At 38.0% G+C, this 243,229-nt stretch overlaps 1 protein-coding gene across 1 annotated transcript; it reads right to left on the bottom strand.

Annotated features, from left to right (window-relative positions):
• Window positions 1-43,044: 43,044 nt before the first annotated feature.
• On the bottom strand, window positions 43,045-220,318 carry LOC150085838 (serine hydrolase BPHL). The gene is made up of 6 exons (XM_090373514.1): window positions 220,208-220,318; window positions 209,360-209,457; window positions 130,210-130,376; window positions 69,133-69,286; window positions 58,528-58,780; window positions 43,045-43,150 (listed from the first exon to the last, which is right to left on the bottom strand). Exons 1-6 carry the CDS (start codon window positions 220,291-220,293, stop codon window positions 43,060-43,062), a joined length of 849 nt encoding a protein of 282 aa, XP_090229640.1. The 5' UTR covers window positions 220,294-220,318; the 3' UTR covers window positions 43,045-43,059.
• Window positions 220,319-243,229: the final 22,911 nt, after the last annotated feature.

The following is a 243,229-nucleotide window of genomic DNA, read 5'->3' as shown; positions in this document are numbered from 1 at the left end:
CTTCCCATCATCGATACTCGAACTCACGTCTTTTCCACCCACTGAGGGGAGGCAGTGCTACGCACGAGAACAGAGTCCTATAGAGCAGTTCTCTTATCGGTAATAGAAAATGTATTTGAGAAGAAGCTAATGGCTAGAATACGGAAGTATGAGCAGAAGGGACTTTTATTCTGTCGGAAATTTGGACTCTCGAGTAACAAGTCAACTGAGTGGTTTGACTTTTCACTCGAGTCTATAATAAAGAAGGTCCAGATGATGAATAACTTAATAGACTAAGGAGGAATTTGATGGACTGTGGTAGGCGAGCGTTTTAACGAGACAGATTGAAGAGATCCACCGATAACTTCTTAAGTCACGCGAGATTATTTTAATGAGATCTGTAGAGATTGTAACAAAATATACACAGAGAAAGAAGTGATGTGAGGCGATCCGCACGACTAGGCATCTGCGGGGTGATATTGAGGTATATGAGGCCACGAATGGATTGAGCAGTTTCAATGCTGATGGAATTCTTCCTCTTGCTCAAGATTACAAACCTGTAGGGGCATAAACTCAAATTGAGAAAAGATAGTTAAGTTGTTCCTGGCCACATTGCTACCAGGAAGAGGCAGGCTACAACTTATATTGCCCTTAGTAGACTAAACCCATGGGACTTGCAGTACTGTCCATCTGCAAGTCCTAAGGGTGCCATTGGGGTTCAGTCTGTTACCAGAAGAAGATCCTGTCCTGAGATAGGCAAATAATATATATCCTACACCAGACGGCCCAGTGCCAGCATTATCCCACACCTAAGCAGGTGCCAGCAGTTTTAGAAGGCTAATGATCACTGTAGGTTAGGTTGTCAAAGCACAGAAGAAGCAGTTGGTCTTGTTAACACATTTGTAGCTCACATTTGGTGAGTATGGGCTTGGCACATCCAGGGTCCTGAGCTGGATATCATCATTCTTCTCTTTCTTGGTGATTTCCTTCTCTCTCTCTCTCTCTCTCTCTCTCAGGGTAACTCAGAAATTTTTTTTTTTTTGGCTGGTGTAGCATAAGCCTCAGGCTTCCTTGCACCATACGGCTAATAATAATAGATGTGTGGGAAATTTGCCGTTAGCCAGATTGCTGGAACAAACTTCCATCTGTCGTGAAATGATAGCTTAAATAAATTCTAGGAATAACTGCACAAACCTTTGGGGCAAATGGATGGGTGAAATGTATTTTTTTTTTTTTTTTTTGGCCGATGCTGTATAAAATTGCTTTCTTGTATCATATTCATGGGTCCATTGTTGAACCCTTTGTGTGGTATGTGGTGATGGATGATTTATTAGAGAAAAATTGCAGCCACTGTGATCCAGGCCTGCACTGACGACTTTGCACTTGTGTAGCGGGATTTGAGTAAGCAGCTGGCGGAAAGGGCAAGCAAACCCTTGCCGCTGCGGAAAGGTTAACACATCTTCATAAGTTGAAAATTTCTGAAAGACGTAGTGAAGGGAGTCGTTACACTGTGAAGATTAAACAGTCGTTTCATATGCCCCTTTGTCAGATACTTGAAGTGCTGCTTATAGACAAGTTATTTCTTCTCCACGTATATGGCATATGAAGAACAGAACTAGAACAACACATGCAAAGATAAAGAGAATTGTAAGCGTATAATGGGGAATCAGTGGCATGGCCCTTGATCTATTATATAAATTATAATAACATATGCTTTCGGATATAGAGTAAATAATATAGACATTAAGACATTAATCTCTGCACAGAAATTTGCCCTTCTTGGGGGTCACTCTGGCTTGCAGAACAGTCTCCTTAACCGGTGTTGGAGCAGTAGTCAACCTTGTTATGAAAGGGCATTAGAGTGCCACTGAATGGAATAAGCTGTTGTAATAGGGTTTTAGGAGCATCAGCGACTAACAGTATATTGTCTATAAATTGCGTGTGTTCTGTTGTGATTTTCTGTTTGCTGGACGAAAAACTTGAGTATCTGAGAAGAAATACCAGGCTACCCTCGCTTGAGACCAACTAACACAGCCACGTTGGAGAAAAGGCCCATAAAAATTCTTCACGTCATCGATGTGACTCGAACTCGGGTCTTTTCCACCAGGTGTGGGGAGGTCGGCAATTCTCACAACTGTGCTACTCACGAGGGTTGGAATAAGTCGGTAAAATAGTAGTGGTTAGATCCTGCCCAGATGAAGTCAGAGAATATACTAAACGGGAAATTTACTAATAGAATATACTAAACCGGAGAGTTGAAGCAATTTAGTGAAGATATGTCAAGAGAAGTGGGACCGTTTTATGAGGGGTCGCGTGACATAGAGCTGGATCTAAACTTATTGCCCAAACCTATAACATATATTAGGCCCTTCGCTCTTACAGTTCACTTGTGAAAATGTTAAAAAAGGATTTCTTTTAAGATGGGTTGAGATCCCTTGTAATGTAAGCAAGCTGTAACTTGGTCCTTGAGGTTGTCACAGACATTCTCTCAGATTTGCCAGACAAGCTGCACTTGCTACCTGGGAGTCTAAAACGCTGATGGAACTGATATTCGGGTGACACTCAAGTCAAGTGGACCCAATTTCGGCGAAGTCCAGAAGGTATGTGACAGCCAAATCCTCTCCTTGCACCTTCACGATGGTGGGACTGTTAGTAATCCTGGGTATAACTTCCATGCACAAGTACATGGTGAGTGACCACCCAGGTGTGAACCAACGTAAGCATGGGTCGAGGTGTGACGCCCACACCACAGGGAGGAACGACACCCCTCTATGTTACCAGGCAGTACTAGGTGGTAGATGACTTATCAACCAGTGCAATACCACCACTTTGCTTATTTGGGGGCTTGAAGTGGTGGAACCCATGTTTAGTCCCTAGAGCTAAGTTCCGATCAAACATTCCTATCTCTTCTATCATGCAGTATGATTGATGACTTTTGAGGTTATGATGAACATCGTGGCGAGATCCAATATTCCTTACATTTCGAGGGTACAGCTCTAAAACGGTTTTCGCAGGCCGGCGGCTAGTTAGTACACCGGGCCGAACCTATTGGTAACTCTCTAGGCGGCTTCCAGATCAGCTAGTGTATAATCTTGCTACCTCTACTCTGCCAGATGGTGACTGGAGGGAGTCCAAGTAGTGTGTATGCCGGGAGCATTGTCGGGGTCACGTTATGTCAAGGACCTGGGTATATTCTTATCACGTGTACGCCATATCCAAAAATTTCATTACTTCATACAGCATGTCCCATCCACTTTTTCTTACTATTGAATACACCATGAATTGTCAAACTAATAGAGCAAGCTTATCTGTGAAAAGATCTAAACCTCCCAAGGACTTCCTAATTCATTTCACAAATATATGTGGTCTCAATTCTAATCTCAACGATGTCCATTTCCACTTGCAGTCTGCCAAACTCCATATACTTTTTCTGACAGAATCTCAGTTATCGGTTGATTCAACTACTGCTTATCTCAGATGCCCCAATTATTCGCTGTATGATTCCTTTCGCCTCAAAGGTGGTACTCGGGCATATGTCTGTTCTGATATTCCCTGTCAGAGACTTAGCAATTTGGAATCTCCTCTTTTTGATCTTCTCTGGCTTAAAATCTCTCTACCTCATTGCATCAAATTCATCTGTTGTCTATACCGTTCTCCCAATTCCACTAATCACTTGGAGCTCTTTGACTTCCTCTCTTTGCAAATTGACTTTCTCCAGTCCAACTTTCCTAACAGTGAGGTAATTTTCCTTGGTGATTTTAATGTTCACAACTCCAGCTGGCTTCCGTTTTCTAGTCACACCGACCCAGCTGGTCGAGATGCTGAGGCTTTTGCAATTACTAATGACTTTGAACAGATTGTTCATTTACCTACAAGAATACCGGATAATCCTAATCATACAGCCAATAAACTTGATCTTTTTCTCACAAACAACCCTTCTAAGTACACGGTCGAAGTGAGAGGTCCTTTAGGCACTTCACATCACAACTTGTGATTGTCTCTTCTCCAATGGAACCTTTATCGCATGGCTATTCCCAACCTCTTGTTGTTTGGCATTACAAGAATGCAAAATGCGATGACCTGCGAGACTTCTTTTCTTCTTTTCCTTGGCCAGATTACTGTTTCAAAACTTCTGATGTCAACGTTTGCTCAGATTGTGTCAGTGACATTATTGTTGCAGGAATGAAATCCTTTATCCCACACTCCACTTTAAAATCTCGTCCTTTAACCTTTAAGGCTGTTCAAGAGAAGAATGTTGCATATCGTAATTGGCTTGTTTCTAATTCTCCAGTTTCATTTTCTACCTACACCAAAGCTCGCAAGAAATGTAAAGCAGTTATTAATGTTCAAACTAGAGTTTGAACAGGCTAAGAGTAGAAAACTTTCTTCTTGCCCAAATGGTAGCCGAGCATTCTGGTCTCTTGCCAAAGCTATTGACCCCAACTTTTGCCCATCTCTGCTCCCACCTCTGTCCAAACCAGATGATTCTGTTGCCACTTCAGCCAAGGATAAAGCTGACCTGCTAGCATCCCATTTTTCTTCCAACTCATGTATTAATGATCTTGGTAAAACACCTCCTACCATTCCCAACATGCTCCATTCAATGCCTCCTGTGGTCTTCCGTCAAAAGGATGTCAGGATTTTGACGAATCTTGATGCCAAGACAGCTCCAGGTTCCGATGGTATTTCTCCACTTGTTCTCAAAACCTGTGCTCCTGAACTTACTCCTATTCTTTGCCGCCTTTTTTCACTTTCTTATTCCAAAACAAGGGTCATTACTAACAGATTAGAAAGAATACTTGATGAGAATCAACCGAAAGAGCAAGCTAGCTTTAGGACAGGATTCTCAACTATGGATCACCTTCACGTAATATCACAGCTAATGGAGAAAGCAAATAAATATAAAACACCATTATGCCTGGCATTTGTGGATTATGAAAAGGCACTTGACTCCATACAGCATAAGGCAATGTTTCGGCCACTGGAAAGACAAGGCATAGATAGCCCATATATTATGATATGATTTTGAAAAAAATATATGAGAGTGCTACCTCCTTTATGAGACTAGACAAAGACAGTAGCAAATTTAAAATAGAGAAAGGAGTTCGACAAGGAGATACAATATCTCCGAAGCTGTTTACTGCTACCTTTGAGGAAGCTTTCAGATTAGACTGGTCGTAGAAAGGAGTCAATATGAACGGAGAGTACCTAAACCATTTACGAGTTGCAGATGACATTGTGGTCATAAGCTACGATCCCAAAGAATTAGAGGAAAATCTTGGGGATCAGTTATGCAGAGTTAGTAAGGATTTTGGACTAAAGATGAATATGGCTAAAACAAAAGTAATGATGAACAAGTATGCTACGGAAAGGAAAATAATGATTGAAGGAGCAGTAATTGAAAAGGTGGAGTAATATACTTATCTGGGACAAGTTATTAGCTGTAATAATGATAAATGGCTGGAAGTCAAGAGAAGAATAAATTTTGGATGGATAGCATTCAGGAAATATAGTCACATACTGAAGAGCAATATCCCAGTTTGTCTGAAACGAAAAATAATGAACCAATGTATATTCCCCACCATTACTTATGGAAGTGAAACTTGGGCACTCTCCAAAAGAATGGAAGAGAAGCTGAGAACTACACAGCGAAGAATGGAACGAATTATACTGGGAATCAGACTGTGAGATAAGAAGAGAAACACATGGATTAGGCAGCAAACTCAAGTAAAGGACATTCTTATCAAAACTAAAGAACTAAAATGGTCTTGGGCAGGACACATAGCTCGAAGACATGATGACAGATGGACTAAGAAAATAACAGAATGGTACCCAAGAGGAGCTAGAAGAAAACCTGGAAGACAACAACAGAGATGGACAGATGAAATTCATCAGTTTGTGGGTAGTAAATGGATGATCATTGCACAAAACAGAAGGAACTGGAAAGTTTCTGGAGAGGCCTTCATCCTGCAGTGGATTGAAAATGGCTGCTGATGATGATGAATATGCGGTGGTCATTCCCTGACCTTTCCGCATCCTCCGTATTTGGTGGTGACGGGCTCGAACCTCGGTATAATCAAGAAGCGTGTGCTAGCACTGCTGCTCCTTCCCACCTGGCTACGGAGGCGCCGCTTATCTTTAGTGACATTCCGATTTCTAGGAAAAATTATATATCTCTTTTGGGGATTACCCTGTCTTCTAACCTCTCTTGGCACAAGCACATTACAAATATTGCTTCCTCCGCATCTAAAATCTTGGTTTTTCTCTTTCACTCTTCGCGTTACTTTTCTTCCAAACAGCTGCTCACTCTGTATAAATCGCAAATCCGGCCTGCCATGGAATATTGTTCCCACATCTGGGGTGGTGCCCCCAAAACCTCTCTCAGGCTTCTTGATTCCGTTCAGAAGAGGGCAGTTAGGTAAATTAATGATTCATCTCTGACAGAGTATCTCCACTCGCTGTCTCATAGACGTACTGTTTTTGCTGCATGCCTCTTCTACAGATACTTCCATGGGCACTGTTCTTCTGAATTGGCTTCTATAATTCCCGCTCTCTTTCAAAACGGTCCAAACACGTCCCGCCAACAACCATTTACTGTTCAACTTCAAACTCACAGAACCAACTTTTCATCTTCCTCGTTTGTTCATTCAACTGCCGTTTTCTGGAACAACTTTCCTTCATACCTATTTCCTGAAAATTAAAGTGTACAGAAGTTCAAGTCCAATGTCAACAAATATCTTCTTTCATCTTCTCAAACCTCCAACCCAAGCACGGTACTAAGTACTATAGGTTCTATACCTCTCGTGTTTGGTGTTTACATAAAAAAAAAAAAAAAAAAAACTTGGTTAGCTTATTCGTAAATCCGGCCCTGGCGTAACTTCTCTTTCGCCTGGGACGATCTCTGGGACGTTTATGGTCAGAGGATATTTTTTAAATATGAATTAGGAATTGTCGTGAGTTCCTAATGTATGGGGATATAGCATTTGGCAAACGCCGTTGGTTTGCAAAGGAAGGAAACTGCAGATGTGTAAAAAGATATAAATACAGTAAAACGTGTCAGTGCGGAATTGCAAGGGACCAGATTATTTTCCCAGCTTTAGAATGCTTACCTTCATCGACGGGTTGACACAATGGACGTAGACAAAATTAATGCGTATTAATTTTGGATTTCACTGTAATCATTAAAAAAACGGCTCCTTTACAACGAATGGCATATCAAAAAAGAGGCCAGTTTCGGAAAAACTTTCTTACACATTCACCTTTTACATACTTCACTGGGCGACTTAATCTAATTGCATCTAACTCATCAATTTTTGCAGTCGTCTGATACTCTTTTAGTATCAGTCACTCAGTATGATACTCAATATCAATAAGATGCCGAAGCATCAATTTCCTCTAATTTAGTTTCCTCTATAATTCCATTATTAGTGGTTACAGAATTTGACCCCAGGAGCTCGCATCTAGTGTGTATGGGCTTGGCAAACCCAGGGTCCTCAGCTGAATATCATTCTTCTCTTTTTTGGTGATTCCTTTCTACTTCTCTCTCTCTCAGGGAGGGTAACTTGGGATTTTTTTTTTTTTTTTTTTGGCTGGTGGTGTTTCGGGCCGGAACGCACCGAAACATTTTTCTAAATGTCATAAAAGAAAATCATTAAATTTATACACCTAATATTATGAAACAATGGTATAATCAAAGAGGAGGGAGAAATAATATCTATTTTATCCATTGCTACTAAAATATATATATTAATAGTAATCTTTAAAATTAATAGATTTATTTAAAAATAAACATATAAAATTCGCAATGAAACTTTAACGTTTCTTACTAAAGTACAATGTGTTAGATAAAGGGATCCAACAACGGCAAGTGTGTTGTTCATTAAACTACACGGTCCACCATTAGAATTATGTAAAAATTTATCATCGTTCTTCTGTTGACCAACAAACCAATCAAAAATGGCAGTCACACAAGAATACGTAATCGATCCTGTATAGGAATTTCTGTAATTCTTCTGAACAGTATTTTTTATATTATTTTGGAATTTTCGTTTCTGATTTGTTGTTTTTGTTTTTTACTTTTGAAATTTTTATTTAATAGTTATAAATAAATACTGAAAAAATATTCTAATCTTTGACTTATTTTTTCAAATGAAAAAAGCGTAGGTAACTATTTGTAGTTAATCGACGAGCGCTCTGGTACTATTTTTTTTTTTTTTTTTTTTTTTTTTAGCAATCTATCCCTGGAACTGATGTCATACAAGGAGGCAGGAAGATTCCTATTTATTGATGATGCGCCATTAACAGTGTTGCTATTTTAGCGGTTTCCCGGTAGGTTTAGCGGATAAAAATATGAAATAGCGGATTTTTTAGCGGGAAGAGTATAAATGTTTAGCATTTTATGTAATTTGGCAATGTAACATTTAAATTAAGAAATATTTATTTAACAAATATTAAATTAATTGTTCGATTAATTATTCAATTAACAATAAAAATATTTCATAATTGAAATGTGTTATTGATATACATCGTAAACATAGTAGGGATATCTTATTTCATAGTTTTTTTTTTTTTTTATAAAGCGAAGAATCGGTTTTATAATACTGTATTCTGTAATTTCCCTGAGGAGAAACGCAACAATTTTACGTAGTTACACTCTCCGTCAAACGACCTGATCGTTGGGTCATAGCTTTAAATTGTTGAATCAAATCTAAAAATGTGGAAAAAATTCTAATGACGCCTTTTTTTGAAACCGCGAAGGAATGGCATTGGATAATTTTTCTTCGTCGTATTTGATTGGGTTACAAGAAATGCAATCCGAATTACCGACGTTTCTTTCAACGTTTCTAATAACCACAGAGCAATAAGTAATAATTATTTCTAATAACCACAGTGTAATAATATCTTAGTATGTATTCTGTGCTAATAACTAAGTTCAACGCTTCTGATAACTATTCACAGATGAGTTTTAATACAATTTAAAAATATATTCGTTAAATTTAAATAATATGTTGTTCAAAAACTAAAGTAAGATATTTAAGAATATTATAAAGAATAAATAATTCTTTACTGTTTTTATCATATTTTTCAAAGAATTTTGTATATCTAATATGACTTTAAAATAGTAATAATAATAATTTTTATCCGGGTTACTATTAAAATATAGATAAATTTTTTTTTCTAGGGATGGCGGACAAAAACAAAACGAAATATACCCAAAATTTTCGGAAGAAATGGTTAGCTTTTCCACAATTCAAAGACTGGTTAGTAGAGATTCTAGGACATCCAACTCGAGCAAGATGTAAGTATTGCAAGTCTGATTTTACTGCTAAAATTTCGGACATTAAAAGTCATTTAAAAACTTTCAAACATATTAAGTCAGTAGAACCATTTTCACCTAATAGATCGGGCAACCAATATAAATTAAATTTTCCCACCAAGAATTTACAAACAGTGGAAGCTGAAGCAAAGTTAAGTTTGTTTGTGCTCACTCGTCAATACTGGCAATAGACCACCTTGGTGAATTATGTAAGAATGCATTCCAAGATCAAACAGCCAAAACTCTAAAAATTCATCGAACAAAATACAGCGGCATTATAAAATATATCCTACACCCCCACTTTCAGAAATATTTATTGAAGTCAGTGCTCAATGGCTTTTCAAATTATAGTTTGTTACTAGATGAATCAAACGATATTAGTGTAACAAAACTATTAGGTATTGCAATTGTGTATTATGATGAACAATTCGATAAAAGAGTTTCTACATTCTTAGCTCTTGTAGAATTAGATCAATGTAACAGTGAAAATATTTCAAATTCAATTAAAATAACGCTGGAAAATTTTAAACTTCCTTTAAATAATCTTGTGGGCAATGGGACAGATAATGCTAGCGTTATGATTGGAGTTAATAACAGCGTTTATACACAATTGAAGTCCGATGTACCGAACTTGATATTAATTAAATGCGTATGTCATTCTTTGCAATTAGCAGTATCTCATGCAACCCGCGAAACATTCCCTAGAAGTCTAGAATTCATGATAGCTGAAACTTATAATTGGTTTAGTAAATCCACCAGCCGACAAAATCAATTCAAATATTTATACAGTGCCATAAACGATGGTGCAGATCCGAAAAAAGATAGTTCATTCGTGTCAAACAAGGTGGTTATCCATTGAATCGCTATAACAAGAATTTTAGAACAGTACAAATGTATATTGAATTAAAAGCCCATTTTGAAATAACTCGTTTGACTGACAAATGTTATACTGCACAACGTCTTTATTCAATGTTCAAAGATGAAAGTAATTTAGCGTATCTTTTATTTTTAAAACCTATCTTATCTGAAGTACAAAGAGTAAACAAATCTTTTGAATCAAATACTGCTGATCCTACATGATTTAATCATGCTATTGTCGATGATTGCTAATAAAATGTTTTTACCAAATACACATATTGAAAGGATAGGAGAGGACATTAATAATTATTTAGACCCTAAGCCATATTTAGGTTACCAATTTGAAAGAAAAATAAATGAATTAATAATGAATAAACTTATCAAAACAACAACAGATGAAAGGCAATAAGAGAGAGATGCCGTAATTTCTTGATTGATTTGTATCAACAATTAAAACAACGCCTTCCGGACAACATAAAAGAATTAGAAAAAATGTCATTAATCTCAGTTAACAATATATTAAAGCAACAAAAAGAACCACTGATAAATTTATTACAAAATTTAAAATTGTCTGAAGTAGAAATTGAAAAAATTGAGCAACAGTATATAAACATTACTCTCGTTAAATGGAAAAACATCAACAATACAATGAAGTTTGGTCAGAAGTTTCGAAATATCGAGATGCAAGCGGTAAAAATCCATTTAAAGAAATTAGAGAATTTGCATTGGGTATTTTAATTTTGCCATTATCCTATGCAGATGTGGAAAGAATATTCAGCAACTTAAATCTAGTAAAAAACAAAACACGCAACAGAATGAGAGTTGGCATGGTTAATGCAATCTTAGTACGATACGGGCTCAAAAGAGTTGAAAAGTGTTGTAAAAATTATGTTTTACCTGAAGAAGTGCTTTGCAAAATAGGTACACAAGAAGAATATGATGAGGAGGTATTGAATTTTTAAATTAATTTAGATTTTTTAGATATTGATTTTATATTAAAAACTGAAAAAAATATAACTATTTATATATACAGTACTATTTCTTTGTTTTTTTCTATTCACTACCAAGTACAAACAAATGAAAGTTTAAAAAAATTGGCGGGTTAAGTGTTAAAAATAGAGGATTTTGAGTATGCGGCTAGCGGGGAAATATTATTAAGAGTTGGCAACACTGGCCATTAACCCAACCATCCAGGAATATTCCTATTTTATTTTTCCATTCTTTAATTTAACTGCAAGAATCCATCATCCAAACTTTCCTGTTCGCTATCCGTTCCACAGAAAATTCACGCTCTTTAAATTTTTGAAGCATCTTGGGTGTTCACTTTTACCTATCGCTAACGCTTTTTATAATTTTCCATCAGCAAAGCCAGTCAAAAGTACAGTTAACCGTTCTTTCGAATGGGGACTTCGAGGAAACATCTGCAAGGTTTTTATTCGGCAGAACTCTGAAAAACAGCTGTTATTATTATTATTATTAATAGCTATATGGTGCAAGGAAGCCTGAGGCTTAATCTGCACCATCCAAAAATTTTTCAGAGTAACCCTGAGAGAGAGAGAAGTAGAAAGGAATCACCAAGAGAAAAATGATGATATCCAGCTCAGGTTCCGGTGTGACAAGCCGTTTGCATTATCTTTGGAATTATAGTGACATAACTTATCATGCGAACTTTCTACCGTATTTTCGTCAATATTCGCTTCCCCATAAGACATTAAATGTTATTCCGTATCTTTTCCTAAAACTCTGTAGTCACTCATTTGATCTAGAACCATTCAGCTTAAGTATTCCAATTTTTGTTTTTTGTTTTTCTTGTAGAATTGGGCCAGAAATACGAAAGTTCGTTGATCTTGCCGTTGAAAACCACTCACACAATACGATTTAGCTCCGAGTACTTCGAATCCCTTTCTTTCATCCTGGCCATAGAGTATCTTATTACTCTGTGATCCTGGCCAAATAATTTTTATTACTCAGTAAATATTTTTCCATTATTTTATCTTTTGTTTGGTGTAAACTTTGGTCTTTATGCATTTAAAATGCAGTTTTTAAAATTTCTTACTGCTCATTCTTATCTCAGTGACCATTTTGATAACTAATCTTTTCCTTATATTTATTATTTTTTTAATCCAGGGGTCTGAAAATAAATACGTACGTGCTAATTTCCCAAAACTGTACAAAACATTACGCTTTAAATCGGGTGAGCGTTTCCATAAATATTCGCAATAAATTTAATGAATATTACTGTTTGTCCTAAAACTTGTACGGTTACAGGTGTAGGACGAGAATTCAATGATCATTTATTATTAGCCATATGGTGCAAGGAAGACTGAGGCTTATGCTACACCAGCCAAAAAAATTCCCATTACCTTGCGTGTGAGAGAGAGAAACAGTCAGAAGCAGAAAGGAATCACCAAGAGAATGGTGATATCCAGCTCAGAACCCGAAAACCCTACAGGTTTCTTAAACGTTGTTAGAAAATCAAGAAAAATGTACCTTATCATCTTTGAAAAATGTCTAGGTAATTTCTCGAAGGCACCAGTTATCATCAGTGACTAAACGCTACATAAATTTCTGTGACATGAGCTTTAGTTACCAAACTCGCTCTGGCATTTTGGGGTTTCCCCAAGTTCCTGATGGCACGGATTTCTGAAACTTAGTTTTTGTGACAACAATTCAACAAAGGCAGATATCCTGCAGCGACACCACCATGAAACAATCCTTTCCCATAAGAAATTAAAGTATGAGTCTTCATTCTCGTTCTCACATAAGGAAACATTTTTCTATGAAGTTTCACTGAATACTTACAGATGGGGAATTTCTAAGTTTTGGGATGGCAATAGCTAATGTAAGGTCACAATACAAAGGGTGGCCAAATGCTTTTCACTCCCTCCTGCTCAAGCATTATTCATGGTTTCCCCAAACTTACTAGTTAGGATGAAACACCTTCCAAACAAAAAATTTGTCTGGCAGATTGATTTGCAATTTGAAACCAGAACGGCTTATCCGAAACCACTTCTGCAAGCTCAAAATATACTTTCCGCCTTTCGCAGATTCAAATTTTATTCTTTTATACAAGAAGTACAAGGGATCCCCACTATATGGAATGACTTTCTTTGAAACATTGACATTGTTATGCAGTACAATTTTGAGATTTCCACCTCTCAGAGGTTTTACTATATATACAAAGATGTTTTATTGTAAATAATTGTTTATGAAAAAGAGATATTTTTATAAATGGCTATAGTGTACTGATGAATTAAGGTTAGATAGCGGTCAACCTGCCTCCTTGTACAGGAGAAGTAATGCACCCTACTAGCTTGATTTTTTAGGTGAAGAGTGCCAAGCTGTTGAAAGTTCCTGTTAGAAGTGAGTGCCTTAAAGTAGCGATCAGCATCAGCTGAGGGAACACTGGTCTAACAATTTGTACTTCGATATGATGTCCATAAATTGTGTTCTATGGTCGATTTACCTGTTTTTCTAGACAAAAAATCCGAGTTTCCGGGGGAAGATTCAAGCTGTTTTTAAAACTGAATATGTGCAAGTAGTTGCGTTGCAATTTCTTTATGCTTTACTCATTTTTCATCTGATAGCAATGTGGGAACCAGCCAGCGACCTTTCATTTTTGTTTGGTTAAAATTCGGTATATGAAAGAAAAAAAAAACCTCATGTTAGAGCATCCAAAGAACCAACTCATCTGTCCGTGTGTAATACGTCCATAAATCAAGTGACTAAGCGCTACATAAATTTCTGTGACATGAGCTTTAGTTACCAAACTCGCTCTGGCATTTTGGGGTTTCCCAAAGTTCCTGCTGGCACGGATTTCTGAAACTTAGTTTTTGTGAAAACAATTCAACAAAGGCAGATATCCTGCAGCGACACCACCCTGAAACAATCTTTTCCCAGAAGAAAAGATTGTTTCACGGTGGATGAAATTCTCTGGATTTACATTTTACTGAACAAAAACCCAAGTTTATGGGGGATTCAGTGAACAGATTCAATATTCCAGATTCTTTGGCTTACAGGTTGTACATTTGTCTTATTCCAAAAAGTGATGACAAGAATGACTGCCGATGTGGATGTGTGGTGCATAGATCTTTTCAGTCTACCTGAGCGTTGCTTGTCTTCAACACCAGTGTGACCTTGAAGCAACCTTTGAAACTAATGAGAAATCATGCTATGATTTAATGTTGATTCACCATATGCTTCCCACAACAGTTCATATTTTGTCGGTTCAACCATGTAAAATTTCAGTTTTGATAAAAGTCCTTTGAGATGAAACTAATCTGACCTGAAGCAAATGTGATCAACAAACTAATTACTAATAATAAAGAGTTGCTTGTCCAGTTAGAGGTGAGAAACACTTCCCATCTACCTTGCCTACCTCAAGCTGTTGTCTTTAACCTATTCTGCAGCCATGCTGACTCCTGTTTGCACATCAGCTACTTCTGTTTCTTCTCTGGCCACATGATGTAAGAATTGCTGTAACTAAAACCTTCAAAAACAAATTTAATGAAGTTAAGATAAAGGCTGTTCGACTTAGGAGTGCCAAGTGTGTGATCATTGAGACTGATTTACCAATTGAGACAGCTACGGTTGCTTCACTTCTGTGTGGAATGTTTTACTGTGTCTACCTAAGAAGGCAGATGCAGTTAGCATTAGTTGAGGCAAGAAAGCAAGCTTATAGAGTATCAGCCAAAAAAAAAAAAAAACCGCTTCTCATTCCACTGATCCATTCATTCCAAATGTTTGTCTAGTTCTGCCTTGAATTTATTTAAGCTATCAACTTTCCACAACAACAGATGGAAGCTTGTTCCAGCAATCAATTACCTGCTGGCTAAAGGCAAACTTCCACACATCTATTCTACAACTGTCTTTCCTCAGTTTATATCTATGCCCTCTCAGGTTTGTAATCCGAGCAAGAGGAAGAATCCCATCAGCATTGAGCCTGTTCAATCAATTCAAGGCCTTATACACCTTAATCAGACCACCTTGCAAGTGCCTAGTCTCCAGAAGCTGCAATTTGCAGAACTTAAGCCTTTATTCATAAGAGCACTCATTTGTTCCCTTCACCAGTCTTGTTGTCTTTCTCTGTACTGATTCTAGCAACTCTACATCCTTCCTAAAACGAGGCTTCCAGACCTGTATGCAGTACTCAAGGTGTGGCTTGACCATTGCCTTATAGAAGGGGATAATCATCTCCTTATCTCTGCAAGCAAAATTCCTGTATATCATTGACAAGACCCCATGACCTACTCTGGCAGCCTGTCTGCACTGCTCAGAAAACTTCATATCTGACTGCACAATTACCCCCAGGTCTATTTCATTCTCCACTACCCTGAGTGTAACACCACATAGTTGATACCATCTCTGTGTTACTGCTACCCATATGCAGTACTTTGCATTTGTTAATGTTAAACTTCAGTTGCCACTTCTCAACCCATCTACCTAAACCTTTCCAGATCCTGTTGCAGCAGCATACTGTCATTAATGTTATTAACAACCCTGCCAACCTTTGTATCATCTGCAAAGTTTGACATTAAGCTTAATATACCTTCATCAATATCACTGATAAATATACAAAAACAAAAATGGGCCCAACAGCAAACCTTGAGGGACATTACTAATAACGCTAGTCCATGTACAGCAGTACCCATTGATTACCACTCTTTGTCTTCTCCCACTCAACCATCCTTTTATCCATTGTAAAATCTTGCCCTTAATGCCATACTGCTCCAATTTGTACAGTAGTCTTCCATATACAACAGTATCAAAAGCTTTCCTCAAATCCAAGTATATGATATCAAAATTATTTTTTGCATCTAGTTCCTTTGTGACCACACGATAGTAGTATCCAATCAAATTGGTTAAACAAAACTTCCCCTTGACAAACCCATGCTGTATCTGAATTATTACTGCTGTCTTGTCTAGATGATCCTGCAATGCTTCTTTAACCAGTGATTCCATTATTTTCACTGGAACAGAAGTCAAACTAACAGGTCTGTAATTACTCGGTCACCCTTTGATTCCCCCTTTGTGAATTGGAGATACATTTGCACATCTCCAGTCCATGGTGACTTCCCACAAGTTCAAGGATGCTGTCATAATTATGGCTAAGGGTTTGCTTACTTCCTTTGCCACCTCCTTTAATATAACTGGATAGATCCCATCTACCCAGGTGCCTTTCTTATGTTAAACTTCAATAATTTCTTCTCCACTTTTCTCTCAGTTATTACAAAATCATTAAGCACCCTGTTACAATTTGATAACTTTCTGGCATTTTCAATCTTAATAACTCCTCATGTGTGAATGTAGATGCAAAATACTCATTTAATTTATGTAGATGCAAAATACTCATTAATGTGGTATTAATTTAGGCACAACCTTTATCAGCTATCTGAGAATGATCCTCTAGTCAAACCATTGATATCAATTGGACCAATCTGATTCATCCCCTTTCTTTTAGAGTTTACATAAGTAAAATCTTTGCTGTTTTTCTTTGTATCCTTCGGCAAAGATTTTTCATAATCTGCCTTCGCTTGCCTAACCTCTTTTTGACTTGATTACAGACTAGCTTATATCTACCATAGGCTTCTGTGTTGCATGACAATTTATGTGCATCCCGTGCATTTTTCTTCTCTGTCATGATACTTAAACATGAGCCTCATTAGTTCATCTGACATCCATTTGGGCCTAAACCTAGAGCAGTATTTCTTAGTTGCCTAGTAGCTTACAAAATTACTTCCTTGAATGCTTCCCATTTAGAATTTGCTGTTAGTAACATCATCAGTTGGTCCTACTGTATAGAATCTAAAAAATCTCTGAAACCACCGTAGTCACCTTTACGAAAGCAAAAACTCTTCCCTTTACCCCTGATGGTAGTTACATCTTTGTCTTAAAGTAAATCCCACATCAGTACACTGTGATCACTGCCACCTAGTGGTTCCTTTATCTGTAAATTCTTAATATATCAATAATCACTGCTGATAATCAGAATAAGAGTGTTACTCCCTGTTGCTTCTCTAACATGCTGCTGTAGAAAACAATCATTGAATGCCAACACAAAGGTCTTACTAGTGTGCGTGAGTGACCAAACCACAAGTTCCAATCTATATCTGGGAAGTTAAAATCCCCCATTATAAGACACTCTGATTTACTGGCCCACTCTATTTCTCTGTATAATTGGTCACTGTACTCATCGGAGTCATTAGGCCTATAACAAACTCCTGCCCTCATTTTTGCTCTCCCAAGTCTTATGTCATACCAAACTGACTCAACTTTGCACTATCCATGTCAAACTGGATGCACCTCCTTAGATTTTGTGTGTTTCTTAAATAACAGCATAACCCCTTCTCCCTTCCTATCCTTTCTGTACACATTGTATGCCTCAAATTCCAATTCTGCATCCCTTATATCTGAGTGGCACTACGTCTCTGATATTCCAGCAATATCTGCCTTGGATGTCTTAACCAGCACTTCAAATTGATCAGATTTATTTACTATACTCCTAGCATTGGTGTACGTGCACCTATTCTTACTCTAAGTTACTCTAACACAGCCCACGTATTTACTTGTTTCATGATCCCAATGAAATCTCCAGCAACTGGCTTTCTGGGCTGCTGCTCATTGCAATAGAAGCAGGGCAAGAATCATTTTCACCTCTGATTGGATGCTGGTAATCTTGGCTACTGGTAATCTACTAGTCTGTGAATCCCCCCCCCCCAAGCTAGCAGTTTTCTGACTCACCTAACATTGGCTCAATAGCATCAGCAAATATTCTTGCACCTCTTCTGTTTAAGTGTACCCCATTGCTGTAGATATATTAATATGCCCTTGCGTGTAGTACATTGGGTATAATCTCCGTCGTGCCCATACCTGATCGAAAATTCCTGGCTTAGATCCCTTCAATCAGGAAAGTTTATAATATGGGCTTTTTTACAATGTGGCTCAGATCACAGGCGTGGGTGTAAAGTGTATTTAGTGTGAAACGGCACCAGGGTTTCCCCAATCTCCACGTTGTAGGTGTACCAGTTCACTAGGAAGGTCAGACTAGGTTTCAGTTCACTAGTAAGGTCAGAGATTTAAAAGTGGATGGATATTGTATGAGTGTAGTGTTGTGTATCGTTATTCTGGCCATTTAGCCGCTAGACCCCTGCTGGAGCATAACATTGGCCCCATGGAGGCAGACTAGGTACACCAGTATTGAGGCATGGGTGTATGGCCTTTCTCCTGGAAACTTGGGTTTTTCATCCAGTAAACAGGCAAACTGACTACAATACACACAATCTATAGATATGCTGTCGCTGCATAGCCTTGTTTTGGTACTTAACCACTCACCCAGATATATTAATCCATGCCTTAGACAAGGGTATGATAAAGCAGAGTATCCTACAGGATCTCATTGTCCAATTATAGTTGTTCAATATTCAATTATTGAAGATATTGCTATGAAATAGTTTTCTGATTCAGTACTAATACTGACACTAATTTGAGGCTTTCTCCTAGAATATATAAAATTGTTATTGATCTATTGGCCCTGTTCAGAATGTCGTATTAATTTAGGCACGACCTTTATCATTTTGTTATGGTAAAGAAATACTACATCCATTTACGATATGGGCATACCATGTGGATTTGTCCCTGAGTTTCCCACACCTGTAGCCATTGATTCTGTATGGGTCATGAATATAATGATTGCCCAGCCATGTCATATCCACCTTTACATCTAAACTGTAAAGCCAAGAAGCATAAGTAAACATTCCATCAGGCATCTACCTGCTGTAGTTTCTAAGAGCACAGCAGCTGGTACGTCTAAGGTCCAACTAGGATCATACATCTAACTCCATCACCTAATCCATTGCTGTATTTTTAAATAATTTCGCTTTCAAAAATTAAAAATTGCAACTAAGTTTCGACCTGCTCAAAGTTACTTTCATTAAAACATTCCATAAAATATTTGATGTGATAATCTTCTTCTAAGTCTGTACAACAAATGTGTATCTGAACATCTTTTCCCTACTGTCTGGAAGTCGGGATCTCCAAAATTAATCTCAAAACTCCTCTATGAAATGGTTCTTTTGCATTTGTCCTACAGATCTATTGTCTTTTGTGAAATTTTGGCAAGACATTGAGCAGCTTATTAGCATAAGGCAATAAGCTAGTCAAGTGTCTTGTCAAATAAAAAGGTATGTTATGCAATTCTAGTTATATGAGGTGGGATAAGGTCTTTTCTGACCTTATCCCAATTCTGATCATTATCCTTGGGATTGAGGTGGGATAAGGTCTTTTCTGACCTTATCCCGCCTCATATAACTAGAATTTGTTGTCATTATCCCGAGGATAATGACAACAGAAATACTACCATTGTATTAACATAATCACCTTAAAAACTCTTCACATGTAATATTATGTACTAGCAACTTAGTTAAATCTTTATTCAATCTAAAATCATTATAAATAATATAAATGTTAGACCACTAGTTTTACAAAATTATTGTTAAATAACTGTTATCTTGCCTTTTCCTTACACACTTCTAGCCACTTAGTTTTGCAAAAGGAATGAAAAGAAATTTCTGCTGAAATGAACAAAGCAATAATAATAATAAAAAAATTGAATCAGAAATTCTGCAGCACTTATTTAATGTCATTTTTATAAATGCTTTTGCAGTAATCTATATTTATTAATTTACTTTTTTTTAATGTAAGATACAATTTTATATGATGAAAATAAGTAAAATGAAAAAATATATATAAAACACATATACAGTCTCTCCTTGATTTATGACGTATGCAGCTTACAACAATCCAGACTTACAACAATCGTTTCCAGAAAAAAATTTTAAATATTTTACACAGCCGTGATGCTGCCATACAACTACCACAGCTATCTGCACAGTGGTATTAAAGGAAGCATCCACACAGATAACCCTAGGGGCTCACATCTGGTGAATATGGGCTTGGCACACCCAGGGTCCTGAGCTGGATATCATCATTATTCTCTTTCTTGGTGATTCCTTTCTACTTCTCTCTCTCTCTCTCTCAGGGTAATAGGGAAATTTTTTTTTTTTTTTTTTTGGCCGGTGCAGCATAAGCCTCAGGCTTCCTTGTACCATATGGCTAATAATAATAATAATAATAGATAGTCCAAAACTATCAATTTTGAGTTATATACACATTTTTTCTAACAGTTAATTCTATGTATCCACATTCGAAAACCCATCTATCTACATGCATAAATCATGCATAGAAGGACAGAAAAAAAAAAAAAAAAAAAAAAAAAGAATTTGAGAAACATTCTTCCGGTTTGAAGCCTAGCAATAGACTGAGACAAAATACAAATTCAAAGTGTATTAATTTGCATCAAGGATTCTTCTGGAAACTTACTTAATGCATATAACATGAAATATCTGATCAAATGATGACAACACTGATGCTACTAGCAGGGCCGGATTTAAACTTGTTGTGGCCCTAAGCTAGTGGCATGCAAACTTATTTCACTCGCGACCCCCTTTATTAAATATAAAATTGACACGACCCCTTAATGTAAACCCTGAGGTAGGATGACCAGATTTTTAGAGAACAAAAATGGCATTTTATAAATTATGTAGCAGAAAATTATATTCAAGTACTAAGAAAGGAATAAAAAAATTGTCTCCTTTTTAATTTACATATTAAAATAATTGTTTAATATTTTAATTGAATATAGTATAGCAAAACACAATAAATCAAATTCTTCAATTAAAATTACAAAAAAATAAACAATTACAAAACAAAACAATTAATAAGAAGGATGAGCCTGGAAAACCGATAATATTTGGTGCAATACTGGAAATTGCTAATCTCATGTCTTTTTTTGATCAAGTCTGGAACGTTGTTTTGCTTTTATAGCTGTTAATTTTGAGACGCCAACTTCACATAAATTTGTAGACCCAAAAGGTAGCAAGTTTGTATCGCCATTTTCGATAATTCTGGATACTCTTCTTGAAGAGAAAGCCAAAATTTTTCACAAGTTGGAGGTCCTGAAATGCACAAGTAATGATTCGTCAGACTTCAGGTTGATGAGATCTTCCTTTTGCTCAATGGTAATTTCGGGGCACGAAGAAATTTCAAAAACAAGGGGATCATGAATCCGATACAGCTTTTTTTTCTGGAGATACATTAAATCGTTTGGAAAAATTCTTAATTAGCATTGTCAGGTGGGTGGCAATGATATCCCTAAATTGTAGACTGTCAATATTATTGCTATTAACAAATTCAGAAAAACAAGGGAATGTCTCAATATTATTATGCTCCAATTCAATTTTCCAAAGATTAAGTTGCTTTCTGAAAGCTTCTATTTTATCACCGAGTATTAATATCAGTTCCCTGTTCTTGAAGACTTAAATTTAAATCATTAAGTTTTTCAAATATATCAACAAGGTAACTAAGGTTTCAAGCCATTTTTGATTTGTAAACAATTAAGCAAGGTTCTGATTTTTATCTGATAAAATCAATAAAAACTGCATGTTTGAAGTCAAAAAGATGTTGCAACACTTTACCACTGGACAACCACCTCATTTTCGTATATAAAAGAGGCATTTCATAAGCAGATCCCATTTCATTACAAAGTTATTGAAAACTCTACTGTTTAAGCTTCCACTTTTAATAAAGTTGATCACACTTACTGCATCTTTCAAAATTTCATCCAATTTAGTTTGCATTTCCTTTGCTACTAATGAAATGCAGTAGCGTAGCTACCCTTTTTCAGGCCCAGAGGCAAAGAACAGGTTTGGGCCCCTACTTATTAATGAAAATTGCAAAAAGAAGAGACAGCCAAAGACATTGGGCCCTTAAAGATCCCGGAGGCAATTGCCTTGTTTGCCTACATGGTAGCTATGCCACTGATGCAATGGTTCTAAACTATATTTGGAGCAATTTCCTTTACTTCGCCCTTTAAACCTTTATTTTCTCCTGTTAATGCAGCCGCACCATCAGTACAAATCGCAACACAGTTGTTTCATGTTAGATCATTTGTTTGAAAGAAAATATTTATAACACCAAAAATCTTCTCGCCGGTCGTTCTTCCTTCGAAAGCTTTGCAAAATAGAAAATCCTCCAAAATATCTCCCTCATAGCAGTATCTAACATATACTATAAGTTGAGCAAGGTTGGAAATATCTGTGGATTCATCTAACTGTATTGCAAAAATTGGACTTTCTCTCAATCGATTTAATAAATTGAATTTTATGTTGTCTGTGATAACTGTAATACACCACAAGACTGGTCTCTGGACAGAGGAATGGTTTTTAAATTGTTGCTGTATTTTTCTCCATGCATAATTGAAATAATTTTTGTTGCAGCAGGAAGAACAAGTTGATATGAAAGCACTGAATTACGAAGCAGAATAAAGCATGCATGCAATAGACTTGCTATTTGCAACACAATTTCTTCGTTATGTTTCAAATTATTTCAAGTATCTCATATGGTCAATACCTAAGCAGAATATGTATACATTCTGTGATATATTTGGGTTAATTGATTCCGGTCCTCAGGCACTGGAGTCTGCTAGTATTAACAGTATGAATCTATATGGGGCTCACATCTGGTGAGTATGGGCTTGGCAAACCCAGGGTCCTGAGCTGGATATCATCATTCTTCTCTTTCTTGGTGATGCCTTTCTACTTCTCTCTCTCTCTCTCTCTCTCTCTCTCTCTCTCTCTCACTCACTCACTCACTCACTCACACACACACACACACACACACACACACACACACACACACACACACACAGGGATAACTTGGGAATTTTTTTTTTTTTGGCTGGTGCAGCATAAGCCTCAGGCTTCCTTGTACCATATGGCTAATAATAATAACAACATGAGTCCATAACAATATGGGTCCATAGCCAGTGAGCAAATTAAAGTATATTCCCAACGCAATAGGCAACAGGGTTCATTCGTATCTCAGACTTAGTTCGAGTTGTAAATTCTCTACACCTACAGTATTGAAAAAGTAATTTTAACAACAGGTTTTTAACTTTTATGTATGCCAAAAATAAATTTATTTAAAAATTGCTGCGACCCCTTTAATTTATCTCATGAATCCTCTGTAGGTCACGCTCCATAGTTGTGACAATATTAATAAAGGAATTTTTAGGACGGAGTGAGGCCCTAAGCTGTAGCTTGTTTAGCTTAAGTGTAAATCCTGCCCTGGCTACTAGACATTATATGTGCTGTAAAGAAACTCATTTTAGAGATTTGTAAAAACTAAAATATAAAATTAAAACAGTTTAATAAATAAACAAACAAACAATTAAATAAAAAATGGGCTTACGTCTGACTTACGATGTGGCCATTGGAACAGAACTCTATCGTAATTAAAAGAGCTGTATTGTCTTTTCGAAATATTGTCATGGAGACATTTAATTTTTATCAACAGAATAATTATTTAATACTGAATATATGTTGAGGCCTGCAATTTCAAATTATATATTTCCTAAGAGGCCTTGACTGAAGATCACAATTTAAATAATAATTCACTATTGTTTCTATTACATTGCAACTTCACTGCATAGTTTATGACTAAAGTAAGGTAGAAGGCACATGTGATGCAAGCTTTTTATTTATTTGTATTTCATTAGAATATTGTTCTTTTTTCAAATTGTCAATAAATTTCCAGATTGTTAGGTGATACACAGCCATCAGTGATGATGCATCAGAGGGTGTCCAGCCTATTTTTGTGCAGTCCAAAGCAATGTAGGCAGCTCTAAATGTTATGTCTCTCCTTTCTTTTACCATAAAACTAGCATATCACAAAATATAATTTCACACTGACTTTTGAAATTGATTTTCAGTATATTCAATCTTCATCAATATTATTCCAACTGTAATAAGAATTTATTGGTGTTACAGTTCAGTACCTTTAAATTAAATTCTTATTTTGAAAAAAAAAAAAAAAAAAAAAAAACATAATTAGCAACAGTAATGCAACCTTCATCACTTTATCCATTTGGATCTTAGCCAAAAAAAAAAAAAAAAGTTGGACACTCCTGCTTTATGCCATCCTTCAATTTCATTGTTTTGATAAAAGCTTGGTAGACCTTGGAAGTAACACTGCAGAGAGTGTTATTTCCAGAATCCATTTGTAACACTCCTTTGCCTTATTTTGAAGCAGTACATAAACAAGAATTACTTTTGCATCATTACTGCATAAATAGTCAACAAAAATAAGCAAACTACAGTGGCACTGTTTCAAAGGTCCCATTACAAAATGTTGTTCAGTGTCAAAAGCAAGTCTTTTTTTTTTTTGCTGTTGTAAATATCAGAATATGATTGCTATCACTGTCAAGAAGAAAAACAATATTTTGTTGCTTGTTTAATAAATAAATAAACAAACAAACAATTAAATAAAAAATGGGCTTACGTCTGACTTACGATGTGGCCATTGGAACAGAACTCCATCGTAAGTCAAAGGGCTACTGAGTTTAGTGAGAGAAGGAAGTTGAGAAGGTTGTTAATCTACTTTTATGGTTTCTCTGAAGGAAATCAGGCTTCATTGTTATATGATGGCAGTTCTATAGTGACGCACTGCACAATTCCTTGCTTCAGTTGCATCTATTTGATATGGTATAGAATGACAACTGGATGCAGCTTTCATTTTGATGTTATTCCACTATCTGCTTTACTCTTGACTGTGTGACATGATTGAGATTTCTGCAGTGATACACTGCTATTTCATGTTTTATGTATGTCTGAACTTTGCCTTTTTATGGATTACTGGTGAGTATGGGCTTAGCACATGCAGGGTCCTGAGCTGGATATCATCATTCTTATCTTTCTTGGTGATTCCCTTCTACTTCTGACTCTCTCTCTCGGGGTAATTCAGAATTTTTTTTTTTTTGGCTGGTGCAGCATAAGCCTCAGGCTTCCTTGCACCATATAGCTTCTTTGTTATATGATGGCAGTTTTATAGTGATGCATTGCACAATTCCTTGCTTCAGTTGCATCTATTTGATATGGTATAGAATGACAACTGGATGCAGCTTTCGTTCTGATGTTATTCCACTATCTGCTTTACTCTTGACTGTGTGACATGATTGAGATTGGCGCCTCCATAGCCAGGTGGGAAGGAGCAGTAGTGCGTAGCACACGCTTCTTGATTAGACCGGGGTTCAAGCCCGTCACCACCAAATACGGAGGATGCGGAAAGGTCAGGGAATGACCACCGCATATCCCGGAGCAATATGGCCTTAGTGGCTAATGCTCCTAAAAACCAAATAACTAACTAACTAACTAACTGATTGAGATTTCTGCAGTGATATACTGATATTTCATGTTTTATGTATGCCTAAACTTTGCCTTTTTATGGATTACTGGTGGGACTCACATCTGGTGAGTATGGGCTTAGCACATGCAGGGTCCTGAGCTGGATATCATCATTCTTATCTTTCTTGGTGATTCCCTTCTACTTCTGACTCTCTCTCTCGGGGTAATTCAGAATTTTTTTTTTTTTTTGGCTGGTGCAGCATAAACCTCAGGCTTCCTTGCACCATATAACTAAATAATAATAATGGTGCAAAAAAGCAAGCTTACAAAACCATCACAAAAAAAAAGGCACTTCACCCATCCATATCCTGAATTAGTCTAGCTCTTCCTTGAATTTATTCAAACCACCCACTTCTACAGCAACAAATGGAAGTTTGTTACAACAATCAACCACCTGCTGGCTGAAGGCTAACTTCACCAACTATCCTGCAGTCATCCTTTCTCAACTTGGATTTATGCTCTTTCATGTGTAATCTCAGCAAGTGGAAGAACACCATTAACGTTCAGCTTACTCAATCCAGTCAAGGCTTTAAGCAACTCAGTCAGAGCTACCCACAGGTGGTTGGTCTCGAGGCACTGCAATTTGTAAAACTGAAGCCTCTCTTGGTAAGAGTACCCTTTTTTTCCCCTTCACCAGGTTGCCCTTCTCTGCAACCATTCCAACAGATCTACATAATTCCTAAAGTAAGGCCAGCAGACCACTGAGTGTATACAGCACTCAAGATGTGGCCTAACCATAGCCTTGTACAAGGGGATAATCACCTCCTTATTACTGCTAGACAAGTTTCTGTATATCCTTGACAAAACCCCATGAGCTGTTCTGACATCCTGTCTACTGCTCAGAGAATATCGTACCTGACTGCACAATTATCCCCAGGGCTTTTCTATTTTCCACTCTGCTGAGTACTGCACAGTTGATATGCTAATCTGGGATTACTGTTACCCATAAGCAGTACCTTGCATTTGTCAAGTGCTAAACTTCAACTGCCATTCTCAGACCATCAACCTAATTTTCCCAGATACTGTTGCAGTAGCTCACCCTCAACACCTTGATTAACCACTTAAACAATAAGACTGATTTATTAATGATACTGATTACCTTCATCAGTATCATTAATAAATATAGAAAGCACTGAGGGACTCCACTAATAACATTAATCCATGAAGAGCAGTGCCTACTGATAACCAACCCTGTATCCATAGCAGTAACTTGTCCTTAATACCACATTGCTCCAGTTTGTACAGCAGTCTTTTATGTCCAATAGTATTCAAAAGCATCTATGAAATCTAATTACATGAGTCAAAAATATTTTTAAGACTGTTTCTTTGTTACTGGGTTATAGTATCCAATCAGATTGGTCATAGAAGGCTGCCTTTTAATAAATTCATGCTGTGACTGCAGTATAACTGCACCCCTGTCTACATGGTCCAACATTACTTTTTAACTGGTGATTCCATTATTTTCCTTTCAACAGAAGTCAAGCTAATAGTTATATAATTACTAACATCACCTTTTGATCCTCATTTGTGAATTGGGAATAAATTCATACATTTCCAGCCCATAGAGACATTCCCTGAATCCAGGGATGCTCTCATAATTATGACTTAGGGTTTGCTTACCTCCTTTTCTGCCTTCCTTAATATCCAAATACATGCAATTGGACAGATTCCATCCACCCCGGGACGTTTTTATGTTCAGTTTCAACAATTTTACTTCCAATTTTGTTTTAAGTTATCACAAAGCGATTTATCTCTAAATTAAAGTTTGGAGCTGAATCACAAAGAGAAGGCTGCTTCTAGCTTCCCCACCCCTATAGAATTCCTCATTATGAATGTACATGCAAAATACCGATTCAATTTGTCAGCAACATGAGCAGGTCATCAACAGTTAACCCAATATCAAGTGGTTCAAAGTGATTCAACAGCATTCCTTCTACTGTTAATATAAGCATAGAGGTCTTTGCTGCTGTTCTATGCCAGAGACTAATCTGCCTTAGCTTGCCTAACCTCCTTATAAGGTGATACAGAAGCCTATGGTATACACAGGGTGTCTCAAAAATATTGGTACAAACATTTAGGGGAGTTTACATTTAACATTTAATTTAACATCTAAAGGAATGTGAATCGCATAGGAACCCATAACCGTAAACGTCACTGTAAGTTGGTAGACGACGCTGTTCATCAGTTCGCGAGAGGGAAAATTTCTAGTTTACTCATTCAAGCAGTAGTTGCCGCATGAAGAGCATGCATCGATATACGAACTGTGAGCTGGCAGACATGCACCTAGTGTATGGATTAGCAGAGGGGAATGGACAAGCCGCACAACGAATTTATGGAGAATGCTTCCCAGACAGACATGTACCAGACTACCATTTGTTTGCGCGTGTGCATCAAAATTTGTGCGATTATGGGCCATTTAGAGGTAATAGGAGTAGTGCAGGCAGACCACGTTCGACGCGAACTCCCGCCATGGAACAAAGTGTGTTGAATGCCGTCCAGAATAATCCTACTACCAGCACACGTGCCGTTGCCTCTGCCTTAGGAGTGTCTCGTTGCAGTGTACAGCATGTCTGGCACGACGATTCCTTACATCCTTTTCATCTCCAAAGGGTTCAGTTATTGCTCACCCAAGATCATCCTGCACGTGTGGCTTTTGTGCAGTGGTTTCTCCAAGAAAGTGTTTAAGACTTATTTTCCAGCCTATGTTTTGTTCACGGATGAGGCTTATTTCACTTGCGAAGACTTATTCAATCAGCACAATGCTCATGTGTAGGCTCATGACAACCCACACAGTGTGCGCTCCCATGTGGCACAACATTGCTTCGCAATAAATGTGTGGGCAGGTATGGTCGGTGACTGCTTAGTCAGCCCATACCTGTTACCATCCCGCATGAACTCCGCTAAATATCGGATCTTTCTTGAACAAGTTCTACCAGAGTTACTTGATGATGTTCCAGCAAATGTGAGATGCACCATTTGGTTTCAACATGATGGGGCGCCTGCCCATTATGGAAGGTGTGTTCATGACCATTTGAACAGGCATTTTGGGCGTTGATGGATTGGCCGTGGTGGACCCGTTGCCTGGCCCCCATGCTCACCTGATTTATCAAGCCTTGATTTCTTTCTGTGGGGGCCCTCAAATCTATCGTATATGAATCGCCTCTGGAGATGGAAATGGATCTCGTGGCGAGACTCGTCTGCACTGCTGCTACTGTCAAAGAAACTCCAGGTGTGTTCGACCGTGTCTGTCAATCCATGCTGCATCGGTGTCACGCATGCATCGCGTCTCATGGTGGAACCTTCGAGCATCTGTTGTAACATCATGAAATGCATCCATCTTGTACTCCATTGTTAATATTATGTCAAATAAATGTTTGCCGCTAATTACTGTCTTGTGTCATTTCTGCTTCTTGTGCCTCTGCTACTACTTTCCTGTGACGTTTCTGGTTATGGGTTCCTATGCGATTCACATTCCTTTAGATGTTACCTACCTCCCCTAAACGTTTGTACCAATATTTTTGAGACATCCTGTAATATATATACCATAGGCTTCTGTATCATCTTTTTACATATCATATATGTAAAAATGATTTATATGCATCACAAGCATTGTTCTTCTCTGCAGCAAGTGACATGGGTTGATTTGACATAGATTTAGGGTCTAAGCTTGTAACAGTATTTCGTAGTTGGTATAAAAAGCCTAGTAGCTTCTCTGATTACTTCCCATTTAGAATTTGCTATTAGCAACATCATTAGTTGGTCCCAATGCAAAGAATTTAAAAATTCTTTGCATTGGGACCAACTCTGAGTTCACTGTAGTCACTTACAAAAGCAAAAGCCTTTCTCTTTGACAGTAGTTATGTCTTTAAATTATATATTAGTACATTATGAGCACTGACACCCAGTGGGTCTTTTACCTGCAGATTTTTACCCGAAGGATTGCTGCTGATAACCAGTTCAAGAGTACTGCATCCTTTCCAACATGCTGCTCTAGAAACAGCCAATAAATCTACAAAAGGCTTTCTAGTTCCAAATCTTGACTGGAATTTGTGGGCAAATTCCAGTCAACATTTGGAAAGTTAAAATCTGCCATTATAAGACATTCTGATTTACTAGCCCACTCTATTTCTCTGTATAGCTGTTGAGTATACTTATCGCAGTCATTAGACCTATTCCTACTCTCATTTGTTTTCCCAGTGCTTATGCCACACCAAACTGATTCAACATTGCACTTGTTACTCATATTGACTGGATGCACTGCCTTTGATTTAATATGCTCTTTACTTGAGGGCATAACCCTCCACCCCTCCTGTCCTTCCTGTATACATTGTACTACCCATATTCAACTTCAGCTTTGCTTATGCCTGAGTTACAACATGTCTCCACTATCCCTACAATGTTTACACAGGGGCACCTCCATAGCCAGGTGGGAAGGAGCAGCAGTGCATAGCACACGCTGCTTGATTAGACCGGGGTTCGAGCCCGTCACCACCAAATACAGAGGATGCGGAAAGGTCAGGGAATGACCACCGCATATCCAGGAGCAATATGGCTTTAGTTGCTAATGCTCCTAAAAACCAACAACAATGTTTACATTTGACTTAATGAGTGCTTAATTTATCAAATTTATTTACAATGCTCCTAGCTTTAATGAACATGCAAGTATACATGCACCTGTTCCTACTCTTAGTTACCCTAACACAGCTCATGTATTTACTTGTTCCATGATGACCCACATCTGAGCTGAAAATCCCTAATATGTTACTTTCCAGGCTGATGAATATTTCAATAAAAGCAGTGCAAGAATCACTTTCACCTCTGCCTGCAGTTCTAGTTAATCTACTAGTCTGTAAATCGCTCTCCCAAGATGGCAGTTTTCTGACCCACCTATCTTTGTCGATAGCATTAGCAACTATCTTGCACTCCTATTTAAATGTATCCCATCCCAGTAAAAATAGTCTCCTGTTAACAAGCACAGACCACGCTGAGAAAAATTCTACCCCATGAAACTTGCACATTCTCTGCAGGACCGAATTGCAGACACTTTCAAATTCAATCCTAACTCATGACTTTTTTTCCCAACGTTGTAAATCCTCAGATCTCCTACTCTTAATTTAATTAGTGTACAACAAAATATCGCCTTTTGTGCCCTTAAAAGATGATATCTGCTCTACATCGTCATCTACTTGTGCCCCTGGAAGATATACCCTGATTGTATTCCACCTATCTTTCTTGCACAATATATTTCCTGTTTCACTGACAATAGGGTCACCATCAATAATTACCTCCTATAGGACCAGCATATTCTGCCTTGGAGATTACCACTGTGTTGCTTGATGCACAAGTGTTAAGCCTGGGCACTGAGAACTTGACAGCCCCTTTTAATTCCTTCGAGTGCATCCACCCTACTCTTCAAGCTCTCATAAATGCCCATCAGAACACTGAGTTCACTCCTTGTACTGTTTGCACCAAACACACAAACACACACACACACACACATACACACACACACACACACATACACACACACACACACACACACAAAGACATCCCCATTGGCTGTATCATGTCCTGTTCCAGAAAGGTCCACAAACATTGCAAAAGTTGCATAGTTTGTTAGGCCATGATTCATCTCCTTCAATTCTCCCCAGAAATATAGCACTCCTGCCATTTTGTGCACATTGCTTTGGTGCTCTAGTCTGGGGCATGGTTTCTGTTTAAATACAATTTAATTGATTAATTGACAATATTATAATGCAATGATATTTATTATACTATCAAATTTACATTATACCTTATGTTATCAAGTTCAAGTTATACATTACACTATGCTGTTATGTTTGCAGAATTTTAAATTAGTTATGTCCTCACTAAAAGTAAAATTTTTTAGCTTAAAAAAAAAAAAAAAAAATCAAAACTATGTGATTAGAATCTTAGAGCTACTTATTTATCACAATTAAAGCTCTATGATTCTATTGCACTACTAGTTACATGTACAATGTTTCGTTCCCAAAGACCAATAACACGGCTCTATGAATAATAAGTTGTAACTTACAAAATCTCTAGATAAATTAAAAAATAAGCAAACAAACATGACTATGACTTTTAAACTATTTGTGAAACTCAATTTAATATTTTAATTAATCAAAAAGACTGTAAAAAATTCCAAAAATCATCCATTCCACGAGCTAAAAATTCTTCATCTGCATACTTGTTACATTTTCAATGTCTTCCTTTCTTTATATAATTGCGATGAAGAATGTGTCTTTTCCTTGAAAACCGATTAGCTCCAAAGACATTACTATAATCTAAAATAACACCACACAATAACACTGTATATAACTTCTTCATTTATAAATGTCACAATAAATGAAGAGAAGACCAGCAAGATTTCATCAGAACATTTATATTTCACTGACCACATAGTTTGCAACTAATCAGAATGACATAAAATTTATTTCAGGAAACTTAACTATGTAAAGCATCCTCAAAATCAATTTAACAAAACTAGACTGTTACTAAATGAAACAAACACCAGATGGATTAAATATAATCACTCAAATTTTGTCCTCTTAAGTGCCTATATCTTGTTATTTGTAATGTTTCAATACTTTAAAAAAGTGTTATTTAAAACTATTTTGTAAATCCACTTAATGATTTCCAAGCCATCAACATCAAAATTTGCATCAATGATCCCAGGCTCATAACAGATAAGACTGCACCACATTTATGCCATTAGGAATTATCCTCACATGCTAAAGTTGTACAAAAAGAAAACTAAAAAATTATGCATTTTATTTAAGAGAATTAATTATATTTTTAATTATATTATCTCTCTATATATTAAAGAAGTTTTCCTCCTGGTGATATTTATTTGACCTTGAGAATGCCGAATGGTGGGGTAGCCAATGGGAGAGAAGAGGGACGCGGGTCACTTGGCACAAGTTGGCAGGGCTAATGCATCACTACAAACACATTGATTAGATTAGATATTGATCAGTGCATTTCGACAGGTGTCTGGAATCCGGGACGTTTGATTTGCTAACATAGTACTTAACAAAATTCCGCAACCTAGATTGGCAATCACCGATTCAGAGAGAAAATGATGTCATCAGGAGTCTGCACAGAAATATAGAGTGAAACATGCCGAAAGCATTAGCACTAGTAGAGGTATATGATGCAAGAAAGCACGCTTATGCAGCATCAGCCAAAAAAAAACACGCTCCCATTTCACCCCTCCGTTCGTTCCAAGTACCTGTCCAGCTGAGCCTTAAATTTATTTAGGCTATCAACTTCCACAACAAAGAGTGGAAGTCTGTTCCATCAACCAACCACACGCTGGCAAAAGGCAAACTTCCGCACATCTATCCTACAACTGTCTTTCCTCAATTTCAATTTATGCCCTCTGAGGTGATTATTCTGAGCAAGAGGAAGAATCCCATCAGCATTGAGCATGCTCAAACCATTCAAGGCTTTATACACCTCTATCAGATCACCTCGCTGGTGCCTAGTCTCCAGACACTGTAATTTGCAAAACTTAAGCCTTTCTTCGTAAGAGCACCCCTTTGTTCCATTCACTAATCCTGTTGCCCTTCTCTGTACTCTTCCAGCAGCTCTACATCCTTCTTGAAATGAGGCCTCCAGACCTGTATACAGTACTCAAGGTGTGGCCTGACCATTGTCTTATACAAGGGGATAATCACCTCCTTATCCCTGCTAGAAAAATTCCTGTATATATCAATGACAAGACACTATGAGCTACTCTTGCAGACTGTTTGCACTACTCAGAAAATTTCATATCTGCCTGCACAATTACCCCCCAGGTCCTTTTCGTTCTCAACCACTGTCAGTGTAGTACCACAGCGTTGATATGTCACTCTGGGGTTGCTGCTTCCCATATGTAGTACTTTACATTTTTCAATGTTAAACTTCATTTGCCACCTCTCAGCCCATCTGCTCAACTTTTCTAGACCCTGTTGCAGCAGTGTACTGTCATTAGTGTCATTAACAACCCTTCCAACCTTCGTATTGTCTGCAAACTTGGACATTAAACTTGATATACCGCCATCAATATCATTTATAAATACAGAAAACAACAATGGACCCAACACTGAACCCTGAGGGACTCCACTAATAACATTAGTCCACGAAGAGCAGTGTCCATTGATTACCACTCTCTGTCTTCTCCCACTCAACCATCCCTTTATCCATAGTAGCAATTTGCCTCCAATGCCACACTGCTCCAATTTGTGCAGCAGTCTTCCATGTGCAACAGTATCAAAAACCTGTCTAAGATCCAAATATATGATATCAAAGTTATTCCCCGAATCCAGTTCCTTTGTGACCACATCATAGTATCCAATCAAATTGGTCAGGCAAGACTTTCCCTTAACAAAATCATGCTGTGTCCGAGCTATAACTGAAGTCTTGTCTAGATGATCCCGCAGTGCTTCCTTAACCAGTGCCTCCATTAATTTTCCCGGAACAGAAGTTAAACTGACAGGTCTATAATTACTTATGTTGCACTTTGATTCTCCTTTGTGAATTGGGGTCAAATTTACACATCTCCAGTCCATGGGTACCTCCCCTGGTCCAAAGAAGCTCTCATAATTATGGCCAAGGGTTTGCTTACTTCCTTTGCTGCCTCCTTTAATATAACTGGAATTTGGGGAGTACAATGTGTACAGAAAGGATAGACAGGATAGGAAAGGAGGAGGGGTTATGCTATTAGTTAAGAAACATAAATCCCATCGGATTTATGTTTCTTAACTAATAGCATAACCCCTTATGCTATTAGTTAAGCACCCACCCGGGGTGGATGGGATCTATCCGTCCGATAGATCCCATCGGGGTGGATGGGATCTATCGGACGGATAGATCCCATCCACCCCGGGTGGGTGCCTCCGTAGCCAGATGGGCAGGAGCAGCAGTGCGTAGCACACGCTTCTTGATTAGACCGGGGTTTGAGCCCTGACCACCAAATATGGAGGGTGCGGAAAGGTCAGGAAATGACCACCGCATATCCCCGGAGCAATATGGCCTTAGTTGCTAATGCTCCTAAAAACCAAATAACAACCCCGGGTGCCTTTTTTTATGTTTATCTTCAACAGTTTCTCCTCCACTTTCCTCTCAGTTATTACAAAATCATCCAGCTCACTGCCAGAGTTTAACTCACCTCTGGCATTCCCCTCCCTGAATAGCTCCTCATGGGTGAATGTAGATGCAAAATACTCATTTAGTTTGTTTGGCACCTGAGCAGGTTCATCAACAGTTGAACCATCAATATCCAGTGGACCAATCTGATTCATCCCTTTCCTTCTAGAGTTTTACATAGGTAAAGAACTCTTTGTTGTTTTGCTTTGCATCCTTTGCCAAGGATTTCTCATAATCTGTCTTTGCTCCCTAACCTCCTTTGTGACTTGGTTACAGACCAGCTTATATCTATCATAGGCTTCCATGTCACCCATTAATTTATATGTATCCAATGCATTTTCATTCTCTGCCACATGTCTCATTAGTTCATCTGACATCCATTTAGGCCTAAACCATGAAAAATATTTCTTATTGGTATGTAAAGCCTAGTAGCTTCCAAAATAAATTCTTTGGATTGTTTGTTCCCATTTTGAATTTGCTGTTGGTAAAATCATCAGTTGGTCCCGCCGTATAGAATTTAAATACTGTATCAGACCACCGTAGTCACCTTTACGAAAGCAAAAACCCTTCCCTTTACCCCTGATGGTAGTTACCTCTTTGAGTAAATCCCATATCAGCACACTGTGATCACTGTCACCTAGTGGTTTCTTTATCTGCAGATTCTTAATGCATGAAGAATCACTACTGATAATCAGATCAAGAGTATTACTCCCTTTAGTTGCCTCTCGAATATGCTGATGTAGAAAACAATTATCCAATAAATCCACAAAATCCTTGCTAGTATGTGAGTGACCAACCCACAAATTCCAGTCAATATCTGGGAAATTAAAATCCCCCATTATAAGACTGATTTACTGGCCCACTCTATTTCCCTGTACAGTTTCTTATTATACTCATCAGAGTCATTAGGCCTATAACACACTCCTACTCTCAATTTTGATCTCCCAATGCTTATGTCACACCAAACTGACTTGACACTGCACTGTCCAGTGATGTCGACTGGCTTCACTTCCTTGGATTTTATGTTTCTTAACTAATAGCATAACCCCTCCTCCTTTCCTATCCTGTCTATCCTTTCTGTACACATTGTACTCCCGAAATTCCAGTTCTGTTTTTTTTTTTTTTTTTTTTTTTGGTAGCTGTTGGCGCATAGGCTTCTGTGGCCATAATGCACCTCCCAAGGTTTTTGCAGTACTTTGATCCAAGTCCGAGGCGGGAATCGAACCCGCGACCTTTGGGTTGCCAGGCAGGCACTTTACCCACCCGGCTCCAGTTCTGTATTCCTTATATCTGTGTGACACCACGTCTCTGATGTTCTGAGCAATACCTCAAATTCATCAAATTTATTTAACAAACTCCTAGCATTGGTGTACATACAAGTATACATGCACCTGTTCCTATCCTTAGCTACCCTAACACAACCCATGTGTTTACTTGTACCGCAATGACTCCCAGCAGTCTCTGAAATACCCTGTATCTTGTTTTCCAGGCTGCTGCTCATTCCAATAGAAGCAGTGCAAGAATCACTTTCACCTCTGCCAGTGGCTACCGTTAATCTATTAGTCCTTGTATCCTCCCCAAGCTAGCAGTTTTCCGACCCACTTAATACTGCCTCGATAGCATCAGCAAATCTTCTTGCACCCTTTCTATTTAAGTGTATCCCATCCCTGTAGAAGCAGTCTCTCCTGTTAACAAGTACAGACCAGGCTGAAAAAAATTCTACCATTTGAGGTTTGCAAAATTTTTCCAGGGCCGAATTGATCGACAAGGCTCTCATCATATACTCCCTCCTATCGTGTCTGGGCAGAATTGCAGACACTTTCAAATTCAACCCTAATTCACGGCTTTTTTCAACAGTGACCTGTACTTGTTAACTAATTCTGCAGGTCTCCTACTCTTAATATCATTAGTGCCAACGTGTACAATAATATCACCCTTTGTGCCCTTAAAAGATGACATCTGCTCTACATCATCAACTTTTGCCTCTGGCAGACATACCCCGGTCCTGTTCCACCTATCCTTTTTACACAGCATGTTCCCCATTTCCCTGACAATAGAGTCACGAACAACTACTAGTTCCTGTGGGACCAGCGCATTCTGCCTTGGGGGTTGCCGCTGTGTTGCAAGCTCTGGTGTTGATGTGGGCAGCTGAGAGCTTGATGGGCCCCTCAATTTAGATCCTTCGAGGGAATCTGCCCCGTCCTTAAAGCTCTGATATAGGCCCATAACAATGCTGAGCTATTGCCTCATTTCCTCTCACTCCTTACATCGAAAAGTTACGAACTAAGTGGAAAATCAACACAACAGAAAGCAGGTGGCTAATATGGACAAAGAACAGGCTGAAACTCAGTAAACTGTTGAACGGTTTAGGCATAACATAAGATAGTAATAGAGGAATATGATGCAAGAAAGCAAGTGTATGAGCTTATGTAGCATCAGCCAAAATATAAAAATAAAAAATTCACACAACCATTCCCTTTAAAGTTTGTCCAGTTCCTCCTTGAATTTATTTAAGCTATCAATTTCCACAACGACAGATGGAAGTTTCTTCCAGCAATTAACCACCTGCTGGCTATAGTCAAGTTTCCGCACATCTATTCTACAGCTGTCTTGACTCAATTTGAATTTATGCTCCCTTAGGTTTGTAATCTGAACAAGTGGAAGAATCCCATCCGAACTAAGCATGCTCAACCCATTCAAAGCCTTATACACCTCAATCAGAGCACCTCGCAGGTGCCTAGTCTCCAGCCATTGCAATTTGCAGACTTGAGCCTCTCTTGGAAAGAGGATCCCTTCAATCCCATCACCAATCTTGTTGCTCTTCTCTGTACACGCTCAAGCAAATCTACATCCTTCCTAAAATGAGGCCTCCAGATCTGTACGTAGCACTCAAGGTGTGGCCTGACCATTGCCTTATACAAAGGGATAATCATCTCTTTTTCCCTGCTAGCAAAATTCCTGTATATCATTGACAAACCCCATGACCTGCTCTTGTAGCCTGTCTGCATTGCTCAGAAAACTTAATATCTGACTGAACAATTACTCCCTTTTTCATGGTCTTTTTCATTTTCTACAACCCCAAGTGTAGTACCACACAGTTGGTACGTTCCTCTGTGGTTACTTCTACCCATATGCAGTACCTTGCATTTGTCAATGTTAAACTTGAGTTGCCACTTCTCAGCCCATCTGTCCAAATTTTCTAGATCCTGTTACAGTAGCACACTGCCATTACTGTCATTAACAACCCTACCAACCCTTGTATCATCTGCAAACTTCGACACTAAGCCTGCTATACCTTCATCAATAGCATTGATAAATATACAAAACAACAGTGGACCCAACACTGAACCCTGTGGGACTCCACTAATAACATTAGTCCACGAAGAGCAGCACCCATTGATTACCACCCTCTGTCTTCTCGCACTTAACCATCTTTTTATCCATTGTAGCAACTTACCCTTAATACCATTCTGCTCCAATTTATACAATAATCTTCCATGCGCAACAGTGTCAAAAGCTTTACTGAAATCCAAGTATATGATATGAAAATTATTCTTTGCATCCAGTTCCTTTGTAACCACATCATAGTATCCAATCGAATTTGTCAGACAAGACTTTCCCTTAACAAACCCATGCAGTCTCTGAATTATTGCTGCTGCAATCTTGTCTAGATGATCTTGCAATGCATCTTTAACCAGGTCTTGACAAGATCCTGATAACAAATTAACCACTGAAATATCATATTGCAATTTAGGTGATATAATAGATGAATGTCAACATTGCAGCGGATTATCTTTTCATGGTGAACTGGAAGAGCTGCACATTCATTTTCTCACAGAGGGAAGATATGTTTGCCGATGGCAGATACCTATCCAGATGCTTTAAAGACTGTTGTTTGACAAAACAGAAAAACTGAGACATTTCTGAGAAAATGTTCTAGTCTACAACAATTTTTATGCCTTTGCATGAAGACTGTTGGAGATGCACAAAAGAAGCGAGCGCAGCATTTGGAAAGTGAAGTGAGCAGAGCTCCCTAGTTATAATTAAAATTATTATATTGAGCTTCTCTAAATAACAGAGCAAACCATTTTCTCTATCTAATTTCCTTTTTTCAAATTTAAAAATAAAATTTAAAAGATAATTTGAATTCACCATTTCCATTCCAACTGAAATTAATACTTCTTTAATATTATCTTAGGGTATTTGTTTTAGATCTTAGTAAAGTTCAATAATAGTTAATTTTATAAAAGGATAAGAGATTTCCATTGATCACTGCAAATAAACTGACTGAAATCTAAAGGTTCCCAATCAGTTTATTTTCATAATTTTTTTTATTTATTAAAGCTTAGTAAATAAAGATTTTTAAGATTTATATTGGAAGTATGGATAGATTTAAATAATGTTGCCAAATCATAATATGGAAATCAATTAAGACTGGAGAAAAGAAAACACTAAGTAGCAACTCGTGATATAAGAGTGGTCACAACTTGCAATTAGTTTCAAAATTAATTACCCGTAATTGTTATTATAGGTAATGTTTTTGAATTTAAGACTGTGTATTCATAAAACTGCTATAATCAATAATTCTGGATCCATCTAATCTATGACAGGGATTCTCAATGGGGGCAATATCATCCCCAAGTGGTGAAAATTGGTTTTCGGGGGTTAAAAAATCATGGGTATTACAATGGTTTGTGGCCCTCCAAAGTTCAACCCTACCCGATGACATCTCATTCCTTAATATTTAATTTCTCTTACTGGGTTTACTTTTCCCTTGAGACAACTGATTTTTAACATATGGGTATATTATATTAGGAGTGAGTGAGGAATTTTGATAAAAGGAAGATAGTGGGTGTGATTTAATTCAACAACTTTTGCTTTTCATAGGCATTAAATGCCTAAGTGCTTTCAGAGGTAATTAGCATTTGTGCCTTTCTGACAGCTGCTACCTTGGTGGTGGTGTGGTGGGTGGGGTTTATTTATTTATTTATTTTTATTTTGTTTCATTGGTGGGTGAATATGAGGCTTGGATGGGATGAGGAAATGTTTCAGTCTATTGTTTCTATTTTCTAAGTGACAATTAGTATTGATTTATTGTTTTCTTGTGGGAGTTATTATTATAATTATAATTAGCCATATGGTGCAAGGAAGCCTTGAGGCTTTTGCTGCACCAGCCAAAAAAAAACCATTCTGAGTTATTCTGAGAGAGAGAGAGAGAGAGAGAGAGATGAGAGAGAGAGAGAGAGAGAGAGAGAGAGAGAGAGAGAGAGTGTGTGTGTGTGTGTGTGTGTGTGTGTGTGTGTGTGTGTGTGTGTGTCGGAAGTAAAAGGGAATCACCAAAAAAGAGAAAAATGATGATATCCAGCTAAGGATCCTGGGTGTGCCAAGCCCATACTCATCAAATGTGAGCCTCTGGGGGTGAGTTGTTTATTTTTGATCCACAGTGCTTTTGTGAGTGACACGGGCTATGAAAGTTAAATAAAAATAGTTTATATTTTATTTTTTAATTCTTTGTAGTTATTCAACCCATCATCAATCATGTCAAGTGCTGAATATAAAAAGTGTCGCAGTATCTGGATGAATATCTATCTTATGATTTTATTGAAAGTCCATTCGGCTCAAACAGCCTATGTATCTTATGTGTAATAGTTCCTTTTCAAACGGGGCTATGAAGCCATCAAGACTTTTAGATCACTTAAAAAGGAAACATCCTGATAAAGTTGGTAAACACATAAAATATTTTAAAAATTTAAAACAGAATTTTGAGGAACGTAACACTGTTACTTCCTTATTTAAGAACACACAAACAAACGATGATGAAATGATTGCATCTTATGGAATTGTAGAAATCATTGCAAAAAACTGGTAGTGCCCATATAGTTGCTGAGACTGTTTTACAACCCGCATCAGAAACTGTAATTTCAACACTGATGCGTGAAAATCCTTGAAAATCCTTCAAAATTCCTATATATCATTGACAAGACACCATGAACTACTCGTGCAGACCATCTGCTCTGCTCAGAAAACTTCATATCTGCCTGCACAATTACCCTCAGGTCCTTTTCATTCTCTACCACTGTCAGTGTGGTACCACATAGTTGATACGTTACTCTGGGATTACTGCTTCCCACATGTAGTACTTTACATTTTTCAATGTTAAACTTCATTTGCCACCTCTCAGCCCATCTGCTCAACTTTTCTTGATCCTGTTGCAGCAGTGTACTGTCATTAGTGTCATTAACAACACTTCCAACCTTCGTATCGTCTGCAAACTTGGACATTAAGCCTGATATACCATCATCAATATCATTTATAAATACAGAAAACAACAATGGACCCAACACTGAACCCTGAGGGACTCCACTAATAACATTAGTCCACAAAGAGCAGTGTCCATTTATTACCACTCTGTCTTTTCCCACTCAGCCTTCCCTCTATCCATAGCAGCAATTTGCCTCCAATGCCACACTGCTCCAATTTGTGCAGCAGTCTTCCATGTGCAACAGTATCAAAGGCTTTTCTAAGATCCAAATATATGATGATATCAAAGTTATTCTTTGCATCCAATTCCTTTGTGACTACATTATAGAATCCAATCAAATCCAATCAATATTAACAAAGGAAAGAAACAGAATTGATATACGTTCAAGTTGTTGTTGTTGTTATTTGGTTTTTAGGAGCATTAGCAACTAAGGCCATATTGCTCCGGGGATGTGTGGTGGTCATTCCCTGACCTTTCCGCATCCTCCGTATTTGGTGGTGATGGGCTCGAACCCCGGTCTAATCAAGAAGCGTGTGCTACACACACTGGTGCTCCTTCCCACCTGGTTACGGAGGCGCCACTCATACGTTCAAGAGGAGACATTAGAATTAAACTTACTAACCTCATACTGAACATTGAACTTTTAGCTAAGAAGCATCAGACTCAAGGAATCCACTGAATAAAAAGAGTAAGTATAAAGTATTTTCTTGTTTAAAATTTCATGGGAGGCGATTAGGAAAAAAATTGTCTTAAAAAATAACCCTTTAGGGGGGCAATAATAAAATAAAAAAAAAAAAAGGTTGAGAAACACTGATCTATGATAAGGTAGAACAAAATGTGCCATGTCTAACAAAGCATTCACCGAGCTTCTGAATTGTAAATGTACAATATGACCAAACTGCTGTAAGTCTGGCTCTAACAATATTGTATGCCTGGACTATTGAATATACTATTAAATACATATTTAATATAGATTAAATGTATAATATGAATATTTAACAGTATTCAATATATATATTGTTCAATATATTTGAATACTATTAAATAATATTGAATATAGGGCTCAACAGTCAGTTTTAAGGTTGCTATGCAAACTAAGAGTGCTACACCTACAGTGCAAGATATCAAAATTATTTTATTACATGTAGCATATCAGTGTTGTACTTTTATTATTGGTTTAAATAATGTTCTTTTATGAAAGATTATGAGTACTGAATAATTAAAATAATTTATAATTGTATGCCAACGCTTTATTTGATAAATGTAGTTGTACAAACCTGCTAACACTATTGAATTCATTAATGTCATTCTAAGTACTGTATAAAGAAAACTATATAGAGACATGAAACTGACAGAGTAACCATTTCTGTATATTAAAAAAAAAACAAAAAAAACTATCACTATTTTTAAAGTACTCTTTCTCTGACTTTATGCACACATGCCTACAGTAAGAAACATGCTGTAACTCACATTCTGGAAGTCTCATCACACTTTGCTCTGAATATCTTTAACTGATTTAAAATGAGTCAATTTTAAGAAAAAGTTTTTCAGTTCTGGGAAATAAAAAGCCATAGAGGAATTAGGTGAGTCTGCTATGGATTCCAACGATTGTGTTGGGCAAACTTTTCTTTACTGAAAGACAGTCCATGGTTTTTTTTTTTTTTTTTTTTTTTTACAGAATTAGTCTGGTTACGTACTCAGAAGATATACTGGTAAAAGCTCATTTTTCAATAATAAACATAAATAGAAGATTTAAAACTAACAAAGTATAAGATATTTGGTAAACCTTGAATTCCATCAATAAACTGTGGTAATGCATACAGAAAGTCTGAATATATATTCGGACTTTCTGTATGTATCCCAAATCCATTATGCTCCATTGATATTTACATTAACAGTAATTCAATGGTAATAATCTCAAATGCAATAAAATGAAAAAATTTTCAATTTTAAGGTATTCGTACATGTTTTTGCCAGTTTCAATGTTGTGGTGAACTAAATGCACTGCTAAATAATTGAATCATTTTAACCAAGAATAATGTAAAACTTTCTCTGTAATAATGTGTAAGATATGAAGAAAACACAATTACAAAAAAAAAAAAAAAAAACCTTATATAAACCACTTTTTACCAAGCTTTCAATATAATACATGCCATACTAATTATTAGAGGAACATTTATATGGTAAAAGTTTTTTCATTCTAAAAGGAAATTCTCTACAAGTTTAATAAACTCATCTGCATAACGTAGATGAAGGTTATGCTTTCCCTCAGGCATTCTATGTAATCTGTAAAATACAAAAAAATATTGGTATGCATAATAAATGCAGGATATACAATGTTTTATAAAAATTATGAAGAGGTGCCACTTCACAAATAGTGAAATATTCATCTTATTGAAAATCTACTATTAGTTTATATATATAATTAAAGTTATAATCAGTATAATTAAAGTGGATCATTTTGGGGGCCTGTAAGACAGAAAGGAGATAAACAGATGGCATTCATATTTCAAATAATGATATTCTGACCATAGATTATTTATCAGAAAGACTTTCATCCTGGAGTTCATGGTATATACCCAGTTATTTTGAGGGAGGGAGGGAGGTGGCAAGAGAACACACTAAACCATTAAGGTTAATTTTGGGCATCTCTCGACCCAGGAGCAATTCTCTTGGATTGGAGAAGTGCCCGTGTATCACCAGTACATAAATGAAGTTCTATGAATGAAGTGGTAACTATCAGCCAGTCAGTCTGACTTCAGTAGTAGGGAAAATCGTAAAATCAATGAACAAGAGTGCAGTATAGGATCAACTGGATAGAAACAGAATTCAGAAGGAAACAGCATGGTTTGGTAACTGGAAAATTATGTTTAACCAACCTGGTAAGCTATTTCGATAGTCACTCACGAGCAGGATGTAGGAAATAATTGGATTTGAGCAAAACATTTAACTCAATACCATATGAGAGGTTACTATGTACATGTGTTGGAATCAAGGAAAAATAATTATATGGATCACAGAGTGGCTGCAGGATGGAAGGCAGGGGATTGATTAATGGTTACTCTTCAGATTGGGCCAACATAAGAAGTGCAGTCCCCAAGGATTGGTATGGGACCATTGTTCTTTTTGATTTTGCTAAATAAATGAGCATGATATCAAAATTTACAGATGATGTCAAAATTGTTAGAACAGTTAATAAACAATGCTTCTTTGGGAGGTGCACTATAGCCCTAGAAGCATCATCATCATCAGCCATTTTCAATCCACTGCAGGATGAAGGCCTCTCCAGAAACTTTCCAGTTCCTTCTGTTTTGTGCAATGATCATCCATTTACTACCCACAAACTGATGAATTTCATCTGTCCATCTCTGTTGTTGTCTTCCAGGTTTTCTTCTAGCTCCTCTTGGGTACCATTCTGTTATTTTCTTAGTCCATCTGTCATCATGCCTTCAAGCTATGTGTCCTGCCCAAGACCATTTTAATTCTTTAGTTTTGATAAGAATGCCCTTTACTTGAGTTTGCTGCCTAATCCATGTGTTTATCTTCTTATCTAACAGTCTGATTCCCAATATAATTTGTTCCATTCTTTGCTGTGTAGTTCTCAGCTTCTCTTCCATTCTTTTGGTGAGTGCCCAAGTTTCACTTCCATAAGTCATGGTGGGGAGTATACATTGGTTCATTATTTTACGTTTCAGACAAATTGGGATATTGCTCCTCAGTATGTGACTATATTTCCTGAATGCTATCCATCCAAAACCTATTCTTCTCTTGACTTCCAGCCATTTATCATAATTACAGCTAATTACTTGTCCCAGATAAGTATATGACTCCACCTTTTCAATTTCTGCTCCTTCAATGATTATATCCCTTTCTGTGGCATATTTGTTCATCATTACTTTTGTTTTAGCCATATTCATCTTTAGTCCAAAATCCTTAATAACTCTGCATAACTGATTAAGATTTTCCTCTAATTCTTTGGGATCGTGGCTTATGATCACAATGTCATCTGCAAATCGTAAATGGTTTAGGTACTCTCCGTTCACATTGACTCCTTTCTGCGACCAGTCTAATCTTCTGAAAGCTTCCTCAAGGGCAGCAGTAAACAGCTTCGGAGATATTGTGTCTCTTTGTCGATCTTTCTCGATTTGAAATTTGCTACTGTCTTTCTCTGGATCTGGATCCATTTTCACAACAGAGCTTATAATTTCTCACACTGATGGCATCAATTGCTCCCCAACTGTGTGTAGATATCCTGCTTTTATAATTAACAGTGATATATTATAAGAGGCTTCTAGTCCTCCTTCAGCATTTCTAGAAACTGAAGGTTTTAAAAATGATTTTAAACCTTATTTTATTGTAGAATGTAGATGATTTTAAACTTCAATTCATTGCAGAATGTTTTATTATTTATCTTTAATATGTTTGAAATATTCAAAATCCTTATCATTTGCACCAGAATTTATCCTTTCTAAGTGGTCTTCCATCTTTAATGGTTTCAGAGCACCAATACCACCAAAGTGGTATTGGTGCTCTTATTTTGTCTCATATAAGAGGCAAAGTGGTACTGGTTCTTTGCCAGGTGAAGAAATAAATCCTAATGTTAAACAATTTTGTAAATATAGAAGGCACTTCTTTTTTGGGAGCAGCATTATATAAGGATCTTCCCAAAAACTACATGTTCACAAAATTGTAATGTTATTATTTTAAATAACTTATAACAGTGTTTAAATTTGTAACATGCCTATACACTGTTCAGATGGTAACACTGAGTTTAACTGTAATAGGTCTGTCAGTCGACTGACTGTTGGAAACTGTTATTCGTTGTTACTAGCAACACAACATACTATCACGAAAAATGGCTGTTTGCTGGATTATAATTTCTAGTAAATATTCTGCCACCTAGCAATAAAATTATTCACGTACCAAATTGCTGAAACCAAAAATTATTAAGGCCAATATTAATAATTATATTTTTAAACCATATATTATTATTAAATTATTATATAATTTGCCATCAAACCCTCTTTCAAGACAATTGACCCCCAGGGGGTTAATATTGACCTGGTTGGGAATCTGTTATACAGCATCAGCAAAAATAAACACTCACCACATCATCTGTCCATCTTCTCTAATAGCTTATCCAGTTCTTCTTTGAATTTATTCAAACTACTCAATTATACAACATTAGATGGAAGTTTGTTCCAACAATCAACTGCCCCCTGGCTCAAAGCAAACTTCTCTAGTAAATTTTTCCTGCAATCATCCTTCCTCCATTTGAATTTATGTCTGCTTATATGTAGTCTGACTAAGAGTGAGGATTTCATCAACACTGAGCTTACTCAAACTATTCAAAAACTTAACACCTCAATCAGATCTCCTTGCAGGTGCCTAGTCCTAAGCATTGCAATTTTAGAACAGAAGCCTTTTCTAGTAAGAGCACCCTTTTATTTATATCACTAACCTCACTGCTGTTCTCTGCACTTGCACCAACAATTCCACATCATTCCTAAATTGAGGCTTCCAGACTTGTATACAACACTGAAGATGTGGGCTAACTGTTGCCTTATGTAATGGGATAATCACCTCCTTATCCCTGCTGGCAAAATTCCTGTGTACCATTGACAAAACCCCATGAGCTGTCCTGGCAAGCTGTCTACACTGCACAGAAAACTTTATATCTAACTGCACAATTATCCCCAGAACTTTTTCATTCTCCAATACCCCAAGTGTGGTACTACACAGTTGGTATGTTAATCTGGAATTACCGTTACCCACATACAGTAGCTTTTATTTGCCAAAGTTAAACTTCAATCACACATCTCAATCCCATCTGCCTAATTTTTATAGATTGTTTGTAGTAGTATACTCTGATTACTGTCATTAACTACCCTGCCAACCTTTGTATCATCTGCAAACAGATTTTAAGACTGATTGGCCTTCATCAACATCATTAACAAATATAGCTTGATTGATTGATTGATTGATTTGGTATTTAATGGTGCATTGGCAGCTAAGGCCATAATGTGGCAAGTCAAATTTAAAGGGATACTAAACATTTTGGTTGCCTAGGCTACCACTTCAAGCAATTAACCATTATGTAAAAAAGATATAAAGTAAAGTAAAAACATATCAAATAAAAAACTTAGATCTTCATATATAAATTAATAGAATGCAAAAAGTTAAAAATGTCAGACATGTCTCTGTCACCTATAATCTCACTGAGTGTAAATGGTACAGTCGGATTATTAAAAGCAGTAAAACACAAGCGTCGTGCTTCTATAAAAACATGGTATTCTATAAAAAGATGACGGATGGTTAAAATAGCATTACACATCTCACACATAGGTGGGTCATCCACCCTCAGCAAATAGGAATGTGTTAGATGACTATGACCTATGCGGAGCCAAGCAAGAACAACTTCCTCTCTTCGAACCCTGCGTAGACTGAACTGCCATTGCGTGATTACAGGCTTAATGTGATGTAGTTTATTTAAAGCCTGTCTGTGCCAAGAATCTTGCCATTGGGAATGTAATCTAGAGCATATTATTTGCCTGTAGTCTGTATAGGGGACAAATCAGCCATTTCCTTGATTATTCAGGAAAATGGCTGATTTGGCAGCAGTATCAGCTAATTCATTTCCCTGGATCCCAATGTGGCTTGGGATCCAGCAAAAGCGAATATCAAATTCTAATTCCACGAGAGAAAAAAGAATCTGCGGGATCCGGGACAGGATTGGATGACGGTTATACCTCACCGATACTAGAGCCTGTAACATGCTCAATGAATCACAATAAATCATATACCTTTGGTAGTCGCTATTTTTAATGTGATCTAGGGCTGTTTCTATTGCACGCAACTCTGCAATATAAATGCTAGTTTCTTGTGGGATCTTATTGGATAATGTTTTGTGAGGAAACACAACAGCAGATCCCACATAACATTCTGACTTCGAGCCATCTGTATGGACTGGCAGAAAGTCAGAATACTGCAATCTATGTGATGCAAAGAGTTTATGGTAGATAGATGGCAGTGTAGTAGCCTTCTCCCAGATCTTAAGAGAGAAGTCACAAGTTGGAAAATAGGCATGCCAGGGTGGAAGGAATTGCCTTGGTGACTGGGCAACATTGTCTACCATCATGTCTAGTTCATTCAACAGCCCTTGAATCCGAATACCAAAAGGTTTATTGGCAGTCCGACGGGGGTTGTAGAGGTTTTCCCAGCGTGGCTCAAAAACAGATGCCCACGTGGGATGATTGGGCAGGGATTTCAATTTGAAGGCATACTGTAAGGACAACTGCTTATGTCGAAGAGCTAAAGTTGGTTCATTTGCTTCAACGTAAAGGCTTTGGACAGGAGATGTGCGAAATACTCCAGTGGCTGTCCGTATGGCCTGATGGTGGATTGGATCTAACCACCGAAGTACACTATCTCTAGCAGAACCATAAACCTGAGACCCATAATCAAGTTTGGAACGGACAAGTGCTCGGTAAAGACGAAGAAGGGTAGTACAATCTGTGCCCCACGAAGTTGACGAAAGGGCACGAAGGATGTTAAGCCCTTTAAACACATCTTGTCCTAAGCTGATGAATATGCTGTAAAAATGTCAGCTTCTTGTCAAAAATAAGTCCAAGGAATTTGAATTCTGCTACAACTGGGATGTTGTTTTGCCCAAGCCTTAATTCTGGGTCAGAATGGAGATTGCGTATGTGACAGAAGTGTACACAAACAGTCTTCTGTGATGAAAATGTGAACCCATTAGTCAAAGACCAAGCTGTAAGATGATCAATTGTTTTCTGCAGTTGCCTTTCAATGACCCTCATATTGCATGAATGACACAATATAGTAAAATCATCAACATAGAGGGCATTTTTCACCGTGGGTGGAAGTCGTTCTGTGATAGCGTTTATTTTGATTGCAAAAAAGCATGACACTTAGAACGGATCCTTGTGGGACTCCCTCTTCCTGAGAGAACACTCGTGAGAGGGTGGATCCTAAACAGACTTGAAATTGGCGATTCGAAAGAAAGTTTTTAATAAAAACAGGAAGGTTACCTTTAAGACCAAAGTTATAGAGGTCTTGCAATATTCCAAATTGCCAGGCTGTGTTGTACGCTTTTTCAATATCAAAGAAAACTGCTACCAGATGCTTGGATTTAATAAAATCATCACGAATGCATTTCCAATCAGATTAAATGATCCAGAGTGGATCTATTTCTTCGGAAGCTGCACTGAATCCTGGAAAGCTGACCATTTATTTCCAAATACCATACAAGGTGTGCATTAACATTCTTTCCAGGACTTTGCACAAACAGCTTGTCAAAGCAATAGGACAATAGTTACTTGGATTTCTAGGATCCTTTCCTGGTTTTAGGAAAGCAAGAACGATAGCCTTTCGCCAGGAATCTGGAAATTGTTTGTTAATAAAAATTCTGTTAAACAAAATTAAAAGGTGATCCTTAGATTGTGGTGAGAGGTGTTTTAACATTTCGTAGTGAATGTCATCAGGCCCCCACAGCACTTTCATGCGTGAGAAAGAGTGCTGCATTTAACTCTTCCTGTGAAAAGGGCTTGTTATATGGTTCAAGCCCTTTTGAATAGAAGTTTAGTGGGTTTTTCTCACTTTTCTTTTTCAGGGCGAAAAACTCTGCGGGAAAAGATGTTATTGCAGAGATTTTTGCAAATGTTTCCCCTAGAGTATTTGCAACTGCAGTTCGATCTGCAATTGGACATCCATTGTGCTTGAGGATCACTGAAGGGTATGGTGGATATTTTCCCTTCATTTTCTGGATCTTATGCCAGACTACTTTTGAGCTAGCAGCCTGAGTTATGGACGATGTAAAATGAATCTAAGATTTCCTTTGGCTCTGACATCATACATAATGCACTTTTGCACGTGCACGTTTAAATGATATTAAATTTTCAGTCGTGGGATATCGGCAGAATATCTCCCAGGCTTTGTTTTGTGCTTTTTTTGCTGCTGTGCATTCTGAATTCCACCAAGGTTTGGGAAATAGTGGGATCCAGCTGGATGATTTTGGGATTGCCATTGCAGCTGCTTGGACGATCGTTTCTATGACATACATGACTGCATCATTGATTGGCTCCTGACTGACTGTAGCGATGTCAAGATTTGCCAGATGTTGAAAGGCATTCCAGTCAGCCTGATCAATCTTCCACTGTGGAAAACTAAATGGCAGACATGGTCTACCACTAGTTAGGGTGTTTATCACGGGGAAGTGATCGCTTTCATATGGGTTTTCTTCTACCTCCCAAATAAGTGAAGGAAGGAGAGAAGGCGAGCAGATAAAAAGATTAATGGCAGAGAATGTATGGGTAGGCATGTGGAAGAAGGTGTTTGTTCCCACATTTAGGAGAGAGAGGTCATTGTCATTGAGGGATATGCTCTATGACTCTTCCCTTTCCACTGATGTTAGCAACTACCCCACAGAGCGTTATGTCCATTGAAATCCCCAAGAATTAAACAAGGGGAAGGCAACTGCATGATAAGATCATCAAGGTCTTTCTGGGGGATGTCAATCCCAGGTGGCAAATAAACAGAGCAGACAGTCAATAAGAACCCCACTGTAAGGCAAATTGCTACAGCCTCAATGCTAGTTGTAAGCTGCAAAGGCTGAAATTGGATCTGGTTGCCGACGAGGATTGCGACTCCTCCATGAGCAGGACCATCCACAATTCTATCCTTACGAATGATGGTAATGTTATGCATGGTGGGGTCATCATTTGCCTTTAAATAAGTCTCCTGTATGCAAAAGCAAGCAGGTTTGTGCTTTTGCAGGAGCGCCTTGATGTCATCAATATTTTGCTGGAATCCACAGCAATTCCACTGTAGTAATTTAGTCATTATTTGGGCTTGGTGGGTCCATCAGGCGGCTTCCGAGGTATTGAGGGCTGAATTTTGTCAGTCTTGGATTTATCTTTCCTGGGGAAGTATGGATGCTGTCCTGTGTCCATTTCTTCCTCTGCAAAGAGTTCCAAGACTGACTCATTATGTACCTCCTTGGTTTCGACATCCATTATTTCTTGCCCTGAAGTGGGCAGTTCAGTTTTCTGTGATGTTAATTAAGTGCTCACTGTTGCTAATGCTAGAGCACTGGGAAGTACTGATATTGGAGTGACAGCTGACTGTGATTTTTGGGTGGGCTTTATTGAATTCAATAAATAGTGGGCAATGGGAGTGAAAGAGTTCCTTGGAGGAATAGTCATATCAGTTTGGGTCCCAATTGTACTCTTACCAGAAACTTTCTGGGCATATGAAGGCTTCCTGCTATTTATTGGTTGTATGCGTTTTCTGGCCTCTGGGTAGGAGATGTTCAGCTCCATTTTTAATTTTTGAATGTCCTTTTCGTCCTTCCACCGATGGCATGCTCGAGAGTATTCAGGGTGCTCTCCTTGGCAGTTAGTACAATTAGTAGTAGTAGTGGCATGTGATGCAAGAAAGCAAATGTATGAGCTTATGCAGCATCAGCCAAAAAAAAAAATTCACACCATTCCCTCCAAATGCCTGTCCAGTTTCTCCTTAAATTTATTTAACCTGTCAACTTCCACAACGACAGATGGAAGTTTGTTCCTACCAGCAATTAATCACCCGCTGGCTAAAGGCAAATTTCCGCACATCTATTCTACATCCGTCTTTTCTTAATTTGAATTTGTGCCCCCTTAGGTTCGAAACCTGAACAAGTGGAAGGATCCCATCAGAATTCAGCGTGCTCAACCCATTCAAGGCTTTATACACCTCAATCAGATCACCGCGCAGGTGCCTAGTCTCCAGCCACAGCAATTTGCAGAACTTAAGCCTCTCTTGATAAGAGGATCCCTTCGTTCCCCTCACCAATCTTGTTGCCCTTCTCTGTACACGCTCAAGTAAATCTATATCCTTCCTAAAATGTGGCCTCCAGCCCTGTACGCAGTACTCAAAGCGTAGCCTGACTATTGCCTTATACAGAGGGACAATCACCTCCTTTTCCCTGCTAGCAAAATTCCTATATATCATTGACAAAACCCCATGACCTGCCCTGGCAGCCTGTCTGCATTGCTCAGAAAACTTCATATATGATTGCACAATTATTCCCAGGTCTTTTTCATTTTCTACCACCTTAAGTGTAGCACCACACAGTTGGTACGTTTCTCTGGGGTTACTTCTACCCATATGCAGTACTTTGCATTTGTCAAGGTTAAACTTCAGTTGCCACTTCTTAGCCCATCTGCCCAAATTATCTAGACCCTGTTGCAGTAGCACACTGCCATTACTGTTATTAACAACCCTGCCAACCTTTGTATCATCTGCAAACTTCGACATTAAGCCTGATATACCTTCATCAATATCATTGATAAATATACAAAACAGCAGTGGACCTAACACCGAACCCTGTGGGACTCCACTAATAACATTAGTCCACGAAGAGCAGCACCCATTGATTACCACCCTCTGTCTTCTCCCACTTAACCATCCTTTTATCCATTGTAGCAACTTACCCTTAATACCATTCTGCTCAAATCTGTACAATAGTCTTCCATATGCAACAGTGTCAAAAGATTTCCTGAAATCCAAATATATGATATCAAAATTATTTTTTGCATCCAGTTCCTTTGTAACCACATCATAATATCCTATCAAATTTGTCAGACAAGACTTTCCCTTAACAAACCCATGCTGTGTCTGAATTATTGCTGCAGTCTTGTCTAGATGATCCTGCAATGCATCTTTAACCAGTGACTCCATTATTTTACAAGGAACAGAAGTTAAACTAACTGGTCTGTAATTACTCGTGTCACCCTTCAATCCCCCTTTGTGAATTGGGGATACATTTGCACATCTCCAGTCCGTGGGAACCTCCCCTGAGTCCAAGGATGCTCTCATAATTATGGCTAAGGGTTTGCTTAGGTGCTTTGCCGCCTCCTTTAATATAACTGGATAGATCCCATCCACCCCAGGTGCTTTTCTTATGTTTAACTTCAACAATTTCTCCTACACTTTGCTGTCAGTTATTACAAAATCATTAAATATCCTGCTACAATTTGATAACCTTCTGCCATTTTCAAACCTTAATAATTCCTCATGTGTGAATGTAGATGCAAAATACTCATTCAGTTTGTTTGCTATCTGAGCAGGATCATCAACAGTCGAACCATCGATGTCAAGTGGACCAATCAGATTCACCCCTTCCTTTTAGAGTTTATATAAGTAAAGAAATCCTTGCTGTTTTTCTTAGCATTTTTTGCCAAGGATTTCTCGTAATCTGCCTTTGCCTGCCTAACCTCCTTTGTGACCTGATTACAGACTAGCTTATATCTGCCATAGGCTTCTGTGTGGATTGATAATTTATATGCATCCCATGCATTTTTCTTCTCTGTTACGAGTCTCATTAGTTCATTAGATAACCATTTAGGCCTAAACCTTGAACAATATTTTTTAATAAGTATGAAACTTTTAGTAGCATCCACGATTAATTCCTTGAATGCTTCCCACTTAGAATTTACTGTTCGTAACATCGTCAGTTGATCCCACTTTACAGAATTTAAAAACTGTCGGAGACCACTGTACTCACCTTTACGGAAGCAAAAACCCTTTCCTTTACCCCTGATGGTAATTAAAACTTTAAGTAAATCCCACATCAGTACACTGTGATCACTGCCACCTATTGGTTCCTTTATCTGAAAATTCTTAATACACGAATTATCACTGCTGATAACCAGATCAAGAGTATTACTTTTTCTGGTTGCCTCTCGAACATGCTGCTGCAGAAAACAATCATCCAATAAATCCACAAAAGTCTGACTAGTGTGTGAGTGACCAACCCATAAGTTCCAGTCAATATCTGGGAAGTTAAAATCCCCCATTATAAGACATTCCGATTTACTAGCCCACTCTATTTCTCTGTACAACTGTTCATTGTACTCATTCAAGTCATTTGGCCTATAACACACTCCTACTCTTATTTTTGCTTTTGCAGTGCTTATGTCACACCAAACTGACTCAACAGTGCACTGTTCATCTATATCAACTGGATGCACTTCTTTTGATTTTATGTTTTTCTTAATTAACAGCATAACACCTCCCTGTCTATCCTTTCTGTACACATTGTACTCCCCAAATTCCAGTTCAGCATTCCTTATATCTGTGTGACACCACGTCTCTGCTATCCCAACAATATCCGCCTTTGATGTCTTGACTAACACTTCAAATTCATCAAATTTATTTACAATACTTCTAGCATTGGTATACATGCAAGCATACATGCTCCTACTCCTATTCCTAGTTACCCTAACACATCCCATATACCCACCTATTTCAGGATGACTGCCATCCGTCCCTGAAATCCCCAACACCCCACGCTCCAGGTCGCTACTTATTCTAATTGAAGTTGTGTAAGAATCACCTTCACCTCTGCCTACGGCTACTGTTAAACTATTAGTCCTTGTATCCCCCCAAGCTATCAGTTTTCCGACCCACCTAACACTGCCTCGATAGCATCAGCAAATATTCTTGCAACCTTTCTATTTAAGTGTATCCCATCCCTATCGAAGCAGTCTCTCCTGTTAACAAATACAGTCCAGGCTGAAAAAAATTCTACCCCTTGAGCCTTGCACATTCTTTCCAGGGCCGAACTGATCGACAAGGCTCTCATCATATACTCCCTTCTATCGTGTCTGGGCAGAATTGCAGACACTTTCAAATTCAACCCTAATTCTCGGCTTTTGTTCAATAGTGACCTGTACTTGTTAAGTAATTCTGTTGGTCTCCTACTCCTAATATCATTGTGCCAATGTGTACAACTATATCACCTTTTGTGCCCTTAAAAGATGATATCCGCTCTACAACATCATCAACCTTTGTCCCTAGCAGACATATTCTGGTCCATTAGGCTTAGGAGCTAGACATTCCTTGCTCTTGTGATCTTTAGCACCACATCAAGCACAGGCAGGGTTACCACCACAAGCCGTTTGTGAGTGGCTGTACTTTTGACATTTAAAACACCTCAGTGGGTTTGGAACGTAAATCCTCACTGGGCAGTTTAAGTACCCTGCCTTGATGGAACTTGGAGGCTGTGGGGTATTAAATGTTAGGATGAGAACTTGGGTAGGGACGAGATTCCCATCTTTTCGCATTGAAATTCACTTGACAGCTGTCACTCCTTGTTCTTTTAATTCAGAGCAGATCTCTTCTTCAGAAACGTGAAGAAGATCCCACTCTGATATGACACCTCATGACGAGTTCAGAGTTTTGTGATTGGTTACAATGATGGGTATTCCCCCTATAGATGTGCATTTGTAATCTGTATTTTGTAGCCTTTTGTATGTGTTCGCTATATTTTGTAGCCATTTGAATTTGTATTTATGTTATTTATATGTGAACCCCTGGCGCTCGTCGCCGTGATGGGATATTGTGCTGTAATTCTACTTCACAATAAAGATTTATTTATTTATTTATTTTTTTTTTTTTTCAGGATGCTTTGTATTTGATGCTTCAACTAGAATATCTCCAGAACGCAGCTGTTTTACGGATTTAGGTGAACCTGCCATCCCTTTTAATCCTTTCTGGATAAAGAAAGGTGACATTTTCCCAATTGACTGCTCTCTGGTGGAATGGAGAATGAGGAAAAGAAGTGTCACAGATGGTGTTTTCTCCTCAGTTCTGGCTCTTTTAACAGAATTGGTGTCATCATCATCGATGATCGATTAGGTAGGTACGCCCCAGAAGAAGGATTTAAATTACTCATAGGAGTAAGATAAAAATTTCCGATGCCCTGAGTACTTCACCCACCATGGAGCCCTATGAGGGGATGCCCACTCGTGAACTAGCAGGTACTGCATACACGAATGGGACGCCAAGTTTGCTTAGGAGTACCATACTCACGTTTCCAATAAGCCTTGTTCCCATCCCAGGACCAAAGGTAGTTGACCCTAGCAGTAAGAACCACCTGCCGAATGATCCCAGTCGGGCCGGGCTGGGACCACCCGTCATCGAAGCAGGGGCCGAAGTTCTGAGTTTCCACGGGTCGCTGTACACATCTGCACACGCCGGATTCCAACGATGTAACCCTGGAACCAAGATATGAGCATTAGATCCCAGTGATGCTTATCTGGAAGACCAGTAGCATCACTGGGAGGTCCCCTCACCATGTACAAGTGCCCACATCGAGGGGACAAATATAGCAAACAACAGTGGGGACAGCACTGAACCGTGGTGTATTCCACTAATAACATTTTTTCAAGAAGAGCAGTGTCTATTGATAACAACTCTGTCTTTTCCCACTGAAACATCTCTTTATCCGTAGCAGTAACTTACCTCTGATGCCACACTACTCCTATTTATATATCAGTCTTTCATGTGTAACAGTATCAAAAGTTTTTCTGAAATCTAAGTATATGTCAAAATAATTTTTTGCATCTAGTTACTTTGTTACTGCATCATAGAATCCAATCAGATTGGTCAAATTTACAGGGATTACCTCTTTACAAACCCATGTTACATCTGCAGTATAACTGCATTTCTGTCTATATGGCCCTGCATTACTTCTTTAACCAACAACTCTATTATTTGAATTTGTTGCCTCCTTTAATATAATTGGATAGATGCCATCCATCTCAGGTTCTTTTTTAACATTTAGCTTCAATGATTTCTCTTCCACTTGCCTCTCAATAATCACAAAATCATTTAGCTCTCTGTTACAATTTGATAACTTCTGGAATCCCTATTGCGAAATCATTTCTCGTGTGTCAATGTAGAGATGCAAAATGTCTATTCAGTTTATCTGCAACTTGATTAGGATGTTGTTGTTGTTGTTTAGTTTTTAGGAGCATTAGCAACTAAGGCCATATTGTTCTGGGATATGCGGTGGTCATTCCCTGACCTTTCCGCATCCTCCGTATTTGGTGGTGATGATGGGCTCGAATCCCGGTCTAATCAAGAAGCGTGTGCTACGCACTGCTGCTTCTTCCCACCTGGCTATGGAGGCGCCTTTATTAGGATGATCAACAGTTGAACCATTCATATCTGATGGACAACTGTAATTCATCCCATTTGTTCTAGTGTTTACATAAGTAAAGAAGTTTTTGTTCATTTTCTTTACATTCTTTGCAGAGATTTCTTGCAATCTGCCTTAGCTTGACTTTCCTCTTTTGTGACTTTATTTCAGACATTTATATCCACTATACACTTCTGTATCAGCAGATAATTTATATGCACCAAATGTGTTCTTCTCCTGTGCCAAAAGTCTCATAAGTTCATCTGACATCCACTTAGGTCTAATCCCTGAACATTATCCCTTAGTTGATATAAAAAGGCTAGTAGATTCTATAATTACTTCTCTGAATGCTTCCCAGGTGCTTCTGTAGCCAGGTGGGAAGGAGCAGCAGTGCGTAGCACATGCTTCTTGATTAGACCGAGGTTCGAGCCCGTCACCACCAAATACAGAGGATGCGGAAAGGTCAGGGAATGACCACCACATATCCCAGAGCAATATGGCCTTAGTTGCTAATGCTCCTAAAAACCAAATAACAAACAAAGAAGCTGAATGCTTCCCATTATACAGAATTTAAAAATTATCTTAGACCACTGTAGTTGCATTTATGAAATGTAAAGTCTCCCATAATGGGTATTATGCACCAGTATACACTCAAGCCTGGTTTGTGATGAGCTTATTCGCTAGTACTATCTCTAATATTATAGAAAGTGTTGCTTATTAAATATATTTTGCATCCTTACCAAGCTATGAAGGAGAATGTATAATGTTTTTCCCTTATTGATTTCATTTACTTAAATTTGTTGCTTGTTTCTCGGTTTGTTTCAAGCTGATGTCGCAGTCCATTTTCACATTCATACTTTACTAATCATAATTTAAGGCTGCAATAATTTTAGTTAATAAAATGTCTTTATTAAAAATAAAGTTATATAAATAATTAAATTTAAAAACTGCATGTTTGCATTAAAGCATTTTTTTCTGATTAATTATTCTAAGCTAAGAAATTCACAGTCAGTTCTCAAATTACGATGGTCTGACTTTTGTTCTATTCACATGATGTTTTCTAATTATGGAATGCATCCTGTATTTATGATGCCTGTCCGGCCAAGTGGACATATAATATGGTTTCTTGTCTTGGTTTAATTAATTTTTTATTATTTATTCACTTATTTTTAGACACTCCAATTACAACTTAGTCTATGTTGTAACCAGAGTATCTAAAAACTGCCTATTGTTTCCATTATTTTTTAAAAATATATCAGCCCTTAAAAATGGCTGTTAATAAAACTGAAAATTCTATGTTTTGGCTGAGCATGGAGCTGGGTGGAGTACATCCCTTACACCTGCTCTGGTTAGTTGTTTGTTATTTGGTTTTTAGGAGCATTAGCAACTAAGGCCATATTGCTCCGAGATATGTGGTGGTCATTCCCTGACCTTTCCGCATCCTCCGTATTTGGTGGTGACGGGCTCGAACCCCGGTCTAATCAAGAAGCGTGTGCTACTCACTGCTGCTGCTCCTTCCCACCTGGCTACGGAGACGCCCCTGCTCTGGTTAGTCTACATATAACACAGAAAAGATCATATCTGCATCTTAATAATGAGGTAAAGCAGTGAAAGAAGTTTATTACAGAACAGACTAAAATCAAACATATAAAAAATTAAAAGAACATGTAAGGCTTACCTAGCATTCTTTATCTGCTCAAATAGATAGACAGGGTGTATGTAGTCCAGCATTGCATCTTTGTTTCCATGGATAATCAAGGTTGAACAAGTAATTTTTTTCAGTTCATCACGACAAAGATTGCCACCACTGCTATATATAAACTGAATACAATCAATGTAGTTCTTCCAGAGTTCTTGAAAGTGATCAGCACCATATAACGCTATCATAGGAGCCCTCATTCTCTCACTCCAAGAGTCAATATTCCTGGTTGCTAAAAGATAAATGGAATAATCAATTCTACATTGAACCATTTCTTAAAAGTTACGGCATCTTAAGCACCACTATGAAAGAAAATAAAATCTATAAGCTGTTTGGGCAAAATAATGCAAAAATAATTTTGCATTATTTTTGGATTAAGGGCATTACTTTGAAGGTATGTAATGAACAAAGTTTTACTGCATCACTTCCTTTTTCTCATTTGAAGTTCTTTATCAGCCAGTATATAATGTATAATTCAAGGCTAGGATATGAATTCTTCACAAACTGTGAAAAATCCACTGAAACGCTGTATGTCCATGTACAGTATTCATTACCGTTACATTTACAAAATGACTATGCATTTTGTTTTATTCTAGGGTTAAGGTGTAAGAGCAGTAATAATGAAGGAACTGGATACACTCTTCACGCCATGCCTTTTATTACAAACAAAAGGAGTGGTGCATATGATAAAGGATGGAAAAAGTCCATGCACACCACAATAAACATTTATGGTGAACACTTAACATCATACAGCAGGTAGAAGCATGTATACAAATCCTGACTTGGATTTATCATAGCATATCTCTATTGATGGTTAAGACTGTTGCAAGTAATCTTGTGACGAGTTCCTCCAAATTATTATGGGGTGCTGAAACACACATCAGTGGTTTGAATGTCTACAGAGGAAAAACCCAAAGGATTAACAACAGGAGATCTTGACAACCAGGTTCAGCACTGCCATGCCCTATATATCTTTCTGGGAATGTATTCAGCAACTGGTGTACCTCTGAAACAAAATATGCCAGGATACATCATTTGATAACCATTTAGGCCTAAATGGTTATCAAATGAACTAATGAGACTCGTAACAGAGAAGAAAAATGCATGGGATGCATATAAATTATCAAGCGACTCAGAAGCCTATGGCAGATATAAGCTAGTCTGTAATCAGGTCACAAAGGAGGGTAGGCAGGTGAAGGCGGATTATGAGAAATCTTTGACAAAAGATGCTAAGAAAAACAGCAAGGATTTCTTTACTTATATAAACTCTAAAAGGAAGGGGAAGAATCTGATTGGTCCACTTGATATCGATGGTTCGACCGTTGATGATCCTGCTCAGATAGCAAACAAACTGAATGAGTATTTTGCATCTACATTCACACATGAGGAGTTTTAAGGTTTGAAAATGGCAGAAGGTTATCGAATTGTAGCAGGATATTTAATGATTTTGTAATAACTGACAGCAAAGTGGAGGAGAAATTGTTGAAGTTAAACATAAAAAAAGGCACCTGGGGTGGATGGGATCTATCCAGTTATATTAAAGGAGGCAGCAAAGCAACTAAGCAAACCCTTAGTCATAATTATGAGAGCATCCTTGGACTCAGGGGAGGTCCCCACAGACTGGAGATGTGCAAATGTATCCCCAATTCACAAAGGGGGATCAAAGGGTGACGAGTAATTAGAGACCAATTAGTTTAACTTCTGTTCCGGGTAAAATAATGGAGTCACTGGTTAAAGATGCATTGCAGGATCATCTAGACAAGACTGCAGCAATAATTTAGACACAGCATGTGTTAAGGGAAAGTCTTGTCTGACAAATTTTATTGGATATTATGATGTGGTTACAAAGGAACTGGATGCAAAAATTTAATTTTGATATCATATATTTGGATTTCAGGAAATCTTTTGACACTGTTGCGCATGGAAGACTATTGTACAAATTGGAGCAGAATGGTATTAAGGGTAAGTTGCTACAATGGATAAAAGGATGGTTAAGTGGGAGAAAACAAAGGGTGGTAATTAATGGGTGCTGCTTTTCGTGGACTAATGTTATTAGTGGAGTCCCACAGGATGCGGTGTTGGGTCCTCTGTTGTTTTGTATATTTATCAATGATATTGATCAAGGTATATCAGGCTTAGTGTCGAAGTTTGCAGATGATACAAAGGTTGGCAGGGTTGTTAATGACAATAATGGCAGTGTGCTACTGCAACAGGATCTAGATAATTTGGGCAGATGGGCTAAGAAGTGGCAACTGAAGTTTAACCTTGACAAATGCAAAATACTGCATATGGGTAGAAGTAACCCAGAGAAATGTACCAACTGTGTGGTACTACACTTCAGGTGGTAGAAAATGAAAAAGACCTGGAAGTAATTGTGCTGTCAGATATGAAGTTTTCTGAGCAATGCAGACAGGCTGCCAGGGCAGGTCATGGGGTTTTGTCAATGATATATAGGAATTTTGCTAGCAGGGAAAAGGAGGTGATTGTCTCTCTGTATAAGGCAATGGTCAGGCCATGCCTTGAGTACTGCGTACAGGTTTGGAGGCCTCATTTTAAGAAGGATGTAAGATTTGCTTGAGCGTGTACAGAGAAGAGCAACAAGATTGGTATGGGGAATGAAGGGATCCTCTTACCAAGAGAGGCTTAAATTCTGCAAATTGTAGTGGCTGGAGACTAGGCACCTGCACGGTGATCTGATTGATGTGTATAAGGCCTTGAATAGGTTGAGCACACTGAATTCTGATGGGATCCTTCCACTTGTTCGAATTACGAACCTAAGGGGACATAAATTCAAATTAAGAAAATACAGATGTGCGAAAATTTGCCTTTAGCCAGTGGGTGGTTAATTGCTGGAAGAAACTTCCATCTGTCATTGTGGAAGTTGATAGGTTAAATAAATTTAAGAAGGAACTGGACAGGCATTTGGAGGGAATGGTGTGATTTTTTTTTTGGCTGATGCTGCATAAGCTCATACACTTGCTTTCTTGCATCACATGCCACTACTACTACATCATGTTTAAACCAGATCATTGGCATCTTCCATCAACAATGCTAACATTTCACTCAAATGATGTGTTGGTATTACAAATCAGACAGTGTAGTAGGCAATACAGCCTAGCAATATGTAACCCTACAATGTTAACCCATGGTACTATTCAGAGATGACAGTGCAATTATTTTCTGATGATACCTAACTGTTTTGGCTATTAATGAAGTCATTTAATGTGAACTTTATTAGTCCAAAGAATGTAGCATAACAGGTTTGGATCTGCTTCATCCTGTTGTAGCAATCAATCACAAAACTCTACACAAGTATAATCTTGTGATGACTGGCACAAGTTCTCTCATAACTTTTTGTGCACATAGAACTTTTCTTAGTTATATTGAATACAATTAAACAAATGAACTGGGATGAACTAAAATGAACTGAACTACAAATATTAATTGTTAAATATTCATAACACATTGTTGTGCACTTTTATTTATTCATTTTTTTTTTGTAGAAGATGATAATCAAATTTTAGCTAGCTGGAGAATATACTATACTGCATTATGTTTTTCCATCTTTAATGCCTGAGGACCACATTGTCCCTTCTGTGAACAGAGCTGGGGTATAGACTCTAACAATGTTTATGTTTATCCATGAAACCGTTGCAACAGTGCCTTAAAATTTTTAATGAATAATGGAATTACCTATTACGTGGTTTTATTTGATTAAAATCAGTAGTTGTTATTTTAGGTTGACACTGGTAAATGAAGTTGTTTCTAAAGAGCCTAAGGCCAAGCTGTGTCATCACAGAAGGTACAATATAATCACTAGGTAGGAAAAATACAATGGCAGACAAAAAACTGTATCACCTTTAAAAAAGTAACACATTTGTAGAGAAACATAGAAGATATTGTTTGATTACAGTCATTGTCTGTAAAGCAGATTATTGTAAAGCAGTTATTAATCAGTCCAAACTAGATTTTGAACAGGCTAAGAGTAGAAAACTTGATTCTTGCCCTAATGCTAGCCAAGCATTCTGGTCTCTTGCGAAAAATATTGGCCGCAACTTTTGCCCATCTCTGCTCACAACTCTGTCCAAACCAGATAGCTAAGTTGTCACTTCAGCCAGGGATAAAGCTGACCTGTTAGCATCCCATTTTACTTCCAACTCATGTTAGTTAGTTAGTTACTTTGGTTTTTAGGAGCATTAACAACTAAGGCCATATTGCTCCTGGAATATGCGGTGGTCATTCTCTGACCTTTCCACATCCTCCATATTTGGTGGTGACGGGCTCGAACCCCAGTCTAATCAAGAAGCGTGTGCTATGCACTGCTGCTCCTTCCCACTTGACTATGGAGGCGCCACCCAACTCATGTATTAATGATCTTAGTAAAGATCATTAAATACCTCCCACCATTCCCAACATGGTGGGAGGTGTTTTACTCCTGTAGTCTTCGGTCAAAAGGATGTCAGAAGGATTTTACCAAATCTTGATACTAAGAAAGCTCCAGGTCCTGATGCTATTTCTCCACTCGTTCTCAAAACCTGTGCTCATATTCTTTGCCGCTTTTTTTCACTTTCTTATTCCAAAGGTGTTTTTCCTTCTGCTTGGAAATTTGCTCATATCCAGCCAGTTCCTAAAAAGGGTGACAAATCCCTCCCATCCAATTATCGTCCCATTGCAATTACTTATACTCTTTCTAAAGTAATGAAGAAATCAATTAACCACCAACTCTTAAACTACCTAGAAATCTTCCATCTGATCAACAATTGCCAATATGGATTCTGTCAGTGTCGATCCACTGGTGATATTCTGGCTTATGTTACCCATTTATGGACTAATTCAATGGAAAGGTTCGGGGAAACACAAGTAGTTGCTCTTGACATCTCAAAGGCTTTCAATCGTGTTTGTCATAAAGGTCTTCTGAACAAGCTTCCATCTTATGGTTTGCCAATTGTTTTTTTGTAATTGGTTATCCAGTTTTCTCTCTGATCGCTCACTGAGGGTGATGGTAGATGGCTCTCTGTCTTCTAACTTCTCCACTAATGCCGGTGTCCCCCAAGGTTCAGGCCTTTCCCCCACTCTTTTCCTCTTGTATATTAATGACCTTCTTCCATTGACTGGAAATCCTATCCATAGTTTTGCCGATGATAACGCATTGCATTCCACTTTCCATTTTAAGAAACCTTGCTCTGCTCAATCAGCTTCAACTTCTCGAAAATCTGCTACCAATTCCTTAAATGCCGATCTTCAAGTAATTCTCCAGTGGGGCAAAGACAACTTAGTTGATTTCAACCCTTCTAAAACTCAGTCTATTCTTATATCTCGCAAAAAGGATTCTTCTGCTCCTATGCTTATCTTTGGTGACACTCCGATTTCTAGGCAAAATGATATATCTCTTTTGGGGATTACCTTTACTTCTAATTTCTCTTGGCACAAGCACATTACAAATATTGCTTCCTCTGCATCTAAAAAACTTGGTTTTCTCTTTCACTCTCGGCATTACTTTTCTTCCAAACAGCTGCTCACTCTGTATAAATCGCAAATCCACCCTACCATGGAATATTGTTCCCACATCTGGGGTGGTGCCCCCAAAACCTCTCTCAGGCTTCTTGATTCCATTCAGAAGAGGGCAGTTAAGTTAATTAATGATTCATCTCTAACAAAGTCTCTCCACTCGTTGTCTCATAGACGTACTGTTTCTACTGCATGCCTCTTCTATAAATATTTCCATTGGCACTGTTCTTCTGAATTGGCTTCTATAATTCCTGCTCTCTCTTTCAAAACAGTCCGAACACGTGCCGCCACCAGCCAGCATTCATTTACTGTCCAACTTCAAACTCACAGAACAAACTTTAACTAGGATTGTTAAACGGCGTGATGTGTATTTACCTTTCATTTTCCAGATGACTCTTGGTGTGGCCACCTGGCTGATGGAAAATGTAAAGTGGATCCAAAATTCTTTCTGACTCTGACATCTAATGTAATGTGGCTTGGCATGTTTGAAGGCTATTAGATTTTCTGTGGTAGGATATCAACAAAATATCCCCCATGCCTTGTTTTGTGCCTTTCTTACTGCTATGTATTCTATGTTCCACCATGTTTCTGGAATGATGTTTCTTGTACAATCCTTTCTGTGATGTACTTTACTGCATCATTAATTTGCTCCTGGCTGACTGTGGTTGTGTTTAACGTTGCCACATGTTTGAAGGCATTTCTGTTAGCATGATCAATCTTCCATTGCGATATCTTAGATTAGTGGCATGATCTCCCACTCGTCTAAGATATCAATGATGGATGGCATGATCTCCCACTGCAAAGCATGGTTATCACGGAGAAGTGATTGCTACCAAAACCAAACTAAACCAAACTATTATATTTAGGTCACCCAAATAATTAAATTCATCTGCCGTGCTGTGTCTTATGTCTTTTTTTTTTTTTTTTTTAATTGCGTTTGTTCTATGGTCGATTTGACTGTTTGCTGGATGAAAAACCCAGTTTCTGGGGGGAAAACCTTGCTATCTACGCAAGGTTTTTCCCCCCAGAAACTGCAGTGATTGCTACTGTAAGGGTTCCTTCAACTTCCCATTACACATAGGCAGGAGGGACAAGGAGCAGTGGAAGGATCAATGACAGTAAATGTACGGTAGCCATATGGAAAAAGGTATTAGATCCCACATTTAGAAGGGCCAGATCATTGTTTTCGAGCAATTGCTCTGTAATCTGACCCCATCCATTGATGTCAGAACTACCCCCTCAGAGAAATATGTCCATTGAAATCCCCTAGTAATAGAAAAGGGGGTGGCATTTGCTTAATGAGATCATCAAAGTCTGCCTGGGGGATGTCATTCCCAGGTGGCAAACAGATTGAGAAGATAGTGAGAAGAAACTCTACTGAAAGACATATGGCCACAGCCTCTAAATTGGTAGTCAGTGGTGCAGTTTGAAAGGGGATATGGTTACCCACAAGGATGGAGACGCCTTTGTGGGCAAGACCATCCCCAGTTTTGTCTTTCCAAATGGTAGAACAGCTACGCATATGAGGGTCCTCACTTGCCTTTAAATGTCTTCTGTAAGCAGAAGCACGTTGGCTCGTACTTTCGTAGGAGGTCCTTGATGTCTTCACTGTTTCGATGGAAACCATGGCAGTTTCACTGCAGAAATTTGAAAGTGAACATTATGAACATTACTTAGATTTGATGGGTCCATCTGTGTCCTTCCAAAGTACTAAGGGCTTTAGTTTCTCAGCCTTGGATTTATCCTTTTTGGGAAAGACTGGGTGTTGTCCCGTGTCCATATCTTTGTCCACAAAATCTCCAAGACCATGTCTTCATTTGTTTCCTTCACCTCTATCTCTATTTTTTCATTTTTCACATGCAGAAAATCAGTTTTTTTTGTTTCTTCCATATTATTTTCTTTAAGAAAATGTGGAGTAGTAGGTGCTATGGATGTGGGAGTGGCTGCTGACCAGGTGTTTTGAACTGGCTTTTGAGTGTTCAGTAAGTAGTGTGCAATGGGAGGGGTGCCTTCGTAGCCAGGTGGGAAGGAGCAGCAGTGCGTAACACACGCTTCTTGATTAGACTGGGGTTCGATCCCGTCACCACCAAATATGGAAAGGTCAGGGAATGACCACTGCATATTCCCGGAGCAATATGGCCTTAGTTGCTAATGCTCTTAAAAACCAAATAACAAACAAACAACACCAATGGGAGCAAAAGATTCTTTTGGTGGGATTGTTATATCTGTATGAATTCCAACAGATTGCTCCCATGCAATCCTTTGAGTATATGTGGGTTTATTACTATTTACGGGCATTACCAGTTTTCTCACCTCCTGAGAAATGTTCAGCTTTGCCTTGTGTTGCTGTATCTGCTTTTCTAGTTTCCACCACTGTCATGCCCTTGAGTATGCAGGGTGCCCACTTTCACAGTTGACACAAATGGGTCTGGTGACTGTACATGCATTATTTTCGTGATCTTTTGTACCACACTGAGCATAGGCAGGTGCTCCAAGAAAGGCCATCTGCAAATGCCCATATTTCTGGCAATTAAAACAACACAATGGGTTTGGAATATAAGGCCTTACATTGCAATTTATGTACGCTGCTTTTATTGAATTTGGAGACAGAAAACTAAATGTAAGGATGAAGTTTCTAGTTGGTATTGACTTCCCCTCCTTACACATAGAAATTCTTTTAACAGCTATCACTGTGGCTTCAATTTGGAGAGGATTTCCTCCTCAGTAACCTCAAGCAGGTACCACTCTGAGATGATAGACAAATTTAGAGTTCTGGGTGGTGTCACGGTAACTGGTATTCCTCTGATGTTGCTCGGAGTAGCTGCTCAGAGTGCTTGTCATTTTTTATTTCAATTAAGAGGTCTCCAGAATGAAGCCTCTTAACTGATTTAGGGGAACTGCTAACCCCTCTAAACGCTTCTGAATTAAAAAAGGGTGACATTTTTCCAATAGGTTTCCCAGTATTGGAATGCATGATCAGAAATCTGGGTATGGGACCTGACAGAATTCAGTTTGTGGTTTCTTTGCTGCAGTGGCATTGTCTGTTTCTAAATTATTATTTTCTGTTAAGGACTGGGTTGGGGCCCCCAGAATAAATAGTTTTATCAGGATTCATGAGTGTTTTTCCATTGGTTCAGTACCCAGGCTCTCCACCCACTATGGAGCCCAAAGTGACACCCACTACCCAGCAGGCAATAGTGGGATTCCAGGGCTACCCAGACACCATACCCACACTGCCACCAGCCTGAATCCTACCCCTGGACCATGAAGGTAGGGGTATGGCATTGACACAGTTGATGTTTGCAGGCAAATCCACTAGCCTATTGATCCTAGCCGGGCCATCCAGGACCACCCACCCTGTCGAAGCAGACAAGATGGGTGGCCAAAATGTTGTATTGAAGCTGTGCTTCTCAACTACCAGGATCCCCTTTCTGAATTTCCATGGGTGCAGTGCATAGCAAACACACCGGATTCCATTAATGATAGCCTGGAACCTATGTCAGGTGGTAGATAACTTTCATCAACCGGTGAAATACCACCACTTTGCTTATTGGAAGCTTGAAGTGGTGAAACCCATGTTTAGTCTCTAGAGCAAAGTTTCCGGCATACCCCCATACTTCTCCTTCAACCCATGCATAGTACTAAGTACTATAGGTTTTGATACCTTTCGTGTTTGGGGTTTTCATATAAAAAAAAAAAAAAAAAGGCAGTGGGCATTGAATTCCAGTGATACTAATCTGGAGAACCAGCAGAATCACTGGGAGGTCCCCTCACCACGTGTAGGTGCCCATGTTGAGAGGAATTAATTGTCATTAATTAACAATCATTTTTCTTAAAACTCTTGTTTCTGGCAATTCTAATTTTTGATTAATTCCTTTGTTGCTTACCCAGCTTTCAGCTGAATTGGTTAAAATAGGCTACTGTAATAAATAGCTAATTTTGTCTTTTGAATAGTTAGCTTCTTTCACTTCCTTAGTGTACTTATCTACTGCTTACGTCCGTGTCTAATCCTCCAACTTCATTACTGGCACAATGCAAATTTATGATTATTTAGCATACAATTTCGTATCTCTCCAAACTTTCATTACTTTTTATTCCCACCTCTTATTAATTAAAAAAAGATAAAGGCTGTAGATTCTCTACAGCCTTTATCTATTTCATTCAAAGATTCTTGAATACTATGCAGACTACTACTGAACAACACAGTGTCATCCACATATAATAAAAATCCAATTTTTACACCTTCTAACTCTAAATTCTAGTAACTTGCATTCTTTATTAAGTGATTCATGAAAATATATAAAAAGAGGTGGTGATAAGATGCAGCCATGCCTCTCTCCAAGTTTAATCATAAACTGTTTTCCAATGTTTCTATAAATCCTTGCTACAGATTTTGTCATTTTTATACAAACTTTTTAATTCCTTAAAAGGTTATCTATCCTTGATATCACATTTTTCTAAACTTTACTGACTTGTATATTAATTATTAAAGTACTGAATTTTCATGATCAGTTGTCACAAAGCATATAGCCTTTTCTTCTCTAGAGTGGCTACTGTCACAGGCATCATGTATCTTGGATATGTTACAGAATTTCTGCTTGCCCCAAATAAATGCAGGATGACAAAGGTAGCAACTTGATTTTCTAAAAAGACTGAGCTCTGCCTCATTTACCACAAAGTTTGTGCATACCTAAGTGCAGTGTTTCTTCAGAAGTGGACTGATTCTGATACTCACAAGATCCCAAACTCTAACCTCCTTTAGAGTTTTTGAGAACTTGCAAAATGTATACTCCACCTATGCCAGGAACAATTATAAACAAACAATACATTTGTGAAATAACTGGTCAGGTTGACAGGAACATGTGCTGAATATAGAAAAAATTGAATTATAAGTAGAACATCTACAGAGTAACTAAAGGTGCCCATATAGAAAACTAATTAAAACTTGAAGACAACCTTTATCACATGGGTGTAGTTACAGGTTTGTTTCACAGCCTATTCACACAATAATGTTTCAGTTTTATAAGGACACCCCATATTAATAAATGAACTAACCAAACATTTTACTAAACTTACCATCTAAACATTCAATGTCTTTTTCAGAAATATATGATCCTCCTCCCCACAATACCAACTTCTTCACAGGATTTTGGTATTGAGCTGCCATAATTAGAGCAGTTGTAGCACCATCACTCCATCCAAGCACAGAGTATGTTGAATAATTCAATTTCTGAAAAAAAAAAAAAAAAAAAAAAGAGAGATTATTCACTGAATTAAACATGAAAAACATATCAAAAGGAACTTCACATTTTTTTTTTTTTTTTTGGAATTGTTTGCAGAATGCTCTTCTACTTGGGCCTTTAAAAATGATAGTAGGATGTCATAATTATTCTTCCCAAGATGAGGCCAGTGATTATTACAATGCCCATTCAAGTTCTCATAAAGTGTGAAATGCTGATGAGCAAATATTCAGGTCACATTTATGAATGCACAAATTCAGTAAAGTCAGAAAGTTTTACAGAAAACTTTGACTTTTTGGTTTCTGAAAAAAATTCCTGACTTGACTGAAATTTATTGCAGATTATATTATGAAAGCTAAAATACATAAATTAAAAATCAATAAACATATAAATACTTTCTCTGGTATTTATTTTTTTTTTTATTATACAAAGGTGCTTGAACTACTCTTTGGCACTTAATGCACACTCACACATTAAAAGTGTGCGAGTGTGCATTAAGTGCCAAAGCAACTAAGGCTGTGAGGTGTTCAATTGACTTGATCTGATCATCCTGCCCGAGAGAGAGAGAGAGAGAGAGAGAGAGAGAGAGAGAGAGAGAGAGAGAGAGAGAGAGAGAGAGAGAGAGAGAGAGAGAGAGAAGGGAACCACCAAGAAAGATAAGAATGGTGATATCCAGCTTAGGACCCTGGGTGTGGTTGTGTGTCTTGTGCTAGACATTCCAGAACCTAAGAGTTCAGCTTGACACTTAGAAAGCTAAATCTAAAACAGGCCATTTAATTTCACTTGAGTAATCAAATGAGGTTGACTCTTGGGTTGGCACATATTCTGAATCCTTTGCTGATACTTCCATTTGCTTAAAATCTTTATAAGATCACATTTTCATGTAAAGTCCATGTTTCAGGACATTTGGGATTCAATTTTTATTTGATTCTTAATGGCACACAGGCAACTTAGGGCACAATGCAGCAAGTTCAAGAATAAAATACATTAAAAATCTATAGCCTACAAACAGTTTATCATGTAAAAATGCATAAAAGTAGAAACAAGTCTTAAAACAAGTAAAGAACAATGAGTGTACAAGCTACAAAAAACTAATTTATATATTTTTAAATAAGTTTGTTTTAAAAACTGAAAAATTTTAGATATGCTGTCTTTGTCAGATAAAATCTGGGTATGTGTATACTATGCCCACTCAGATTTTAATCATCTGCAGTCAGAAAATTAAAAGTGGCAAAATATAAACAATGTACACGAATAAAATCTGAACATCCAACAAAGACGTGTTTGATGCCTAAAATGTCATCACAGTGCTTACATGCAAGAGGGTCATCAGCAGAAAAGAATGTGTAAGATGACCATGTCTTATGCAGTGTCAAGCTATAATAATTTTCTCTTTGTGATTCTTGCCGAAACTTGAGTGCCATTGTTCAATTTACAGGCTTAATTTGGTATAATTTGTTTGAAGCCTGCTATGCTGTGAATGTTGCCATTGGGAAATGAGTTTCTTTTGTATTACTTGCTGGTAGTCTTGTATAGGGGACTAGTGGGGCAAGGGTTATTCAGGGTCACTGCTTATTTTGCTGCAATATCAGCCAAATCACTTCCCCTTATCCCAATGTGGCTGAGGATCCAGAAGTGAATAAGATTCAAAAACAGTTATGTAGCCTCTGCTCTACTCAGGACAGGCCAGGATGAGGATTATACCTCATAACTGAATGAGTGGAAAGGGTTGCCTTGGTGATAGAGAAACACTGTCTACCATGATATGTAAATTTTGGAGTAGACCCTGGATATACCAAATGGGCAGTTAGCAGTCTGATGCCTATTATATCTTTCCCAATATGGCTCAAAACAGATCCACGTGGGTGGTCATCTGCTTTTGAGTTTTAAAGCATACTGTAGGGGCAACACTATCCAATGAAGTGATAACAATGGTTCATTTGCTTCCACATACAGGCTCTGACCAGGAGATATTCAAAATGCTCCAGCAGCAATACAGATCACCTAAAGGTGAATGTGATCCAGCCACTGAAGTAAACTGTCTGGAAGATGCACATACCTAAGACTCATAATCTAGTTTGAATCACACCAGTGTATAGAGGTGTAATAAGGTGCATCAGTTGGCATCCCATGAAGTAGAGTAAAATGCAAGGAGGATATTCAAGTGTCTCATGCATTTTGTATGTAGTTGATGGATATGTTGTAGAAAGGTCAACTTTATCAAACACAAGCCCCAAAAAAGCTAATCTTGGTTACTACTCTAATAGCATTTTATCCAAGCCTCGATCCAGGTTCAAGATGAAGAATTACATTGTGACAAAAATGTATGCAAAGAGTCTTTTTCACTGCGAACCTGGAGCCACTAGTCATTGTCCAGGAATTAAGGTGCTCAGTGATATCTTGTAGTTGTTTTCTTTCAACAACACTCAAATTGAATGACTGGAAAAAAGCAAAAGTCATTAACACAGAGGGCCATGTTTGGTTGGAGGAAGTTGCTCTGTAACAGAATTCTGTCTGATGGCATAAGGTATGACACTTAATGCTGATTCTTGAGGTACTCACTCCTCTTAGTAAAAGGAATGAGAGAAGATAGATCCTACATGAAGTTGGAAACAGACTGCAGGATGAAAAAATTTTGAGAAAAATGAGGAAGTGACCTCTAAGACTGACGAGACTATAAAGGATTTAAAATACAAAATCTTTGAGTTGTGTCATACACTTTTTCCATATCAATGAACATGGATACCACGTACTCTTGTTTAGGAATGCATCCATACAGATGTTTCCAATATAATTAAATGGCCAAAGGTAGGCCTCTCTTAAATTTTGCACAAATGGCTAGTCAGAGTGATATGGTGAACTGCAATTTTGGGACCCTTTCCCAGTTGGTGAAAGCAAGGTCAGTTGCCTTCTGCCAACTGACAAAATCTGAAAACTGTTTTTCAATATGATTCTGTTACATAGGAAGGGCAGGTGATCCACAAACTTTGGTGAAAGATGTTTAATCATTCAGCCAAAAAAAAACTTCCCATCTCACCCATCCGGTCACTCCAAATGTTTGTCGAGTTCAGCCTTAAATTTATTTAAGCTATCAACTTCCACAACAACAGATGGAAGTCTGTTCCAGCAATCAACTGCCTGCTGGCTAAAGGCAAACTTCTGCACATCTATTCTACAACTGTCTTTCCTCAGTTTGAATCTATGCCCTCTCAGGTTTGTAATCCGAGCAAGAGGAAGAATCCCATCAGCATTGAGCCTGCTCAAACCATTCAAGGTGTTATACACCTCAATCAGATCACCTCACAGGTGCCTAGTCTCCAGATGCTACAACTTGCAGAATTTAACCCTCTCTTGGTAAGAGAGCCTATCCTCTCACCAATCTTGTTGCCCTTCTCTGTACTTATTCTAGCAACTCTACATCCTTTCTAAAATGAGGCCTCCAGACCTGTACACAGTACTCAAGGTGTGGCCTGACCATTGCCTTATACAAAGATATAACCACCTCCTTGTTGCTGTTGAACCAGATGACATCTGGTTCAACAGCAACTACCTTGGTAAGAGTTATGCCCCTTTTAAATAATGTATGGTGAATGGCTCATTGTATGGATATAAATCCTTTGATCTGAAATTTTATCTGTTTTCTGTTTTAGGAACAGGAACCTGGGGAGTAAGGATTTCTCCAAAAGCATCGGGCATTTCAGTGGGATTAACTGGTGATTTTAACAAATGCAAATTCTAAATGGAAAGCATTCAGGGAACTAATCATAGAAACTACTAAGCTTTTTATACAAAGAGATACTGTTAAAGGTTTAGGTCTAAATAGATGTCAGATGAATTTATGAGACTAGTGGCAGAGAAGAAAAATACTTGGAATGATTGTAAATTACTAAAGCACATAATTACATCTACAGCAAGTATAAATTAGTTTGTAATCAAGTTGCTAAAGGGGTTAGGGTGGCTAAGGCAAATTATAAGAAGTCTTTGGCTAGGATCATGAAGAAAAGTAGCAACCAATTCTTTGCTTATGCTAGCTCCTTAAAGGGAATGGAATGAACCTAGGGTGATGGAATCTATTCAGTAATATTAAAAGAAGCAACAAAAGAGGTAAGCAAACCTTTAATCATAATTTTGAAGGCATCACTGAATTCAGGGTAAATCTCTAGAGGTTTAAGGTGTGCAAATGTCTCCTTCTTAATCACAAAGAAGGATCAAAGGTCAAAATGAGTAATTACAGACTTGTTAGCTTGACTTCTGTTCCAGGTAAAATAATGGAGTTAGTGGTTAAAGAAGTAACAGGATCATCTTGACAAGAAATACAGTTACATAGCATTCACAATGTGAATTTGTTAAGAGATCTTGTGTCACTAATCTGATTAGCTACTATAACATCGTAACAAAGGAAATGGATGCAAAAAATAATTTTGACATCATATACTTTCAGTAAATTCAGCAGATATCAGAAAAAGCCTTTGACACTTCCATACAAAAGACTGCTATGCAAAAAATTGGAGCAGTGTGGCATTAAGGGCAGATTGAGTGGCAGGTGAGAAGAGGTGGTTATTAACAGCCACTGCTCATCATGGACAACATTAAGAGGTGTGGCTATTAAATAGCGAGACCACACACAGCCTCTACACACCAAATGCCACGTGTGAAACAACAGCATAGCAGTTTACCTTGAACATTTCCCTAGTTGTCAGACAAGTCACATTTCAACATGCCCATTTGCTTTGCAGTGGGTGAAGACAAACCAGACTGTCCAGTATTCAAAAAAAAACTGATGAAAATGTGGACTGGGTAAGGAAAATGATCAGAAGTGATCGTCGTTTAAATATTAGAATGGTTGCATCAGAAACTCAATATGGGCAAAGAAACAGACAAATTTTAAATTCAAATTTAAGCATGAGAAAAGTGTATGTCAATATGGTGTGAAAAATTTTGAACAAAGATTAAAGAATGAAAAGACTCCAAGTTTGTAAGGATGTTTTGAAAAAAAACTGAAGATCCAGACTTTCTAAGTACAGCCACTCAACGGCCTACGTAATACTCGACTTGTGGAAATTCGACTTTACGTAAGTTTTTGCCGGCCGGCGTAAACTTAAAAAAATCATGGAAATGTATTTTGCATCCCGTAGGAATAAATGGAGGTATCGTGAAAATATCGTAATGTGAAACCAATAACACATTGTTTTTTGGTTTTTTTTTTTTTTGGTAATTCATTCCAAGACCTTAGAAGTTGAAATTTTTACTATATAACTAAGCTATTTATCTCTCTAAAAGGTCATTTTTATAATGGAAATTGCACTACACTTTCATTGTTATCATATGTTTCCATTATAAGACTTAATTTTGAATGCCTTTGTGATATATTTTTAAAACACATTTCTGGAGGTCACTACCATAAAACAATTCGAACGTTTCGGTTTATTGGGTAGTAAACTCGATCTTATTGCATTTGTGATAATACCGATAACTGGAATTCTGGGGGATTTTACATTACGGTATTATGGTGAAATGAGTTCCTCTTCACTGAAATCTTCAATCATATAAAAAACAAATTTTCAGAATCTTTTCTTCATTCCTATTTACTTATTACAATGGTGAAGGGAAAGGGACCAACGGAAAGTGCAGGTGCTGGCAGCGCCAGGAAACGAAACAAAATTGACTTAGAAATTAAGATGATTAATTAAGAATTATGAAGCAGGACAAAGTTTGTCATCTATTGCATGAAATTAGGTCTCACTGCTTCAACAGTGAATACTATTTTAAGTGACAGTGCACATATAAAAGAACATGTTAAAGAATCAACAGGGATCACAAAACAGCATTCAGGTGCTATATCGAAGATGGTAAGGCTATTAATAATATATGGATGGAAAATCAGTTGTTGTTGTTGTTATTTGGTTTTTAGGAGCATTAGCAACTAAGGCCATATTGCTCCGGGGATATGCGGTGGTCATTCCCTGACCTTTCCACAAACTCCGTATTTGGTGGTGACAGGCTCGAACCCTGGTCTAATCAAGAAGCGTGTGCTACGCACTGCTGCTCCTTCCCACCTGGCTACGGAGGCGCCGGAATGGAAAATCAGATTCAGAAGCGAGTGCCCCTGAATCCAATGGCCATTCAAGCAAAAGCAAGAAGTATTTATGAGATATTAAGAATAAGTACAGCAAACCCCAAGCCAAGTTCATGGCAAGCAAAGGGTGGTTTAATAGGTTCAAGCATCATGCTGGTTTCCAAAACATTAAAGTATGCGGTGAAGTCACCAGTGCCAATTCTGCAGCAGCAGAGATATTTTGTGATGTGTTGAAAAAACTCCTAAATCTCCACAGCTCTCAACTTCTGCAGTGGCATGTTTATTAGCTGGAGAGTTAATTCTGGCAACAATGCTCGAAAGGTAAAACTTGTTGACGTTATGCTTTTCTCCTCTTTTTTTGTAATTTTATTTATTTATTTTTTTTTGTCCTTGCTTTTTCCCATTATATATGGGGTCAGCGTTTTTATTGTTTTGGAATGCAATTTTTATGGCCGGATACCCTTCCTGATACCAACCCTCACCCTCTATCCGGACTGGGGATATGCGGTGGTCATTCCCTGACCTTCCACATCCTCCATATTTGGTGGTTACGGGCTCGAACCCTGGTCTAATTAAGAAGTGTGTGCTACGCACTATTGCTCCTGCCCACCTGGCTACAGAGGTGCCTTTTTTTTGTAATTTTATAATTTTTGAAATTTTTGCAAGTTTGTACACTTTTGTAATTTTTCCTGTGCATGAGATAAAAAAATTTAATAAATAATTCTATTTACATGTTCATCGAACATTTCTTTTTCGCTTCAATCAAATTCAATCAAACTCACGAGTGCTGCATAAGCATTTAGGGAAATTCAGATGGACAGGAAAGAAAATTTGAGGAACAGATGGACAAATGTTGTAGTTAGATTTTTTTTATTTTTTTTTTATTGATACTAAATAAGCTTGCTTCCTTGCATCATATGCCACTACTTATGTTAACTAAGATATCCTCCTTCAAGAGATGTTGGAGGGAAGGAGTTACAACAAATTAAAAGCTATGAGAGTCCAAGCATCCATCATCATTTCATTCTTACATTGTGCTTATTATTTTTTTTTTTTTAATACTTTGGCATGACCTGCTAGGTCAGAGGAATTTAGAATTAATTATTTTAACAACAAATCAATCACTAACTATATGTAGCAGTCATGTGGGTTTGAACTACACTCTACTCAAACACATGTGCATTACTGCATCCTTGCACTTGAAAACGGAAGTTGAAGGAACAAATGAGCAAGAAGAAAAGTTGGTTCTGTGAGTCTGAAGTTGGACAGTAAATGGCCTGCTGACTGATTGCAGAACATGTTAGGACTGGTTTGGAACAGAGTGGGAATTCTAGAAGCCAATTCAAAAGAACAGTGCCTATGCTAATATCTATAGAAAAGGTATGCAGCAGAAACAGACCGTCTATGAGACAGAAAACTGAGACTTGTTAGAGATGCTTCATTAATTAACCTAACTGCACTCTTTTGAATGGAATCTAGAAACCTGAGATAGATGTTGGGAATATCATCTCAAATGTGGGAATAATATTCTATGATGGTTGGGAAGATTTGGAATTTGTACAGAGTGAACAACTGTTTTGATGAAAAGTAACGGCGAGAATGAAACAGAAAATCCATTTTTTGATGAAGAAGAAGAACCAATATTTGTGATGTGCTTACACCAAGGGAAATTAGAAGTCAGGGTAATCCCTAACAGAGATAGGTAATTTTGTCTAGAAATCATTGAAGATAAGCAGAAATCAACAAATTTATCTTTGCCCACTGGAGATCACCATTTAAGGAATTGGTAGTGGATATTCAAGAAGTTGATAGATAATTTTGTCTAGAAATCATTGAAGATAAGCAGAAATCAACAAATTTATCTTTGCCCACTGGAGATCACCATTTAAGGAATTGGTAGTGGATATTCAAGAAGTTGAAGCTGTTTGTGCAGGGCAAGGTTTCTCATACTGGAAGGTAGAATGCAATGTGCTATCATCAGCAAAACTACAGATAGCATTTCTGGTTAATGGAAGAAGGTCATTAATATACAAGAGGAAAAGAGTGGAGAAAGAAGTGAACTTTGGGGAACACCAGTGTTAGTGAAGAAATTAGAGGACAAAGAGCCATCTAACATTAAATTAATGAGCCGTCAGAGAGAAAAACTGGATACCCAATTACAAAATACAGTTGGCAACTCATAAGATGGAAGCTTATTTAGAAAACCTTTATGCCAAACACAATCAAAAGCCCTTCAAATGTCGAGAGCAACTGCTTGAGTTGCACCAAACTTTTCCATTAAATTTGCCCACAGGTGGGTAACATAGGCTAGTATGATACCAGTGGACTGACACTAATGGAATATATTGGTAATCACTGATCAGATGGAAAGTTTCAAGATAGTTTAGGAGTTGGTGGTTAATGGATTTTTCCATTACTTTAGAAAGAGTAGAAGTGAGTGCAATGGCATGATAACTGGCTGGATATGAGCAAATTTCAAAGCAGAAGGAAAAAGGAAACAAGGAATACAAATGAGTACAGGTGTATAGAACATGTGGAGAAATATCATCATGAGCTGGAGCTTTCTTGGCATCAAAATTCTTATGATATCCTTTTGCCAGAAGACCATAGGAGGTGAATGGAGTGTGATGGTAATGGAGGTAATTTACCAAGATTGTCAATACAAGAGTTGGAAGAAAAGTAGAATGCTAGCAGGTCCACTTTATCTTTAGCTGAGGTGGGTGTAGAACCACATCAATGTTTAAATAGAGGTGGAAGTACAGTTGGACAAAGTTGCGGCCAATGACTTCGGCAAGAGATTAGAATGTTCAACTACTGTTTAGACAAGAAGCAAGTTTTCTATTCTTAGCTTGTTCGAAATCTAGTTGGGCTGATTAATAACTGCTTTCCAACTGTTGCAAGCTTTGGTGTAGATGGCATTGAACCTTTAGATTTGGATGCAAGCCAACTGCAAGGCACAATGATCTTATTTGTTTGGAATAAAGGATTTCATCCCTACAAAAATAATTCCACTGACATAATCTGAATAAACATTAATATCAGAAGATTTAAAACAGTAATCCAACAAAGGAAAAGAAGAATAAAAATCTTGCACATCATCCCATTTTACATTTTTGTAAAGCCAAAGAATGCAAGGCTCAGAAAGGCTCTATTGGAGAAGAACCATCACCAAGTTGTGATCTCAGATACCTAGAGGATCACTCACCTTGACCATGTATTTTGAAAAGGGGAACATGCTTTGTAAAAAGGATAGGTGGAACAGAACCAGGGTATGTCTGCCAGGGGCAAAGGTTGATGATGTTGTAGAGCAGATTTCTTTTAAGGGCAAAAAAGGTGATATAGTTGTACATGTTGGCACTAATGATATTAAGAGTAGGAGACCGGAGATCGAAGATCGAAAAGAGGAGATTCAACTTACTAGGTTCTGACAGGGAATATCAGAAAGGACATATGCATAAGTACCACCTTTGAAGCAAAAGTTTGAAACTGAGGCCATGTGTATTTATGATATTTGTAAAATAATAAGAGAAGTTCACCTCAATATAATATGTAGAACACTTCCATATTCTACATATTATTGAGGTGACTCCAGCAATTAAAATGAAAAAATTGAAAATCTTACATTACAGTAAAAAAATAATTAAAAAATCGATTGAACTATAATGTGTTTAGGGCTAAAGCCTCAGGCTGCGGGAAAGTCTAGACTACGTATAAGTTAAGTGCAAATACATCATTAATACACAGCCAATTCTAAATTAGCAAAATATTTGCAAAGGCGGCATCGTTTTAAGTTATATCTCATATTGTGAATACCTTCACAAAGAGTTGCCATGATATTGCACTACTTCGAATAAGTAACGCTGCACACAAAGAAGAAGACTAGCATTAGCATTAGTAGAGGCATTTGATGCAAGAAAGCAAGCTTATGCAGCATCAGCCAAAAAAAAAAAACCCACTTCCACTTCACCCCTCTGTTCGTTCAAAATACCTGTCCAGGTATTTTGAACGAACAGAGAATAAGTAACTAATGTTACTTATTCTCAGTGGATACCACCAACACCCAGACGGTACCGTTTCAGGGCTATCTGGTTCTTCTTCGGTGGGTGGGTAGGTACCCAAGTGATACAATGATGGCAAAAGAGTTATGAAGTATAACTCCACAATATGAGATGTTGTTTGGTTTTTAGGAGCATTAGCAACTAAGGCCATATTGCTCTGGGATATGCGGTGGTCATTCCCTGACCTTTCCGCATCCTTCATATTTGGTGGCGACGGGCTCGAACCCCGGTCTAATCAAGAAGCGTGTGCTATGCACTGCTGCTCCTTCCCACCTGGCTACGGAGGCGCCCTCCACAATATGAGAGATGCCTGATGACATCTCTCATATCATTGCATCACTTGGGTACCTACCCACCCACAGAAGAAGGGCCAAATAGTCCTGAAACGGTGCCATCTGGGGGGCGGTATTCACTGAGAATAAGTAACATTAGTCTTCTCCTTTGGGTGAAGCATTACTTATTTGAAGTAGTGCAATATCATAGCAACTCGTTGTGAAGGTATTCACAATATGAGATATAACTTAAAATGATGCCATCTTGCAAATATTTTGCTAATTTAGAATTGGCTGTGTATTAATGATGCATTTGCACTTAATTTATACATAGTCTAGACTTTAAACGCATTATAGTCTTAATACATCATGCATCATCAGGCATCTCTCATACTGTGGAGTTATACTTCATAACTGTTTTGCGATCACTGCATCACTGGGGTAAACCGAAGAAGGGCCAAATAGCCCTTGGGTACCTACCCACCCACCGAAAATGGCAAAATAGCCCTGAAACAGCACCAGGGGGAGCCTGATGATGTCCGGAGTTTCCAAGAATAGGTAACAACAGTCTTCCACACTGGGGAAGCGTTGCCTATTCGAGGAGTTAATGAGTTTTTGAGTGGTGTGAGTTGGAGTTACTGTCCCTTTCATTCTTCTACACCGTTTGTTTTCCTCTTCCACTTTTACTATTACTTTCTCTCTACTTTTTTTGCTTTTCTAAGTCTAATAGGGACAAGTGGATAGTCGAGTTATTATCCCACACATATACAAAATAGCCCTGAAACGGGCATCACTTGGGTACCTACCCACCCACCAAAGAAGGACCAAATAGCCCTGAAACGGCACCAGGAGGAGCCTGATGATGTCCTGAGTTTCCAAGAATAGGTAACAACAGTCCTTAAGAATGTCCTTTCCTTGAGTTTGCTGCCTAATCCATGTATTTCTCTTCTTATCTAACAGTCTGATTCCCAATATAATTCTTTCCATTCTTCACTGCGTAGTTCTCAGCTTCTCTTCCATTCTTTTGGTGAGTGAACAAGTTTCACTTCCATAAGTCATGGTGGGGAGTATACATTGGTTCATTTTTTTACGTTTCAGACAAACTGGGATATTGCTCTTCAGTATGTGACTATATTTCCTGAATGCTATCCATCCAAAATTTATTCTTCTCTTGACTTCCAGCCATTTATCATTATTACAGCTAATAACTTGTCCCAGTAAGTATATGACTCCACCTTTTCAATTACTGCTCCTTCAATCATTATATCCCTTTCTGTGGCATACTTGTTCACCATTACTTTTGTTTTAGCCATATTCATCTTCAGTCCAAAATCCTTACTAACTCTGTATAACTGATTAAGATTTTCCTCCAATTCTTTGGAATCGTGGCTTATGACTAGAATTAGCATTAACATTAGTAGAGGCATTTGATGCAAGAAAGCAAGCTTATGCAGCATCAGCCAAAAAAAAAAAATAAATAAATAAAATAAATAAATAAAAAAATAAAAAAAAAATAAATAAATAAAAAATAACCACTTCCACTTCACCCCTCTGTTCGTTCGAAATACCTGTCCAGCTGAGCCTTAAACTTATTTAGGCTATCAACTTCCACGACAACGGATGGAAGTCTATTCCACCAACCAACCACCCGCTGGCTAAAGGCAAATTTCCTCACGTCTATCCTACATCTGTCTTTCCTCAATTTGAATTTATGCCCTCTCAGGTGATTATTCTGAGCAAGAGGAAGAATCCCATCAGCATTGAGCATGCTCAAACCATTCAAGGCTTTATACACCTCTATCAGATCACCTCGCCGGTGCCTAGTCTCCAGACACTAATTTGCAAAACTTAAGCCTTTCTTCGTAAGAGCACCCCTTTGTTCCATTCACTAATCTTGTTGCCCTTCTCTGTACTCGTTCCAGCATCTCTACATCCTTCTTGAAATGAGGCCTCCAGACCTGTATACAGTACTCTAGGTGTGGTCTGACCATTGCCTTATACAATGGAATAATCACCTCCTTATCCCTGCTAGAAAAATTCCTGTATATCATCGACAATACACCATGAGCTACTCTTGCAGCTCGTCTGCACTGCTCAGAAAACTTCATATCTGCCTGCACAACCACCCCCAGGTCCCTTTCATTCTCTACCACTGTCAGTGTAGTACCACAGAGTTGATACGTTGCTCTGGGGTTGCTGTTTCCCATATGTAGTACTTTACATTTGTCAATGTTAAACTTCATTTGCCACCTCTCAGCCCATCTGCTCAACCTTTCCAGATCCTGTTGCAGTAGCATAGTGTCAGTAGTGTCCTTGACAACCCTGCCAACCTTCGTATCGTCTGCAAACTTCGACATTAAGCTTGATATACCATCATCAATATCATTTATAAATACAGAAAACAACAATGAACCCAACCCTGAGGGACTCTACTAATAACATTAGTCCACAATGAGCAGTGTCCATTGATTACTACTCTGTCTTCTCCCCCTCAACCACCCCTTTATCCATAGCAGCAATTTGCCTCCAATGCCACACTGCTCCAATTTGTGCAGCAGTCTTCCATGTGCAACAGTATCAAAAGCCTTTCTAAGATCCAAGTATATAATATCAAAGTTATTCCCTGCATCCAGTTCTTTTGTGACTGCATCATATTATCCAATCAAATTGGTCAGGCAAGACTTCCCCTTAACAAACCATGCTGTGTCTGAGCTATAACTGAAGTCTTGTCTAGATGATCCTGCAGTGCTTCTTTAACCAGTGCTTCCATTAATTTTCCAGGAACAGAAGTTAAACTAACAGGTCTATAATTACTTGTGTCGCCCTTTGATCCTCCTTTGTGAATTGGGGTCACATTTGCACATCTCCAGTCCATGGGTACTTCCCCTGAGTCCAAGGAAGCTCTCATAATTATGGCTAACTACAATGTCATCTGCAAATCATAAATGGTTTAGGTACTCTCCATTCACATTGACTCCTTTCTGCGACCAGTCTAATCGTCTGAAAGCTTTCTCAAGGGCAGCAGTAAACAGCTTCGGAGATATTGTGTCTCTTTGTTGAACTTGCTTAATTTTAAATTTGCTACTGTCTTTGGAGGTAGCATTCTCATATATTTTCTTCAAAATCATAATATATGGGGTATCTATGCTTTGTCTTTCCAGTGCCCAAAACATTGCCTTATGCTGTATGGAGTCAAATGCCTTTTCATAATCCACAAATGCCAGGCATAATGGTGTTTTATATTCATTTGCTTTCCCATTAGCTGTGATATTATGTGAAGGTGACCCATAGTTGAGAATCCTGTCCTAAAGCCAGCTTGCTCTTGCGGTTGATTCTCATCAAGTATTCTTTATAGTCTGTTAGTAATGACCCTTGTGAACAACTTGTAAATGTGGGATAACAAGCTAGTTGGTCTATAATTTCCAATTATAGATTTATTTCCTATCTTATGCAGCAAAACTATGATTGCATTATTCCACTGCTTAGGCGTCACACCTTTTCTAAATGCATTTTGTGAAGAGCCTTGCCAGTTTTTGTCTCTTCCTCCCAATTTTAACAACTCTACAGTAACTTCATCTTCCCCTGGGGCTTTCTGATTCTTCATTTTCTTCAACGCCTGTTCTACCTCATCAGAAAGAATATCGGGTATGTTGTGTGCGTTGCTAATTTGCGATCCATCATCCCTACTGATGGCATCATTCCTTCGCTCCTTGTATAATTCTCTATAGTAGTCTTCTGTTATTTGAATTATGCCTTCTCTGCTATTCATAAGTACACCATTGCTATTCTTCAGTTTCAGTATCATTTATCTTTCTGTATTACTACTCATGGCTGCTGATTTAAGTCCTTTGTTTTCCCTTAATGCTTGTTCTACTTTTCTTGTGTTAAATCTTCTTATGTCCTCTCTGAGCCTCTTTCTAATGGCTTTGCATAACTCAGTATACTCAATTTTCTCCTTGTCAGCATTTATTACTCTTCATTTGTTCGGTACATCATAACAAATGTTTCTTGACTAATTTTACCTGGATATACTCTACCCCAAGTTTCTAGTCTCACTAAATGGAGGCAGGCTGAGTTAAGGTATCAATTTTCAATAACAATAATAAAATTCTTTCAGACTAGTTCTTGTATCAAACAAAAATGATATATGCTGTTGTTGTTAAGGCCTTCACAGTGCAAGAGCAACTAAAGGCCATAATATAATACACCACTCATAGGTTGAAAATAACATTTCTAAGAAATGACAAATGTTAAGATTTTACACGTTTTTCTATCAGATACTGTCATAGCACTATCTTTTTCAGGAAAGCGAATTTTGTTGTTATGTTTGTTTGTTATTTTGATTTTTAGGAGCATTAACAGCTAAGGCCATATTGCTCCGGGAATATGCGGTGATCATTCCCTGACCACCACATATTCCCAGGTTTTTCTGCATCCTTCATATTTGGTGGTGATGGGCTCGAACCCCCAGTCTAATCAAGAAGCATGTACTATGCACTGCTGCTCCTTCCCACCTGGCTACGGAGGCGCCTAGTGAATTTTGTGTCTACGTCAGCTGTCCAATAACAATTTCAGGAAAGAAGTGGATTGGGTTGTTTGTTTCAATAAGAACATAGTTTACCAAGCAACTGACAATAATATCATGGGCTGTGAGCTCAGTATGAAAAGGAGAGCAAAGTATATCATTAAAGTTCTCTTTTCTGCAGGAGGTAAAAATGAGTAAGGTGTGCATGACCTATTTATATTCTTGCAAGCGTGACCTCTTCCTTTTTTGATCTGAGTGGTAAATGGATGGCCAGGACCAATTTAATCTGAAGCATTTTATGCAATCTTGACTTCAGCAAATGTTTTGAAATTATGATTCATGCTTTGAGTCACTGCAAGGATTTTACAGTCAGTAAGCAAAGCTTTAAGAGAGGTATCAACTGGTTCCATAGTGAATTTATTTGCAAGATCAGCATTTTTGTTACCAGATATATGGATCTTGATAGAACTAAGAATTGAACACAATCTGATAACCCAAATTTCCTCAGTTACATGAGCCAGCATGATCTGATAACAGTAGTAGTAATAGCAAACAATGCAAAGAAGCTAGCTTATATAAAATCAGAAAAAAACATAATATAGTGTGTCTCCAAGAGAGTGTCTAGTTCTTCCTTGAATTTATTCACTCATCCATTTCCACAACAAGATGGAAGCCTGTACCAACAATCAACCAGCTGCAGCCTGAAGGCAAACTTCCACACATCCATTCAGGAACCTTCCTTCCTCAACTTGAATTTAAGCCTACTCGTGTGTCTCAGCAATCAAATCTCCTAGAAGTTTCCTATTTCCGAGATTTCCGCAATTTGCAGAACTGAAGTCTTTCTAGATAAGAGCACCTTTTTGTTCCCTTCACCAGTCTGGTGGTCCCTCTCTGCACCCATTCCAACAAATCTATATCCCTCCTAAAATAAGGCCTGGAGACCATTATGCAGTACTCAAGACGTGGCCTAACCATGGCCTTATACAAAGGGATAATCACCTCCTTATCCCTGCTAGCAAAGTTCTGGTATATCGCTGACAAAACCCCATGAGCTGTCCTGCAGCATGTCTGCAGGACTGCTCAGAGAATTGCACTTCTGCATTACCTGCAGGTCTTTTTCATCCTCAAGTACCCAGAGTGCAGTACAACACAGTTGATAAGTTACTCTGGAGTTATTGCTACTCATATACAGTAGCTTGCATTTTTCAATGTTAAACTTCAATTGCCATTTCTCAGCCCATCGAACCAATTTTCCTAGATCTTGTTGCAGTAGCTTATGATGACTGTCATTAACCACCCTACTAACCTTTGTTGCAGGGTGGTTTGTAGATCTCGTTGCAGTAGCTCACCATGATGACTGTCGTTAACCAACCTGCTAACCTTTGTATCATCTGCAAGCTTGAAATTTAAGCTTAGTATACCTTCAGTATCATTGAGAAATATTGAAAACAACAATGGCCCCAGCACTGAATCCCGGGGAACTCCATTAATAACATTAGTCCACGAAGAGCAATGCACATTGAAAACTACTCTGTCCTCTTCCACTTAACCATCCCTTTATCCATACCATTAACCTGAACTTAATGCCACATTGCTCCAGTTTGTACAACAGTCTTTTATTTATTTATTTATTTATTTTTTTAACATATAATATACACAACAGGCATTCGCCCAGTTAAAGTGTATAACAGAGCAAAGGTTGTACAAACATAAAAATAAGTGGTAGACTAATATACTTTGTACAATGGAAACGGGAAAAGTTCAATTCACAAAAATAAAAAGATATTCATGACGTCAAGTCCAGCGCTATGTAAACTCGCAGAAAGCAGTTTGCTGCAGGAGACATCATCACACACACACACGAATTAATGAGGACATCTTTGGGCCAGAACTCATCCGTCAATCGGTCAATTTACTCCAAATAGATCTGTGAAATTGTTTCTTGTTCACAGCCATATCCAAGTCAAACTTGTTCATGAGTGCCAATGTTCTTTTGAAGAAGGAGTTCCTGGATATCTCTAATCTGGAGTTACCAATGTGGAAAGTAGTCTTCTGTCTAGTAGCCACCACTGGAGCGTGAAGGTCAATATGGCATAGAAGATCCGGCAGGTAAGTTGATCCAGCGAAGATGTGGTACAACAGTTTTAAATCAAGAACAGTTCGCCGAGTTTCCAGAGATTGAAGCTTGAAGTAGGAACAGAGATTCCGGTAGAAGATTCTGTGGTAAAACATGGGGTTACGTCTGGAAAGATAGTGGATAAATTTCATCTGGAGCGATTCTATTTGCTGTATCAAGTATGCATAGTGTGGGTTCCATATAGGAGAAGCAAACTCCACTATAGGGAGTATAGTTGTCTTAAATAGGAGCACAGAGAACTGAGGATCTTGAAATCTGTACGTCTGCCGTTTAATGAAGCCAATTTGTTTTTTCGCTTGGTTCAATATATTCCTAACGTGTGTTTCAAACCCACATGTAGCGGTAAAAGTAACTCCCAGATCTTTAACTTCGTCAACTCTGGAAATCGGCATCTCCTTGATGTAATATTCATTAACTAAAGTCTTAGTTTTCCTCGTAGCGGCAAAGGAAATAGAGCTGCACTTCATAGTATTAACCTCCAAACCATTCAAAGCAACCCAATCATCAAAAGAGTTGAGAGCAGTCTGAAGGTTAACTGCATCATCTGGACTGCAGATAGGTGAATATAGTTTCACATCATCGGCAAACATTAGTATCTTGATACCACCTCTCTCAACAAATTGCGGTAGATCGTTGATAAAGATGGTGAATAAAAGAGGCCCAAGAGATGATCCCTGTGGTACTCCTCTCGATGGAAAAAATTCCCTTGAGACTTCCTGTCCGATGATCACTGTATGTTTACGATATGAGATATAACTCATCAACCAGGATAATAAAGGGTCAAGTATTCCATAGTGGCTTAGTTTTTGAGCAAGTTGATTATGCGGGACACTGTCGAAAGCCTTAGTAAGGTCTGTGTAGATCACATCAACCTGTCCCCCGCGATCGACGGTGTCTAGAACCTGTTGCCAGATGGTGAGAAGATTAGTGGTAGTTGATCGGCCCCTGGTGAAGCCATGTTGGCAGTCGCTGATGAAGTGATTAAAATATTCCATTAATCGGTGGTGAATGACAGTGTCCAGAATTTTTGCCAGCGAGTTCATAAGGCAGATGGGACGGTAATTCTCTAGTGAGTGGTTTGCACTTCTCTTTGGGATAGGAATAATATTAACAGTTTTGAAGTGAGTGGGGTAGATACCAGACTTAACGGAAAGATTGAATATATGCAATATTATATATTTAAGTTGTGGAAAGCATTTCTTCCACAAGATAAGTGGAATCTTATCTGGGCCTGCAGAAAAATCTTTTGTTAGTTTCCGAAGCGCTTGAATGATATCGTCTGTGTCCACCGAGAGATTATTCAGTGTATCATCCTTAACAACTTGAAATTGATAAGCTGAAGCAGCAGTAGCTGCTGTTTTCTCTGAAAAGGAGGAGAAAAAGGTCGCAAAAAGATCTGCTTTAGTTTTGTCACAGGTTATAGGCTTGCCATCGGAATCAATGATCCTTGTTCCTGTTGAGCAGTTATTAGAATTCTTTAGCATGTTCCAGAATGGCTTTAGGTCTCCATTTACTGTGAAACTGCGTTGAATTGATTGCATATAACGAGCGTACTGATTTCTGATCATCCTTTTAACGTTACTTCTGTGTTCCTTGAACAGTGCCATATATGCTTCATCATGTGTCGTCCTAAAGTGTTTTCTGCACTGTTCTTTGGCTCGTATAATCGCAATTATGTCTGTCGTGATCCAATGAGGGAATCTATTCCTGTAATTTTTACTAAGAGGTACGAACTCTTGAATGATAGAGGTGATTGTGCTAATAAGATGATCGGTGACTGCGTCAAGATCATTAATCCGTGGGAAGGAGAACCAATCAATGCAATCTAGCTCACGCCCTAATAGTTGCCAGTCTGCTCTCCTAAAGTTCAGCTTGGCTGGAACAGGAGTTGTGCATCTATTCTTCTGTGATATGTTTATTTGACAGCTTAAAGCCTTGTGATCAGACGGCAGAAATGAAACTGCTTCTAAAATAAGGATCTGCTTGGATGCAAAAATGAGATCCAGCATTGCCTTGCCTCTAGTACAAGTATTGTTATACTGCTTGAGGCCCAGTTCTGACGTGATGTCATATAGCAGCTTAGTTGTAGCGGTTGACTTCTCGATGCCTAGTGGAGAGTGTTGAGTATTGAAGTCTCCAAACAAGTACACCTCATCCGACTGGTGAAAAAACGTTTCAAACTCAGAGTGCTTGCGACAGCCTCTCCATAAGAAGAAGATCGACCGGAGGCGGAAGGTAGATAGCTGCAATGAGAACAGTTTTATTATGAACCTTCAGCTGACAAAAGATTCCTTCAATGTTTTGGAAAGTCCTGTGCATTGTAACTGCAAATTGGTTTGAGATAATTATCGCGACACCACCTCCCCTAGATCCCCTGTCTCTTCTGAGGACAGTATAGCCCACTGCTGCCACTTCCGAATCCAGAATCCCATCGTGTAGCCACATTTCTGTGAAGATATATATATCAAACTCCAGTTTTATGTGCAACGGTATCAAAAACCTTCCTGAAATCCAAGTATATGATATCAAAATTATATTTTGCATCCAGTTCTTTGGTCACTGAATCATAGTAACTGATCAGATTGATTAGACAAGACTGTTCCTTAACAAATCCATGCTCTGATTGCAGTATAACTTCTTTAACCAGTGATTCCATTATTTTCTCTGGTTGTTGTTTTTGGTTTTTAGGAGCATTAGCAACTAAGGTCATATTGATCCGGGGATATGCGGTGGTCATTCCCTGACCTTTCCGCATCCTCCATATTTGGTGGTCATGGGCATTTTCTCAGGAACATATGTTAAGATAACAGGTTTGTAATTATTCATATCACCTTTTGAACCCCCTTTAATGAACTGGGGATACACTTGCACATTTTCAGTCCATAGGGACCTCCCCTGAATACAAGGATGATCTCATAATTATGGATAAGGGTTTGTTTACCTCTTTTGGTGTCTCCTTGATATAATTGAATAGATTCCATCCACCCTAGGTGCCTTTTTTTAATGTCCATTTTGAAATTGATCAGCAATTTCTCCTCCACTTTCCCTTCAGTTATCACAGTCTTTTAGCTCCCAATTCTAGTTTGATAAACTTCTGGCATCCACTTCCCTAAAGAATATGAAGATAGCAAAATACCTATTCAATTTGTCCACAACCTGAGCAGGGTCATCAGCAGTTAACTCACTTACATCAAGTGGTTGACCCAATGTGATTCAACCTCTTCCTTCTTTGCCGTTTTTCTTTTCCAGAGACTTCTCATAAACTGCCTTAGCTTGCCTAACCTTCTTTTGGGAGGGCTTAATTAAAGAATAATTTATATAATTTCTCCTCCACTTAGGTGCTTCTGCCATATGCTTCTGTAGCACCAGATAATTTATATGCAATCTATGCACTTTTATTCTTTACCACGTGTCTCAATAGTTATTCTGACATTTTTAGGTCTAAACCTTGAACAGTATTTCTTTGTTGATAAGAAAAGCCTAGTAACTTCTTTGATTACTTCCCTTAATATTTCCCATTTAAAATTTGCTGACGTCCCCCACAGACTGGAGATGTGCAAATATATCCAAAATTCATAAAGGGGGATCAAAGGGTGACACAAGTAATTACAGACCTGTTAGTTTAACTTCTGTTCTGGAGAAAATAATGGCAACACTTGTTAAAGAAGTATTGCAGGATCATCTAGTCAAGACTACATTAATAATTCACAACATGGGTTTGTTATGGGGAAGACTTTCCCGACCAATTATATTATGATGTAGTCACAAAGAAACTGGATGCAAAAAAATATTTTGATATATACTTGGATTTCAGGAAAGCTTTTGATTTCTTTTGAATTGAAGAATGCTGTACAAATTGGAGCAGTGGCATCAAAAGCAAGTTGCTACAATGGATAAAAGGATGGCTGAGTGGGACAGAGAGTGGTAATTAATGAACTCTGCTCTTCATGGACTAATGTTATTAGTGGAGTTCCCCAGGGTTCAGTGCTGGGCCCATTGTTGTTTTGTGTATTCATCAATGATACTGATGAAGGTATATCAGGCTTGATGTCCAAGTTTGCAGATGATAACAAAAGTTGGCACGGTTGTTAATGATAATAATGGCAGCATGCTATTGCAACAGGATCTAAAAAAGCTGGGCAGATGGGCTGAGAAGTGGCAACTGAAATTTAACATTGACAAAAGCAAAGTACTGCATATGGGTAGCAGTAACCCTGGAGTAAGGTACCAACTGTGTGGTACTACACTCAGAGTAGTGGAGAGTGAAAAAGACCTGGTGGTAACTGTGCATTCAGATATGAAATTTTCTGAGCCACGTGTCTCAGAGACCTCCATGAGCTGAGCTGCTCTGGCAGACAGGCTGCCAGAGTAGCTCATGGAGGTCTTGTCAATGTCTTATACTTGCTAGCTGGAATAAGGAGGTGATTACAACTTTGTATAAGGTAATGGTCAGGCCATGCCTTGAGTATTGTGTACAGGTCTGGCAGTCTCATTTTAAGAAGGATGTAGAGTTTCTAGAACGAGTACAGAGAAGGGCAACAAGACTAGTGAGGAAACAAAGTGGCGCTCAAATTCTGCTAACTACAGCATCTGGAGACTAGGCCTGCGAGGCGACCTGATTGAGGTGTATAAGGCTTTGAATGGTTTGAGCAATCTCAATGCTGATGGAATTCTTCCTGTTACTCAGATTACCTTAAGGGGCAAAAACTCAAATCGAGGAAATGCAAATGTTGAATGGATGTGCAAAAATTTGCGGGCGAAGGTAAAGACAGCCAACATGAGAACCATGGCAAACTTCAGACTACTTACCGGCCAAACTGGTTTGCCACTACTACACTCCAGCGCCGCTCACTCGGTAAACGATGGTAGGTGTTATCAGTCTAGAGTATAAATCTAGAATGATATATTGATTGACAGGTAGGCATGACAAACAATGTACTTATTGGTGCATGAACACTGAATGCTTGCCAAAATGGTGAAAAATGGTCAGGTTACCCTGACTTGTATCCCATGGGAGTTTGAAACCCTCCCAAAGTAGAGGGGGGTAACCTGACCTTTTTTCTTTAGAATCTTGGGTGGACTAGGATAAAATGTTTATTAACAAAGAATTTTTTAGTACTTTATTTTTGTTTATTTTTAAAGACACTCGCACAGAACAGTTTTTACAATTCCAGAACTTTCCACATGCCTCTGTGATTCAATTAGTTTAAAATAATCATTGCACTTAAAATAGTGCAGTTTCGGTCTTATTAATTTAGTTTTCATCAAAAAAATCAAGCAATGTTTGATTTTTTTGATGAATGTTTGATTTTTTTTCCATACAAATTTCTTCCATCTTTAAAAGATTCATTGCTAATATCACCTGTATACTTAGTATACAGGTGATATCACCTGTATACTAAGGCTAATATCACCTGTATACTTAGTATACAGGTGATATTAGCGATTATGATATTGTTCATTACAAAACGAATTATACACCATTCTTTATTCACTAATATACATCATAATGCCAACCAATGACTAAACCGATGTTAATACATATCATTCTTGACTTCTACTCCAGACTGATAACACCTACTGTTTGTTTACCAAGCAAGCAGCACTAGAGTGTAGTATTGGCAAACTAGTTTGACTGCTAAGAAGTCCGAAGTTTCCTGTGGTTCTCATGTTGGCTTTACCTTAGCCAGTGGGTAGTTGATTGCTGGAACAAACTTCCATCTGTCATTGAGGAAGTCGATAGCTTAAATAAATTCAAGGAAGAACTAGACAAACTTTTGGAGCAAATGAATGGGTGAAATGGGAAGGTTTTTTTTTTTTTTTTTTTTATTTGGCTGATGCTGTATAAGCTTGGCTTGCTTTATTGCATCATATGTTTCTGCTAATGCTAATTACATCGTACTCCCCATTTTCAAATTCGGCATCACTCATGTCTGAGTGATACCATGTTTCCACTAATCCATTGTCTGCATTTGATGACTTAATCAGTACTTCAAATTTATCAAATTTATTTACAATGCGCCTATCATTAGTGTACATATAAGTATACATGCATATGTTCTTACTCTTAGTTACCCTAACACAGCCTATGTATTCATTTGTTCCATGATGACCAACAGCAGGGGGTGAAGTCCCAGACACCTTGCTTTCCAGGTACCAAAGGTAGCAGTGCAAGAATCACTTTAACCTCTGCCTGCAGCCCTAGTTAATCTATTAGTCTGTGTATCTCCCCCTGATCCAAGCTAACAGTTTTCTGACCCACCTATTCATTGCTTCAATAGCTTCAGCAAATATTCTTGCATCCCTTCTATTCAAGTGTATCCCATCTTTGTAAAAACAGTCTCTCCTGTAAACAAGCACAAATCAAGCTAAGAAAAATTCTACCCCACGAGCCTTGAACATTCTCTCCATGGCCAAATTGATTTATAAGGCTCTCAACATGTACTCCCCCCCCCTTATCCTGTCTGGGCAGAATTGCAGATATTTTCAAATTCAATTCCTAACCCCTGACTTTTTCCAAACATTGCCCTGTACTTGTTAAGTAAGTCCTCGGATCTCTCAATATCATTAGTGCCAATGTGTAGAATAAATCACCTTTTTTGCTTATAAAAGATATCTGCCATACAACATCATCTACTTTTGCCCTTGGCAGACATACTCTGGTCCTATGCCACCTATCCTTCTTGCGTAACATATTTCCCATTCCCTAATAATAGAGTCACCAACAATAATCACCTCCTTTGGGACTAGCACAGACTGCCATGGAGATTGGCAATACATTACTCGATGCACAAGTGCAAGCTCTAGTATTGAGTTGGGTAGATGAGAGCTTGATGGGCTCCCATTTTAATTCCTTTGAGGGCATCTACTCTACTAATCAAACTCTCATAAATACCCATCAGAACACCAAGTTGGCACCTAACACACACACACACACACACACACACACACACACACACACACACACACACACACACACACACACCCCTTGGCTGGATCATATCCTGTTCCAGAAAAGCCTGCAAACATTTAACAAATTGCACATTTTGTTAGGCTGTGATACGTTGCAGAATTTTCCCCTCCAGTTCTCCTCCAAGCCACAGCACTCCCACTATTTTGTGCCCATTGTTTTGCTGTCCTAGTCCAGGGCATGATTTTCATTTAAATACAATTTTATTGATTAACAACAGAAGTTAATAAAATTAATAAATTTAATTGATTAATTGAAAATGCTTCACCCAGCTAATAGATTCCTAAATGCTGTGGTATGTACCGTTAGCTATGCCATTAGAATTGCAGTATTAAATTAGTTATATCCTTACTATAAAGTAAAACTTTTTAACTAAACACAAAAAGATATATGCCCAACAACAAGTAATTAGAACCTTTGCCTTTCCCTTCCTTCTGTTAGTTGTTGGCGCATTGGCTTCTGTGGCCATAATGCACCTCTCAAAGTTTTTTTTGCATTTTACTCTGATCCAAGCCTGAGGCAGGATCTGAACCCGCGACCTTTGGGTTGCCAGGCAGGCACTTTACCCACCTGGCTAGCCCGGTCGGCTTAGAACCTTTGAGCTACTTATTTATCACAATTAAAACCCTACTATTCCACTGCACCACTCATTACGTGCTACGATAATTGCGTTTATACAATAGCTGTATGAATAGTAAGTCTTTACTTACAAAATCACTATTTAAATATAAAAATAAGCTAATGAACGTGACTAAGACTATTTAAACTATTTGTAAAACACAATTTAATATGTTAATTAATCAAAAATATGGTAAAAATTTCCAAAAAACTTATTGTTCCCATGAGCTCAAAATTCTGTATCTGGCACTTATAATCTTGTACCCAAGACTTTAATTAAATTAGCAGTTGTGGCATTTTCTAAGAAATGTACAAATCAAGAAAATACCACCATACAGAGAAAGAGAATATAACACTATGGGAAAACTGATGCAATCTGTTGATTCTAAAGCTGCTTGTTCTGCACAGAGATCGGCGGTAAAGGCGCTGCATTCTGAAGGTAATTAGCTCAAGATTTCTACCTGACTCATATGAGCAATTATCAGCTTATGTAGCTGTTTGTTTTGTTGAAAGAAAGAGAGAGAGCCTAGAAAGGAATGGCAGAAGTGGCATTGTAACCATTTCAGAAAGATCAAGCTGTCAATTGGCTGATTCATGGATAGATAAACCAGTGAGAACCAAATGTGATATCTTCAAGTTATATGAGTAGGCTGGCTTTTATTTTAATTGCATAATTCAGTATTAAAGTATACCACTGAAGGAGGAGTAGAAGATTGTGAGCATAGCATAAAGGCTTTGGAGAGAAGCATGCAGTAAGCTCCAACAGCAGTGCATAGTTCACTGTGATGAATGGGAATCTAAACATTAACAACCTGCCTGACTTGCTTAATGTAGTATGGACAGACATGCTGACTGAAAAATGATTTGCCAAACTCACATAAACTGTGTGTTTTATCTTTTTTTTTTTCTCCTTTTTTTGTGAACAAAAAATTCACTGAACTACCACAGCATTAAATGATTTATCATAAACAAAGTGTTTACAACAGATAGCTCTATTTTTATCAATTCAATAAAAGAAACATATATGAGTTGCATGTTGTTTTATTTGACTTGGTCTTTGTATCAAAATCCAGACATTGGCATGTCTGGATTTTGTGCAGCTAAACAAATTTGTATTGTAAATCAAGCACTGTGAATTTTGTTTCAATCAGACTAACTAGAAGAGTTCAAACTGACTGGACCTATTTTGAGTGCCCCAAATTGCATACTTTAGAATCGTAATGGGGGGGGGAAGTATCTGTAATAAATCTGGTTTTCACTGGACTGTATAAACAGATATGTAATAAGAAAAAAAAAAAATAAGAAAAGAAGAAAGAAATAATAAAATTGCTGCATTCAAGTCATAAGGGTGAGGACACAGACATGCATATGATAATCTCATACCAATCAGTACTTGGAAAAAACATCTAACTGCAATCTCATTATCACAGGATATAAATGGAGAATAGTACTGACTTTCAAAAAGCTGGAGATCAGATAACTCTAAGCAGGAGAAACACAGGAGTTATTTTCACCAAAACAAGTAGAGTAGAAAAAGATGCTTTTTTTCAAACAGAAGGAAAGTAAAATTTCCAGAAAAGGCAAGAGTTTGTTAAAAGTCCACACTACAAATTAAATTTCACTGACAACATAAGAATTTAATATTAGAATATAGCCACCAGATTGTTCATCAGTACAATATGCTTTCAAGTAATTAACTTACCTAGTCTGTGGATGTCTGTTTGAATTGCCTGTTATGCAACTGATTCTGCTGCTTTAAGAACGATACTGTTATAGAATTTGCCTCCTTAAGAAATGTTATATCAAAGTTTTGTTTGTAATAGTAGCCCTGTTGTTTATACTTTGCTGTCAAGAGCACTTCCAAAGCTTCACCAGAAAGAGATCTCAACTCAAGTTTTATTTTTCTCACTTGGATGAATATCCTCCCATACTCAGAACTGTTCTGAGGAACTTTTAAAAACACCAAGCATAAATTGGGATATGTGCACTTGTCAGTTCCCTAATAAGGACCCTGTGTATAATTTCAATTCTTTCTCCTTTCATAGTTTCTTAAATTGAAACTTTTACTTTCAACCATTTCTTTTCTTTAATGACACCAAGAAGTACTGAAAAACTTGTGCACAAAAAATGATATACTGTCAACTGATGAATTTTTTGATGCAATATGTACAGCAATTATAAAAATATCATTTTTCAATGGGAATTCATGCACTATTTAGTCAAATGCAGCAATAACATACTTTCTCACTGAAAAAAAAAAGAAAATAATCTTTTCATCTTGTTTTTGATCATCCTAGTAGTAGAAACAAATGAGACGAAGTCAGAATCACCCTTCTCGTTTAGTCAGACATACTCACATTCATAATCTGAGTATATGGATCTGAGGTATATTGGATCAAAGAGTTATGTTTTGGTTTTCAAACACTAGCAATAACATTTAAAAGAAATAAAAAAATTGCTTTATTCAAGTCAAGAGAGAGAAACATGAATGGACTCTGCACTTTACCTCAGTGCAGAGTTATCAGCTTGCTTGGCTTATTCACAGTATTGCTTTCACCCAATGCGGCGCCTCCGTAGCCAGGTGGGAAGGAGCAGTAGTGCATAGCACACGCTTCTTGATTAGACCGGGGTTCGAGCCCGTCACCACCAAATACGGAGAATGCGGAAAGGTCAAGGAATGACCACCGCATATCTCGGAGCAATATGGCCCTAGTTGCTAATGCTCCTAAAAACCAAATAACAAATAACAAAGCTTTCACCAAAAGTTTGAAATTCAGTTTTTTTTACTTCAGGAGACCATTAATTTGTCTTCTTTCAAAACTTACTTTGGATTGTGAATGATGTGCCACTCACTAGTAAATGCATGTTGTACTCTGCAATATGGTAACTTGAAACTCTTTCTCACCACTTCAAATCTACTCTTTAAACAAACTTGTCAGAAGTTGCCAGTTCCCCATTTGTAGCCCAAAGATCGCATAATCTAATATTTTCTGATGATTTAGAAATTCTTACACCCAACAAAACCAATTTACACAATTGGCTGATATGGCTGATATCACAATATGCTTCTTTTACTTGCAACTCAACCTCAAACAGTTTGGCCTCCGCATCAACCGAGAAAAGTCAGAGTGCACAATCCACTCCCTGAAGAACCACCCTGATATCATCTAACAATGCTCGGAGAAGTCTCAATTCCAGCTGTATTCACTCATTGTGATTTAGGGGGTCATCTGTGATACCAAACAAAGATTCAAACATCACAATGACAAACTCCTCAACTGCACTGCATACTTCAAGTGGAAAGCAAAACAACACCTGCATTGTCTCAGATAAGGCCACAACAGTAAAATACGTAAAGAACATTGTATATCCCCATACTTTATGCTACAGAAATTTGGACATTAGCCAATCTGACAACTATCAAACAGATTTTTGTAGCAGAATTCTGGCTGTGGACAATCTATAAAGACAGAACCTCACTCCAACTCCATATTACAGCAATAGTCCTGGCGTTAAGTATTCCTAGGCTCCTCTCATTTATAGATGAAATGGGACTTATTAGGTGGTAAATGACTCTCATCAACCGGTGCAATACCACCACTTTGCTCATAGGAGCCTTGAAGTGGTGGAACCCATGTTTAGTCTCAAGAGCTAAGTTTCAATCAACCCTTCCCAGTTCTTCCACCACGCAGTATGACCACCCAATTCTTCCACAATGCAGTCTTTTGAGGTTATGATGAACACCATGACAAGATCCAGACTTCCTTACATTTCGAGGGTACAGCTCTAAAACGGTGTTTACAGGCCGGCCGCTAGTTAGTACGCCGGACTGAACCTATTGGTAACTCTCTAGGGGGCTTCTGGATCAGTTAGTGTACAATCTTCCTACTTTTATTCTGCCAGATACTGACTGGAGGGAGTCGGAGTAGTAGACATGTGGGGAGCATCGCTGAGGCCATGTTATGTCAAGGGTCTGGGTATATTCTTATCATGTGTATGCCATATCCAAAAATTTCATTACTTCATACAGCATGTCCCCCCCCCACAACTTTTTTTTTTTTTTACACCATGAATTATCAAATTAATAGAGCTTGTTTGTTTGTTTGTTTTAGGGTTTTATGGCGCATTAGCATCTAAGGCTATAATGCGCCAAGTCAAAAGGATGTAGAATATAAAACTATAATATTAAAATTATTTGTATATTATTGTAAAATAATATACGATATAAAACGTTCATATAGCATAAAACGATAAAAATATTTTAGATAGAATTATTTAGATTAATAAGTTGTAAAACCTTAAAATAGCTGACACGTTGTCATTGTCCGATAAAACCTGTCTGAGTGTATAAGGTTCAGACAGATGGCTAAAACATAAACGGCGGTCATTATAAAAGGACGGACATTCAATTAAAATATGACGGACTGTTAAAATGGTGTCACAATTTCTGCACATAGGACGATCGTCTGCCCTCAGCAAATAGCAGTGTGTCAAGTGACAATGTCCTATGCGGAGTCGAGATAGAACAACTTCCTTTTTTCGGTTCCTGCGCAGACTAGACTGCCAATGTTCAATTACAGGCTTAATCTCATATAACTTGTTTGTAATCTGTCCATGCCATGAGTGTTGCCATTGGGATATCAGTTTCTTTCGAATTACCGGCCTGTAGTCTGTATAGGGGACTAACAGGCAAGAGTTAAATAGGTTTGCTGATTTGGCTGCAGTGTCTGCCAAATCATTTCCTGAGATCCCAATGTGGCCTGGGATCCAGCAGAAACGAACATCAAATTTGAATTGTGCAAGAAAATGCAGCTTCTGCTGTATCTGGGTCAGGACAGGATGAGGGTTGAACCTCATCGATGATAAAGCCTGCAATGAACTCAGAGAATCGGTATATATAATATATTTTTTGTGGTGGGTGGTTTGTATGCGATCTAAGGCTAGCTCAACCGCATGCAGCTCTGCAGTGAACACACTGCATTCGTTGGAGATCTGCTCAGATACCGTGGTATCTGGGAAAACAGCTGCAGATCCGACAGACATTTCTGACCTCGAGCCATCTGTGTAGATGGGCAAGAAGTCAGCATGTTCAGAGCGATCAGCTAAAAAGAGCTGCAGGTAGACGGTGGACGAAGTATTGTCCTTTCTCCAATTGTTAAGGGAGAAGTTGCAGTTTGGGACACGAGCATGCCAGGGTGGAAAAGGTTGCCCTGGTGATGGGGCAACATTGTCTAATGTGATGTTCAAATCATTCAGTAGCCTTTGGATAAGAATACCGAATGGTTGATTGGCAGTCTGGCGAATGTTGTACAGATTTTCCCAACGTGGCTCAAAAACGGATGTCCACGTCGGATGGTCTGGCAGGGATTTCAGTTTCAAAGCATACTGTAGAGCCAACTGTTTCCTGCGAAGCGATAACGAGGGCTCATTCGCTTCGACATAGAGGCTATGGACAGGAGAAGTTCGAAATGCTCCTGTGGCAATACGGATCGCCTGATGGTGGATGGGATCCAGCCATTGGAGTACGCTGAGTCTAGAGGATGCGTATACCTGGCACCCATAATCTAACTTAGATCGTACGAGTGTACGATAGAGGCGCAAAAGGGTACATCGGTCAGCGCCCCAGGAATGTGAGGAGATTGCACGTAGGACGTTCAAACCTCTCGTGCACTTCGCACGTAGTTGACGGATGTGTTCCAGAAAGGTCAGCTTTTTATCGAATATAAGCCCCAAAAATCTAGTCTCAGGTACTACTGGGATTGCATTTTGTCCAAGCCTCAGTTCAGGTTCAGGGTGAAGATTGCGCTTTCTGCAAAAATGCATGCAAACAGTCTTTTGTGCAGAGAACCTGAACCCGTTATTCGTTGCCCATGAGTTCAAATGGTCAATGGCACGTTGCAGTTGCCTCTCAATTACCCTCATGTTGCAGGAATGACAGAATATGCTAAAATCGTCAACATAGAGGGCACAGTTTACAGTTGGAGGAAGTTGTTCTGTGACGGAATTCACTTTAATGGCAAAAAGCGTAACACTTAAAACGGATCCTTGAGGTACTCCCTCCTCTTGGATAAAAGAGCGAGAGAGAGTAGATCCTACACGGACTTGGAAAGATCGGTGACATAAAAAGTTTTTAATAAAATTGAGGAGATTACCTCTAAGGCCGATGCTGTAGAGGTCTTTTAAAATTCCAAATCTCCAAGTTGTGTCACGCTTTTTCCATATCGAAGAACACTGACACCAGGTGTTCTCGTTTTAAAAAGGCATCTCGAATGGAAGTTTCGAGCCTGATTAAGTGGTCCAAAGTTGACCTTTTCCTACGGAAGCCGCACTGAAATCTGGAGAGAAACCCATTAGCCTCCAAATACCAGATAAGGCGGGCATTAACCATTCTCTCCAGAATTTTGCACAGACAGCTAGTCAGAGCAATAGGACGATAGTTCGTTGGGATTTTGGGATCCTTTCCTGGCTTAGAAAAGGCAAGCACGATTGCCTTATGCCAGGAATCCGGAAACTGCTCTTCTTTAAATATTCAGTTATATAGAAAAAGCAGTTGGTCCATGGATTTTGCAGACAGATGTTTGATCATATCATAATGGATAAGATCTGGTCCAGCAGCACTTGCCTTGGTAAAAGTTAGAGCTGTTTCTAACTCTTCCGTGGTAAAGGGCCCGTTATAGGGATGAGACCTTCTTGATTTAAAGTTAATAATTGGCTGCTCTTCACATTTATCTTTCCAGACCAGAAATTCTGGGGAGTAAGCAGATGTTGACGAGATGGCAGAAAAAGTCTCCCCAAGTGCATTGGCTATTGCAGTTGGATCTGCAATAACACATCCATTATACTCCAGGACCGATGAAGGGTTTAATGTATATTTACCCTTCATTTTCCGGATTTTGTTCCATATAGCTTTACTGCTGGTTGACTGGGTAATGGTGGATGTAAAGCGGACCCAAGATTCCTTTTGGCTCTGACGACGAATATATCGCGCTTTCGCGCGTGCACGTTTGAAGGCTAAGAGATTGGCTGTGGTAGGATATCGCCGGAATATCCCCCAAGCTTTATTTTGTGCCTTTTTTGCTGCTGTGCATTCAGTATTCCACCAAGGTTTTGTAAATGGCGGAAACCGGGTAGATGTTTTCGGAATTGTAGCTGCAGCTGCATGGACAATGCTTTCTGTGATGTACACCACTGCGTCATTGATAGGCTCCCGACTGACTGTACTGATGTTAAAGTCTACCAGGTGTTGAAAGGTGTTCCAGTCAGCCTGATCAATCTTCCATTGTGGTAACCTAAAAGGTGAACACGGCGTCACTTTAAGTAGGCTGGTTATCACGGGGAAGTGATCACTCCCATAAAGATTCTCCTCTACTTCCCAAGTGACTGAAGGAAGGAGAGAGGGGGAACATATAGAGAGGTCAATAGCAGAGAACGTACGGGTAGGCATGTGAAAAAAGGTGTTAGTTCCCACATTTAGAAGGGATAGGTCATTGTCATTGAGCACATGCTCTATGACACGTCCCCTTCCATTAACGTTTGCACTACCCCACAGGGTGTTATGTCCATTGAAGTCGCCCGGGAGTAAGACAGGCGTAGGCAGCTGCACAATGAGATCATCAAGGTCTCTCTGGGAGATATCAGCCCCAGGTGGCAAATATACTGAGCAGACTGTTATTAAGAACCCTACTGTAAGGCGAACCGCTACCGCTTCTATGTTGGTGGTGAGCGCAATAGTTTGATATCGGGTATGGTTGCCCAGAATTATAGCAACACCCCCATGAGCAGGTCCATCGTCAGTTCTGTCCTTTCGAATGATAGTAGTGTTACGAAGCGAAGGGTTTTCATTTGCCTTCAGGTATGTCTCTTGTAAGCAAAAGCAGACTGGCTCATGCTTTTGCAGAAGGGCCTTGATATCATCATTGTTTTGCCGGAATCCACGACAGTTCCACTGTAGGAATTTACCAATTATTTTGGCTTGGTGGGTCCATCAGGCGGCTTCCGAGGTGCTGAGGGCTTACCTTTTTCAGTTTTGGCTTTATCCTTCCTGGGGAAGTACGGACGCTGACCAGTGTCCATTTCCTCCTCGGCAAAGAGCTCCAAAACTGAATCTTCGGGTACCTCCTTCTGCTCGACATCCATCTTTTCTTGGGTACTAGGGGGTACTTCACCTTTCTTATTCTTTTCTTTCGTGATTGCTTTTATTATTTGTGGAGCATTAGGAGGTACTGATATAGGAGTGGCAGCTGATTGGTCCTTCTGTGCAGGTTTTTGGGAGCTTAAGAGATAATGTGCAATGGGAGTAAATGATTCTTTTGGAGGGATGGACATGTCCGTCTGAGTTCCAATGGAACACCTCCCTGCTACCTTCTGGGCGTAGGTAGGTTTTTTGATGTTGAGAGGTTTCACTGCTTTCCTTGCCTCCTGGTACGATATGTTTAGCTCTGCCTTCAGCCGTTGAATTTCTTTTTCTTCTTTCCACCTCTGACATGCTCGTGAATAGGCCGGGTGTTCGCCTTCACAGTTAATACAGGTGGGTTTTGCGGCTGAACATGCTGTTGTTTCGTGGTCCTTTGCACCGCATCGAGCGCATGCAAGGACTCCACGGCAGGCCATTTGAGAATGTCCATATTTCTGGCAATTAAAACACCGTAAAGGGTTTGGAACATATGGACGCACTGGACAGTTGATGTAGCCAGCTTTAATCTCATCAGGAGGTTTGGGAGAGTTAAAAGTCAGGATAACACTCCTGGTTTTAACAAGTTTCCCATCCCTACGTGCACTAATTTTCTTGACGGCTATAACTCCCTGAGTTATAGCCGTCAAGTTCAGTTCCAAGCAGATTTCCTCCTCGGTTACGTCGAGAAGGTCCCATTCCGAAATGACACCTCTCGATGAGTTTAGTGTTCTATGTGGTGTTACTGTTATGGGTATTCCTCCGATTGATGTTGCACAGAGTAGCCGCTCAGACTGCCTGTCAGTTTTGGTTTCAATTAAGAGGTCTCCGAACGGAGCCTCTTAACCGATTTTCTTAACCTGCTAACCCATCTAACCCTTTCTGTATGAAGAAGGGCGACATTTTGCCAATCGGTTTTTGTGTGGTAGAATGAATAATTAAAAATCTTGGAACAGGCCCAGATAATATTTCTGTTCGCTGCCTCTTTGTAGCAATAATGCTATCTGTCTCTCCGTCTGTATTTTCAGATAGGGACCGGGTTGGGGCCCCTGAAGAAGTAAGTTTATCAGGATTCATATAGGTTTTTAGTTGTTCAGTGCCCGGGCTCCCCACCCACCACGGAGCCCAAAGGGACGGACACTACCCGGCATGCAATAAATGCGCTCGGGAGTGGGACGCCAGGACTACCCAGACACTATACCCGCACCGCCGCCAGCCTGAATCCTGTCCCTCGGACCATGAGGGTAGGGGCGTGGCATTGACACGGTTGACCCTCGCAGGCGAGCCTACTAGCCGATTGATCCTAGCCGGGCCATCCAGGACCACCCGTCTTGTCGAAGCAGGGGCCAAAGTGGTGTATTGAAGCTGGGCCCCTCAACCACCAGGATCCCCCTTTCCGAATTTCCACGGGTCGTAGCGCACGGCAAACACGCCGAATTCCATTGATGTAAGCCTGGAACCTGGGCTGTGGGCGTTGGATCCCAGTGACTAGTCTGGAAGTCCAGCAGCGTCACTGGGAGGTCCCCTCACCACGTACAGGTGCCCACGTTGAGGGGATTAATAGAGCAAGCAAGCTTACCTGCGAAAAGATCTAAACCTCCCAAACCCTTCCTAGTTCATTTCACAAATATATGTGGTCTCAATTATAATCTCGACGATGTCCATTTCCACTTGCAGCCTGCCAAATCCCACGTAATTTTTCTGACAGAATCTCAGTTAGCATTAGCATTAGCGTTAGTAGAGGCATTTGATGCAAGAAAGCAAGCTTATGCAGCATCAGCCAAAAAAAAAAAACCCACTTCCACTTCACCCCTCTGTTCGTTCAAAATACCTGTCCAGCTGAGCCTTAAACTTATTTAGGCTATCAACCTCCACCACAAGGGATGGAAGTCTGTTCCACCAACCAACCACCCGCTGGCTAAAGGCAAATTTCCGCACGTCTATCCTACATCTGTCTTTCCTCAATTTGAATTTATGCCCTCTCAGATGATTCTTCCAAGCCAGAGGAAGAATCCCATCAGCATTGAGCATGCTTAAACCATTCAAGGCTTTATACACCTATATCATATCACCTCGCTGGTGCCTAGTCTCCAGACACTGTAATTTGCAAAATTTAAGCCTTTCTTCGTAAGAGCACCCCTTTGTTCCATTCACTAATCTTGTTGCCCTTCTCTGTACTCGTTCCAGCAGCTCTACATCCTTCTTGAAATGAGGCCTCTAGACCTGTATACAGTACTCTAGGTGTGGCCTGACCATTGCCTTATACAATGGAATAATCACCTCCTTATCCCTGCTGGAAAAATTCCTGTATATCATTGACAATACTCCATGAGCTACTCTTGCAGCCCGTCTGCACTGCTCAGAGAACTTCATATCTGCCTGCACAACCACCCCCAAGTCCCTTTCATTCTCTACCACTGTCAGTGTAGTACCACAGAGTTGATACATTGCTCTGGGGTTGCTGTTTCCCATATGTAGTACTTTACATTTGTCAATGTTAAACTTCATTTGCCACCTCTCAGCCCATCTGCTCAACCTTTCCAGATCCTGTTGCAGCAGCATAGTGTCAGTAGTGTCCTTGACAACCCTGCCAACCTTTGTATCATCTGCAAACTTAGACATTAAGCTTGATATACCATCATCAATATCATTTATAAATACAGAAAATAATAATGGACCCAACACTGAGCCCTGAGGGACTCCACTAATAACATTAGTCCACGATGAGCAGTGTCCACTGATTACCACTCTCTGTCTTCTCCCCCTCAACCACCCCTTTATCCATAGCAGCAATTTGCCTCCAATGTCACACTGCTCCAATTTGTGTAGCAGTCTTCCATGTGCAACAGTATCAAAAGCCTTTCTAAGATCCAAGTATATAATATCAAAGTTATTCCCTGCATCCAGTTCTTTTGTGACTGCATCATAGTATCCAATCAAGTTGGTCAGGCAAGACTTCCCCTTAACAAAACCATGCTGTGTCTGAGCTATAACTGAAGTCTTGTCTAAATGATCCTGCAGTGCTTCTTTAACCAGTGCCTCCATTAATTTTCCTGGAACAGAAGTTAAGCTCACAGGTCTATAATTACTTGTGTCAGCCTTTGATCCTCCTTTGTGAATTGGAGTCACATTTGCACATTTCCAGTCTATGGGTACCTCCCCTGAGTCCAAGGAAGCTCTCATAATTATGGCTAAGGGTTTGCTTACTTCCTTTGCTGCCTCCTTTAATATAACTGGATAGATCCCATCCACCCAGGGTGCCTTTCTTGTGTTTAACTTCAACAGTTTCTCCTCCACTTTACTCACAGTTATTTCAAGATTCTCTAGCTTACTGCTAGAGTTGAATACACCTCTGGCATTCCCCTTGCTGAATAACTCCTCATGTGTGAATGTCGATGCAAAATATTCATTTAGTTTGTTAGCTACCTGAGCAGGATCATCAACAGTTGACACATCAATATCAAGTGGACCAATCTGATTCATCCCCTTCCTTCTAGAGTTTACATAAGTAAAGAACTCTTTGCTGTTTTTCTTTGCATCCCTTGCCAAGGATTTCTCGTAATCTGCCTTCGCCTGCCTAACCTCCTTTGTAACTTGGTTGCATATCAACTTGTATCTATCATAGGCTTCTGTGTCATGTGTTAATTTGTAAGTATCCCATGCATTTCTCTTCTCTGCCATATGCCTCATTAGTTCATCTGACATCCATTTTGGCCTAAACCTTGAACAATATTTATTAGTTGGTATATAAAGCCTAGTAGCTTCCAAGATAAGTTCTTTGAATGCTTCCCATTTTGAATTTGCTGTTGGTAACATCATCAGTTGGTCCCACTGTATAGAATTTAAATACTGTCTCAGTCCATCGTAGTTGCCTTTACGGAAGCAATAACCCTTCCCTTTACCCTTAATGGTAGTTACCTCTTTGAGTAAATCCCACTTCAGCACACTGTGATCACTGCCACCTAGTGGTTCATTTATCTGCAGATTCTTAATGCATGAAGAATCACTGCTGATAATCAAATCAAGAGTATTACTCCCTCTAGTTGCCTCCCGAACATGCTGATGTAGAAAACAATCATCCAATAAATCCACAAAAGCCCTGCTAGTGTGTGAGTAACCAGCCCCCAAATTCCAGTCAATATCTGGGAAATTAAAATCTCCCATTACAAGACTCTCTGATTTACTGGCTCACTCTATTTCCCTGTACAGTTCCTTATTATAATCATCAGAGTCATTAGGCCTATAGCACACTCCTACTCTCAATTTTGATCTCCCAATGCTTATGTCACACCAAACTGACTCGACACTGCACTGTCCAGCGATGTCGACTGGCTTCACTTCCTTGGATTTTATGTGTTTCTTAACTAATAGCATAACCCCTCCTCCCTTCCTATCCTGTCTATCCTTTCTGTAGACGTACTCCCCAAATTGCAGTTCTGCATCCCTTATATCTGTGTGACACCACGTCTCTGATATCCCAACAATATCTGCCTTTGATGTTTTGAGCAATACCTCAAATTCATCAAATTTATTTACTAAACTCCTAGCATTGGTGTACACGCAAGTATACCTGCACCTGTTTCTATTCTTAGCTACCCTAACACAACCCATGTGTTTACTTGTACCGCAATGGCTCCCAGCAGTCTCTGAAATACCATGCATCTTGTTTTTCAGGCTTCTGCTCATTCTAATAGAAGCAGTGCAAGAATCTCTTTCACCTCTGCCAGTGGCTACTGTCAATCTATTGGTCTTTGTCTCCCCCAAGCTAGCAGTTTTCCGACCCAGCTAACACTGCCTCGATAGCATCAGCAAATATTCTTGCGCCCTTTCTATTTAAGTGTATCCCATCCCTGTAGAAGCAATCTCTCCTGTTAACAAGTACAGTCCAGGCTGAAAAAAATTCTACCCCTTGAGCCTTGCACAATCTTTCCAGGGCCGAATTGATCAACAAGGCTCTCATCATATACTCCCTCCTATCGTGTCTGGGCAGAATTGCAGACACTTTCAAATTCAACCCTAATTCTCGGCTTTTGTTCAACAGTGACCTGTACTTGTTACTGGTTGATTCTACAACTGCTCATCTCAAGTGCCCAAATTATTCGCTGTATGATTCCTTTTGCCTCAAAGGTGCTACTTGTGCATATGTCCATTCCGATATTCCCTGTCAGAGACTTGATAATTTGGAATCTCCTCTTTTCGATCTTCTGTGGCTTAAAATCTCTCTACCTCATTGTGTCAAATTCATCTGTTGTCTCTACCGATCTCCCAACTCCACCAATCACTTGGAGCTCTTTGACTTCCTCTCTTTGCAACTTGACTTTCTCCAGTCAAATTTTCCTTGGTGATTTTAATGTTCACAACTCCAGCTGGCTTCCATTTTCTAGTCACACCGACCCAGCTGGTTGAGATGCCGAGGCTTTTGCAATTACTAATTACCTTGCACAGATTGTTCATTTACCTACAAGAAAACCAGACAATCATAATCTTACAGCCAACACACTTGTTCTTTTTCTCACAAACAACCCTTCTAAGTACATGGCCGAAGTGAGTGGTCCTTTAGGCACCTCAGATCACAACTTAGTGATTGTCTCTTCTCCAATGGAGCCTTTATCTCATGGCTATTCCCAACCTTGTGTTATTTGGCATTACAAGAAAGCAAAATGGGATGACCTGAGAGATTTCTTCTTTTTTTTTTTCCTTGGTCGGATTACTGTTTCAAAACTTCTGATGTCAACATTTGCTCAGATCATGTCAGTGAAATTATTCTTGTAGGAATGGAATGGAATCCTTTATTCCGCACTCCTCATTAAAATCTCGTCCTTTATCTAAACCTTAGTTTTCCAATAAATGTGCTAAGGCTGTTCGTGAGAATAACGTTGCATATCATAATTGGCTGGTTTCCAATTCTTCAGTTTCATTTTCTACCTACACCAAAACTCGCAACAATTATAAAGCAGTTATTAATCAGTCCAACATAGATTTTGAACAGGCTACGAGTAGAAAACTTGCTTCTTGCCCTAATGGTAGCCAAGCATTTTGGTCTCTTGACAAAGCTATTAGCTGCAACTTTTGCCCACCTCTACCAAAACCAGATGGTTCTATTGTCACTTCAGCCAAGGATAAAGCTGACCTGCTAGCATCCCATTTTTCTTCCAACTCATGTATTAATGACCTTGATAAAACACCTCCCAACATTCTCACCATGTTCCATTCAATGTCTCCTGTGGTCTTCCCTCAAAAAGATGTCAGAAGGATTTTGATAAATCTTAGAAAGCTCCAGATCCTGATGGTATTTCTCCACTTGTTCTCAAAACCTGTGCTCCTGAAATTACCCCTGTTCTTTGCCACCTTTTTTCACTTTCTTATTCTAAAGTGTTTTTCCTTCTGCTTGGAAATTTGTTCATATCCAGCCAGTTCCTAAAAAGTGTGACAAATCCTTCCCATCCAATTATCGTCCCATTGCAATTACTTCTACTCTTTCTGAAGTAATGGAGAAATCAATTAACCGCCAACTCTTAAACTACCTAGAAACCTTCCGTCTGATCAATGATTGCCAGTATAGATTCAGTCAGTGTCGATCCAATGGTGATATTCTGGTTTATGTTACCCATTTATGGACAAATTCAATGGAAAAGTTCAGCGAAACAAAAGCTGTTTGTTTTTTATTTGGTTTTCAGGAGCATTGGCAACTAAGGCCATATTGCTCCGGGGATATGAGGTGGTCATGAGCTCGAACCTCGGTCTAATCAAGAAGCGTATGCTACACACTGCTGCTCCTGCCCACCTGGCTACGGAGGTGCTCCGAAACAAAAGCAATTGCTCTTGACATCTCAAAGGCTTTTGATCATGTTTGGCATAAAGGTCTTCTAAACAAGCTTCCATCTTATGGTTTGTCAACTGTTTTTTGTAATTGGTTATCTAGTTTTCTCCCTGACCACTCACAAAGGGTGAGGGTTGATGACTCTCTGTGTTCTAACTTCTCCACTAATGTTGGTGTCCCCCAAAGTTCAGTTCTTTCCCCCACTCTTTTCCTCTTGTATATTAATGACCTTCTTCCATTGACTGGAAATCCTATCCATAGTATTGCTGATGACAGCACATTGCATTCCACTTTCCATTTTGAGAAACCTTGCCCTGCTCAATCAGCTTCAACTTCTCGAATATCTGCTACCAATTCCTTAAATGCTGATCTCCAGTGGGGCAAAGACAACTTAGTTGATTTCAATCCTTCTAAAATTCAGTCCGGTCTTATATCTCGCAAAAAAGGATTCTTCTGCTCCTATGGTTATCTTTGGTGACACTCCAATTTCTAAGCAAGATGATATATCTTTTGGGGATTACCCTGACTTCTAATCTCTCTTGGCACAAGCACATTACAATATTGCTTCCATTGCATCCAAAAAACTTGGTTTTCTCTTTCGCTCTCAGTGTTACTTTTCTCCCAAACAGCTGTTCACTCTGTACAAATCGCAAATCCGCCCTACCACGGAATATTGTTCCCACATCTGTCTGGGGCTGTGCCCCAAAACCTCTCCCAGACTCCTAGATTCCAGTCAGAAGAGGACAGTTAGGTTAATTAATGACTCATCTTTAACAGTGTCTCTCCACTCTCTCTCTCTCATAGATGTACTGTTTCTGCTGCATGCCTTTTCTACAGATACTTCCATGGGTATTGTTCTTCTGAATAGGCTTCTATTATTCCCGCTCTCTCTTTCAAAACAGTCCAAATACGTGCAGCCACCAGCCAACATCCATTTACTGTCCAACTTGAAACTCACAGTACCAATTTTTCATCTTCCTCAATTATTCATTCAACTGCCATTTTCTGGAACAACCTTCCTTCATATGTATTTCCTGAAAATTACAACCTACAGAAGTGCAAGTCTAATGTCAACAAATATCTTCTTTCATTTTCTCTAACTCCAACCCAAGCACAGTACTAACTACTATAGGTTCTAATCAGGGCCGTACCGTGCTATGATACAGAGAGGCGGCCTGCATCAGGCAGCACCGTAAGGGAGCGGCATAAGCAGCGAAATCAAAATACAGGAAATCAAAATAGGGGCGGCATTTCGAAGACTTGCATCATACTGAGAAAATCTACCGCACGGCCCTGTTCTAATACCTCTCGTGTTTGAGGTTTTCATAAAAAAAAAAAAACTCCTTATTACAGTAAGATTGATCACTGGACTCATCACATCTCCCTCTTGGGAATTTCTGTGACTGGAGGTTACTGCTTCCTTTGCTTTGGGCATTCCACCCTCCCCACTCACACAACCTGTTCTCTCCAGTCCTGCCTACATCTATTGGATTACATCGTCCCCCCACCAAATGCTTAAGCAAGTACAGGAAATTGAAGCCGGCCTCAACAAATTTGCTACCCAAACTACTCTTACAATAAGCACAACCTCTGGCTTGCAGATTCCCATGATTCTTAATAATGCATTATTGTGCCTACACTGGCTGCATCCTCCACTACCAACATTATGATGGCCGATTCTAATCAGGACCTAGTGATTCTCAGAGTGAAATCTTCAATTCAATTGTGACACTTTGAATTGAAGATTCTACCTTGCAATATCCACTCCCTGTTATCTTAATATCCCTCTGGGCTGTGGATTTCTTACGATGAGAAGTCATCATAAATGTTCAGACTTCATACTGTTTGGTCATGCATTAAAAAATAAAATAAGTTTTGTTTATACTCTGGGATGATCACAAGGTCACAGAAGTTCACGAGGTCCAGAAAATACAAGAAACAGCACCGTGTTTAGTAGTCATGGGTTTGAACCCCAGTCACTCAAAAAACATGTATTTATGCACCCTCATGCCTGACCACTTGGCTATGGCAGCTGAGTGGTCAGGTGCCGTAGCACACAGAGTATGAACTATCAACTATGGTAACACGTTCCATTCAGCCTTGGAGAACTTTGGATCTTGATATTGAGCCTTCCTTGTTCATCCCTCCTCCCCTCCCCTTCCTCTGAAAGGGTAGATAACTTTATGTATCCCTTTATCTGTTCTCTTCTTACTACGTATATATAAAATTAATTCGTTAATCTAAACCCATTCTGAATTTTAAAGCTATATCTATGTTAACCTTTCTTTTTAATATTTCCTGTTTGTCAATAATATCTTTGTTACTTCAGAATAATCCATGTAATTCCTATTTGTAAATCCCTGGCCATGTGGTTGTGAAGGCTTTACATTATCATTACCATTATCATGAAGTTATTCCCTCTCTCTCAGTGTAGTTAAACATTTAACAATTTTGCTGCGGGCTTTTCCAACAACCTTTCTGACCCAGGATTGAATCAATCTGGATTGGAAAGGGCAGAAATATTTTTGGGCTTTTTTCTCATTATGACTGAATTAATCAGCCTCCAGTGAAGGCTGATTGATAAAAAAATATCTTGTTTTTCTCCTATCAAATTGGAAGAAAAAGTTCTAAAAGTAGGGTGGTTCTTCTCCAAGTGGATTAAAATCTGAAGCTGCATATTTGCATTTGGGAAGCAGTGAACATGTTAGGCAAAGACAGCCAACATATACACATGCTTCAAAATCTTGTTCATTTCAGCGGCATGGTGAAACTGCTTAAATCTAAAACTGGCATGCAGAAATAGTTGAAACTGTTTAAATCTACCTTTCTTTTTAGGTTGTAGTAAATGTCTACCAAATATTCATCCACTTTCACAGGAAGGCATTCGGCTCCCTTTTTCAGTAGACAAATTAGTGAGCTGACAAGGACAGCCTATTACCACCAAAGTGCTCAATCTCTTTTTTTTTTTAATAACCTTGCTGCTCCAGGTTTTAGGCCTATGATACAGAGAGGTACCATAACATTAAATGCAGGACAGTTTTTTAAAGGAATCCCATATGTTTTCAGGTTGTTTAGAAGAAGATACTGTCCTGTCACCTTCCAGTACTGGCACTGAGAGTAAGCTTCTTTCAATTTTGTGACTTTTTTTATTCCTAAGTGGTCATATGGGTTCTCCTATCTACGGAAGGCTTAAAATGATAACTTCTATTACAAGAGATTTTATCAGAGTGCAGATAGGAGCTCACATCTGGTGAGTATGGGCTTGGCACACTCAGGGTCCTGAGCTGGATATCATCATTCTTCTCTTTCTTCGTGATTCCCTTCTATTTCTGATTCATTCTCTCTCTCTCTCTCTCAGGGGTAACTCAGAAGTTTTTTTTTTTTTTTTGGCTGGTGCAACAAAAGCCTCAGGCTTCCTTGCACCATATGGCTAATTATAATAATGACAATTCATAAAAATTAAATTGCTTTTGAGGGAATTAATTAATTCCCTCAAAACAAATTTTACAAAGTACTAAATTTCTCTTTTGGACATCTTCCCTTATATATATATATATATATAATTATGTGGTTATTACGTTTAGATGTATGTATTCTTTTAGATTTGCGTGTTCTTCTGTGCTGCGTTAATGCCATTGTATTTTTGCCATAGGCCAATTGTACATTATACGCGCCAGTATATATTTGTTTAATTGTAGATTGTTACCGATTATTGGTGTTTTTCATATAAATATTAGTGTTCATATAAATTTGTAACCAAGTTATCCTAGTTTGGTTATCTTCATTCCATATGGCCTATACATTTTGAGTTAAGATAAAAAGTATAATGCTAAATGATAATGATTTTTCATAACATTTTACTAATGAAAACATTTTATCAATTGTAGCAGATCTGTGTATATTGATTTTTTTTTATATATTTTTTTATATATCAGACCCAACACCCCTAAAGTTGGGGTGTTGGGTCTGAATTTCGCACCCTTTTTCATTGTTTCTTTTAGTGTTTTGTCTTCAATGATATTGAGGTCTCTTGTTACTATATGCTTGTAATGTGTATTGATGAATTTTTTATATCTACTTTCCTGGCAGTGACATGGTTGTTCTTCTTCTTCTTCATTCATTTTATCAATGGTGTTTTTGTAATTGCAGATAGTTAGTCCTATTGGCTTGGACTAACTATCAGACTAACTTGGACTAACTAACACAAATAAATTTTTATTTGTGTGTTTTTGATGGGTAGGTAACTATTGTTATTATTAATGATGTTACTGATATTAACTGTGTCGTATAAACGGTTTTGGTATTTTATTATGCAGTACTCTTTTTTAGTGTGTTCGTTAAATTTTATGCCTATTCTAAATTTAAATATGTCTTCAAGTATATTGTTGAGGTGTATGTTCTGGGTTTTTTGCCTTTGGTATATTTTGCTAAGTGCTCTAAGCTTACTTTTTTTTAAGGGAGAATAGTGTATTGTGTATATTTTTAATGTCTATGGGGTCTGTGTCCCATTCTGTTAGGAGTTTTTCGAAATCATTGATATTTAATGGTATTTTGCAGTTGTTTTTATTGTATTCTTGTATTTTTCCGTTTTTAATTCTGTTATATTGCCAGTTTTTACTGATCTGGAAAATGCTGTAAGTACATATTTCTGGGCTGGTGGATGCGAAGTTCCTTCCGTTGAATCGATTGTTCAATCCATATGGATATAGGGATTTATATAGTAGAATGAACATATCTTCCATGATTCCTCTTTGTCTGTTGTTATTGATAATGGTCAGAATGGCAATGGATGCGTTGGTGAAGTCCTGCTTTTGGAAATGTCTGTATTCAATTTTGTTGATGTATTTGCCTGTCCTGTTTTGCTTGCCGTCTTTTGCGGCGTTTTCATCATATTTGTTTATTTGCGATCTGTGAAGGTTCATCCGAAGGTGAACCTTCACAGATCCAATGGGATACAATATATTGTTTGTCCAATATATTGTATCCCACAAATCCTGCATGTGATTAGGTAAATTACATTTTTGGTGTGATAGAATGTTGGTGCATCTTTAGAATTTATATGGTGTATGCTGTGCATGTTGGGACAGGTTTTACAGAGTTCGCTATTGCATTTTTTGAATTTGAGTTGTTTTATTTGTTGTGTGTGCATCCCGATATCTTCATTGTTTAGTTGTTTAAGGTTATTTGTTTCTTTACTTATGTTTTTATTCCTTAGTGGTGTGGCAGCATTCTATGCTAAGTGACCTTTGTTATGAAGAGATGGGTCCCGTATGGTCATTTTTGGTCCCAGGGGTGCCATTTATGCTGTGATACCTGTACAGCATGTTATTCATATTTGTTTTAGCTTCCATGTTGTTATTTATTGTGCATTTTGTATTTAATTTAAGGCCCATTATGTTTTCATTAGTAAAATGTTATGAAAAATCATTATCATACTTTTTTAATTTTTATACTTTTGCTTTTTATCTTAACTCAAAATGTATAGGCCATATGGAATGAAGATAACCAAACTAGGATAACTTGATTACAAATTTGTATGAACACTAATACTTATATGAAAAACACCAATAATCGGTAACAATCTACAATTAAATGAATATATATATATATATATATATATATGGCTGGAAAACAGATAACATGCACAGAATAACAGACATGCTAAGATAATTGTTACTGGTGGCCACCCAATAAATTTTAAAATGTATAAAAATTCTTATACAATTAAAATCCTGTGTTTGAAATAGTCATATTTCCCTTTTTAACTTTAACAAGTGATTCATGGTTTGCTGCACTATTAATTGTCTGATGTTAGAATAGCAACAGTCATGTTAAAAGGGGCAATAATGTTTTTCTTAAAAGTAATGGAATTATCATAACCAGGGTTATCAGGTGCCCAGTTTTGACCCAGGAAGTCTTGTATTTGACCTTACTTTCTAATAAACAAATTGAGCAAAGTTTGCTCAACTTGTTTGTTGAAATTTGCAACCCATTGCTGCTGTTTAAGTAGAAATGTATTCTGTAATCTTTATTATTCTTACATAGTCAAAAAAAATAGTTTCAACTGTTTCAATGAAATTTCAATTTCTATGGACAGATGAACACTGCTTGGGATTTTCATAAAAAAAAGTAATAAAAAATAAACATAACAGTTTTTGTAGTGAATCTGTACAAAGTAACTTTGTAGAGTAGCAATGCAAGGGGAATCCACTGTACATTAACTTGTGCATAGCGTTGTGTTTTTGCGTGCTCCCGTTAATACAATTATTGTTTCAGATTGCTCAGTTCAGGAAGTATTGTATCAACTTAGTGATTATTATGAAGATTTTCTTAGTATACTTACAAATTTTGGTGTGATTACAGAACGAATTTTGTGAGAAATTTTAAGTTGAAGTAAGTGTGTTGCCACATTGGCAGAACCAATATGGCTGCCATGTGGTAACGGTCAATGTTACCGGTGAAAGTTTTGGAGGGGGAATCGTATGGCATGACTTTCGTCTCCTTATTTGTATTAAGAAGTAAAGGAACCATAGGAACTTCATATAATTAATCAAGTGATTAACAAAATCTCTGCCAGTCGATTTGAACAGTTAAAAAGTAGTATTTTAAATTGACTGTATTTGAACAGGTAGGCGACTGTGGATTGTGGCTTTGGATTCGATGAACGTAGTTGGAGTTTCTGTATTATATTAATAGTTAATTGAATGTTTTAATTTTGGAATTTGGAAGTGAATTTAGGAGCAGTTACATTTCTAAATATTGTCAGTTATTGATTGAAAATTCAGGAAAAGGAAGGAAGAAGGGAAAAAAAAGGGAAAATATTTTTTTTTAAAATAAAGTAAGCAAATTAGATTGCATTTTACTGCTTAATGGTTTGAACTGATTTTCAATTGTGTGATTTCGTTTTGCTTTAAGAATTATTTATTATTCTAAAGATTGCAAATTTCTATAAAGGGAATTTAAAGACCCCCCGGCAGGCTAATAAATATATAAGGAAGGAGGGTAACATGGCAAGGCATAAAAAAGGGTAAAATGGCGCAACAACTGGAGGAGGGTAAAAACTCTGCTGGTTCCAGTGATGAGTCAGTGCAGATATCCCCTCCCCCCATACATTAAAGGCTCTGAGTGTGCAGGTAAAGTGGCTTGAAGTTAATGAAAGTGAGGAGGAAAATTAAGAATAAGAAGACAATTCAGTATCAGAATTTGATGATATTAGGGATATAAGAAATAAACTGAGAAAGTTTATTTCTAATAAAGTCACTCGTGCCACAATGAATGATATACTTGAAATGTGGGATGTGCTAGAGACTAAAGCAATGAAAATGTACATTAAAAATCAAGTTTTGAAAGCTAGAGTACGAGACTGCCAAAGTACTGCGGAAATGGAGTTGAAAGAAGCGTATGCGGCAATAGCAGTAAAGAATACACAAGAGGATCAAAGTGAAGAAAAGCAAGTTTACACAGTATTGGTGAAATCAGGTTCTGACAACATTAAATCAAGTGAAGTACAACAGAAGTTAGTACAAAAGTTAGGCCTGTATTAAAAACACTTAAAGTTCAAACAATGAGGAAAATAAGAGATAATGGAGTGGCTATTGAAACTGATTACCTAAAAGATGTAGAACTAATCAGAAATTGTGAGATGATTCCTGAAATAGGATTAAGAACTGAAGTGCCAAGAGGCTTGGGGAGAAAATGATAATATATGGAGTGGAACCAGATGTTGATAAGGAAACTATGTTGGAACAGATTTATGAGAGGAATTTAAAAGAAGATGGGTTTACAGTAGATGACATTAAAGAACAAATTGTGGTGTGATCAGTAAATAAAGCGACAGGGAAAAGTATTGAGAATTGGATAATAGAAGTTTTATCAAAGATTAACAAGCTTCTTGTACAAAAAAGATATATATTAATTGGTCCCATACAGAATCCGGGATATTGTTGTTGTGCCGAAGTGCTTTAAATGTCTTGCATGTGGACACGTATCCAAATATTGCAAGGGCGAACTGACATGTGGTCACTGTCCCAGGAAGGGGCATGGTATTTAAAGATTGTGATAAAAAGAATGAAAGTCCAGTCTGTGTTAACTGCAAAAATAAGGGCAAAGTAGCAGACCACTCTGTTGAAGATAAAATGTGTCCTGAATATGTAAAGCAGCTAGAAATTATGAAGAAAAAATTGAAATATGGATGAATATGGGTCGATGATTGGAAAGGTGGAATTTCTACAAGTAAATGCAAGAAGAACATATAATGTGTCCTTGCAGTTAACAAAGATAATATTCCACGAGGAAAAGGACACTGACGTTCTCCTGGTGCGGAAGCCATATGTCAGGAAAGATGTTGTTGAAGGATTTCATTTAAATTATAAGATTGTGCAGGCTGGATCTATTTTCCATGCTGCCATTGTTATAAGAAACTCAGAATTTGTGGTTACACAAATTATGGAGCTGTGTGAATCACATATGGTATGTGCCGAAATTATATGTGGCATAGGAAGAATTTTTGCTAGAGGCGAATTAGTTGAAGAAACTATTCTACAGATCCATCCACACATTCTACAGTAACAGGAGAGTTGAATATTGATGTGACCTTGGTACCTCAGTCATTGGTTAGGAAAATTGAGAATTGGAAGATACAGTGTGGGTGAAAAACTAGTGATCATCGCTGTATCACCTTTCGGATTGTGGACAGAGTGAGTCAACATATGACATATCAGTTGGATCAGTATGTTATTAAAACAATGAAGTGGAATAAGCTTGAAATGCTGATAAAGAAAGAGATGACTGATGAAAAAGAAGCAATTTGGGGCAGAGGAGAAAGCCAAGATTGTAAATAACATGCTTGTTAATGCTTCGCATGGCTCTACGAGAAGGAAGAAAAGATGTAATAATGCAATGCCATGGTGGAATGCAGAGATCACGGTCAAGAGGAGCAGAGTTTTCAGCTTTCAGTTTCAGAATGCTAGACGTGCAGGAATAGAAGATGAAATGGAGGGATTTAAAGGGAATATATTCAAAAAAGGAGAGAATATGTCCAATTAATATGGAGAAGCAACCAAAATGCATGGAAAAATTTTGTGGAAGTGGATAATAGAGATACATGGGGATTACCCTATAGAATCATAGTGGAATAAGCTTGAAAAGCTATCATTTATCAAATGATAAATGATAGTAGATAAAATAAAACTGGACAAAAAATATTTTTTATAATAAAGACGCGTGGGCAAGGGTATATTTTGGGTTGGAAAGAGTGTACGTGAAATACTAAGTAATCTGTTTCCTCAAGACTGTGAGCAAGATGAAAGTGTTTATCAAAAAGAAAGACATATGAATGAAGTGTATGTAGAAAGTAATGAGTAGATTCATTTCAGTAAGATTGTGTGTGCGCGCGATGCAAGGAGTGTATCGATATCAGGCAACAACTCTGCGTTCTTGTGGGCCTATATAAGAGCTTGAAGAACAGGGTGGATGCCCTCGAAGAAACTAAATTGAGGGGCCCATCAAGCTCTCAGCTGCCCACATCAACGCCAGAGCTTGCACTTGGGCATCACGTGACACAGAGACAACCCCCAAGGCAGAATGCACTGGTCCCGAAGGAACTAGTAGTTGTTGGTGACTCTATTGTCAGGGACAAAGGTTGATGACGTTATAGAGCGAATATCATCTTTTAAGGGCACAAAAGGTGATATAGTTGTACACGTTGGCACTAATAATATTAAGAGTAGGAAACCGGCAGAATTACTTAACAAGTACAGGTCACTGTTGAACAAAAGCCGAGAATTAGAGTTGAATTTGAAAGTGTCTGCAATTCTGCGAAGACACGATAGGAGGGAGTATATGATGAGAGCCTTGTCGATCAATTCGGCCCTGGAAAGATTGTGCAAGGCTCAAGGGGTAGAATTTTTTTCAGCCTGGACTGTACTTGTTAACAGGAGAGATTGCTTCTACAGGGATGGGATACACTTAAATAGAAAGGGTGCAAGAATATTATTTGCTGATGCTATCGAGGCAGTGTTAGGTGGTTCGGAAAACTGCTAGCTTGGGGGGAGACAAAGACCAATAGATTGACAGTAGCCACTGGCAGAGGTGAAAGAGATTCTTGCACTGCTTCTATTAGAATGAGCAGAAGCCTGAAAAACAAGATGCATGGTATTTCAGAGACTGCTGGGAGCCATTGCGGTACAAGTAAACACATGGGTTGTGTTAGGGTAGCTAAGAATACAAACAGGTGCAGGTATACTTGCATGTACACCAATGCTAGGAGTTTAGTAAATAAATTTGATGAATTTGAGGTATTGCTCAAAACATCGAAGGCAGATATTGTTGGGATATCAGAGACGTGGTGTCACACAGATATAAGGGATGCAGAACTGCAATTTGAGGAGTACAACGTCTACAGAAAGGATAGACAGGATAGGAAGGGGGAGGGGTTATGCTATTAGTTAAGAAACACATAAAAACCAAGGAAGTGAAGCCAGTCGACATCGCTGGACAGTGCAGTGTTGAGTCAGTTTGGTGTGACATAAGCATTGGGAGATCAAAATTGAGAGTAGGAGTGTGCTACAGGCCTAATGACTCTGATGAGTATAATAAGGAACTGTACAGGGAAATAGAGTGGGCCAGTAAATCAGAGAGTCTTATAATGGGAGATTTTAATTTCCCAGATATTGACTGGAATTTGGGGGCTGGTTACTCACACACTAGCAGGGCTTTTGTGGATTTATTGGATGATTGTTTTCTACATCAGCATGTTCGGGAGGCAACTAGAGGGAGTAATACTCTTGATTTGATTATCAGCAGTGATTCTTCATGCATTAAGAATCTGCAGATAAATGAACCACTAGGTGGCAGTGATCACAGTGTGCTGAAGTGGGATTTACTCAAAGAGGTAACTACCATTAGGGGTAAAGGGAAGGGTTACTGCTTCCGTAAAGGCGACTACGATGGACTGAGACAGTATTTAAATTCTATACAGTGGGACCAACTGATGATGTTACCAACAGCAAATGCAAAATGGGAAGCATTCAAAGAACTTATCTTGGAAGCTACTAGGCTTTACATACCAACTAAGAAATATTGTTCATGGTTTAGGGCAAAATGGATGTCAGATGAACTAATGAGGCATATGGCAGAGAAGAAAAATGCATGGGATACTTACAAATTAACACATGACACAGAAGCCTATGATAGATACAAGTTGATATGCAACCAAGTTACAAAGGAGGTTAGGCAGACGAAGGCAGATTACGAGAAATCCTTGGCAAGGGATGCAAAGAAAAACAGCAAAGAGTTCTTTACTTATGTAAACTTTAGAAGGAAGGGGATGAATCAGATTGGTCCACTTGATATTGATGGGTCAACTGTTGATGATCCTGCTCAGGTAGCTAACAAACTAAATGAATATTTTGCATCGACATTCACACATGAGGAGTTATTCAGCAAGGGGAATGCCAGAGGTGTATTCAACTCTAGCAGTAAGCTACAGAATCTTGAAATAACTGCGAGTAAAGTGGAGGAGAAACTGTTGAAGATAAACACAAGAAAGGCACCCGGGGTGGATGGGATCTATCCAGTTATATTAAAGGAGGCAGCAAAGGAAGTAAGCAAACCCTTAGCCATAATTATGAGAGCTTCCTTGGACTCAGGGGAGGTACCCATAGACTGGAAATGTGCAAATGTGACCCCAATTCACAAAGGAGGATCAAAGGCTGACAAGTAATTATAGACCTGTGAGCTTATCTTCTGTTCCAGGAAAATTAATGGAGGCACTGGTTAAAGAAGCACTGCAGGATCATTTAGACAAGACTTCAGTTATAGCTCAGACACAGCATGGTTTTGTTAAGGGAAAGTCTTGCCTGACCAACTTGATTGGATACTATGATGCAGTCACAAAAGAACTGGATGCAGGGAATAACTTTGATATTATATACTTGGATCTTAGAAAGGCGTTTGATACTGTTGCACATGGAAGACTGCTACACAAATTGGAGCAGTGTGACATTGGAGGCAAATTGCTGCTATGGATAAAGGGGTGGTTGAGGGGGAGAAGACAGAGAGTGGTAATCAATGGACACTGCTCATCGTGGACTAATGTTATTAGTGGAGTCCCTCAGGGCTCAGTGTTGGGTCCATTATTGTTTTCTGTATTTATAAATGATATTGATGATGGTATATCAAGCTTAATGTCCAAGTTTGCAGACGATACAAAGGTTGGCAGGGTTGTCAAGGACACTACTGACACTATGCTGCTGCAACAGGATCTGGAAAGGTTGAGCAGATGGGCTGAGAGGTGGCAAATGGATTGACAAATGTAAAGTACTACACATGGGAAACAGCAACCCCAGAGCAACGTATCAACTCTGTGGTACTACACTGACAGTGGTAGAGAATGAAAGGGACTTGGGGGTGGTTGTACAGGCAGATATGAAGTTCTCTGAGCAGTGCAGACGGGCTGCAAGAGTAGCTCATGGAGTATTGTCAATGATATACAGGAATTTTTCCAGCAGGGATAAGGAGGTGATTATTCCATTGTATAAGGCAATGGTCAGGCCACACCTAGAGTACTGTATACAGGTCTGGAGGCCTCATTTCAAGAAGGATGTAGAGCTGCTGGAACGAGTACAGAGAAGGGCAACAAGATTAGTGAATGGAACAAAGGGGTGCTCTTGCGAAGAAAGGCTTAAGTTTTGCAAATTACAGTGTCTGGAGACTAGGCACCAGCGAGGTGATCTGATAGAGGTGTATAAAGCCTTGAATGGTTTAAGCATGCTCAATGCTGATGGGATTCTTCCTCTAGCTCAGAAAAATCACCTGAGAGGGCATAAATTCAAATTGAGGAAAGACAGATGTAGGATAGTTGTGCGGAAATTTGCCTTTAGCCAGCGGATGGTTGGTTTTTGGAACAGACTTCCATCCCTTGTGGTGGAGGTTGATAGCCTAAATAAGTTTAAGGCTCAGCTGGACAGGTATTTTGAACGAACAGAGGGGTGAAGTGGAAGTGGGTTTTTTTTTTTTTTTTTTTTGGCTGATGCTGCATAAGCTTGCTTTCTTGCATCAAATGCCTCTACTAATGCTAATGCTAAGATGGAGTGAAATGAAGCTGTAAAACAGATTAAGAAAAGGAAAGCACCCAGACAGGGCATGATTGAAGTGGAAGTGGTAATTAGATTTGCAAATAAATGGCTGGGGATACTCCTGGATCTATATTACTCATGAGTACAAGAGGGTGTGTTCCCAGGAAGATGGAAAGAGGCATTAGCTAAAATACTAATAAAAAAGTCCATATAAGGATGTTACAGGGCCTGGTTCATACAGGCCCATATCATTGTTGCCAATTATTGGCAAATTATTTGAAAGATTAATAATTAAGCGTATTATGGTTCAATATGAAGAAAGAGGTCTATATCCCACGAGACAATTTGGTTTCCGGAAAGGAAGGTCCTCTGAAGGTGCCATAAAGGAAATGGTGACTGGCACAAAATATAGTTTAGAAAAATATGTGATGGGAGTGTTTTTAGATTTTAAAGGGGCATTTGACAGGATCTGGTGGGAGAGCATTATGAGGATACTCAGAATCATGGAATTACCAGGGCAATTATATAAAGTTATGAGAAGTTATCTAAGTAACAGAAAAATAGTGGTAAGAACAAGATATGATGAGATATGTATACAGTTAACTAGGAAGGGTCTCCGCAGGGCTTAATTGTGGGACCTTATCTATGGAATATAGTAATCGATGAATTATTAAGTCAAGATTGGGGCAAGTCTGAAATAGTAGCCTACACACGATCTTGCTGTTTTAATTAGAGGCAACTCTAGAAAAGAGTTGGAAGAAAAGGCTACAAAAATAATGGATAGAATTTTTAAATGGATGGAGCAGAATAAGTTAGAATTATCTATGGCAAAGTCGTGCATGGTGCTGCTGAAGGGGGAAGTAATGATGGATGAGAGACTACTTTTCTGCCCCATGTTAAATATATTAAAGAAAAGATTACAATTTTATATTCAAAAATAAGAATTGTGAGAGTAGAATGGAGTATGAAAGTAAGGTCTCTTAACTTTTTTTTTTTTTTTTTTTTTTTTTTTATGTAAACCCCAAACACAAGAGGTATTAGAACCTATAGCACTTAGTACAGTGCTTGGGTTGGAGGTTGAGAAGATGAAAGAAAATATTTGTTGACATTAGACTTGAATTCCTGTAGACTGTAATTTTCAGGAAATATGTATGAAGGAAGGTTGTTCCAGAAAACGGCAGTTGAATGAATAAATGAGGAAGATGAAAAGTTGGTTCTGTGAGTTTGAAGTTGGACAGTAAATGGATGTTGGCTGGTGGCGGCACGTGTTCGGATTGTTTTGAAAGAGAGAGCGGGAATTATAGACACCAATTCAGAAGAACAGTGCCCATGGAAGTATCTGTAGAAAAGGCATGCAGCAGAAACAGTACGTCTATGAGACAGCGAGTGGAGAGACACTGTTAAAGATGAATCATTAATTAACCAAACTGCCCTCTTCTGAATGGAATGGAGAGAGGTTTTGGGGGCACCACCCCAGATGTGGGAACAATATTCCATGGCAAGGCTGATTTGCGATTTATACAGAGTGAGCAGCTGTTTGGAAGAAAAGTAACGCCGAGAGCGAAAGAGAAAACCAAGTTTTTTAGATGCAGAGGAAGCAATATTTGTAAGGTACTTGTGCCAAGAGAGAGATTAGAAGTCAGGGTAATCCCCAAAACAGATATATCATTTTGCCTAGAAATCGGAGTGTCACTAAAGATAAGCATAGGAGCAGAAGAATCCTTTTTGCGAGATATAAGACAAGACTGAGTTTTAGAAGGGTTGAAATCAACTAAGTTGTCTTTGCCCCACTGGAGAATTACCTGAAAATCAGCATTTAAGGAATTGGTAGCAGATTTTCGAAAAACTGATGCTGATTGAGCAGACAAGGTTTCTCAAAATGGAAAGTGGAATGCAATGTGCTATCATCAGCAAAACTATGGATAGGATTTCCAGTCAATGGAAGAAGGTCATTAATATACAAGAGGAAAAGAGTGGGGGAAAGAACTGAACCTTGGGGGAGGACACCGGCATTAGTGGAGAAGTTAGAAGACAGAGAGCCATCTACCATCACCCTAAGTGAGCGATCAGAGAGAAAACTGGATAACCAATTACTAAAAACAGTTGCAAACCATAAGATGGAAGCTCATTTAGAAGACCTTTATGCCAAACACGATCGAAAGCCTTTGAGATGTCAAGAGCAACTACTTGTGTTTCCCTGAACCTTTCCATCGAATTAGTCCATAAATGAGTAACATAAGCCAGAATATCACCAGTGGATCGACACTGACAGAATCCATATTGGCAATCGTTGATCAGACGGAAGGTTTCTAAGTAGTTTAAGAGTTGGTGGTTAATTGATTTCTCCATTACTTTAGAAAGAGTAGAAGTAATTGCAATGGGACGATAACTGGATGGGAGGGATTTGTCACCCTTTTTAAGAACTGGCTGGATATGAGCAAATTTCCAAGCAGAAGGAAAAACACCTTTGGAATAAGGAAGTGAAAAAAAGGCGGCAAAGAATAGGAGTAAGTTCAGGAGCACAAGTTTTGGGAACAAGTGGAGAAATGCCATCGGGACCTGGAGTTTTCTTAGCATCAAGATTCTTCAAAATCCTTCTGACATCCTTTGATGGAAGACCACAGGAGGCATTGAGCTGAGTGTGTTGGGAATGGTGGGAGGTGTTTTACAAAGATCATTAATACATGAGTTGGAAGAAAAATGGGATGCTAGCAGGTCAGCTTTATCCTTGGCTGAAGTGACAACAGAACCATCTGGTGTGGAAAGAGGTGGGAGCAGAGATGGGAAAAAGTTGTGGCCAATAGCTTTGGCAAGAGACCAGAATGCTCGGCAACCATTAGGGCAAGAAGCAAGTTTTCTACTCTTAGCCTGTTCAAACTCTAGTTTGGACTGATTAATAACTGCTTTACAATTGTTGCGAGCTTTGGTGTAGGCAGAAAATGAAACTGGAGAATTAGAAACAAGCCAATTATGATATGCAACATTCTTCTTTTGAACAGCCTTAGAACATTTATTGGAAAACCAAGTTTTATTTAAAGGACAAGATTTTAAAGTGGAGTGTGGGATAAAGGATTCCATTCCTGCAAGAATAATTTCACTGACACGATCTGAGCAAACGTTGACATCAGAAGTTTTGAAACAGTAATCCGACCAAGGAAAAGAAGAAATGAAGTCTCGCAGGTCATGTCATTTTGCATTCTAGTAATGCCAAACAACACGAGGTTGGGAATAGCCATGAGATAAAGGTTCCATTGGAGAAGAGACAATCACCAAGTTGTAATCTGAAGTGCCTAAAGGACCTCTCACATCGACCGTGTACTTAGAAGGGTTGTTTGTGAGAAAAAGATCAAACGTATTGGCTGTATGGTTGGGATTGTCCAGTATTCTTGTAGGTAAATGATTGTTATTGTTATTTTGGTTTTTAGGAGCATTAGCAACTAAGGCCATATTGCTCCGGGATATTCGGTGGTCATTCCCTGACCTTTCCGCATCCTCCGTACTTGGTGGTGACGGGCTCGAACCCCGGTCTAATCAAGAAGCGTGTGCTACGCACTGCTGCTCCTTCCCACCTGACTACAGAGGTGCCATAGTAGTAGGTAAACGAACAATCTGTGCAAGGTCATTAGTAATTGTAAAAGCCTCAGCATCTCGACCAGTTGGGTAGGTGTGACTAGAAAACGGAAGCCAGCTGGAGTTGTGACCATTAAAATCACCAAAGAAAATTACCTCACTGTTAGGAAAGTTGGACTGGAGAAAGTCAAGTTGAAAAGAGAGGAAGTCAAAGAGCTCCAAGTGATTAGTGGAATTGGGAGAACGGTAGAGACAACAGATGAATTTGACACAATGAGGTAGAGAGATTTTAAGCCAGAGAAGATCAAAAAGAGGAGATTCGAAATTGCCAAGTCTCTGACAGGGAATATCAGAACAGACATATGCACAAGTACCACCTTTGAGGCAAAAGGAATCATGCAGCGAATAATTTTGGCATCTGAGATGAGCAGTAGCTGAATCAACCGTAAACTGAGATTCTGTCAGAAAAAGTACATGGGGTTTGGCAGACTGGAAGTGGAAATGGACATCGTTGAGATTAGAATTGAGACCACATATATTTGTGAAATGAATTAGATAGTGCTTGGGAGGTTTAGATCTTTTCACAGATAAGCTTGCTCTATTAGTTTGACAATTCATGGTGTATTCAATAGTAAGAAAAGTGGGTGGGACATGCTGTATGAAGTAATGAAATTTTTGGGTATGGCATACATATGGTAAGAATATACCCAGATCCTTGACATGACGTGGCCTCGACAATGCTCCCCGCATACACACTACTCAGACTTCCTCCAGTCAGTATCTGGCAGAGTAGAGGTAGCAAGGTTATACACTAGCTGATCCGGAAGCCTCCTAGAGAGTTACCAATAGGTTCGGTCCGGTGTACTAACTAGCGGCCGGCCTGTAAACACCGTTTTAGAGCTGTACCCTCGAAATGTAAGGAATAATGGATCTCACCACGATGTTCATCATAACCTCAAAAGTCATCAATCATACTGCATGATGGAAGAGATAGTTTAGCTCTAGAGACTAAACATGGGTTCCACCACTTCAAGCCTCCAATAAGCAAAGTGGTGGTATTGCACCAGTTGATGAGAGTCATCTACCATCTAGTACTGCCTGGTAACATAGAGAGGCGGCATTCCTCCATGTGGTGTGGGCGCCACACCTCGACCCCTGCTTATGTTGGTTCACACCTGGATGGTCACCCACCATGTACTTGTGCATGGAGGTTATACCCAGGATTACTAACAGTCCCACCATCGTGAAGGTGTGGGCAGAGGATTTGGCTGTCACAGACCGTCCGGACTTCGCCAAAATTGGGTCCACTTGACTTGAGTGTCACCCGAATATCAGTTCCATCAGCGTTTTAGACTCCCAGGTAGCAAGTACAGCTTGTCTGGCATATCTGAGAGAATGTCTGTGACAACCTCAAGGACAACTTGCTATATACTGCATTTTTGTGCCAATTATTATATACGCTGCTGGTGCCTGGGGGTACAGAGCAGAACATAACTTAATTGAGAAAAACTAATATCAGCTCAGAGGCAAGCCTTCTAGCAGCAACCCGAGTCTGCCAGACTGTTTCTAGTGTTGCTTTGCAGGTACTTTCAGGTAAAGAATCTGCAGATTTAATCATAATAAGGAAATATCTTGAATATGCTATGGTCAGGAATTATCCTATAGAAATAATGGGAATTCAGTCATGCCCTATTGAAGGGAAAGAATATGGTAAAAAGGATTTAAAAACAGAAATAAGAAGAATTAGTAAGGAATTAGAGATTAAATGGCAGGAGCAATGGAACAGTTCTGAGCAGGGGAGGGTTACCTATGGATTTTTGCCTTGTGTAACTACCATGAAACAATGCAAAGAATGGCCAGATATGAGTTTACACGAGACCATGGTAGTAACTGGTCATGGGCTAAGACTGGGAGTAGTACCTTCTGGCTTATGTCTCTGTGGGGAATTGGAAAATTTCAGAACACATACTGTGGCATTGTAGATATCAGATAGCCGGTAGGAAAATGTACAAATAATTAGAAGTGCAGTTTCTGCAGCCATGCAAAGTATTTGCAAGTATTCACTCCTATAAAATTTTTAAGATCTTTGTGAAAGAAGTTTTTGGAATAAGAAAGCTTATTATGGTGGGATCAGGAATTTAATGTAAATATGTGAATATCTTATGATTTTTGGTACAGTATATGTGGTTTATACAGCATGTATTTCTTATGAAAAATTTTAATGTATAAGTGTGTGTGTATTTATTATATAAAGTATACTATATTTTTATGGAAATATTGTAGGGAATTTAAATAATATGGTTGTATTTAATTTATCTTGAATTTTAAGTTTTAGATTTATAAATGAATATACATTCTTTGAAGGGATTGTAAATATTAATATGTAAATATGAGATTGTAAATATGTATGTATGTATTGGAAATATGATTATAAATATGAACATATCATATGATTGTTGTATATATGTGTATATGTATTTATATGGTTTTAATTAATTTATTTTGAAGATTTACATTTTAAGTGTATAGGTTTACAATTGAATGTATTCTTTTAGGAGATTGTGAATTTTAATATTTGTTTGAGTTATTTATTTATTATTATTATTTTTTTTTGAAGATGAAATTTTGAACACGATATGTTCAAAACATGAATATTGTATATATGGCTTATTAGGCCGCGAGAATGATTTTTTTTTTTTTTTTGTTTGATTTTGTGTATATGTATCTTATTATGTATATTTATAAATAAGGATGGTAATGTGGATGAGCCACAGGCTCAGGTAGGCACAACAATGGGAAATGTACATACATTTTATACACTAATATTACACACACACACACACACACACACACACACACACACACACACACACACACACACACATGAATATTTCAGCCTCATTTATCAACATGAATAAGTTGTAATATTAAAAAAATAAAAAATTAAACATCGAAATACAGTATTATTCTTATTTATAACAATAATTAGATTAATAGTCCTAAAGTTTAAAGAGCATAATATTAAAAAGTTCATTCCCTTTTTTTCTAGTTTCTTTTTTCTTTTTTTTTTTTTTTTTTTCTTCTTTCTTTCTTTTAAACAGTAGTAATGAGAAAGCTGAATAATGAATGAGTGATTCATTACAATATCTACATCATTACACAAAGCAAATACGTTACCTTCCAGATTTTACAATACACGAAAAAATCTTGCATATGTCTTCTGAAATTTTGTTTCCTTGTGATCTTACTTAAATGCATTGTTAAATTAGCTTTGCAGCACATAAGTAGTACAATGAAACAGCCTTTTGGCAGAATTCTTATTCCAAGTAATGCAATAGATTTTATTAAATTAAACCTAACATATTTTGGGCATCATAAATATGATAAATGTAGTATTAACATGCTGTCATTTGTGAAATTACATTTTCTGCTAATGAAAATGACTTATGAACATTTTTTTATCAAAGTCATGTTGAACACATGCTGAATACCATACTGGCAAGGAAAAGGGATAAACAATGTTAAATTTATAAAAAGCTGAGGAGAGCCTGTGAATGCACTAATAAATGATATGCCTAGACACTAAATTGTAAATGGTAGAATTTCTACCTTCAAAGCTTTGAGTTAAATATCTTATGAAATAAATGTCATCTGCACCATAAATGACTCCTAGAATTTAGTTTCTATCATCCCTTTCCTAAAACCAAGAGAAGAATTTGTTAATATTTGGGTTTATTTCTTCATGGAACCTTAAAGATATAAACAGGAATGCATTTTAAATGCAAGTGCTACAGACGTTAAAAAAATGTGGCACTTCAAATAATCAGCCATAGGTAAAAAAAAAAAAAAAAAGCTTTAAAAGCGGAGAAAATCCTATAAGCAGGAGTGTTATAACAGGAGTTTACAGTAAATGTTCTGTTTATACTTCAGCACAATTACATAAGTCAGAGAACTGTACACTAATCATTTTTACAAGAATATTAACAACCATATTTAGCAGTCAGATGGGTTCAAGCTACAGTAGACTCAAACATCTTGACCACACAGTTATGTCAAGCAATATCTATTTTTTTCTAGAACTAAAGATTATAAAAATCAAGTTAGGAATAACAATATTTGAGACTTAGAAAATTACAAAACAGATAAATGCTATTTTGATCTTAGTTAAATATTTAAATTGGAAAGACAATGTTTTTGAGGCCAACAGGACAAAGTGCCTCTTAATGCTCACAGAACTAACTTTTCCTTCACCATAAGCTGCATTTGTATTGCATCACTTTCAAACAAATGGTACCACCAAAAGGTTAATCTGTCATTTATTTAAAAGATGAGGCACACTCTCTCTCTCTCTCTCATTATTATAACAGTATTTTCTAGCAGGTTACATAAAAGTTTTTTCTTTGCTCCCTCATCTCCCAGTCCACTCATCTTGAAAAACCAGGAATGAGGGATCATTGTATCAACTAGGTAACTTAAATCTTGTTATGTAACTCAATAAATCATAAAATATTAACTACTGCAATTTAAAGCAAAAATATAAGAGAAGACAATTCTCCTAATTTGAAAAATTATCTCAGATTTGACATTTACAAAACTATATAAAAACTAGTGTCATACTAACTTCCATTAATGCTGCAGCCATTTCTGCATCTCTGTAAAAAAAATCTTTAGGAAAAGTTCTATCAGGAGGTCTGCTGTACCCATAACCTGGAGGATCCCAAGCTACTACCGTGAACTCATTTCTATTTATCTTATCCAGCTGAGGAGTGAAATCAGTCCTAGTTGAACCTATATACAGTAACAATACTGAATTATTTAAAAATACATTGATAAAGAAAACTGTATAAACTTTCCTTATTGTCTCTTATTACACAACCACAGTATATAGACTCAAGTAAAGAAGTGGAGTACAATTTCAATGCAGGTATTAAAACAGGAGTTTTAATGATCTGTAGTATGATCTGTAGGAGTTTTACTGCCTACAGATCATACTGCTCCTCCTGTGATAAGAGCTTGAGCTCAGGCATTTTAGAAATGACTACATTTACTCATGAATCAGCCTAAAGTAACTAATATTATTTTTAATCAAATAACATCACTCATAATTCATTAAAAATTGGAAAGTACTGTTGTGACTGGTTGCAGATCTATTTTGTTATTAATCAGACAACAGGCAGCCTCAATTAGTGACTTTTGTGTGGAGCGGTGAATAAATGTTTCAAATATAAATGAGAAGTAAAGCAGTGTTCAAAAGAAAAACTATTCAAAGAAAAAACTATTCAAAGTTTTTCTGTAAAAACCTCCCTATGCAGTATGTTGCAAATCTAAAGTCTTAAACTGCAGCTGAACTTTTTTCTCAATGTATGCTGAACTTAGATTGGATCATGGCAGATCAAAAAATAAAGAAATAATCTTGTTTACTGATAATTCTAACCTTAACTGCTGTTTCAGTTGTAGCTGTCCTATGAAATAAAATGCCCTGAACTTCTCAACACATGACTAAATCAGCTGTTCCATTATCTGAAATAAGGAAATTCAACACACAGGTTCATTGCATTAATTCTTTTAGCCAGCAGAGTTGTTAATTACTGGAATAAGTTAAAACCAACAACTTGGGTAGTGTAAAGCTCAGCTCGATCAGTATCTACAAGAGGAGTAAAACACTTTTTCTCTTTTTCACTTTTGTTGGTACGGCAAAAGCCTGTACTTGAATATAAAGATAGAACTAAAACTTTAGGGAAGAAAACTAGATTGATAACAATTTAATAATGAGTTTTATTAAACATAAATCTTATTTCATAATAAAAATATTTTAAAAAATAAATATTTTTTTTTAGTAAATGCTTTTAAAACACCATTTTCATTCAGTGAAAATAGTGTTTTATGTCCCATATACCAATCTATACACCAATATAAAAAGGAAAAATAAGAACTTCAGTAGTACCTACCAGCTGAAAACATAATATTTAACATTATTAGTAACAAACTTTTTTTCTTTTTTTAATAGTGGTTTATCAACATTGGAACTGATAAATATTATTTCGTTTTCTTCCTGACCATTACCAGTAGATAATAAAAGCCTCACAAACATCTTCTATCAAGCCATCTATTTTTTCCAAAATCATCACATGAGTTTTACAACACAACATTTTTTACAGCACTCTTGGAAAATTGATTTTATTCCTTTATATATCAATTCTAACAATTTTTCCATGGTTTCGAAACATTGACTTAAGATTAAAATTTCAGATAAATTTTCAGATTTCAGATAAATGTATTCAATGGCACAATCTCAAAACTAGAAAATCTTTTGGTGGAACCACTACATCAAATGTATATTTCACCTAACCAAATCTAAAAAGTTCAACTTTCCTCAATCATTTGCTGTAGGATATATCGTTCCTACACAATCAATCCATTATTTCCTGTTTTTGATGATTTTGGAGATTTATTCAGCTGAACAGAATTATAATATTCATTGTTGATTATTATAACAGTATTTTCTAGCAGGTTATGTAAAAGTTTCTTCTTTGCCTATTTTTTTGAAAATTAATGAGTTGATTTCATCTTGATAATCTCCTGTAGTAGCTTTTGCTTTATAGACCAAATCAGAATCAGGAATGCCCCCTAACACATAAGACAATAAGTCTTCTAGGTTATTTGTTAATCCAAGTTTTCTTTCATTAAGAATCTATATGAAATCTTAATATTATTGTGTAAAGTATAAAGATTTATATGCCACAATAAATATCATGTTTACAAACCGTTTACCAGGTTCTTGTTATCATGCACCTAGTAAAGGGTTTCTATAGCATGGTGTTCATTTATTAAAAATTTATGATGGTGTATGAAGTATTGGAATAGTTTATTTCTTGATGAACATAACCTGCAAAAAAAAAACAAAGTCTTTTTAAAGACCTGATAAAGGCCCCACCCGAATTTCTTATGTGTTTCATTTCCCATAAAATACTTTGTTCTCTAAAGTTTAATTTCATTTCTTTCCATTAAAAAAAAAAAACTTTTCTTCTGTTCTTGAGAAGATTTTTTGTTAAAGTTTCTCTTTGCCAATTAAAATTTATTTTCTGTTTTAATACTAGGATTGATTTAAGCATACTCGGTACTTTTTTTAAATCAAACATAACTCCTGATTTTATTCATCTTATGACAGTGCAATCAAACTGGTCTCCAGAGAATAACTTGAAATAAGTTTTTTTACACTACTTCTTAACCAATAAAAAAAACTTCAAAAACATTTACCTTTTGCACAAATGTGAATCCTTTTTACGAATAATTCAGAAAATCCTGCTGAAACACTAGCATGCATGCTTTGTTGCTTGCTCCATTTTCATTGGTACATTCAGTTTATCATTTTATTTATTATTGCTATTTTATCAAAATGCTGAATAACATTCAATACGGTTTTCTTCTCTATATATACAGATTTTTCTCTTCTCTTTGATTCAAATGTTCATCCATTTGTATATTTTTCTAATGCTGATCAACTGAGTATAAGTGCATGTATATAGTAACATGCAAGACCATAGTTTAAATCCCATGCCTATAATATGACTCTCCAACATTGCCAGGTGGGGAGGGGGGCTGTCTTAGATGGGTGGACTAAAAATTCTTATCATTAGGGTTAATAGATTTCCATCATGCAGTATGACTGATATCTTTAGAGGTTATGATGAACATCACAGAGAGATCCAATCTTCCTTACATTTCGAGAGTATACCTCTGAAATGGTGTTTGCAGGTTGGCCACTAGATAGTCCACTGGACCAAACCTATTGGTGACTCTCCTGGAGGCTTCTAGATCAGCTAGTGTATAATCTCACTTCCTCTATTCTACCAGATAACAACTGGAGGGAGACTGAATAGTGTGTGTGGGTGGGTGGGGTTGGCATGGTCAAGGTCAAGTTATATCAAGGAGCTGGGTATATTCTTGCTGTGTACACCATATCTAAAAATTTCATTACTTCATACAACATGTCATCCCTGCCCTTTCTTACTACTGAATACAACACAAATATTCAAACTTATAGAACAAACTTATCTGATAAAAGGTCTAAACCATCAAAATACTTCCTCATTCATTTCAAATATATGTGGTCTCAGTTCCAAACACAAGGACGTCCATTTCCACTTACAGTCTGGCAAACCCGTGTACTTTTTCTGATAGAATCCCAATTATCGGTTGTTTTAACCACTGCTTATCTTGGTTGTCCAAATTATTCACTGTATGATTCCTTTCATTTCAAAGGTTGTACTTTTCAATATGTCCACTTTGATATTCCCTGTCAAAGACAGTAATTTGGAATCACCTCTTTTCGATCTTTTCTGGCTTAAAATCTCTCTATCACATTCACAAAGGGGGATCGAAGGGTGACATGGGTAATTACACACCAGTTAGTTTAACCTCTGTTCCGGGTAAAATAATGGAGTCACTAGTTAAAGATGCACTGCAGGATCATCTAGACAAGACTGCAGCAATAATTCAGACACAGCATTAGTTTGTTAAGGGAAAGTCTTGTCTGAAAAATTTGATTGGTTATTATGATGTTGTTACAAAGGAACTGGATGCAAAAAATAATTTTGATATCATATACTTAGATTTCAGGAAAGCTTTTGACACTGTTGCACATGGAAGACTACTGTACAAATTGGAGCAGAATGGTATTAAGGGTAAGTTGCTACAATAGACAAAAGGATGGTTGAGTAGGAGAAGATAGAGGGTGATAATCAATGGGTGCTGCTCTTCATGGACTAATGTTATTAGTGGAGTCCCACAGAGTTCGGTGTTGGGTCCACTGTTTTGTATATTTATCAATGATATTGATGAAGGTATATCAGGCTTAGTATCGAAGTTTGCAGATGATACAAAGGTTGGCAGGGTTGTTAATGACAGTAATGGCAGTGTGTTACTGCAACAGGATCTAGAAAATTTGGGCAGATGGGCTGAGAAGTGGCAACTGAAGTTTATCATTGACAAATGCAAAGTACTGCATATGGGTAGAAGTAACTGTGTGGTCCTACACTTAAGGAGGTAGAAAATGAAAAGGAACTGGGAGTAATTGTGCAGTCAGATACAAAGTTTTCTGAGCAGTGCAGACAGGCTGCCAGGACAGGTCATGGGGTGTTGTCAATGATATACAGGAATTTTGTTAGCAGGGAAAAGGAGGTGATTGTCCCTCTGTATAAGGCAATGGTCAGGCCATGCCTTGAGTACTGCGTACAGATCTGGATGCCTCATTTTAGGAAGGATGTAGATTTGCTTGAGCGTGTACAGAGAAGGGCAACAAGATTGGTGAGGGGAATGAAGGGATCCTCTTACCAGGAGAGGCTTAAGTTCTGCAAATTGCAGCAGCTGGAGACTAGGCACCTGCAAGGTGATCTGATTGAGGTGTATAAGGCTTTGAATGGGTTGAGCACGCTGAATTCTGATGGGATTCTTCCACTTGTTCAGATTACAAACGTAAGAGGGCATAAATTGAAATTGAGGAAGGACAGATGTAGAATAGAAGTGCAGAAATTTGCCTTTAGCCAGCGGGTGGTTAATTGCTGGAACAAACTTCCATCTGTCGTTGTGGAAGTTGATAGGTTAAATAAAGGAGGAACTGGACAAATATTTAGAGGGGATTGTTTTGTAATTTTTTTTTTTTTTTTTTTGACTGATGCTGCATAAGCTCAATCGCTTGCTTTCTTGCATCACATGCCACTACTACTACTACTACATTTCTCTTAAATTTGATTCTTGTCTCTATTGTAAAATGCCCACATTTTTTTTATTAATTTACAGAAATATCTGTAAATTCATAAGAAATTGCTGTGCCCCTTCTTGCTAAAGAGTTGTTTTGGCCGTTTCAGCAGAAAATATAAATACCAATCGTTCATGACTAACCGCTATCAGTTTCTTGACAAATATAGAATGGTTAAATTCGACTTAGTCGCTTTCTCAGTTACAAATTCTCTTTGCCATTATTTTCTTAACTGAAGATAACAGTCGCTATGCAGAAGTAAGTTCACAAGTCCAGGAAAATACGAGCTCCGCTCTCTGGCAAATATTTTCAGCTGGTCTCATATGACAGTGTGAGTAGAGTGCCCCACCCTCGTCCAGGCTCTGGGGAGGCGAAAGTTCACGCGATAAGGAGCGATATACCCAGGTGGCAGATAGAGCGAAGGGAGAGTTTTTTTGTGGTTGTTTCGGGTAGTGGACAGTCGGTGAGTTAGTGAGTCAGTATGAGAGAGAGTGAGAGAATACAGTAAGTTTGAGGCACGGCAATAACGTTACAGAATGACTGTACAGACAGAAGCTTGAAGAACAGCGCAAGAAGATACAGAATGAGCGAGCGAAGATAGCAGAACAAAAAGGAAGACCGAGAAAGCACAGAATCCCCTCGCCGAGTTCTGCCCCCGTAGAATGAGTCGTCCTTATTTAGGTAAGTTATTCCTACAGCTATACATAAATCTTACTCCTCAAGAATATGATTAATTATGTTAGTATGACTAAAGGTAGAATATCCTAATACTGCTATCTTAAATAGCGCATCACTTAGATTGTCGGTTTTCACAAATTAACGATAGGTAAAATGATGTATCTTAAGAGTGCTATCCTAAATAGCGTGGTATTTTAGTATTGATACCCATCATGTTTGTATATCCATTATGTCATATGCCAGTTCTTGCCTGAGATGAAGTATCCACACGAAGAACACCTATATGAAGAGCCCATTAATTTCCAAAGTATCAATAATGCTAAGAACTCTTAAATACTTCCATAAAATCAATTTATATTTTGTAACCAAATGATTTAGGATTTGCTTGTCACTGCCACTAGGGCGGTTGTTATTAAATATGTACCATTTCTATAATAGATTGTATTAAACTATGTTTTGTTTAAACATATGATTCCTATCCTCCATTCACACGAATAAGTAAGCAGAGAATTAGAATAGAAGAACTTATATTGTGGGTACTCAAATTTCTACCTAAAATTGAAAAGAGTTTGAGTATTGTCACAACGCCTTGGTCAAATGCTGCGATTTCCATTCCCCCCCAAAAAGGGTGGTTATTGAGGGCTGAGACCATTGTCCTAATATAAAAACCACTAGACAGTCACATGAGTATACTGGGGTTATAGTTGTTAGAACAAGTGCTCAAGGAGGAAAAACGTCCCGCTATACAGATGTGTTGTCCAGAGAAGTCCAAACGACAATAGAAGGAGAAAGCCCAGTATAACACTGTTGCCAATTGTGACCAGGATTAAATATTTTGCGGGATGAAAAACTGTCCACACTGAAGAACAAGTCACAAAAAGGAAACCGAGAAGAGGAAAAGAACTTAAAGGGATTACTGATAAGTAGTAAGACTGTTGATTTAGTGTATTAAGAGAATAGGTAGGAGGCATTACTCCTTTGCAACAACACAGGACATCTACACTAATTAGTAAATTATTGCTATTTTTATAATTGAATTTAATAAACAAATGACTACATGCTATAACACACTCTTGTTTTAAATAAGCTGATTACTAACATCATAATTTTGTTTCAGCAACAAATAAGTCACACCATTTTGGAAGACAGGCCCCAAAATTAGCAATTAAATTTCCCAATTCCTAGTAAATTAAAAATGGAGGATCAGAGTCCTCAAACAACAGGAACATCATCCCCCCTACCTCAGACACAACAGCCACAAGCCGCTCCAGAACCAGACATACCGCATTCAGCGAATATTGCGGGATATTTATGTCTTGTGCCGTTATTTTATGGCAAAAATGATGAAGGCCCTTCAGTCCAATTGTTTTTCGAAACTTTTGAAAGTGTCGGAGAATTAGCACTCTGGAGGCACAGAGAGCTTTTAGCAGTCTCGAAATCTAAATTTCGCTCTTCGGCAACAGACTTTTTAGCCCAATCCTTTGAACTACATGGGGAAAAGAATTACAACATATTTAAGAATGCTTTTTTGGCTCAGTTCGAAAAAAGGGAACCAATTATCACCTCCCTTCAGCAGTTCGCCAGTGCTGTGCAAGAACCTTCGGAAACCATTGCGAGTTATAGCGCGCGGGTGAGAAATCAGGCAAGGGCAGCTTTTAAAATTCAGGGAGAGACACCTGAAGTATTAAACATTTTAGACCAGGCAATGCTGGCCCAATTCCTTAGGGGCATATCTGGAAAAATTAGAAAAACGGTGCTCACACACAATCCTTTAATTTTTTCACAGGCAATTGAGATCTCGAAGAGGGAGGAAATTAATGACCAGCTTACTCACACAAAAACTGTCCCTTTACATGTTATTAATAGTCCTGTAAGGGACGAGAGTGAATGGGAGCGACAGGAAAACAATCCCAAACACATTCTTGAACCCATTCAAGACCAAATATGCGACTTACAACAATCGTTAAGTTCATTATCAGTAAATCACGCAACAATCAATAATTTAGAGACACAGATAGCCTCCCTGAGTCAGCAGATGCAAACTATGAAGGTGGGCTAATTTCCCCCTCCCCACAGTCAGGCAGCACTAGGCGCTACCTACCTCCACTCGGACAGCGCATTAGATCCGCTAACCGACGCTAAAGTGACCTTCAGACCAGAGGTCGTTGACCGTCCAGAAAGACGCTTCAGTGTACCGTACTACGGTAAACAGCAGGCAGCCAGAAATACTGTAAACAATCGCGAACGAAGGGAAAGACGCATTTTCGGCGGCCATCCGAACTTCCATCAACCCACTCAACTTTTCTGCAGCCGCCCGTGCACGAATTACGAAACGGACATGTACACCGCACCCCCAAAAGTTGGGACGTCCTATGCTAACCACCGATTTTGTAACTCTAATGAAATTCGAGATCGAGTCACCAGTAGAATGCATTATGATGATCATAATAGGGGTAATATAGACTCTGATTCTAGGATAAGGGGAGGGACATATAGGAATGAGTATATTCAGGGGCAAATTCGGCCAAAGACATTTCAGGGCAGACAAAATAATTATACAAATACTGGAAGCTACAGGCGAGATAGAGAGATAAATTTATGACTAAAAAGGGGTTCTAAACTTAGTAGGAAGGATCTGCGATGTAATAAAACTCTTTTGCCACCCCCTAACTTTAGTAAAGTTAGGGGGCCAGAAGTCAGGGACATCAGAACACAACATGGCATTTACATTATGGAGGATAATATTAAATTACCTGTGGTATTGGGATCCATACAAAACATTAAAACTAGATTTCTTTTAGACGCTGATGCTAGCGTTACCTTAATGAATGCAGATTTATTTAATAAAATTAAAAATGATAAGTCGTTAGATTTCAGACCTCCAGAATTAATTGTAACCGGAGTTTCGGGAAATATTGTACCTATACACACTATAGTGACTGCTTACCCGTATCAATCCCGTTGTCATCCCTCCCACCAAGAAATCAGGAGGGCCAACCAAGGACAGATCAGTTAGTAAAACCAGAAGGAGCTGTGCAAGCACCTACTCAGACCCACGGATATAATTTACGTAGTCGCGACCGAGTAACTCATGCCCCACCAGAGGAAATTGTGGTGCCCCAGTTGCAAGTTGAGGAACTAGTACCAGAGACAGCGTCAGTGGGAAGAGCAGATACAGTGGTTGATACTCCCAGCAATGTAGCTGAAGCAGAAAGAGGTGTCACCCCAGATCAGAGTAACAACACTCAAGCAAACACAAGCCAAAGCGAGCCACCAGATAGGATAGAAAGAGCATTTCAGTGGATATTGGGTCGACCATTTGCTGAGAGATACCTTCGACCAAGTGATGGCAGTGGTTTTGATCTGGCAGGTATTCTGAGAGATGCCTGCAGAGACTAAAGTGGAAATAGTGAAGTTGCGAAGAGAGACAGGCTATAACAACAGGCACTATATATATATACAGGCATACCTCGGTTAACGTTACCTCTGATAACGAAGCCTCGATATAACGAAGTCCGCAATTTCAAGCCCCATTTAACATAAAAAAATATTCCAATTTAAGGCCAACGCCCGACAATCATCCGATTGGTGACTGACGGCCACTCGTTACGTATTCCCGAGTGCTCCCGAGCTGCGGGCTCGGGAGCACTCGGGAATACGTAACGAGTTATGTCTGTTATAACAGTTTTGCGCGTCAATCGCGTAATTTAGTTGTTGTTTACATGATTGACGTTGTTTCAGTGTGGCACATTGCAATAATCGACGTAGGTTCTTTATAGCATTACATAACGTAGATTTTGTAAATTTTAATAGAAATATTTTTGTTTTAGTTAATTAAAATGTCAGAATCAAAGAAAAGAAAAGCAATTTCTTTGGAAACTAAACTAAATATCGTACGACGTGTTAAAAGCGGCGAAAGAAAATCCGATGTGGCACATTCTTTAGGATTAGCGCAATCAACTTTAACAACCATACTAAGTCAATCAGAAAAAATAAAACAGTCTGCTCAGAATTGTACAGATGTTATAGCGGCAAAATTAACTCGCTTAAGGAATCCAATTTTAGAAAAAATGGAGAAAATGTTAAGTTTGTGGATAGATGATATGTCACAACGTCATATGCCTTTAAGTCAAATGGTGATTCAAGAAAAAGCATTATTTTTGTTTAATCACCTGAAATCTAAACAAACTGAAGAAATTACGGAAACCTTTGGGGCTTCTCGTGGTTGGTTCGAGAAATTTAAAAAACGGGCCAGGATTCATAGTGTAAAATTAACAGGAGAAGCTGCAAGTGCAGATGTTGAAGCTGCAAATAAGTTTCCAGAAAAACTAAAGGAAATAATTGAACGTGAAAATTTTCCACCAAATTTGGTGTTCAATGTTGACGAAAGCGGTTTGTTCTGGAAACGGCTACCAACAAAAAGCTTCATTTCTATTGAAGAAAAATCAGCTGCTGGATTTAAAGCAGCCAAAGACTGTTTAACGTTACTCTTTGGATCAAATGCCTCTGGTGATTATAAATTAAAATTGCTATTAGTTTACCATTCAGAAAATCCGAGGGCGTTAAAAGGTAACATAAAAATGAATTTACCTGTAATATGGAAAGCAAATAGAAAAGCGTGGGTTACCAAGGAGTTATTTACTGATTGGTTTGTTAACCACTTTTGTCCTGGAGTAAAACGGTATTGTCAAAAAAACAACTTTGAAGAAAAAGCTCTTTTGTTGTTAGACAATGCTCCGGGACATCCTACTGATCTTAACACGTTGGACACATGCATTCCTGTCAAAGTTGTGTTTCTTCCAGCAAACACAACTTCCCTGATTCAACCATTGGATCAGGGAGAAATAGCATCATTTAAAGCTTATTATCTGCGTCGAACTTTAAGCAATTTAACTGAACTAGAGGATAAAGTGGAAATGACAGTTAAAACTTTTTGGAAAAACTACACCATTAAAAACGCAATTGAAAACATTGATAGTTCTTGGAAAGAAGTCACTAAGAAATGCTTAAATGGAGTTTGGCGCAAAATATGGCCAGAAGTTGTACTAGAAGAAGAAAATAACATCCAAGAAATTAGAAATGAAGTTATCCAGATGGCTCAATCAATAGGTTCCGAAAATGTCGATGAAGAGGATGTTAGAAATTTATTGAATGCAGAAGATGATGGTTTTTCAGTGGAAGATTTAGAAAACCTTGTTAGCAACGAAGACAAAGATAATGAAGGCGAAGTTAAAGAAGTTCCTGCCGAAAAAGTGTTAACAACCAAAGATTTAAAAAGGTGCTTAAATGACATTGAAAACGTTTTAAATTTTTTTAGTGAAAATGATCCCGATTTAGGAAGAAGTGTTATAGTTAAGCGATCAGTGTTAAATGCAATAACTCCGTATAGGCAATTGTTAAATGAAAGAGAAAAAAAGCATAAACAATCAACTTTAACCTCATATTTTAAAATGTGATTTCACTTTGTATGTAAGTTGACTGTTTATTTAATAAAACTTTTCTTTGTTCGAAAAAAAGCTTTTCATTTTCTTTACGTAGGAACGTATCCCTATTCTGGCCATAGTATTTTTACCTCTGAAAACGAAGTTTCGCTTAACGAAGTAATTTCGTGGAACGCATCCTATTCGTTAATCGAGGTATGCCTGTATATATATATATATATATAAGAAAAAAAAAAAAAAAAATTTTTTTTTTTAGTGTTCTTGTAAGGCAATCTATGTACAAAAGGTCCGATTCCGAATCTGTATCAAATATCTAAATCGAAAAAGGAAGAAGGGTGCAGAGACATACACACTTATACATATCCCCTTCATGATGATGCATGAGATGAAAGGAGCAAAGAATACTGAGAACTAGAGGAGCAGATCTGAAGAGCACGCATGAGTCTTTTTTTTTTTTTTTTTTTTTGAGGAGAGAATGAGGAACGATTGGGAATTTAATTTGCATTTCTGCTTAAACTGTGGTAGGACCATTGAGAAAAGGTTTCTTTTTAATTTACATATCACTTTACCAGTACAAAAAAAATTTATGACATCAGGAGATCAAGATTTTAGATAAGAAGATCATCTTCCTGTACTAATGTGAAAAAAAAAAAAAAACACTTGTGTTATTTCAAGAGAAAGAGAGAGGGGATAAGCAAAGTTATGGTAAGCAAAGGATCAAAGAACGTGACCACAGAGGTGAAGAAATTGATCAGTTTTGTTGGATTCTGGCAGTATGTTTTATCAGTAGCTGGATAAATGGTTGGCTAAACAAGTGCAGGTTATGAAATGGCACAGGTAGGAAAATAGAAATTAATTCACCTTATCTTTATAAATCTCACGCAGGAGCACGAATCACTCCAATGAATCTGAAAAGAAACCCCAGTGATTTAATATCAGAATTCTATTCAAATATAACCATTGAGCTAATATTATTAAAGCAAATACTTTCCTCACACAAATACATCTTAGGTATATAAAATTATTCAAAAAAAAAAAAGAAAAAAAATGCAGGGAGGAAGGATGCATTTGGTCTGGGGCATGACCGGTAACCCCCTAGTCCTTTTGTATTTTCTCTCTCTGTTTGCATAGCAAAAATTTATGTTCAAGAGATTGGATTTGGAACGAGAGGAAAAAAAAAAAAAAAAAAAAAAAAATCAAAATTGGTCTTTTTCTTTTGGGAACAAGTTGAGGCAATTGTCCTGGGAATGGCTGGTTCCACCCAGTTACTACTTGTTTTATCGTTTTCCTGAAGAAAAGAAAAATTAAGTGAATAGGCGGTAACTTCTGAACTTCAAGATCAAGAGTTGGGATCCATCTTCTTGTACTACATATCTATATAAATAATATTAAAAAAAAACAAACAAAACTTCACTGTGGAAAGAAATCCTCAAAACAATATTAATCAGAATTCTTATTCCATCAATAATTTCTTTTGAATAAAGTTTACCTACTAATGAGAACTTCATCATTTATAAAAGTAGGGTAGTGAGTGATATTGCATTAAGGTAAGAAGGTCAATATAGAACAAACACATAGGTAATATTGACTATTTAAAAAAAAAAAAAAACAGAAACAAGATTGCTGAAGTAGTGTACTCATGTTCATGCCTTCAAAAATCCAGACTGCTGATAAATAAAACATTGTGCTAATCAGGAAAGTCAGGGGCTATTTTCAAAATAAGAGAATGGTCTCTAAATATTTTTTCTGATGGGGATTCTTATCATTTTTTCCATGCATGGCATGTTTGATTTTGCAAATGAATTGAGTGATTCGTCTTCGGAAAGGTATGCAAGGAAATCAAGAAAGTGACATTTGAGGTTGTGAGTGAGAACAGGAAGAATAAATGAAAGGTGTAAATGTGGAGTGTGTATGGCACCAGATACTCCCTCACCTGGGATTCAAAAGTATGAGGAGGAAAAGATGTGTAAGTGGAGCAAATCTTTAGTATGGAAGAGAGGAATGGATGGAAAGCATGAATAAAAGTAGTTCTTCACTAACTAGTTTTGTTTATCCGCCCCCTGCTTGTAGTCGTGATGGTGGTGTTTCACAAGTCTGTACTATGCCTCGTCACTAGAGTGCTGACTTTCCTCCTAGCACCTTTACGTTGGATACAGAGAGTGACCCCCCCCCCCACAGAAAAGGAGATCCCAGTGCCTAATCAACCCATAAGTCCTTGTCAGGAGTCTTCCGGAGCTGAGCTGATTCTAACCCCACAACAGCTTTCCCGGCGAGAGCGGAAACAAAAAGAAGTAAGGCAGACTCAACCCATGAGGAGAAAACTCAAAGCATCCCTGGAAATGCGTTTTCCCTGCCACTATGCGAACCATGGCATGAGAAGTTTCCTAAATTGGAAAGGTGAGGTGCAGGTTTCTAAACGTGGACTTGGGATGGTGGAACACCTTTTCCACCCGACCTGGAGCACACCTGCCCTTCCCGGGTCACCTACGACACGTTCACTCAGATCACTCCCTCCTTTCTCGAGGTGGATCGTCATTGATTTTCTCTTTGCCAGGAACCAAGAAAGCGTGCATCTCGGCGTCTCGGATCATGGTTAAGCATCCTTACGAAACCATACCAATCAGTGATAGCTATAGGTTGTTGTTGTTGAAGTAGAATTTATTGGCGCAAGGGCTGCTATGGCCAAAATGCGCCTATAACTTAAAATTGTTGGTCAATATATGAAAGGAATTGTTCTAGAAGTGACTGTATAGGTTTATCATTTTTAGATATTTAAACAGCTCTGATAGATTGGCATCATCTCCAAGTATATGAGCTAGTTGCAAGGGTTTTTGTGAGTCGAATAAAGATCTGAAACATTCAAATCTAGCTGAATCATAGTGTGCACATTCAATAATAATATGTTTTACTGTAAGAATGGAACTGCAATGCGAGCAGAGAGGAGGCTCATCTCCTAGCAGTAAAAAAAGATGCGTTAGGTGCGTATGGCCAATTTGTACTCTTGCAAGCACGACCTCTTCGTGCCTGTTTAATCGGGAACTAGATCTCCATATATATAGGTTTTGTTTTATTTCAAGGAGTTTTCTTGATATCTGATTATGCCACTTTTCAGTCCACACCTCTGTACATATCCTCCGTATGATTGGCTTGTAATCAGAAAAAGGAACTGGGATGGGATCGAAGCAAGCAGGGTGTTTTGCTGCTTCGTCTGCACACTCGTTTCCTGGAATTCCAACGTGACTGGGTATCCAGCAGAACGTGACAGTCAGCTTATTTTTATTGAGGTGACATAACTGTGATCTGATTTGTGTGAGAAGTGGGTGGGAATTTTGTGGTTTTACCTGTAGGGCACTTATTGCACTTAAAGAGTGTGTATATTATGACCTGGGTATTTAGAAGATCATTAAGGAGATTTAGAGCCATTTTGATTGCATATAATTCGGCAGTAAATACACTGCATTCACATGGTAATTGTACAGAAAGAGTGGATGTAGGAGTGATTACTGCAGCTCCCAACGGATATATCGGTTTTGGATCCGTCTGTGTATATCTGAAGATTGTGAGTATTGGTCAATGCATGATCTGCATGTAACTGTCTAAGATTGTGATTTGATAGGGAATGTTTTCCCCACTGTAGAAAATAGTTATCGCAAAGAGGTATATACATTGCCCATGGTGCTTGTACTACATCTGCAGCTTGAGAGATGTTTCCCAGAGAGATGTTCCAATGTTTGGTTAGCTCTTGTAGCCGGATACCAGCAGGTTTGTTTTCATTGGGTTTATTTTTATACAAATTTTCCCAATGAGGTTCAAACAGATATGTCCAGATGGGGTGAGAAGGGAGGCTATGTAATTTGGCTGCATAGTTAAGGAGCAATACTTTTCTCCTAAGATGTAGTGGAGGTTCATTGGCGTCTATATACAAACTTTGCACTGTTGATGTCTTAAAGGCTCCTAAAGCAATTCTGAGAGAGCACTATGCTGGACTGGATTGAGCCGGGCTAGTACTGTCTTACGTACAGAGTCATAAACTGGGGCTCCATAATCTAGACAAGATCTTATTAAAGTACGATATAAGTGTAAGAGTGTGAAGCGATCGGCTCCCCATGTCATAGAAGAGATAACTTTGAGAATATTCATCTTTCTCATGCACTGAGTTCTCATTTGCATTATATGGGCCTGAAGTTAAGTTTAGTGTCCAGTACTAAACCCAAGACCCGGATATTGTTGCAAAGTGGTATTGGTTGGGCTCCTAACGTTAGCTCAGGATCTGGATGAAGTTGTCGCTTTTTACAAAAGTGAATAGCAGTTGTTTTTGTTCTGGAGAGGCGATAGCCATTGTGGGATGCCCATTACTCTATTTTGTTTATTGAGAGTTGCAGTTGGCATTCAATGGAGCGCATATTTAGTGAATGGCAGGATATTGTAAGGTCGTCTGCATATAGATAAGTGTCGACATTAGGCGGAATATTATCTGTTGCATTGTTCAGCCTAACTGCAAAGAGCGTTGCACTAAGAACTGATCCTTGTGGGACTCCTTCTTCCTGAACAACTTTTTGAGACAGCGTATTGCAGTAATGCACCTGAAATGTTCTATTTTGGAGAAAGCTCTGTATGATTAGTGGTAGTTGGACCCGAAGTCCTGTGGCATAGAGATTTTGAAGAATGCCATAGCGCCAGGTTGTATCAAAGGCTTTTTCAATGTCCAGGCAGACCATGACGAGATGTTCTCTACGGATAAAAGCATTCCGTATGTTGGATTCTGCCTTGATCATAAGGTCTAGAGTTGACCGATTTTTCCTAAAGCCGTACTGATTCTTGTCCATCACCGAATAAGATTCTAGAAACCAGACTAATCGAACATGAATCATTTTTTCCATTACCTTACCAAGGCAACTGCTGAGACATATTGGTCGATAATTTTGTGGATCTGACTAATCCTTTCCAGGTTTAGAAAAGGCTAAGACTATTGAGTGGTGCCAAGAACGAGGGAAGTAACCTTCTGAGAATAGCCAGTTGAAATATGAATTCAGAGCTTGATTGTTTAGATGTTTAAGCATCATGTAGTATATTCCATCAGGCCCTGGTGCAGTATTTGCTGACCGATTTAGGGAGCTCTCTAGTTCCAGTAATGTAAAAGGTTGGTTATATGAGAGAGATGCCGTTGTATGGAAATTCAGTTTATACTTTTCTGCGTTGGCTTTATGCTGTTTGAAGGCAGGTTCATATGCTGATGTGGCTGATATTTGATTTTGCCAGGGCATTTGCAATATCCACTGAAGAGGAAAACTCTTTACCCTTCCAGCTTAGAATAGGCGTTAGTTCTGGGAGGTATTTTCCATTTAGCTTCTTTATTTTATTCCATATTTTTCTACTCTCAGTATTTTTAGTGATGGTAGAAGCAAACCGGATCCAAGAGTCTTTTTTTTGCTTTTTTCTGCACGTAACGTGCCTTGGCTTTGCGTTTCTTAAAATTAATTAGGTTGTCGGTTGTTGGGTGCTTGCGAAAAAGATTCCATGCCTTATTCCGTTCTTTTTTAGCATCAGGGCAATCACAATTCCACCAAATATTGGCATATCTATGTGGCCCGATCGTGACTTTGGGTATGGCACTGGTTGCAGCTGTTATTATTTGTGTAGTAATATGGTCGGTAATATCATCAATAGGCTGGTTTTTAACAACTTGATCATCAAAGGAAATTGCACTGGTGAACGTGTTCCAATCAGCTTTGGAGAATTTCCATTTTATGGGACTGATTATATGTGAGGTTCTGTTTGTTTGCAATTTGCAAATAATCGGGTAATGGTCGCTGTTCAGTGGGTTATTTGTGACTGACCACTGAATGATTGGGAACATATTGATAGGTCTATGGCAGTAGATACTCCGGTGGGAAAGTGGATATAGGTGTCAGCACCAGTATTTAATAATGTGAGATTCTGGTTATCACTAACTGTTTCAATGAGTTTTCCTCTTTTGTCTATCTGGGGAGATCCCCACATAGGGTGGTGCCCATTGAAATCTCCTAGCAGAATAAAAGGAGATGGAAAATGCTTTATAAGTTCCTCCAGCTCTTTCACAGTGAATTCTTTGTTTGGGGAAAGGTACAGTGAGATTACGGTTAACATAACACTCAGATCAATTCGTACTGCTACAGCCTCTAATGTGGTCTGCAGCGGGATCTGTTTTGTTGGAACCTTGTTGTCGACAATTATGGCTACGCCTCCTCTTGTTGAATTAGTTGTGGAAATTCAACTCCTCTTGTTGAAATAGATGGTGGTACTGTTACTGCCGTTTGTGTTGCTGTTGACTGATATTTTTTGGTTGCTGCAGCATAGGTGATTTTTGGCATACTAAGCATAACTTGCTTCCTAGCTTCCTGATAGGTGACCTTTTCTTCGACTTTATACTTCTGGATCTGTTTGCCTACTTTCCAGAGTTCGCAATTTTTTGAATACGCTGGATGCTGGCCTTTGCAATTTGGGCATTGTGGCTTTTGTGCAGTGCAGTGCAGTCAGTTTGTGCATGATCTTTGGAGCCGCAGTTCGGGCATGTAGTGTCCCCTCGACATACTGTTTGCGAGTGTCCAAATTTTTGACACTTAAAACATCTGATTGGGTTGGGAATGTATGGACGTACTCGGCAATTTAGGTATCCGGCTTTCACACATGATGGTAAGGTAGGTGTACCGAATGTTAGATTAATGTTTCTAGTTTGAACAAGTTCATCATCCTTTTTAATCATTATTCGTTTTGCCTGGACGACTTTTTGCTCTTTTAGTTCTTCGACTATCTCATTTTCAGCGACATTCATCAGGTCCCACTCAGCTATTACCCCTTTGGAACTATTTAGTGTAGCATGAGGGGTGACCTGTATAGGAATTCCTCCAAAATTTGATAATTTTAGTAGAGCCTGAGAATGCTGATATTTTGCTGTTTCAATTAACAGATCTCCGGATCGGAGCCTTTTCACCATTTTCGGTGAACCAGCCACGCTTTCTAAACATTTCTGAATTAGAGAGTGGAATATAAGGAATTCCTGCTGATTCTCATTTCTACGTTGTCTTTTGGTTTGTGATACGTCATGTTCGGGTTCAATCAGGTCATGAGTTGAGCGTTTAGGCTCAAGTGCGGGATAATTGTCAAAATCCATGGTTGCTCCTTTTCGCCCCGGAGGATAACTTTTCCCCCAGGTTACCGGCCCCGCCATGTGGAGGCAGGAGCGGTGCCACCAGTGACCAAGCGATCAGAGGTTAGTGGTTAGTGTGTTATATAAATTAGTTCAATATACAAGAAGAAAGGTACCTTTCCTTTCTTTTTTGGAGAGCTAGCTTCTTTATTCAGAAGAGCAGAAATTAAATAATTTTGGAAATAAAGACTTAAATTCTCAGTAATCTGCTGATTCTGGAGAAGTCACTGTGAAGTTCACTTTTTAAATTCGCTTTGATCACTCGCTTGGCACTCGGGGCCGATAGCTATAGGAGAAAGAAAGGCACGGAGCCTGGAAAAAGTCCTTCCCTTCCGGACTGTGGTGGATGCTAAAGTCTTCTCCTGTCCCGATCCAGAATTCTTGCCTGATGCAAGAGACAATCCCTTTCATTGTCCCTGGAACCACCCGGCGGACCACTGTGCAGTCTGCACAGTGAACCTTTGCACCCAGTGGTTGGAATTCATCGGTCTAGTAAAGGCAAGAAAAGCTCTTCCTCAGAACTGAATAGTGAAAGTAGTTTATCACCAGGCCATGTGTTAACAGCCAAGAAAGACAAGGCCAAACGTAAGGAGAAAAACATGAAGCGTGAAGACAGAAGAGTTGTAATTTCATTCATTTCTGTGTAAGGATATTGCTAAGGTCTACAATATTCAAAAAAAAAAAAAAAAAAAAAAAATATATATATATATATATTATAGACCTAACTTAAATATTCTTGTCAACTTTACATATATGGTGTTACTTTTATGTATGTTGCAATGATCCATTTTAGTTATTAGTTCATGTCTATGTTATTGTGATGTTTAGTTAGATGTATACAATTATAATGTACTTGCTTAATTAACTTCAGATGCTTTGTGGATAGTTACTAATTGTATGATTGTTTATGTTTTATGTCGTGCCTGTGAGCTAAGTAAGGACTATGGACAGAAGCAGGGCCCAGAACATTCCTTGGAAGGAGAAGCACCCAGTGTATCTCCTTAGCCTGCTGAAGGATAACTTCGCCGAATCATGGACTACGGAAGAACTTTTCTTTTACCACCTGACAGCCTCAGCTTGAAATCGAGATCCGTTTTCTGTTGTGCTTCAAAATGCTCACTTATTTAAACCAGGGAACTGCTAACTGAAGCACGGACTTTAGTGGTGTGTATAAAAAAAAAAAAAAAAACACCAATCACCCAACGGATGAGTGTGGACAATGGCCTCCGTATGGAGAGTGAACAGCATTGAGATGGGTAAATGTAATGAGATCACACCATGAACTAAGTGCTATACGCTTTTTGTTTGTCTTGTATTTTATTTGATTATATCCATATAATATGTTAGTAGTTAAGTTTCTTGTACATACTGTAAGAGGAGGAATGTTTGTTGTCCCCCCCTGACAAAAAGTAAAAGCCCCAGTAGGACATCGAGAATTTCAGTCTTAGTTGCGTACCCCGTCCTCAGCGGTAGTGGCGAGGAGTGTAAAATGCCCACATTTTTCTTATTAATTTACAGATATTTCCCATGCATTTCCCTTCCCCCCTTTGCTGTGCCCCTTCTTGCTAAAGAGTTGTTTTGGCTGTTTCAGCAGAAAATATAAATACCAATCGTTCATGACTCACCGCTATCAGTTTCTTGACAAATATAGAATGGTTAAATTCGACTTAGTCACTTTCTCAGTTACAAATTCTCTTTGCCATTATTTTCTTAACTGAAGATAACAGTCGCTATGCAGAAGTAAGTTCACAAGTCCAAGAAAATACGAGCTCCGCTCTCTGGCAAATATTTTCAGCTTGTCTCATATGACAGCGTGAGTAGAGTGCCCCACCCTCGTCCAGGCTCTGGGGAGGCGAAAGTTCACGCGATAAGGAGCGATATACCCAGGTGGCAGATAGAGCGAAGGGAGAGTTTTTTTGTGGTTGTTTCGGGTAGTGGACAGTCGGTGAGTTAGTGAGTCAGTATGAGAGAGAGTGAGAGAATACAGTAAGTTTGAGGCACGGCAATAACGTTACAGAATGACTGTACAGACAGAAGCTTGAAGAACAGCGCAAGAAGATACAGAATGAGCGAGCGAAGATAGCAGAACAAAAAGGAAGACCGAGAAAGCACAGAATCCCCTCGCCGAGTTCTGCCCCCGTAGAATGAGTCGTCCTTATTTAGGTAAGTTATTCCTACAGCTATACATAAATCTTACTCCTCAAGAATATGATTAATTATGTTAGTATGACTAAAGGTAGAATATCCTAATACTGCTATCTTAAATAGCGCATCACTTAGATTGTCGGTTTTCACAAATTAACGATAGGTAAAATGATGTATCTTAAGAGTGCTATCCTAAATAGCGTGGTATTTTAGTATTGATACCCATCATGTTTGTATATCCATTATGTCATATGCCAGTTCTTGCCTGAGATGAAGTATCCACACGAAGAACACCTATATGAAGAGCCCATTAATTTCCAAAGTATCAATAATGCTAAGAACTCTTAAATACTTCCATAAAATCAATTTATATTTTGTAACCAAATGATTTAGAATTTGCTTGTCACTGCCACTAGGGCGGTTGTTATTAAATATGTACCATTTCTATAATAGATTGTATTAAACTATGTTTTGTTTAAACATATGATTCCTATCCTCCATTCACACGAATAAGTAAGCAGAGAATTAGAATAGAAGAACTTATATTGTGGGTACTCAAATTTCTACCTAAAATTGAAAAGAGTTTGAGTATTGTCACAACGCCTTGGTCAAATGCTGCGATTTCCATTCCCCCCCAAAAAGGGTGGTTATTGAGGGCTGAGACCATTGTCCTAATATAAAAACCACTAGACAGTCACATGAGTATACTGGGGTTATAGTTGTTAGAACAAGTGCTCAAGGAGGAAAAACGTCCTGCTATACAGATGTGTTGTCCAGAGAAGTCACAAACTACAATAGAAGGAGAAAGCCCAATATAACACTATCATTCTCCCAACTCTACTAATCACTTGGAACCCTTTGACTTCCTCTCTTGAAACTTGATATTCTACAGTGGAACTTTTCTAACAGTGAGGTAATTTTCCTTGATGATTAGGCTGAGGTGCTGAGGCATTTGCAATTACTAATGACCTCACACAGATTGTTCATTTATCTACCAAAATACCAGACAATCCTAACCACACAGCCAACACTCTTCATCTTTTTCTCACAAACAACCCTTCTAAATACATGATTTAGGCAAGTAGTCCTCTAGGAATCTCAGATCACAACTTGGTGATGGTCTCTTGTGGCCATTCTCAACCTAGCGTTGTTTGGCATTACAAGAATTCCAAATGGAATGATCTATGAGATTTCTTTTCTTAATTTCCTTGGTTGGATTACTGTAGTAGTAGCAGTAATCGTGGAATGTGATGCAAGAAAGCAAGCGTATGAGCTTATGTAGCATCAGCCAAAAAAAAAAAAAAAAAAATTCACACAACCATTCCCTCTCTAAATGTTTGTTCAGTTCCTCCTTAAATTTATTTACCCTATCAATTCCACAACAACAGATGGAAGTTTGTTCCAGCAATTAACCACCTGCTGGCTAAAGCCAAGCCCTTCAAGGCCTTATACACCTCAATCAGATCACCTCGCAGGTGCCTAGTCTCCAGCCACTGCAATTTGCAGAACTTGAGCCTCTCTTGGTAAGAGGATCCTTTCATTCCCCCACTAATCTTGTTGCCCCTCTCTGTACATGCTCAAGCAAATCTACATCCCTCCTAAAATGAGGCCTCCAGACCTGTACGCAGTACTCAAAAGCGTGGCCTGACCATTGCCTTATATAGAGGGACAATCACCTCCTTTTCCTTGTTACCAAAATTCCTTTATATCATTGACAAAACCCCATGATCTGCTCTTGCAGCCTGTCTGCATTGTTCAGAAAACTTCATATCTGACTGCACAATTACTCCCAGGTCTTTTTCATTTTCTACCACTCTATGTGTAGTACCACGCAGTTGGTACGTTCCTCTGGGGTTACTTCTACCCATATGCAGTACTTTGCATTTGTCAATGTTAAACTTCAGTTGCCACTTCTAAGCCCATCTTCCCAAATTTTCTAGATCCTTTTGCAGTTGCACACTGCCATTACTGTCATTAACAACCCTGCCAACCTTTGTTATCATCTACAAACTTCAACACTAAGCCTGATATACCTTCGTTAATATCATTGATAAATATACAAAACAACAGTGGACCCAACACCAAACCCTGTGGGACTCCACTAATAACATTAGTCCACAAAGAGCAGTGCCCATTGATTACCACCCTCTATCTTCTCCCACTTATCCATCCTTTTATCCATTGTAGCAAGTTACCCTTAATACCATTCTGCTCCAATTTGTAAAGTAGTCTTCCATGCACAACAGTGTCAAAAGCTTTCAAATCTTCTGATGTCAACGTTTGTTCAGACTGCGTCAGTGAAATTATTCTTGTGGGGATGAAATCCTTTATTCCACATTCCACCTTAAAATCTCGTCCTTTGCCTAAAACTTGGATTTCTAATAAATGTGCTAAGGTTGTTCAAGGTAAGAATGTTGCATATTGTAATTGGCTTGTAGCCAAATCTCCAGGTTCAGTTTCTGCCTATATCAAAGCTTGCAACAATTGTAAAGCAGTTATTAATCACACAAAACTAGATTTTGAACAGGCTAAGAATAAAAAACTTGCTTCTTGTTCAAACTTCTTGTTCATTCTGACAAGAGACCAGAATGCTTGACTAACATTGGCCACAACTTTTGTGCATCTCTCAAAACCAAATGGATTTATTGTCACTGCAGTCAAAGATAAAACTGACCTGCCAGAATTTCTACTTTTCTTCTAATTCACATATTGATGATCTTCGTAAACCACCTCCTACCATTCCCAATACACACCATTTAATGCATCCTGTGGTCTTCTTCTGTCAAAAGGATGTCAGAAGGATTTTGAACAATCTTGATGCTAAGAAAGCTCCAGGTTCTGATGGTATTCCTCCACTTGTTCTCAAGACCTATGCTCCTCCTGAGCTTACTCCTGTTCTCTGTTACCCTTTTCACTTTCTTATTCCAGACCTGTTTTCGCCTCTGCTTGGAAATTTGCACATATATCCAGCCAGTTCATCAAAAAGGGTGACAAATCCGTTCCTTCCAATTATCATTCCATCGCACTTACTATCTAAACTAATAGAGTAATTAATTAACTGTCAAAACTTAATCTATCTAGAAACCTTCCATCTCATCAATGATTGCCAGTATGGATTCCATCAGTGTCGATCCACTGGTGATGTTCTGGCTTATGTTATCTATCTGTGGAAAAATTCAATGGCAAAGTTTGATGAAACTTAAGCAGTTACTCTTGATATTTCAAAGGCTTTTGTAGTGTTTGGCATAAAGGTATTCTAAATAAGCTTCTATCTTATGGTTTGCCAACTGTTTTTTGAAACTGGGTACCCAGTTCTTTCTCTGACCACTCGCTGCAGGTGATGGTAGATGGCTCCTTGTCTTCTAACCTCTCCACTAATGCTGGTGTTCCCCCAAGATTCAGTTCTTTCTCCTACTTTTTTTTCTCTTGTATAATAATGACTTTCTTCCATTGACGAGACATCCTAAACATAGTTTTGCTGATAATACCACATTAAATTCCACTTTCCAGTTTGAGAACCTTGTCCCCTGCACAAACAGCTTAAACTTCTTGAATATCCACCACCAATTCCTTAAATGGCAATCTCCAGGTAATTCTCCAGTGAGACAAAATAACTTAGTTGATTTCAATCCTTCTAAAACTCAGTCCTGTGATATCTCGCAAATGGATTCTTCTGCTGCTATGCTTATCTTCAATAACACTGATTTCTAGGCAAGATCATATGTCTCTATTGGAGATTACCCTGGCTTTTATTCTCTCTTGACATAAGCACATTACAAATATTGCTTCACGTGCATCTAAAAACCTTGGTTTTCTCTTTCGCTCTCACATTACTTTTCTTCCAAACAGCTGTTCACTCTGTACAAATCACAAATCCATCCTAACATGGAATACTGTTCTCACCTCCGGGGCAGTGCCCCCAAAACATCTCTCAGGCTTCTAAATTCCATTTAAAAGAGTGAAGTTAGGTTAATTAATGACCCACCTCTAACAAACTCTCAATTTTCTGTCTCATAGAAAGTCTGTTTCTGCCACAGGCCTTATCTATAGATATTTCCATGGGCACACTCAGTTGTTCTGAATTTGCTTCTATAATTCTTGCTGTCTCTTCCAAAGCAGTCCAAAAATGTGTTGCAACCAATCAGCATCCTTTTACTGTCCAACTTCAAACTCACAGAACCAACTTTTCTTCTTCATTTATTCATTCAACTTCTGTTTTCTGGAACAATCTTCCTTCATATGTATCTCCTGAAAATTACAATCTATAGAAATTCAAGTCTAATGTCAGCAAGTATAAAAAAAAAAAAAAAAGTGGTGGCGAATGATGCCAAGAAACGTATACAAGCATCAGCAAAAATAAAAACAAACACATCACCTAAACAAAACAAACTCCCTTACCTTTAATCTTGAAAGTAGCTAATCTTTAAATAAATACACAAACTATAAGAAACAATTGCACATATTTCATCTCTATGAATACTTCCCCTAAATCTAAGAATGTGCTGATTATGGCCAAAATGCATAATTATGAGGGGAGACACATTTATCTGGAGTCTTAATGCATGAAGGGTCACTGCTAATAATCAAATCAAGAATACCACTTTCTTTTGTCACCTCTCAAACATGCTAGTTCAGAAAACAATCAATCAATTCATTCAGAAATTCTCTGCTACTGCCAACAACTAGCTCACAAGTTTCTATCAATATCTTGAAAGATAAAATTCCCATAATAACACATTCTGACTTACTGGTCCATTATATTTATCTGGTTTGTTTCATTCTAGTCATCACAGTCATTCTAGTTATTAGATACTCCTAGATTCATTTATGTTTTCCCAGTGCTTATAGCATACCAAACTTACTCAAAATTATACTGACTACCCACTTCAATTTGGTGGACAACCCTAGGTTCTATATGTTTCTTAATCACGAGCATAACTCCTCCTGTCCTGTCTGTCCTTTATGTACATACACATTTTTTATTATTTAATAAAAATGTAAAAAAAAAATGTAATGTACATACACATTGTACTCGAGCATGGTGTGGGCCTAAGACCCAATCTCTTAACAGTGGGGCCTAGCACTGAAGTTGTAATTTTTGTAATTTTATTAATAACTGCTAGTAACTTCAATGCCAGGGCCCTCTATTAAGAGGTGAGGTTTAACTATTATTAACTATTAACTATTATCTAATAAATTAAAATTATTATCACTAACAGTGTTGAGATAACCCTCATTATCTGTGCTGATAATCTACTGAATTCTTTGCTTTAACACTTGCTAATATACACTCTACCTTTTATTGTCTATAGGAGGTTCAAAACAACATGTATGCCCTAGATTGATTGATTGAATCTGAAGACAGCCATTACAATCTATCCCTTTTTGTAAATTTATTGTTTTAATACATTCCTGTTCTTTTAGCTTTATTAATGACAAAATCTTTATTAATGATTATTGTATTAGTATGTAAAGCCTAACCTCCCTATATATTAATGCATGTTCAACCAATAATTTATTACCTATTATATACCTAACATATAGGTTTGTTTGTGCAACTGGGGTTCAAGCCCGTGACCACCAAATACAAAGGATGCGGAAGGTCAGGGAATGACCACCGCATATCCCCAGCCCGGATAAAGGGTTGGCGTCAGGAAGGGCATCTGGCCGTAAAAATTGCATGCCAAAACAATAAAAAAAAAAAAAAAAAAAACGCTGACCCCATATATAATGGGAAAAAGAAAGGACAAAAAAAAAATAATAATAAAAAATAGGTTAGTGCAAAAGCATCATTTTAACATAGCCATCTACCAAAGTAGTTAAATTAATTAATTAATTAAATTGGCATCATTTTGGTTTTATCTCATATTGTGAATGTCTTCACAACAAGTTATTATTATTATTATTATTAGCTATATGGTGCAAGGAAGCCTGAGGCTTATGCTGCACCAGCCAAAAAAAAAAAATAATTCCCAAGTTACCCTGAGTAAGAGAAGTAGAAGGGAATCACCAAGAAGGAGAAGAATGATGATATCCAGCTCAGGATCCTGGGTGTGCCAAAGCCCATACTTACCAGATGTGAGCCCCTGTGGTAAAATTGCAATAGTGGTGTTGTGTATATCTTAATTTAACTATTTTGGTAGATGGCTACGTTAAAATGATGCTTTTGCACTAACCTATATGTTAGTCATTCTATCTCGTAGCACGAGGCCTTTGCCCTATAAATATTTTATAGTCTATTATATACCTTTAATTTTGCATTAGAAATAATTTCCTATTCTGTTTTCTTTTATTTACTTCCTATTTCATTCTTTTTTACTCTTATCTTACAGGCTTGACAATCTGTGCACTTAACACTACACTTTTCTCCAATACATTCATATTGGAGAAAATTTGCATATATCTTATTGTACATTTGCAATAAGATATTGCAAATATTGCAATTTGCATATATCTTATTGTACATTGTGTTCAATCTGCTTTAAACATACAGATATAAATTCCATATCCCAATTTTGTTTCAATACATTCCCCCATACAGTTTTTGTCTAAATAATAAAAACATACATGGTTTCTTCCTATTTATTTTGCTTTCTCTCTCTCCACACACACACACACACACACACACACACACACCTATTATAATACTTCTTGCTTATAGCACTGTCCCATTTTTTGTTGCATTTGTATGCTCCCTCAGCTTTTTTAAACAAAATTGTTCATCTGCTTTCATTGCTAGTACAGTAATCAGTGTGTTCTCTTTTGTACATGCAAATTTTGTACATGACAGCATTATTATTAATATTATGCTAACACCACTTTATCATGTTTATAATAATCAAAGATAGGTTTAGTTTAATAAAATCTTTTTAAAAATGTTCATTCTTTTTTAATAGCATGCAGAAAAAGGTTGAAAGTGCATACACAAAATGGTTGAAATTCAGAACGCATAGCACATTTAAGTATGCAAGTTTTCAATTTACATATAAATAATAATAAAGAAATTGCTTCAGCCATATTCTTGATATAGCCAAAGCCAAAAGAGTTTAAATATTCACTGTGAGCACATACATATTGAATTAAATAATGAGGGCATCATGATATAAGCAACAGAGTTATTGGTGTACCACCTGAGCCTAAGCCCAAATGCACAAATTCAATTCCATTAAAATTTTCAATACATTGAAATAAATTTGAAAAACAACCAAACTCAAACCCCAAAAAAGCTAACACAAACAAATGTAAACTCTGTTGATTAGTATGATTTACACATGGACATATTGGTCATTAGCCTCTCACCACTGGAAAATAAGCCAATATTACTAGTGGCTTGAGTTACTGCTCCTCCCTCAAGGAGGACGACCTCTACTAAACCAAATGACGTGGTCTCCTTCGAATACGCTATTAATATAACTAAAATAACTAAGTTACTCTAATCCAAACTGAGTGCCATTTCAAGAGTAAGTCTCAAGTCCTGATAATTGGGACACTGGAGCATGACATGGAGTCCTGTCTCCATTGCACCACAGGCACATTGCCTAGAATCCATCAAGCCAAGCTGACATAGCCTAGACCAGTGGTTTTCAAGTGTAGCCACCAAGACATTTCCGTCAGACACCAGAAAATTTTCATAAATATCAAAATTTTTTGTTTATTAAATTTCAATATTAAAAAAATTAATTTATATACAATAAAATATACGGACTTTTATAACAGCAAGATTCAACAGTATGAGACATGATTTTTCACCCAGAGTACCAACGTTTTAATAAAAGTACTAGATTTATTTTAAATACTGACAAAGATTTGCAGATATTTATCGGCTCTTCTTTTTCTAAGTATCAGAGGATGCCAATACACGGCTTTAAACAGAAAGATATGTAGCTCTAAAATTGTTTACATAAAAGTTGGATGTAAATTTTATTAGTCTGAATAGAAATTGTGTATGTAATAGTTTCATCCCTTAAATTTATTAAGACAGTACTTTTCAACATTTTACAACAATTTGCAAATGTAAGATACCAGCAATGAGATGTTAGCAGTTCATAGATCGTTATTATTAAAAAACCAAAAAATGATTTTTTTACTATATAACCCATGTAATTAATAATAAAGATTCTATAATTATTTCTTCATATAATTCGGTTACATATGAAAAGAAAATTTAGAAACTTAAATACCACATAATGGTGTTTGACCACCCATTAGATATTTTTTAATTTGTTTTTATATTTGCAGTTTAATAGCAAAGTATTACAGTACAGCCACTCCGTGGCTAACATAATACTCGACTTATGGAAATTCAACTTTACGTAAGTTTTTGCCTGATAGTGCAAACTTAAAAAAATCGTAAACGTATTGTGCATCCCATTGGAATAAATGGAGGTAGAGTGAAAATATCATAATATGAACCCAATAACACACTGGTTTTTTTTGGTAATTCGTTCCAAGATCTTGGAAGTTGAAATTTTCACTATATAACTAAACAATTTATCCCTCTAAAAGGTCATCTTTATAATGGAAATTGCACTACACTTTCATCGTTATCATATGTTCTTTTATAAGAATCAATTTTGAATGCCTTTGTGATATTTTTCTAAAACACATTTCTGGAGGTCACTACCATAAAACAATAAAAACAATTTGCACTTTAGGGTTTATTGGGCTTTTATGTTAGAGCAATCTATTATAAACAGGTAGTAAACAAGATCTTATTGCATTTGCGATAATACCGATAACTGGAATTTTGTGGATTTTTACGTTACGGTATTATGGTGAAATGAGTTCCCCTTCACTGAAATCTTCAATCATATAAAAAACATAAATAAATATTCAGAATCCTCTCTTCATTCCTATTTACTTATTACAATGGTGAAGGGAAAGAGACCAACAGAAAGTGCAAGTGTTGGCAGTGCCAGGAAACAAAACAAAACAAAACTGATTTAGAAATGAAGATGATTAATTAAGAAGTACGAAGCAGGACACAGTTTGTCATTATTGCATGGAATTAGGTCTTGCTGCTTCAAGAGTGAATACTATTTTAAGGGACAGTGCACATATTACCCTAGGGGCTCACATTTGGTAAGTATGGGCTTGGCACACCCAGGGTCCTGAGCTGGATATCATCATTCTTCTATTTCTTGGTGATTCCTCTCTCTCTCTCTCTCTCTCTCTCTCTCAGGGTAATTCAGAATTTTTTTTTTTTTTTTTTGTGGCTGGTACAGCATAAGCCTCAGGCTTCCTTGAACCATATGGCTAATAATATTAATAATAATATTAATATTAATAATATAAAAGAACATGATAAAAGATCAACACATTTAAGATCAACAGTGATCACAAACCAGCATTCAGGTGCCATATCGAAGATGGAAAATCAGTTTTAGAAGCAAGTGCCCCTGAGTCCAATGGCCATTCAAACAAAAGCAAGAAGTATTTATGAAGATATTAAGGATAAGTACGGTGAATCCCAAGCCAAGTTCATGGCAAGCAACGGGTGTTTTTAATAGCTTCATGCATCGCGCTGGTTTCCAAAACATTAAAGTTTGTGGTGAAGTCGCCAGTGCCAATTCTGCAACTGCAGAGAAATTTTGTGATGTGTTGGAAAAAACCCTTCTAAATTTCCACAGCCCTCAATTTATGCAGCAGCGTGCTTATCAGCTGGAGAGTTAATTCTGACAATGATGCTCGAAAGGTAAAACTTGCTGACGTTAACACCTGTCTCCTCTTTTTGTAATTTTATAATTTTGAAATTTTTGTCATTTTGTACACTTTTGTAATTTTTCCTGCGCACGAGATAAAAAAATTGAATAAATAATTCTATTTACATGTTCTTCGAAGATTTCTTTTTTGCTTCGATCAAATTTGCAAGTGCTGCATAAGCATTCAGGAAAATTCCAACTTACATAGAGTTCCACTGAATGCAACCCTTACGTAAGTCGGAGAGTGGCTGTTGTTATAATTTTACATGATATTGTTCTACAAAACTAAAAAATATATGCATTTCTCAGCTGACTTCAGAATAGAATCTTAAATTACACAACTTCTTATTTTTAGTTACAGTTTTTACAATCACTTTAGGAATTTTATTATTATTTCTTGTTATAGGTAAAATAAATGTCTTAATAAAAAACGGAAGGAATTGTGCAGCCACCAGCTAAATCTCATAGCCATTTTTGCAGCGACCAGAAAAAAAAAAACTCTTGAGAACCACTGGCATAGTCCTTAAGTGATGTCCAGTCAACACGAAGCACACCTTCAATCCAAACTGTAACCATGGTCTGACTTTATAGACTACAGTCAAAATGGATGGTTTCTCTTCCCTTGTCTGAACTTTCCCATGTTGTTTGCTTGCCATATATTAATCAACTTTTGCCAGGAGAAAAAGTTGATGATGTAGTAGAGCAGATATCATCTTTTAAGGGCAAAAAAAGTGATGTTGTTGTACACATTGGAACCAATGACATTAAGAGTAAAAGATTGGCAGATTTACTCAACAAGTATAGATTAATGTTGAAAAAAGTCGTGAATTATGGTTGAATGTAAAGTGTCTGCAATTCTGCCCAGACACGATAGGAGGGAGTACACGATGAGAGCCTTGTCGATCAATTCGGCCCTGGAGAGACTGCGCAAGGCTCAAAGGGCAGAATTTTTTTCAGCCTGGTCTGTGCTTGTTGACAGGAGAGAATGCTTCTACAGGGATGGGATACACTTAAATAGAAAGGGTGCAAGAATATTTGCTAATGCTACTGAGGCAGTGTTAGGTGGGTCGGAAAACTGCTAGCTTGGAGGGATTCACAGACTACAAGGTTAAGAGTGGCCACAGGCAGAGGCAAAAGTGATTCTTGCACTGCTTCTACCATAACAAGCTGCAACCTAGAGAGCAAGTTGCTGGGGATTCAAGAGCTGCTGGGAATCATCATGGAACAAATAAATACATGGGCTGTGTTAAGGTAACTAAAAGTAAGAACAGGTGCATGTATACTTGCATGTACACCAATGCTAGGAGTATAGTTAATAAATTTGATGAGCTTGACGTACTAGTCAAGACATCAAAGGCAGATATTGTTGGGATATCAGAGACGTGGTGTCACACAGATATCAGCAGTGCAGAATTGGAATTTGGGGAGTACAATGTGTAAAGGAAGGGAGGAGGGGGTTATGCTGTTAGTTAAGAAACACAAAATCTAAGGAAGTGCATCAAATTGATTTTGGTGGACAATGCAGTGTTGAGTCTGTTTAGTGTGAAATAAGCACTGGAAAAGGAAAAATGAGAGTAGGTGTGTATTATAGGCCTAATGAATCTGATGAGTATAATGAGAAAATTGTGCAGATAAATAGAGTGGGCCAGTAAATCAGAGTGTCTTATAATGGGGGATTTTAATTTACCAGAGACTGACAAGAACTTTTGGGTTGGTCACTCACACACTAGCAAGACTTTTGTGGATTTATTGGATGACTGTTTTCTACAACAACATGTTTGAGAGGCAACCAGAGGGAGTAATACTCTTGATCTGATTATCAGCAGTGATTATTCATGCATTAAGAATTTGCAGATAAAGGAACCACTGGGTGACAGTGAACACAATGTACTGATGTGGGAATTACTTAAAGATGTAACTACTTAAAGATGTTCAAGGCTAAAGGGATAGGCTTTTGCTTTCGTAAAGGTGACTACAGTGGTCTCAGACAGTTTTTAAGTTCTGTACAGTGGGATAAACTGATGATGTTACCAAAGTCGAATTCTAAATGGGAGGCCTTCAGGGACTTAATTTTGGAGGCTACTAGGCTTTTCATTCCAACTAAGAAATACTGTTCAAGGTTTAGGCCTAAATGGATGGCAGATGAATGGATGTCAGAAGGCTTGTGGCAGAGAAGAAGGATGTATGGGATGCATATAAAGTGTCAGGTGACACAGAAGCCTATGGCAGGTATAAATTAGTCTGTAATCAAGTCACAAAGGAGGTTAGGCAAGCGAAGGCAGATTACGAGAAATCTTTGACAAAGGATGCAAAGAAAAACAGCAAAGAGTTCTTTACTTATGTAAACTCTAGAAGGAAAGGGATGAATCAGATTAGACCATTTAACATAGATGGGTTGACTACTGATGATCATGCTCAGGTAGCTGACAAACTGAATGAGTATTTTGCATCTACATTCACACATGAGGAGTCATTCAATGAGGGGAGTGCCAGAAGTTTATCAAACACTAGCAGGGAGCTAAGTAATTTTGCAATATCTGAGAGCAAAGTGGAGAAGAAATTGTTGAAGTTAAACATAAGGAAGGCACCTGGGGGTGGATGGGATCTATCCAGTTATATATAAAGGAGGCAGCAAAGGAAGTAAGCAAACCCTTAGCCATAATTATGAGAGCTTCATTGGACTCAGGGGATGGACTGGATGTGTACAAATGTATCACCAATTCACAAAGGTGGTTCAAAAGGTGACACAAGTAACTACAGACCTGTTAGTTTAACTTGTGTTCTAGGGAAAATAATGAAATCACTGGTTAAAGAAGCATTACAAGATCATCTAGACAAGACTGCAGTAATAGTTAGACACAGCATGGGTTTGTTAAAGGGAGGTCTTGTCTGACCAATTTGATTGGATACTATGATGTGGTCACAAAGGAACTGAATGCCAAAAATAATTTTGATATCATATTCATAGTGTTTTGTGAAAGACTCCACCTGTGGTTGCCCACATCTGCACTATGGTACTTTGTGAAGAAGTACAGACTCTCTGTAAAAGCCAGAAAAAGTGTAATGTCTGGTTTCTGGCAGAGTAGTGTTATGTCTCTGGCTGCTTGGCCGCAGAGCACCTAGTGGGACTCCATGTTTCCCGCCACCACCACTGGAAGGTGAGCCAGGCTGCCCATTATAGTCTGGCTGGCCTTTGCCAGGGTTGTCTGAGCTTCCAGAGGCCAATTTAAAAAAAAAAAGGGGGGGGGGACATAGAACAGGGGTACAGGTTAGAAGGAACAGAAAGAGGAGAAAGGATGGCGGACTGAAGTTGAGGAGCAGTCTGCACTTTGTGAGGTGAAAATAGGAGTGTGGGAGTTAAAGTAGCAGGGGACAGGTACCCCTGCATGATCTCCAGTGGCCAGTGGACTCTGTATCCCACACTCAGGAGTTCTCCAGAGTGCCAGCAATCCTGCACCAGAATGGTGCCGGTTGATCCTATCCTATAAGGGGTTTGCAGCAGTATCCCACACTCTATCATTGCCAGCAGTCCCACACCAGAATGGTGCCAGGGGTGTTCCTACCTTTAAAGGATTAACAAGTTGTCAGTGCAGTGTCCTCTAGCAGAGCAGGAGCTAACCCACGGCAGTCTGATTCAGGCCTTGGGCAGCATGATCCAATGTTGTTCTCATTTCAGCAATCTTGGCTTGCCTCAGTACGAAGATTTCCCGCACATACACAGTTAGTGCCCTGTAAGTGTTTTCATCGAACAGCAGCGAGGACTCTTGATTACGTAGATTCCTTTGAATTGTGGTAACAAATTTGATTCTACTGTTGTCATATACAGGGCACTCATACATGAGATGCTCCCAGGACTTCTTCTCCACAATGGCACTGCCGATCTCTTTCAATCCTTGATATCATATACAGTAAACCCCCACTATTTGCAGTATCTGTATTCGCGGTCACTGATTTAATATAAAATAAAACCTAAAAAAAAATGTGAATTTTAAAGCGCCATGAACATTTTCCTCCATAAAAAATATGGGCCTGGCTAAAATCATCTTTCCCAGTCAAAACAACACTCAGTTGGTGGGGGGGGGGGTGACAAAATCTCAAGCTTGGATATTTCCCTCTAATCCTTGTTCAGTATGTGCTTGTCATGGACAGTTTCATCGTTTGCTTTTAATTGATATGCTTATAAATTTATCAATTTATAAATTGGCATGCTTACAAAAGTGAAAAATCTACCGTTTTGCAGTTCTAGCGTAAACAGACTTTTTCGAGTGTGTTAACGGTTAAAAGGAAGTGACTTTATTGTGGACAAGTTCTTTTCTAACCCCTATAAAAATTTGGCTACGAATAACAAAGGAATTGTGAAAAGATCAAAGAAGGTGATGACATTAGCGGATAAAATTGAGTTATTAGACAAAATTTCTAATGATGTGTCTCATCAGTGGCAAAACATTATAAAATCAATGAGTCAATGGTATGATTAATCAAGAAATTGGAAGAAAAAATCTGCCGTAGTGTCCATAAAAACGTGCTGATTGCTTCAAAAATTTGCTCTGTAACTCATGATGTTAAATTAGAAAAAATGGAAAAGGCTTTAAATCTGTGGATAGAAGACCGAACTCAAAATAAAATTCCATTAATTTCACTCATCATTCGTGAAAAGGCAAAACACCTTTATCAACACTTTAGTGAAACTGGTGATAGCACTGGTGGGATAAGTTTTTTTAGCTAGCAAAGGCGCCGGTTTGAAAGATTTGTTTGAAATTTCTAATAAATATTACATTTAATATTAAATTGTTTCTTATTTTCATTTTGATGCCTTATGCTTGTATTTCATTATGTACATAGTCCTTTATTAAGGTACATATAATACATACATAGACAAAATTTTAGACTAGTTTTTCTTATATATTTCATACTTTGGAACGGAACCCTTTTATTACTATGGGAGCCATAACTCAGTATATGCATTTTCGGTATTCGCGGCATTTCTCAGGAAAGTAACCCCCACTATTCGTGGGGGTTTACTGTACTTGGATTTCAGGAAAGCTTTTGATTAAGGGTAAGTTCCTACAATGGATAAAGGGATGGTTGAGTGGGAGACAACAGAGTGATAATTAATGGACACTGCTCTTCGGGGACAAATGTTGTTAATGGCGTTTCCCAGGGTTCGGTGTTGGGTCCACTGTTGTTTTGTATATTTATCAATGATATTGATGAAGGTATATCAGGCTTAGTGTTGAAGTTTGCAGATGATAACAAAGGTTGGCAGGGTTGTTAATGACAGTAATGGCAGTGTGCTACTGCAACAGGATCCAGATAATTTGGGCAGATGGGCTAAGAAGTAGCAACTGAAGTTTAACATTGACAAATGCAAAGTACTGCATATGGGTAGAAGTAACCCCAGAGGAACGTACCAACTGTGTGGTACTACACATGGGGTGGTAGAAAATGAAAAGGACCTGGGAGTAATTGTGCAGTCAGATATGAAGTTTTCTGAACAATGCAGACAGGCTGCCAGGGCAGGTCATGAAGTTTTGTCAATGATATATAGGAATTTTGCTAGCAGGGAAAAGGAGGTGATTGTCCCTCTGTATAAGGCAATGGTCAGGCCACGCCTTGAGTATTGCGTACAGGTCTGGAGGCCTCATTTTAGAAAGGATGTAGATTTACTTGGGCATGTACAGAGAAGGGCAACAAGATTGGTGAGGGGAACAAAGGGGTGCTCTTACAAAGAAAGGCTTAAGTTCTGCAAATCGCAGCACCTGGAGAGTAGGCACCTGCGAGGTGTATAAGGTCTTGAATGGGTTGAGCAAGCTGAATGCTTATGGGATTCTTCCTCTTGCTCAGACTAAGAACCCGAGGGGGCACAGTTTCAAATTGAGGAAAGATAGTTGTAGAATAGATGTATGGAAATTTTCCTTTAGCCAGCAGGTAGTTGATTGGTGAAACAGGCTTCCATCTTTTGTTGTGGAAGCTAATAGCCTAAATAAATTTAAGGCTGAACTGAACAGGCATTTGGAATGAATGGAGGGGTGAAATGGGAGTTTTTCTTTTTTTTTTTTTTTTTTGCTGATGCTGCATAAGCTTGCTTTCTTGCATCCTATGCCTCTACTAATGCTAATTAGTTCATCTTGTATCTTCCTCTGCTCCACTGACACCAATTGTCTATCCAGCACCAATCTGCCGACTGGGCATGACCAAATGCCTAAAATCTCAGTACAGATACTTCTTTTCAAACAATACTTAAAGGCAGCACAAAACCACCAACACGTCTGCCAGCATCTTTCCAGCTATTACCTGCACCGTGTCCAAAGACACTGTGCAACAGACCTTATTTATGATTAGAAGAGCAAATTGTGTTGAGCAGACAGTAAATGTTTCTTCACTACCAGAATTTACAGCTCAACTGAACCATGTTCCAGCAGCATATGCCAATATAAGAACAAAGACACACTCGAAGAGCACGTTTAAAGCAAGTCCTTTTATTCCCCATTTTACTCTTATTACTCTGCAGAGCTTGGCATACAGGAGCTTTATTTTCTGCTTCAGATATTTTGAATGCTCTGTAAAAGACACTTGCTCCTCCAAGTAATCAAGGTATCTGATGTTTTTCACATACTTGAGAGAGAGAGAGAGATCTCCACTTCTTACCAGTGGTAGCCTCGTTAAGCTCAGCCTACCCCTCAAGAGCATCATCACCAGTGGCGAATTCAGGGTAGGGGCACCGGGGCACGTGCCCCCCGTCATTTTTCAGAGAATATACACCACCAGTAGCATATGCCAATATAAGAACAAAGACACACTCGCAGAGCACGTTTAAAGCAAGTCCTTTTATTCCCAATTTTACACTCTTATTACTCTGCAGAGCTTGGCATACAGGAGCTTTATTTTCTGCTTCAGATTGTACCCCCCCCCCCCCCCCCCCCCGTCATTTTTCAGAGAATATACACCAATTGTTTAAATTTCCTTTTTAAATTGTTTAAAAAAAAAAAAAAATTTTTTTTTTTTCATTGTTAACATAGGATTTTATCTATTTTTTGCACTGTGGCTCAGATATTTTCAACTGACTACAGCTGGCAACATTGATGCTGATGTAATCCCCATTCTAGTTCGAGGCGTCACGCAGTTTGGTCATACGTAATATTTACTTCAAAGTAATTCAGACTTTAGCTGTATGCATCACAAATGGTGTCCCTCCTGTAATTTTTTCTGGATTCACCACTGATCATCACTGTTTTATATGGAAAGGCATATGATATACTCAGCTTATGCATACTGCTCCAGCTTAGAAGGTCCTGGAGTATAACACTTGCTTTATTCTCAAACTGCTTCCTTGAGTTACCTTGCACCGCAAAAGCCAAGTCATCTGCATATGCGATGGCATGAGAGTCCCCCATGTCACGCTGCAAAAAACTTGTGTCGAAATCCATATTCCACACATAGTGGCCTAGAATAGATCACTGGGGACACCCTCTCTTCACCTTGTAAATTTCTTGATCATAGCAAGTTCTGACAATAACACTGTGGTCTGAGAAGTACTCTTGAAAGGTCTTAATGAGGGCAACTAGATTTTTTTCTGGGCTACACAGGCTCAGATCCAACAACCTCCTTGCTTGTGTCTATGCATGCTAACCACAGCTAGCCCTACAAACCTTATCAACCATCATTTCATAACCACTGCTTTAAAAAAAACTGATGAAATATGAAAAATAGCCAAAAAGGGAAGTTCCTGTTTTAATATTTTCCTGTTGATAGCACTCTTAGGACTGGCCCCCTGGAAAGTGCTATAATGGGAATTATTGTGTGCGTGCACATTTACAAACACAGAATCAATATATGATTCTTCAATAATATATTGACAGAATGGATATATATCTAACTAACGTGAGAAAAAACACTATGTTTAAAGGAGAAACTGTTTACTTACTAGCATTAGATAAGGAACACAGGAGCAAAGTTCAAGTTCTTCGATACTGGAGCTCTAGAGAGACGGCTACAAATACACATACAAGCATCCATCGATTTATAAAGAACCAATTTACTATTTTTTGCTACAATAAGTATTAATTTACAATTACGATTAACATTTAATTTATCCCTCTATTTTATTTGCTTAGCTTATTCACTTTTATTCACCATAATTTTTGGTGAATAAATGATTTTTCACTTTAATGAACAAAATTTATTTTCAGGAGAGTACTCATACAGTAGTACTGTAAGTAAGCAGAAAAGTTTGTAGAAAGTGGAATTGTAGAACCTTCTCTAAGCATCCGAGATCTTCCACTATATCCATTTCTCTTTCTGAGTACATATCATGTTAATTGCTGTAACAATCACAAATATTGTTGCAATCCTAATTCATCGTGGGGCCTCAAAAGTTGTAAAAATGTCTAGTGGTTTCAATGAAGTGGAAAATTAAACAAAAGCTATCACCCTGGAAGTGAAAAGTGAGGTTGTGAAAAGAATAGAGGAAGGTCAGCAATCAAAAGATATTTGTGTTGTTATTATTTTTGGCACAAGGGTTGCTTAGGCCATATCAATGATATGGCCTAAGCACCTATCAGTGATATGGAAGTTACCAATGGTGACTGTTATGAAAACAAGTCAGAAACGATATAATTTTATTTTATAATTTTATTATAATTTTATATAAGAATATAATTTTATTCATTTAAGAAAGCAGAATATCTCTATAGGATTAGTATCATTGCCTATGATATGAGAGAGTTTCAAAGATTCTTTTTGATTTGGAAGAAAGCTGAATGCACCCTATGTGTGTATAGGGTGCATTCAACAAGAATGTGCTTCACTGTGAGCAGACAGTTGCAGTGCATACACTGTGGAGGATCATTTCCTGTGAGGAGAAATAGGTGAGTATACTGAATGTGACCGATTCTTGCTGCGGCTAGGGTTAATTCCTCCTTTGAACATCAGATCTGTAATCAACATATGGAACGCAAGAACATGATGAGGCTGGGTTCGATGGATATTTTACAGCATAGTCTGTGCATTTGTTTCCTAGTATCCCAATGCAGCCTGGGATCCAGCAGAAGATCACTATTTGTGGAATTTCTGAATATCCATCATCTTACTTTTAATGATTTTTATTAAAGGATTGGTTGGTGAGGAGGTGTTTTGTAAGGCTATTAGTATATTCTGCAAGTCTGTATGTATTATACTTTTTTTTTTGATGGAGAGATGGAGAATATGTTCTAGGGCAAGCATGATGGTGAATAACTCAGCTGTATAACTGCTACATTCAGTAGGCAGAGATACGGAGACAGAGTTAAAAGGAAAAACTGCTGCAGCACCTACTCTGCTATCAGACTTTGATCCATCCGTATATATTTTTGATGACAGTGATCACAGTCTACTGATGTGGGATGGACTTAAAGATGTAACTACCATCAAGGGTAAAGGGAAGGGTTTTTGTAAAGGTGACTACAGTGGTCTCAGGCAGTTTTTGAATTCTGTACAATGGGATCAACTGATGATGTTAAAAACAGCGAATTCTAAATGGGAGGCCTTCAGGGAATTAATCTTGGCAGATACTGGGCTTTTCATACCAACTAAGAAATACTGTTAAAAATTTAGACCTAAATGGATGTCAGATGAACTAATGAGGCTCGTGGCAGAGAAGAAAAATGTGTAGTATGCATATAAATTAGCAGGCAACACAGAAGCCTACAGCAGATATAAGATATTCTGTAATCAAGTCACAAAGGAGGTTAGGCAAGGGAAGACTGGTTATGAGAAATCCTTGGCAAAGGATGCAAAGCAAAACAACTTATGTAAACTCTAGAAGGAAGGGGATGAATCAGATTGGTCCACTTGATGTTGTTAGTTCAACTGTTGATGATCCTGCTCAGATAACTGACAAACTGAATGAGTATTTTGCATCTACATTCAGACATGATGAATTCTGTAATGAAGGGGGAGAACAGAAGTTTACTAAACTCTTAACAGTGAGCTAAATGATTTTGTAATAATGGAGAGCAAAGCAGAGGAGAAATTGTTGAAGTTAAACATAAAAAAAGGCACCTGGGGCAGATAGAATCTATCCAGTTATATTGAAGGAGGCAGCGAGGGAAGTAAGCAAATTCTTAGCCATAATTATGCAAATTCTTCTTAGCAAAGCAGAGGAGAAATTGTTGAAGTTAAACATAAAAAAAGGCACCTGGGACAGATAGAATCTATCCAGTTATATGGAAGGAGGTAGCGAGGGAAGTAAGCAAATTCTTAGCCATAATTATGAGAGCATCCTTAGATTCAGGGCAGGTCTCCATGGATGGAGATGTGCAACTGTGTCCCCAATTCACAAAGGGTGATGCAAATAATTATAGACCTGTTAGTTTAACTTCTGTTCCGGGGAAAATAATGGAGTCACTGATTAAAGAAGTGATGCAGGATCACCTAGACAAGACTGCAGTAATAGTTCAGACACAGCATGGGTTTGTTAAGGGGAATTCTTGTCATCATAGTATTCAATCTGATTGGATACTAAGATGTGGTTACAAAGGAAGTGGATACAAAAAATAATTTTGATATCATATACTTGGATTTCAGAAAAGCTTTTGATACTGTTGCACATGGAAGATTGCTGTACAAACTGAAGTGGTATGGCATTAAGGGCAAGTTGCTGCAATGGATAAAGTCCCCTAGGGTTCGGTGCTGGGCCCATTGTAGTTTTGTGTATTTATTAATAATATTGATGAAGGTATATCAGGCTTAATGTCCAAGTTTGCAGATGATACAAAGGCTGACAGGATTATTAATGATAGTAAAGACAGTATGCTACTGCAAAAGGATCTAGAAAAGTTAGGTTAGGTAGATGGACTGAGAAGTTGCAACTGATGTTTAATATTGACAAATGCAAAGTACTGCTTATGGGTAGCAGTAACCCAAGAGAAACATACCAACTTTGTTTTGCTGTTGTTGTTTGTTTGGTTTTTAGGAGCATTAGCAACTAAGGCCATATTGCTCCTGGAATATGTGGTGGTCAAACCCTGACCTTTCTGCATCCTCGGTATTTGGTGGTGACGGGCTCGAATCCCGGTCTAATCAAGAAGCGTGTGCTACACACTGCTGCTCCTTCCCATCTGGCTATGGAGGCACTACCAACTTTGTGGTACTACACTTAGGGAGGTGGAAAATGAAAAAAATCTGGGAATAATTGTGCAGTCGGATATGAAGTTCTCTGAGCAGTGCAGACAGGATGCCAGAGCAGGTCATCGAGCTTTGTCAAAGATATATAGGAATTTTGCTAGCAGAGACAAGGAGGTGATAATCCATTTGTATAAGTCAATGGTCAGGCCACACCTTGAGTACTGCGTATAGGTCTGGAAGCCTCGTTTTAGGAAGGATGTAGAGTTGCTAGAACGAGTATAGAGAAGGGAAACAAGATTGGTGAGAGGAACAAAGGGGTTCTCTTACAAGAGAGGCTTAAATTCTGTCAGTTACAGCATCTGAAGACTAGGCACCTGTGAGGTGATCTGACTGAGGTGTACAAGGCCTTGAATGGTTTGAGCAGGCTCAATGCTGATGGGATTTTTCCACTTGCCGAGATTAAGAACCTGAAGTGGCATAGATTCAAATTGAGGAAAGACAGTTGTAGAACAGATGTGCAGAAGTTTGCCTTTAGCCAGCAGGTAGTTTATTGCTGGAACAGACTTCCATTTGTTGTTGTGGAAGTTGACAGCTTAAATAAATTTAAGGCTAAACTAGACAAACATCTGGAGTGACCGGATGGGTGAAATGGGAAGGGTTGTTTTTTTTGGCTGATGCTGTATAAGCTTGCTTACTTGCATCATATCCCTCAACTAATGCTAATGGTAACATTTTATAAGACTTACTTTGTAATCACAATGCATGAAAGGAAACACTTATTTCATGCTCTCTGATTTAATAAATTACACAAATAGCAGGAAATGTGCTTGATTTCTCTCTGGATTTTAATATCAGTGAAATATAAATATATTTCACATTTCTGTTGTGATTAACATAATATGCAAACAGTAATAATTCATGATGTACAGCATATTTAGTAAACTAATAATGAAATAATGAACTTCTCAAAGAGCAACTTTTGGGTACAAACTAAGAACATTTTGTTTCCATGTGTCTGCCACATTGCCCAACCATTTCTCCAATCGGTGAAAGGCAAGAAACATAATATCCAGTGCATCACCTAAAATATATAGTATATGGATATCCTATGTGATGTTTGTTTGTTATTTGGTTTTTAGGAGCATTAGCAACTAAGGCCATATTGCTTCGGGATATGCGATGGTCATTCCCTGACCCCGTATTTGGTGGTGACAGGCTCGAACCCCGGTCTAATCAAGAAGCGTGTGCTACGCACTGCTGCTCCTTCCCACGTGGCTATGGAGGCGCTTCCTATGTGATGTGTATGAACAGAAAATAATAAATGCCAGATTTCTTGATTTGTGCTTGTCCGATTTTATTGAAAGTTGGGATAGCCTGACAAATCTAAAATTTAATGAAAATCCGTCCACTGTAAGTTGAATTATTACATGCTGATGGGCATTATGAAGAGAAGCATATAGGTAAAAGGATTGCTCTTATGTAATATGTAAGAAAAAGCACTTAAGTAATATGTAAAAAGATTGCTTTAAGTTTTCAATTTCATGAAAAATAAAGCTGAAAGAGGATACAAAGGTACAAAAGATTTAATTTTCAAAGAAAGTTACATGTGGTTTGAATAGTTTAAGGCACGTGCATCCTCGTAGTCTCAATGTAACAGAAACAGAACCTGATGATACTAAGGCAGCAAGTGCATTCTCTACAGGACTTTAACAATTTTTTTTTTTTTTTTTTTTTTTGGGACAGGAGTAGCCTTGTGCAGGTGAAGTTTTTATGACTCTGGAAATAGAGAAGTTTTTTTTTTTAACTTTTGCTGTTTTATTGACTTAAATTGGCATATTAATTTATCTTCTGGAGTAGCCTTATATTCCTAGTTATGATACTTAGTTTAATTTTTAACTTCGATAGAGATTTTGTAAGTTATTACTTAGTATTGGTAAGGGTATCCAATCCAAGTGTTTTACAAGTTTTGCAGCTCCAGCGAATGCATAGTTATTAGCTATATTTAGCCGCTTTATTGATTTAATTGTTATATTAAATTATTTTCTATAAGTAGCTTATAGACCTAGTCAAGATCCTTGGTTTATTCTGAATTTAGATAGCGAGTTTTGGAAGTTAATTAATACTTAGTGTCCGTAGATTTACCATAATTTGTCCCATTGTTATACAATACAATGTTATATCCTGTACTAGATAGCATTAGCTTAGTATAGTATATAGTATTATCGATTAATCAGTAAAATTATTAATCTTGTTAAACTTCATTATCAATTAAATTGTACTTTATTAAATAAATAACGACTTAGATTTTACAAAAGTAACATTATTAATTTATACATAACTTGATACAGAAGTTATATAACGAAACTCGGAGATAATACTAAATATTGAAAAATAAATAAATAAATACATACGTATAGTGTTAACTGCATTGGGATATAAGTTCAGGATTATAATTTTGTACTGAAATTGAATTTTATTGAAATTAAATCTAAATCATGACTCAGACCAGAGCAGCAAAGCAAAAGGCTCAAGCTAATGGGAGTGCTGTGACTCAGGGGAAAACTGGGGGGGGGGGGGTGGAGTTGCCCTCTGAATCACAGCCTTTTAAAATGCACTGCTTGCCTGATGTTTGTGGAGCAACCAGGTACGGGATTCGGGAATGTCTTTGTGTGTGCACGCGCAATGTAAGGAGTGTGAGGAAATCAGGCGACAACTCAGCATTGTTATTGGCTTATATGAGAGCTTGAAGGCCAGGGTGGATGCCTTCGAAGGATCTAAACTGAGTGGCCCATCAGGCTCTCAGCTGCCCACATCAATGCCAGAGCTTGCACTTGAACATCACGAAACACAGCGGCAAACCCCAAGACAGAATGCGCTGGCCCACAGGAACTAGTAGTTGTCAGTGACTCTATTGTCAGGGAAATGGAGCACATACTGTGTAAAAAGGATAGGTCAAACAGGACCGGGGTATGTCTGCCAGGGGCAAAGGTTGATGACGTTGTAGAGCAGATATCATCTTTTAAGGGCACAAAAGGTGATATTGATGTATATGTTGGCACTAATAATATTAAGAGTAAAAGACCGGCAGAATCACTAAACAAGTACAGGTCACTGTTGAAAAAAAAGCCCCGAATTAGAGTTGAATTTGAAAGTGTCTGCAATTCTGCCCAGACACGATAGGATGGCGTATATGATGAGAGCCTTGTCGATCAATTCGGCCCTGGAGAGACTGTACAAGGCTCAAGGGGTAGAATTTTTCTCAGCCTGGTCTGTACTTGTTAACAGGAGAGACTGTTTCTACAGGGATGGGATACACTTAAATAGAAAAGGTGCAAGAATATTTGCTTATGCTATCGAGGCAGTGTTAGGTGGGGTCGGAAAACTGCTAGATTGGGGGCGATACAAGGACTAAAAGATTTCACCACTGGCAGAGGTGAAAGTGATTCTTGCACTGCTTCTATTGGAATGAGCAGCAGCCTGGAAAACAGAATGCAGGATATTTCGGAGACTGCGGGGAGTCACTGCAGTACAAGTAAACACATGGGTTGTGTTAGGTAGTTAAGAATAGGAACAGGTGCATGTATACTTGCGTGTATACCAATGCTAGGAGTTTGGTAAATATATCTGATGAATTTGAGTTATTGCTCAAAACATCAAAGGCAGATATTGTTGGGATATCAGAGACGTGATGTCACATAGATATAAGGAATGCAGAACTGGAATATGAGGAGTACAATGTGCACAGAAATGATAGACAGGATAGGAAGGGAGGAGGGGTTATGATATTAGTTAAAAACATAAAATCCAAGGAAGTGAAGCCAGTCGACATCGCTGGACAGTGCAGTGTCGAGTCAGTTTGGTGTGACATAAGCACTAGGAAATCAAAATTGAGTAGAAATGTGCTATAGGCCTAATAACTCTGATGAATATAATAAGAAACTGTACAGGGAAATAGAGTGGGCCAGTATATCAGAGAGTCTTATAATGGGGATTTTAATTTCCCAGATATTGACTGGAATTTGTGGGTTGGTCACTCACACACTAGCTTTTGTGGATTTATTGGATGATTGTTTTCTACATAAGCATGTTTGGGAGGCAACTAGAGGGAGTAATACTCTTGATTTGATTATCAGTAGTGATTCTTCATTCATTAAGAATCTGCAGATAAAGGAACTACTAGGTGGCAGTGATCACAGTGTGCTGAAGTGGGATTTACTCAAAGAGGTAACTACCATCAGAGGTAAAGGGAAGGTTTTTTGCTTCCGTAAAGGCAACTACCGATGTTGAGACAGTATTTAAATTCTATACGGTGGGACCAACTGATGCTGTTACCAACAGCAAATTCAAAATGGGAAGCATTCAAAGAATTTATCTTGGAAGCTACTAGGCTTTACATACCAACTAAGAAATATTGTTAGGTTTAGGCCTAAATGGATGTCAGATGAACTAATGAGACATGTGGCAGAGAATAAAAATGCATGGGATACAAATAAATTAATGGGTGACATGGAAGCCTACAAAAGATATATGGTGGTCTGTAACCAAGTCACAAAGGAGGTTAGGCAAGCAAAGGCAGATTATGAGAAATCATTGGCAAAGGATGCAAAGAAAAACAACAGAGTTCCTTACCTATGTAAACTCTAGAAGGAAGAGGATGAATCAGATTGGTCCATTGGATATCAATGAATCAACTGTTGATGATCCTACTCAGGTGGCCAACAAAGTAAATGAGTATTTTGCATCTACATTCATACATGAGGAGTTATTCTGGAATGGGAATGCCAGAGGTGAACTAAACTCTGGCAGTGAGCTAGATGATTTTGTGATAACTGAGAGGAAAGTACTTGGATACTATGATGCAGTCACAAAGGAACTGGATGCAGGGAATAACTTTGATATTATATACTTGGATCTTAGAAAGGCTTTTGATACTGTTGCACATGGAAGACTGCTGCACAAATTGGAGCAGTGTGACATTGGAGGCAAATTGCTGCTGTGGATAAAGGGGTGGCTGAGGGGGAGAAGACAGAGAGTGGTAATCAATGGACACTGCTCGTCGTGGACTAATTTATTAGTGGAGTCCCTCAGGGCTCAGTGTTGGGTCCATTATTGTTTTCTGTTCATAAATGATATTGATGATGGTATATCAAGCTTAATGTCCAAGTTTGCAGACGATAGAAAGGTAGGCAGGGTTGTCAAGGACACTACTGACACTATGCTGCTGCAACAGGATCTGGAAAGGTTGAGCAGATGGGCTGAGAGGTGGCAAATGAAGTTTAACATTGACAAATGTAAAGTAGTACACATGGGAAACAGCAACCCCAGAGCAACATATCAACTCTGTGGTACTACACTGACGGTGGTAGAGAATGAAAGGGACCTGGGGGTGGTTGTGCAGGCAGATATTAAGTTCTCTGAGCAGTGCATATGGGCTGCAAGAGTAGCTCATGGTGTATTGTCAATGATATATAGGAATTTTTCTAGCAGGGATAAGGAGGTGATTATTCCCTTGTATAAGGCAATGGTCAGGCCACACCTAGAGTGCTGTATACAGGTCTGGAGGCCTCATTTCAAGAAGGATATCAAGCTGCTGGAACGAGTACAGAGAAGGGCAACAAGATTAGTGAATGGAACAAAGGGGTGCTCTTACAAAGAAAGGCTTAAGTTGTGCAAATTACAGTGTCTGGAGACTAGGCACCAGCGAGGTGATCTAATAGAGGTGTATAAAGCCTTGAATGGTTTGAGCATGCTCAATGCTGATGGGATTCTTCCTCTTACTCAGAATAATCACCTGAGAGGGCATAAATTCAAACTGAGGAAAAACAGATGTAGGATAGACGTGCGGAAATTTGCCTTTAGCCAGCGGGTATTTGGTTGGTGGAACAGACTTCCATCCTTTGTCGTGGAAGTTGATAGCCTAAATAAATTTAAGGCTCAGCTGGACAGGTATTTCGAATGAACGGAGGGGTGAAGTGGAAGTGTAGTTTTTTTTTTTTTTTTTTTTGCTGATGCTGCATAAGCTTGCTTTCTTGCATCATATGCCTCTACTAATGCTAATGTCTCATCTGCCATTATTGCTATCTTCAGTAATCATCCATTACTGCTCCTGACAAACGTCCATGCAAACTTCTTGTTGCTCACGTGTGAGTAGTCGTGGAACTCAGCATGCACAAACATGTGTCATGTGCAAATCATCATTGAGAATACCATGCGTGCTGTATATTGGTATTCTCAACATCTCTGCCAGTTGCCTAACTGTCATATAATGATCTCTCACAATTACGGAAGCAGTGATTATAGTTTCTGTTGTGACAGCAGTGGTTGGAGCTACAGACCACTGATTTTTGTGATTGAATCACATCCATCTTTAAACATTCTAAATCACCAGCAAACTGTGCTATACAAAAGCATATATTTACTATAAGCCTCATTTAACATTTCATACATTTCAGCTGAGAGCAGCATACTGCTCCTCGTGTGTCACGTCACATTCATTGTTACATAGGTGAAACTGAATAGACAAATTTGACCAACCACCATGGTCACACCGTGTGCACAGGTCAACTGCGCAATTGCTATGTGAGCAACTTGGTGTGGTCTTAAATTCTGCAGCTTAGTTAAAAATAGCAAGCAGTACAGTTGTTCATGAAAAATTGTTCATTCTTTATTGAATAGCCCTTGTAGAATAAATAGTACAATATAGCATATAATACATAAAAATAATAATAATGGATGAAAACCACACAATTTTCTCAGAAACTTCTCTTATGAAACTGCACAAAAAAAAAAAAAAAAAAAAAAAATACAAAAAAAAAAAGTGGGGTGAAGAAAGGTACAATAAAAAAAAAGGGGTGAAACACCTAAACAAAGATAATTGTATTTCAAAAGGAAAGCACCAAAGGTACAGTAGCCAACAGGCAGAAAAGTAGGGTACAAGAAAATGAAGTCTATAGAGGAGTGAAGAGAAGGAATTTACTCTGGAATAAACCACCTTGTAGTTAAATTGCAGTCTATGCTTCTACCTACCCATCAAGTGGTAATAAACCAAACCATTTACACAGAAGTGAATACTCCTTGGAATTGTAAGGAATATGCTGGAAGTAGCAGAGAAAGTGAATAAGCTTTACCAGTGCAAACTCTAGTCCATTTGCTAAATATTTCTGATACTGATAACTAAACAATGCTACTGTAATTCCAGATGCAGAATACTAACTGTGTATGAAGTTGGACGATGACTACTTAGACATGAACATGTGGGAAAATATTTTGGTGATTCCTAAAGACCAGAGGCGGGACTGGGTCAAAAATTCTTACCAGGGAAAACTTGTAGCAACCTCATACTAGTTTATGGCCATATTGTGCATTTATGATGTGACTACTATACAGGCAAACAAAATATTTACAAATGACTTGACTCATACATTACTGCAGATAAAGAAGATCCATATTTTTCTTATTATGATTTTTGTGCATTTAATTTTCATATAATAGTCAACACACAGAATGTATCGGAGGCAGAGTGTAATACTGAAAATCATACTGGCTTCCAACCTGGTTTCTCCAATAAGTCTTATGGCCAGTCCACCTCTGCTCAAGACTGCATTACACAAGGCAAGATGTGGTTACTAAACTAACAAAGTTGAAGTCAGAGATAAAAAGCACATCAAGATCCTCAATGGTTGTACAAATATATGAATGATATTATTGGGTAGCCTCCATAACCTAGTAGTCAGGAGCGGGAGAGCAGTAGTACATGTTGTTTGAGCAGACCAGGATTCAAGCCCCTGACTGCTAAATATGGTCAATCTGCACTGGATCAGAGTGGCAGATTATGGTCCATTCCCTCCACATGACTGTTGAGGAGGCCTCCAACCCGCTGCTGTTGGGGATTGACAATGGCTGCAGTTTATTTTATTACTGGGTAGAAAAAGAAATAGATTAGCATTAGCATATGATGCAAGAAAGCAAGCTTATTCAGCATCAGCCAAAAAAAAAAAAAAAAAAAACCCTCTCCCATTTCACCCTTCCGTTCGTTCGAAATACCTGTCCAGTTGAGCTTTAAATTTGTTTAGGCTATCAACTTCAACAACAAGTGATGGAAGTCGGTTCCACCAACCAACCACCCGCTGGCCAAAGGCAAATTTCCGCACATCTATCCAACATCCGTCCTTCCTCAATTTGAATTTATGCCCTCTGAGGTGATTATTCTGAGAAAGATGAAGAATCCCATTGGCATTGAGCATGCTCAAACCATTCAAAGCCTTATACACCTCTATCAGATCACCTCGCCGGTGCCTAGTCTCTAGACTCTGTAATTTGCAAAACTTAAGCCTTTCTTCGTAAGAGCAACCCTTTGTTCCATTTACTAATCTTGTTGCCCTTCTCTGTACCCGTTCCAGCAGCTCTACATCCTTCTTGAAATGAGGCCTCCAGACCTGTATACAGTACTCAAGATGTGGCCTAACCATTGCCTTATACAAGGGAATAATCACCTCCTTATCCCTGCTAGAAAAATTCCTGTATATCATTGACAAGACACCATGAGCTACTCTTGCAGCTCGTCTGCACTGCTCAGAGAACTTCATATCTGCCTGTACAATTACCCCCAGGTCCTTTTCATTCTCCACCACTGTCAGTGTAGTACCGCAGAGTTGATACATTGCTCTGGGGTTACTGTTACCCATATGTAGTACTTTACATTTGTCAATGTTAAACTTCATTTGCCACCTCTCAGCCCATCTGTTCAACCTTTCCAGATCCTGTTGCAGCAGCATAGCGTCAGTAGTGTCCTTAACGACCCTGCCAACCTTTGTATCATCTGCAAACTTAGACATTAAACTTGATATCCCATCATCAATATCATTCATAAACACCGAAAACAACAATGGACCCAACACTGAACCTTGAGGAACTCCACTAATAACATTAGTCCACGTTGAGCAGTGTCCATTGATTACCACTCTCTGTCTTCTGCCACTCAACCATCCCCTTATCCATAGCAGCAATTTGCCTCCAATGCCACACTGCTCCAATTTGTGCAACAGTCTTCCATGTGCAACAGTATCAAAAGCCTTTCTAAGATCCAAATATATAATATCAAAGTTATTCCCTGCATCCAGTTCTTTTGTGACTACATCATAGTATCCAATCAAATTGGTCAGGCAAGACCTGCCCTCTTAACAAAACCATGCTGCGTCTGAGCTATAACTGAATTCTTGTCTAGATGATCCTGTAGTGCTTCTTTAACCAGTGCCTCCATTAATTTACCTGGAACAGAAGTTAAACTAACAGGTCTATAATTACTTGTGTCAGCCTTTGATCCTTCTTTGTGAATTGGGGTTACATTTGCACATCTCCAGTCTATGGGTACCTCCCCTGAGTCCAAAGAAGCTCTCATAATTATGGCTAGGGGTTTGCATACTTCCTTTGCTGCCTCCTTTAATATAACTGGATAGATCCCATCCACCCCAGGTGCCTTTTTTATGTTTATCCTCAACAATCTCTCCTCCACTTTCCTCTCAGTTATTACAAAATCATCCAGCTCACTGCCAATGTTTACTTTACCTACATCATTCTCCTTCCTGAATAACTCCTCATGCGTGAATGTAGATGCAAAATACTCGTTTAGATTGTTAGCCACCTGAGCAGGATCCTCAACTGTTGAACCATCAATATCCAGTGGACCAATCTGATTCATCCCTTTCCTTCTCGAGTTCAAGTATGTAAAGAACTCCTTTCTGTTTTTCTTTGCATCCTTTGCCAAGGATTTTTCGTAGTCTGCCTTTGCCTGCCTAATCTCCTTTGTGACTTGGTTACAGACCAACTTATATCTATCATAGGCTTCCATGTCACCCATTAATTTGTATGTATCCCATGCATTTTTCTTCTCTGCCACATGTCTCATTAGTCCATCTGACAACCATTTAGGCCTAAACCTTGAACAATATTTCTTAGTTGGTATGTAAAGCCTGGTAGCCACCAAGATTAGTTCCTTGAATGCTTCCCATTTTGAGTTTGCTGTTGGTAACATCATTAGTTGGTCCCACTGTATGGAATTTAAATACTGTCTCAGACCATCATAGTCGCCTTTACGAAAACAAAAACCCTTCCCTTTACCTCTGATGGTAGTTACCTCCTTGAGTAAATCCCACTTCAACACACTGTGATCACTGCCACCTAGTGGTTCATTTATCTGCAGGTTCTTAATGCATGAAGAATCACTACTGATAATCAGATCAAGAGTATTGCTCCCTCTTGTTGCCTCACGAACATGCTGATGTAGAAAACAATCATCCAATAAATCCACAAAAGCCTTGCTAGTGTGCGAGTGACCAACCCACAAATTCCAGTCAATATCTGGGAAATTAAAATCCCCCATTATAAGACTCTCTGATTTACTGGCCCACTCTATTTCCCTGTACAATATATTATTATACTCATCAGAGTCATTAGGCCTATAGCACACTCCTACTCTCAATTTTGATTTCCCTATGCTTATGTCACACCAAACTGACTCGACACTGCCCTGTCCATCGATGTCAACTGGCTTCACTTCCTTTGACTTTATGTGTTTCTTAATTAATAGCATAACCCCTCCTCCCCTCCTGTCCTGTCTATCCTTTCTATATACATTGTATTCCCCAAATTCCAGTTCCGCATTACTTATATCTGTGTGACACCACGTCTCTGATATCCCAACAATATCTGCCTTTGATGTTTTGAGCAATACCTCAAATTCATCAAATTTATTTACCAAACTCCTAGCATTGGTGTACACGCAGGTATACATGCACCTGTTTCTATTCTTAGACACAACCCATGTGTTTACTTGTAACGCAATGACTACCAGCAGTCTCTAACACAACCCTAACACAACCCATGTGTTTACTTGTAACGCAATGACTACCAGCAGTCTCTGAAATATCCTGCATCTTGTTTTTCAGCCTTACGAGTAGCATAAGTCGGGTGAAATGCTTTTAACAGGATTGATTTTCATGACTGATTGATCAGGAGTGACTATCTCTAACCCCTTTCACAATGAATGCCAGTGAGCTTTAACTGTTTACCAGTGTCAACAATGAAGCATTGTTAACCATTCATTCACCTGTGGTTAACAAATGTTGGTCTGCAGACCAGTGCCGTTTTGAGATGAAGTTTACACCAGTCTCTGCAGTGAAATGAGAAAAAAAAAAAGATCATTGTAAGTGAGCTTTCCATGAAACTGAGTTTATGCACTGGACACAAAAATACAGAGAAACCTATTACTGCTCATAATGAAATCCTGTCCAATAAGAAAAAACATTATGATCCTGTCCTAATATATGCATCTGTTTTAAAGCAGAAGTGGAGTGAGTCTGAGGGGACCATACAAACCTAAACTAGCTAATTAATTAAACAAAAGATAACATAATGGGAAATTATGAATTTAAAATAATAAATGTGTGAGTTTTATAAAAGTAATGGTAAATAAAAAGGAGAAGATTTATTCAAATGAAAATTTACTTTCTTCCATGAAATGACTTTCTCCATAACACATTTATTGGACAATTGTTTTCTACAGCAACACATTAGGGAGGCAACCAGAGAGAGTAATACTCTTGATTTGGTTATGAGCAGTGACTATTCGTACATTAAGAATTTACAGATAAAGGAACCACTGGGTGGCAGTGTTCACAGTATACTGATGTGGGATTTACTTAAAGATATTACCACCATCAGGAGTAAAGGGAAGGGTTTTAGCTTCCATAAAGGTGACTACAGTGGTCTCAGACAAGTTTTTAAATTGTGAACAGTGGGACAAACTGATGATGTTACCGGCAGCAAATTCTAAATGGGAAGCATTCAAGGAAGTAATCGTGGAAGCTACTAGGCTTTTCATACCAATTAAGCAATACTGTTCAAGGTTGAGGCCTAAATAGGCATCAGATGAACTAATAAGACTCATGGCAGAGAAGAAAAATGCATGGGATGCATATAAATTATCATGCGACACAGAAGTGTTTGATAGTTATAAGTTAGTCTGTAATAAAGTCACAAAGGAAGTTGGGCAAGCAAAGGCAGATTACAAGAAATATTTGGCAAACGATGCTAAGAAAAACAGCAAGGACTTCTTTACTTATATAAACTCTAAAAGGAAGGGAATGAATCAGATTGGTCCACTTGATATCGATGGTTCGACAGTTGATGATCCTGCTCAAATAGCTGATAATCTGAATGAGTATTTTGCATCTACATTGACACATGAGGAGTTATTAAAGGAGAAAAATGCCAGAAGTTTATCAAACTGTAACAGGGTGCATAATGATTTTGTAATAACTGAAAGCAAAGTGGAGAAAAAATTGTTCCAGTTAAACATAAGAAAGGCACCTGGGATGGATGGGATCTATCCAGTTATATTAAAGGAGGTGGAAAAGGAAGTATGTAAACGTTAGCCATAATTATGAGAGCATCCTTGGATTCAGGGGACGTTCCCACGGACTGGAGATGTGAAAATGTATCTCCAATTCACAAAGGGGGAATCCGGGGAAAATAATTGAGTCACTGGTTAAAGAAGCACTGCAGGATCATTTCTACAAGACTGCAGCAATAATTCAGACACAGCATGGGTTTGTCAAGGGGAAGTCTTGTCTGACCAATTTGACTGGATACTATTATGTAGTTACAAAGGAACTGGATGCAAAAATAATTTTGATATCATATACTTGGATTTTCTACGCATGGAAGACTACTGTACAAATTGGAGCAGTATGGGATCAAGGGCAAATTGCTACTATGGATAAAAGGATGGCTGAGTGTGAGAAGACAAAGAGTGGTAATCAATAGACTGCTCTTCGTGGACTGATCTTATTAATCGAGTTTTGCAGAGTGCAGTGTTGGGCCCATTGTTATTTTCTATATTTATCAACGACATTGATAAAAGTATATCAGGCTTAATATCGAAGTTTACAGATGATACAAAGGTTAGCAAGATTGTTAATGACAGTAATGACAGCATGCTACTGCAACAGGATCTAGAAAAGTTGGGCAGATAGGCTGAGAAGTGGCAACTGAAGTTTAACATTGACAAATGCAAAGTACTGCATATGGGTAGCAGTAAACCCCAGAGAAATGTACCAACTGTGTGGTACTACACTCAGGGTTGTGGAGAATGAAAAAGACCTGGGAGTAATTGTACAGTCAGATATGAAATTTTCTAAGCAGTGCAGACAGGCTGCCAGAGCAGGTCATGGAGTATTGTCAATGATATACAGGAATTTTGTTAGTAGGGAAAAGGAGGTGATTATCTCTTTGTATAAGGCAATGGTCAGGCTACACCTTGAGTACTGCATTCAGATCTGGAGGCCTCATTTTAGGAAGGATGTAGAGTTGCTTGAGTGAGTACAGAGAAGAGCAACAAGGTTGGTGAGGGGAACGAAAGGGTGGTCTTACCAAGAAAGGCTTAAGTTCTGCAAACTGCAGCATCTGGAAACTAAGCACCTGCAAAGTGATCTTATTGGGGTGTATAAGGCCTTGAATGGGGGTAAAGCAAGCTCAATTCTGATGGGATTCTTCCTCTTGCTCAAATTACAAACCTGAGCGGGCATAAATTCAAATTGAGGAAAAACAGTTATAGAATAGATGTGCAGAAATTTGCCTTTATCCAGGAGGTAGTTGATTGCTGGAACAAACTTCCATCTGTTGTTGTGGAAGTTGATAGCTTAAATAAATTTAAGGAGGAACTGGACAAACGTTTAGAAGGAACGGATGTGTGAAATGGTTTTTGTTTTTTTGGCAGAGGCTAAATAAGCTTGCTTTCTTGAATCACATGCCTCGATTACCACTATTACTACGTTTATATGTAAAAATAAAAATTTGGGTATCCTACACATTTTCGAATTTTTTTTTTGTAATTTTACTGATCCATGACATTTAAAAGACAAAAGATGGACTTGTAAATTTTTATATTGTCAGCAAACACTATTAGTAATGGCAAATTATGCCAGAATGCAAGTTTATACAGGATCAGCAAAAAAAAAGGAACACTTCCCATATCATCAAGTTGATCTCCTCTAATAGCTAGTCTAGGCCTTCCTTGAATTTATTCAAACTACCCACCTCTACAACACCACATGGAAGTATGTTCCAACTAACAATAAAATAAATTCTGGCAGAAGGCAACTTCCGCACAGTTATCCTGCGTGTGGCCATCCTTCCTCAATTTGAATTTATGCTCTCGTGTGTGTGTGTGTAGTCGTAGCAAGAGGAAGGATCGCACCAACACTAAGCTTACTCAATCACACCTTCTCATAGATACCTAGTCTCCACACACTGAACTTTCCTGAACCGAAGCCATCCTGATAAGAGCACCCTACTGTTCCCCCTCCTAATATTCTTGCTCTCTTCTCTGTATCCATTGGTAAAACTCCATTAGCTGTTTTGGTAGCCTCTCTGCATTGCTTTGAGAACCTTATCTGATGCACAGTTATCTCCAAGTCATTTTCATTTTCCATTACCCTGAGTGTGCTACCATCCAGTTGGTATATTAATCTGGGATTACTGCTACCCATATGAAATAGAACTCTTTATTGCATACAAAAGGCACACGCCATACACAATAAAAAAAAAAATCACTAAGTAGATAAGAAAACACAAATTATATGCTTCCCTCTTCACACAGATAACTATCCAGTTGACCTTTGAATTTATTCAAATTATCAGCTTCAACAACTACAAGGGCAACTTGTTCCAGCAATCAATGACTCACTAGCTAAAAGAAACTTCATATAATCTAATCTAATCTCGAGCCCTGTAATTTAAATTATGACCCCTAGTTCTGGAATTCTTTATAACAGTAAAAATTTCTCAATCATTCATTTTGCTAATCCCTCTCAGAGGGATTAGCAAAATGAATAAACCTCAATCAGGTCACCACTGAGATGCTGGTTGCCAAGCTCTATAGCTCACAAAATCGAAGCCTTCCCTATTATGGTCATCCTTTTGACGATCTCAGCATTCAAGTTGCCCTATCTTTGGACCTTTTCAAGAAGCTCTATGTCTTCTCAGATGAGTTCTCTATACTTGAACACAGTATTCTATATGTGGTCTTACAATTGCCTTATACAGTGGAATTATGACCTCCCTATCTCTACACGATAACGTTCAATAAATCATTGATAGGACACAATCAGCTTTCTTGGCTGCCTATTTACACTGTTCAGAAAACTTCATATCTACCCATATCATAATTTCCAGAACCCTTTCCTCCTCTTCCACTCCTTTTAACTCGACCCCACTAAGTGTATAATTTATTTCAGGGTTGCTATTCCCCAAGTGTAAGACCTTGCATTTAGCAGGATTAAAACGGCTGCAACTTCTCTACCCATCTTTGAAGTCTATTCAAGTCATCCTGAAGGAGCACTGCTTGCCACTGATCATTAATGACTTTACCAATCTTTACGTTGTCTGCAAATTTTGACATCACACCTTCTATCCCTTCATTGATGTCATTTAAGGATGCACCGATTAATCAATACATAATCAGTAATCAGCTCCTTGGCCGATTAATTGTTAATCGGTTTTATTAATTGGCCATTTCCTGCTAAATTTCAGCCAGTTAATCACTACCAAGAGATTCATCAGATAGTTTCAATAAACTGAAATGGATTAAGTTAACATTTTCTGAGTTTGGCTGCTGTTATAGCCAATTTATTTTTATTAATACAGAGAATACAATAAAAAAATGCAACTTAAAGGGTATTTTAATCAAAGTTATCACCTTTTTTAACATACAGTATAAAGTAAAAAAAAAAACAAATTAAAAGTAGTTTTACGCAGAGTAATCAAAATTGAATACTCTTAAATTGTAATGCAAAAACATCAAAGTTTCTCCATTTTCAAGACAGCATATTTCTTGCAAGTTCATACAAATTATCACTAGTACTAAATATTCTTTCACTTTCAACTGATGAAGCTGGTACACTTAAATATTTCAAAGCCAGTTTACTCAGAAGTAGTTTGTCTTTATGTTTTTCCACCACAGAAATGGCTATTATTTCTAGGCAGTAATTGCAAATTTAAATACTGATTCAATTCTTAAGTTCAACACTGAATAATGCTTGTCCTTTTTTTTTTTTGAGGACTGCTTCTCTTTTTAACTTGCTCTGGGTGACATTTCTTCAGTTCCTTTGTTTTGAATGCTATCTCTCTTAGCAGAAGCTAATTCATCAAACAAATTTCAAAAAGTCGTAGTAAAGCCTGGGGTATTTTGATCTTCAGTATAACTGGTTGAAGCATATCCTGTTGAAATATCATTAAGAGAATCCCATCTTACCTCCATCTGATCTGCTCCACAGCTTCTAAAACCCATTCCTTCATTTTGTTTTTCATATCACTTCTTTGAAATTTCATCTTAAATTTAGGATCTATAAAAGTAGATAAACACAAAGATTTATTTTTCATATGTGTGGAAAATCTTTTCACAATTTATGATTTAAGCTCCTCAACTGCAGTAAGAATTCCACTGAAATTATCATTTTGTACAGCTTTGGACAAAAATAAATGAAGAGTCAAAATTGTAGGGATTATCATTGAAATGGTAGATTCTCTTTTACTACCTTCATTAGTGATTTCTTCAAATGTACCTAGGAGTTGGACAATTTTTTCTACAAGATCCCTTTAATGTTGGAATATTATTATCCACAGCATATGTTGCAAGTGCTTTTCTGTGTTTCTTTCCAGCCCTGTTTCTGTGTTTCTATGTTGATACGTCTTGAATTAATTTATGCTTCTTTAAATTTAGCTGCTCCTGTATTTCCATTAATTTGTTACTGCTGAAGCAAAAAACGACTGAAGTATTTTACGATATTCCTATTAATAGTAACAACAGTCCTTACAGCCTGCTGGACAAACATGGAGTCATTTATTGAAAGTTGTAATGTGTGTATGAAACATGACTGTGACTGTAAACCACTACCAGTGACCATATTTGCTCCAGAATCTCACAGTATGAGGAAGACTTTGCTTTTTGAGATCTTATATTCTTCTAGCACATTGTTCAACTCTTCACTGATCCATATCCTTGGATGAGAGCCTGAAAAAGGAAGAATTCTTAGGACAGCTGTTGTTCAAACTCATTTGAAAGCCACTTGCCTGTAATACTTGGAAATGGAGAATTATTTGTAGCAGCTGTCCAAATATCACACTGGTTAAAGAAATGTTGGTGGCTTTATCAAGGGATGTTTGAAGTTTTGTTTTTATCTTCTGAAATATATCTGGAATGATTTTATCAGCTAAATATTTTCTATTTGGAATACTGTAATTTGGGCAATTTTTTTTAATAACCTTTGGAATCCAATATCATGTGTTAGAGAATATGATTGAAGGTCAACAGCTATCATTTCTCCAAAATAATGGATCTTTTTGGCTTTGTGGTCATTAATATCCCAAAGCTTCTTCTTTGTTAATACTGCTTCTATAGTAGTTTGCATTTTAGCAGGAGGTTCAATGGTGTTGCTATTCCTGAACATTCAGCATATGTCCTTTTCAACTTATCTGATGCTTCTGTTTCTTTTGACTTCTGGATGGAAGTTTTGAGATGATTCATCATGTTTGTGGTTGTAAACACTTTGGCTGTTTTACAACCCCTTGATATGGTGGTATCACATAAATGTTTAACTTCGGTTCCAGGAAAATTAATGGAGGCACTGGTTAAAGAAGCACTGCAGGATCATCTGGACAAGAATTCAGTTATAGCTCAGACACAGCATGGTTTTGTTAAGGGTAGCTCTTGTCTGACCAATTTGATTGGATACTATGATGTAGTCACAAAAGAACTGGATGCAGGGAATAACTTTGATATTATATATTTGGATCTTAGAAAGGCTTTTGATACTGTTGCGCATGGAAGACTGCTGCACAAATTGGAGCAGTGTGGCACTGGAGGCAAATTGCTGCTATGGATAAAGGGATGGTTGAGTGGCAGAAGACAGAGAGTGGTAATCAATGGACACTGCTCAACGTGGACTAATGTTATTAGTGGAGTTCCTCAGGGTTCTGTGTTGGGTCCATTGTTGTTTTCTGTATTTATAAATGATATAGATGATGGTATATCAAGCTTAACGTCCAAGTTTGCAGACGATACAAAGGTTGGCAGGGTTGTTAAGGACACTACTGATGCTATGCTGCTACAACAGGATCTGGAAAGGTTGAGCAGATGGGCTGAGAGGTGGCAAATGAAGTTTAACATTGACAAATGTAAAGTACTACATATGGGAAACAGTAACCCCAGATCAACGTATCAACTCTGTGGTACTACGCTGACAGTGGTAGAGAATGAAAAGGACCTGGGGGTAATTGTGCAGGCAGAATGAAGTTCTCTGAGCAGTGCAGACGAGCTGCAAGAGTAGCTCATGGTGTCTTGTCAATGATATACAGGAATTTTTCTAGCAGGGATAGGGATGTGATTATTCCCTTGTATAAGGCATTGGTCAGGCCATACCTTGAGTACTGTATACAGGTCTGGAAGCCTCATTTCAAGAAGGATGTAGAGCTGCTGGAACGAGCACAGAGAAGGGCAACAAGATTAGTGAATGGAACAAAGGGTTGCTCTTACGAAGAAAGGCTTAAGTTTTGCAAATTACAGAGTCTGGAGACTAGGCATCGGCGAGGTGATCTGATAGAGGTTTACAAGGCTTTGAATGGCTTGAGCATGCTCAATGCCAATGGGATTCTTCCTCTTGCTCAGAATAATCACCTGAGAGGGCATAAATTCAAATTGAGGAAGGACGGATGTCGGATAGATGTGCGGAAATTTGCCTTTAGCCAGCGGGCAGTTGGTTTGTGGAACAGACTTCCAACCCTTGTCGTGGAGGTTGATAGCCTAAATAAGTTAAGGCTCAGCTGGACAGGTATTTTGAACGAACAGAGGGGTGAAGTGGAAGTGGTTTTTTTTTTTTTTTTTTTTTTGGCTGATGCTGCATAAGCTTGCTTTCTTGCATCAAATGCCTCTACTAATGCTAATGCTAATGCATGCAGTTTGTGACAGAGAGCAGAAGGTATACAAAATCTAGTGCTGCAGAAGAGATTGTGCTTAGCAGTAATGAAGAGGAAGACAATTAAATGAACATGCATTACCTGACATATAAGTATCACAGTTTGTAAGGTAAGACATTTGTTCAGTTATTACTATTTAAGTTATTACTACTATAAAAATTAAGTTAAAATATTAAGTTATTACTACTATAAAAATTAAGTTTCTGATAGTTATTTTAAAAAAAGGTGTATTTTTGTTAGCTTTTGGAATGTAACCCCCTTTTTGTACTGGTTCTTAGTCTTGTATAACACGGTTTCGCATTACATGAGATTTTGTAGGAACCAAATAGCCGTGTTATACAAGGGCTACCTGTAATTGGCCAGTTAACAAAAGCCAATTAATCGGTAATCAGGCAATTTTCTTATTGGTGCAATTCTGATGTCATTTATGAAAATGAGAAACAATAGTGGTCTAAGGACCGATCCTTGAGGAACCCCACTCCTGAAGTTACACTAATCTGAAGAACATCCATTAATCGCAACCCTCGGTCTTCTGCCCTGCAGCCACCCAGTAATCTATCTTATAATCATACCAGTAATCCAAGCTTATACAGTAAGCTCTCACAAGGGACTGAGTCAAATTCTTTGCTAAAATCCAAATAAACCATCGAAACTGTTCCCTTAATGCTATAAGGGGAACGCCCTTATAACATTAATTCAAGAAGGGCAGTGCCCACTGATAACCACTCTGTCTTCACCCACTCAACCACCTCTTTATCCATAGTGGTAACTTGACCTTGATGTCACAATGCTCCAATCTGTATAGACGTCTTATGTGCAACAGTATCAACAGCTTTCCTGAAACCTAAGTTATGATGTAAAAATTATTTTTTTCCATCCAATTCCTTTGTTACTGCATCATAGTATCCAATCAAATATTGGACCTTCTTCTTCTTCTGCACCTTCTGGATTTTCATGGATTTGTTAAGGGGTGGTTAGACAAGACCACCCCTTAACAAATCCATGGTGTGACTGCATTCTTGCTACACAGTCCTGCATTACTTCATTAACCAGTGACTTCATTACTGTACACTACTACTGTATAGGTATTTTCGCCGTAAACATCTTTGCCACAAGCATTTTTGCTGCAAACATTTTCACCGCATAACTAATTGGCCGTAAGGCAATTTTGCAGTAAAAGATAAAATAACGAAAAATAAAAGAGGGACATATTAAAAAGGACATAATGAAACATGAAAAATTAATAAAATTAAAAAGACTTTATTGCGAAAAATTAAAATACAAAATATTTGAATACATTTAAAATGTGTGTCGATTCCTGGCAATACTGCACAAATAACTGATTTTATTTTGTGGATTGTACCTAAGCACTTGCCTTCAAACTCTTTCTTCATAGTATTATACATTTTTTTGCTTGTTGATTCTTCTGAGGAAATGCATCGCACTTTTTCTTTTTTCCTTCATTACGAGAGGTATCAGTTTCCAAATACTAGGATGCATATTTGTAATGAGCTTTGTATTGCGTTGTGAAAGCCTTCTACACTATTGTTCATTCTTGGCATATTGTCACATGTCCGTTAATAAATGTCCCAAAGTTCTATGGGAAATATGGGTTCAACTCTGTGCTTTCAAGGCCCTCGGCCTCTTTCTCCTCCAATGTAGTGTGTTTCAAAGTAAGAAACACAATTCTTGGGGCAAATCATCATCATCTGTCAGTTCGATAAAGCCATCAATAACGTTGCTAACTGGAAGAAATTCTAACGCTGTAATGCATTTAATTTTCATGTTAAATTTGGCATCTGTTTGATAATGCAACTTTTGTCCGATATCAATGATTTTGTGGTAAATGTTTTTTGCCATATGAAACAAACAGCCAGTTATACAGTAAAAGTCCGAAAATCCAGACAACTGCTCGGGGACTGGGTCGATCCAGATTTTCCAGATTCTCAGGCAGTACTTTTAAAATTCAAATTTAAGATTGAATAAAGAAGAGATGACCAGGTAAATTTTTACAGTTTATTCATTAGTAAATAAAGCATGCTTCATTTATCGAAATGAGCAGTTTTAAAGAAAAATAAAGTCAACACCTGATGTAAACATAAAAATTTTCACCCCAAAAAAAAAAAAAAAAAACCCTAATGCTTGAAATCGTGTTTAAAAATGAAGAATGTAAAAGAAAAATACAGCATAAAAATGAAAGCAGAAGATGCATATTTTATATAAATTAATTATTTGTTTTAGTTGATTAACAAAACATTTTCATATAAAATACAGTTTGAAAAACAAACAAATATTTATTCGTTCTTTTCAGCGATTTCTGTTGCACTGTTTGCAGGTGGAACACTTGCAGCTTCTGCTCTATCTGCTGCACTGCTTGACACTTCTATTGCTTTCTTTAAATACTTTAGTATGTCATCTTGTTTACAACTTTGTAATTTCCTTGTGATAAAATTATTATGCACCATGTGCGCATGCATAGCGTCCTGAAGATTGAAGCTATGGTTCTGTTCCATAAATTTAATAACTGTTTCAGTGGACTTTTTTGCCGTAGCTCAAGATATCTTTTCTTCTTCAACTTTGTCGTTTTCTTCACCAGATTTTTCTGAATAATTCTCTTTTATCTTATCAGGAGTTATAATAATTTGAATAATTTCTTGATCAGTGAAAGTCACTGCAACTTCAACATCATCTTCAATGCATATCCACTCTTCTATGTCATCAGCATTAAGTTTGTGTAGAGGGTTGTCTTCTGTACATAATTTAACAGTTTCCATCAGTTCTTTCACTTCAGATGCCTTCAGCTTTAAGTGAATTCCTTCACAATCTTCATTTCTATCAGATTCCAGAATCTGCAAACATCACATTTGGCCATAACTTTTGCCACACTTTTAAAAGAGTTACAGGCTTGACTACACTCCATGAAGCCACAAGTGAAAATACTGCATGTTTGATTGTAAAACTGTGTTGAAATTCTGAAGGGTTGACATACTTATGCATTATTTTCGTCATAAAATCATTTTTATAGTGACATTTAAAGTTCCTAATGACTCCTTGATCCATGTGTTGAATTAATGGTGTTACGTTTGGTGGCAAGTAATATACAAAAATATTTCTGCAATCAGACACTAATTTTGATTAATGAGGGTGGGCCCCACAGTTATCGAGAAGTAGCAGGCACTTTGTATTTGCAAGCGTCCCCAATTTTCTCAAGTTCTGACGAACTGATGGAACAAAATCATGAACAAACCAATCATGAAATACATCTTTGTCCATCCAAGCATTCTTTTGGGCTTTATAGGTCACAGGCAAGTGCACAATTCCTTTAAAGGACTGTGGGCACTGAAATTTACCAATCACCAAAAGCTTAATTTTATGCTGACCTGAAGCATTAGAACACATAAGAACAGTTACTCTTTCCTTATTAAGCTTTAAACCTGTTGCATTTCGTTCTTGGTTTCCAGCCAAAGTTTTTGTGGGCAAACACTCCCAGTAAACCGCTGTTTCATCAGCATTATAAATTTGATCGGCTGTAAGGTCACAGATACAATTTTTTCAAATGTACTATATTCTGTTGCTGCTTGTGTATCAGCCGTCTGTCTTTCTCCAGCAATATCTAACTGTCTAATACCATGACGAGTCTTGAAATTCCTAAGCCATCCATCACTAAATGTGCACTCTGATTCAATGTTCATTTGCTCCTTAAAAGACCTTGCTTTCGCAATAAGCATCGGCCCAGAAATTGCCATACCTTCTGATTGTTTTAGCAAAAACCCATTCGAACAACAATTTATCAAGATTCTCTAATTTTGACTGATGTAAACGTTTTCTGTGAGCAATTTTATTGGAAGCCTCAGACAAGGCTGTGAATTCTAGAACTTTATTCTTTGCCTTTTTTATACTGTAAATTGTAGACTTTCCGATGTATGTTTCCATTAAAACAGAATTGCTCAGACCATTTTCTAGTTTCTTAATTATTTCAAGTTTGTCACTCGAGATTTCAACGTGTTCTTTGTATTCACACTGAAGTTTATCTATTTTAGAAGCTATTATTATGAGCTTGTAAATATATATGCTATATATGGTAAATGGAAAGAGTAGGACAAAAATTATAGCATTGCCATGGTTTGATTGCTTGTTTCAAAATGGCGATCGCGAGCTCACTTGTTGTCACCGAGCATCTGTGGCACTCACGCATGCTTGAGCACACACAATCCACTAAATTTAAAAAGTTAATATTCTTGGGTGGTCCGGATTTTTGGACTTTTACTGTAGTTGTATTCAGGTATATTTATTATTATTATTATTATTATTATTACTGTTGCTCTTATATTATTTCTCCCTGATTGGGGGATCCCACTCCATGACGGGTACTGCTACCAAGTACACAGGGTGGTTGTAATGTCTGGTGTTACTGTTGGTCGAGGAAATCTCTGACTATTCTACAGGTGTTCAGGATTGCAACTTTCTGGAGTTCCTTGTAGGTGTTCTCTGGGAGACATATTGCCGCTAGGCTGCTATGTAGAGTCTTTGGTACCATACCAGTGGTTGACATGATGATCAGGATGGTCGATACTTCTTGCATATGTCACATCTCGACCTCATGTCTCAGGTTCGTGTACTTCCCAATTTTTTCTTCATGGGTTTTCTGGACATTGCTAGTGTTGGGCACTGTTATGTCAATCAGATAGGTAGCCTTTTCCATCTTGTCCACATGGGTTATGTCCAGTCTGTTGTGCGGGATGGTCTTATCCGTTATTATGGTGTGGTCCAAGTACAGCTTGTGGGTTCGGGTCTCTAGTACTGATTGGGGTTCGTACTTGTAGTATGGTACACTTTCTTTGGTTAACTGGTATTTCCTCACTAGATTTTGATGTATTATCCTTGCTACCTGGTCGTGTCTATGAGTGTACTCACAGCCTGGGTGATCACTTTGCACCCCGTGGTGATATGTTGGATCATTTCTGAGGCCAGGTGGCATCGTCGACATGTGTCATCTGACATTCCGGGCTCCTTTGCGATGTATTGTATTTTCTATAGTTTCTGATGTTGATTACCTGGTCTTGGATGGCCAGCATGAATCCTTCAGTCTCGGGGAAGAGCGTCCCGTTTGTGAGCCATGCATTGGAAGCAATGTTATCGACGTGATCTTGATGGAGGTCATTGTAGTGTCTGCCATGGAGTGTCTTCTTTGCCCATCTTTCTAACTTCGTTTCTTGTACTGTCTGGTTGGGAGGGGGGGGTTCCTCGCTTAGGTTGAGTGGGGTATACCACTTATCTATCTTCCTTATGGCCTGGTGGAGTGGTGCTGTGTTGTTCTCGAAGTAATCCATTATTATTATTATTAGCCATATGGTGCAAGGAAGCCTGAGACATGCTGCACTAGCCAAAAAAATTTCTGAGAGAGAGAGAGAGAGAGAGAGAGAGAGAGAGAAGGAAATCACCAAGAAAGAGAAGAATGATTATATCCAGCTCAGGACCCTGGGTGTGTGCCAAGCCCATACTCACCAGATGTGAGCTCCTTGGGTTAATATATGTTAGAGAAAGCAATGATACGTCCTTTTTTAAAGTTGATCATTAAAGATTCAAGATCTAATGTCAGACGTAAGTTTATGATATAAAAAAATCTGCTGTAAGTCTCTTCAATTTCCCTGGAAGTAAAATGAACAGACGAGGGATGCTGCTATTTCTTATCATTATATGTAACGTAAATAATTGATAGTAAATATCTGGACTACACTTAAATGTTCCATCACATGCCTAGTCCTTATATTTCACCAAATCATCTAAGCCAGATTCTGTGCCAAATATCAAAATTCTGTCTACATCATGTTCTCCACTATCAAATAACAAAAAATTTTCACCAATTTCAAGACACAACCATTTCTTTTTTTGGGGATAGGAGGAACTTGATTCTTCTTTTGCCTCCAACTTCTAATAGTGCATGATAAATTTGGTAAAGATGGCATTAGAGAACAACCCGTTGTATCTAAATTAGCTAAATAATCGATAATTAATGCTCTCGAAGACTGTTGTGAATTAGTAGCCGCCTCTTTTATATTACCATAGCTTGGTAAACTTTTGGTTTTGACAGGTGGGAGGGATGACTGTGCTCACTAAAGGATTTGCAAGCTGATATGTTATCATTTTCTAGTATAGTATGCAATTTGGCTTTACATTCTCTTATTTCACACGTCCAGTAAGTTTTATCACCGTATTTTCTATCAAGTCAATATATGTAGTTATCATCATCCACTATTTTAAGACCACCACGTCTACTCGTCACTGTATAGACCATTATGAGGGCTAAGATTTATATAATATAAAAATGAGTGTGCTGCGAGAACTTTGTCAATGGAGAAATGAAACCAAACTGTCAACCAGTTATTTTATCTTTTTTTTTTAAATTTTATTATTTTTTTATTTTATTTATTATTTTTTATTTTTTTATTTTATTATTTTTTATTTTTTTATTTTATTATTTTTTATTTTTTTATTTTATTATTTTTTATTATTTTTTAAAATTTTTTATTATTATTTTTTATTTTATCCGTGAATACCTGGTTGATTTTTCAATGGTTGTTGTTATTATTTGGTTTGTAGGAGCATTAGCAACTAAAGCCATATTGCTCCGGGATATGCAGTGGTCATTCCCTGACCTTTCCGAATCCTCCGTATTTGGTGGCTCACGGGCTCGAACCCTGGTCTAATCAAGAAGCGTGTGCTACGCACTGCTGCTCCTGCCCACCTGGCTACGGAGGCGGCAATTTTTCAATGGAGAAACGAAACCAAACTGTCAACCAGTTATTTTATCTTTTACAGCAAAATTGCCTTACGGCCAATTAGTTATACGGTGAAAGCGTTTGTGGCAAAAATGCTTGTGTCAAAGATGTTTATGGCGAAAATACTGGACACGACTGTATAGATAACACAGAACTGAAATCATATACTATACGATTGTTACTTCGTGTAAAATAATAATATCATAATTAATTAGGTAGTGTTCTCCTTGCAGGTAGTTGAGGCTGACAGTTTGAATAAATTCAAAGATCAACTGGATAGTTATCTATATAAGAAGGGAAGCGTATAATTTGTATTTTCTTTTACCTATATAAGGAGGGAAACATAATTTGTATTTTCTTTTACCTATATAAGGAGGGAAACATATAATTTGTATTTTTTTATCTACTTTGTTTTTTTTTTTGTTTTTTTTTGCAAGTACAGCAAATATCTGCGGCTTCCTTTTACTATAGGGAAAATACTATTACCTCAGATACCTTTTTTATGTTTAGCTTCAACATCTTCTCTTACATTTCCTTCTCAGTTATCACAAAATCATTCAGCTCCCCTATCAGTATTTGATAAAAATCTTAAGTATCCATATCTCTAAAAATGTGTGAATGTAGATGAAAACACATATTCAGTTTGTCAGCTACCTAATTACATGAGCAGTCTCATCAACAATTAAAGCGTTCATATCTAATGGACAAATGTGATTCATCCTCTTCCTTCTAGTGGTTATATAAGTAAAGAAACTTTTTTTGGAAATAAACAAGGAATTACCTTTTATTCAGTGCGTAGGATTTCTTCTTTCCCAAATCTCCTTATACGAATAAAATACAAAATGATACTTAAAACAAATTTAAATAATTAAAATAATTTAAAACTCATAATGTGTTCCTCAATATTGATACACGGACAATCCAACACCCCAGGATCACAGCGGAGAACCCCACCCGGACCCCAGAAATATTAAACCCAGCATGCAACCTTTAGTGAAGGAAGACATTTTGTCATAAATGCAAAATTACAATACGAATAAAATGCTATTAAAATAAGATGAAAATTCAATAAAACCATGCAATTAAAATTCCTCACTGGAATATCAATAAATTACTATTTAAAATACGATGAGACAAAATAATTTAAAAGATTCCAGTTCTATTAAAATATATTGGGCATATGTAAGCTCTCATTTATGTAGTAAAGAAATTTTGTATTCTTTGCCAGAGGTATTAGCATTAGAAGAGGCATATGATGCAAAAAAGCAACCTTATACAGCATCAACAAAAAAAAAACTCCTATTTCACTCATCCATTTCGCTACAAATGTTTGTCCAGTTCTTCCTTGAATTTATTTAAGCTATCAACTTACATAATGACACATGGAAGTTTGTTCCAACAATCAACTACCCGCTGGCTAAAGGCAAATTTCCACACATCTATTCTACAAGTGTCTTTCCTCAATTTCAATTAATGCCTCTCAGGTGTGTAATGTGAACAAGAGGAAGAATCCCATCAGCACTGAGCTTGCTGAAACTATTCAAGGCCTTATCGCCTCAATCAGATCATCTTGGAGGTGCCTAGTCTCCAAACACTGCAATATGCAGAACTTATGCCTTTCTTGGTAAGAGCAAAACTTTGTTCCCCTTGCCAATCTCGTTGTCCTTCTCTGTACTCATTCCAGCAGCTCTTCATCCTTCCTAAAATGAGACCTCCAGACCTGTATAGAAGGGAATAATCATCTCCTTATCCCTGCTAGCAAAATTCCTGTATATCATTGACAAGATCCCATGAACAACTCTGGCAGCCTCTCTGAACTGTTCAGAAAATTTAATATCTGACTACACAATTACTCTCAGGTCTTTTTCATTCCACCACCCTAGTACCACACAGTTGGTAGGTTACACTGGGGTTACTGCTACCCATATGCAGTAACTTAGCATTTGTTAATGTTAAACTTCAGTTGCCACCTCTCAGCCTATCTGTCCAACGTTTCTAGATCCTGTTGCAGTAGCATACTGTCATTACTGTCACTAACAATCCTGCCAACCTTTGTATCATCTGCAAACTTGGCCATAAAGGCTGATATACCTTCATCTACATGATTAATAAATAAAGAAAACAACAATCGGCCCAATGCCAAACTCTGGGGAGCCTCTACTAATAACATTAGTCCACAAAGAGCGGTATCCACTGATTACCACTCTCTGTCTTCTCACACTCAACCATCCCTTTATCCATAACAGCAACTTGACCTTAATGCCATATTGCTCTAATTTGTACAGTAGTTTTTCCATATGCAACAGTATCAAAAGTTTTACTGAAAAATCCAAGTAATTGATATCAAAATTAATTTTTGCCTTTGGTTCTTTTGTGAGCACATCATAGTATCCAATCAAATTGGTCAGACAAGATTTCCTCTTAACAACCCATGCTGTGTCTGAACTTCCTCCTTTGTGACTTCATTACAAACTATTTTACATCTACCATAAGCTTCTGTATCACCTGAAAATTTAAATGCATCCCATGCATTTCTCTTCTCTGCCATGAGTTTCATTAGTTCATCTGACATCTATTTAGGTCTATACCTTGAAGAATATTTCTTAGTTGGTAGGAAAAGCATAGTGGTTCAATGATTAATTCCTTGAACTCTTCCCATTTATGAAATAAAAACTCCTCCCTTTACACTTAATGGTAGTTACATCTTTAAGTAAATCCCAAATCAATAGACTTGATCCCTGCCACCTAGTTGTTCTTTTATTTGCAGATTCTTAATGCATGAATTATCACTGCTGATAATCATTTTTTTTTTTTTTTTCGCATCAGCTTCTGTGGCCATAATGCACCTCCCAAAGTTTTTGCATTTTACTCTGATCCAAGCCCGAGGAGGGATTCGAACCTGTAACCTTTGGGTTACCAGGCAGGCACTTTACCCACCTGGTTAGCCCGGTCAGCACTGCTGATAATCAGATCAAGAGTATTACTCCCTCTTGTTGCCTCTATAACATGCTGCTGTTGAAAACACTCATCCAATAAATTCACAAAAGTCTAGATGCTAGTCTGTGAGTGACCATCCCACAAGTTCCAGTCAAAATCCCTCGTTATGTTTGTTGTTGTTTGTTTGTTATTTGGTTTTTAGGAGCATTAGCAACTAAGGCCATATTGCTCCGGGAATATGCGGTGGTCATTCCCTTGACCTTTCCGCATCCTCTGTATTTGATGGAGATGGGCTCGAACCCCGGTCTAATCAAGAAGCGTGTGCTAAGCACTGCTGCTGCTCCTTCACACCTGGCTACGGAGGCGCCTTATTTCTGTGTACAGCTGTCTGTTGTACTCATCAGAGTCATTAGGCCTATAGCACACTCCTACTCTCCTTTTTGCTTTCCCAGGGCTTATGTCACACCAAACTGACTCAACATTGAACTGGCCACTGCTGGCCAGTTCAATGTTGAACTGACCAGCGGTAGATGCACTGCCTTAGATTTTATGTTCTGGATGCACTGCCTTAGATTTTATGTTCTTCTTAGAGCATAACCTCTCCCACGCTCCTATCATGTCTATCCTTTCTGTATACATTGTATGTCCCATATTCAAATTCTGCATCCCTTATATCCGAGTAACACAATGTCTCCGAAATCCAAACATCTGTATTTGATATCTTCACCAGCACTTCAAATTAATCGAACTTATTTACTATACTCCTAGCACTGGTGTATGTGCAAGTATACATGCTCCTGTTTCTACTCTTAGTTACCTTAACACAGCCCATGTATTTACTTGTTCCATGATAACACCCAGCAGGTGCTTCAAATTTCCAGCACCTTGCTTTCAAGGCTGCTGCTCATTCCAATAGATTACTGCAAGAATCACGTTTACCTCTCCCTGCAGCTAATGTTAATCTATTAGTCTGTGTGTCCTCCCCCAAGCTAGCAGTTTTCCGACTTGCCTGACACTACCTTGATAGCATCAGCAAAAATTCTTGCGCCCCTTTCTATTTAAGTATGCCTTGTTCCCATAGAAGCAGTGTCTTCTGTTAACAAGCACAGACCATGGTGACAATACTTAGTGAGTATTGTCTAGGCCTTGCACAATCTCTCCAGAGACAAATTGATTGACAAGGCTCATATCATATACTCCTGCCTATCATGTCTGGACAGAATTGCAGACACTTTAAAATTTAACCATAACTGGCAAAATTTTTAAACATTGCCCTGTAATTGTTAATTAAGTCCTCTGATCTCCTACTCTTAACATCATTAGCATTAGTAGAGGCATTTGATGCAAGAAAGCAAGCTTATGCAGCATCAGCCAAAAAAAATAAATAAATAAAATAAATAAAAAATAACCACTTCCACTCTCTGTTCGTTCGAAATACCTGTCCAGCTGAGCATTAAACTTATTCAGGCTATCAACCTCCACGACAAGGGATGGAAGTCTGTTCCACCAACCAACCACCCGCTGGCTAAAGGCAAATTTCCTCACGTCTATCCTACAATTTGAATTTATGCCCTCTCAGGTGATTATTCTGAGCAAGAGGAAGAATTCCATCAGCACTGAGCATGCTCAAACCATTCAAGGCTTTTATACACCTCTATAATTAGTACCAATGTGTATAACAATATCACCTTTTGTGCCCTTAAAAGATAACTGCTTTATAACATCATCAACTTTTACCCTCGGTAGTTAAACCCTGGTCCTATTCTACCTATCCTTCTTACACAATATATTTCCTGTCTCCCTGAAAATAGAGCCACTGACATTAGCATTAGTAGAGGCATTTGATGCAAGAAAGCAAGCTTATGCAGCATCAGCCAAAAAAAAAAATAAATAAATAAATAAATAAATAAAACATAACCACTTCCACTTCGCCCCTCTGTTCGTTTGAAATACCTGTCCAGCTGAGCCTTAAACTTATTTAGGCTATCAACTTCCACGACAAGGGATGGAAGTCTGTTCCACCAACCAACCACCAGCTGGCTAAAGGCAAATTTCCGCACGTCTATCCTACATCTGTCTTTCCTCAATTTGAATTTATGCCCTTTCAGGTGATTATTCTGAGCAAGAGGAAGAATCCCATCAGCATTGAGCATGCCCAAACAAAACAAGGCTTTATACACCTCTATCAGATCACCTCGCTGGTGCCTAGTCTCCAGACACTGTAATTTTCAAAACTTAAGCCTTTCTTCGTAAGAGCACCCCTTTGTTCCATTCACTAATCTTGTTGCCCTTCTCTGTACTCATTCCAGCAGCTCTACATCCTTCTTGAAATGAGGCCTCCAGACCTGTATACAGTACTCAAGGTGTGGCTGGACCATTGCCTTATACAAGGGGATAATCACCTCCTTATCCCTGCTAGAAAAATTCCTATATATCATTGACAATACACCATGAGCTACTCTTACAGCCCATCTGCACTGCTCAGAGAACTCCATATCTGCTTGCACAACCACCCCCAGGTCCCTTTCATTCTCTACCACTGTCAGTGTAGTACCACAGAGTTGATACGTTGCTCTGGGGTTGCTGTTTCCCATATATATTACTTTAAATTTGTTAATGTTAAACTTCATTTGCCACCTCTCAGCCCATCTGCTCAACTTTTCCAGATCCTGTTGCAGCAGCATAGTGTCAGTAGTGTCCTTGACAACCCTGCCAACCTTCGTATCGTCTGCAAACTTGGACATTAAGCTTGATATACCATCATCAATATCATTTATAAATACAGAAAACAATAATGGACCAATACTGAACCCTGAGGGACTCCACTAATAACATTAGTCCACGATGAGCAGTGTCCATTGATTACCAATCTCTGTCTTCTTCCCCTCAACCACCCCTTTATCCATAGCAGCAATTTGCCTCCAATGCCACACTGCTCCAATTTGTGCAGCGGTCTTCCATGTGCAACAGTATCAAAAGCCTTTCTAAGATCCAAGTATATAATTTCAAAGTTATTCCAAGTATATAATATCAAAGCATCATAGTATCCAATCAAATTGGTCAGGCAAGACCTCCCCTTAACAAAACCATGCTGTGTCCAAGCTATAACTGAAGTCTTGTCTAGATGATCCTGCAGTGCTTCTTTAACCAGTGCCCCCATTAATTTTCCGGGAACAGAAGTTAAACTCACAGGTCTATAATTACTTGTGTCAGCCTTTGATCCTACTTTGTGAATTGGGGTCACATTTGCACATCTCCAGTCCATGGGTACTTCCCCTGAGTCCAAGGAAGCTGTCATAATTATGGCTAAGGGTTTGCTTACTTCCTTTGCTCGTTCCTTTAATATAAGTGGATAGATCCCATCCACCCCAGGTGCCTTTCTTGTGTTTATCTTCAACAATTTCTCCTCCACTTTACTCTCAGTTATTACAATATTCTCTAGCTTACTGCCAGAGTTGAATACACCTCAGGCATTCCCTTCGCTGAATAACTTCTCATGTGTGAATGTCGATGCAAAATATTCACTTAGTTTGTTAGCTACCTGAGCATAATCATCAACAGTTGACCCATTGATATCAAGTGGACCAATCTGATTCATCCCCTTCCTTCTAGAGTTTACATAAGTAAAGAACTCTTTGCTGTTTTTCTTTGCATCCCTTGCCAAAGATTTCTCGTAATCTGCCTTCGCCTGCCTAACCTCCTTTGTAACTTGGTTACAGATCAACTTGTATCTATCATAGGCTTCTGTGTCACGTGTTAATTTGTATGTATCCCATGCATTTTTCTTCTCTGCCATATGTCTCATTAGTTCATCTGACATCCACTTAGGCCTAAACCTTGAACAATATTTCTTAGTTGGTATGTAAAGCCTAGTAGCTTCCAAGATAAGTTCTTTGAATGCTTCCCATTTTGAGTTTGCTGTTGGTAACATCATCAGTTGGTCCCACTGTATAGAATTTAAATACTGTCTCAGTCCATCGTAGTCGCCTTTACGAAAGCAATAACCCTTCCCTTTACCCCTGATGGTAGTTACCTCCTTGAGTAAATCCCACTTCAGCACACTGTGATCACTGCCACCTAGTGGTACCTTTATCTGCAGATTCTTAATGCATGAAGAATCACTACTGATAATCAAATCAAGAGTATTACTCCCTCTAGTTGCTTCCCAAACATGCTGATGTAGAAAACAATCATCCAATAAATCCAAAAAAGCCTTGCTAGTGTGTGAGTAACCAGCCTCCAAATTCCAGTCAATATCTGGGAAATTAAAATCCCCCATTATAAGACTCTCTGATTTACTGGCCCACTCTATTTCCTTGTACAGTTTCTTATTATACTCATCAGAGTCATTAGGCCTATAGCACACTCCTACTCTCAATTTTGATCTCCCAATGCTTATGTCACACCAAACTGACTCGACACTGCACTGTCCAGCGATGTCGACTGGCTTCACTTCCTTGGATTTTATGTATTTCTTAACTAATAGCATAACCCCTCCTCCCTTTCTATCCTGTCTATCCTTTCTGTAGACGTTGTACTCCCCAAATCCCAGTTCTGCATTCCTTATATCTATGTGACATCACGTCTCTGAAATCCCAACAGTATCTGCCTTTCATGTTTTGAGCAATACCTCAAATTCATCAAATTTATTTACTATACTCCTAGCATTGGTGTACATGCACGTATACATGCACCTGTTCTTTTCCTTAGCTACCCTAACACAACCCAGGTGTTTACTTGTACCCCAATGATTCCCAGCAGTCTCTGAAATATCCTGCATCTTATTTTCAAGGCTCATGCTCATTCCAATAGAAGCAGTGCAAGAATCACTTTCACCTCTGCCAATGGTGAAATCTATTAGTCCTTGTATCACCCCAATCTAGCAGTTTTCCGACCCACCTAACACTGCCTCGATAGCATTAGCAAATATTCTTGCACCTTTTCTATTTAAGTGGTATCCCATCCCTGTAGAAACAGTCTCTCCTGTTAACAAGTACAGACCAGGCTGAAAAAAATTCTACCCCTTGAGCCTTGCACAATCTTTCCATGGCCGAATTGATCGACAGGGCTCTCATCATATACTCCCTCCTATCGTGTCTGGGCAGAATTGCAGACACTTTCAATTTCAACCCTAATTCACGGTTTTTTTTCAACAGTGACCTGTACTTGTTAAGTAATTCCGCCAGTCTCCTACTCTTAATATCATTAGTGCCAACTTGTACAACTATATCACCTTTTGTGCCCTTAAAAGATGATATCCGCTCTACAACGTCATCAACCTTTGCCCCTGACAACAACTATCTCCTGTGGGACCAGCACATTTCGCCTTGGAGGTTGCTGCTGCGTTGCCTGATGATCAATCTCAAGATCTGGCATTGATGTGGCAGCTGAGAGCTTGATGGGTCACCAATTTAATTCCTTCGAGGATATCCACCCTGTTCTTCAAGCTCTTATAAAGGCCCATAACAATGCTTTATTGGTGCCTAATATCCTTGGACTTCTTACATCGAGCACACATAAAGACATCCCCTTGGCAATACCATGTCCCATTCCTAATAGCTCTGCAAACATCAAACAAGCCATATATTTCATAAGGCCATCATTCAGAGGGCAATGTTCTCCTTCAGTTCTCTCCAGAGCCACAGCATTCCCACTAGCTTGAGCCCTTTGCTTTGCTGCTCTGGTGTGCAGTATGATTTTTGTTCAAATTCAATATAATTAAAAATACTATACTAAAGAAATATATCTAATGCCGTAATAACACTATGCATTGGTTATGCTATGAAATTTATGTTATTAATTATATATAATTAAAATTCAAATGTTGTTATCAAAACACCAGTTACACAGCTGTGCTGCCAAGTTTGCGTTATGTGTATTAGGTTATACTGTTACACTTTCAAGTTATAAGTTAATATTATAATATTTAACAAAATTATCCAATTAACACCAACTTAAGTGATTTGAGCTTTAGAGCTACCTATTCACCACAATTAAAAATTCTGAATTCACCTACCACTCATTCTATAACTATAATAATGGCAGACAGATTCAAATGTTACAAAGGTATAATAAGTAGTAACTATATAATATCAGTAAGTACACCATAGTTACACTATATATGTAGTTAAACTTATGGGTAAACTATGGTGTACTTACACTGATATTATATAGTTAATAACAACCCATAACGTATTATGCCTTGAGCATTTAGTCTTCAAAATAAGCAGTAATCTACAAAATCTCTTGCTAAATTAAAAAATAAAATAACAAGCATGACTGGGACTATATAAAGCTACTTATAGAGAGTATGATTTGATATTACAATTAGGCCAATAAAACCTATCCGTTTCCTGGAGCTGAAAATTCTGACTGGTGCGTGGATACTCTTGTCCCAGAGTGTTCAGCTCATCTCATGCCCCAAGTGTCCAAGTGAGGTTAAGGTCGGAGCTCTTGCATATTTGTATCTTCTAACCAAGTCAATACATGCTGTGCAATATGAAATAGCACACTGTCAAGTCAAAACAAAAAAGACCCTCATTATACTGCTGCTATGGTGTAGAAAGAGTGGAATTGTCCAGAATGTTAATGCACTGCATGACAATCACTGTGATAGTGCTCTGCCAAACTTCAGTTGAGATGACATACTCTGCTAAATAACATTCTGTAGGCATCACCAAACCCAAACAAAACCATCATATTGGAAAACTGTGTACTGCGATTCACTCCATTACATAAGCTTTCGACATTCCAGGGACCAATTATTGTTTTGTTGTGCCAGGTAAGTCAATGCTATGCACTACATTCTTCCATAAAATCAATGTTATGCAGCTCCCTAAGTATTGTCCTATATTAATATCAGTTGTTGTGGTTTTTGTGAACTCCTCGCTGACAATATTCATCAAAAACTGACAGGATCTATGCACTGCCCTTCTGAGCACCCTCCAGTCTCTTTCTATATATTTCTGCATTCTACCACAACATTTTCCAATTTTTGTTTTACAGTTGTAGTAGCACCATGATATTTCTATCTGGTTGATGATCTAGGTTGCTACAGTTTTGCCAATGCCACAAACAAATTCACTGCTTACCATCTCAAGATGAAACCCTGTTGGAAGTTAAGTTCAACCTTGACCCATCTACTATTTTGTTGATCTACTTACTTCTAGCACGAATGCAGTTACTTTTATACCTATTCCTGGAAAATGGTGGACATGCTAGAAAATATTCCTGGAAAATTAGGTTAACTTTTCCTAAATCTCAGATATATCCAAATACTTTTGGCAATACAGCATGGAAATGTGACAATGTAGCACGGATATGTGCGAAATGGCATACTAGTTATGCTCAGATAAAGTTGACTTCCTTATGTTTCAATTTTGGCAATTCGTGTTTTCCCATAACCTTGAATTAAAGAAAAATCAATTTTATCAGGAAAAGTTATCTTCTTCAAATTATAGAAAATTCATGTTATCAAAAAGAAATAATTACAGGAAAATAACTGTACGTAATAAAATAATGAAAAAAAAATCATAAAACTATAAAATACTGTACAGAGGGAAAAAAATTAATTCCTCTTTTCCCCATTGACTATACAATTATTAAAAACCACGAGTAGACTTGTCAACTATATAAAAGAAAATTATATAAAGCTATTTTATTTGTGTTTGGTTTAATTAGTACTGCTTTATTATTTTTTAATTATAACTGTATTTCATCCAAATTTCATCCAAATTTTGAATTAAAAAGGCTTTGCAAGGATATCCTAAAATCTAAGTCCTACAATGTCAGGAACCTTTCTGTAGGTTCCTGACATTTTCACACTAATTTACACAAAAATGGGTTCATAAACACAATATGTCAGTGAAGACAAATGATGTGAAAAATAAAAAGTAAATATTAATATCTTTCTATACATTAAAATAATTTTCCTCCTAGCGATATTTATTCAGCCAATGGGAGAAGAGGGATGTGGGTTACGTGGTAATACGTAACAAATACTAAAATACGTAACAGAAGCTTTTACTGTGGTAAAACAAGCTTCCGTTTTAGTGTGATCATGCTAGATAAACTTTGCTTCATTTATCTAGCATGACCCGTGGTACCATTCATGATTTCCATATGTAATGTACAGTATTTAAGTATTCATAGCTGAGGAACAGACACAGTGTCTTCCTCAGCTATGAATGTCGAAAGCTTCTGTAAATATTTTATTTGGCTTTATAAAAAGAAGCGAGTGCAGCCCCCTAGTAATTACATTAAAAAATGTCCATTCATACTCTGGACAGCTGAGGCCAAAAGAGTTTATATCTTCATTGTAACTGTTTTATTACAGCCAATATATAACAGCATAGAGTTAACAATGGGCTATGCATTTTTTGTGGTGGTATACGGGACTGATCTTGCAACATGCACATTTGCATCCATGATTGTTACCCCAGCCAACCATTGTTAACCTAGAAAAAGAAGAATAAAAAAAAAATTAAAAAAAATTTGAGATCCCTAGTCATAATTAAAAAATTAATAATAATAAATAACAAATAAAAAAAAATAAAAAATTTAAAACACTCAAAAACAAAATAAGACAAAAAAATGTCAGCCAATTTCATAATTTTGCTATATTTTTCATTTTGCAAATGTTTTTTTAGAAAATATATTAATTAGGAAGGGAAAAATTCATTTTAAAAACTATGTACACATTTCACAGCACTTCTTCCATAAGAGAGAGATATTATTCTCATTTGAATGCTACCTACCACCTAGACAGCTATATTTTGAAGATTGCATCCTCATCACTGAAACCCAGTAACCTGATTTAAGCAATGAGAGATGCCAAAGGGTGCAAGATATATTCCAAGCCAAATTAGGGCAAATGCTTTTAACACCACAAAAAAATTATACAACTATCAACAGTTAGTAAATTGTAAGTTGTAATTTTTCCATGGGTTTAAGCATTTACTCTAAATGGCTCAGTAATAAAGAATATTAATTAGAGAATGTTTAAAAAAAAATTACCAAGGGCACCTGGCAGCAACAGAACTTTATGATTTCCATGTCCTACTTGCTCGTAATGTATGTGTACTCCAGACACTTCAATTTTCTTCCCAGGATAGCTATTAAAAGCAATTAAAAGTTGCACAATGCCCACAATAATCAGCAAAAGTATATTATAATGTCACTCAAAAAAACAAAGATAAAGTAACTTGCTTTTTTATAAGCAACAAATCCACATAAGAATTTTCATTCTAACTGAACTGTTTGCTCCCTGGATAAACTTCTGTAGAATACATAGATCAGATAAATACAACAATTTTTTTTTTTTTAATGGTAATTCCAAAAGCAAAATATTACTAAAATGTATAGTACTAAGTACCATGTATGAGTTGAGAAGACAGAAGACCTTTACTGATGTCAGAATTGAATCTATATATTGTAATTTCCATGAAATTTGTTTCAAAGAGCAGATGTAGAAGGGATAAATGAAGTAGAAAAGTTTGGAGCTGAACTGTTGACGAGCTGTTCTGAAAGCCAATTTGAAAGAAAAAAAAGGTAGGATTACAGATGTTAATTCCACCAGTGCTCACGGAAATATCTGTAGACAATGCATATGGCAGAAGTTGAAAATCTGAGTGGCAAAAAGACAGTGATCATTAATTAACCTAACTGACTTTTCTTGGACAGAGTCTAGGAGAGGTTTTTGGGGCATTACACAACATGTGAGATATTACAATAGCCTATTATGGGAAACAATATAATATCCAAGATTTGTACAGAGAAAGGAACAAATTAGGAGAAAAGCAACGGTGTTAGCAAAAGAGAAAAATCTAGTTCTTATTTCTTTTCAATGCAAAAAATCAATATCTGTGGTATGTGTAAATGCCAAGAAAGGTTAGAAGTCAGGGTTACCCCAGTAAGAATATGTAATTTTATTAAGAAACCTTGGTGTTGTTACCAATGAGCATAGGTATAACAGACACTTTTTTGTAAGGTAGACTGAGTATTAGAAGGAATGAAGCTAAATAAAGTTTCTCCTCCTTACAAAATTTGGAATTACCTAGAGATTTGAATTTAAAGAATGTGGTTGCTATCTGAAAAGTGTAGCTGTTTGTGCAGAGCAGAATTTTTCAAACTGTAAAGGTAGTAGCATGCTATCATCAACACAACTATGAAAAGAATTTCTTGTCAAAGGGAGAAGGTCATTAATACACAGGAGGAAAAGATTTGGTAGATAAACAGAACTTGGCAGAACTCCAGATTAGCTGAGAGGTTTTGGATGATATATAACATGTACCATTAAATGCAATGAGCTATAACATGTACCATTAAATGCTTTTAAACAGAAATCCTGAGAGGAGTTGTATTTTTAGTTTGTCGATTTTTCATTGCAGAAATGGATTTGACCTCTAAAAAATGTTCCAAGATTGTAACTTTACACGAACATATTTCCCTTACTCGGAAGAAGATAGCAGAACAGTGTAAAGTTAGTTTGAGCTGTTAGCAAATTATTATTATTAGCCATATGGTGCAAGGCTGTCCAGGCTAGCCGGGTGGGTAAAGTGCCTGCATGGCAACCCAAAGGTCATGGGTTCAAATCCTGCCTTGGGCTTGATCAAAGTATTACAAAAACCTTGGGAGGTGCATTATGGCCACAGAAGTCAATGTGCCAACAACTACCGAAAAAAAAAAAAAAAAATATGGTGCAAGGAAGCCTGAGGCTTTTGCTGCACCAGTCAAAAAAAAATTTCTTAAGTTATTCTGAGGGAGGGAGAAAACAAGAGTCAGAAGTAGAAGGGATTCACCAAGAAAGAGAATAATAATGATATCCAGCTCAGGACTCTGGGGTTGCCAAGCCCATGCTCATCAGATGTGAATCTAACAAAATGATCAATATGGAATAAGACAGATTCAATTTCACCTCAAAGAAGCATATGTGGACAGAAAAGAAAAATAATGCCCAAACTGATGGTTATATAATCAAAATAAGAAATATAGACCCTCATATGACCAGGTCTAACTTACAAAAGGATTTGGCTGGAACTGATGTGAAAATACATGATGCAACAGTCCATCACAGATTTTTAAAGGTTGGTCAGAGAGCTCATAAGCCAATCAAAAAGCTAATTTTGACTCAAGCTATGAAGCAAAATAAAATGAAGAACGCCAAAAAGCATAAAAATTGGACTAAGAAGTTTGGAGAAAGCTCCCTTTTTTAATGAAGCCTATTTTGGGGTGCAGGAAATGAGACTTAAGGTCAGATGGAGAAAGTGCATCTGTTAAGCATATGCTAAGACAGTTGTTTTTCTTAAAAGCTACTGGTTCCCTTGTACCTATAGATGGGATGAAATCATAGACAAACATAACAAATTCAGCAACAAAAGTACTGTCAGAACTGAATAAGCTAGATGAAACTGCAAATGTCATTTTTCAGTAGGACCTTGTTCCCTGCCATTCAAAATTTTTTGAGGAAACAATATGAAGTGCTTGGAATGGGCTGGAGACTCCCATGACCTCAGTCCCACTGAAAATCTATACCTGTAAGGACAGGCTCAAAAAAAAAAAAAAAAAAATTATACAATGAAGGAAATGATTTGTACTGTAATACAGGTGTGTGGTTCCATGTTGCATAAATAAATGAAACTTGAAAAACCTGATTGATTCCATGCCAAAACAAGTAAAGATGATTATGAAGGCCAAAGGAGGTCATATTAAATATTAAAAAGTATATTTCTTTGGTTTTTATGCTTTAATTATGAAATAAATGTATCTTTTTGAAAAAATATCTCTCTGTTCAATATGATGTAAGTTTTTTCTGAATTTTGCAAGGCTGAATTCCACAAACTGTGAGGCACATTCCAAGTTGAGAATTTTGTTTGATACTGTCAATTGATTGCTGGCAAATTGGTGATCATATTTTATTTCACATGGCTCCACCAGCAATTTGGAATGTTATTTCTGATCAGGCAGATAAAATGGCAAGTGGCAAACTGCCAATTTTTTTAATACTTAAAAAGAAATTAAAATTCAGTAAATAGCTCTTAACAAGTTGATAAAACACAATGTACCAAAATTCTAATTTTATTCACGTCAATTTGTCGGGCTTGTCAGGTCTTCTCATTTTTTTTGGCAAAGTTGGAAAATTCTGCAAACATTTTACACACTGTTTTCAATATCAAAAGATAGAACTTTCAAAGCACTTTTACTACAGTTGAATAGAATGTGATTTTTGTGGCTCGCTTCACGTAGTCAGCTCATTTTAAAAAATACTGATTATTTGGACCATAGTTAAATGAAGTTCATTGGTGTTTGTCATGATAGTCCTTTCTCATTCAACACGCAACACAATTCATCTTTTATGGGGTGCAAATGTAAAGTTTTGAAACAATCCTTCTTGAACAGTGAAATACAGTACTGCCATAAGAAAACATTTGCTATTTCCTTTGTTGAATGTATTGGTAATAGCTAAAAATGGCATGCATATCTTTAACGCATTCAAAATCAGCTCTACTGTGAAAGGGCACAAAACATTATTAACAACAGAAGAAGCTTTTGTGCAGCCAGCTGCCATTTCGTTGATAATTCCAGTCTTGAAGCTGTTGCTTCATAACTTTAATGCTGCAGTCTTGAGTAAAAAGAGAAATGTTGTTTCACTCAATGGAAAATATAAGTCAACTCAACAATGATTAATTTTTCACTCTACAAACTGTCTTAGAGGGCAAAAATAAAGCACTCATCCCATGCAAAGCACCAACTTTCACAGTTTACAAATGTTTTTCAGTCAGTGTATTGCATTAATTATACTTCCAACGTATTAAGAGCTGGTTTATTTCTTTAACTTCACACATTCTTCATCAAACTAAAGGTTTTTCTCAATCATAGTAATAAAGTGGAAATGACAAAATGAATTTTTGATAACTGTATCTAATTAACATATGTCCATAAGTAAAATGTTGAAAGCATTATTTTTACTGTCCCACTTAATCAATAACATAAGGCAGGATGTGGGAAATTGCATTTGTAAACTAGTAAGGATAGCAACTCTAATATAAACTTTCTTGAAAGTGTTTCTTTTCATCCTGTCTGGATCATAACACTAACTAAATTGGCTTAAGTTCCGAGAGTATGAAAAAAAGCCGTACCTACCCTGTAGGCACGAAAGATGTTTTATTTTATGAGATTTTCATCAAAGATATTATTTCATAATATCTTTGATGAAAATCAAAACTTTATTTTTTTAAAAATGAAACGCTATAACCGAAGTTATGAACAATGTAACATTCGGTAGAGTAAGTAGCAGGCTAATGTTAGTGACTGAGTTAGTGTCATTTATGTATTTATGTATATTCCTGTTGTTGGTTGGCTCCCAGACTTTTGACTATCTCTACCTGTATATTCTCTTGGCAAAATGAACTCTTAGTACTGGCCTATAAAGTTTTGAAGACTAAATGCTCAAGGCATAATATGTTATGGGTTGAAATTAACTATATAATATCAGTGTAAATACACCACAGTTTACCCACAAGTTTAACTACATACGTAGCGTAACGGCATCATTTAGATTTTATCTCATATTCTAGCTACCTTCACAACGAGATACCAGGTATTGCACTACTTCAAATAAATAATGCTTCTCTAGTAGAAGAGACTACTGTTATTTATTCTCAGTGGGCACCACCACCACCCAGACACATTTCAGAGCTTGTTGGCTCGCTCATCAGTGAGCGAGCAGGTACCCTGGTAATGCAGACATGCCATCATGGTTGTGAAGCTAATTCCACAATATGAGAGATGCCAAATGGTGAAGATCAGTGGCCTAGCTACCATGTAGGCAGGCAAGGAAATTGCCTCCAGGCCCTTTAGGGGCCCGGCATCTTTGGCTGTCTCCTGTTTTTGCAATTTTTATTAATTAATTAGGGGCCCGAACATGTTCTTTGCTTCCAGGCCCGAAAAAGGGTAGCTACGCTACTGGTGAAGATAATGATAATATTTTGAAGACTAAATGCTCAAGACATAATACATTATGGGTTGAAATTAACTATATAATATTGCTGTAAATACACCATATTTTACCCATAAGTTTAACTAATGTACAAGTTAGTGTATTTGCATCATTTCTGTACAAAGCCAACTACATAAGTAATTATAAATTGGCATCATTAAGTATATCTCATATTGTGAATACCTTCAAAACAAGTTGCCATGATATTGCACTACCTCGAATAAGTAACGCTTCACCATAGGAGAAGACTATTGTTACTTATTCTCAGCAGATACCATCACCCATACGGCACAGTTTCGGAGCTTATTGGCTCCTCATCAGTGGGTATAGCCCTAAACGACTGTATCTAAACAATGCCATTACACTATGTATGTAAATAGTTAAACTTATGGGTAAACTATGGTGTATTTACACCGATATTATATAGTTAATTTCAACCCATAACGTATTATGCCTTGAGAAATTAGTCTTCAAAATATTATCATTATCTTCACCATTTGGCATCTCTCATATTGTGGAATTAACTTCGCAACTGTGAAGGCATGTCTGCATTACCAGGGTACCTGCCCGCCGACAAGCTCCGAAACATGTCTGGATGGTGGTGCCCACTGAGAATAAATAACAGTAGTCTCCTCTACTAGAGAAACATTATTTATTTGAAGAAATGCAATACCTGGTATCCTGTTGTGAAGGTAGTCACAATATAAGATAAAATCTAAGCGATGCCATTACACTATGTATGTAGTTTAACTTATGGGTAAACTATGGTGTATTTACACTGATATTATATGACCTATAAAGTGTATGTGTATGTTAATGTAGTGTAGTATGTTCTGTCAGGCCACTTAGTCACCAGGGAGCAGCCACCATATGGGTAAATGCTACTTGGTGCCTATCCCTGACATGCGGAGCCAGGCCTGGGTCTACTAATTGTCTGTGCTATTAAGCACTATGATCCCGCACCTACCAGTGGATATGCAAGACTAGTGGGTGCCAGCAATCCCGCTCTCAGGCTGCCCAAACCGGGGAGCCTGCAAAAAAAAAAAAACTCTTGCAGGAGTTTCAAGTCCCACATCAGTAAACTGAACTGATATAAATAAATAAAATAAAATATATAAAAAATAAATAAATAAATAAAAATAATAATTAAATAAAATAAATAAATAATAAAAAAACTATTGCAATAAAAATAATTTAAAAAAAAGAATAATTATAAAAAATAAATAAAAAATAATAAAAAAAATTTCTTTAAATTTAACTCAGGCAAGAGAATCAACACCCCCATCCCCACCTGAATACTGAGGGGAGGGAAGTATTCTCAAATATCCCACACTGGCTTTCTTTGTCAGTGCAGAAAAAAATAATAATAAAATAAAATTAAAATTAAAAAAAACCTGCAAGTTGAAGGGAAAAAAAAAGAAGTAAACTACCAGCAAGGTCCTCAACTACTAACCAAAAAGAAAGCCTTCTTTTAACAAAAACAGGCTTAGCCAATTCTTCCAGTGCCAAATAATAGTTTACATTACTCAAATAATTAACTTCATTACCCTGCACTAATTCAGATAACACAGAATTCAATCGATGTCCACACTCAACATAAATTGGACAACCATATAAAACACGATGCCAAGCTTCCTCCGCTTTACAAAAACAAAATGGATCTGATTTTAATCCAAAATAATGTAATTTATAACTTAACACCATGCCCAGTAAGCAAATAAGACAACTGCATAGAGTGTGTTTAGTGTCAAACAGCACAAGGGGTTTCCCTCATCTCCACACAGTATACATTGTGGGTGTGAAACAGAACACTGTCGATGGCAGAGGTTTAAAAGTGTATAGATTTTGTATATGTGTAGTGTCGTGTACCGTTATTCCTCTGGTCATTTAGCCATTGGGCCCCAACAGCTAAATGACCACTAGGAGAAAGGGGAAGAAAGGACCATGCAAGGGACCATGGTTCTGAGAGCCAAGATGGCTTTGAACAGCAAAGCTGTGACCAGTCTTCTTAGGTGTTCCCATTCTTGGTGAACCAAGAATGGGAACACCTAAATCCAGTTTAAAAAACGTCACGCATGAGAACGGTGTCCCATCTTCCAGTTTGTCCTAGTTATGGTCTGAGTCTGGTCGCACTTGGGATGCATGTCCCATCCAATTGTCACTTAAAATGTAGAGGGTCTGTTCAGTGAGTCTGGTCCGGTTTTAGTGGTCACACTTGGGACTGATGTTTTGTTCTTTGTGGTGGTGATGATGAAGTAGTGATTGGTTGGTTTGCACTTTGTTGTTACAGCCTGGTTGTTCCAGTGTGTGTGTGTGTGATTTCCTTGCGGCAGGTTGACCAGGGCTTGAGGTTATATCTAAGGCAGATCCAGTAGGTTAGGATCAGCAGGTGGCAGAAGTGTCAGGCATCTGGCAAACATCTTTTGGGCAAAGTCAGAAAAGGCTCTGTAGGTGATTTCATCCTCCAGTAGGTAATGCTCCTGATTTTTAGGTATAAAATGAAGTTGGGTGACAAGTAGACCACGGAGATCTTCATACAACTCGCACTCGTACATAAGATGGTTCCAGGACTCCAGGGAGCCACAGGCACACCTTGGATTATCAATAATTGCCAATAGATTTAGTTTCCAGCAGATTGCTCCGTGCCCTGTGAGGAGGTAGGTTGTATATAAGGCTGGGGAGAACCAGGATGGATACTGTGGATATGTAGTTTGTACACTTGGCAGGAACTTTTGTAATTTCTCCCTTTGTAGAGTCTATCCAGCATTGTTGCCAGATGGGTTCATAGTCTCCTTTTCTCCATGGATCTGTTATTGGCAGAATCTGTGATAAAGTTCATGAATGTAGTGCTGGTTCCACAGTTCAGATGGTAAAGAATACCCACACAGGCAAACTTCTAGGTCTAGGGGTAGAGCCCCTGCAATCACTTGAAGCGCATGAGTTGATACTGTGTTACAGGCACGTGTCATGGTCAAAAGGATCGGTCTTTGGATTATGTCCAGTTTTCTCTGGTTCACTGCTGTTGAGGATTTACGGTATCAGGCACCTGAGGCATATGCAATGACTGGAATGATGACTGCTTATGTGATAACTGGAATAAAGACATCTGCATACTGGGGGAAAACATTTATTCTTCTTCTTCTTATTATTATTATTATTATTAGCTATATGGTGCAAGGAAGCCTGAGGCTTATGTTGCACAAGCCAAAAAAAAAATTCCAGAATTACCTGTGAGAGAGAGAGAGTCAAAAGTAGAAGGGAATCACCAAGAGAAGAATGACGATATCCAGCTCAGGACCTTGATGTGCCAAGCCCATACTCACCAGATGTGAGCCCCTGGGGGAATAAACAAAAACCTGGCATCAAGTATATACAGCTTAGTTGTGATCCCAGTTATACTTTCATTCCATTTGACCTGCCATACATCTAATAACTGCTCCATTACACAGCACTAATATCTATAGTTATATCAAGAAAAGTAAAATTAATACCTTTTCTTAAAAAGTAACAAAAGGCTCTGTATATCATGTACAGGTCCAACGGCACATGTCCAGCTAATACCTGTAGTGCATGAGTTGAAGTTCTCCTACACGCCCTTTATATTGCATTCCCATTCAAATCTTGATATTTTGAATATAGCAGCAATTCTTAACTTTATTAATCAAGTAATTAATATGATGCACAAACATAAGATCAGAATCTAATATCACTTCTAAATGCTTATTTTGATTAACCATCAGTATTTGCTTACTGGCTATCTTTGCCCTTGGTGGTCTACCTATATCTAATTTAACTTTCATAAGCATCATCACAGACTTCTCAGGAGAAATCTTTAATTTATTAATTCCTGCCCATTCTTCTAAACTACCAAGTACAATATCAAGTCTCTCTGCCAACATTTTCTTAGAATTGCCTGAAATGAGGATAACCAAGTCATCAGTAAATGCAATTTTATGGCAGTTTTAAAATGACACCTGCAATCATTGATCTATTACAAGGTTCCAAAACAAGGGACCTAAAACTGACCCTTGAGGGCAACCTCTATTCACAAACTTCCTAAAAACCAAATGCTGGGACATAACAGTAATCTGCCTATCTTCCACATAATTTACTATAACTCTATATAAATTGTCTGGACAATTAATTTTCCTAAGTAAACTCAGTATACTACGATGCCAAACCATGTCAAAAGCTCCATCAAAATCAATAAATAATGCAACTCAAATTTATCAGTTGAGTTTTTAACATGACTAATCAAATCATGTAAAGTGTCTTCCGTAAAATTAATTTTTTTGAAGCCATTATTGACACAGCCAGCTCATATCCCGTAGTTCTAATAATTCTGTTAGATGCAAATAAAGTAATCTCTCAAAAAGCTTACTAAATTGGGTAATAAAGAAATTGGCTTATAGCTTCTTGGATTGGTTATACTCTTACCTGGTTTCCGTAAGAATTAAGTTATGAACAATGCAACGTCCGGTAGAGAAAGTAGCAGGAGTAACATTAGTGACTGAGTTAGCATCATTTAGGAAGTGACATCATTTGTGGCATTTCTGTCTTGCATTTTCGTTACCAATCGGTTTTACTTCAGTCCGAAAAATTTAGTAGTTCTGCAAAAGCTGTTTTCATGTCAAAAACTTGCTTGTTTGCGAACTTTGACTTGTAAATATTCAATATTCTAAAACTCACACTCTTCCCTGATTTGGTCTACACCAATCTCCTAGTAGAGTAGAGGGAATTGATCAAGGTCATTAGCTATACTGCGATGCATTCATGTTACAATTCCATCCCAACAATATCTAAGACTCACACTGCTTACCTAAGTGGCCGGTACCACAAATTTTATAAACAAAATGTATAACTGAACAAGAAGACAGTAGCTAGTGAAAAAAAAAAAATAACCTTCAATTACCTCTAGAATTTCTCCCCACTCTAGTCTGATTACCGATGTTGTACTGAGTGTTGTAACTATAAAAAGTGGGCCCCAATGCAAAGTGTAGTGTGGGCCTCCATGAAAATATATGTTGTGGTAAAAATAAAACATCCTTAAAAACTTGCCCTGGAAGCAGCAGTTACGCTAATACCATTTCACCTCTGTTCACTGCAGTTTCGCTTGTGCTGTGCAGCTAGCTAACAATAAACATGCTTCATGTGAAAAAAAGTATTGTTCATAGACAGTAAATTTTATCATAAACATAACTAAAAAACTTAAATTTTTACTCAATTAAATTTTTGGTAAAATCTAGATCTTGGGTACTAAGCTCATATTTTGACAAAAGGACAGGGACAAATCAGTGATTGGCAGGTGCCACTCACTGCTTTCCTAGCCCACTGTCCTCCTAGGTTGTTTATTCCCCCCACTTGCCGCTGTTTTTAAATCGCAAACCCGTTTTCCGATTTAAAAGCAGCGGGATAGGGGGAAAAACACCCTACCTAACCTAAGCCCCACCCTCCTCGACGACACAAAACAATCAGAAAGCGCCTTCACAATAATCACCCAATCACAGAACTCGACCGTACAATCACTCCGTTCTACGACCACGCCCACTGTGCGGAGACAAGTGGTACCCAAATAATGCATTTTAGCCAAATTTTTTTCTGTTTTGGACAGGAAGGTAGTGGGCCACAAAGCATAATAACGCCACTGGTGGTACTGTACTCCACCAGCCATCAGAGCTATCTCAGTTCATGTTTTGAAATGGTACCAGTTTTGAGAATCCATTCTTTTTGGGCACATGTGCATAATTTCCATAAAAATAATAATAATAATAATAATAAAGTGCATACCCAACAAGAGAGTTTCTCGTAACCGTAAACTTATTATTATTATTATTTTTAATTAAAAAGCACAATCACATTTGTCTTACGTTGGAATTGACGTAGCCGGAGCAAAAACAGACTTATACTGAATTAAAACTTTGGACGATTCCTTATATAAAATATGCATCCTCATAAATCTACAGAATGAAATAAGCGGAGTGAAACCCATATTGAAAAATAACCTATTACAATATTTAAAACAAAGATTTATGTACAGTATATGAATTATTTCACGAAATGTAAGTAAAAAAGTTATACTATAACAAGTAAAAATAAAACGGAATTACGCACCAGGTAGCGCAGCATTGGGTCGAGTAGGTTTTCATATATCCTTATTATTGCCAAAGATTTAAAAAAAACAAGAAGAAAACATTCGCATGGCAAAAGGGAAACAGAAAATTACAGGTAACTACAGTTCATGGTGCCAAAACAGCAAGCTAGGATGGATAATTTACACACTCTATATTGGCAAAAGTAACCAGACACCAGAATGTTACTAAGAATCTTTTATTGATTTGTCGACTAAGCTTAGACTTTCTTTACATTCTGAATTCTCGTCCGTTTACGCTGAACCAAACTGCCATAGCCCATAATAGGTTAGATTAGGCACAGAGTAGCGTTAGCATTACAGATTAATCCATTAATACATTACAGATTAGCATTACAGGTTAATCCATTACTCGTTCGATACAGTAGCTCAGTTAGTTATGTGGGCATGGCTTCGTCGGAAGCCACCGATGTCCCACTTTATCCTAAAAGGATTCAATAGCATTAAGGTCTGAGATCTGGGTCATTGAAGCATTCCGATACCTATCACTTTCAAACAAGTCACAAAATATGCAGAATCTAAAATGGTGCATTCTTATTCTGATTAAGCAAAGAGCGCTGTAGCAGCTGCAGTATAAAAGAGCAATGTGGCAAAGTTTATCAGGCCGCCTTAGCCTAGTGACCGGGGTTCAAGCCCGTCATTGCTGAATACGGTGCTGTTTCTTGTATTCTGTCTATCTTGTGAACTCCTCTAACCGTTTGGTCGTCCCGGAGTATAAACAGAAAATTTATTATTTATTTATCAATGCACATGACGTTTTTTATTCCATGGACGAAGAACAATGGTCGAAGACCAAAGAAAGGTCGGGTTTGGTGTGGTTTAGGTTTTATTGATGCATTAGCAACTAAGACTATAATGCCCCAAAACTAGATAACCCGAACAAAAAGGAGAGACAGAAGAGTCTGTTTTACAGTGATAGGATACACATGAACAGAAGGGTGGAAAGATATTTGCAGAAGCTATCAGAGCATTGTCGGAAAACTGCTAGCTGGGGAAGCGGGAGCTGCACCGGTAGCACAGTGGTTTCGTTACCGTCCCCCCACACCAAGTGGAAAATGCCCCGGTTTGAATCCCGTCGATGAAGCGAGGAACTTTAATGGGCTTTTTTCACTCTGTGACTGAGTTAGTCGGTTTCAGGCATAGATAGCAAAGTTTTTTCGTCCAGCAAAACAGGAAAATCGATCATCGAGCACACGCAATTTACAGACACAATACACATAGGCATATGTAAGAAATTACCGGGTGATCCTAATATAACAGTTTGGTTTTGGGGGAAGAGAAGCCAGGGGATACACAAGCATAAAATTACAAACAGCCGAAGGCAGAGGTGTTAGTTGTGGTTTTTGTTGTTGCTTTTGTAGCAGAGTTTTAGGATCATCAGCGACTAAGATCATATTGCTCCGTATATACTCTCTCTAAATTGCACGTGTTCTGTAGTCGATTTTTTGTTTTCTGGGCAAAAAAAACCCCGAGTTTCCAGGATAAAAAACCATGCTACTCTCGCTGAAATTGACTAACACAGCCATGTTTCTAAAAGATTCATAAAAATTCCTCACATCACAGACGGATTCGAATTCGGATTCGAAAAAGAAATTTTTTTTTAACTAATCGATTCGTGAGGGCGGTGTCGCTTGAATTTGAAAAGGTCAAAATCTTTTACATCCATGGTGTGGGGAGGACAGCGATTCTAATAAATGTGCTGCCTACGAGGGCAGAGGTGTAAGTGATCCTTACACTGCTTGTATTGGAGCACATAATAGCATGAAAAGAAAAAGGTGTCGGGGGGTTTCAAGACCCACTGGAAGACCTCATAGAAAAGGAATAAATGGGCTGTGTTAGGGTTCCTAAAGATAAAAACCAAGTGCATATACGCTTATGTGTGCACTAATGCTAGTAGCATAATAAATTCATTTTATAACTTGGAAGAACAACGTGGCTCTTGAAGATAAACATTGATAAATGCAGGGTACAGCATATGGTCAGCAGTAATCCGAGATTAACATACCAACTGGGTGTATTACATTCAGGATAATGCAAAATGAAAAAGACGTGGGAGAGTGAAATTCTAAGGTTAAATATGAAGTTCTATGAGCAATGCAGACAGGTTGCCAACCCAGGAGAGTTCATGGGGCTATGTATCATATATTGGAACTGAAAGTGAAAGTGTATTGATGTCTAGAGGCACCAGGGGTTTCCCTCATCCCAGCGTTGCTTTCATTGTGGGTGTACCAGTTCGCTGGGAATGCCAGAGATTTAAAAGTGTGTAGGCTTTGTATTTGTGTGATGTCGTGTACTGTTGTTCATCTGGTCGCTTAGCCGTTGTACCCCTGCTGAGGCCCAACGTTGGTCCGTGGAGGCAGACCAGGAACCCAGCAGACTTATTTACTCTGGCAGGTCCTGCCGCGTAATTTCCTGAGATTTCAGCAAAAAAAAAAAGAAATTTTTTTTTAACTAATCGATTCGTGAGGGCGGTGTCGCTTGAATTTGAAAAGGTCAAAATATGAGCGAAAGGTGATTTGACATGTTTAAATTTAGGTGTGTAGGGCTTTCGCTAGCATTTAGATGGACAGGGGAGGGAGACTGAAGACTTGGTGGGAGAAAGGCAGAAGTATGGGCCAACAGAGAAGTTAGCTCCAAGTTTCAGTGGGGCAGGCCCATGCACAACTAGAAAGGAAAAGTGGGGGGAGGAGACAGAAAAAACCGCCCCTCCCTTCCCCCAGGGAAATATTCAAAGATGAAAGGGGGGGGGGCTAGGATGCCCTCTTCAGGTCGCTATATGGCATTTGTTTCGTAATTTCTAGCTCGATCATTTATGGGGCTAGTCCCGTTCTTGTATTTTCTTGTTCCAGTTTCGGGTGTTTTCTTTGGGAGGGTTGGTTCTTTATTTGTCTCAGCTGGTGGCGAATCACTGTCAGCCAGGCGCTACGTCCACCATTGTTGTTTGGTTGGGTCAGGTTATCTATAACCTCAATTTGTCTTCAGTCAGTTGTCCTATCAATTGCTTTGCAAGTCATCACATTAGATCTCGGTGCTCAGGTGTCTACTCTGAGGATGGCACCTTTTATCAGTTCAGTAATGACCATATCTGGGCTGTGAGTTCCATGAGTTCTATTTTGTAATAATGAACTGTGTGGAATGTTTTCAGTCCTAGGTCACATAAGGGGTGTGTTCCCATCCTGGGTTGTAGAGTTGACTAGTCGTCCGTGCCTAATGTGCTTGGGTCGCACATAGGAGCAGAGTCTCATCTCGTTCATTGAGTGCTCAGGAGGATTGATCATTATAGTTGAGAGTCATATACTCGATGTCTCTTGGGGTGTCTTGTCCTTGTGTGGTTTTGCTTATGGCATTCTCTTCAGTGGATCTTCTCGTCAGTTCCTGATCGCATTTCGAGTTCTTCTTCTTGCGAAAAGGTCCCGGGCAAATCTGGACAGGATTTGGTATTTGTCCCTTGAATCCAATAGGTGATGTTCTTGCTGTTGGGGTAATCTCAGTCTCGTTATGAAGATTCCCCGCAAGTCCTAATATATGGGTCACTGTTACATCAGATGCTCCCAGCTTTCTCTTTCTCCACAAGGACAGTTTGGATCTTGGAGTATAGCCATCGTGGCAAGTTTGTCATTAAATGGCCCGTGGACAGTCAGCATGAAGGTTGTGTAGAGGCCAGGGTGGACCCAAGCAGGCGACTTCCGATAGGTTTTTTCTGATAGGGAGTGAATTTCTTCATTACCTCGCACTTGTGTGAGGTGGACCATCTGGTCTCCCACGTTTGTTTCAGGTGTGCTTGAGAGAAATCGTGAGATTTGTCTCAAGATCGTAAGAAATTGAGAGAAAACAAGAGAAATCGTGATTTCTCTTGTTTTTCTCCGTTTTGCGGTTCTATTGTATGCCCCAAGAAGGTAATGGTAATCCTTTTCGTTATGTAGTATGTCAGGCCACATCTAATGAATACCAGGTCCAGTGGCAAGACTCCCGCCAGAACCTAGAGCGCCTCTGTGCTGACTGCATTAGAAGCACGAGTTATTTTCAACAATATTGACCATTGTATTGAGTTAAGGATCCTTTTGTTTGGTTATGGTGTCATTTTGTGGTAGAATATGGCAGCTGCGCATGGGATTATGGGGATAAAAGTGGCTTTGTAATAAAGAACCAGCGTTCTTTTGTTTAGTCCCCAGTCTCGTTGCGTGACTCGGCCTACCATGGCAGCATAGTTTCTAATTTTCTTTCTGAGTTGTACGAGGTGTGGCTTGAATGTGAGCTTTGTGTCAAGGATTATGCCAATGTATCTCATTTGGATGGCGAACCTGATTGTGGTTCCGTTTATTTTTATTTGAGGGAATTGCCTTGGATCAAGGGTTCCCATAAGGAGTACAAGTATATATGTTGTTTCGGTGGGCGATATTACCAGGTATTTCGTTTCTTACAAGAACTGACTGGGGGCTTGGATGCAGAGTTCTTTTCTTATATTAAAAGGCAGCATTCATACCTATTGCAAGCTATGCTACTCTGGTTTGGTATGACAAAATTAAAACGTCAAACTGAAATTAAAACTACTCTCCTTGCAAAGATCCATGATTCTTACAATGCTCCGTGCCTGCAGGACTGTCTCAACTGATGCCCTTCCGGTCATAGCTGGAGTATTACATCTGGACTTGCACATTTTACATCATGCCTTCTGCTACTTTCAAAAACATCAGACCTCCATGGAATTCTATGGTACAGAATGATGTCCATGCAGACACCAAAGCTTAAAAAACCCAGATTTCGTCTGCTTTAATAATTTGGCAAGATCGTTGGGATATAACCCCTAAAGGCAGAACTACATATAAATTTATACCGTATGTCTCCTTTACTGCCAACATGAAAAATTCCTACGGTTCTCTCCAAACCTCTACACATCATTTATCATAACCGGACATGGCTCCTTTAACTCCAAACTCTTTCATTTCAGAATATGTAATACTGATTCTTGCCTTTGTCTCCAACTGTAAGACTGGAAACACGTGCTCTATCACTACCCTCTTTATGCTGACCTATGGAAATCCCTACAAGACTATAAACACTTTCTCACCTGGCAACGAAAAATATCTAGTAGAATCTGCCTCACACCTTGGAATCCTACAACAATTTGCTTCTGATTTATTTGCAAGAAGAAAACTTCTGTTGGCCAATCCCACTTTAGCTCCACCTCCTACTGTGACTTGAGCACCTTCAATAATGTCGTCAGCCTCAACAGTGAATGGTGTCTTGCAAAGATAAAATATTGTCACCTTAAATAGCTCTTAGATCATTTTTTTGAAGATCCACCCCATATTGATACAGTTTTTTTTTGACTTTTGTCCCCTCACGCTTGGGCAACCTAAAGATTGCTGGCACGCACTGGTATTGTACTGCCTCCTGTGGGTGCAGGTTTTGTCCAATCTTAGACAATTCACTTTTATTTATTTTTTTAAAATTTATTTATATATATTTAATTTTTATTTATTTATTTATTTTTGTTTCTATTTTTATAAATTCTATTTTCTTTAGCCATACCAACTAAAGAAAATAGAAGAAATCTTTTTTATCTTTTTATTTTATTTTATATTTACAATCATTACTTATTTATTTATTATTTTTCTTACTTTTATTTATAATTTATTTTTTTAAAATTTTTATTTATTAATTTTTAAAATTTTTATTTATTATTTTTTTTAAAATTTTTTTATTTTATTTTATTTATTTATATATTTTGAATTTAATTTAATTTTACTTTTTTAATTAACTTATTTTATTTTTTAAATTATGATTTTATTTATTTTTTTCTCTATGCTGGTAGGCTAAGTTTGGTAGCTGCGGGTCCAGCATTTACTGGCACCCACTGGTATAACACTATTTCTGGTGGGTACGGGAATTCGCCCTCTTCAGGGCAGACAAACATTGTGATGGACTATCTCCACTTGGCTAAGGACATATCTAGTTGTAGCCCACATTCTCGTGTAGACGGGCAATGAGCATGCTTTCCAAGAGGTCGCCTACCCGGTGGCAAAGTGGCCAGAAATGACTAAACCACACATAATATATGCACACATAACACTACACGTTTCTGGCCGTTGTACAGAGTTTTGTATCACAGAGTAACATGGCGGAGATGAACTAATGTTCCTGGAGCAGCTGTACAGAAGACACTATACATGAATACATTCCTGTAGAGCAGCAGTTCCCAACCTTTTTTGACTCATGAACCCCTTTCAAGATAATATCTTTTTTAACGCAAACCCCTTTCAACGTAAAATGTTGTTTAGCGAAACCCTTTCAAAATAATACGTAACGTAAACTTGTTAGCAGGAGAGACTGCTTCTACGGGGATGGGATACACTTAAAAAGAAAGGGTGCAAGAATATTTGCTGATGCTATCGAGGCAGTGTTAGGTGGGTCGGAAAACTGCTAGCTTGGGGGGATACAAGAACTAATAGATTAACAGTAGCCACTGGCAGAAGTGAAAGTGATTCTTGCACTGCTTCAATTGGAATGAGCAGCAGCCTGGAAAACAAGTACCAGGGTATTTCAGAGACTGCTTGGAGTCTTTGTGGTACAAGTAAACACATGGGTTGTGTTACGGTAACTAACAATAGCAACAGGTGCATGTACACCAATGCTAGGAGTTTGGTAAATAAATTTGATGAAATTTGAGGTATTGCTTAGAACATTAAATGCAGATATTCTTGGGATATCACAGACGTGGTGTCACAGAGATATAAGGAATGCAGAACTGGAATTTGAAGAGTACTATGTGTACAGGAAGGATAGACAAGATAGGAAGGGAGGAGGGGTTATACTATTAGTTAAGAAACATAAAATCCAAGGAAGTGAAGCCAGTCGACATTGCTGGACAGTGCAGTGTCGAGTCAGTTTGATGTGACATAAGCATTGGGAGATCAAAATTGAGAGTAGGAGTGTGTTATAGGCCTAATGACTCTGATAAGTATAATTATAATGATAAGTATAAGTCAGATGAACTAATGAGACATGTGGCAGAGAAGAAAAATGCATGGGATACATATATATTAATGGGTGACAAGGAAGCCTATGATAGATATAAGCTGGTCTGTAACCAAGTCACAAAGGAGAGTAGGCAGGCAAAGACACATTATGAGAAATCCTTGGCAAAGGATGCAAAGAAAAACAGCAAAGAGTTCTTTACTTTTGTAAACTCTAGAAGGAAAGGGATGAATCAGATTGGTCCACTGGATATTGATGGTTCAACTGTTGATGATCCTGCTCAGGTGGCTAACAAACTAAATGAGTATTTTGCATTTACATTCACCCATGAGGAGTTATTCAGGGAGGGGAATGCCAAAGGTGAGTTAAACTCTGGCAGTGAACTGGATGATTTTGAAATAAGTGAGAGGAAAGTGGAGTAGAAATTCTTGAAATTAAACATAAAAAAGGCACCTGGGGTGGATGGGATCTATCCAGTTATATTAAAGGAAGCAGAAAAGGAAGTAAGCAAACCCTTAGCCATAATTATGAGAGCTTCTTTGGACTCAGGGGAGGCACCCATGGACTGGAGATGTGCAAATGTGACCATAATTCAAAAAGGAATATCAAAGGGCAACACAAGTAATTACAGACCTGTTAGTTTAACTTCCGTTCCAGGAAAATTAACGGAGGCACTGCAGGATCATCTAGATAAGACTTCATTTATAGCTCGGACACAGCATGGTTTTGTTAAGGAAAAGTATTACCTGACTAATTTGATTGGATATTATGATGTGGTCACAAAGGAACTGGATGCAGGGAATAACTTTGATATCATATATTTGGATCTTAGAAAGGCTTTTGATACTGTTGCACATGTAAGACTGCTGCACAAATTGGAGCAGTGTGGCACTGGAGGAAAATTGCTGCTATGGATAAAGGGATGGCTAAGTGGGAGAAGACAGAGAGTGGTAATCAATGGACACTATCATTGTGAACTAATATTATTAGTGGTGTCCTTCAGGGTTCAGTGTTGGGTCCATTGTTGTTTTCTGTATTTATAAATGATGATGATGGTATATCAAGCTTAATGTCCAAGTTTGCAGACGATGCGAAGGTTCGCAGGGTTGTTAAGGACACTAATGACGGTACGCTGCTTAACAGGATCTAGAAAAGTTGAGCAGATGGGCTGAGAGGTGGCAAATGAAGTTTCAGATTGACAAATGTAAAATACTACATATGGGAAGCAGCAACCCCAGAGTGACATATCAACCCTGTGGTACTACACTGACAGTGGTAGAGAATGAAAAGGACCTGGGGGTAATTGTGTAGGCAGATATGAAGTTTGTTGTTTTGTTTGTTTGGTTTTTTAGGAGCATTAGCAACTAAGGCCATATTGCTCCGGGAAATGCGGTGGTCATTCCCTGACCTTTCCGCATCGTTCGTATTTGGTGGTGACGAGCTCGAACCCCGGTCTAATCAAGAAGCGTGTGCTACGCACTGCTGCTCCTTCCCACCTGGCTACGGAGGGGCCTATATGAAGTTCTCTGAGCAGTGCAGACGGGCTGTAAGAGTAGCTCATCAGAGCATCATCAAAGATAAACATAGGAGCAGAAGAATCCTTTTTGCGAGATATAAGACAGGACTGAGTTTTAGAAGGATTGAAATTAAGTTATCTTTGTCCCACTGGATATCAGCATTTAAGGAAATGGTAGTGAATATTCGAGAAGTTGAAGCTGTTTGAGCAAGGCAAGGTTTCTCAATCTGGAAGGTGGAATGCAATGTGCTATCATAACCTAACCTAACCTAACCTAACCTAACCTAACCTAACCTAACAGGAATTTTTTCTAGCAGGGAAAACAAGGTGATTATCCCCTTATATAAGGCAATGGTCAGGCCACACCTTGAGAACTGTATACAGGTCTGGAGGCCTCATTTTAAGAAGTATGTAGAGCTATTGGAATGAGTAGAGAGAAGAGCAACAAGATTAGTGAATGGAACAAAGGGTTGCTCTTATGAAGAAAGGCTTAAATTTTGCAAATTACGTGTCTGGAGACTAGGTACCTGCGAGGTGATCTGATTGAGGTGTATAAAGCCTTGAATGGTTTGAGCATGCTCAATGCTGATGGAATTTTTCCTCTTGCTCAGAGTAATCATTTGAGAGGGCATAAATTCAAATTGAGGAAAGACAGATGTGCGGAAGTTTGCCTTTAACCAGCGGGTGGTTGGTTGGTGGAACAGACTTGCATCCTTTGTTGTGGAAGTTGATAGCCTAAATAAGTTTAAGGCTGAGCTGGACAGGTACTTGGAATGAATGGAGGGGTGAAATGAAAGTGTGTTTTTTTTTTGTTTTGTTTTTTGGCTGATGCTGCATAAGCTTGCTTTCTTGCAAGAAAGCAAGCTTATATGCCTCTACTAATGCTAATGCTAATATTTTTAAAGCGAACCACTATGACTATATTCTCTGAAATCGTATATTTCTAAATTTTTATTACGAAATATTTCCACAACTACGTTTGTATAAGTGACGCAGCATATTAATAATTTTTATTATTAAGTATCATTTATACTTTGTAAAGCAGTTATTAATCTGTCCAAACTAGATTTCAAACAGGCTAAGAGTAGAAAACTTGCTTCTTGTCTAATGGTAGCTGACCTTTCTGGTCTCTTGCCAAAACTATTGGCTGCAATTTTTGCCCATCTCTGTTCCCACTTTTATCAAAACCAGATGGTTCTGTTGCCACATCAGCCAAAGATAAAGCTGACCTGCTGGCATCCTATTTTTCTTCCAACTGATGTTTTGATGATCTTGGTAAATCACCTCAAACCATTCCAGTACACTACATTCAATGCCTCCTGTCGTCTTCATTCAAAAGGATGTCAGAAGGATTTTGATGAATCTGATGCTAAGAAAGCTCCAGGTCCTGAGCTCGTGAACTTACCTCTGTTATTTGCTGCCTTTGTTCACTTTCTTATTCCAAAGGTGTTTTTCCTTCTGCTTGGAAATTTGCTCATATCCAGCCAGTTCCTAAAAAGGGTGACAAATCTGTCCTATCCAATTATCGTCCCATTGCAATTACTTCTACTTTTCTAAAGTAATGGAGAAATTAATTAACCGCCAACTCTTAAACTATATAGAAACATTCCGTCTGATCAACGATCGCCAATATGGATTCCATCAATGTCGATCCACTGGTGATATTCTGGCTTATGTTACCCATTTATGGAGTAATTCAATGGAAACGTTGGGTGAAACACAAGCAGTTGCTCTTGACATCTCAAAGGCTTTCAATCATGTTTGTCATAAAGGTCTTCTAAACAAGCTTCCATCTTATGGTTTAACTTGTATCCAGTTTTATCTCTGACAGCTCACTGGTTAAAGGTAAATGGTTCTCTCTCTTCTAATTTCTCCACTAATGCTTGTGTTCCCCAAGATTCAGTTCTTTCTTCCACTCTTTTCCTCTTGTATATGAATGACCTTCTTCCATTAACCGAAAATCCTAACAATAGTTTTGCTGATGATAGCACATTGCATTCCACCTTCCAGATTGAGAAACCTTGCCTTGCTCAAACAGCTTCAACTTCTCGAATATTCACTACCATTTCCTTAAATGCTGATATCCAGTGGGACAAAGATAACTTAATTTCAATCCTTCTAAAACTCAGTCCTGTCTTATATCTCGCAAAAAGGATTCTTCTGCTCCTATGTTTATCTTTGATGATGCTCTGATAACTAGGCAAGATCTTAGGGATTACCCTGACTTCTAAGCTTTCCTGACATAAAGCACATTACAAATATTGCTTCCTCTGCAAATAAAAAACTTGGTTTTCTCTTGACGTTACTTTTCTTCCAAACTGTTGTTGACTCGGTAGAAATCGCAAATCCGGCCTACCATGTAATATTGTCCCCACATCTGGGGCGGTGTCCCCCAAAACCTCTCAGGCTTCTAGATTCCATTCAAAAGAGGGCAGTTAGGTTAATTAAAGTGTCAGCCGTAAATTATTACATCTACCCATATACTTATTGTGTCTGAAACTGACTAACTCAGCCACGGAGTGAAAAAAGCCCATTAAAATTCCTTGAGTCATCGACGGGATTTGAAACCCGGCCTTTTCCACCCGGTGTGGGGAGGACAGTGACGATACCACTGTTCTACCATGCAACAGGCTCTCTCTCTAACAGAGTCTCTCCACTCTGTCTTATAGACCTTTCTATAGATACTTCTACGGGCACTGTTCTTCTGAATTGGCTTCTATAATTCTCTCTGTCTCTTTCAAAGCAATCCGAACACGTGCCACAACCATTCTGAAACAATCTTCCTTCTTATGTATTTCCTGAAAATTACAATCAAGAGAAGTTCAAGTCTACCGTCAACAAGTATCTTCTTTCAACTTTTCAACCTTCAGCCCATGCACAGTACTAAAGTACTATAGGTTCTAAAAAAAAAAAAAGTACCTGTACATAACGATGGTCCTTGAGAATTAAAAAAAAATTTAGTATGGAAAACATTTAATATGATATACTGTAAGTTAGTAAACTAATTATAAGGAATTGTGGGACACGTGGTTTCTTTCTTTGGCAATTCTTTACTTTTTATTTAATTTGATTTTACTTTATTGTTCATTATTAGTTATTCAGTATTCATTATTAGTTATATTAGTTATGACAATGGAACTGAAAAAAAAAAGAATGACAACATAAACTTAGATTTCTGTAAAGCTTTTGACATGGCTGTATAAATTACAGCAGAATGCATTAAGGGCAAGCAAAGAGATGGTCGAGTATCAGAAGATAAAGGGTGGTTATAAGTGAGCGTGCTCTTTTTAGACTAATGTTATTAGTGGAATCCCTCAGGGCTCAGTGCTGGGACCCATACTGCTTTCAATGTTTATTAACAATATTGATGAAGTCATACAAGCTGCAAGTCCATATTGGAATTGGAATGTCCATTGGAATGAGCAGCAGTCTGGAAAACAAGGTGCTGTGGATTTCAAAGACTACTGGGAGTGATTGGGTACCAAGTAAATAGATGGGCTGTGTTAGGGTAGCTAAGAAAAATAACAGGTGTATATATACTTGCATGTACAGCAATGCTAGCAGTGTAGTAAATAAATTTGATGAATTTAAAGTGCCAGTCAAACATCAAAGGCAGATATCGTTGGGATATCAGAACGTGGTGTCACAAATATAAGGAATGCAGAATTGGAATTTGGGGAGTACAATGTGTACAAGAAGGATAGACAGGATAGGAAGGAAGGACGGTGACGCTATTAGTTAAGAAACTGGTGAATATGGGCTTGGCACACCGAGGGTCCTGAGCTGGATATCATAATTCTTCTCTTTCTTGGTGATTCCCTTTTACTTTTGACACTCTCTCTCTCTGTCTCTCAGGGTAACTTGGGAATTTTTTTTTGGCTGGTGCAGGATAAGCCTCAAGCTTCCTTGCACCATATAGCTAATAATAATCAATCATAACACATAAAATTAAGGAAGTGCATCCAGTTGACATGGCTGGACAGTGCAGTGTCGAGTCATTCTAGTGTGACATAAGAACTGGGAATGGAAAATTGAGAGTAGAAGTGTGCAGTAGGCCTAATGACTCTGATGTGTATAATGAACAATTATACAGAGAAAAAGAGTGGACCAGTAAATCAGATTGTTTTATAATGGGTGAATTTTAATTTCCCAGATATTGACTGGAACTTGTAGGTTGGTCATTCAACCTAGCAAGACTTTTGTGGATTTATTGGATGGATGTTTTCAACAGCAGCATGTTCGGGAGGCAACTAGAGGGAGTAATAATCTTGATTTGATTATCAGTAGTGATTCTTCATGCATTAAGCATTTGCAGATAAAGGAACCACTAGGTGGTAGTGAGCACAGTGTGCTGATGTGGTATTTACTCAAAGAGGTAACTATCTTCAGGGGTAAAGGGACGGGTTTTTGCTTTCGTAAAGGTGATTATGGAGGTCTGAGACAGTTTTTAAAGTCTATATAGTAAGACCAACTGATGATGTTACCAACAGCATATTCTAAATGAGAAATATTCAAAGAATTAATCTTGGAAGCTACTAGGCTTTTCATGCCAACTAAGAAATATTGTTGATGGTTTAAGTCTAAATGGATGTCAGATGAACTAATGAAACATGTGAAAGAGAAGAAAAATGCATGGGATACATATAAATTAATGGGTGGCACAGAAGCTATGGAAAATATAAGTTGGTCTGTAATCAAGCCACAAAGGAGGTTAGGCAGATTACAAGAAATCTTTGGCAAAGAAAAACAGCAAAGAGTTCTTTATTTATATAAACTTTAGAAGGAAGGGAATGAATCAGATTGGTCCACTTGATGTCAATAGTTCAACTGCTGATGAGCCTGCTCAGGTAGCTAACAAACTGAATGAGTATTTTGCATCTACATTTAAGCATGAGGAGTTATTCAAGGAGGGGAATACCAGATGTGTATTAAACTATGGTAGTGAGTTAAAACATTTTTTAATAACTGAGATAAAAGTGGAGGCCAAATTTTTGAAAATAAACATAAAAATGGCACATCGGATGGACAGAATATATCCAGTTATATTAAAGGAGGCAACAAAGGAAGTAAGCAAACCCTTAGCCATAATTATAAGAGCTTCCTTGGACTCTGAGGTTGTACCAATGGATTGGAGATGTGCAAATGTGACCCCAATTCACAGAGGATCAAAGGGTGACACAAGTAATTACAGACCTGTTAGTTTAACTTCTGTTCTGGTGAAATTAATGGAGACACTGGTTAAAGAAGCACTGCAGGATCACCTAGACAATACTTCAGTTACAGTTCGGACACAGCATGGGTTTGTTAATGGGAAGTCATGTCTGACCAATCTGATTGGATAATATGATGTGGTCACAAAGGAACTGGATGCAAAAAATAATTTTGATATCATATACTTGGTTCTTAGGAAAGCTTTTGATACAGTTGCACATGGAAGACTACTGTACAAATTGGAGCAGTATGCCATGAAGGGCAAAATGCTGCTATAGATGAAGGGATGGTTGAGTGGGAGAAGACAGAGAGTGGCAATCAGCAGATACTGCTCTTCATGGATTAATGTTATTAGTGAAGTCCCCCAGGATTCAGTGCTGGGTCCATTCTTGTTTTCTGTATTTATTAATGATATTGATGAAGGTAGATCAAGCTTAATGTCTAAGTTTGCAGATGACACGAAGGTTGGCAGGGTTGTTAATGATAGTAATGACAGTATGCTACCGCAAAAGGATCTAGAAACATTGGGCAGATGGCTTGAGAGGTGGCAACTGATGTTTAACGTTGACAAATGTAAAGTACTGCATATGGGTAAGATATCAACTGTGTGGTACTAAACTGAAGGTGGTAGAGAATGAAAAAGACCTGGGGGTAGTTGTGCTGTCAGATATGAAGTTTTCTGAGCAGTGCAGACAGTCTGCACTGCTCAGAATCATGGTGTTTTGTCAATGATATACAGGAATTTTTCTAGCAGGGATAAGGAGGTGCTTATCCCCTTGTATAAGGCAATGGTCAGGCCACAACACCTTGGGTACTGTATACAAGTCTGGAGGCCTCAATTCAGAAAGGATGTAGAGCTGGTGGAATGAGTACAGAGAAAGGCAACAAGATTAGTTAATGAAACAAAAGGTTGCTCTTACGAAAAAGGCTTAAGATTTGCAAATTACAGTGTCTGGTGACTAGGGACCTGCGAGGTGATCTTATTGAGCTGTACAAGTCCCTGATCGGTTTGAGAAAGCTCAATGCTGATGGGATTCTTCCTCTTGCCCAGACTAATTGCCTAATTTGACATAAATTCAAATTTGATCAAAGCCAGTTGTAAAATATATATGCGGAAATTTGCCTTTAGTCAGCATGTGGTTGATTGCTGGAACAAACTTCCATTTGTAGTGTCTGGAGACTAGGCACCTGCGAGATGAGGCTGATTTGAATAGTTTGAGCAGGCTCACTGCTGATGAGATTCTTCTTCTTACCCAGATTAGTCGCCTGAGGGGACATAAATTCAAATTGAGGAAAGACAGCTGTAGAATAGATGTGCGGAAATTTGCCTTTAGTCAGTGGGTGGTTGATTGCCTGAACAGACTTCCATCTGTTGTTGTAGAAGGTGACAGCTTAAATAAATCCAAGACTGAATAGACAAACATTTGGAGCAAATGGATGGGTGAAATTGGAAGGTTTTTTTTTTTTGGCTGATGCTATACAAGTTTGCTTTCTTGCATCATATGCCTCCACTCATGCTAATATTTGCAGATGATGCCAAGTTTGGCAGGGTGGTTAATTAATTAAAAGAATCAAGGCATATATATATATATAGTAATGCAATTTCTTAAATTTTAAATCCCAAGTTCTATTTCTTATCCCATCTGCATTTCACATCTCCTGTGGGGACTTTCCCCGAGTCCGAGTATGCTCTCATAATTATGGTTAAGGGTTTGCTTACTTCCTTTGCTGCCTCCTTTAGTATTAGTATTAGTAACGGCCGCATGGTGCAAGAAAGCCCATGGCTTATGCTGCACCAGCCAAAAAAAAAAAAAAAAAAATCCAAACAAACCAATGATAAAAACAAAAAAAAAAATAAAATAAAATAAATAAATAAAATAAATAACTAAATAATAATAATTAATAAAAAAAATAAAATAAAATAAAAAATAAATAAAATGGAAATTAAACCTATCATCCTATGCGCTTCCCTTACCCGAAAGTACTATCCAGATGACCTTTGAATTTCCCCAAACTGTCGGCCTCTACCACCCATGAAGGCAACTTATTCCAGTAATTTATAACTCGCTGGCTAAAATAAAACTTCCTGCAGTCCAATCTAAACATTTCCCCCCGTAACTTGAATTTATGTTCCCTAGTTCTAGCATCATTTATAATCTTGAAAATTTTGTCCTCATTAATTTTACTGATGCCTCTCAGAGCTTTAAACACCTCAATCAAATCTCCTCTAAGGTGTCTAGTTTCCAAACTCTGCAACCCACATATTCAAAGTCTTTCTTCATAAAGACACCCTTTTGCCGATCTCACCAGGCAAGTTACCCTTCTTTGCACCCTTTCAAGAAGCTCGATGTCTTTCTTTAGGTGCGGTCTCCATACTTGAACACAGTATTCCAAGTGTGGTCTAACATAAGCCTTATATAATGGGATTATCACGTCCCTATCTCTACTTGCAAAAGTTCGATAGATCATCGATAGGACACCATGGGCCTTCCTTGCAACCTGTTTACAATGCTCAGAGAATTTCATGTCTGACCGTATCGTAACACCCAAGTCCCTTTCCTCCAGTTTAGTTTAACTAAACCCTTCAACTGGGTTTAGTTGAACTCCACCAAGTGAATAAGTTATTTTGGGATTACTGTTTCCCAGGTGTAATACCTTACACTTTGTTGGATTAAAGCACAGCTGCCATTTTTCTGACCATTCTTGAAGTCTATCTAGGTCTCTCTGAAGAAGCTCAGCTTGACAGTGATCATTAACTACTCTACCAATTTTAACATCATCTGCAAATTTAGACATCACGCCCTCTATCCCTTCATCAATGTTGTTTATGAAAATTAAAAACAACAGTGGTCCTAATACTGATCCTTGGGGAACCCCACTTCTTACATCAACCCAATCTGAGGAATAGCCATTCATCACAACCCTCTGCCTAGTGCCCTGAAGCCATCCATCTATCCATCTAAGGATTTTCCCAGTGATTCCAACCTGTTCCAGCTTATAAAGCAACTGCTCATGTGGGACTGAGTCAAAAGTTTTGCTGAAATCTAAATAAACAATGTTGAAATTATTCCCTAAATTCAGCTCGTGAGTGACCCTTTCGAAATAGCGAACCAGATTTGTTAAACATGATTTTCCCTTTACAAAACCATGCTGAGTATCCTTGAGAATTTCAGTTCGATCCAAATGATCCTGAATTCCACCCTTGATCATTGCCTCCATGATTTTCCCTACTACTGAAGTCAGACTGACAGGTCGATAATTTCCAACTTCATTTTTAGAGCCACCCTTATGTATGGGAGATACATTTGCACTTTTCCAATCCAAGGGAATCTCCCCAGAGTCTAGTGATGCTCGCATAATTAGCCTCAATGGTTCAATGCACTCGCTTGCCGCCTCTCTTAAGATTATAGGGTATATTCCATCAACTCCAGGAGCCTTACTGGTCTGTAGGCTCGAAAATTTTTTCATTAAATAATCTTGCGAAATTTCAATATCATTAATTACATATTTTTTAACTTCGCTCCCACAATTTCCCATTGCCACAAAAGGCTTTTCATTTGTAAATATCGATGCAAAATAACTGTTGAGTTCATCTGCAACGGCAGCTGGTGTATTTATTACTATCCCCTTTCCCTTACGTAAAGGTCCGATCTGGTTTGTCCTGCTCTTCTTGGCATTTATATATGTGAAGAATTCTTTATCCCCCCCTCTTTGCTCTGTTTGCTAGTGATTTCTCATAAACTGCCTTTGCCTGTCGAACCTTTTCTGTGGCTCTATTACACATCACCTTGTAGCTGTTATCGGCTTCAGTACTTTTTATTGCTCTGTAACCTTTCCATGCCACCTTTTTCTGTTCAAGTAATGCGGCAACTTCACTATTCATCCAACTTGGAACCCTCCTCGTGGAGTATTTTTTTAATGGTATATACGCATTCAAGGCATCTGTGATTAATGTTTTAAAAGCGTACCACAGTTCAATTGTATTCATTCTCTGCCCGATATCTACCCAGTTAATAGAGGCCATGTAGTACCTTAAGGCATCGTAATTTCCTTTTCTGAAATTAAAACCCATTCCTTTGCCTTTTACTTCTGCTACCTCTCTCGTCATCATCCACCATAGAACTCCGTGATCACTTCCTGCTACTGGTTCCTCTACTGTCAGCCCTGTTATGTCATCTGATTCATATGTGATGATGAGGTCTAGGATATTCTTTTCTCTAGTACTTTCCCTGACATGTTGATACAAATAACAGTCATCTAGTTGATTTTAAAATTTTGTTCCCCATGTCGAGTTTCCTTCCCATTTACTCCAATCAATTAGAGGCAAATTGAAATCACCCATAAAAAGGCATTGACGCTTACTTGCCCATTCATTTGCATGTAGAGGCTTTTGTCATAATCTTCACAATCACCTGGTCTGTAGATTACTATAAAAGGATAGATCCTGTCCATCCCAAGTGCCTATCTTATGTTTAACTTCAACAATTTCTCCTTCGCTTTGCTCTCAGTTATTACAAAATCACTTATCTATCTGTTAGAGTTTGATAAACATCTGGCCCTCTCCTCCTTGAATAACTTCTCATGTGTGAATGTAGATGCAAAACACTCATTTAGTTTGGCAGCTATATGAGAATCTATAGTCAAACCACTGATATCAAGTGGACCAATGTGATTGATCCCCTTCCTTTTAGAGTTTATATGAGTAGTGGCAACTGAAGTTTAACATTGACAAATGAAAAGTACTGCATATGGGCAGCAATAACCTAAGAGACCCATACCAACTGTGTGGTACTACAATCAAGGAAGTGGAAAAGACCTGGATATAATTATGCATTCAGATATGAAGTTTTCTGAGCATTGCAGGCAGGCTGCCAGGGGAAGTCACCAAGAAATAGAAGGAAATCACCAAGATTCTTGTCAATGATATATAGGAATTTTTCTAGCAGGACAGGGAGGTGATTATCCCATTGTACAAGGCAATGGTCGGTCCACAGCTTGAGTACTGTGTCCAGGTCTGGCAGCCTCATTTTAAGAAGGATGTAGAGTTGCTGGTATGAGTACAAAGAAGGGCAACAAGATTGTTGAGGGGAACAATAGGGTGCTCTTACCCCAAAAGTCTGAAGTTCTGCAAATTGCAGCATCTGGAGAGTAGGCACATGCGAGTGTGATCTGGTTGAGGTATATAAGGCCTTGAATGAGTTGAGCAAGCTGAATGCTGATAGGATTCTTCCTCTTGCTCAGATTAAGAACCTGCGGGGGCATAGGAAAGATAAAATAGATGTGTGGAAATTTCCTTTAGCCAGCAGGTAGTTTATTGCTGGAACAGATTTCCATCTCTTGTTGTGGAAGTTGATGGCCTAAATAAATTTAAGGCTAAGCTGGACAGGCATTTGGAATGAATGGAGGGGTGAAATGAGGTGTTTTTTTTTTTTTTTTTTTTTTTTTTTCAGCTGATGCTGCATAAGCTTGCTTTCTTGCATCATATGCCTCTAATCATGCTAATGCTAAAGCTAGTATAAGTAAAGAAGTATGTTGTTTTTCTTTGCACCCTTTACCAAAGATTTCTCATAATCTGACTTTGCTTGCCTAACCTCCTTTGTGACTTGATTACAGACTATTATTATTATTATTATTATTAGCCATATGGTGCAAGGAAGCCTGAGGCTTATGCTGCACCAGCCAAAAAAAAAAAAAAAAAAAAAAAATCCCAAGTTACCCTGAGAGAGAGAGAAAGAGAGATAGAGAGTCAAAAATAGAAGAAAATCACCAAGAAAGAGAAGAATGATGATATCCAGTTCAGGATCCTGGGTGTGCCAAGCCCATACTCACCAGATGTGAGCCCCCTGACTAGCTTATATCTACCATAGGCTTATGTGTTGCCTGATAATTTCTATGCATTGCATGTATTTTTCTTCTCTGCCACGAGTCTCATTTGTTCATCTGACATCCATTTGTGCATAAACCTAGAACTGAGTTCTTAGTTGGAACAAAAAGCCTAGTAGTCTCCGTGATTACTTCCGTCAATGTTTCCCATTTAGAATTTGCTGGTGGTAACATCATCAGTTGGTCCCACTTTATAGAACTTAAAATCTCTGAGACCACTGTAGTCATCTTTACAAAAGCAAAAACCCTACCCTTTACCTCTGATGGTAATTACATCTTTAAGTAAATCTTACATCAACACTCTGTGATCACTGCCACCTAGTGGTTCCTTTACCTGTAAATGCATGAATAATCACTGCTGATAATCAGATCAAGAGTGTTATTCCCTCTTGTTGCCCCTCTAGCATGCTTCTGTAGAAAACAATCATCCAATTAATCCACAAACCTTGCTAGTGTGCGCGTGACTGACCCACAAGTTCCAGTCTATATTTGGGAAGTTAAAATCTCCCTTTATATGACACTCTGATTTACTGGCCTGCTCTATTTCTCTGTATAATTGTTCATTGTATTCATCAGAGTCATTAGGCCTATAACAAACTCTTACCCTCATTTTTGCTTTCCCAGTGCTTATATCACACCAAACTGACTCAACATTGCACTGTCCATCTATGTAAACTAGGGATGCACTTCCTTAGATTTTATGTTTCTTAACTAACGGCATAATCCCTCCTCCCTTCCTATCCTTTCTGTACCTATTGTACTCTCTAAATTCCAATTCTGCATTCCTTATATCTGTTACATAGAAAATCCTATTCACAGAAAATGCATTGGCATCCTATTTCTTGTATAAAAATACAAGAAATAGGATACTGGATGTCTTTTTTAAGTCAAAATGTAGCGTACTTAAAATAAAAGAACAGGTATGTGTAAAAATAATTTTATTCACATTCTGAGTAATATACAAAATTTTTTCTGCACTGCAACAATGGCAGGGAAAATAAATTTTAAATAAATAAATAAATATATATATTAAATCTTGATTACGGAAAACAGAATACTTAAATAAAAATAATTTATTACATATTTTAAAGCTCTTGTGACCTGAAACAATACCACATGTTACTCCAATTTCTGAAAGACTAGCACATAAATAAAATCATGGCTAAATGTTCAATATGAATTTAAGATTATCAAACTTGACTTCGGGTTTGAAATTTCTCACAGCTGCTGTTTTCATTGCTAATGCCACCAACTTATTAGATGGAATGGTGACTGATTTCCTTCAGAAAAGTTTTCAGGCTCTATATCATGGAGCAGCATCCGATGGCATGCAAGATGATTCATTTAATATCCAAATAAGATACTGTTACAAGACAAACTCTCTCTCACTCTATGAATCATACTAGTTTAAAATGTGATGTCAGTATTAGTAGTGAGATGGAGGAACAGAATTAGTATGTACATCAGATATGCAGTGTTTGATAGTGCACACAATATGTAATTTGATTGGTGCATGTTGTTTGATTACACAATTACACATCACATCATCCTCCATCCCTGAAAAACAGGATATTGACGACAGTATCACTGGTCATGAATTAACACACGCACACACGCACACGCACGCACGCACACACACACACACACACACACACACACACACACACAGTTGAATAATATATTAAGTATACACTTCTTTAACCCACCAACAGGTGCAATAGCTAATGTAAGTGGGTAACCTAGGAAATTTTTTCAATGATACCACAAGTATCAAAGAGATTTTCATATTCATAATTCAAGATTTTTTATAACAACAATCAATGGTGGTTTTAAAAGCTGTGTATGAATATTTCTCATGATGCTTTTTTTCTCTAACTCAGTGCAACGCACTATAAGTACTGCAAAAACAATATGCGATATTTGTAATGGCAGTAAATTATCTTTTTTATTTTAATTTTTAATAACATAGGTTGGCATGAGACATTCTCCTCCCACCCAAAACTTTTAGAAGTTTAGGAAGTGACTATGTGTAAAGACTTCTCATTAATTTTCCTCCACCACTATTCACCACTAAGCCTGCAGTAAATGATACAATATAACTTTAGTAAAAACAAAATATCACTTTTATAATGGCCACATTCCTAAAAAACAATTTTCATAGCCTAAGTAGTTACTTCTTACAATCACATTATCCCATCTTTAGAAGCTCCAATTAAAATAACACTTTATAACTACATGGTAATTTAGCTGCAAACTGCAACAAGCTTAATCTTGTGGGGTGCTATTGCTTCCTGTAATTTAACCATATTTCAGCCGGAACAAACAAAGGAAACTGGTATAGAGGAATAATAAAAATAAAAGTGAGAAAAGGATGAAACTGAAAGCCAATACTTATTCACATATGTGAGCATTCTCACTCACATATATTCTACTCACTATTATTCATTTGTTTCATGCAGTTTACAATAAAATTACCATGAGCTTATAAAGTGTCATTTTAATTGATAATCTTATGCAATTACAGCACAGGCATTTTCATTTTTCTAACAACTCTCATCAGTTTCAAATGCGGTCATGAACAGATATTCCTCACAATTTTTTATTTTTTTTGTCCAAATGGAAGAAAGATACTGCAGTAATATTATTTTTGAAAACTTGTATTTAGTGAAATAAACAATAACAATAATCTAAACATAATCAATTTTTTTCCTTGTTTACAATCTAAATGAATGCAGTACCAAATATTGTGGGGTGAACCAAAACTCTGCAGAAATTATTCTTAATATCAAATTTTCTTCAGAAAATACAATGTCATTATCAGAGAATGATACATTTCTATGAAAAACATGAGATGACTTTTCTAGGCCATAAATCAATTAGGCCATGGGAAGAGCTGATTAAAGTTATCCATATATTGGGCCAAAGGAATCAGATAATAACAAATAACACATTTATAACCATTGGGAAAGAATGAGTGAATAATTTTTTTTAATTAAAAAGTTACATTAAAAAAGTTAATGAATTACAAAATATCGCAGGAGTAACAGGAATGAACACTTTGCTGTGCACATGGGAATAAAAAAGTATTAAATGGTTAGAGATACAGGATAGATGACATCTTAAATTTTGAAAATAAACAGCATATAAATAAAT

This window comes from Mastigoproctus giganteus, chromosome 5 (assembly GCF_048544385.1).
Source record: "Mastigoproctus giganteus isolate SK-2022 chromosome 5, ASM4854438v1, whole genome shotgun sequence".
In the NCBI taxonomy this organism is placed as follows: domain Eukaryota; kingdom Metazoa; phylum Arthropoda; class Arachnida; order Uropygi; family Thelyphonidae; genus Mastigoproctus; species Mastigoproctus giganteus.
Note: the sequence above shows the minus strand (reverse complement) of the source record. Positions and strands in the feature narration are given on the sequence as shown.

Coding starts and splice junctions, on each gene's coding strand:
- LOC150085838 (XM_090373514.1), bottom strand. CDS start 220,293: ATGAGGATGCATATTTTATATAAGGAATCGTCCAAAGTTTTAATTCAG. Junction 209,458..220,207: donor CCGGCTACGTCAATTCCAAC/GTAAGACAAATG, acceptor TGCTTTTAATAG/CTATCCTGGGAAGAAAATTG. Junction 130,377..209,359: donor GTTGCTGCCAGGTGCCCTTG/GTAATTTTTTTT, acceptor TACTGTATATAG/GTTCAACTAGGACTGATTTC.